At 49.3% G+C, this 245,096-nt stretch overlaps 3 protein-coding genes, 2 long non-coding RNA genes, 5 other non-coding genes and 5 pseudogenes across 15 annotated transcripts, besides 3 other annotated features; 2 read left to right on the top strand and 13 right to left on the bottom strand.

Annotated features, from left to right (window-relative positions):
- Positions 25,069–25,569: an enhancer, noted in NCBI's record as "H3K4me1 hESC enhancer chr16:18310316-18310816 (GRCh37/hg19 assembly coordinates)". NCBI's record gives its function as "activates a minimal SCP1, AML or CMV promoter by ChIP-STARR-seq in naive H9 embryonic stem cells {active_cell/tissue: H9 hESC(naive)}" and the evidence as "EXISTENCE:reporter gene assay evidence [ECO:0000049][PMID:30033119]".
- Positions 46,900–64,914, bottom strand: LOC105376751 (uncharacterized). Its single transcript, XR_933149.3, has 3 exons — positions 64,841–64,914; positions 63,371–63,661; positions 46,900–46,999 (listed from the first exon to the last, which is right to left on the bottom strand). It is a non-coding gene; the product is annotated as an uncharacterized LOC105376751 (long non-coding RNA).
- Positions 121,904–125,594, top strand: PLA2G10IP (phospholipase A2 group XI, pseudogene; annotated as a pseudogene).
- NPIPA8 (nuclear pore complex interacting protein family member A8) lies at positions 126,529–145,346 on the bottom strand. The gene is made up of 10 exons (NM_001282511.3): positions 145,244–145,346; positions 143,321–143,577; positions 141,210–141,341; positions 136,724–136,852; positions 133,009–133,108; positions 132,701–132,845; positions 129,627–129,734; positions 128,550–128,610; positions 128,405–128,440; positions 126,529–127,045 (listed from the first exon to the last, which is right to left on the bottom strand). The coding sequence occupies exons 3-10, from the start codon at positions 141,270–141,272 to the stop codon at positions 126,578–126,580; spliced, it is 1,110 nt and encodes a 369-aa protein (NP_001269440.1). The 5' UTR covers positions 141,273–141,341; positions 143,321–143,577; positions 145,244–145,346; the 3' UTR covers positions 126,529–126,577.
- Positions 126,529–161,055, bottom strand: PKD1P4-NPIPA8 (PKD1P4-NPIPA8 readthrough; annotated as a pseudogene). The gene is made up of 35 exons (NR_146336.1): positions 161,015–161,055; positions 160,822–160,893; positions 160,384–160,553; positions 159,500–160,171; positions 159,198–159,381; positions 158,543–158,726; positions 158,239–158,354; positions 157,702–157,828; positions 157,099–157,346; positions 155,870–156,625; positions 154,840–154,971; positions 154,726–154,743; positions 154,474–154,649; positions 153,988–154,121; positions 152,750–152,893; positions 152,343–152,622; positions 152,036–152,249; positions 151,810–151,969; positions 151,267–151,419; positions 150,232–150,376; positions 148,859–149,479; positions 148,411–148,567; positions 147,978–148,230; positions 147,658–147,853; positions 145,996–146,166; positions 145,766–145,909; positions 145,461–145,671; positions 145,244–145,370; positions 136,724–136,852; positions 133,009–133,108; positions 132,701–132,845; positions 129,627–129,734; positions 128,550–128,610; positions 128,405–128,440; positions 126,529–127,045 (listed from the first exon to the last, which is right to left on the bottom strand). The product of NR_146336.1 is annotated as a PKD1P4-NPIPA8 readthrough (transcript).
- Positions 143,010–160,893, bottom strand: PKD1P4 (polycystin 1, transient receptor potential channel interacting pseudogene 4; annotated as a pseudogene).
- Positions 150,618–151,409: an enhancer, noted in NCBI's record as "H3K27ac-H3K4me1 hESC enhancer chr16:18435865-18436656 (GRCh37/hg19 assembly coordinates)". NCBI's record gives its function as "activates a minimal SCP1, AML or CMV promoter by ChIP-STARR-seq in naive H9 embryonic stem cells {active_cell/tissue: H9 hESC(naive)}" and the evidence as "EXISTENCE:reporter gene assay evidence [ECO:0000049][PMID:30033119]".
- Positions 152,623–152,689, bottom strand: MIR6511A4 (microRNA 6511a-4). The gene has a single exon (NR_106971.1). It is a non-coding gene; the product is annotated as a microRNA 6511a-4 (primary transcript).
- Positions 161,056–166,699: 5,644 nt separating the features above from the next.
- Positions 166,700–185,449, bottom strand: NPIPA9 (nuclear pore complex interacting protein family member A9). 2 transcript variants are annotated; one of them, NM_001405004.1, is made up of 10 exons: positions 185,346–185,449; positions 183,442–183,679; positions 181,333–181,464; positions 176,868–176,996; positions 173,145–173,244; positions 172,837–172,981; positions 169,780–169,887; positions 168,703–168,763; positions 168,558–168,593; positions 166,700–167,198 (listed from the first exon to the last, which is right to left on the bottom strand). In NM_001405004.1, exons 3-10 carry the CDS (start codon positions 181,393–181,395, stop codon positions 166,731–166,733), a joined length of 1,110 nt encoding a protein of 369 aa, NP_001391933.1. In that variant the 5' UTR covers positions 181,396–181,464; positions 183,442–183,679; positions 185,346–185,449; the 3' UTR covers positions 166,700–166,730. The 2 variants fall into 2 exon arrangements, with proteins under 2 accessions (NP_001391933.1, NP_001388639.1); NM_001401710.1 differs by lacking the exons at positions 183,442–183,679; positions 185,346–185,449 and having other exon boundaries at positions 181,333–182,781.
- PKD1P5-LOC105376752 (PKD1P5-LOC105376752 readthrough) lies at positions 166,715–210,535 on the bottom strand (annotated as a pseudogene). Its single transcript, NR_146331.1, has 38 exons — positions 210,194–210,535; positions 204,496–204,567; positions 204,303–204,374; positions 203,865–204,034; positions 202,981–203,652; positions 202,679–202,862; positions 202,023–202,243; positions 201,719–201,834; positions 201,187–201,313; positions 200,584–200,831; positions 199,355–200,110; positions 198,324–198,455; positions 197,969–198,144; positions 197,502–197,635; positions 193,423–197,039; positions 193,054–193,203; positions 191,976–192,119; positions 191,569–191,848; positions 191,262–191,475; positions 191,036–191,195; positions 190,493–190,645; positions 189,419–190,271; positions 189,127–189,320; positions 188,518–188,674; positions 188,085–188,337; positions 187,765–187,960; positions 186,098–186,268; positions 185,868–186,011; positions 185,563–185,773; positions 185,346–185,472; positions 183,442–183,679; positions 176,868–176,996; positions 173,145–173,244; positions 172,837–172,981; positions 169,780–169,887; positions 168,703–168,763; positions 168,558–168,593; positions 166,715–167,198 (listed from the first exon to the last, which is right to left on the bottom strand). The product of NR_146331.1 is annotated as a PKD1P5-LOC105376752 readthrough (transcript).
- On the bottom strand, positions 183,131–210,624 carry PKD1P5 (polycystin 1, transient receptor potential channel interacting pseudogene 5; annotated as a pseudogene).
- Positions 187,961–188,020, bottom strand: MIR6770-3 (microRNA 6770-3). The gene has a single exon (NR_107061.1). It is a non-coding gene; the product is annotated as a microRNA 6770-3 (primary transcript).
- Positions 203,334–204,201: an enhancer, noted in NCBI's record as "H3K27ac-H3K4me1 hESC enhancer chr16:18488581-18489448 (GRCh37/hg19 assembly coordinates)". NCBI's record gives its function as "activates a minimal SCP1, AML or CMV promoter by ChIP-STARR-seq in primed H9 embryonic stem cells {active_cell/tissue: H9 hESC(primed)}" and the evidence as "EXISTENCE:reporter gene assay evidence [ECO:0000049][PMID:30033119]".
- LOC112268172 (uncharacterized) lies at positions 208,589–224,786 on the top strand. 3 transcript variants are annotated; one of them, XR_002957898.2, is made up of 4 exons: positions 208,589–208,791; positions 216,710–216,929; positions 217,687–217,766; positions 224,487–224,780. It is a non-coding gene; the product is annotated as an uncharacterized LOC112268172 (long non-coding RNA). The 3 variants fall into 3 exon arrangements; XR_002957900.2 differs by lacking the exon at positions 216,710–216,929 and having other exon boundaries at positions 224,487–224,786; XR_002957899.2 differs by lacking the exon at positions 217,687–217,766.
- Positions 210,788–210,881, bottom strand: MIR3180-3 (microRNA 3180-3). Its single transcript, NR_036144.1, has one exon. It is a non-coding gene; the product is annotated as a microRNA 3180-3 (primary transcript).
- Positions 214,308–214,372, bottom strand: MIR3670-3 (microRNA 3670-3). The gene has a single exon (NR_128712.1). It is a non-coding gene; the product is annotated as a microRNA 3670-3 (primary transcript).
- On the bottom strand, positions 220,504–220,587 carry MIR3179-3 (microRNA 3179-3). Its single transcript, NR_036145.1, has one exon. It is a non-coding gene; the product is annotated as a microRNA 3179-3 (primary transcript).
- A 1,148-nt stretch (positions 224,787–225,934) lies between the features above and the next one.
- LOC102723728 (nodal modulator 3-like) lies at positions 225,935–243,398 on the bottom strand. Its single transcript, XM_006720996.4, has 9 exons — positions 243,264–243,398; positions 241,958–242,085; positions 240,417–240,558; positions 239,425–239,508; positions 237,620–237,730; positions 235,240–235,341; positions 232,884–233,003; positions 227,002–227,094; positions 225,935–226,578 (listed from the first exon to the last, which is right to left on the bottom strand). The coding sequence occupies exons 2-9, from the start codon at positions 242,056–242,058 to the stop codon at positions 226,447–226,449; spliced, it is 885 nt and encodes a 294-aa protein (XP_006721059.1). The 5' UTR covers positions 242,059–242,085; positions 243,264–243,398; the 3' UTR covers positions 225,935–226,446.
- Between the last annotated feature and the right edge of the window lie 1,698 nt (positions 243,399–245,096).

Below are 245,096 nucleotides of genomic sequence, written 5' to 3' on the forward strand. Positions count from 1 at the left end.
ACCTAGATCTTTGAGGATTCAGGGGACCCCAGCTGACATGTCGGTTATTCTACTTAATTATAAAATGTTTGAGCAGGGCACAGTGACTCACACCTGTAATCCCAAGCACTTTGAGAGGCGGGGACAGGAGGAATGCTTCAGCCCAAGAGTTTGAGACCAGCCTGGGCAACACAGTGAGACTCTGTCTCTACACACTTTATTTTTTTTTGTTTTTTTTTTGTTTGTTTTTTTAAATTAGCTAAGTAGGATGCTACAGGCCTGTGGTTCCAGCTACATGGGAGGCTGAAGTGGGAGGATCACTTGAGCCCAGGATTTTGAGGCTGCAGTGAGCTATGACTGTGCCACTGTACTCCAGCCTGGGCAACAGAGTGAGACCCTGTCTCACAAAATAAAAATAAAGGCCAGGTGCGATTGCTCACACCTGTAATCCCAGCACTTTGGGAGGCTGAAGTGGGTGGATCACTTGAGATCAGGAGTTCAAAACCAGCCTGGCCAACATGGTGAAACCCCATCTCTATAAAAATGCAAAAAATTAGCCGGCATGATGGCAGGTCCCTGTAATCCCAGCTACTTGGGAGGCTGAGGAGGGAAAATCACTTGAACCTGGGAGGCGGAGGTTGCAGGGAGCCGAGATCATTCCATTGCACTCCAGCCTGGGTGACAGAGTGAGATTCCATCTCAAAAAAAATAAAAATAAAAATGTTTGGCCATTTCCAACCTTGCCTTCAGACTATGGGTTCCTGGAGGACAGGTGCACTTCTCAGCCATCTCTGGATGCACTGATGTGGCCATCTTTGTTAGTGTACTGGTATGGACCAGTAGGGTCCATACTTGCACAAATCCCAACAATCGGTATTTACATCTCTTTGCTTGGCCAGGGCCCACAATGCCTGTGCACAGGACAGGTCAGAAGTCCTGGAGAATTAACATACCTCCTGCATTAGGTCTTCACCAGTGACTAACTGGAGGGATGTATAAATATCCCAGCTCCTTCACTCCTCCAGGGGGTGATTCTGAGCTACATGCTCAACACTAGGGTTGGCAAACTTCTTGAAAAAGGGTCATATAGTAAATATTTTATGTTTTGCCGGTCATATTGTCTCTCACAGATGCTCAACTCTGCTGCTGTTGTATAAAAGCTGCCATGGGCTATACATAAATGAAAGGGTGTGACTGTATTCCAGGAACATTTTATTGAAATAACAGGTGGCAGAACAGGTTTGCCATGGGCCAATAGTTTGCAAATCCCTGCTCTGTGTCATTTTCCAGAGTTCGCCAGAGAGATTAAACTGTGATTCCCCACACTGGTAACTGACATGATAATGCATCTTTCTTGCCACTTCCCTCCCTTGCCTGTCCCCTTTCCCCCACCTCCTCAAGCTTAATAAACTATTGGCACTCAAATCCTTGCCTCAGAGTCTACTTCAGTGAGCATCCAAACTAAAACAGTTGATTAGGACTTTTTTTGTTTTTTTGCAAGAGATGGAGTCTCGCCCTGTCACCCAGGCTAGAGTGCAGTGGCGGGATCTTAGTTCACTGCAACCTCCGCTTCCCAGGTTCAAGCGATTCTCCTGCCTCAGCCTCCTGAGTAGCTGGGATTACAGGTACGTGTCACCACGCCTAGCTAATTTTTTATTTTTAGTAGAGACAGGGTTTCACTATATGTTGGCCAAGCTAGTCTCAAACTCCTGACCTCAGGTGATCCGCCTGTATCAGCCTCCCAAAATGCTGGGATTACAGGCGTGAGCCACTGTGCCCAGCCTGATAAGGATACTCTTGACTGCAAGCAACACAGAGTTGAACTACAGGTGATTTAAATATTAATTTTGCACCAACCTATAATCCAGATTTATTGTATCTCCCACACAAAATCCAGGCGTAGGTGGTCCAGACAGGTTAATTCAATAATGTCATGGCTTTGCGGTTTTTCTGATCCTTACTAGCTCACTACTGAGAACCAGGTCATGTGCCCAAGGCTAAACCAGTCAGCAGTGAGAGAAACAAGATGAGCATGCCTGGCTTGGGCCAACTGAGTTCCATGCCTAAGAGCATGAGGAAGGAAGGGGCTCCATTTCTCTGGGCATATTGCCAACTGATGCATGAATGAAAATGGGATGGTCTCAGCAAAGAAGAAGAGAAAAGGGTTGCTGGGCAGGTAACCAATACATACCCAGCAGCTGGTGCTTAGAAAATGCTGCTGCAGTCTATGAATGCATGAGCCACTGGATGTAAACAATGGATAGCAACTTTCTAGAAGAAAGATAAAGTTGAAGGAGTCATCCTGGACACACAAGAGTGGTGCAAAATAAGCACTGAGTGGCCAGGATGCTCAGGGGAAATCTCAGAGGCTTTAGGGAGCATGGTTACCTAACTCAGAACCATCAGTGCCAACTAAGGAAGACACAAGGTACATTGGTTAAAGTCAAGGACAATCATGTTCTTCCCCTAGTTAATAACAGACATGGCATTTTACAGTTCATAAAGCTCTTGTCCATTCATTAGTCTCACCATTCAGTCAATGAAATAAACCCAGGTAATAATCAGGTCAGGTATTATTCTTTTAAAATAATTTTATCCCCATTTACTGTGAAAAAAACTTCTTGAGACAGCTTGCAATAAAAGGTACACCCAAAGGGAAACCAAAAGAAAAATTATTTGTTTATCAAATACATAAGAAAACTCATTTAATATGGTTATTTTGATTGCGTGTGCTCTTGGGTTTTAGCTCCCTAATAGCCAGAGCAAAAGAAAAAGAAAACATAAAGGACACATGAATATCATCATTTAACAAAGGGAAGTATAGCTGTTCACAGGAAAGGAAATGATTTTTCTTAGAATAGAATTAAAAAAAATTCCACTTGGATCCTTACATAAGGCAAATGTAACTAAATGATGGATAATGTCTCCCATGATGGTTTTGCAGAAGATATGAGAATGTCCTCATTCATCATGACATTTGAAGTAGTCCATTCTCACACTGCTAATAAAGACATACCTGAAACTGGGTAATTTATAAAGAAAAAGAGGTGGACTCACAAATGGACTCACAATTCCACATGTCTAGGGAGGCCTCACAATCACGGCAGAAGGCAAAGGAGTAGCAAAGTCACATCTTACATGGCAGCAGGCAAGAGAGGGCTTATTATTTTTAGTAGAGACACGGTTTCACAATATGTTGGGCAGGCTGACAACTGGCCAAGAATAGCATGGAAAAGACCCCCCATCTTGATTCAATTACCTCCCACTGGGTCCCTCCCATGACACATGGGAATTATGGGAGCTACAATTCAAGTTGAGATTTGGGTGGGGACACAGACAAACCATATCAATATCCCTAACCATCAGCTTTTCATACAAAGCCAAAGGTTTCTCCCTGTGGATGGTATCATAGCACTGATACCCATAAGCCTCACTTCCATTCCACATTGTCCTGGATATCCTAGCTAGTGCAGTTAGACAGGGGGGAAATGTCCAGAAAGGAAGAAATGAAACAGTCATCATTCCTAGGTGACTTGATCGTATACATAAAAATCCAAGGAAAATTGTTATGGACTGAATGTCTTTGTCTTTCTCCACCAAATCCACACGTTGAAGCCCTAGCCCCCAGTGCAATGGCATTTGGAGGAGGTAATTTGGTTTAGACGAGGTCACGAGGGTATTACCCCCATGATGGGCCTAGTGTCTTTCCCCAGAAAAACAATATCCTTTACCATATCCCGAAAATTATAACAATACCAGTTTTAAGTACTTACTATGCATGCACCAAGTGTTTACAGGTTTTGATTTACTCATTGAAACCTCACAGCAGCCTATAAACCCAGCTAGTATGTGGCAGAGTTGAGACGCAAACAGAAAAGCAGTACTCCAGATCCCCTTGGATCCTTACATAAGGGAAATGTAACCAAATGATGGATAATGTCTTCCATGATGGTTTTGTGGAAGATATGAGAATGTCCTCATTCATCATAATATTTATATTAGTCCATTCTCACACTGCTAATAAAGACATGCCTGAGACTGGGTAATTTGTAAAGAAAAAAAGGTTTAATGGATTCAAGTTCCACATGTTGTCATATGCCACACTTCTTAGGGATGAATGAACATCACCATGATGCCACACTTCCTAGGGATGAATCAACGTCAGAATTTTTTTTTTTTAAGTTCTGGGATACAAGTGCAGAATGTGTAGGTTTCTTACGTAGGTATACATGTGCCATGGTGGTTTGCTGCACCTATCAACCCATCATCTGGGTTTTAAGCACCACAAGCATTAGCTATTTGTCCTAATGCTCTCCCACCCCTCACCCCCCACTCTCCAACTGTCCCCAGTGTGTGTCGTTTCCCTCCGTGTGTCCATGTGTTCTCATTTGAACATCAGAGCTTAAAGAAGCATTCCTGCTCTCTTCTCTCCCCGCTGGGCTGGGCTTCAGGTGCCTCCTATATGCTTCCTCCATATCACCTCCACCCTTGCTTGTCATTGTCTGGGTTTGAATTCATTTCCTGAGACTTTTGTAACAATGATCTCAAACTAAATGGCTTCAAACAACAGGAATTTCTTCTCTCCCAGGTCTGGAGGTCAGAAGACTGAAATCGGTTGCAATAAACTGAAATCAAGGTGTCAGTAGGGCTCGTTCCCTATAGAAGTGCTAGGGGACAGTCTGTTCCTTGCCTCTTCCAGCTTCTGGTGGCTGCCAGCATTAACTTGCTTGGAGTGGCATCACCCCAATCTCTGCCTCCGTCTGGATATCACCTTCTTGTCTTCTGGGTGTAATATCTCTCCGCCTTTCTCTTATAAGACACTTGCAATCAAATTTAGGGCCCACCTAGATAATCCAGAATAATCTCCCCATCTCAACATCCTTAATTTAATCATACCTGCAAAGACTCCTTTTCCTTATAATTTAACATATACAGGTTCCGCGGACTAGAACCTGATATCTTTGAGTGGCCATGATTCAGCCTACTATAGGTTTCATCACTATCTCTTTATCAACTCTGAAGTCCTTAACAGCAGAGACCACCTGTGGCCATTTTCAAATGGCTGTACATTTTTTACATCAAAGCAATCTCTTAGGGCCAGGCACGGTGCCTCACATCGGTAATCTCAGCAATTTGGAAGGCCAAGGCGGGCAGATCACCTGAGGTCAGGAGTTCCAGACCCACCTGGCCAACACAGTGAAACCCCGTCTCCACTAAAAATACAAAAATTAGCTGATGTGGTGGTGGGCACCTGTAGTCCCAGCTGCTCTGGAGGCTGAGGCATGAGAATCACTTGAACCCAGGAGGCGGAGGTTGCAGCCAGCCGAGATCACACCACTGCACTCCAGCCTGGGTGACAGAGGGAGACTCCGTCTCAAAAAAAATACAAAAAACAAACAAACAAAAACACACAATAATCTCTTGGGATCTACACCCTCTCCCTTGACTTTAATGACCTCCATGATTGCTTTGATGTATTGAATATGGTGGAAATCATACTGTGCCCTTTTCCAGTCCATGTTTTAAAAGACTATCAAGCGCTACTTCCTATATCTTGAAATACTCACTTTTGGAACTCAGACACCACTATGCTACGAGAAGCCCAAACCACATAGAAAGGCCACGTGAAAGTGCTCCAGGCGACAGCACCAACTGAGCTCCTAACCAGTAGCCAATATCATGCCAGCCATGTGTCTCAGCCATCTTGGATGGCCAGCCTAGTCAAGCCTTCAGATGACTCCAGCCCCAGTCATTATCTGACTACAACTGCATAGGACTTGAAATGAGAACCACGTAGGTGAGCCCAATCAACACAGAGTCATGAGCAATAATACCAAATATTTGTTTCCAGCCACTGTGGGATCAGGCTCTTTTTTATGCAGCAAGAGATTATCTGAACATCATATTTGTTGCTGCATACCAGGTGCCTGGAACTATGCCTGGAGGTCTTGATATTCAATGAAAGTGGAATAAATCAAATAAATAAAAATGGAATAAATAAACGAAACTCTAGAAGCTATGGATTCTAGGGAGTTGAGCTGGAGATCAGGAGGAATGGATATTAGGTCTCAAAGAAATGACAAGGTAATAAGGTAGAAGAAGAAGGCTGTGGATAAACAAATTTTCTGGGGCCTTAATGGTGGTGAGAAGTGGGCAAGTTCAATGTTGAGCAGGACCAAATTCAACAGACCCTCAGCAAATGTTTGCTCACTTAGCAGTACACAGATTCTGCATACATCTTCCTTCCTTTTAACCATTCCTTTAATTGTATAAGCAATATATTGAGTATCTACTGAGAGCCAGGCTTTGAGTTGGGTGAAGACTATTCAGCAGTTAAGTCCCTTTAATGCTTATACACTGTTGATGGGAATGTATATTAGTCCAGTCACTGTGGAAAGCAGTTTGGAAATTTCTCAAATAACTTAAAATAGAACTAAGGTTGAATCCAGCAATCCCATCATGGGTATAAATCCCAAAAGAATAATCATTCTACCTTAAAGATGCATGCACACATATGTTCATTGCAGCACTATTTACAATAGCAAAGACAGGGAATCAACCTAGATGCCCATCAATTGCAGACTAGATAAAGAAAATATGGTACATATACACCATGGAATATACTATGCAGCCATAAAAAAGAATGAAATCATGACCTTTGCAGCAACATGGATGGAGCTGGAGGCCATTATCTTAAGCAAATTAACACAGGAACAGAAAACCAAATATTGCATGCTCTCACTTAGGAGGTAAACACTGACTTCACATGAACACAAAGAAGGGAACAATAGACACTGGGTCCTACTTGAAGGTAGAGGATGGGAGGAGGGTGAGGATTGAAAAACTACTTACCAGGTACTACATTCATTACCTGGGTGATGAAATAATCTGGACACCAAGCCCCATAACATGCAATTTACCCATGAAACAAATCTGCGCACGTACCCCCCAAACCTAAAATAAAAGTTGGAAAGAAAATAAAAATGAAAAACAAGTCCCTTTCTTATGGAACTTAACAACCATAGAGTATTTGGGGAAACCTCAAAACCACAGGCAGGTGGTTCAAGCCCCCATCTCTGACCTTCATTACCCTGCTGTATAGCCATGATTACAAAAAAAAAAAAAAAGCCAGACCATTCAATGCTATTGCTTCTCTCTTCCAAATGGGATGAAGTGCAGGCAGTAAACCAGGGAAGATGAACTTGGCCAAGTCCTTCTATTCATTTTGTGGCAGTGATGACAATTTCCCATTGTGGGGAGCTGGAGGGGCAGTCTCCTTCTGTTCAAACGACTCAGCACACTTTTGAGGGGGCATAAGAACCAGAAAGTGCAGGTGCTAGTAAAGCAGGCCTGTATTTACAGGGAGAATCAGTCCACAGACTTCAGCTTCTCAAAACCATTGTTAATGTGCTTTTACAAAATGCAAAATGCTGCTAGACAGTTCACTGGGTGGCCTTGGGCCTACCCAGTTCTTCCCTCTTTCCCCAACTCATGGTTCTTAAGAATAACTGAAGAATGTGCTAGAAATGCAACATCTTGAGATAGAGAGGGACTGGCCAGAACGACCCAACCTCTGTTCCAGTCCACCCCTAGAAACAAAATGTCTTAAACACTTTAGCCCAGCAAATCACACATCCTGGGGTATAAAACACAGAACCAGCTGCTTTCTGGGGTATCTGAGCTTCTGTGTAAGTGAGGCATGCACAGATATGACTCTACTTACCCTCAGCAGGTTTCCGGGGACTTGGAGGAATAGCTCACAATGAATCCTAGGCTTCTACCATCTCTTGCTGCCTATCTGTAAGTAATAAACCTACCTCATGTAACTTGTTGTGTGGGAGTGTTCTGTCTCACTGGACAAGTTGGTAGCCAGTGAACAGTGAACCTGCCTCACAAATTCCTCTGCTGTAAAGTGCACCAGAAGCTCTCAGTCATGGAAGTTCTGTGCTCAAATCTTCCTTCAAGGTGAACTGCTCTGGAAGCAGAGCTAACTGACAACCTCTAGCTGCTGTACCTTTTGACCCACCGAGGTGTTCATGCTAGGCTGCACTTCCCTGGGGATCTTCCCAGCCAGTGACTGGGCACAGCGGAAGTAATGGAATTAGGTGATTCTAACCCAACTGGGAGTTGTCCAACAGAGAGAGTTGCCTTAGGAACTATTACGGCTGGCTGATACATTCTCAGAGTTGTGCTGAAGCCTTTCTCTTTCTAACTATCTCTCTTCCTTCCCACTCTGCTTTCAGAGGTGTCAGACCTGCATTACGGTCTGAAATCTCTCCCTGCTCCCTCCCCATTTCCCTTCACAGGCATTTTCTTCAATGAATTTCCTGCACAATTAATACTTGGTTTTCTTTCATGTTGTAAACCACTGTAGGATGACTACAGTTAACAATATGTAGTTTTGGCCAGGCGCAGTGGCTCGTTCCTGTGATCCCAGCACTTTGGGACTCTGAAGCGAGCAGACCACTTGAGGTCAGGAGTTCAAAACCAGCCTGGCAAACATGGTGAAACCCCATCTCTACTAAAAAAATATTAGTCGGGCGTGGTGGAGCGTGCCTGTAATCCCAGCTACTTGGCAGGCTGAGGCAGGAGAATCGCTTGAACCTGGGAGGCAGAGGTTGCATTGAGCAGAGATCATGCTACTACAAATCAGTCTGGGTGACAGAGCAAGATTCTGTCTAAATAAAATAAAATGATAATAGTAATAATAATGCAGTTTCAAATAGCTAGAAGGAAGATACTGAAAGTTACCATCACAAAGAAATGAGAAACGTTTGAGATGATGGATATGCTAATTACCCTGATCAAATCACTATACATTATATATATCAAAACATCACTACGTACTCCATCAATAGGTACCATTATTTTTCAATTAAAAAATAATTTTTTTAAAAAAAGAAATATAGAATGTTATACTTGTAAAAAGAAGAAAATGGAAACTGAGGAATCAAATTATGTAAGAGTGATCTTCCTTCTCATCAGCTATCATTTTAGAAATTTGTAGGAAAAGAGGAGATAAAGGAAGAGAGCAAGAGGAAGCAAATAAGCAGAGGGAGGAAAAGAGGAGAAAGTAAAGAAAGAATTAGAAAGTAAGGAGACACAACAGATCAGATCAGCTACCATAATTCAAATGCTCGCCAAAATCACTTCCTATATTTGCAATACAGAAGCTGCAGGAGACATGTTATTTAAAATTAGTAAGAGGGCCGGGCACAGTGGCTCATGCCTGTAATCCCAGCACTTTGGGAGGCCGAGGTGGGTGGATCACAAGATCAAGAGATCGAGACCATCCTGGCTAACATGGTGAAACCCCGTCTCTACTAAAAATACAAAAATTAGCTGGACATGGTGGCATGCGCCTGTAATCCCAGCTACCTGGGAGGCTGAGGCAGGAAATCACTTGAACCCGGGAGGCGGAGGTTACGGTGAGCCGAGATCGCGCCACTACACTCGAGCCTGGCAACAGAGTGAGACTCCGCCTCAAAAAAAAAAAATTAGTAAGAGAATGAGAACTTCATACAGAAGTTGAGAAGTGGATTTGAAATCAGTGGAGACTGGGACCTTGTACAATTAATTCTGTTTTGCCTTCTGCTACTCAGAGGACCTGAACTGACTCACCTACCGTCTAGAGACAGCTACTATTTTGTATTTCTTTTTTAGTTTCATGCATTTAATTTGCATGATTATCATTTTGCTTTATTTCCCCATTTTACATTATAATATGTGCCACCTCATGTTACTGTGCTTCATGTCTATTATTGATGCCCCATAACATTCCATTGTATGGAAGTATCATAAATATCAACTATTTCCCTTTAGTTGGACATTCAGGGTCTTTCCAGATTTTTTTCCTAATTAAATGATGCTGCAATAAATGCCTTGTTTCGCTCCTTCAGAACAGGTCATTGCAGTAAGGGCCTCTCCATTGGAGTGGTGGATTTTAGTTGTCTGGGACTTAGGGTTTTGGTTCTGATTCTGCTACATCCTAACAGCATGACCCTGAGCAAGTTACTTGGTTTCTCAGGACTCCTGTTTCCTCACCCATCAAATGGAGGTAACACCAGACAAGGATCCTTTGTGACTATCAGATTTAATCCATGGCATCATTTTGAAAATATTTTCTTTTTTCTTTTTTTTTTTTTTTTTTTTTTTTGACACAGAGTCTCACTCCATCACCCAGGCTGGAGTGCAGTGGCATGATCTCAGTTCACTGCAACCTTCGCTTCATGGGTTCAAGCAATTCTCATGCCTCAGCCTCCCAAAAGATTTCCATGTAAGGTGCTTGCAAAGGGAAAAATAACAACTTGTGTGGTCAAAAAGTTTAGAAACCCCTGGTCTAAATGGCGTTAGCAGGACTTATCAGAGCCTTTATTATAACAGCACACAGTCCCAAAGGTAGATCCTTATGGTATTATCTTAGTCTATTCAGACTGCTATAAGAGAATGCCATAGGTTGTGTGGCTTACAAACAGCAGACATTTATTTCTCACGGTTCTCTCCAGAAGATCTGGGAAGTCCCAGATCAAGGCACAGGCAGATTCAGTGTCTGGGGAAGGCCTTCTTCCTAGTTCATAGACAGCCCTCTTTTCACTGTGTCTTCCCATCATGGAAGGGCAAAGGGGCTCTCTGGGACCCCTTTTAAAAGGGCATTGGCCAGGCGCAGTGGCTCACGCCTGTAAACCTAGTACTTTGGGAGGCCAAGATGGGCAGATCACTTGGATCAGGAGTTTGAGACAGCCTGGCCAACGTGGTGGAACCTCATCGCCCTAAAAATACAAAAAAAAAAAAAAAAAATTATCCAGGTGTGGTAGATAATTATCCAGTAGTCTCAACTACTCAGAGGATGAGGCAGGAGAATCACTTAAACCCAGAGGCAGAGGTTGCAGTGAGCCTAGATGGTACTACTGCACTCTAGCCTGGGAACAGGGTGAGACTCTTGTCTCAAATAAATAAATAAATAGGCATGAATCCCACTTGTGGAGTCCCCACCATCATGTCCTAATCACCTCCCAAAGGCCCCACCCCCTAATACCATCCATCACACTGGGGATTAGGTTTCAACACATGGTGGGAACACATTTAGTGGATAGCAAGCATGAAGCATTAATCAAGCTTATTTGCCCATCATGCCCATGAAATTCTGAAGTCTGACAAGCAGCCTGTGAGAAGAAAGACATACAACAAGGAGGTAGGACTATGGTGCTTTGGGGTGGAGGCCACTGATGAAAAACTCACCCCTCGAAAGCATCTCCTACTTTGATACCTACGGATGCAACATCCAGGTAGAACCAGCCTCGATGTCTTCTGGAGCCCAGGACCTGATCTCCAAGCTGGCCCAAGACAACCCTCAGAGTGCCACTGTTCAAGCTCCTCTTGCTCCATAATCACTTTAAAGAGGCTGCCCCCACCCCTGGGGCTCAGAGGGCTTCCTGTGACCTGACACTATGATCGTGAGCGAGTGCCGCGCTCTGTTCCCAACTATGCTTCCTCATCTGTCATCCATGGCTTTTCTTTTAAGGAGTTATTTACGAAGAGCTGAAGCAATTTGCTTTTAAAAATGAAAAACAACAGAACTAGTATTTTTTGTAAGTCAGCTTGATAGGCAGTAAACAATCCTGCCAAAGCAAAGCAGAAAATGCTGAAAAGGTTCATGTCTCTTCAACGACTCTGACCAAGACTTCAGAGGATGCTCCAAGGGGAGAAACATGCTCAGGGCTACAGAAGCGACAATCATGGATACCCTAAGCTGGTCTTTCCCAGGAGCAATTTTACCATGCAATTTTCCCTGGATCCTTTCTCTATCGCCCCATAACACCTCTCCCATTTGGAAACAAAAATATAATCTTTGAAAGAAAAATAGAAATCACTGTCTAAATAAAAATAATACATTCCTAGCATTCATTCACCCTCTTCATCCTCCTCCCTGCCCCTGCGGGGGGGAAAAATCTCATTTATCATGTTGAATTTCTCATCTCTTGTGAATGCCACGCAATTGGGTAAATAAGTTCTGTGTTCAATCTTTTGTTTTTTTGTTTGTTTATTGCTTTATTCATTCACAATGGAAAGAAAGACTAAACTTCAGGTAGAGATAAAAGAATATAAGATGTATTTTTAACTGTCCAAGATCATGGGATCTCCGAATTCTATTCATGATAGAATGTTTGAGCATCTGTGGACCCCAGTTTGTGAACTCTTGCCCTGAAACAAAGCCTGCCAGTTATCTGTGTTCAATCTTTTAACAGGGGTTATTCAATTTACTCAAGCCAACATGAGAGGTTTCCATGACAACCTCTCAGCACATTCAGTCTTCATATAAATGAGTTATTGCTTTTATGTTCTCATACTCTAAGACAATGGGGAAATTAACATAATGTGGTCATACAAAAAAAAAAAAAAAAACAATCAAAACAATCAAAATCCTCATATCCTCCCCAGAAACTCACAGATAGCATTCGGTGAAAAAGAACCAAAGAGAAATGAAGCCTTCACATCTGACAACACTGTTAACATTAGAGATTTCATTTCAGATGCATTTAAATGAAGCCAGACCATAATGGGGTTCAAAAAAAAGTGTATAGACATAACTAAACTGCAGAGGAAAGAGACGTAAAGTCAGGGACCCAAATTCACTTTCAGGCCATATATCCTCCAAAGATAACCACCATTCTCTGCCTCTCTTTCTGCACCCCATCCACACTAGCATTCCTGCCCCAGGACCTTCGCACATGCTCTTCCCTATGCTTGGAATGTTCTTCCCCTGCTGTTCTTCCAGTGCTGCTTTGCTTAGCTAACTCCTACTCATCCTCAGGTCTCAGCTCAGCAAAGTCACTTCCTCAGGGCAGTCAAGCTTTGCCACTCATCAAGACTAGGTAAAATTTTCTTGTTAAATCTATTTATGGATTTTCCTGGTTCTTTGTATTTTTCATCATCTTAGATAGGTTAGATTTCCCCAGAAACAAATCCTAAGAGAAGGTGAGATGGTTTGGCTGCGTCCCTACCCAGATCTCACCTTGAATTGTAACAATCTCCATGTGTCAAGGGCGGGGGCAGGTGGAGATAATTGAATCATGGGGGTGGTTTCCCCCATACTGTTCTCCTGATAGTGAGTAAGTCTCATGAGATCTGATGGTTTTATAAATGGGAGTTCCCCTGCACAAGCCTCTTGCCTGCTGCCGTGTAAGATGTGGCTTTGCTCCTTCTTGTCTTCCACCATGATTGTGAGGCCTTTCCAGCCATGCAGAACTGTGAGTCCATTAAACCTCTTTCCTTTATAAATGACCCAGTCTCAGGCATGTCTTTATTAGCAGCATGAGAACAGACTAATACAGAAGGACTTGAAGATAAGTGGGTTGATTTGGAAAGTGAGCCCAGGAAACACTGGGATGACAATAGGGAAATGAGACAGAGAAGGGAAAGGAGCTAATCCAGGTCATGTTTATAAGCAGGCTGCTACTATGGGCAACTGGGGTTCAATCCCACTGGGGACATCTGGGAGACAGCATAGCGCCTGCCTCACCCTAAGGTATGGAAGGCAGGGCAACTGCCCTCAGCAGCTGGCTGGGGGAGATGTGCCTGTGTTGGTTTCTCTGCACTTCCAGCCTGCCCCACAAGAGCCTAGGTTATGGCAGTGAGACAAAGCCCCAGGCAGTATTGCAGATGCTTGCAGTAGGAATGGTGAGTACCCAGAGGACATAGGCAAGGCAACAACTACATCTGCCACCTTCCCCAATGCAAACAGCATAATTATTGCTGGAGACTGGAGATCAGTGGAATAGAAGACAGAAGATTTAATTCAAAGCCATTAGACAAAAAATAATAGTCCCATTGAAGACAAAGGCATGGGAATACGGGGAAGGTATAAATCCACATGAATAGACAATTTTCAAAAGAAGATAAACAAATGGCCAACAAACACGTGAAAAAATGCTCAACATCACTAATGATCAGGGAAACGCAAATCAAAACCACAATGCGATACCACCTTACTCCTGCAAGAATGACCAGAATCAAAAAATCAAAACATAATAGATGTTGGCATGGAGGTGGTGAAAAGGGAACACTTCTACACTGCTGGCGGGAATGTAAACTAGTACAACCACCTTGGAAGACAGTGTGGAGATTCCTTAAAGAAAAGTAGCACCACCATTTGATCTGGCAATCCCACTACTGGGTATCTACCCTGAGGAAAAGAAATCATTATATGAGAAAGATACTTGCACATGCATGTTTATAGCAGCACAATTCACAACTGCAAAAATATGAAACCAGCTCAAATGCCTATCAATCAACGAGTGGATAAAGAAACTGTGGTATATATATGCCATATACCAGCAGTATATTTATACTACTCAGCCATAATAAGGAATGAATTAATGGCATTCACAGCAACCTGGATGGAACTGGAGATTATTATTCTAGGTGAAGTAACTCAGGAATGGAAAACCAAACGTCGTATGTTCTCACTCACAAGTGGGAGCTAAGCTATGAGGATGCAAAGGCATAAGAATGATACAATGGACTGTGGGGACTCGGGGGAAAGGGTGGGAGGGGGTGAGGGATAAAAGACTACAAATTGGGTTCAGTGTGTACTGCTCAGATAATGGCTGCACCAAAATCTCACAAATCACTATTAAAGAACTTACTCACATAACCAAATACCACCTGTTCCCCAAAACCCTATGGAAATAAAAAATTTTAAAAATAAAAAATAAATTTACATGATATAAAAGACCTTGACTCTAGGCCTGGGTGACTGATTATATACTGGGGTACAGGTTTTAGTCAAAGAGCTGGAGACTATATGGAAAAGGGGTGTCTAAGGCCCTCTCTGACATTCTAACAACCCCCATCATCTCTTTTGCTGGCCAGGGGCCCACCTGGTAGGACAGTCCAATCCAGGGTAATTCTGGCTCACAGGTCACACAATACCAATCTTTGGTCCCAAGGTTAGGAGTGGCTGCTCCCACAATGGACTTTATAATAACCTCTCCAACCTCTGTTTGTTGAGCTTAGATTCTTAAGCCTCTAAGCTTCTGATGACTCTTATTAGAGAAAGTAATATAATTACCCATCAATAAAGAAATGGCTCATTCAGCAAGGATATATCTGTTCAATCAAATATATCTGTTCAATCAAATCACTAAAAACAATGGCCGTTTAAGAGTACATATACAAAAGGTACGTGTGCAACAGTATAATAAGAGCAAACCTAAATTATGCTTGTTGTTCACTGATTGTCTCCCCACAGTAGCATGGAAGTTCAGCAAGAGCAGGGATCTTTGTTTTTGTTCAATGCTAGGTCCTCAGCACCTAGGACTGTGCCAGGCACAAAAACATCCAGCACCCACCAAGGTAAAATTTACAATGTCTGACATCCCATAAAAGTTACTTTAAAAATAGAGGCTGGGCCAGGTGCCGTGGCCCACGCCTGTAATCCCAGCACTTTAGGAGGCCAAGGTGGGTGGATCATGAGGTCAGGAGATCGAGACCATCCTGCCAACATGGTGAAACCTGTCTCTACTGAAAATACAAAAATTAGCTGGGCATGGCGACACGTGCCTGTAATCCCAGCTACTCGGGAGGCTGAGGCTGGAGAATCTCTTGAACTTGAGAGGTTGCAGTGAGCCGAGATCGCGCCACTGAACCCCAGCCTGGGCAACAAGAGCTAGACTCCGTCTCAAAAAATAAAAAAATAGAAGCCAGTGGCCAGGAGCTGTGACCGACACCTGTTATCCTAGCACTTCGGGAGGCCGAGGCAGGTGGATACTTGAGGTCAGGAGTTCAAGACCAACCTGGCCAACATGGCGAAACCCCATCTCTACTAAAAACACAAAAATTAGCCAGTCATGATGGCACACACCTGTAGTCCCAGCTACTCGGAGGCTGAGGCACAAGAATTGTTTGAACCCAGGAGGCAGAGGTTGCAGTGAGCCAAGACTGCACCGATGTACTCCAGCCTGGGCAACAGAGTGAGACTCTGTCTCAAAATAATAATAATAGAGGCCAGGCATAGTGGCTCATGCCTGTAATCTCAGCAATTTGAGAGGCTGAAGCAGGAGGATCTCTTGAGGTCAAGAGTTTGAGACTAGCCTGGGAAACAAAGCAAAACCCCATCCCTCCAAAAAAACTTTTTAAAAACTAGCCATGCATGGTGGTGCATACCTGTAGTCCCAGCTACTCAGGAGGCTGAGGCAGGAGGATCACATGAGCCCAGTAGTTTGAGGTTGCAGTGAGCTATGACTGTGCCACTGTACTCCAGCCTGGGCAACAGAGCAAGATCCTGTCTCAAAAAAAATTACCTTAAAATAATAAGTAAATAAATATCAATTTTACAATAAAATAAAAGTGACTCAGCCTACCCTGGGTGGGGTTAAGGGCTGGCCTCTATCACACCTATCAGCTCCCAGAGGTCCTGGATCCCCCAGAAGCTGCTAGGAGGGGCTGAGGGCCATTACTCAGAAGTGCAGAGTGGAGCAAGCTTTGACCAATAAGAGACAGGAAACAGCAGGAGCTGGCAGATGACTGACTCCAGAGTTATCCCATGCTTGTGTTTCTGGGAAACTGCAACTCCACTAGGCAATATACACTTCTTTGGTTTTGCTCTTCCTCTTTCTCTCTTTCCCTTATCCCTGCTTTCTTGAGATTGCGTGACCCAATGAAACATTTGCATATTTGTATCAGGCACTGTTGGTAGGCTAAGATAACCTCCATCCCCAAAACCTATGACACATGGGGTATCTCCTGAAGGATGCCATTCAAGTTAATCCCCAAACATTATGGCTTAAAGCCACAACTGTTTTTATTATAGATCATGATTTTGAGGGTCAGGAATTTAAGCAGGACCCAGCTGGGCAGTTCTTCTGCTCACACAGTATCATCTGAGGTCACTCAGTAGTATTCAGAGGGCTTCGGGGCTGCTCTGAAGGGTCTAGTGCAGTTTTAGTGATGTGCCAGGCACCTTGGTGGGTGTATTAGTCCATTTTCATGCTCTTAACAAAGACATACCTGAGACTGGGTCATTTTTACAGGAAAGAGGTTTAATGGACTCAGAGTTCCACATGGCTGGGGAGCCTCGCAATCATGGTGGAAGGCAAGGAGGAGCAAGTCACGTCTTACATGGATGGCAGCGGGCAAAAAGAGAGCTTGTGCAGGGAAACTCCCTGTTATAAAACCATCAGATCTCATGAGACTTACTATCATGAGAATAGCATGAGAAAGACCCACCCCCATGATTCAATTACCTCCCACCAGGTCCCTCTCACAACATGTGAGAATTCAAGATGAGATTTGGATGGGGACACAGCCAAACCATATCAGTGGGACAGGATGGAAGCTGGGCTCAGAGCAACTTCTCTCCCTTTCCATGTCATCTCAGAGTCTCTCCAGGTTTCCCTCCAGCAAAAGCCCTCAGATTTCTTACACAGTGGATCAGGGGTTTAAAACCAAGAGTTCCAAGAGGTGTAAGGTGGAAACTGCATGATCCCTTAAATGCCAGGACCAGAACCATCATGGTGTCACTTCTATGGCAATCTATTCGTCAAAGCAGTCACAGGCCAGCCCAGGCTCAGGAAAAGGGAAATAGACCCCATTTCTGAATGCATGGGGTATCAAACAGTTTGCACTCATCTTTGACCTGCCACAGATACACAAGAACTGGGAGGAGGGGTGGGTGGAAGACTGAAGCATTAGAGTAAGAGGGGCTCCTTCATCCTCCGGTCATCATTTTCCATGTGCACGTCTGACTTTTTTCAAATAAAAACTGGGGAAGGACAAAAAGTGGGGAGGAACCATGTCAATAAGCTGAATCCTCATCTTCTATGGCACAGAGTCAATAGAAAATGTCTTAAATTGATAAATCAAGAAAAAGCCTCATAAGCATCTTATTTGGAGTTACAGAGATAAATAACTGAAGACCTAAAAATGGAAACAACATTTCAAGCACTTGCCTCCGGGAAATAAGACTTAAGGAGGGGAGAGAGGAGAGAAGGGGCCAGGAACCGCTGCTTTCATTGGCAGCTCCTCTGTACTTTAACTTTGTACGATGTGCTCATATTACTATGATTTTTTTTTTAAATTCAAAAGGGAAAAAAATAAGAACAAAATGATGATGGTTATTTTTAAAACTATGTAATTAAACCTGGAAAAATCTCATTTTGCTAAACGGAAAAAAAGTAGCAGGATACGAAACTATATTAATAGTATGGTCATAAGTATGTTTAATAAAGAAAGAGAAAAACATATATGGGAGGAGAAAAATCTGAAGAAATTTACCTACCAAATGATAGTGGGTGGGTTTCTCTACTTTTCTAGGTTTCCCACATTTTCAACAACGTGATTCTCATACTTTCCTAATGAAAAGAAATACATTCCTTACATAAAATAAATTAACTGGGCCGGGCGTGGTGGCTCATGCCTGTAATCCCAGCACTTTGAGAGGCCAAGGCGGGCAGATCACCTGAGGTCAGGAGTTCAAAACTAGCCTGGGCAACATGGTGAAACCCCGTCTCTACCAAAAATACAAAAATTAGCCAGGTGTGGTGGTGTGTGGGTGTGTGCCTGTAGTTCCAGCTATTTGGGAGGCTGAGGCAGGAGAATCGTTTGAACCGGGGAGGTGGGGGCTGCAGTGAGCCGAGATTGCGCCACTGTACTCCAGCCTAGGTGACAGAGTGACATTCCATCTCAAAAAAAAAAATGAAAATGGCTGGGCGCCGTGGCTCACGCCTGTAATTCCAGCACTTTGGGAGGTCGAGGCAGGCAGATCACGAGGTCAGGAGTTCAAGACCAGCCTGGCCAAGATGGTGAAACCCCGTCTCTACTAAAAATACAAAAATTAGCTGGGCATGGTGGCACTTGCCTATAATCCCAGCTACTCGGGAGGCTAAGGCAGAGAATTGCTTGAACCTGGGAGGCAGAGGTTGCAGTGAGCTGAGATCGCGCCACTGCACTCCAGCCTGAGTGACAGAGCAAGACTCCGTCTCAAAAAAAAAATTAAAAAATTAAAAAATAAAAATAAAATAATAAAATAAATGAGCCGAGCATCAATTAAAGAAAATGCCAGAAGGTTCTCTGAAGAACTTTCCACAATAGAAGTGTATTTTAAGTCCCTGAGCCTTCATCTCATACCTATGGACAGGGGACTCTTTGCACTGGTTCTGGAACGCTCCAGTCCACCATGCCCACGGATTTAGTTAGGAAACCTTCCCAGAAAGAACTTAGTCCATGTCATTTCAAAATGAATTAATTCAACTCAACAGGAACTTTTGTAAGCCTCCAATGTATGCGGTTCTGAACTTTTGTAAGCCTCCAATGTTTCCAGTTCTGAATCTGGAATGCTCATTCAGCCACAAAATAAACATTTATTGAGTACCTACTATGTGCCAGACAAATGCTACTTGCAGGGGTGACAATGATAGAGACGGGCAAAATATTCAATTCTTTGGAGCCATAGACTAATGGGAGAGGCAGACAAGTGACTAGGCAAGTGTAATACATCCTAACAGACACTTTGGGGAACAGACAAGGGGCTGTGGAAGGAGGCAACCTGGAGGGCTTCCTGGAAAAGGCCAAACATGGGCCAAGCGCCGTGGCTCATACCTGTAATCCCAGCACTTTGGGAGGTTGAGGCAGGAAGATAGATCACTTGATCCTGAGAGTTCGAGGCCAGCCTGGGTAATATGGCGAAACCTCATCTCTACAAAAAGTACAAAAGTTAGCTGGGCATGGTGGCATGCAACTGTAGTCCCAGCTACTCGGGAGGCTGAGGTGGGAGGATCACTTGAGCCTGGGAGGTTGAGGCTGCAGTGAGTCACGATTGCACCACTGCACTCCAGCCTGGGTGACAGGGTGAGACCTTGTCTCAAAAAAAAAAAAAAAAAGGCCAAATATGAGCTCAGAGCTCAGTCTCAAGGGATGAACCAGGGCAGATCAGGTTAAAGGGGAAAAGCTGTTGCCAGTACAGAGAATAGAATATACAAAGACCCAGAAACAACAGAGAAGATGGATACATTCAAGGAACTGAGAGTGATCTCAAAAAAAAGATTTGTCATGATCAGAAGAGACAGTCCCAAACCAGCACTCACTTGGGGGCTCTGGGACTGGACTCCCTAAATTGGAATCTCAGCCCCATCATGTGAGCTCAAAGTGCTTCACCTCACTGTGCCTCAGTTTCCATGTCTGTAAAACAGGGTAGAAGTAGAACTTAGAAGAGTTATAAGAATTAAACTAGAGAAGTGAGCATTGTTTATATGTGCTTGTTGCTATGGATCCAAAACTGCCAGTAATAACAATAATAATAATAATAATAGCTTATGCTTTCGTTGAGCCCTTGCTTTGCACCTGGCCAGTGACAGGCACATTATCAGTAACACAAATGCAAGTATCTCATCTAACCCTTGCATCAACGCTCAGAGATGGGTTTTATCAACATCCCCATTTTACAGATGAGGAAAACTGAGGCAGAGCAGTTGCACAACGTCGCAGCTGTTCCTGGTGCTTCACCCAGATCCTCATTGCCAGTAAACCATTCATCATTCAGCCTTTGCTGATCTGTGCCTAATGGCTTATACCAATACTTTCTCCGGAGAATTCCTTAGCTAGCAAAAGCCATTTCACCCAGGGAGTTATGCTCTCACATGCTGAACTGGCCAATGACTAAGCGATATGAGGCGAGAGGAGTCACACAAAAGTCCAGTCCTCCTGCTTCGAGGCAGAATACACTCCAGAGACCCACGTGAGATCAAGGCTAGCCTTAGCCTGAGAGCCCATTCTTGCTTGGCTCTGTCCCCTCCCCCATCATCCTCCTTCCCTCACTTTCCTTCTCCTGAGAACCCCCACCTTGAATAAACCGCACCTACCCAAATCTCATTCTCGGGCTTCCAAGGAACCCAACCCGTCACACAACTTGCAGGGATTCGGACCAGGTTTTCTCCTTCCAAAGGGCCACCAAGCTGCAAGCTGCACCAGGTTCATCTCAAAATCAGAGTCATGGGATCAAAGAACAGTTGCTGATGCCAACCCCTGCCGGCATGAGCCCACCGCTGGGGAAACAAGGCGAACCAGACATCTCAGACTAGAGGAGTGAATCCAAGGAGAGAAGATGACAGGAGGTGTATTTGTTCTCACGCTGCTAATAAAGACCTACCCGAGACTGAGTAATTTACAAAGGAAAGAGGGTGAATGGACTCACAGTTCCACATGGCTGAGGAGGTCTCACAATCATGGTGGAAGGCCAAAGAACAGCGAAGTCACATGCTACACAGCGGCAGGCAAGAGAGCTTGCGCAGCGGAACTCCCATTTATAAAACCATCAGATCTCGTGAGACTTACTCACTACCATGAGAACCGTATGCGGAAACTGCCCCCATGTTTTAATTATCTCCACCTGGCCCTGCCCTTGACACGTGGGGATTATTACAATTCAAGGTGAGTTTGGATGGGGATACAGCCAGACCATATCAGGAGAGGGCACAGCATTAGGACGCAGCCGGTGGTACTGTAATTCGGGTCGGGGGAGGTTGCTGAAATACACTCATAAGGGTAGTTTAAAAAGAGCATCATCAAGGAGACAGGCTTTCCAGCCTTGGCCTTCGGGAGAAAGAAAGAGAGAGTGAAAAAAACATGGGCTTTAGGCCTGACGCGTGGCTCACGCCTGTAATCCCAGCACTTTGGGAGGCCGAGGCGGGCGGATCACGAGGTCAGGAGTTGGAGACCAACCTGGCCAGCATGGTGAAACCTCGTCTATACAAAAAATATAAAAAATTAGCTGGGCATGGTGGCACGTGCCTGTAATCCCAAGCTGCTCGGGAGGCTGAGGCAGGAGAATTGCTTGAACCTGGCAGGCGGAGGTTGCAGTGAGCCAAGATCATTGCGCTGTTGCACACCAACCTGGGCAACATAGCAAGACTCGGTCTCAAACAAACAAAAAAAAGGGGAGGGGCAGGGCTTTAGACAGATCCAAGCTCAACCCTGCAAGTTGCCGGGACTCCGTTTCTTTATCTGTAACATGGAGATCACGATGTTCACCTCGCAGAGTAGATTAAGCAGCTGGCATGTGTGAAGTGCCCAGCACTGTGTCTAGCATATGCTAGGTACTTGGCATGTGTTTCTTTCTTTCCCTCCCTTGTTCAAGGCCACATAGTCCATGACTGGCAGAGCTAGAAGCCTTCTCATTTACCCACAATCAAAGAACTTCTACAAAATAGAAACAGCCCCCTGCCCCCTCCTGCCCCCGCCCACCTGCTACCTTAATAGGTTATTTCCCAGTTATTCAATGCAAGAGACTTAGCCCAGCTAAAGTTATTCAAAATCGACCTTGAGATCAGGAACAAATTGGCTACAGCAGTCAGCGATTGGCAAATGCAATCTAAATGCCCCAGGCGGCATTAGAGCCTTCCACGTTGACAGGAAGAGTCAATGTGCATCTTGGAAAAATCTGAGAAAAAAAAATTAAAGGTCACCGCATTTGTAGGCAGAATGGGTTTTCTTGAGACCATTACAAACAGACTGCCTAAATTGCAAAGATTCCAGGCTTGACAGCTCCCGGAGGACTCCAGATGGAAAGAACACCACCCCCATCTCTTATACATCCAGGCTGCTGTCTGTGGACGTCCGAAGGTTCTCCCACCACCCATGCTATTATTGAAATTCCACAATCAACCTGCAATGCCCCAGTGAACCATTTTGCTGGGATGGGAGGACCAACTTAGGGCCAGCCCTGTGTTCCAAGGGGCTGACCAGGCAGGACAGCCAAGGAGGCACAAGTCTGTAAGATGGGTCCAAACATTTCTGTAGGAAGGGGGTCTTGAGCCAAAGCAGGAAAAATCAAACCCCAACACAAAGTGTAGAGAGAGTCGGATCATAAATCACACACAGACAGGGTCCGAGAAACATGGGCTGGGGACCAGCAGATGACAGGCTAGGATAATTGATCATTAGAACATCTGTGCTGTTTTTGTTGTAAGAATAGTATCAATATTAATAACAACAGCTAATATATATTGAGTGGCTTCTGGAGCCAGGCACTGTGGTAAACTTTTGCACGTATCCTCTCACTTAATCCTCACAGTGCTCTACAAAGTGGGTACTGGATTCATGCCCATTTCACAGAGAACATATCTGAGGCTCAGAGAGGCATCTACAAGGTCAACCAGGTAATCAGGAAAGCCAGATTTCAAGGGCTTGTCCACATCACTCTATGACATGTGGGGAACTCAAGTGTGTGTTGGCTTAACTCAAATAAATAGTACAAGTTAGGCTGGGCACGGTGGCTCATGCCTGTAATCCCAGCACTTTGGGAGGCCAAGGCAGGTGGATCACCTGAGGCCAGGAGTCTGAGACCAGTCTGGCCAAAGTGGCAAAACCCTGTCTCTACTAAAAATACAAAAAATTAGCCAGGTATGGTGGTGGGCATCTGTAATGCGAGCTACTCAGGAGGCTGAGACAGGAGAATTGCTTGAACCCCGGGAGACAGAAATTGCAGTAAGCCAAGATCGTGCCACTGCACTCCATCCAGCCTGGGCAACAAGAGCGAAACTCCGTCTCAAAAAAAAAAAAAAAAAAACCAACCAACAAACAAACAAAAAAACAAATAAATAGTAAAAGTTACTTCTCAACACGAGCCAGTCATTTTTTAAAGTATCTTACATTTTTCTTTTCCTTTACTTATTACTTTTTGAATTGACAAACAAAAATTGTCTATAATTATTGTGTACAACCTGATGTTTTGAAATATGTATACATTGCGGACTGGGGAAATCAAGCTAATTAACAAGTGGTGGGGATGCTTCAAATTTACTCTCTTGGCAATTTGCAAGAATACAAACACTTTTATTAATTATAGTCACTATTTTCCAAACAAGGAAACGAATGCCCAGTAAAAGTACAAAGTAACAGAACTCCTCACTGAAGCTGGGGTCATGGGTGAAAAAGATAAATATAGGCTGGGCGCCGAGGCTTATGCCTGTAATCCCAGCACTTTGGGAGGCAGAGGCAGGTGGATCATCTGAGGTCAGGAGTTCAAGACCAGCCTGGCCAACATGGTGAAACCTCATCTCTAGTAAAAAAAAATACAAAAAAAAAAAAAAAAAGCTGGGTATGGTGGCAGGTGCCTGTAATCCCAGCTACTCGGGAGGCTGAGGCAGGAGAATTGCTTGAACCCAGGAGGCAGAGGTTGCAGTGAGCCGTGAACGTGCCATTGCACTCCAGCCTGGGTGACAAGTGTGAAACTCCATCTCAAAAAAAAAGATAAAATACAAATACATCCATATATAATTAAAATATGATAGTGGTGTGTTTTCCTGTTTAACAAATATTTACTTCCCTCTCATTCCCTTCACCATGGGAAGAACAGAATCCTCTGCCCCGTTAGTGATGGGTTTGTTTTGGCCAATGGAACATGAGCAGAGCTGACGGTGCACCAGTTCCCAGCTTAGACCTTAAAAGGCATTGAGTATTTCTGCTCACTCCTCTCTGGAAGCTGCCAACCTTCACCAGGTACCACTGCTTCTCCAATCTGGACCTCAGAAATAAATGTAAGAATCAGACTTGAACTCAACCCACAGCCTAAAGCAGAATCTCTCCAGCTAAACCACAGACCTATGAGCAAAAAAAAGTGTTTATTTTTATAACCATGAGGGTGGTGTTACTTGTTACACAGCTACAGGTAACTGATACATTTACACGTGAATATGTGCACATACTATACATGTGCATATTATATAGGATACATATGTGTGGCCGTGTTACATGGAAATAGATACATATAAATCCTTAAAATGTATCTCCATATGTGGGATATTTATACATATCTATTTGGGAGATAGTAAATGAGGTAGAATTTGGAGACTGCTAAATTTGCATTCTTGCATTGACACAAGCTGTGCATTTTGGGGGAAATTACTTGACATCTCTGAGCACATTTTCTCCTTTGTAACATGGAGATAAAGATGAAGCTTATCTCATAGGATTACTGTGAGAGTTGAGTAAAATAATACACGTAATGGGCTTAGCAGGGAGCCTAACACACACTCGCTCACACCCATTCATTCAATAAATGTTATTGAGTAACCACATTTGCCAGGCCCTCTTATTGGTGTTTAGAACACAGTTACTAGCTGTGGGGAAAAAAGCAAAAATAAAAAGGATAAGGAGAGCCAGCAGCCCCGGAGGAGGAGGGAGGCAGGCATAGGATGTGCCTGTGCCTGGCACGTAGTAAGTGCTCAATTATTGGTAGCCATTTTTATTCTCAAAGTGATTAACGTGAGAACAAGGGGGTCAGCTGGAGATTTAAAAAACAATAATCAGTCTCTCTGCTCCGCAGCAGACCCCTGAGACCCTTGGCAAACCCCAGCAATAGATCAAGGACCTTCAGTAGGTGAATACAGTCGCAGGAACTGCTATAGCTGACACATAGTCCCTGCAACTCCAGCCAGACGCCAGCACCAGCTGCCACTGGGAGATGTGAGCTTGGCTTCTCCATGAAAGAGAAAGATTCCTGGGGCCTCAGCCATGCCTCAAACCCACTGATAACATCAAACACACATTGCTGGGGGGAGCCGGCCAGGTGCTCAGAAGCTGCAGGGTGACCCTGCATGTAGGTGTCGGGAAGTCAGCAGCGACTCGCGGGTGGAGAAACACCCACGCCTTTGCAAACACTCTTAATGTAATGCACTGCCCTTGAGGCCACCTCCCGTTTTTTTGGCCCTAATTGGCATGTTTTTCTGTCTCCTCAGAAACAGCCACGGGAGACAACATTCCATAGCAGTTAAAAGTGTGGTCTCTGGGTTTGCAACCAGACTATTCCCCACCAGCTGCAACCTTGGGCGAGACACTTAACCCCAGGAGCTTCCCCTCCCGTGGTTGTGATGATTAAATGAGATAACCAGATAACCCCTTAGATGGCAAACACTCAGCACAGTGCCTGATGCTCATCATTGTGGCTTTTATTACGGACTCATTTTATAAACGAGGACATCAAGGCCCAGACAGCTTAAGCCATTTGCTCAAGGTCAGAAGGTCACTCTAACCTTGCCATCAAATCTTGGGATTTTCTTTTTCCTCCATCACACCATCCCCAACTGATCTACTCCTCAAGTGAATTTCAGAAATCCTCCAAAGATGAATTTTGATCTACCTAGAGCTGTGCTGACTTAACTGGAGCATAGCACATATTTTCAAAACAGGAGGAAACTTGACCACAGCTTTGAGCCATGTGGATGATAAAGTCATCGTAGGTGAACTTGAGACTGGGATTCGGCCCTTGTGTCAATTGTGATTAGCACAGAGTGAAGCAGCGTCATTCTCTCGGGGGTAATACCTGAGATTCGTTGCCTCATACCAAAAACATTAAGGACACAGACACACACAAAGAGTGAGTTTAAAAGCAGAGGTTTAATAGGCAAAAGAATGAGAAAGGAGAACACTGTCTCTCTTCCGAGAGGGGGGCACCCAGTGGGACTTCTGGCCCAAGTCAGAGTGCACCAGATTTTACAGGGTTGGGGAGGCGGTGCCTGATTTACTAGGGCCCAAAGATTGGTTGCACCAGGTGTGACATTTACATAGCGCATGGGGAAGTTGGCCGCCCCACCCTAGTGTTACTATGCAAATGGGGTCTTTGCCTGGCTGGCTCCTTGTTGCCTGCTCCTTACTGTACACATGGCTGGCAAAGAGAAGGGAAGATGGAACTGCCGTGTTGGACGTGCCTAGCCCCAGCTAGCCTTTTCTTATGGGCGGAGCTGCCGGCATTCACCCGTGCAAGCTTCCAGCTTGCTTGCCTATGTCTGCAGCTTGATTTTACAGGATGCTCTCCGTTAGAAAAGAAAAATGATTTGGGGACTGCTTTTCATTAAAAGGAAAACCTTACTGAGGACTTCCTTACCCTCACTATCTGCCTAAATAATTTCTTCTTAACTCTTACATCAGTAATATGAACTCAACAGACTGAAAGTAACAATCAGATCACAAACACAGATGTCTACAGAGTCTGGAGGTTACTAGGGTGACTATCCATCCTGGCTTGAGCACTGCAAGTCCCACACTCTGGGAATCCGCTCAGGCCTGGGCAAACCAAGACAGCTGGTCACCCTCGCCGTAACATAAGTGAGTAAAGGTATAAAAAGCTGTGCCTGTCTCAGCGTTTTCCACTTCTGAGAAGCAATCATGTATGGTGGTTAAAAGCAAGGACTCTAGAGCCAGACTCACTTGGTCTATACCCCACCTCCGTTGCCTACCAGCTGCAGGACCTCACACAGGATTACCCAACCTCACCATGCTTCCGTTTCCTCACATATAAAATAGAGATATTAGAGCCCCCTACCCTAGGTCAGCCTCAACACCACTGACATTTTGGACCTGATCGTTCTTTACTGGGGAGTCTGGGGACAGCCCTGTGCCTTGTAGGATGTTTAGCAGCATCCATGGCCTCTACATACTGGACGACAGTAGCACAGTATACCCTAGTTGTGACCATCAAAAATGTCTCCAGACATTGCCAAATGTCCCTTATGGGGATAGAAGTGTCCCCAGTTGAGAACCAGTGTCGTAGGCAGTGTTGTGAGGATAAGGGAGGTGGTACATGCAAAATGCTGAGAAAAAGCCATGACTTGGAGAGTCTGTTTCTACAGGAACAGCCAATAAAGCCTTAGAGATGGAGCAGGAAGGTGGCAAGCCAAGAGCTGAGCAAGCAGGACCTTGGAGGGACCAAGGGCAGGGCAGCCAAGCCACTGTGAAGTGGAACAAGTTCTGCAAACGGAGGCCAGCCCGGCCACCCTCCCCCTCACCTCTCACACAAGATTGGACTTCTATTTCACCCCAGGTGCGGAAAGTGGAGTGAATTACTCCTCAGTTTCTGGCATGGCACCACGGTGCAGTGCAAAACCCCCTCAGCTGAGGTATTCCTCTTCTCTTGAATGTGTGCGCATTCTTGTGAAGTGCATTTGCTCATCAAATATTGAGTGTTCAGAATGTGGCACGAAGACAGCGGTGAACAAAATAGACAGAAATCCCTGCCCTCTTGTAGCTTTAAGCATACTGTCTTGTGTACAAATACATTTTTAACCAATAAAAATTGTGTCATACTATGGTCTAGATATGGTTTGTTTTGGCCCCTGCCAAGTCTCATGTTGAAATGTGATCCCCAGTGTTGGAGGTGGGGCCTGGTGGGAGGTGTTTTGGTCATGGGGGCAGATGCCTCAGGAATGGCTGGGTGCCATTCTCTCAAGAGTGAGTGATTTCCCACTCTTAGTTCCTGCAAGAACTGATTGTGTGTGCGTGTGTGTGTGTGTTTCAAGATGGAATCTCGCTCTGTTGCCCAGACTGGAGTGCAGTGGCATGATTTCAGCTCACTGCAACCTCTGCCTCCCGGATTCCAGAGATTCTCCTGCCTCAGCCTCCCGAGTAGCTGGGATTACAGGCACCCGCCACTACATCCAGCTAATTTTTGTGTTTTTATTTTTTTCTATTTATTTATTTATTTATTTATTTATTTATTTATTTATTTATTTATTTTGGGACACAGTCTCGCTCTGTCAGCCAGGCTGGAGTGCAATGGCAAGATCTCGGCTCATTGCAACCTCCACCTCCTGGGTTCAAGTAATTCTCCCACCTCAGCCTCCCAAGTAGCTGGAGTTACAGGCAAGAGCCACCATGCCTGGCTAATGTTTGTATTTTTAGTACAGAGAGGGTTTCGACATGTTGGCCAGGCTGGTCTCGAACTCCTGACCTCAAGTGATCCACCCACTTCGGCCTCCCAAAGTGCTGGGATTACAGGCATAAGCCACTGCATCCGGCCGAGAACTGATAGTTAAAAATAACCTGGAACCCTCCTCTGTCTCCTATTCTTCCCTGTCTCCTTCTTCCTTCTCTCATCCTCCTTCCTCATACCCCTCTTCTCTCCCTCTCTCTCTCTCTCTATCTTACCATGTGATCTACACACACCAGTTCCTCTTCACTTCTGCCATGAGTGGAAGCTTCCTGAAGCCCTCATCAGAAGCAGATGTTGGTGCCATGATTCTTGCAGAATGATGAGCCAAATAAACTTTTTTTCTTTGTAAATTATCCAGCCTCAGGTGTTCCTTTATAGCAGCACAAACAAAGACACTTGCTATAAATTGATTCTGTTGCTCACTTTTTTTCCCCTTGTGCTTTGTTTTTAAGATCCATCCAGGCCGGGCACAGTGGCTCACGCATGTAATCCCAGCACTTTGGGAGGCTGAGGTGGGTGGATCACCTGTGGTCAGGAGTTCGAGACCAGCCTGGCCAGTATGGTGAAACCCTGTCTCTACTAAAAATACAACATTAGCCAGGTATGGTGGCGGGCGCCTGTAATCCCAGCTACTCGGGAGGCTGAGGCAGAATTGCTGGAACCCAGGAGGCGGAGGTTGCAGTGAGCCGAGATTGCACCATTGCACCCCAGCCTGGGCAACAGAGTGAGACTCCATCTCAAAATAAATAAATAAATAAATAAATAAAATAAAAGATCCGTCCATACTGGCATGTGAAGATCAGACCTGTTTTTCTAACTACCGCAGTCATATCCCACAGTGAGTATCTGTCATGCTTTGCTTATCTATCCCCTTCTGATGCGCACAGCAGTGGCTTCCAATACCCCGCTACCACAAACCCACCTCCTTGAACATCCTTGGGTGAAACTTTCTCTGGGGTATAAATCCAGGAGGGGAATTGCTGCTGCTCAGTCTTTAATATGCACAGGACTCACCCAGGGATCTTGTTAAAAGGCAGATTTTGACTCAAGAAGTCTGGAAGGAGACTCGAGAATTTCCATTTCTAACAAGCTCCCAGGTGATGCTGATGCTGCTGGTCTGGGACCACAGAGAATATGCAGCCTTCATTTGCTTTAGTGTCAGATCTCTCTAGAATGACCGCGCCAGTCCACAGTCCAAGGGCTTGCTTTTAGAGGGGGCCAAACCCCACTGGCCCCCCTAACACGGTGTAGACTTGCAGGGCTCTGCTGAGAGCCACCATTAACCACAAGCATCATGTCCGTATTGCTACCGTTCGTCAATACCCTTGACCCTCTTGCCTTCAGGAACCCTCTATTTCCAAGCACATCTCCAAATCAGAGCCCCACCCCCTCCACAATGCAAAGTGGGACCATCTAGAAGAACATCCAGCCCAACCTCCTGGCTTTATAAAGGGAGAAACCAAGACTGAGAGACTTGCAAGAAATCACAAGAAATTCCCGTTTCTTTGCATCTTACTCCTCCAGAGCCCTCTTTGAGTGATCAGTAATTCGTCCACAATTTATAGGACTTAGTTCACTTTACCCATCTTTTTCCATCTCCCTGCCCCACCCCACTCCACCCTCCCCATCCCATATCCCCCAGCCCACCCTGCTTTTTAATCCTTGCTAGAATCATCCATTTTGCGACCAAGTATTGACTTCAAATGATATATGAGACAATTGACATTTCAAATATTCCAGGCAGGATACAGAATTCTGATCACGGCCCAGTCTGAAACATCTCCTCCACATCTCTTTCCTTATTCCTTCTGGGCAATAATTGTCCCCCCACCAGCCCACCCCACTCCCAACCTCGACATTAATTTCCCCTGATTCATTTTTCATGCCTTTGAATTCTGCCTTTTCAAAGCAGAATATGTTTCTGTAGCTGTTTCTCATACCTCCCTTCCCCTCATGAATATTTCAAATGCAATAGTGATATGATCGTTCAACCTTAAGAGGCACACCAACTTTATCTTATTTATCTTACCGAGCTGCTTCCGATCCCGGGATTAAGTCCAAAACATCCTTTGAGAGTTTGTTTGAGTTGTTTTCCCTCAGGCTGTTGCTGCTGTGTATGTAAATTACAAAGAGAAGCAGCCTCCCCCTCCCCTCAGCCCCAGCCCCGGGCACCAGCCCCCGGCCCGAGACGCCCGCCCTCCCTCTGCCAATCCTTCCTGGGAGATGCAAGACGCGCTCCTCTCAAAGCCAATTGGCAGGCCTCCGGACGGGTCCCTGCCAGGGCATGTCTCCCTGACTTCCTCCAGTGGTCTCTTAGAAGCCCAAAACTCACCATGCGACCTTGGGTAGGGCGTTCCGCCACTCAGGCAAGTTTCCCCATCTACAAACAAGGGGAATAGACACGGCGACCCTAAAGTCCTTTCAGCTCTGAGACTCCATGTCACGTGATGTAATGTAACAGACAGAGCCCTACCTGGTTCCAATCCAAGCTCTACTACTAAACGAGTGATGAGATGGCTCACCAACTGTACCTACCACTGACTAGCTGTGTGACCCTTAACTAACTGTACCTACCACTGACTAGCCGTGTGACCCTTAACTAACTGTACCTACCACTGACTAGTGGTGTGACCCTTAACTAACTACACCTACCACTGACTAGCCGTGTGACCCTTAACTAACTGTACCTACCACAGACTAGCCGTGTGACCCTTCACTAACTGTATCAACCACTAAACTATCCATGTGTCTTTTAATTGTATCTACCATTGACTAGTCTTGTGACCCTTAACTGTCTGCCACTGACTAGCTGTGTAACCCCTAACTAACTGTACCTACCACTGACTAGCCGTGTGACCCTTAACTAACTGTACCTACTACTGACTAGCCGTGTGACCCTTCACTAACTGTATCAACCACTAAACTATCCATGTGTCTTTTAATTGTGTCTACCATTGACTAGTCTTGTGACCCTTAACTGTCTGCCACTGACTAGCTGTGTAACCCCTAACTAACTGTACCTACCACTGACTAGCCATGTGACCCTTAACTAACTGTACCTACTACTGACTAGCCGTGTGACCCTTCACTAACTGTATCAACCACTAAACTATCCATGTGTCTTTTAATTGTGTCTACCATTGACTAGTCTTGTGACCCTTAACTGTCTGCCACTGACTAGCTGTGTAACCCCTAACTAACTGTACCTACCACTGACTAGCTTTGTGACCCTTAACTAGCTGTACCTACCACTGACTAGCTTTGTGACCTTTAACTAAATATACCTGCCTCTGACTAGATGTGTGGCCCTTAACTAACTGTATCTACCACTAAACTATCCATGTGTCTTAAACTATCCGTGTGTCTTTTAACTGTCTACCATTGACTAGCTGTGTGACCCTTAACTGTGTCTACCACTAACTAGCTGTGTAACCCTTAACTAACTGTATCTACCACTAACTAGCTGTGTAACCCTTAAATCTATCACTAACTGTGTGACCCTTAACTGTGTCCACCACTGACTACCTATGTGACCCTTAACTAACAGTATCTACCACTGACTAGCTGCACAACCCTTAACTATGTCAACCACTGACTAGCTGTGTGACTCTTAACTGTTTCTACAACTAACTGACTGTGGGACCCTTAATTGTGTCCACCACCGAGTCGGTATGTAACTTGTTTCTACCACTAACTAGCTGTGTGACCATGATGCGAGTTACAGAAGTTCTCAGGGTCTCAGTTTCCTCCCCTGCAGCATGCATTGGTTAACAGCAGCTGCCTCTGGGGCTGTAGTAGGGTGACCAGCCATCCTCTTTGGTTTATCTAGGACCGAAGTGGTTCCAGGTATAGGGAACGCTCAGTGTCAAATCCAGTAAGTGCTAAAGCCAACACAAGTTTGTCACCCAAGGTTGTAGTGAGAACTAAAGGTGAATGAGGTGACATGGATAAAATCTAGCACATCAATATAAGTTAGTGTCATTACTATTGCTATTGCTATTGCTTTTTGTTTGTTTGTTTAGAGATAGAGTTTCACTCCTGTCACCCAGGCTGGAGTACAATGGAGCGCTCTCGGCTCACTGCAACCTCCGCCTCCTGGATTCAAGTGTTTCTCCATACTCAGTCTCCTGAGTAGCTGGCATTACAGGCACCCACCACCACGCCTGGCAATTTTTGTATTTTTAGTAGAGACGGGGTTTTGCCATGTTGGCCAGGCTGGCCTTGAACTCCTGACCTCAGGTGATCCACCCACCTCGGCCTCCCAAAGTGCTGAGATTACAGGCGTGAGCCACCATACCCGGCTGCTATTGTTAACGGTTCTGCTCATGGCTATAAAGGAATTTTTTTTCACTTCTAATTTTTTCTAGAATTTCAGATTTCTCTTTATCAAAGCAGTACAAGCAAATGATACAAATGACTTGAAATGGAAAACAAAGCTGTCTTACCCCAGCCCTTCTCCCATCAAATCCCTCTCCCCAAAGGCAGGCAGTTGAAGTCCTTTTTAGCGACTGATCTTTTAAGGCTGACTCTGCCTCAGTCACCCTCTGTTCCCACTACTTCAGGCCCTCACCACATTGGCCAGGCTGGTCTTGAACTCCTGACCTCGTGATCCTCCCACCTCAGACTCCCAAAGTGTTAGGATTACAGGTGTTGAGCCACAGCACCAGGTCCATCGGTTTTCATTACCACCACCTGACAGGTGAGCAGGCTGGTTCACACTCTGGTCACCTGGCATGGCTTGTCACATACTGGTGAAGCTGTCACCCGCAAAATCCAGACCTGGGACTGAGGAAAGAGCTAAGCGATCCTAAAGAGATACAGTCTCTCAGGTGGCCCTTGATGGGGGCAAAGAGAGGAAGGGACAGTTCCTCTTTTATTTGTCCATTCACACATGTTGGGAGCCAGGCATTAAATTTGCAAGCCAGAAAAGGCAGGAAAAACCAAGTTTATGGCTTTTCAAGTTGGTTCAGAAATTACTGTATGGGCCCTCCAAAAGGTTTAATGTCTCTGTGGTGTCATCCCAAAGAGAAGCACAGAGAAGCAAGAGGATCTGCAGCTGAAGAGCCCAGAGGCAATGAACACTCACCTTGACTCTCTTCTCATTTCTGAGGCTCTATCAGTTAAGGTTCTTAGTTTGCAAGCAACAGAACCAAATCTTTTTTTTTTTTTTTTTTTTTTTTGAGACAAAGTCTCACTCTGTCGCCCAGGCTGGAGTGTAGTGCACGATCTCGGCTCACTGCAAGCTCTGCCTCTTGGGTTCAAGCGATTCTTCTCCCTCAGCCTCCTGAGTAGCTGGGAGTACAGGCACACGCCACCATGCCCAGCTAATTTTTGTATTTTTAGTAGAGACGGAGTTTCACCATATTGGCCAGGCTGGTCTCAAACTCCTGACCTCGTGATCTGCCCACCTTGACCTCCCAAAGTGCTGGGATTACAGGCGTGAGCCACCATGCCCAGCCAACAGAACCAAATCTTTACATTAAAAAGCGGGGAGCTTACAGGATCAGAGAAAGAATAGAGTTCCCAGACTTGAGGGGGTTCCAGTTGGACCATCTTTGTATGGTGGTGGATCTCAACCCTCACTGCAGCCAACAGTCAACCAAAGAGACTTTTAGAAACCACTGATGCTGGGCCCTCACCCTCAGAAATTGAGATTTAAGCCGGGCATGGTGGCTTATGCCTGTAATTCCAACACTGTGGGAGGCCAAGGCAGGCAGATCACTTGAGCCCGGGAGTTCAAGACCAGCCTGGGAAACATGGCGAAACCTCGTCTCTACTAAAAATACAAAAATTAGCTGGATGTGGTGGCGCATGCCTGTAGTCCCAGCTACTCAGGAGACTGAGGCAAAAGGATAGCTTGAGCCCAGGAGGTGGAGATTGCAGTGAGCCGAGATTGTACCACTGCACTCCAGCCTAGATGACAGAGTGAGACCCTGGCAGGGCAAGGCAGGGCAAGGCAGAGCAAGGCAAGGCAAAAAGGAAAGAAACTGAGATTTAACTGGCTCAGGTCTGTCTTGTTTCACACCTCCCCTAGGTGATTCTAAGGTGAGGTTGAAAAATGAGATTCACTACTCTCGGGATGCAACTGCACCGTGAGTCCAGAAACCAGCAGTACTGGCATCACCATCTCCAGTAGAGCTCGTCAGAAATGCAGACTCTCTCTCAGAACCACCCCAGACCTTTCGAGTCAGAATCTGCCCTCGAACAAGATCCTCCAGTTAGCGTTAAGCAGATTAAAGGTTGAGAAGCACTAGGCTGCAGGGTCATGGAATGACTGGACTCTAATCACTCTACATCCTTGATGATCTCTCCTTAAGATGCAAATTCCCAGAAGGCAGGCATTTGATGGGCCATGCTTTTGTCACACCATGATAGAAGATCTGGGCATAAGAAATTCTGCAGAGTGGTCCCACCAGACCCACAGGCAGGAGAAGGGCCGTCCCTGAACGGAGTGGGATGCGGGGCTGATAAATACTACATAGGTTAAGCACAGCGACCTTCACAGTTCAGAGATAGTGATGCCAACTACCACTTATTAAGCACCTACTGTATGCCAAGCACAGTGCCAAGGACTCAAATTACTCATGGAATTCCCCCTATAACCATGAAGCCAATATTATTATTACTGCTACAGCTACTACTACTATTATTTTATAAAGGAAGAAACTAAGGTTTAGAGCAGTAGATCCAACTTTAGCATGGATCAGAATCACCTGGAAGATTTGTAAACTCACAGACTTCTGGAACCTACCCTCAGAGTTGCTGGTTCTGTAAGTCTAGGGTAAAGCCTGAGAATTTTTATTTCTAGCAAGTTCCCAGATGATGCTGATGCTGTTTGTCCATTCACACATGTTGGGAGCCAGGCATTAAATTTGCAAGCCAGAAAAGGCAGTAAAAACCAAGTTAATGGCCTTTCAAGTCAGTTCAGAAATCACTGTACGTGCCCCCAAAAAGGGAATGCCAAACATTAGGCAAGTCCCCATCTTCACAATGAGAACTTACCCACCTCAGAGAGATGGTTTCCCCAGGAAACAAGTGCAGATGGCATTTTGCAGAAAGTGCACATTGAAAGAAAGCAAACTGGCTTAGAAATATGGTTAATGGGAATTCTTTGGAATTCATAGCATCAGGAGAGAGTCGTTTCCTTCTACCACACACCTGGCTGGGAGGGTGACAATGTCCTTAGGAGGGAGAGACTGGGAAACATTAATACCAGAGCCCTGGCTATTATTTGCAATGTATAGCAATGTTTTTCCTCAAGGTAGATCTTTGGTGAGCTGTACACAGTAAAGCTAGCCATTCAGGTGGAATTACATCCAACTAGTCATCTCCGTCATACTAAAACAGTAAACAATGCTTGAAGAAGTCAGATGCCTGGCATCAAATCTAAGATCCACCATTTACTGGCTGTGGTCATTAGGCAAGATGCTTAACGTCTTTGTTCCTTATTATCCTATTTTGTAAATGGGGGAATTATAATAATACCTAATCTCTAGGTTACTGGATGGACTAAATGAAATAATGTGTGAAATTTTTAGTAACATAGCTAGAATATTACAAGCTCCCAATAAGTCTATTGTATTAGTCCATCCTCACACTGCTATAAACAACTGGCCAAGAATGGGTAATTGATAAACAAAAGGGGTTTAATTGACTCACAACAGGTCTGCATGGCTGGGGAGGCCTCAGGAAACTTACAATCATGACAGAAGGAGAAGCAGACATCTTCACAAGGCGATAGGAGGGAGAAGTGAGAGCACGGGAAAAAACTGCCACGTTTAAAACCATCAGATCTCATGAGAACTCACTCACTATCATGAGACCAGCATGGGAGAAGCCGCCCCCATGAGCCAATCACATCCCTCCTTCGACACATGGGGCTTACAGCTCCCTCCCTCGACGCGACACCTGGTGATTATAATTCAAGATGAGATTTGGGTGGAGACACACAGCCAAACCATATCACCTATTTTATTTATCATACCATTATTGTTATTATTATTATTGGTGGATGTGCTGGTGGCGTTAATATTGTTGGCAAAACTGGAACTAGCTGGATCTTTATCAATAATTGCAATCATGATTCTGACATCTGACCCTTTCATGCCACTGGTAGGCATGTAAACAGGCACAATTTTTCTGGAAGGTCATTTGGCAATATGTATCAAGAGCCTTACAAATACGCACCCATTTTGACCCAGAAGGTCCACTCCTAGAAATTTATTTTAGGGGAGTACATCCAGTTGAGGACAAAGATGTATGCCCAAGGAAGCCATCACATTATTGCAAATGGTAAAAAATGAAGTGTCAACCAACAGAAAAATGTTTCTGAAATTACACTATGTTCGTACAATGAAATCTTCTTCCAATTATTAAAATAATGTTCATGCCTTTTAATTGGGGTGATTGTATAATTTTATATCTTTATAAAAATATATGTATGTAAGACTTCATATAGATGATGAACTCAATTATGTAAACATATGATAGAAAAAGAGAAGGGAATAATCCAAAAGCCATCTGCTCTGGGTCTTAGAATGGGAATTCTTATGGTTTTGTGCATTTTTGCAGCTATTTCTCAATAGTCCCCTTTATAATCAGAGCAGGCTGGGTAGAATCTGGTACAGGAGATTGTGGCAAACTAGATAATTAACCCAGAGAACATTATTTCTGTCTGGGTATGCCATTAAGTTACAAAGACCTTTTGTAAATGTGGGTAATAATGAAAAGAGGGCTATAGTGTTGGAAAGGAAGACAGGAGATAAGGAGGAATGAAAAGGAGTAGGTATTATTTCTACAGAGTCTTGAAAGATTAAGAAAAATGAGGCAGCCAGATGCAGTGGCTCACACCTGTAATCCTAACACTTCGGGAGATCAAGGTGGGAGGATTGCTGGAGCCCAGGAGTTTGAGACCAGCCTGAATGATTGAGTAAGACTCCCCTCTCTACAAACAAAATTTAAAAAACTAGCCAGGCATGGTGGTGTGCACCTATGCTCAGGAGGCTGAGGTGGGAGGATCACTTGAGCCCAGGAGGTTGAGGCTGCAGTAAGCCGTGATCACACCACTGCACTTCAGCCTGGGTGACAGAGCAAGTCCCTGCCTCAGAAAAAAAAAAAAGAAAGAAAGAAACAAAAGAAAAGAAAAGAAAAAATGAAGCAAAAGATACCAGCAGCATTGGCTGAGCCCTAGAGGTAATGGGAAGGGTTGATGGGGCAAGATCAGAGACTTCTGTGATGTTTCCATTTGATGAGACAAAACTCAGCATTAGCAGAATTAAAGTTACCTAATCTCTAGATTAGGAAAGGGAACAGAGAAATACCTCATGGCAACACATGGCCTTTTTGAGTTGCAAGTTGACAGAAACTCAAGTCAAACTGGCTTCACTGAGAAATTCACTCTAGGTGAGATCTGTCATCAGGTTGGAGGGGATACAGGCTGTTAGGCAGTGTGATCGGCTTTCCTTCTCCTCTCTCAGCTCGGCTCTCCTGTGATTTCCTTCTCAGGCAGGCTCTCCCCCAGGGTGATGAGATGACCACCAGCAGCTCCCGGTTTCCACCCTACCAGGTTTGCAACCCCAGCAAAAAGAGAACCCCTCTTTCCCTATCCACCTAACAGAAGTCCTGCCACTGATGCTCTTTGAACCACCTTAAAGGCAGGTTTCTGAATCAATCACAACAGCCAGGAGAATGGCATTCTCCCATCTGCCAAGCCCAGTCTCTCGAGTCACCCAAAACACATGGGCTGAGAATGGAGGAGAGGTCCCACCTCTCCCCCAAAAAAGTGAGATACTGGTCTAAGAAACAGAAAAACGAAGCTTACATAGGCTAAATGAACCCAGAAGCACTATGTGGAGTTTTTCCTTCCAGAACATGAACCAAGTACTCAAGTTACCCCCAGATGGTATCAGAAGGAAGGATTCAACAGTGCCCTTAAAAAAGGGCCATAGTTCTCAACCAGGGGTGATTCCTCCTCCTCCCCTCAGGGGACATTTGGCAATGACAATGGGGCAGGGGGTTGTGCTACTGGCATCTAGTGGGCAGAGTGTAGGGATGCTGCTACACACCTTACAGTGCACAGGACAACCCTCACCCAAAGGATTATCTAGCCCAAAATGTCCACAGTGCTGAGACTGTGAAACCCAGAATTAGGATGACCTTATAAGTTATCGCCCAAACCAGAATGCTTTCGAGACAGGCAAAACCAGGAAAGCAGTCGTAACAGGGACTGTTGCAGCAAATGAGGACATATGGTTACCCTACTCTCAACACACCGTCCAAACAGAAGGCAAAGCCATTCTCACTGAAGGCTGTGATTCAAGGGAAACGTTTCAATGCTCCCCACCCCAATCATCAATTACAGGACCACAGAGATGCTCTTCCCAGCCGAGGCTTGTCTTTGACCCCTTCTGCTCTCTCCCACTTCCGGCATGGCTGACAGTCCCTCCCATCTACTTCTAAGAGGTCACTAAAAATCGACCAGGGCTTGCCAGCCTAGTGGGGTTGCCCAAATGTCTGCCCACAGATGCCGCTTCGAAAAGCTGTCTCTGGCATGGCCCCTACTGCAGCGGCGCGTGACAGACTGCCTTGCTTGGTGGAAGGAATCCCACCCCAATTAAATTGCTGGAGCCCTGCTGGGAAGGAGGTGGAGGCGGGAGGAGAAGGAGAGTAGGGAGCCGGGCAAGCCACTCCTGCCTCTCCTTTTTCATCTCGGAAGAGCCAATTTCAAGCTTGCCTCGGGTCATAAAAGAAATTAATTTGATTCTCTCAACCTTGCTCAGAGTGGACACACGTCTTCGGCTGGAGCATCTGCTGCTGCTGGATCCAGAGCGAGGAGACCATCCCCTCGAAACGATTCCATTTCTGTTGCAAGGCAGGGCCAAAATCATCTGCCTGGAGCTGGAGAAGCAGCTGCCTGGAATACCCTGGGCTGTCATTTTTGCTGGTAAGATCGAAAAACGGTTCTCACAGCTAAGGTGACTCCCAAGTTGCAGGAGGTTTACCCAGAGAGATACTCATGGGTAGGGCTGGTTCTTGGAAAACTCCCAAACAGAATTTAGCAGTGGCAGCTGCCTAACCCACTTCATATTGATCAGCTTGATCACACTGAGTCCTCTTAACTGTCAGGCATGGCCCCTGGGCTGTATTCCTGATTGCACACAGCTAAGGTGACTCCCTTGTACAAGCCTCCCCGCCTGAGAGAGGATGGAACTTGTGACCTGCTTCTAATCAACAGAATATGGCAAAGGTGCCGAATGTCACTCTCTTGATCATATTTCATCAAATAAGATTTCCCCTTAGGAGACTTAGGGACTCCCTTGCTGGCTAGGAGGAAGTAAGCTACCATGTTGTGACAGGGCCATGTCAAAGAATGCAGGTGGCCTCTAGAAGCTGATAGAGGTCCCCAGCTGACAGCCAGCAAGAAAACAAGGCCTCAGCCAGGTGCAGTGGCTCACACCTATCATCCCAGCAATTTGGGAGGCTGAGGCAGGAGGATCGATTGAGCACAGGAGTTAGAGACCAGCCTGGGCAACATACAGAAACCTCATCTCTACCAACAATTTAAAAATTAGCCGCGCGTGAAGGCACCTGCCTGTGGTCCCAGCTACTTGGCAGGCTGAGATGGGATGATCCCTTGAATCTAGGAGTTAAAGGCTGCAGTGAGCTACAACTTACCACTGCACTCCAGCTCGGGTAACAGAACAAGAGGCTGTCTCAAAATAATAATAATAATAATAATAATAATAATAATAATAATAATAATAATAATTTTATTTAAAAGAAAAAGAAAACAAGAACCCAGCTTTACAACTACAAGGTAAGTCACCAGCAACTGCCATGAGGACCCATTGTCTAAATCTTTTAATGTAAAATAAAACTACATTAGAAACCACACAAACCAAATGTGTAGCTTCTTCAGCCTTTCCTTATTTTTCTAAGGTTGTACAAAACTATTGTATTTACAAAAATGGCACAAAAGTGAATTCAGCAGTCAATTCACATGCATACTTCCCTCACATCTTCAACAACAAAAGGTATTCTAACTCCAACTCTACAGAGCTTGGCAGTTTTCAGGAGTACTGGGGACGGATTTTGCAGGATATATCTCTGTATTAGTCCATTTTCATGCTGCTGATAAAGACATACCTGAGACTGGGCAATTTACAAAAGAAAGAGGTTTATTGGACTTACAGTTCCACGTGGCTGTGGAGGCCTCACAAACATGGTGGAAGGCAAGGAGGAGCAAGTCACATCTGATGTGGATGGCAGCAGGCAAAAAGAGCTTGTGCAGGGAAATTCCCATTTTTAAAAACCATCAGATCTCATAAGACTAATTCACTATCACGAGAACAGCACGGGAAAAACCTGTCCCCATGATTCAATCATCTCCCACCAGGTCCCTCCCACAACACGTGGGAATTATGGGAGCCACAAGATGAGATTTGGAACACAGAGCCAAACCGTATTAGCCTCCATTTGAGTTTGTCTGATTTTTTTCTTTTTTCATGATTAGACTCAGGTCATGAGTTTTTGCAAAGAATACCACAGAGGTGAAGTGCCCTTCTTTTCCAAGCTTGTCACTCATCCATGGTGTGGTTCAAACTTTCCCTTGTCTGTGATGTTCCTGCAACTAGTTCTAGACTTTTAGACTGCAATAATCTCATTATAAGGTACAGAGCTCATTCAAGAAGGATAAGGGGCATATTGATTTCCTAAGGATGATTAACAAAACAGCACAAACGAGGTGGCTTGAAACAAGAGAAATTTATTCTCTCACAATTCTTGAGGGAAGAAGTCCAAAATCAAGGGGTTCACAGAGCTGTACCCCGAGCCTCTGGGGAAGATCCCATCCTTTCCTTTCCTGGCTTCTGGTAACCATAGGCATTCCTGGGCTTGTAGCAGCTTCACTTCAATCTCTACCTTGTGCTCACTTCGGCAGCACGTACATTAAAATGGAACTTCAATCGCTATCCCCATTGTCACAAGGGGGTCTTCCCTGTGGGTCTGTGTCCAAATTTCCTACTTCTTCTAAGGACAATCTCGTATTAGATTAAGGGCCCACCCTACTCCAGTATCACATCTTCGTAATTACATCTGCAATGACCCTGTTTCCAACAGAGGTCACATTCTGGGGTACTGAGATGTTAGGGCTTTCAACATATCTCTTTGGAGAACACAGTTCAACCTATTAAATAAAGCATCCCACAAAACCAAAGTCAGAAAGCACAGCAGGGTTTTGGGATAGAAAGATAGCAGGAGTCAACACAGCCTGTCTCTGTCTTTCTGGGAGCTCCCGGTCTGTCCTTCCTAAGTCTGTATTGTGTCCTCAATCTCTTCTTTCTTTCTCTCTCTCTCTCTCTCTCACTCTCTCTCCCCCATCTTCTCGCTCCCCATCTCCCTCTCTCCCTCTCTCTCTCTCCGCCCCCCCATGTATTACTCTGTTTTCACAATGCTAATAAAGACATACCCAAGACTGAGTAATTTATAAAGAAAAAGAGTGGTCACGGACTCCCAGTTCCACATGGCTTTGGAGATCTCACAATTGTGGCAGAAGACGAATGAGGAGCAAAGTCACGTCTTACATGGTGGCAGGCAAGAGAGTGTGTGCAGGGGAACTCCCCTTTTTAAAGCCATCAGATCTCGTGAGACCTATTCACTATCACAAGAACAGCATGGGAAAAACCCGCCCCACGATTCAATTACCTCCCACCATGTCCCTCCGATGACATGTGGAAATTATGGGAGCTACAATTTGAGATTTAGGTGGGGACACAGCCAAACCATATCACCCTGCATATCAGTTTTTTCTATTGCAATTGTCCACAGGCCAAACATGACTATATTGTCACCAACTTTCTATCCCCCTCTAGTTTCAAGCACCTTCCAGAGATAAGCTCAGAGATTTTCAACTCCAAATTTCTGGGAGAGAGTCCACATGGCCTGGCTGTAATCCCATATCCAACCCCTTGGTACACAGCCATGGCCAGAGCCAAAAGAATCCTATGGGGTTCTGGATCTCCTAGGGCTCTGGGAAGGGCAAGTTTCTGAAGGAGGAATGGGGGTGGACAAAAATTATTGGCTGAGAAAATAGCTGGTGAACGAGACATTATTTCTGGTAGGGAATGAATGCAAGAGGCCACTATGTTCTGGAGCACAGAGAAAACTCCCACTGGATTCTCAGGACCGTCTGAGAGGAGAGGAATTTGAAAGCAGCTGAATTATCACAGGAGAAACAGAATGGAGTCAGAAAAATTCTGCTTTGTGGCACTTAGATCAATTCTATGTCTCATATCTTTGGGAGCATGGGTGGTTTCCCCCACCCTCCATTTTCCTCTTCTCTCTGAACAAAAGTTTTAGTTTGTGAAGTCAAATCTCATCTTTTTTTTTTTTTTTTTTTTTGAGACAGTCTCACTCTGTCACCCAGGCTGGAGTACAAGTGGTATGATCTCGGCTCACTGCAACTTCCGTCTCCAAGGTTCAAGTGATTCTCCTGCCTCAACCTCCAGAGTACTGGGATTACAGGTGTGCACCACCACACCTTGCTAATTTTTATATTTTTAGTAAAGACAGGGTTTCACCATGTTGGCCAGGCTGGTCTTGAACTCCTGGCCTCAGGTGATCCACCCACCTTGGCCTCCCAAAGTGCTGGGATTACAGGAATGAGCCACCACACCCAGCCCAAACCTTGTCATTTCTGAAATAGAGTGTCAGGGTAGTGTCTTAGTTAGCTTGAGCTGCTATAACAAATTATAATAGACTGTGAAGCTTAAACAACAGCAATTTATTTCTCACAGTTCTGGGGGCTGGGAAGTCTGAGATCAGGGTGCTGGCATGGTCAGGGTCTGGTGAGGACTCTCTCCTGGCTTGCAGATGGCTGCCTTCTCACTGTGTCCTCATGTGGTGGAGAGACGGGTATCATCTCTCTCATATCTCTTCTTACAAGGGCACTAATCCTATTCATGAGGGCTCCACCCTCATGATCTCATTACTTTCCAAAGGCCTCACCTCCTGATACCATCACACTGGGGGTTAGACTTCAGCCTATGAATCTGAGGGCAACACAACCACTGTCTGTTAGTTCACGGCAGACAGTGAAATAGTGGAAAGGAGGGTGTGATTGATTCTGGGGAGGGCTGGTGTTGAACTCTGACTGCAGGATAAAGCCCTCATTGGTTCTCTGGGCCCCGGTAACTGCCCATCTCCCCAAGAGGGTTCCCACATCCATTTCCTCCCACTCTGGGAGTGAGCCCAGCCCAGCATTTCATCAACAACTGATCTCAGGAGCCAAAAGACACAGGGAGAGTATGGTGATCAGGGAGCTGAGGAAGAGGGTGAAAAAAGGCAAGGGGTGCCAAGCAACTCAACCAGCACTTCCCCTCCATCTTCTGCTGGATTTGCTCCTTTGTCTCCCCAGCAGGTAGGAGGGATTGTCCAAGACAAAGCATTGGTTACCATCTTTCTGTGCCAAGGCTCTGGGAGACAAGACTGGATTGCGGTCTTCCTTCCTTATTGTACTTATTGTCTAACCTTAAGGTACTTCCTTATGGTACCATTTTCACACGCTGATAAAGACATACCCCCACACCCCAGACTGAGTAATTTATAAGGAAAAATAGGTTTAATGGATTCACAGTTCCACATGGCTGGGGAAGCCTTACAATCATAGCGGAAGACAAAAGGCACATCTTACATGGCAGCAGGCAAGAGAGAATGAGAGCCAAGCAGAGGGGGAAACCCCTTATAAAACCATCAGCTCTTATCAGACTTATTTACTACCATGAGAACAGTATGGGGGAACTGCCCCCATGATTCAATTATCTCCCACTGGGTCCCTCCCATGACACATGGGAATTATGGGAGCTAGAATTCAAGATGAGATTTGGGTGGGGACACAGCAAAACCATATCACTTATTCTGTAGGAAATGACTTCCAAGGCATTCTCCACCCCTGTCTACATCTGACAGATAGAATTATATTTAACTATATATTAGTATATTACTATGACAATAATAACTCATTTATTCCTCACACCAACCCTGTGCTATCCCCGTTTAAAGATGAGAAAACAGAGGCACAGAAGGTTTGAGTATTATGCCCAAGATCATTCAGCTGATAAATGCCATATCCATCTAACTCCAAATCCCTTGTGGTTGTACAGTCAGCTGAGCTGGCTTTTGGATAAAATTGGTTGGAGGTGAATAGAGAGAATGGGTTGGGGGAAAGTGGTGGATGCCCCCAGCAGGTGTCTCAGAAATAATGTGTTGTCATTTTCACTGTGAATATCTCAGGCTCAAGAATAAAATTACTTTTCTATATAATGATTTGCAATAGTCATGATTCTTTATGATGAAAATATAACCCAAATCAAACTTGCCTAAGCAAAAAAATATATATATAACATAAAATTCACCTTCAAGGGATGGGGCTGGAGTTACCCCCGGAAGCAAGAAGAAAAATTATGCAGAGCACCTGGTATATCCATCAGAGACCACCAATGTGTTCCTGTCACTCCAACAGGAAGCAGAGAACCCAAGGCTGTGTTGGCAAGTAGAAGACCCTAGGGACCCAGAGGGCCCAGAGAGCCCAGGGATTCCCAGTGCAAACCCTCAGATGCCTTGGTGCCTTAAGGAAAAACACACTAGCCTCATGCTGCCTAACTTCAGCAAGAAAAAAAAGGACCATTCCCTTAATACAAGCCTCAATTGCCCTGATGCCTTATGGCTGTTATTTTAGAGAATTATAATGCCACCTATGATTAATACCGCAATGTGGTCACACAGCAAACGCTCATAAGTAACCTCCCAGCATAAATACCAAGAAAATCCAGACTTACCACGGCTTCATATACATTTTAGATTTTTGCTAAATTGGCCCTTGATAAAGCGTGTGGCCACCTTAATCACAGAAATCAGCTTCCTCCCCAGGCCTAAAATTAGAAGCCCCAACTGCCAGTCGTTAGGTACAGAGCTCAATGCCTGCTGAGATTCCCCTCTCATTTATCTTCTGCGGGGAGCATTTCAAGTTATCGCCAGCTCTCGTATCAGCTGGCCCGGGGAAGGGCAGCAGGCAGCGAGAGGGGCAGCTAACATAGGAAGAGGTCAGCAGGTGAGGGGTGGCTCTGGAGGCGGTGGAACTGGCTGGTCCCTGGAAAGCTTCCCGCTGCAGGTCTAGAGTGGAGAACTCGGACTCCAACAGGGAAGACTGTGGCTGGGAAGAATTACAGACCAGATCCAGGGCTGGATTCTGAATTTAGATGGGGCCCGTAACAATTTGCCTAAATGATTTATTTCAACAATCAACACATCCATATGCTCAGCCACTCAGAATGATGACTGAAATAAAAATGAAAGGTAACAGGCTGGGCATGGTGGCTCACACCTGTAATCCCAGCACTTTAGGAGGCCGAGGTGGGAGGATTGCTTGAGCCCAGGAATTCAAGACCAGCCCTGGCAATATAGTGAGACTGCATCTCTACAAAAAAAAAAAAAAAAAAAAAAGAGCAAGAGAAAGAGAGAATTGGATGCATGCTATAACAGCCTATGATGGTAGATCCAGCTGGTCTGGGGAAAAAGGAGAGTATCCAACTAGGCTTCCCCAAGGTCATGAATTTTTTTTTTTTTTTGAGACAGTCTCACTCTGTCACCCAGGATGAGGTGCAATGGTGCAATTACAGTTCACTGCAGCCTCGACCTTCCAGGCTCACATGATTCTCCCACCTCAACATCCTAAGTAGCTGGGACTACAGGCATGCAGCACCACATGCAGCTAATTTTTTGATTTTTTTTTCTTTTGGTAGAGATGGGGTCTCACTTCATTGCCCAGGCTGGTCTCTAACTCCTGGGCTCAAGCGAACCTCCCACCTCAGCCTCCCAAAGTGCTGGGATTACAGGTGTCAGCCATCATGCCTGGCCAGATGATGACATTTAAGCTAAGACTAGGACAATGAGGAGTTATCCAGGTGTCAAGTGAGAGGAATGCATTTATACAGAGATAGTAACATGTGCAAAGGCCCTGGGGTGAGAAGGAGTTCCATGTGTTGAAGGAATTGGAATGTTGGGAGGAATGAAAAGGGTGTGGCAAAATATGTGGGCTGGGGAGGGAGGCAGGGGCTAGCTCAGGCAGGATGAGATAAACTCTGGTAAGGGTTGTATGTGCTCACAGAAACTCATTAACACTTCACTGAATGCTAATATTTATTTATCAGGTTTCAGAGTCTGTTTGTTCGTGAGGGGAGGGTTTTCCATCTTCTCCACTTGAATATAAACTCCTTGAAGGCAATGACCTTTGGTTCACAGTTCTATCACCAGCACCTAGAACAAGAACTAGAACAAAGGCAAATAAAGACACCCTTATCAGGCACAATGTTGCAAAGACTTAGTGGTTATCTTCCAGGAGCCAGTGAAGGGCCAGACCTTTCTTAGGAATGTGCAGGATTTGAACTCCCCAGACCTGCTGAGTCAACTCTACTGCAGGGGACCATACAGAGATGAGAAAGATGCGACATTCTTTCACTTCTGGGTAGCAGAGTCAACAAATGGAACCAGGGTGCCCCCAACGCCCGTTACCTATGACATCTTCCTCTGAAATAAGCTCAACAGAAGATGGTCCCTGGCTACAGTGACTTTTGTCAGGGATCTCCAAGACCGCCCTCAGGCCCATTGATTTGCCAGAAGGACCCACAGAATCAGGAAAGCCATTGTCCTCATGAACATTGTTTATTGCACTAAAAGGATACAGATTAAAATCAACCAAGGTACAAGATGCATAGGTCTCTCCAAGAGAGACCAGGGGTAAGTTTCCAGTAGTTTTCTCCCAGTGGAGTTAGAAGGATAGCTCCTAATGCTCTGTATTAGTCTGTTTTCATGCTGCTGATAAAGACACACCCGAGACTGGGTAATTTATGAAAAAAAAAAGAGGTTTAATGGACTCGCAGTTCCACGTGACTAGGGAGGCCTCACAATCATGGCAGAAGAGCAAGGGAGAGCAAAGGGATGTCTTACATGGCGGCTGGCAAAGAGAGAATGAGAGCCAAGTGAAAGGGGTTCTCCTTATAAAACCATCAGATCTTGTGAGACTTATTCACTGCCATGAAAACAGTATGGGGGAAACCACTCCTGTGATTCAATTACTTCCCACTGGGTCCCTCTCACAACACGTAGGAATTGTGGGGGCTACAATTCAAGATGAGATTTGGGTGGGGACACAGCCAAGCTATAAGAGACAATTAGCAATGTATACAAAGTACTGCCAGCCACAGCAGCTCCCCCAAGCCTTGGTGTCCAGGGGTTTTATCAGCATTTCATCACCCAGGCATGGAGCACCTGCATGGGTGACTTTTGTTACTCAGTCTCCAGCCCCTCTAGAGGTCAAACTGACACATACAAAAACAGGCACTCACCATAAATTGCATTGTTAGCATGGACTAGCTAGCTCAGCCTGAGGCCATAGGTAAACAAAGACACTCTTATCAGGCAGAATGTTCCAAAGACTTGGCGGTTATCTCCCAGGAGCCAGTCAAGGGCCAGAGCTTTCTTTGGAATGTGCAGGATTTGAACTCCCCAGACCGGCTGAGTCAACTCCTTACTGCATGGGGACCATATAGAGATGAGAAAGATGCCATATTCTTTCACTTCTGGGTAGCAGAGTCAACAAATGGACCAGGCTGAACGAAGACAGTCAGGTAGAACCAGAAACCACCTCCACCTGCACCCCTGCATAGGACCTAAAAAAATGTCATAGGACCATGACAACTTTTTTGAGACAGGGTCTCAGTCTGCCACCCAGGATGAAGAGCAGTGGTGCAATCATAGCTCACTGCAGCCTCAACCTCCCGGGCTAATGCTATCCTCCCATCTCAGCCTCCCAAGTAGCTGGGGGCATGTACCACATCTGGCTAATTTTTTGACTTTTTTTTTTTTTTTTGGAGAGATGGGGTCTCACTTCGTTGCCCAGGCCGGTCTCTAACTCCTGGGCTCATCAGGAGTTAGATGATCACCCAGATGAACAACAGGGACCTCATCCCTCCCCAGGGGTCCTGGGGTAGGACCCTCAGCAGATGAGAGGAGTAGCTCTCCTGGCCCATACCCATGCCCTGTTGTGGTGTTTATAAGCCTGTCATAGGTCAGGTTTCTAGAGAGACAAGCTGTGGGATGGAGATCTGGGTGCAGGGGGTTTACTGGGAGGAGCACCTGCTGGAAAGCAAGGAAGCAGCATTGGGCAGAGAGGGGAGTGGCACTGTGGAACAGTCGCCAGGACCCCTGAGACACCCCCTGTGATGGTTAATACTGAGTGTCAACTTAATTGGATTGAAGGATACAAAGTATTGTTTCTGGATGTGTCTGTGAGGGTGTTGCCAAAAAAGATTAATATTTGAGTCAGTGGACTAGGAAAAGCAGACCCACCCTCAATCTGGGTGGGCACCATCTAATCAGCTGTCAGCATAGCTAGAATATAAGCAGGCAGAGCAGCATGGAAGGGCTTGACTGGCTGAGTCTTCCAGCCTTCATCTTTCTCTCGTGCTGGATGCTTCCTGCCCTCGAACATCGGACTCTGAGTTCTTCAGCTTTGGGACTCTTGGACCTTTGACCACAGACTGAAGGCTGCACTGTTAGCGTCCCTACTTTTGAGGCTTTGGGAATTGGACTGGCTTCCTTGCTCCTCAGCTTGCAGATGGCCTATTGTGAGAGCTCACCTGGTAATCGTGTGAGTCAATACTCCTTAATCAACTCCCCTTTTCATATACATCTGTCCTATTAGTTCTGTCCCCCTAGAGAATGCTGACTAATACACTCCCATATGGAGGGGCAAGGGACAGAGCCTTTGTAACCCTCCAGGATTATGGGATGCCTAGGAGGGGAGGAGGATTTCCCAGCACTAGGTGGCTTCCTACAGGTGCCTTCTTGCCAGAGGCAGGACTTTGCTATGAGCTGTTAGCAGCCAGGTCTCCCAGCAGCTGGGGGGACAGAGGGCCTCGGTGGTCCTGCACAGAGGTCTGAGTGGTATAGCACCGACAGCGAAGCTAGTGACCAAAGTGGAAAGACAGAGATATGAAAATCTTTCAACTAATTAAGATTTAAAACTCAGATTGATGTGAGAATCCTGAATTGACTGTTTACCAAAGAGACTAGGTTTTAAATGAGAAGGGTCTGGGTTTACATTGACTTGGCAAGACTGAGTGTCCTATCACTGGAGTGACAAGGGAGGCTGGTGGGGATGGATCCAGGGAAAAGAAGCAAAGTATGGAACAAAGAAGTTTAGAATAAAGAAAGTGGCCAAGGCTGGGCGCCACAGTTCACACCTGTAATCCCAGGGTGGCCAAGGCAGGAAGATTGCTTGAGCCCAGAAGTTCAAGGCTGCAGTGAGCTATGATCATGCCACTGCACTCCAGCCTGGGTAGCAAAGCAAGAAAAAAAAAAAAAGCAAGAAAGGAAGGGAGGGATGGAGGAAGGAAGGAAGGGAGGGAGGGAAAGAGAGAGAGAAAGAGGAAAGAAAGAAAAAGAAAGAAGAAGAAAGAAAGAAGAAAGAGAAAGAGAGAAAGAAAGAAAGAAAGAAAGAAAGGAAGGAAGGAAGGAAGGAAGGAAGGAAGGAAGGAAGGAAGAAAGAAAGAAAGAAAGAAAGAAAGAAAGAAAGAAAGAAAGAAAGAAAGAAAGAAAGAGACAGACAGAAAGAAAGAAAGAAAGAAAGAAAGAAAGAAAGAAAGAAAGAAAGAAAGAGGCATCAAACCTCACAGGTTGAGGTAACTGTAAATACACGGTAGTTTATCCCTGAGCACAAAATCTCAATGGCACAGTCAAAGCCCCAAAGAAGTAAGAAACAAACATCATTTCCACCTTTTGGGCCTGAAGAAGCAGGTACATTAGAGAAGGGCAGCCACAATATCTGTGAACAGTCATTAAGCTCTCAGACACAGCATCCCACCTTCACCAATCTGATCTCCTTGATGGGGGTGATGCTCCCTCCAAGATAACAAAGAAAACCTGGCCAGGCACGGTGGCCCGCGTCTGTAATCCCAGCATTTTGGAAGGCTGAGGCAGGAGGATTGCTAGAGCCCAGGAGTTCAAGACCAGCCTGGGCAACATAGTGAGACCCCCGTCTCTTAATAAAATAAGAAAAAAGAAAAGAAAACCTTCCTTTTACATGAAGGCATCATACCTTAAATGCACATCCTATCTGCCCAGGAGGCCCACCTCTAGATTTGTATCCTACTGATGAACACACACCAAGATGGACATACTAGCATAAATTGTGGAGAATGACAGAAAATATCCTGAATGTCCACCATGAGGGAACTGATTAATTTATACACATCCATATACTGGAATACTACACAGCTGATAAAAAGAATAAGGAATGTCTATATGGACTGCTATGCAAAAACCTCAAAGATATATTGTTGAATGAAGTCAAGATGCAGTGTAATATGTACAATGGGCTATCATTTATAAAACCGGGAGGAGACATATATACATATGTTTTTCTATATAAAGATTGTATCTCTGGAAAGTTTCAAGAGAAGCCAGCAACACTTGTGACCTTGGAGAAGAAGAACTGGTGGTTGGGATGGAAAACAAACTTAATTTTCACTGTATACTTTTTCTGGTACTGTTTAATTTTTTTTTTTTACCATATGCACACGTTTCCTATTCAAAAGAGAATTTTTTTGAATAGGAAACAATGAAAAATCTTGTAGGCATACAAACTAAATTAATTAGCCATCCCTATAGCTTCAACATGCATTTCAATTTGCAAGCACCCTGGCCTCCAAGATTGATTGATTGGCTGTAAATTGAGAACCTCAGCAATTTCCTTTCACAGGGACAGATGTTGACATTGTTCCTGTGATTTTTCACAGATGTTTGCCTTCCAGCATCTTTAAAATCGAGTTTTCTGTCAATTTGGAAATCCCAAATTTCTCATATCAAATCGAGATGTCAGGAAAATCAAAACCGTTATCACATTTTGAAAGAGTTTATGGATGGCAAATGACACTGGGAAGGGAGATGTTTAAGGAGCAGCTGACGTCTCTTAACCCTTTCTCATCACTTCCTGCCTCAGTTTACCTAAGCCAGAAAAAGGGGAAATTTGATTCAATATACAGACAAGGGCTTTAGAGTCTGCGTAGCTGTGCGATCTCACTTTGGCTCCAACTCTCTAGCTGTGATACTTTGAACCAGTTCATTAACTTGCCCAGCCTCCTCTCTCTCATCTGTAAAATGGGGATAATATCCCCAGCCTTGCAGTGTGATTTTACAATTCACTGATGCAAAAATGGAAAATGCGTGGCACTTAGCACCACCTAAATGTTTTTTTCCTTTTTTTTTTCCCCTTTCCCTCCTCCTTCACCAATCCTCCAAGCAGCTTTTCTTCCTTCTTCACGTCCCCATTTTGCTCACGAGATTCCAAGATTTACCCACTGAAGCTCTCATGAGATTCCCAGATTTACCCATTGTTGAGAAATCAGAAACATCCCCCACCCCCTAGAATTCTCCTGACCTGTGTCCCCTCCCCTTAGGACTCTGCTCTCCCTCAGTGGCAACAGGCAGGAATATGATCTACTCATACAAACCAAACCTCTGCTGTTTGTACATCTTAGCTAATAATGCCCAACACGCAGCCAACATTTACTAAGTCAGGCTCTTGAGAGCCACTTCATCTGCATGACGCCACAAAATCCTCTCAGTTATTATTTCTGTTTTAGAGATATGGAAATGAGCACCAGAGGTAGATGTAACTTGACAAATATCTGGGTGGTAGATCTGGAAATCAAAGAACCCTGAACCCCAACCACAGACACATGTTCAGTTCAGGCTGGGTCTCTACGCTTTGTTATTTTTAACGGGGCATTACGCTCCCTGGATGGCTATGACGCTGCGGTTAACTCTGCTCTTGTGGATGAATGCAATTATCTGGGGAGCTCGCACTTATAAGATGTACAGCTATGGGCAACCTAAGGCACATCGTGGAGTCTTAATTTCCTCATCTGTCAAATGAGAATAGCAAGGATGGCAGGGAGGGATTAAGGAGCATTTTTGGAAAAGGAAGTGCTATGAAATGAACGTTTGTGCCTCCACCCCCAAACTGATATGTCGAAGCTGACACCCTAATTACCAGTGTTACGGTATTTGGGTATTTGAAGATGCGGCTTTGGTGATTATGTTTAGATGAGATCATAAGCCTAAGGTCCTGGAGATGCGATGTGTCCATATTAGAAGAGACACCAGAGATATCTTTCTCTGTCTCTCACTCTTGCTTGATCTCTCCCTCTCTCTCTCGCACTCTCTCTCATGCTGGCGTGCTCTCTCTCTCCCCTGTGAGGATACAACAAGAAGGCTTCCAACTGAAAGCCACAAAGAGGGCCCTCACTGGAGAAACAAATCACCCAGCACCTTGATCTTCGAATTCCCAGCCCCCAGAATAGTGAACAATAAATGTCTCCTGTTTAAGCCACGTAGTATGTGGTATTTTGTATGGCAGCCTGAGCAGACTGCCACAGTAGATGGTTGGTCCTTCCTCCAACCAATAATAGATGGCTTGTCCTTTCCATCGCCCACCTTGGGCAAGGCAAACAGGACAGTGAAGGCAAGCACATCTCACAGACCCCAGCATTCATGTGCTAATGAGGCTCACTACTAGTATTGGAAAGATGGGAAGTCAAACAGAATTATGTCCTTGCGAACATACAATAACTTGGAAAATTTTATTGAAAGACATTAAGTTTGCATACACACAAAAATGAGTGAAGAGTTTTTTGTTCCATTGAATAATTTAGAGGACATGTAAGAGAACACAAGTTTGAAATCTTATTATATTTTGTATAATGATACATAATAATTTCCATGATAAAGCTGATGTGTATTGAGGAGATCATATGTGCCAAGCACTCACTGTGTGTTAAGCATATTCTATTCATTGTATCATTTAATCCTCAAAATATGATCACCGCCTGTATTGATTGGGGTTTTCCAGAGAAACAGAACCAATGTCTAAACAGAGAGAGATTTCACGCAATTATGGAGGCTAACAAGTGCTGTCATCTGCAGGGCGAGGCAGCAAACTGGAGACCCCAGAGAACTGATGGTGTTAGTTCCAGTCCTAAGGCCAGCAGGCTCGAAACCCGGAAAGAGCAGTGTTTCAGTCTGAGTACAAAGGCAGAAAAAAGCCAATGGTGCAGTTTAAAAACCTTCAGGCAGGAGGAATTCTCTCTTACTTCGGAAAGGACCGACTTTTGCTCTATTCAGGTCTTCCGTGGATTGGATGAAGTCCACCCACATTAGGAGGGGCAACTGCTTTCCTCAATCTGCCAATTTAAATGACAATCATCCCAAAACGCCCTCACGAACACACCCAAAATGATGTTTAGGCAAATAGCTGTGCACCTGTATCCCTAAGAGTTAACACATAAAACCTACCAACCCATCACTCTTTCCAAATAGAAAAAGTGAGGCTCAGAGAGGTTAAGTCACTTCCCCAAAGTCACAGAGCTTCTTATAAGTGGTGGAGGGTTTGACTGAGGACCCATGCTCTATTGTAATCATAGAAAATCCTAGTGGAATTTTCCAATAGAATAAAATGCCTGCCCAGCTGCAGCCAAACGTTCCATAGACAATGTCTCTGGGCCTTTTGTGGCAGAAAAACCAACATAAGGAAAAGAAGGCCGGAGACGCCAGTTTTATCAAACTCCCATAAGGTAAAGGGAAATATCTTTCTGGGGAAAGGAGACTAAAGGAGAAAATTAACAGCCACTTTTCAGGGAGAGAGAAAGAGCAGGGACCCAGCCCCTCTGAGACTGTGGGCTGGGTGTGGCCTGAGCTGATTGGCAGCTCCATTGTAACTATACTGTAAAGGAATGACTCTACCGAAACTGAGCTAAAGGAGAGTTTGAAGCATTTTTAAAAACTCTGCCCAGGCCAGGCGTGGTGGCTCATGCCTGTAATCTCAGCACTTTGGGAAGCTGAGGCAGGCAGATCATTTGAGATCAGGAGTTCAAGACCAGCCTGGACAACATGGTGAAACCTCATCTCTACTAAAAATACAAAAATTAGCTGAACATGGTGGTGGACACCTGTAATCCCAGCTACTTGGGAGGCTGAGGCAGGAGAATCACTTGAACCCAAGAGGCAGAGGTTGCGGTGAACCAAGACTGCGCCACTGCACTCCAGCCTGGGTGACAGAGCGAGACTCTGTCCAAAAAAAAAAAAAAAAAATTCTCAGACAACCAGCAGTGATACAAGAGATAAAAGGCATCTGGCTTTACGCTGCAAACAAAACGGAAACAGGAAGTGAGAGAGCAGTTGGCCTCTAAGAAGCATCCATTTATTTTACCCTGCCAGGTGCCTACAAGGTGATGGTTTTGCCTCCCAAATATAATCAGGGGCCCAATCTCTGCATTCAAAGAAGTATATTTCAGCAACCCATAAGTAATCCAAAAGCAGTTCCCCACACATCAGCTCAAACAGTGTTACAGGGCAGGCATTCTTGGTGCCATCAGATCCAATGTCCCATGTTTTAACCAACAATTGAAAAGCCCTCTTTTTTTTTTGAGACAGGGTCTCACTCTATAGTCCAGGCTGGAGGGCAGTGGTGGGATCTTGGCTCATTGCAACCTCCACCTCCTGAGTTCAAGCGATTCTCGTGCCTCAGCCTCCCGAGTAGCTGGGATTACAGATGCGTGCCACCATGCCCGGTACATTGTTTTTTTTGTATTTTTGGTAGAGACAGGGTTTCACCATGTTGGCCAGGCTGGTCTCGAACTCCTGACCTCAAATGATCCACCAGCCTCAGCCTCCCAAAGTGCTGGGATTATAGGCGTGAGCCACCATGCCCAGCTGAAAAGCTCTCTTTTCTACCCTGAAAAAAAAAAAATGTGCTGATCCTATAACCCATCTACTCTTCTAACCAATCACAATTGTGCCCTAATTATAATAAAAAGGAGAAATGAAATGATGAGGATTTCTAATGAAATAATATATAGAGAAATGATTTGGGTTTCCACCAGGAAAGACGGAGCGAAGCAGTCAAGTGCTCACACACGTGTGTGTAGAATAACCAGTGACAGTCACAAACGCAGACAGCGTGGTGTGTTGTCGCATCGGCTTTACTGAGAGTGCCATGTTCTTCAAAAGAGTGGCTCTTTCTTGATAAATTCCCATACCAAACAGAGTCAAATCTTCTCTTGATTTACACCATAGCTGCTACATTCTTGGAAACATCAGTGTTCATTCAACACTTACATGTAAAATAGAACATGTAAACATATAAAATAGAATAGGCAGATAAAATAGAAGAAGGTTGGACCGGGCGTGGTGGCTCACACCTGTAATCCTAGCACTTTGGGAGGCCGAGGTGGGCCGATCACAAGATCAAGAGAGCAAGACCATCCTGGCCAACAGGGTGAAACTCCGTCTCTACTAAAAATACAAAAATTAGCTGGACGTGGTAGTACCCGCCTGTAGTCCCACCTACTCGGGAGGCTGAGGCAGGAGAATCGCTGGAACCGGGGAGGCAGAGGTTGCAGTGAGCCGAGATGGCACCACTGCACTCCAGCCTGGGTGACAGAGTGAGACTCTGTTTCAAAAAAAAAAAAAAAAAATAGAACAAGGTTATAGACTCTGATAATCATGGTTCTTCTAACCCATATGAATTTGGGATCTACACATATATATATTCAAAAAACTACCCCACACCGTAATGACTCCCCCATCCCTATCATTAGGGCAACCAAAAGCTCTCTGCAGATTTAAAACACACACACACACACACACAAACACACACACACACAAACACACACACACAAACACACACACACACACAAACACACAGACACACACACAAACACACACACACACAAACACACACACACACACAAACACACACACACGGGACAATTCAGTCCCCAGTGAGAACCTCTGTAATAAAAGGTCCAATTCCTAACCTGCAATAATATTCTTTTTTTTTTTTTTTGAGACAGAGTCTCGCTGTCGCCCGGGCTGGAGTGCAGTGGTGCGACCTCAGCTCACTGCAAGCTCCGCCTCCCAGGTTCACGCCATTCTCCTGCCTCAGCCTCCCGAGTAGCTGGGACTACAGGCATCCGCCACCATGGCCGGCTACTTTTTTGTATTTTTAGTAGAGACGGGGTTTCACTGTGTTAGCCAGGATGGTCTCCATCTACTGACCTCGTGATCTGCCCGCCTCAGCCTCCAAAGTGCTGGGATTACAGGCGTGAGCCACCACGACTGGCCCACAATAATATTCTTAAAGTCCCCTTTCCCGCCTCCTCAGTTCTCCCACAATTCCCAGTTTCCCCAGAACAAACCCCAAGAGATTTCTCTGCCCTTCCCCCCACCCCCAGGCAGAGATGTCTTCCAACTCTTCCCCAGCACTGTAACTCTCCACTCTGGTCAAGTGGACTCCACCTTGGGGAAAGAATGTTTGTACCGGGCACCAAACTAGACTTTGGAGATACACTAGTTCTTAGTATCTGCTAGTATCTGCTACTGTGATAATTAAGGTAATTATTTAGACCAGGAATCTGCAAAATACAGCCTGAAGGCCAAATCCGAGCTGCCTGTTTTCCTATGGCCTGAAAGCTAAGAAAGAATGGTTCTTACATTTTATATTATTATTATTATTATTATTATTATTATTATTATTATTATTATTATTATTTTGAGATGGAGTCTCGCTCTGTCGCCCAGGCTGGAGTGCAGTGGCACCATCTCAGCTCACTGCAACATCTGCCTGCCAGGCTCAAGCGATTCTACTGCCTCAGCCTCCTGAGTAGTTGGAATTACAGGCACCTGCCACCACACCCGGCTAATTTTTGTATTTTTAGTAGAGACAGGGCTTTACCATGTTGTCCAGGCTGGTCTCGAACTCCTGACCTCAGGTCATCCGCCCACCTCGGCCTCCCAAAGTACTGGGATTACAGGCATGAGCCACTGCGCCCAGCTAGTTCTTACATTTTAAATAGTTAGTGGGAAAAAGACAAAAGGAATAATACGTCATTACATGACAATTATATGAAATTCCAATTTCAGAGTTTATAAATAAAGTATTGTCTGTGGCTGCTTTTGCACTACAATGGCAGGGTTGCATGGTTGCAAGAGAGCACATGGCCCCCAAAGCCTCAGATAATCCACTATCTGGGCCTTTACAGTAAGGTTGTCAGCCCCTGGCTTAGGCACTAAACAGGTGCTTTCAAGCACCTACTATATGCCAGACACTAAAGTAATAGAGAGGGGAGACAATCAACAAGAAGCATTCTTTCTCAAAAGTTTTAGGCTGGGCACAGTGGCTAAAGCCTATAATCCCAGTACTTTGGGAGGTCGCGGCAGGAGGGTCAATTGAATGCAGGAGTCCAAGACCAGCCTAGGCAACATAGTAAGACCCCGTCTCCTCAAAAAATGCAAAAAAAAAAAAAAAAATTAGTTGAGCATGGCAGTGTGTGCCTGTAGTCCCAGGTAGTTGGGAGGCTGAGGTGGGAGGATCACTTGAGCCCAGGAGGTCAAGGCTGCAGTGAGCCAAGCCATGATGGTGCAATGGCACTGCAGCCTGGGAGACAGAGTGAGACCCTGTCTCAAATAAATAAATAAGTAAATTAATTAATTAATTAATTAAATTAAAAGCATGTTATTCAGAATCACATAGACTTGGGCTCAGCTCTTCAGCCATAAGCATGTTTCTTTTCTCTTTTTCTTTTTTTTTTTTTTTTTGTTGAGACAGAGCCTTGCTCTGTCACCCAGGTTGGAGTGCAGTGGCACGATCTTGGCTGACTGCAACCTCCACCTCATGAGGTCAAGCGATTCTCCTACCTCAGCTTCCTGAGTAGCTGGGATTACAGGCACGTGCCACGATGATCGGCTAATATTTGTTTTTCTTTCTTTTTTTTTTTTTTTTTGAGACGGAGTTTCGCTCTTTTTGCCCAGGCTGGAGTGCAATGGTGCAATCTCAGCTCACTGCAACCTCCTGCCTTCCGGGTTCAAGCGATTCTCCTGTCTCAGCTTCCCGAGTAACTGGGATTACAGGCGCATGCCACCACACCTGGCCTAATGTTTGTATTTTTAGTAGAGACAGGGTTTCACCATGTTGGCCAGGCTGGTCTCGAATGCTGAACCTCATGATCCGCCCACCTCAGCCTCCCAAAGTGCTGGGATTACAAGCGTGAGCCACCGCGCCCGGCCCATGAGCATGTTTCTTGACCTCAGTTTCCCCTTCTGTAAAGCATGGTGTGGATTGTTCACCTCGCATGGGCATGTGAATATCAAATGAGACATCCTGTGCAATGTGCCTCAGACAAAGAAAGGAGATCAGCAAATAATATTTCCTTTCTAGTTCATCCTCTCTTCCCATGTATGCCAAGAAAGCAGGCGAGATTGAGTGAGGGAGGTCATATCCTCTTTGTCTAAATGTTTTCTTGTTAGAGAACATCTTTCTTCTTAACATCCCTTCCTACATAAAGAATCTCTGTCAGAGGAATATTAAAAGGCCCTAACCTACAGTTAGATGGAAGGCGAGACTCCGATCTCACAGCTGAATCACTTTAGTCTACCTCTCTACCCATCTAATGTTACCCCCTTCAAAAATAATAATAATAATATGAAAGTTGGGAAGTGGAAAACCATCCTCTGGAGTTTTCAAAAACTAATTCCGTTGTAATCATAGAAGACTGAAGGCAGGATTCATGTCACATTTCTCTTCCTCCTGGGCAGATGAATCTACAATTTGTATTTGATTTTAAATGTGATTCTCCTGCATCTTCAGTGGGTTTGATTGATAGAGCACATGGGGCCACTCAGTAAAATGATACAGTGGAGATCAAAGCCGGAGAGATAATTTTTGCCAAAATGTCTGCAGCCGACAGTGAGTTATAAGCCTTTGTCTCCCACTTTACGGAACACAATTTTATTTAAAGCCGAAATCTGTCACTTTGGTATTGTTTATTGAAATGCATCCCATACCACGGTCCCGTGAAGAACAACGTCAAGTCAAAAGGTAAAAAAATCCAATGGTTACAAACAGCCCAGGACCAAATAAAGGAGGGAGAATGCTTCCAATCTGCATAAATATTACCCACCAGTGATGCATTTGGGGCAAGCAATGAAGTCATTCATCTGCAAAGTAAATATCTGGCATTGTCAGAGGTGCCTGACACAGCCCCATAAACCCAGTGAGTTCTGTTCCATTCAGCAGCTCACACATCTCTATTTGATAACTTTGCTTTATTTATGGGTCCACAATGGGAGTCATAACTGGGTTTTTATCTTTGCACAACTTTTTTACTTTATTTTTTGAGACAGGGTCTCACTCTGTCACCCAGGCTGGAAGTGCAGTGGTGTGATCACAGCTCACTGCAGCCTCGACCTCCTGTGCCCAAGCAATCCTCCCACCTCAGCCTCCCAAGTAGATGGGATTACAGAAATGCACTTCCACACCTTGCTAATTTATATTAGTTTTTGTAGAGACGGGCTCTCCCTAGGTTGCTCAGGCTGGTCTTGAACTCCTGGGCTCAAGTGATCCTCCCACCTAGGCCTTCCAAGTAGCTGGGACTACAGATGCACACCACCATACCCAGCTAATTTTTAAATTTTTTATAGAAAAGGAGTCTCACTATGTTGCCCAGGCTAGTCTCAAACTCCTGGCCTCAAGACATTCTCCCACCTTGGCCTCCCAAATTGCTGAGATTACAGGTGTGAGCCACTGTGCCCAGCTTGCACAGCTTTTTTAAACCTTTTTTTTTTTTTTGCATTCATTCACGCTTTTCATACATCATGATTGAGGATCTACCCTGCAGACTGTATGGAGTTATCTAGAAGGCAGGAAGGCAGAGAACTAAAACCTTTGGTTAAAATATCTGGGGTTGAGCTCAGTGTTTCCTGCTCTCCAGCTATGTGACCTTGATCGGGTCTCTTCACCTGTCTGAACCTCAGTTTCCCCACTGCAAAGTGGAGAGCAAATGAGACCATGGACTTGGAAATGCTTCATACATTTCTGAGTGCCTCACAGATATGAAGCCCAAAGATAGCACCATTCTAGGCTCTGTCAGGACAATGAGGCCAAAGTTGTCACTGATGCCATAAAGTTGTCTCTACAGCGAAAGGTCCCTGGAATTAGCAGGAGGCTTTTGTGGAGCAAATGCCTCCTTTTCTGCGTAGAAAGTGAGATGCCTCAATCACTCTGCCTAGATGCCTCTAGATGCCTCAATTCCTCTGCCACCAACAGACTCTGTGACATTGGGTCACTTTTGAGATTCCTGGGTCCTGCCTACTTCACCAGAATGTCATGTTCTGGAACCTTCTCAGTCTCCAACCTCATCACTCACAAGCTTTTCTTATGCTTTGATAGATGCTACGATTGCTTGTCAAAAAAAGAGCCTCTCTTCTCCGTTGCTAAGAGAACCCCAATTTTTAAAGTATTGAACAGTCACATGCTTTAGGAGAAGTTGCCCTTCTGAGCCTCAAGGAGTGAATCTTGACTGACCTAAACTAATCATAGTAATACTGACCCCCTGTCTAGTGATTGCTTTCGAATAGGCACGTGACCCATTGTGACCAATGAGAGTTGATGGAAATTTCCTCCTTGCTGTCAACAATGGACACAAGGAAGACACATTTTCTCCTCTGACCTTTGGACATTGAACGTTATTGTGTTAGGATGTGATGTAAGGCACTGTGGCACCCATTTTGTGCTCATTAGAGGAAAAGACTGGAATTAAGCCCTTGCTCTGTAAGTCAGAGCACAAAGATGGCAAGAGCCCAGGTCTTTGATGATACAACTGAACTACTGAATAAACCAACCCTAGACTCACCTACCCCCAAATTCCTTTTAATGTGAGAGAATAATGTCCCATCTTGTTTAAGCAATTTCAGGTTTCCATTACTTACTAATGAATATATTTGGATTCCAAGTTGTTATTTCCTTGCATGGAATGCTTCTGACACAACTCACCCTTGCTAGCCTCAAGGGTGGTGGCCGAACTGGGGAGGGTCCAAGAGGAATTGCAAAAAACAGAGCTGCAAGGAGCAGCCTTATCTCTGACCGCTGTGGTGAGCCCTCCACTTTGTATACCCTCCCCCAACCGTGTGACTCTGGATCAGCCAATCAGGTGATCTCTCTTGGCACCTTGACTCATGATGCAAGAACACAGGCCCTATTGGGTTTCCATGAATTCTCTGCAGGGAGAGCAGGGGTCCCCAGATCAGCCTATCCCTAACGCATGCCCTTGGAGGAGTTGCCGCTATAAAGCTATCTGGAGTCACCTTGTATGGGGTGTTTTCCAAGGCTGGGCCTTCAGCAGTGCCTTCGGCATGTTCTCTTTCTTTGGTAAGAGTCAGTTTCTGGGGTGAACAACTGAGAACTCAGGGACATAGACAAGAAATCATGTCTCATTCTTAAAAGCCTCAGCACAAGTCCTGGCATAGAGTAAGTGTTGAAGGGAGGTTGGATGAATGAATAAAGGAGTGAGAAAGTTAATTGCTTCCCTTCTCTGGGCTGCTGTATCAATCAAGGTTGTGGCAGGAAATACATAGTAAACTCAAATGGGGTAACTAAAAAGAGTTTAGCAAAGGGCTATATATAGCTGTATAAGTGGGATTAAAAAAAACAAAAACAAAAAGGGAGGTTGCAGTAGCCCTAACTAGCAGCAGTGAGGAGCCATTTCTACCCCTAGACCTGGAGGGGAAATAGTTATGGAACCCAAGGAGAGTAGCCACAGTCTTCAGGGAAAGACAGCTGCCTGGCAGGAGCTTCCAACCTATGGCAACCCAACAGGAAGGAGCCACAGAAATAAATATCCGAATCCCTCTCTCCTCCCACCTTCTAGTATTCTATGATCCCCACCCCATTGGCCAAACCCAAGCAGCCACAAGAGGATGGGAGACCACATGTGATGTAGTCCATAGAAGTCAGCCTCCTGGGGTACAAAGCAGGAAATGGGGGTGGACAGTGGATGTAAAGGAGCAAATACAAAATATCCGGCACAGATATTGCTATGGTTTGCATGTGTTCCCCAAAGTTCAAGTGCTGGAAACTTAATCCCTGATGCAACCGTGTTGAGAGGTGAGGCCTTCAAGAGGTGTTTGGATCATGGGGACATCATCTTTCTGAATGGATTAATGCCTTTATCATGGGAGCGGGCTGGTTTTCACAGGAGCAGGTGCTCTCTCTCACCCTCTCTCTCACCCATGTGATGCCTTGGGTCACACCATGATGCAGCAAGAAGGCCTTCACCAGATGTAAGCTCTCAACCTCGGACTTCCCAGCCTCCAGAACTGTGAGCCAAGTAAATTTCTATTCATTGTAAATTACCTGGTCTGTGGTATTCTGTTATAGCAGCACAAAATGGACTAAGACAGATAGTATCTAGTGATAGGATAGACTACAAGAATCTCTTTCACCCAGATCCTGCAGCCACAAAAGGGCCAACGCTCTTTGGAGAGTTTATCTCTCACCCAAGCAGCCACCAGCATCATCAGCAAACAGCAATGTTCCTCTACACGCTTGTGTGTTTCCTTCATTGGTACAAGTTTCCACCATTGTTTTGCTTATAAGAGAAACCATTCTCCAAAGCCCAGAGTAATTATAGAGCCCAGAAGTCTTGGGGCTTTCTGAATTTGAAGCAGATTCAGGGCTCAAGAGAGCCAAGAAGTCATATCAATGCCAGGAATCTGGACCCCAGGCAGACAGCGTGGATAACCTACCCCAACAGAGGTGCAGGCTCTCTTCCTTTCACCCAAAAAATAGCAAACACATTTATTGATCACCGTGGGCCCTTTCCTTCCACCTGGAGGTTAGCAGGAACTTTCAAAGGTTTAGTGTCATCCATATCCCATTGTCTTCTTCATGCACAGAAAAGAGAAACTTCTTCATCTCTGGAAAGGAGACATGGACTCACACTCCCCTTATTCTGAATTTTTGCCCACTAAGCCATTTCACAGGAAGTTAGCCATGGTTTGTGGATTTTTAAATGCTTCTGGGAGGAGAAGGATTTACTAGTGATAAGAAATAAAAATGCAAATGTTTTACTGATGACATATGCATGTAAAGTGCTTGATATAATGCCTGACATGGAAAAAACACTCAATAAACGTTAGTCATCAGTATTTATATCATCATTCCTTTTAATACACGCCATCGACTGGGTGCAGTGGCTCATGCCTGTTATCCCAGCACTTTGGGAAGCAGAGGCGAGAGGATCACTTGAGCCCAGGAGTTTGAGACGAGCCTGGGCAACATAAGAAGACCCCATCTCTATAAAAGAATCTTTAAAAATTACCTAGGTATGGTGGCATGTGCATACAGTCCCAGCTACTCAGGAGGCTGGGGTGGGAGGATCAATTGAGCCCAGGAGGTCAAAATGAGGCTGCAGTGAACCATGATAGTACAAAAAAATAGTTAGAAAGAATGAATAAGGCCGGGTGCGGTGGCTTACTCCTGTAATCCCAACACTTTGGGAGGCCAAGGTGGGTGGATCATGAGGTCAGGACTTCGAGACCAGCCTGGTCAATATGGTGAAACCCCATCTCTACTAAAAAATACAAAAGTTAGCCGGGCGTGGTGACAGGCGCCTGTAGTCCCAGCTACCCAGGAGGCTGAGGCAGGAGAATTCCTGGAACCTGGGAGGCAGAGGTTGCAGTGAGCCAAGATCGCACCACTGCTCTCCAGCCTGGGCGACAGAGCAAGACTCCATCTCAAAAAAAAAAAAAAAAAGAATGAATAAGACCTACTATTTGCTAGCACAATGGGGTGACTATAATCAAAAACAATTTAATCGTACATTTTAGAATAACTAAAACAGAATAATTAGATTGTAACACAAAGGAAAACGCTTGAGATGATGGATACCCCATTTGGCCTGATGTGATAATTACACATTGCATGCCTACAATATCTCACGTAACCCATAAATATATACACCTACGATGTAGTCACAAAAACTAAAACTAAATATAAAACAACAAGCATTTATCATCTAATTGTCTGGATTTGGAACCCACAAGCCAACTCAGCTAAGTGCTCTGGCTTAGGGTCTCCCATGAGGCTGCAGGTAAGATGTCAGCCAGGACTGCAGTCATCTGAGCGTTTCTGGGGCTGAAGACTAGGCTTCCAGGCTCACTGTGTGGTTGTCTCTATCCCTTACTGGCTCTTAGACAGAAACCTCAATTCCTCACCACGTGGGCCTCTCCGTAAAGTGCCTTAGTGTCCTCAAAACATGGCAGCTGGCTTCCTCCAAAGCGACTGATCCAAGAAAGAGAGAGAAAGAGCCAACAATGGAAGCTGCAGTCTTTCATGACGTAATCGCGGAAGTGACATAACATCACTTCTGCGGCATTGGTCACACACGAGCCCCAACATGGATCTTTCCAGCGTGGGAGGGGACTAAACAAGGTGTGAATGGCAGCAGGCAGGGATTGTTGCGGGCCATCTTGAAAACTGGTTCCCTCAGAGGAGAGCTGGAAGGCTGGGGACAAGGACACAAGAGAGGCTTTTTTATTTTTTTATTTTTTTGAGACCGAGTCTCGCTCTCGCTGCCCAGGCTGAAGTGCAATGGCGCGATCTCAGCTCACTGCAACCTCCGCCTCCCGGGTTCCGGGAATTCTCCTGCCTCAGCCTCAGCAGAGTTCCCCAAGGGTGCCTGTTGGCCTAGTTTGAGACTCTTGGCTCTGTTAGTGGGAGTCTCAAACTATGCTCCAGGCTGCTGATTGTTCTGAGGGATTTCTCTCTCTTTCTTTCTAACACTAAGAAATAGGAACTTGGCCTCCCAGAGTGCTGGGATTACAGGCGTGAGCCACCACGCCTGGCCTGTCTGTAATCTTTAAAAGTAATAGCATATTAGCTCTGAGGGTCGGTTGGATTTTTTTTTTTTAAACAGTTGGCAGTCATTTGTAGCCAAGTCAGGTGAAAAGGGTAGGTGATCAAGCTCATTACAATTTTTATTGAAATAAAATTTATCTTTAGTAACGAGATTGATTTTTTGTGTGTGACTCCGGAGGGCAGTTTGCCCAGAGCAGTGGTTTTCAGACTCTTAACAAACTATCCCTGAGAGGAAAAGAGAATGAATTCATACTCTGTGGAGTGTAGCCCAAAATAACCTCTGCAAGGGTGAAATTTTCTTTGAAGTCTTATTTTACCTTAGGTATTTGTGAACTCTGCGTTCTATTTTGTGCCACATGTGTTTTAAGTTACTATTACTCTGCTAAAGTTTATTCATCCTCCAGGAAGATGATGATGTTTGTACTGTAGTTTTTTATGTCCCAGGGATACAGCAGGGTTCCCCAAGGGTACCTGTTGGCCTAGTTTGAGACTCTTGGCTCTGTTAGTGGGAGTCTCAAACTATGCTCCAGGCTGCTGATTGTTCTGAGGGATTTCTCTTTCTTTCTAACACTAAGAAATAGGAAATACAGTTTTCAGTTTAAAAATAACATAATTAAAAAGTGTAGAAAAGTCTCTCTTGGCCGGGCACGGTGGCTCACGCCTGTAATCCCAGCACTTTGGAAGGCCGAGGCGGGCGGATCACGAGGTCAGGAGTTCGAGACCAGCCTCACCAACATGGCAAAATCCCATCTCTACTAAAAATACAAAAATTAGCTGGGTGTGGAGGCAGGCAGCTGTAATCCCAGCTACTCGGGAGGCTGAGGCAGGAGAATCGCTTGAACCCAGGAGGTGGAGGTTGCAGTGAGCTGAGAATGCACTACTGCACTCCAGCCTGGGTGACAGAGTGAGACTGTCTCAAAAAAAAAAAAAAAAATTACAGGCAAAAGAGGTTGCCCATGTTCTCATCATTGGCAGCAGCAGCATCAAAATATGGCACCCACTCCAGTGATGCCTTTCCAGAAGGAGCAACACTCATGTGAAACCACCAGCTTTGCTTTGTTTTGGTTGTTGCTGTTGTTGTTTTTTCAGAGAGAGTCTCACTCTGTTGCTCAGGCTGGAGTGCAGTGGTGGGATCATAGCTCACTGCAGCCTTGAACTCCTGGGCTCAAGCGATCCTCCTGCTTCAGCCTCCCCAGTAGCTGTGGCTACAGGTGCACACCAGCACGCCTTGCTAATTCAAAAAAAAAAAAAAAAGAAAAAGAAAAGAATTGTAGAGATGGGGTCTCGCTATATTACCCAGGCTGGTCTCAAACTTCTGACCTCAAGTGATCCTCCTGCCTTGGCCTCCCAAAGTGGCAGGATTACAGGCATAATCCAGCCATTGTCCCTGGCCTGGCTTTTTTTTTTTTTTTTTTTTTTAATGTAGCTCACGACCACAAACGGAGTTTGGTTTCCTTGCTCTCTCTTTTTCCCATTTGGTACTTTTCTTTCTCTCCCATGCACTCCTCTTCAAACCAAAAGTGAATCTTGTTATTTCTTGAAAAATGTGTAGATGTTGAAGGGATGAAAAACCTGAACTCTAACGTCTGACTATCTGAACCCAAATTCTAGCCGCCCCACTCAGTTGCTGTGTGACTGTGAGTAAGTTCTTACCCTCTCTGAGCCTGTTTCTTCACTTGGAAAATAAAAGTATACATATATATAGCTGTTAGCCAGAACTCAGCCTAGGGTAACCTTTCAATAAATATTAGCATCATCAAGGAAATCACTTGACAAATTAATTTTCATTAAGCAATGAGGGTCTATAACAGTGATGACTTCTGACCAACCAGCCCAATGGCTGACAAAGGACTGATAACACTTTACATTTTTATAATTTCCCTAGATTTCAAATTCTCCATAAGGAGCAAGTACAGTTTTTATAATCAGACATAGAACTCGCGTTCACTCTGCTCATCCTGACCCTAGCCACTGGCCACCAATTTCTGGGTTGGCTGCTCCAACCTGAGAGCACAGCTACTGGAATCAGAGGCAGAGGAGCTCCTCTTGCGTTTCGTTGCTGGTTTCCCTTGGTTTTGTAAAAATAAATAAATAATAAAATAGGGATACACCCTTCAGACAACAGGTAACTTCCTAAGCTAAGATGAACAGGAGGAAATTTAAATGTCTTTCTCCGGTTCAAATCCCCTACCCTCTCCCATCTGCCTACCCTGGGCTCCAACACTCGGGAGAAAGACCATAAGTCGTTCAGATGATGCTTTGGAGCTGGACAATCAATCGTGATCAAAAACAGGGGCATGGGAGCCCGGCTAACGTGGAAGGATGGGAGAAAATCAGGCTGAATTAGAGAAGGGTACATTGTGGAGTGTGTTTTACAACGCCATTAGTTCTAAGCACATAAGGATTTCAAATCAAGGAGCATCCACACACACACAAACTCTTGGATTACTTAAGAGATAAGGCGGATCCAAAATTAGCATATAGATCAGAGGCATGCAGTTGAGTGCTGCTAAAGTGGGCTATAAATGCTTGGGGGAAAATAAACTAGTTGTTTTTCTGAAGAAAGCTTTACAACGTTCCAAAATCTTGTCCAGGAAGTGTGAACTCTAAGTCCAATGGACTGAACTGTGTCCCCTCAAAATTGATATGTTGAAGCCTTAACTTCCATTATGATGGTATTAGGAGGTGGGCTTTTTTGGAAGACTATTAGTTTAGATGAGATCATGAGGATGAGGTCTTCGTGATGGAATTAGCATCCTTACAAGAAAAGACACCAGACGGCTTGCTCTCTTGCTCTGTCTCTCCTCTTCCCTCCCTCCCTCTCTCTCTCCCTCTCTACCTCCGCTCCCCCCACCCCCCACTTCCTCCGTCATGTGAGAATGCAGAGAGAAAGCAGCTTTCTGCAAGCCAGGAGGAGGGTCCGCTGGGAGCTACATCAGCCAGATTGTGGCACTTCTCAGCCTCCAAAACTGTGAGAAATAGATTTCTGTTGCTTAAGCCATCCAGTTTATACTATTTTGTTATTGCAGCCTGATATGGTTCGGATTTGTGTCCCCGCCCAAATCTCGTGTTGAATCGTAATCCCCAGTGTTGGAGGAGGGGCCTGGGGGAAGGGGATTGGATCACGGGGACAGACTTCCCCCTTGCTGTTCTCATGACAGTGAGTGAGTTCTCACAAGATCTGGTTGTTTAAAAGTGTGTAGCACTTTCCCCTTTGCTCTCTTCCTCCTACTCCAGCCATGTAGGACATGCCAGCTTCCCTTTCACCTTCTGCCATGATTGTAAGTTTCCTGAGGCTTCCCCAGCTATGCTTCCTGTACAGCCTGCAAAACTGTGAGCCAATTAAACCTCTTTTCTTTATAAATTACCCAGTCTCAGGTATTTCTTTATAACAATGCAAGAAGAGACTAATACACAGCCCAAACTAACTAAGACAAACCCACTCTGACCCATTCTGACACCCAAACTAACTAAGTCCTGGTTTGAACCCTTCGCTATTGTGTCACCTTGGGGCAAGTCACCCAACTTCTCCAAATGTTTGTTTCCCACCAGGAAGATGGAAATGACAGTACCTCTCCTTCCTACCCCGCAAGCCTATCAGGAGGATCGAAAGGGACATGGCAAGCAAATACTTTCTAAACTGTAAAGTGCTGTGCAAACGCAAGACAGCATTACTCTCTTTTTATGGAGTTATTTATACTCTACCTGGTTACAGCAGAGGATTTATGGTAGATGTCAGTAAGGCTCTTTATTTTGAATTTTAAGAGAGAAATAAGAATCTTTGTTATCTGTAGAGAAACAAATATAATTTCCATGGGGCACTAATATAATATAATATAATATAATATAATATAATATAATATAATATAATATAATATAAATATACCTTACCGAATAAACCCTTTGCTCAGACGTAGTGAAAAGGTAAATTCCCCTTCAACCTAATGAAGTTTCAGTCGCTCACATTTTCTGAATTTGCCGAACAGAAATGCGATCAGGTGCATACTAAGTGCAGTACCCAGCATGATGTCTAGCATTGAAACATACAGTGTATACACCAGCACCTCCACCAAACCCATATCCAGCATGCAAAACATACCCTTTTCAAGTCGGAAGCACATAGATAGATTTTTTGGAGTTCAAAAGGTCTTAATGCAAACTGGCTCCAATTCCTTTTTTTTTTTTTTTTTAAATCTTTGAAACATTGGTTAAGTCTTCTCAGAGCTATCATTTTGCACACATGGAAACTTTAGACCATCCATCCTTCAAGTGTCTTGGGGTAATTAGAGATACTGAAGGTTAAGGACCTAGCATACTACTAATAGATTTTCAACAAATGGTAGCTACTGTTATTTCTCATCATTGCAGATTTAAGAGTGCCAATTCTCAGAGCACTTCAGATAAAAACCCTACCTTTCTTAAGGCAAAAAACAACGGCATTAACTTTTTTTTTTAATTAACCTAAGTTCCCATTATGTTTAGAGAAGAGATCACAATGATAAATGCTTGCCCTGTCTCTCTTTTTTAAAAATTTACTGTTCTTACATGTGACATATACTGTGGTACTTAGTGTCACCCTACAAAGAATAAATTTAAATTGAAGAAACAGAAACACGGGAGAGTCCTTGTTTGGGTTTAATTTGTATCTGACTACAATAAAATTCTATCCTGGAAGCTAGAGTCATAAAACTAAAAGTCAGGAAGGAAAAGAATGGCTAATTAAGCTCCGAAACTAAAAGCTCTTTCCTTATTGCTATTTCTTTAAGTCCTAACAATTGGTCAGGCACAGGGGCTTAGCTGCGCCATTCTAGTTAATGGTCGGTTACAAATTTCCACCATAAACTCATCTTCCTTCTAGCAACTTAAATCTCAGGCACTGGGATGTAATAAGGAGAGAAAGCTCTTAGGCCCAGGGCAATCTCTCTCAATCCCAATCTCCCTTTCCCCCATCCCTATCCCACCACAATAACTGTTAGTAAGAGCTTTTGGTTGCATGCCCAGAAATCTAACTCTGGCTAAATTAATCAAGAAACGAATATACTGGTTTATCCAGCTGAGGTCATTTACGGAAAGGGAGTGCTAAGGTTTGAATGTGTCTCCTCCAAAATTCATGTTGAAACTTAATCCTCATTGCAGTGGTATTAAGAGGTGAGGCCTTTTAGGAAGTGATTCAGTCAGGAGGGCTTGGCCCTTAAGGAATGAATTCATGCCTTATAAAGGGGTAGAGGGAACTAACTTAGGCCCTTTTGCCCTTCCACCTTCCACATATGAGGATACAGCATTCATGCCCTCCAGAGGACACAAGGCACCACCTTAGAAGCAAGGAACAGAGCCCCTTACCAGACACAAAATGTGCCTGTGCCTTGACCCTGGACTCCTCAGCCTCCAGAACGGTGAGAAATAAGTTTCTGTCCTTTATAAGTTATCTAGTCTTGGGTATTTTGTTACAGCAGCAAAAACAGACTAAGACAGGAAGAGAAAAGAACCAGAGCCCCAGGGACTAGAAACAGGACTCACTGCCTCAAAGTACATGTATACTCTCTCTCTCTCTCGCTCTCTCTCTCTCTCTCTCTCTCTCTCTCTCTCTCTCTCCATTTCTCTTCACTGTTTGTCTTTGCTCAGCCTTATTCTCCATCTCTCTCCATGTGGGAGGGCAAGTAGAGGCTGGCACCTCCAGATATATATCCTCTCTGTTCAAGAACCACAATAAGTTAATCCCCAGGGAAGATTCTGATGCCTGTGCCACTCCAAGGTCCAACACTGCTGGGTGGATAGATCCTGATGTTTGACCAGATATGTGCCACTTACCAACCATAGCAGACACTGGCAATGGCCACCCATGTCCCTTGGACCCTCCCCATCCCATACAAGCTGAAGGCATCCCTCTGCAAGCACCTGCAACTCCCCACCTGAAGGCCTTTTCTCGGCCTCGGCAAGACAGGCCAGAAGTTCAAGGATGTCAAAGTCCCTGAGAGAATCCCTTGGTCAATGTCAGATGAGTGATGAAAGATAAATATCTCAGTTTTCTCAACACTCAGGTGGGACAATTTGAGGTGTGTTCCATGCCATCAACCAAAGCCCATCAAAAGGACCAAGCCCTGGCTCCCCATAGAAGTAACTTACTCATTACCTTGCTTTATTCTGGTTTAGATTTCCTTGTCTCATTTTGCCCTGTGATGGTTAATTTTATGTGTCAACCTGACTGGGACGCTGAGTGCCCAGATAATTGGTAAAACATTATTCTGGGTGTTCCCGTGAAGGTGTTTTCAGACGAGATTAACATTTAAATGGGTAGACGGAGGAAAGCAGGTTGCACTCCAGATGTGCATGGTCCTCATCCAATCAGTTGAAGGTCTAAATAGAACAAAAGGCCAACCCTTGCCTGAGTCAGAGAGATCTCCTCCTGCCTGAGGGCCTTCAAACTGAAACGTCAAAATTTTCCTGCCTTTAGACTCAAACTGAAACACAGCTCTTTCTGGATCTCAAGCCTGCTGGTTTTCAGACTGGAACTACACCACTGGGTCTCCTGGGTCTCCAGCTTACTGACTCATCCTGCAGATCTTAGGACTTGTCAGCCTCCATAATTGCATACACACACACACACACATATATATAAAAGTGCATATAGATACATATATGTATGTGAATGTATGTATATAAAAGTGCATATAGATACATATATGTATGTGTATATATATATACACACACATACACACACATATATGTGTGTGTACATATACATGTGTGTATATATACACACATGTATATGTGTGTATATATACACACATGTATATGTGTGTATACACACACACACACACACACACACACACACACACACACATATATATATATATATATATATGAAGACCATAGAGAAGTCTCTAAGCCAAAGCTGGGGACAGGGGAATCCTGTGTCTCCTGGGGAGAGGTCTGCTTTAGTGTCCCTGCCATGCTCAGTCATTACCCAGGAGCACCTCATGGAAGGAAGCATATGGATTCCCCATATGCTTATATATGTGTGTGTGTGTGTGTGTGTGTGTGTATATGTATATGCATATGTGTGTGTGTATGTGTGTGTGCTATTCTATTGGTTCTACTTCTCTAAAGAAACCTGACTAATACACTCCCATTCTCCTACTGGTGCTTCCCAGAGTCACCCTACAAATAAACCATTACATGGAAATCCTCATCACAGGATCTGCCTCTGGGAAAACCCAGCCTAAGACATCCATGACTTTCATAGGAGAAGAAAGAGCTCTAGAATTGGCAGCCTTACTGAACCATGTGGAAGAGGAAAGGAGACCACCTAAACAAAAGGGTATTAACCAATTAAAATAACCTAAACCCACACTTGTCCAAATTGCTGAGCAAGTGGGATGGAATGGAACAACTTTCAACCAGTGTCCAAATATTGCTGTGACTCCTAGACTGGCTTGACACAAAGGCAGTGTCCACCAGCTCTAAACATCCATCTCAACTAAGATTTCTCCAGGAAGGCTAGAACTGACACCCTCTGCTTAGGTTCTCAGTGACTTCACCCAGCCAGCAAAGGAGCTCTTAGGAAGGCAGACAAGCCCTGAAGTCTGTCTGCTCAGACTCCAGCTACCTGCTCTATTCCTGCTTTATCAACCTCTAGCTTAGTCGCTCAATCTCCAGCTTTGCTCCTTCCCATTAGATTCTATGGCTGAACCTGACTGCCATAGTTTGTTTCTCAGATGAATTTAAGGCAAGGGTTGCAAACTTTAATGCACACATGGGCAGACAAGTAACACAAATGAGTGAAGAGTACAGATTAGGGCAACTGGGTCTGGTGGAGACTGTGGCAAACTAGAGAGCACACACCCTATCTAAGGAGGCAGCGAGGACTTAATTTTGCAAGATTTGTGGAATGGACTCCCAATGTTGCCAAACTGCCACTATTTTTTAAAGAGAAGCAGGAAATCCAGGGGTTTTTAAAGATGTAAAATACACAGTTTGTTGAATGCTGGCAACTGATTTTTTTTTTTTTTTTTGAGACAAGAGTCTCACTCTGTTGCCCAGGCTGGAGTGCAGTGGCATGATCGCAGCTCACTGCAGCCTCCTCCTCCCACATTCAAGAAATTCTCCTGCCTCAGCCTCCTAAGTAGCTGGGATTACAGGGGTGCACCACCATACCCAGCTAATTTTTGTATTTTTAGTAGAGATGAGGTTTCCCCCTTGTTGGCCACGCTGGTCTCCAGCTCCTAATCTCAAGTGATCTGCCTGCCTTGGCCTCCCAGAATGCTGGAGTTACAGGTGTGAGCCACAGCACCCAGCCCTGATTTTTTTTAATGTAAATACTGTATGAACCCAGACAAATGTTCTGCCAGGCCAGTGCTGCATGGCTCACCATGTGGTGGCCCTGAGAATGGGCCTCATCGACCTCCCTCTACTGGGAGTGTAATTAACCAGGGCCCCAGCTGCTGCGCTGGGGAATCCATATGCTTCCTTCCATGAGGTGCTCCTGGCTAATGACTGAGCATGGCAGGGACACTAAAGCAGACCCCTCCCCAGGAGACACAGGATTCCCCTGTCCCCGGCTTTGGCTTAGGGACTTCCCTATGGTGTTCGCACCCTAACTTTTTTCTCCTCTCTCTTTTACTCAGAGTCAGACTTGCATTACTGTCTCAGGTTCTCCCAGCTTTATGTGGCACCTTCTTTGCTTTCTCTCAAGGGCATTTCCCTTAATAAAAATCACATATGTGTAAACCTGTATGGGAGTTTGTTTCTCAGAACTGGGCTGACACACCATCTTGCAAACTCTGCTTTCGGCATTCAGCTCACACTTACTTACACCCTCCAAACTCCAACTATTTAGGGCTAATTCCATTCCAGCTCCCACCCCTTGAATCCCTTCCCCCCTCCCCCCACTTCCTCCTCCCATTCTGCTTTCCTGGAAACAGCATTTCCACTTACTTTTGAACAATGGTCCTTCCTTCACTGTTCATTCATGGAGTTTGGATAGCACCATCTTCTAAAGCTAGAGCTGAGCACATGATCAGGACTGACTAATCACCCTCTTCTACTTCCTTAGCCACAATAATTCGTTCAGAGATGGGCACCTGACTCTTACAATGCAATGAGAGTCAGCTTCTTATGCCAGTGCTTTTGGCAAAGGTAGGTTCATTTTCCCCTGGGATTACTAAGCTGGTAGGAGGTAAGTCAGCAGCTGCTGATGGCATAAGAAAAGGGCCTGATAATGAAGCCAACATGGATGAAAAGAGAGCTGAGAAGTAGAGATCAGACAGATTTCAAAGCATATCATTTAAGCATCTGGATCCAGCCATACTTGAAGTCCAGTCTATCTGTGGGCTTTGAAGTTGCATGGAACAATAGCAAGATGTAGCTGAGAGAGTTTTGGCTAATATACCACCTCACCTCTCATTCAGTTTCATGGAATATAACAGACATTGCCAACTAAAATTTACAAACAGCATTGATATAAAAGCTCCGCCATTTAAAAAAGGAAACTTTCTATTCTTTCACTGTGTGGCCTTGGGAAATTTCTAATCCGTTCTGAACTTCAGCTTTTTTCCCTCTCAAATGTAGCAAATACAACATAACTTGCTTGCCATGGAGGGAAATCAGATGCCCTTATCTAGGAAAGTAAAGATAGAGGTATAAAACATTGTTATTTCAAAAAAAAAAAAAATCCAGCACATAAGTCTAGGAGCATTGAACAAGGGTCAGATTGCATGGATTCAGATTCCAGCTCCATTACTAACAGGCTGTGTGACCTTGGACAACTCAATTGACCTCTCTGGCCCTCAGTTTCCTTATTAGTAAGACGGAAACTCCAATCATATCTATTGCACGGGATAGTTGTAGAAATTAATAGATACATAAGTGCTTAGTGCAACATGTGGCACTCAAAATATGTGTGGTATGATTGTTATTGACACAATGGTTGACCCATGAATGATTGTGATGCCAACCCCCTCACAGTTGGAAATCCACCTATAACTTTTGACTCCCCCAAAACGTAGCTACTAATAGCCTATTGTTGACCAGAAGTCTTACCAATAACACAAACAATATACACATATGTTGTATTTTATATGATTATACACTGTATTTTTACAATAAAATAAGCTAGAGAAAACAATATATGATTAAGAAAATCATAAGGAAGAGAAAATGTATTTATTATTCATTAAGTGGAAGTGGATCATCATAAATGTCTTCATCCTCATTGTCTTCACATTGAGGAGACTGAGGAAGAGGAGGAAGAGGAGGAATTGGTTTCGCCGTCTCAGAGGTGGCAAAAACAGAAAAAAATCCATGTATAAGTGGACCCATGCGGTTCAAATCCATGTTGTTCAAGGGCCAACTGTATTTATATTACAATAAATGCTGTTAATGTTGTCACTGTTGACCCTTCTAGTCCATTCCCAACATCACTTCCTACGCCCAGTGGAAAATTCCATCTTAAAATCACCCAGCCCAAGCCCTCTTCAGTAGACTCAGATAGATGGCTTGTCAAGGGCATGACTTAACTTCTCCAAACACAACCAGCCCAGTTTCAACTGCCATTTGGGGAACTTTCCCAATTACCACATTTCCGCACATCAAGTATGAATTACTTTAATTGCCCCAGAAGAACGCACTGTTGAAATATTTGACTTGCCCAGAACTAATTGTCTGTCAAAAAGAGATTTTGCAGCCAAGCTGATCTCTTCATTGGACATCTAATTTAACTGAAAACCTTTTTCCCTGCTTGTTTTATGCTTTCTTCTCCTGTTTTTGCCAAATTCTGGATGCTGGGCACTGCTTTCGGAAATAATTTATCTTGTTATTTTCTATTATAAAAGTAATACATGTTCATTATAGAAAAACTGAAAAAAAAAATTCCAAATGAAGAAAAACAGTTGATCCTAGACTCATTGCCCAGAGGAAGACTATGAACATTCCACATGAAGAAAAACAGTGGATCCTAGACTCATTGCCCAGAGGAGGACTATGAACATTCCACATGAAGAAAAACAGTGGCTCCTAGACTCATTGCCCAGAGGAAGACTATGAACATTCCACATGAAGAAAAACAGTTGATCCTAGACTCATTGCCCAGAGGAGGACTATGAACATTCCAAATGAAGAAAAACAGTGGCTCCTAGACTCATTGCCCAGAGGAAGACTATGAACATTCCACATGAAGAAAAACAGTGGCTCCTAGACTCATTGCCCAGAGGAGGACTATGAACATTCCAAATGAAGAAAAACAGTGGATCCTAGACTCATCGCCCAGAGAAAGACTATGAACATTTTAGCACGTCTCCCTCCCAGGTTTCCTAGAATAGATGTCTGTACATAGTTAATAAAAACATATATTCAAGTTTTGCAGCTTTTTGTTCCACTTTACATTTTAAGTTGAACGTTTACACTTCCCATTCCAAGATCTTCAGAAACATGTTTAGAAACAGAAGAGTATCCCAACAACAGTCTGTTTAACCTCTTCCCCTAATGCTGAACTATTGTTGCTTTAAGAATACATTTTCTGTGTGTGTTTCAGATGTAGTTTCCTTAGGAAAGATTCTCTATGCTGTGCAACAATTCCCCATGTGTCTCTTACATTTCTGCACATCTTGTGTCAGCTTTTGTTCTAGACCGTCTTTATAAGGATGTTTGTATAGCTAATAGCATTAGAAGATAGGGCTAGTATAGTAGAAGACAGATTTATTTGCTGATTAGGATTATAATAATAATATCTCTGGACCAGGCGCAGTGGCTCATGCCTGTAATCCCACCAATTTGTGAGGCTGAGGCAGGCAGATGACCTGAGGTTGGGAGTTCGAGACCAGCCTGGCCAATATGGTGAAACTGCTGTCTCTACTACAAACACTTAAAAAATTAGCTGGGTGTGGTGGTGGGCGCCTGTAATCCCAGCTACTTGGGAGACAGGTGGGAGAATTGCTTGAACCCAAGAGGCAGGGGTTGCAATGAGCTAAGATCATTCCACTGCACTCCAACATGGGTGTGACAGAGCAAGACTCTACCTCAAAAAAACAAAAAACAAAAAAAGAAGAAGAAAAAGAAAAAGAAAGGATTATAATGACAATGTCTCCCTCCATCCAGGGTAAAGGTTGAAAAGACCAAGATTCCTAAACTTGGGGTTCCTCAGGTGTGATGCAAATCCACTGCAGGCACAGATTCTACCTGGATCCATCCATGTATTACTCATTTCTCACACTGCTAATAAAAACATACCCAAGGCTGGGTGTGGTGTCTCACACCTGTAATCCTAACACCTTGGGAGGCCGAGGTGGGCAGATTGCCTGAGCTCAGGAGTTTGAGACCAGCCTGGGCAACATGGTGAAACCTCATCTCTACTAAAATACAAAAAATTAGCCAGGTATTGTGGTGCACACCTATAATCCTAGCTACTCAGGAGGCTGAGGTGGGAGAATCGCTTGAACCCGGGAGGTGGAGGTTGCAGTGAGCCAAGAATGCGCCACTGCACTCCAGCCTGGGCGACAGAGTGAGACTCTGTCTCAAAAAAAGAAAAAAAAAAGGCTAGGCATGGCTGTAATCTCAGCACTTTGGGATGCTGAGGTGGGCAGATCACCTGAGGTCAGGAGTTCAAGACCAGCCTGACCAACATGGAGAAACCCCATCTCTACTAGATACACAAAATTAGCTGGGTGTGGTGGTACATGGCTGTAATCCCAGCTACTCAGGAGGCTGAGGCAGGACAATTGCTTGAACCTGGGAGGCAGAGGTTGGGGTGAGCTGAGATCCTGCCATTGCACTCCAGCCTGGGCGACAAGAGTGAAACTCTGTCTCAAAAAAAACAAAAAAACAAACAAACAAAAAACATACCCTAGACTGAGTAATTTATAAAGGAAAGAGATTTAATTGACTCAGGGAGGCCTCGGGAAACTTACAATCATGGCAGAAGGGAAAGCAAACATGTCCTTCTTCACATGGCGGCAGCAAGGGGAAGAATGAGCAAAAGAAGAAAAAGCCCCTTATAAAACCATCAGATTTTGTGAGAACTCATTCACTATCATAAGAACAGCATGAAGATAACTGCCCCCATGATTAAATTACCTCCCACTGGGTCCCTTCCATGACACATGGGGATTGTGGGAACTACAATTCAAGATGAGATTTGGGTGGGGACACAGCCAAACCATGTCAACCTGTGTCACCCTTGAGGGACTTGGGGGTCAAAGGGAACTGGTGCAGACATGAAGCTCAAGCTTCCTGTTGTGCCATGAAAAATAAAGTCCTTTATCTCTCAATCCAGAGTCTCATGTCTTCTGCCCACATCCATAAAACTCACTAGCCTCCATGTAGGATAATATCTTAGACCAGCACAGTTCTTGACACTCTAGAAGTGAATTTGTTGGATCAAAAAGCATGAACAATTGCTAAAACTCTTAATATGTCTTGTCAATTAGCTCTCCAAACAAATGAGTCATTGCCTGAAATCTCTTTTGTCATCAGGAAGGGATAGAGCTGCTTGACTCAGATCTCCCAGGTGGCCTTAGACCGTAATGTCTTCCTTTCGTGCAGAGCTCTTACCATCCTAAGCCACTACTCCTACCTAATATTCTATAAAAAGCTTTTTCTCCCTACCCAGTGTCTCCAATGAGCTGACTTTCTTTTCTGGATTACTCTTTTATGTAATAAAAAGTAGACATGAGGGTCAAAGGGAAAAAGGGGAATTTGTTTAATTTCTACCAAGTGCCAGGCATAGTACAAAGAACATTTAGATAAGGCAGAAGGCATTAATTATTTTTATCTACCCAGAACCCCCTGCCCCACCTAAGCACCCCAGCCCCTGACCTGGCCACGTGGGTGGCTATGTGACCTGAGCTGAACCAATCAGAGTCCTTCCCTGGGATTTTTTTCACATCATAACCACATGAGAAGGTCTCCCATTATGAAACAGAGAAGCTTGTTGGCAGCCATGGTTCTAGCCAAGGATGGAAAAAACAACCAAAAAAAGAAAAGAAACAAAAAAAAACCCACCATGGTAAAAAAATACATATATAAAAATAAAAAAGATATGACAGACAGACAGACATGGGGAATGGTCTCTTTCCAGTTGCCCCTGCCACTCAACTGCTCTCCTACCTTCCTGGATTTGGTTATGAGAGTCAATAAATTATCCCCTTTTATTGCCTAAATGACTTCCATATGAGTTTCTGCTCCTTGCAACCAACATAATCTTGACAATTAATAGTAGCTAGCATTTTGTGAGTGTTTACTGTGCCATGCCCATTAATACACCTAATCCTCTCTACAATTGGACAGGTAAGGTGCTTTTAGTAACCTCCAATGTACAAAAAGGAAAACAAGTTGGGTGAAGTGAAATGACTTGCTCACAGTCGCTGGGCTAACAAGGGGGCAGAGTCAAAGTTTAAAGCCAGAGCCCATACTCTTCCCTATTGTATAACACAGACATGCTGTCTCTGTTCCCAGTGCTGGGGAATGCAGAGAACTGGGGACTGAAGGAAGAGCAGGCGTTCAGGTAAGCATTAATCAGGGGACCTTCCACAAGGGAAAAGGGAGTACTGGCCCAGTTGAAGTCCAGCCAGCACTCAGCATGGTCAAGGATGGGGTGGTGCTCTCTCCAGCCATTCAAGGTGCTGAGAAAAGAACAGAACTTTCATCTGAGGAATACAAGCCTTTTAAATTATTAGGCCCAGAGAGGCAATAGAATGAGATAGCAATCATGTCCTACATACCCCCTTTGAGCTCGGTATTCATTTCTTAAAACTGCTTGCCATTGCCACAAGTAGCTATCAATTAATCTAATAATGCCCCACTGGATGCTATAACCCACACCTTATAGCTTAACAATGTATAGCCAATCACTCGTCAATGTTATTTCTGAAAACCAGTGAGAATTCCTGACAACCAACTGTGTACCAGCCCACTCCATGTCCCCCTTTTTTGCCTTTATAAATCCACTTGTAACTGCTGCTAATTGGAGTGTATATTCAGGGAAACTTGAATCTACGCTCCCTGGCTACAGTCCTCAAGCTTGGCCCAAACAGAGTCTTTACTTATATTAATTTTGCCTCAGCTTCTTCCTTTTAGGTTGACAGTGCTACAGGCTGAATTATGTCCCCCTAAAATTCAAATTTGAATAAATGTTCAAATATGAATTTGAGGCCAGGCACAGTGGCTCATGCCTGTAATCCCAGTACTCTGGGAGGCCGAGGTGGGCAGATCATCTTAGGTCAGCAGTTTGAGACCAGCCTGGCCAACATGGCGAAACCCCATCTCTACTAAAAATACAAAAATTAGCCAGGTGTGGTGACGCATGCCTATCATCCCAGCTACTTGGGAGGCCAGGATAGGAGAATCACTTGAACCTGGGAGGTGGAAGTGGCAGTGAGCCAAGATCGCACCACTGCACTCCAGCCTAGGCGACAGAACGAGACTCTGTCTCTCTCTCTCTCTATATATATATGAATTTGAAGCCCTTCAACCATATGGATCATATGTTGAAGTCCTAACCCCCTAGCACCTCAGACTGTCATTGTATTTGGAGATAGGGGCTTTAAATAGGTGATTAAGTTTAAACCTATTTAGCTCATTTAGGGTGAGCTCTAATCCAATCAGACTCGTGTTCTTATAGGAAGAGGAGATTAGGACACACAGAGAGACACCAGGTATGGACAGGCACAGAGGAAAGACCATCTGAGGACACACCAGAATCGACCATCTGCAAGCCAAGAGGAGGTCTTTGGAGGAACCAACCCTGCTGACACCCTGATCTCAGACTTCCAGCCTCCAGAATTGTGAGAAAATTAATCTCTGTCATTTAAGCCACCCAGTCTGTAGTACTTTGTTATGGCAGCTCCAGCAAACTATATCTACAGTAATCCATCACCACTTATGACAGGCTCTGCCACATAGTAGGTGTGTGTGCACACACCACACACAATCATGTTTAGAATATGAAATCCGTGAACCCTACTCCCACACTGATAACAGTTCAGGAACAGTTGATTTTTCCTCAGGGAATCTGGTTTGTTTTCCTAGTTTCCATCCCATCAAGACCCCTTCCCACCTGCTGGGAAATACTTGCCTGAACCCCTCGTTCCTTTCACAACACACACCTGATGGTAGGAAGAAGCTTCCAACTCTGATATTGACAGGGTGCTTGTAACCTAGCACCCTTTCTCCTACCTTGTTATGGAAAAATAAATCCTTTATCCTATTTCAACTACAGTCTTGGCAAAGGAAAAAACAAAACAAAAAAGGAAACCAGCCTAGAAATGGAAACCAAAGATCATGAACAGTGCTATGCTGAGTTACAGCTAAGGGTTGGCCTTTCTGGAGCTGGCTGCCTTCAGATGGCAGGGCTCTGAGAGTGTGTGTGTGTGTGTGTGTGTGTGTGTGTGTGTGTGTGCCAGAAGCACAAGATGACACACCCTGTGGTGGGGTCAGGCAAGCTGATTGTGGGAAAGGTGGGAACAGAATATTTTACAACAATGTTGGAAAAATGGGTTTACGTTCTCTGAGAGGAAGATACCCAAAGCTTCAAGCTCACCTCAAGGGAAAATTGAGCTAGGTTCCCATGCTCTCCACTTGGATCTCACGCACATGAACACACATACAACCTTCTCCTCAATATTCACAAGAGGCCTCTGTTGTCTGCTTCTCCAGAGAGTGGAGGTGAATTTACCTGAAGCTAATGAGGCTTGGGCTTCAGGGTCTTTTCCTTGTACCTGTCTCTTTAAATGCTGGACTTGGGGAAGGCTTTAGGTGAGAAGGGAAAGCTGGGTTTCAATAATGAAGCACCTCTATGTTCACATTTCTGATTAATTGCCTACACAGATCCCAGAAGAATGGAATGGAAATAGCTAAAGGCTCCAGAATTTTCTCTTTTTATTTTTTTGAGACAACATCTCACTCTGTTACCCCCAGGCTGGAGGCTGGAGTGTGGTGGCAAGATCATCGCTCACTGCAGCCTCTAACTCCCTGGCTCAAGCGATCCTCCCACCTCGGCCTCCTGAGTAGCTGGGACTACAGGCACACACCACCACACCTGGCTAATTTTTTGAATTTTTTTTTTTGTAGAGATGGGGGTCTTGCCATGTCGCTTAGGCTGGTCTTGAACTCCTGGGCTCAAGAAATCCTCCTACCTTGGCGTCTCAAAAAGCTGGGATTACAGGCATGAGCTACCATGTCCAGGCAGCTACAGGAATATTATACTTAATTTCTCATTCCAAAATAACATTCTCTTTTGTGCCTAATTTTAAATTCATAATTTTGTATTCTTTTTCTTAAACAGAGATCCCCATATTATATAAGCTTCAGTCCCCACAAAAACTGGATCTGGTTCTGCCAAAATGATATATCCTTTATGATATTTATAGAGACGTTCTGATTATTTCTGAACATCTCAGACTTTCTGGAACCAAGACAGGTTCGATTATGAACATCTGTTGTCTAATTTTAAAGACCAAGGGGGAAGCCGGGTCCTTATGAAGGCCATAAAGGCTCCAAGCTAGATGGATATTGGGGGAGTGGGTTAGCAGAGATGTCCTAAAACAATGTATTACACTAATGGGAAGAACAAAAGGTAAGTCTAATCACAGATGTCTTGGTTTTCAAGCTAGTCAGACTTCAGATAACTGTCAAATCTTCAGCCATAAATCGAAAGTGGAGGAGAATTAAAGACCCATCCTTGTTTGCTTACAGAATTTACTTAATTTAGCCACTCTATCCTTAATTGATAGCAACAGGTTTTTTCAAAATAGCCAAAGTAATCTATGCTTTGCTACATAATAGCAAAAGTAATAGCCAACATACATCAACACCTACTATGTTATACCCTTGACAGGTTTTCCTATTTTAGTAGTCAAAGCAATTTCATGGAGTAGCAATTACAGTTGTAATTTCACTAGTGAGAATGCAGAGTGAGGCTCAGAGAGGTTAAGGAACTTACCCAAGGTCACACAGCTAGTGAGTGGAGAGTTGGAATTTCATCTCTCTGATTTTAAAGTCTGGGCCCTTTCCTCTACTGCCTCTCTCTGAACTCAATGACACATCCTAAGTAAGTAAGGGCTTCTACACAGGATGGGTTAGACTATGCTGCAGTAACAAACAACCCCTGGATCTCAGGAACTTAAAACAAAATTTCAGGCTGGGTGTGGTGTCTCACACCTGTAATCCCAGCACATTGGGAGGCCAAGGCCAGTGGATCACTTGAGGTCAGGAGTTCGACACCAGCCTGGTCAACATGGAGAAACCCCATCTCTACTAAAAATACAAAAATTAGCCAAGCATGGTGGTGGGTACCTGTAATCCCAGCTACTTGGGAGGCTGAGGCATGAGAATCACTTGAACCTGGGAGGCAGAGGTTGCAGTGAGCCGAGATCACACCATTGCACTCCAGCCTGGGCGACAGAGCGAGACTCTTGTCTCAAAAAAAAAAAAAAATTCTAGAAATAACTCCAACCTTATTTTCTTGAACACGACTCATCCTGACCCTCCAGCACTCCATTGATCTGGGCTAAATATATGGAATCCTGCAGATGAAGACACCAGCACCCAAAGCTAATGGGACACAGAAAACAGAGGCCACTCAAATAAATGTCAGCACTCCTAGTTACTGAATACTCTGTGTCTGGCAAGTTTCATCATTAGTCAGTTATTCATTCACTCAATCAACAACTACTTACTGAGTTAATATAGCAGCATGGTTATGAGCACAGACTCTGGAGCAAGAGGTCCTAGGTTCAAATCCCAGTTACCCTGCTTATCAGCTAAATGACTTCTCAGTGCCTTGGTTTCTCCACCCAGAAAAATGGGGATTATAATTAATAATTGCCTACCTCATTGGGTTAAGTGGATAAACTAAGAACAGTGGCATGCCCATATGACATGCTCTATAATTTTTATTATCACTGTGTGCCAGGCATTATTCTATATGATGGAGGATGCAGCTATGAATAGGGCAGACAAGGTGCCTGTCTTTACAGAGCTTCTATTCTAGTGAAGGAGAGAGGCTTTATTAGCGAGTAATCCTTGATCGAGCCATACCTGAAGCTAACTACACATCCTTCAACCTTCCAATTTCCCCAGGCATTAAGTTCTTTTTTCTTTTCTGCCTAGGCTAGCTTGCACTGAGTTTCTCTCCCTTGTGAACCAAAGTGTCCTGACCAGTACAGAGGTCTAAAGCCTAAGCTCTTTCCAGTCTGCCCCTTGCCCCTTTCCAGCTGAAGCCCTATTCATTTGCACCCAACATCATCATTGCGTCCAGTGCCTCACCACTTGGTGAGACCCTTGAATATTCAAACCAGCGTGTAAGCAGAGAGTTAGGAACTATAAACAGTAAATTATAACAAGCATGAAGTGGAAGCCTGCTGCTGATCATTCGCAAGAGAGCAATCAAATCTGTCTTGGTGCCTACATGTTTTATGGAAAACATGTCTATGTTTTAAAAGTGTTTTTGAAATAAAAAATAATTTACTAACTAAATTAGATTTCCACATGTTTTATCTAGTTAACCCATCCCTTATCATAAGAAACGTAACTTCTTATTTTTTTTTTTTTTTTTTTTTTTTTTTTGCGATGGAGTCTCACTCTATCACCCAGGCTGGAGTGCAGTGGTGTGATCCCGACTCACTGCAACCTCTGCCTCCTGAATTCAAGTGATGCTCCTACCTCAGCCTCTCAAGTAGCTGGGATTACAGGTGTGCGTCACCATGCCCAGCTAATTTTTATAATTTTAGTAGAGATGGGGTTTCACCATGTTGACCAGGCTGGTCTTGAACTCCTGACCTCAAGTGATCCCCCTGCCCCGGCCTCCCAATCATGGTGGGATTATAGGCTTGAGCCCCTGTGCCTGGCCTAGAAAGCTAACTTCTTAATTGCAAGCTACTTTCATCAATATAATGCATTTGTCTCACTCCTTAAAGGACTCCTGTCACAGTGAATTGGCAAAGAACTGGTCAGACACAAGAGGCAGTGGAGTATTAGTAAAATACACGTGGATTTGGAGTCAGACCTTCCTAGGTTTAAATGCTGGTTTTATCGCATACTAGTTGTATGCCTTCATCGGGGTTTCCCAAGAATCAGACCCTGAGACAAGACTCCAAGAGTAAGTCATCTATGTGGGAGGTAAATGAAACATGACACAGGAAATGAAATAGGTCAGGGAGGCAGCCAGTAAAGGGCATATTATAAAACAAGTTACCACTTGGGACAATAACTGGAGCTTAAACTTGCTGGAAAACTCTAGGATACACTGTAGAACATCTCTAGCAATGTGCTGGTAGATGTTTAACAACCAACACTGCAGAAAAATATTAAAAGCCCAGATTTGTAGTGTCTGCCCATATCCATGGTGTAAATCCTCCCACCATGGCTGATTTCACACTACCTTGTCCCTGAACAAGGACTTGGGGAAAGATGCACATACCAGCTCTTGCTTCATAGTTATCTGACCTAAGGGGTGAGGGAGATGGGGTAGTTATCCACTTACACCAACTCTCATCAGTTCCTGGTGGAGGGATGCTCCCAGGGCAGGTGTTGATTCCTCCAAGACTTCCAAGCCATCATACGGGTGGGCAAAGACAGTACAACCAGAAAAAGACCTCAGAAAGAGGGCCAGGCATGGTGGCTCATGCCTGTAATCCCAGCACTTTGGGAGGCCAAGACAGGTGGATCACCTGAGGTCAGGAGTTCGAGACAGCCTGGCCAGCATGGCAAAGCCCCACATCTACTAAAAAAAAAAAAATAGCTGGGCATGGTGGTGCATGCCTGTAATTCCAGCTACTCAGGAGGCTGAGGCAGGAGAATTGCTTGAACCTGGGAGGCGGAGATTGCTGCGAGCTGAGATCACGCCACTGCACTTCAGCCTGGGCGACAGAGTGAGACTCCATCTCAAAAAAAAAAAAAAAAGAAAAGAAAAAGAAAAAGTCCTCAGAAAGAGAATGCAACTACATTTGGATGGGTCAGTGGATGCTTAAGAGGTAAAGGGTTAGAAGATACAAGGGAAGCACTGAAAGCATCTGTTACTCTGTGCAATTGTGAAAACGTTATTTCATTTCTCTAGGCTTCCAATATTGCATTGGTAAGATATGATTCATTGAATCTTCCAACAAATATTCATGGAGCACTTAGTATATACCCGGCAATCTTCAGGCCACAGGAAACAGAATGTTGAGTTACCATGACAAAGTCACTGTCACAGAGCCAGTGGGGAAAGCAGCCTCTAAACATGCCACCCAGTAAGTAACAAAGATCATTTCAGGAATGGTGAGGACTATGATGTTAGAGAGGGTGATGGGAGGGAGAATAATGTAGCGGAGAGGACATGAACGGGAAAATCTTTCTGAAAGGGTAACGTGTAAGGTGAGGCTCAACAGATGAGAGGAAATGTGTTGTAAAAAGATCTGGGAGCAGCATTCCAGGTGGAGGAAACTGCATGTGCAAAGGCCCAGAGGTGGGAAGGAGCTTGGCTTGTTCATGGAAAAGAATGGAAGCCAGTGTGTCTAGATCAAAATGAATCAGGCAGAAGGTAACCAGGAAACAGAGTGGAGAGGCAGGCAGGAATCAGTGTCTGCAGTGCGTGCTCAGCATCATAAAGGGTTTGAGTAGTAACACAACCCTGAAGAGTTGTTAAATGAGCTCCCATGCATGTAACTGGCATTACTCATGTTATTAACCTGGGAAACTGTCACGTCTCTTACTTTTCCATTTAATCTCATGCCCATCCTCTTTGCTCACAGGAGCCAAGAAGTCCAGTATCTCACTCCACATCTGCCTTCTCGTGGTCCAACACTCTGCCGACTCAGTTAATCCAAAGATCACTTCCAAACTTCAGGCTGATGGAAACCTGAGGAGTCGGATCCATTCATAGGCAGCCCCATTTTCACCTTCCCTTGTCCCCGAGGCTGCCATTAGGTTGAAAACCAGTCTGGTACTGTCAGCGTGTCTTTGTCTACAGCTATGAAAAAGTCCACATAGTCCAGTCTCTACATAGGGCACAATGATTCTCCTCTACATCTCAGCTACCAGGAACCAGCTTGTCGAACACACATGCAAACATTCAAACCCTTCTCAGGTTCCCCTCTAGGGCCTTCAGGGACTTATCCGGCATACCTGAGGTTGGGGCCATTGCAATCTATTCTTAGTCTAGTGTTAAGCCGGGTCAACAGCGGAGATGCTCCTTCTCCTTGAACTAATTTTATTTCCAGAGTTTCATTTTCCTTCCCTGCAACATTAGGCACCATTTGGGGATATTTTTATCCATCCATATGGATTTCAAAATCTCATAAAGAAGGAGCTGGGAGAAGAATGAGGAATCACTGATTTTAATGACTGTATTTGTTGATCTCTTACTCCATTCCTGGACCCATGTTGAATAACATAAATATATATGCATGTACACATGCTATACATGGTATCTAGATGCTATATGTGTTATATATAACATACATGTTACAATATATGTTAGATATGTATGTCATACATATCATAATATATAATTATACATTGTATATTATATATTATACTATTACATATAATATATAATTATACATTGTATACTTGTATACTATTACATAGTATAATATATACTTATGTTTATATAATAAAATATAATGTATATGAAATATACATAATACATATATGATATATTATATAATTATATCATATAATATATAATTATGTATATTTCATATACCATATATTTTATCATACATAAATATATAAGTTATATATAATATATAATGTCATATATTATATAAATTATAATTATTATATATTATATAAAACATGTATTATATTATATATAATACATGGTTTATATGTTATATAACATATATAACAAATTATATATTATATAACATGTTATATAACAAATTATATATTATATAATATGTTATATAATATAACAAGTTATGTAATATACAATATATGTTATTAAAATAGATATTACATAATATATTAAATAATATATGTTTTATATATTATATTATATATGTTTTTTATATATTATATAATATATATGTTTTATATATATTATTTTTGTTTTTTTTTGTTTTTTGGGGGTTTTCTTGAGACAGAGTCTTGCTCTATTGTCCAGGCTGCAGTGCAGTGGTATGATCTTGGCTCACTGCAACCTCCGTCTCCCGGGTTCAAGCAATTCTCCTGTCTCAGCCTCCCAAGTAGCTGGGACTACAGGTGCCCACAACCAGGCCTGGCTCATTTTTGTATTTTCTTTAGAGGCAAAGTTTCACCATGTTGGCCGGACTGGTTCTCAACTCCTGACCCCAAGTGCCCCGCCCACCCCATCCTCCTAAAATGCCGGGATTACAGGCATGAGCCACTGCATCCAGCCTATATATGTTCTTTCATCATCACCACATCATCTAATTTTACAGATGAGAACACTGAGGCTTGGGGAGATATTAAATGTCTTATCCAGATTGCATGCATGTAAGTGACATAAGCATGATTTGAAACTAAGCAATCCAACACGAGAGTCCTAGGTCTAGAGCCTCTCTGACCTGCTTTCTACCTAGAAATTATCTGAGTTCTTTATGCAAATTGATGCACTTTTTCATCCCTTTGGTCTCTTGAAGTGGCAGCTTTTGCTGCACCCAGTTCTCACAACAACTTGCAAAGAGGATCAACACACACGACTGATCACGAGATAAAGGAAGTCTGAAGCAGTCCCCACCAAACATGCAAATTCAATGAATGAAGATCCATTTCTTGCAGCTTTCTGCTTTGCATAATAACATTTGGCTGTGATGATCTATTATGACACTAATCCTTGCACAGCCCAGAGAAGATGGGCAATAGTTTTCTGGATGTCAGTGGGACTCTGGCACAAGGGCCAGCCAATTTTGGTGAGCGCAACAGGAAATTCTTTGCAATGTCCTTGTGAATCTGAGGTTACAAAGACTGGCTCAATCTGTCACAGGAAGCATGCTGGAATGCCTTTGTCCTTCTTTCTAGTTTTTCTTTCTTTCTTTCTAATAATTCTCAGTGTGGGAGAATATTATTCTTTCTAATAATTCTCGGTGTGGGCTTACATCCTTTGCTTTGGGGAAGGTTTCTATCATTAGACCTCTCTTTTCCCCCAACCATCCAGCTGTGAAGCGGTTCACTGCGGACCCAACCTCTGGCATGACTGTGGATCAGCAGCACCAATGCCATGAAGACTGCAGACACACTGGAGAACCAAGGCTAATTCCCTTAGCCATTGAGCCTCCGCTTTCCATCCATGAAATGACTCTCAAAATGCCAGCTTGGGCTATTGCTTGCTTCAGAGCACCTAAGAGCATCTGAACAAAAGGAATATCTTTTTCACAGATGTAAATGAGGAAAGCGAGGATTATACAGTAGAAGAAGTGCTCTATAAGGCTGCTGAAGATCACAATTTTTTTTTTTTTGAGACAGTCTGGCTCTGTGTCCCAGGCTGGAGTGCAGTGGTGCAATCTCGGCTTACTGCAACCTCCGCCTCCCAGGTTCAAACGATTCTCCTACCTCAGCCTCCCAAGAAGCTGGGATAACAGGTGTGCGCCACCACACCTGGCTAGTTTTTGTATTTTTTAGTAGAAACAGAATTTCATCACGTTGGCCAGACTTGAGGTCAGGTCTTGAACTCCTGACATCAAGTGATCCACCCGCCTTGGCCTCCCAAAGTGCTGGGATTATAGGTGTGAGCCACCGTGCCCGGCCTGAAGATCACAATTCTTATCTAACTCTGCTATTCATTGGCTGGGCCACCTTGGGCATGTCCATTAGCTTTCTGGTTCTTAGGACCCTCATGTCTAATAACAAGGTCTTTCCTACCTGCCCCACAGGGCTGTTGGGAGGACCAAATGAGATCAAGAATGCAAAAGCTCTCTGTCAACTGTGAAACACTACCAGGAGTAAAGATTCACAAGGCATGAGTTGCCACAAGGCAGTATAGCATGGTGGTTAGGAGGTTAAGCTCTTAAACCAGATTATTTGGATTCCAGTATAACCCCAGGAAACTTAACTTTGTTTTGTGGTGTTGTTGTTTTGTTGGTGTTGTTGCTTGGTATTTTGTCTAATTTTTAGAAACAGGGTCTTGCTCTGTTGCCCAGGCTGGAGTGCAGTGGGCATGATCATAGTTCACTGCAGCCTTGAACTCCTGGGCTTAAGCTATCCTCCTGCCTCAGCCTGTGGAGTAGCTGGGACTACAGGTGTGCACCACCGCACCTGGCTAATTTATTTAATTTTTGTGGAGACAGGGTCTTGCTTTCTTGCCTCAGCTTGTCTCGAACTCCTGACCTCAAGCAATCCTCCCATCTTGGCCTCCAAAAGAGCTGGGATTATAGGTGTGAGTCACTGCGCCCAGCCAATTTAAATTCTTTAAGTCTCAGTTTTTCCATTTGTAAAATGGGCATAGTAATAGTACATTTGTCACAGAGTTGGTTTGTGATAGGATAAGGTGATGCATGTTCACTAGAAATGAAGAGAGAAGGGTTATGATTCATTGAAAAGAAAGAAAAACCTAGGCTGGGTGTAGTGGCTCACACCTGTAATCCCAGCACTTTGGGAGGCTGAGGCAGGAGGATGAATTGAGGACAGAAGTTCTAGACCAGACTAGGCAACATAGTGAGACCCTGTTTCTACTAAATAAATAAATAAATAAGCCAGGCATGGTGGCATGAACCCTGCAGTCCAAGCTACTCAGAAGGCTAAGGCAGGAGGATCACCTGAGCTCAGGAACTTGAGGCTGCAGTGAGTTATAATTGTGCCACTACACTCCAGTATGGGTGACAGACTGAGATCTTGTCTCTATAAAGAAAAAAAGAAGAAGAGGAGGTAGAAGAAGAAAGTCTGAACTACTCCCTGCAGGAAGAGTAGACAAGGTAAAGAGCCCTAGAAAAGATTCGTCCCCGTGCTTTCCTCTAGAATGAGGACTCCAGTAATTTATACCAGTGCTGGAGCACAGGCTTGACAATGGCTGGAGCTCAGCCTCCACAGTATCTGTTGTGATTAGTGCTCAAAAGCATAAAGCATAAATGGAACTAAGAAGAAACAAGATGCTCAAGGTCTCCCCTTCAGCCTTCCTTCCAAGTAACAGAATCATGATTTGATGATTTGACCCCTTCTTCTACCACCTCAATATTGAAATCTGTTTCCAATTCCCGTTACCTTAGAGAACACCATCAGATGTCCATTGTATATCTCAGATTCATTTCTTTCCAAAAACGAATTTAACTTGCCTTCCAAATAATTTTACTCCTAATTTTTAGCTCACTTTCTCCATGAATATCATCACCATTCACCCAGTTACCCAAACCAAGAGCCTGAACAACATCTTTGAGTCCTTCTCCATCACACCCTACATTCAACCAATTGCCACCTTCTCTTTTATATACCTCCTTAAGTCACGGCCTTAATTTGGGAATGATCGTTTCTCATTTGGACTTGACTTCATGGTCAAATATGGCATCCAGAGATCTAGCCATTGCATCCTAATTCAAGACCAACAACAGGAAAAATGGGCAAAGAAATATATGGTCCTCATTCTGAGAAAATGTCCATATTACTCTTCTCTTTGCATTCCTTGGCCAAAGCTAAATCACATGGCTTGGGTAGCTTCATGAGAGATTGGGAAATTAGAGGGTTTTGGTTTTGTTGTTGTTGTTTAAAGCAGAGTCTATGTCACCCTAATTAAAATCAGTGTTTCATCTTTTATTCTTCCTCAAATATTCAGTGTTAAAGTCACTAAAGGGCACCAACCAAAGTAAGCATCAACGAGAGGGGATAGGACAGAGATCTGGCATGGGGTGTTGAAGCCTAGAATTGGTGCACGACCTAGTTCTAGTCACGAAAAAGCATCAGACAATCCCCAATTGAGAGCTCTTATACAACATAAATGGCCTGTATCTTCAAAAGTATCAAGGTCAAGAAAGTAACAAAGAGACTGATGAATCTGCCGGAATAAGACGTGACAATTAAATGCTATGATAATCTTGCCCTGCAAGATTATAAAGGACATTATTGGGATGGTCAGTGAAACCTGAATGGGGCCTTTGGATTAGATGGTGGTAATGTATCAATGTTATAATAATTTCCTGACTTTAATGGTCATATTATGGGCATATAGGAGAAGGTCCTTATTGCAAGACACACACAGTAAAGTATTGGGAAACGATTCGAGGAGAGGGAAAACTTAATTGTACTGTTCTTCCAACTATTGTCTCAGTTTGAAATTTTTCCCCCGAAAATAAGGTGTTATTTCAGAGAAGAAAAGGGAATGTAGATGTTTCAATATGTAAATAGTAGGCTCCACCACAGATGGTATTTAAATAATGTATCAGAAGAGGTCATCCCAAGGGAGTAATATTTAAATCCAGAGCCAAAGATAGAAAGCCATCCACGTGAAGAGCAAGGAGACAAAGTTTTCAGGCAGAAGGAACATGTGAGAAGTAGCTGAACTTGTTTTCAGAGTTATAACCCTAGCAATATGGTGGAAAATAACAAATAACTAGCAATATGGTTGAAATAAACAAACTGCTATTCCTTCAGAAACATGAGTAAGCACCACTGTGTGCAGGAACTTGCAGCAGTCAGCTAGATGCTGTAAGACAAACAACCCCAAATCCCAGAAAGAGCTTATTTCTCTGCCATGCCCATATAGCTTGGCTGGAGCAGCTCTGCTGGAGGTTGCAGGTCTGAAGACATGCTGGGGCGGCTCTGCTCTAGATGCATCTCATTTTTCTAGGACCAGCGACCAACTAAGTCATGTTTTTCTCATAGAGAAGGCAAAAGCACAAGAAGGCAAACTCATCACACGAGAGCATTTCAAGCCTTTCATAAGGGTTATGTCCTCTCACATCCCATTAGCCAAAGAAAGTTAAGCTCAACTCAACAGTCGAAGGGTAGGGAAGTACACTATGCCATCTCTCAGGGAAAAGGAAGTCACATAGCCTAGCTGAACATCAATGATGTAATAGGAGAGGGAACAAATATTTACTAAACAATAGTCTCATCTACCGTAAAGCTCAAATACTTCACAAAAGAGCCACCCTTAGAAATAGCTTTTATCTCATCTATTTTATGGGTGAGTGGGGAAGAAGGATGACAAAGCCCCTTTAAGAATTTTATATACCCTAGACACATTCACTTTTGGAGGTCTCACCAGATAAGCATTTGAAACATGCTACAAATTTGCCTGTATCCTACATTAAATGGAATTTTGGCTCTAAACATTTTTTGAGAAAATTTTAAAATTCTGCTCCTGAAATTATCTGGCAATAGGTGATTTATTTAAATTTAGATTGGATGTGATTTCTTGGTAATTGTGCATATTCAGGAGGTCTAGAAAGTGGGAAATTCTAACTATCCACATTTTTCAGATGTAATGAAATCCCTAGGAATGTTAAATTTAACAATTAGTGATATTGACAAAGCAGCACAATTTGTAGGTAATTTTTTTTTTTTTTTTAGAAGGAGTTTCACTCTTGTTGCCCAGGCTGGAGTGCATGGCATGATCTCGGCTCACTGCCACCTCCACCTCCCAGGTTCAAGCAATTCTCCTGTCTCAGCCTCCTGAGTAGCTGGGATTACAGGTTTACAGGCATGCACCACCATACCAAGCTCATTTTCATATTTTTAGTAGAGACAGGGTTTCACCATGTTGGTCAGCCTGGTCTCGAACTCCTGACCTCAGGTGATCTGCCTGCCTCAGCCTCCCAAAGTGCTGGGATTACAGTCGTGAGCCACCATGCCCAGCGTAGGTAATTTTTAAGATATTCATTAATTTCAATTTTGTCATTTTCTCTTTTGCATTTTTAAGCCAATGTGTGTGTGTGTATGTGTGTTTGTGTGGTGTTTTTTGTTTGTTTGTTTGTTTGTTTGTTTGTTTGTTTTTGGTCTCAAACATTTCTGTAGATCTTGAAAAACGTATAGGTCCCGGGAAGACCCTATGCCTAACGGATTAAAAATGCACATGTTGCCTGGAATCAAAGCTAATTATTATTGGTTGGGAAATGGATACCCTCCCACTCCAGACTCCTCAGCACAGGAAAATAAGAGCAGCTAACTCCAACAGAACCCAATTCATTTAGGAGGCTCTCTGCCTCTGCATAAGGGTGAATGGTTTGGGATTGCTGCTCAGCAGAGCCCTTCATCTCATTCACGAAGCCATTCACACTGTATCCAGTCCATTTGTAAGGCAAATAAAAATGTCGTCTTCCAATCTTGGCTCATTTCATCTTATAAGAAAAGTCTCCCGTCCGATGCCTAGCCAACATTTCCCTGTTGTGATTAAAGAAACAGCAGGTAATAAAAGCTGGACTAACGGTTGGTCCTCTAAGGACCAAAATATGATTGAAGAAGCAATAACTTACCCCAGTGCCGCCAAGGCAAGTTGTCTCAATAATGTAACAAAGCTATACTTAATGGCAACAGAGCACGTTTCACTGATACTACACCATAAACTGCCCGCTTTCAATTAGTTGCATATGTATTAAAGGGAGTCAACACATATTTACAGCAATCATTTCTATGTATACAAGATGCCACAAAAATGTAGCTTTCTGCTCCTTCTGGTCATTTGGCCACATAGGAATAATCACCAACCATAGATGCAATTCTGGAAAAGTCATTAATGCTCATCTCTATGGTTGCAAGAGATTATTGGGCTTCTATTTCATGCCAAGGCACTTTACATATGTAAATAATGGTGCATGCTTTGAATGAAGTCATGTTTTTGTGACCTACAATCCCCACTGGCTGCTGCAGCACCTGGCACATATTAGCCACTCAAGAAATTCTCGTTGAGTGAATAAATGAAACATTCAATGGCTCTGAGACCCTACCTTTCAGATTATCAGCACCATGACCCTGCTTTTGAGACCCCTACTCTCTCTCCCTTCCCTATTATCTCTTGGTGAATATTGGGGAATGGCTCACCTGAACTGCCCCACGATTTCATGCCTGTTTTCGCCATTACCTGTCACCTTACCTGGCCACAGTCATTCCTTCCAAAGCCACTATTCACATCTCTATCAGATGCTCTGCAGTTCTGGGGCTCCTGCCTCTTGGGACAAGGCTAGTACTGTCATACCAGGTGTGATGGTTAATATTGAGTGTCAACTTGATTGGATTGAAGGAGGCAAAGTATTGATCCTGGGTGCGTCTGTGAGGATGTTGCTAAAGGAGATTTACACTTGAGTCAGTGGACTGGGAGAGGCAGACCCACCCTCAATCTGGGTGGGTACCATCTAATCAGCTGCCAGCATGGCTAGAATAAAGCAGGCAGAAGTTGGAAAGAACAGACTTACTGAGTCTTCCGGCCTTCATCTTTCTCCTGTGCTGGATGCTTCCTGCCCTGGAACATTGGACTCCAAGTTCTTCAGCTTTTGGACTCTTGGACTTACACCAGTGGTTTGCCAGGGGCTCTCAAGCCTTTGGCCACAGAATGAAGGCTGCACTGCTGGCTTCCCTACTTTTGAGGTTTTGGGACTCAGACTGGTTTCCTTGCTCCTCAGCTTGCAGATGGCCTATTGTGGGACTTCACCTTGTGACCGTGTGAGTCAGTACCCCTTAATAAACTCCCCTTCATATATACATCTATCCTATTAGTTCTGTCCCTCCACAGAACCCTGTGTAATACACCAGGCCAGCAGAAGGGAGACATTTGCTTTCCTGGACATTTTCTGTTCATTTTACATTTGCTCAATGAAAAAAATCAGGTTGCAATACATATATAAATAGAAAACACAGAGAGACATAAATATTTTTTAAAAAGAATCAGAAACATATGCCCCAAAATGCTAATATGATTACATCTGGGTGGTTAATATTTATTTTCTGTTTCTATTCTCTTTGTGTTTCCCCAAATTTGCTTGTTGACAGCACATGTGCATTGCTTTTGGCCAATAAATGTTTGGCTTATTTAAAGAGTTATCTTGATGATAGCCAGGTGTGGTGGCTCACACTTGTAATCCCAGAACTTTGGGATGCCAAGGTGAGCAGATCACCTGAGGTCAGGAGTTCGAGACCAGCCTGGCCAACATGGTGAAACCCCATCTCTATTAAAAATACAAAAATCAGTCTATCTTAAAAAAAAATTAGCTAGGTGTGGTGGCACGTGCCTGTAATCCCAGCTACTCAGGAGGCTGAGACATGAGAATTGCTTGAACCTGAGTGGCAGAGGTTGCAGTGAGCCAAGATCATGCCACTGCACTCCAGCCTGAGCAACAGAGCGAGACTCTGTCTCGATTAAACACACAAACACACACACACACACAGTTATCTTGATGGCAGTTCAGGAACTTGGGAGATGAGGGCTGTTCTCCTGAAACCCTATAAGAACCCTCAGGTGGGTTATGCCACCCGTTCACTAATATCCCATTTACGGGTGAAGGGAAAGGTGGAGGAGACCAACCAACCCACCAGCAGTGGCCTCAGTCTCAAATAAAACTTAGTCCCTGAGTTAGAAGCCAACTTAACCATGGAGAGGAAAGAGTTCATCCGATGGGACTAAACCTGCTCACTTCCTTCCAAGAACCACCCCAAGGGTTCATTTCCCAGGCACCAGGAGCCACCCAGCTCCAACATGCTGTTTTCTGTCTTCTGGTGACTTATCACTTGTTGTTTCTTCAAGAATAAGCCTTCGTTGTTCCAAGTAAACATCTCAAATGCACACATTCTTAAAGTAGTAAGTCATGTATCCACCTGTGCATCCAACAAATTATTATGTAGTGAACACCCATGAGGGACGTGCTGCTGTGTTCAATGCTGGGGACACCACAGGGGGCCACCCACGGACTTGGTTCCTGCCATCATGGAGCTCTCGGTCCAGTGGAGGAATTAGACATGAACCAAATAAAACACAGTCATGAATGTAAAACCAGAAACTAGAGTAAGTGCTCTTGAAACTGTCTTAGCAAAATTATGACTGAGACAGTGAAAGAGATTTAACTTGATCAATTCCATCTTTCTTCTAACCTCCAAGCTGTCCTTATTCATTCTTGGGTGTAGGCTGACCTAACTTTGGGAGAAACTGAGTTCATGGTTCATAGTTTGTAGTTTAAAGCAAAGATGATAACAGCCCTTTCCCAAAGCAGACCTCCTTCTTGCCTGGGGACTAGATTGCCTTTGTTAGGACTAAAATCAGCCACAAGATTAGAAACTATGGTTTAGGAGTCAGGCGGCTGGAGGTTACAAGATTCTGACCCTCCCTAAACTGTTCCTAAGATCAGTGCTTGAGATAATTTGCAGACCCTGCACGTGACGGGTCAGGTGGCACCACCCAGATCGATCAACTGGCTCATCTGATCTTGTGGCCCCAACCCAGGAACTGACTCAGCGCAAGAGGACAGCTTCGACTCCCTATGATTTCTTCCCTGACCAATCTGCACTCCTGGCTCACTGGCTTCAACTAACCACCCCTACCAAGCTGTTCTTAAAAACTCTGCTCCCCAAATGCTTGTGGAGACTGATTTGAGTGATAATCAAACTCCAGTCTCCCACAATGCCCCTCTGCATGAATTACTCTCTCTGTATTCCAATCCCCCTGTCTTGATAAATCAGCTCTGTCTAGGCAGCGGGCAAGGTGGACCCAATGGGCGGTTACACTCTGTCGAGAAGGAACACAGGGAGCTGTGGAAGGCTTCCAGAGGAAGTGCCTGGGCTTTGAAGAATGAGCAGGCATTAAGTGGGCAAAAGAGCATGTGCGAGGGTACTGTGCAATGTGTCACCACCCAGGGAGAGAGGAGAAGTGGACTATGAGGCTGGGGACATAAACACGGTCCTGGCCATGGAGGGCCTTGTAAACCCCATGAAGGATGTTTGCTCTTTATCCTAATATCAACATGAAGTGATTAGAAGGTAGCAAGCCCTTGATTAACCAACAATTCTAGATCCTTCTCCAAACTTCTCTTTTAGGGAAAGGAAACCTAGAAGTCAAAATATAAGGTGGTGGGATTTCAGTTGAAAAGGTGCCCAGGGTCGGCCTCGGGTCAGTCTATCTTTGGGTCTATCACAAACACTATATTAATTGCCCCTATTAATCTTTCATCATGTGCCAGGCATTGTGATGATGTATACTTTATATCCATTGGCACATGTAAGCCTCACCACAAGATTTAGGGCCTATCATTATGCCCATTTCACAGATGAGGAAACTGAGGTTCAGGGGGGCTTGTAACATGTCCCAAATGGTGTAGCTAGTAAGTGGCAATGCCGAGGCTCAAATCCCTCCAAAGATTCTCTCTCCAAAGGTCATTTTCCTTTCCCTAAGCCATGCTGGTGCATCTGGGGTCCTGGAAACTAGGAGATGATTTTCAGAATTATAAGACTTAGGTCGTGCAAGCTTCTTAATCATCAAAGAAAGTCTGGAAAGAGAAGAAGATGTTTGCAGGAAGCTGCCACAGAAGAGAACATTTTAGACAGAGGAACAGCATGAAGAACCGAACACACGTGGCATCCCCTAGGGGCCATGAATATAGCAGGGAGGCAACCACAGAGTTGGGAAGATCCAGAGAGAGGCGGGACAGATACAGTGGGTCCTGAAAGTATGTTAAATAGAGTCACAGTGACACGGCAACCAGGAGTGGCAAGGGAGCCACAGACACACATGATTAGACACAACAATCATGTTTTCAAGGCACAGCCCACTTAGAGATCACAGCAAGATGCTTTATCCAATCTCCGCCGGCAATCAGAGCTTGAAAAAGGAGCATTGTCGTCAATCAACTTCCCTTTGGGCAAAAGGCACAGGCAAAGGAGAAGATACTTCACCCACCTTTTAATAAATGTGTCTTGAGGAGAGAGTTGGCCCACAGAGTACGGTCTCCAAGATCTAAGACTCCACATGGGTAGTGGCAGGGGAGACAATGGGAACCAACAGGACATTGGCTGGAATCACAAGTCACACCTTCAGTAAACCAGAGGAGTCATTTCTCTCTCCCTTATTGACTCTGGGCCCTGGAGAAATGCCACAGAAATTCATGAGAAGAGGAGTTGAAGGTAGACGGCACCTGGACATTATTTCTGCCAGCCCATTTGAGTTCATCTGGTAAACATTTTGCATTTGGAAGTTGACATCGTTTAATAATAACTGTCAATGTCAATGATCAATGCCATCATAATGGCACAAATACCCTTGTGGGCTTGGGGTTGGGAGGGGTACGGTGGGGACTGACTTCTTTGTCTCCTGTCCTTTCAATGGTTATAAATAATGATGATAATAATTTCTATTTGTGTAGCTTTGTGATTGCAGAGAGCTTTAGGCTTCCTGAGAGCTTTCACCTATATTACCTCAGCTGATCCCTCTACAATGTGCAGTATCTATTTTGGTCCCCTCTGGGAACCTGAGGCTTGACAAGGTCAGGAAAGGCCACACCATGGCCTGTTCCTGAAATAGGTGCCACAAATGAAAATCCTTGCAGAGAGTCCAGGCAGATAACATAAGTGAAGAAAGGGAGGAATGAGAAGCAGTAGGGAATGGTGGGGTCTGTGGTGAATTGGAGTGCATGCCCCATTGAAAGACGGGGGTAGCTGCCTATCTTGTATCCACCAACTGTCTCCACGTGGGAACATGGGCCCAATGCTGTCAGAGCTTCTAATAAATTAAGAGAAGCTAAAAGCCAGATGCTATGTCAGTCTCCCAGTTTTTAAATGATCGCAACTGGGAGTCTTGCAACTCTGTCTCCCAGGCTGTAAGGCAGTGGCACAATCCTAGCTCACTGCAGCCTCGAACCCCTAGGCTCCAAAGATCCTCCTGCCTCAGACTACCGATTAGCTCGAACTACAGGCATGTGTCACCATGCGTGGCTAGTTTTCACAATGTTTGTAGAAATGGGGCCATCTCACTATGTTGCCCAGGCTGGTCTCAAACTCCTGGGCTCAAGCAATCCTCCCTGCTCAGCTTCCCAATTAGCTAGAACTACAGGTGTGCACCACCACACCTGGCTACAAACTCTCCTTGTCACCCCCTGTTGACAGGTCTCTTTCCTTCACAGGCTGAGACAACTCCAATTCAACTCTGAATCCCCAATACAGGACCTGCCCAGGGAACAGGGCTCAGACATTTATGCTGCGAAATACTCAGCTTTTGGGGCTCAGCGTCCTTTTCTGCAAAAAGAGTTCCCCTCCCAAGAGGAAATCCCCTAAGCCTAAGGACAGGAGGTGATGGAAAGATGGACGGATGGGCAGATAGATGGATGGAAAAAAAATGGACAGTTGGAAACAGACAAACTTGGTGGATGAGCAGAAATAAGCCTCATTCTCGCCTGACAATGGGACAGCCTGGGGGAGGGGCGGGACACACCAAGGCTCCCAGTTGACCCCCAGCAATTGGACAAGAGAGTTTATAAACCAGCATCGGGGTTTTAGGAGCATTGTAAGCTGCAGAGTGCATGGGGTCTTCAGTGGGAAGCATCTCCTTCCCCATCCCTGTTCTCTGTCCTGGGGTTGCCCATCAAGCTAATCACATGTCCACCCCTGGGGTCCCTCTGGCCTCTGCCACTCTTCACCAAAGTACAGTTAAACTCCAGGGGCAAATGATGTGTTGGGGGTGTGGCAGACAGGGATTGTGTCTCAGCAGAGAGGGCACAGCACTCACAAAATAGCTTCAATAGTTCCAGGGTCAGTAGATGTGCCCGAAGAGGAACCCCACATCGCAAGTGGCCTAAGCCTGGGGTAGGGTGAGCACTGCTCACTCCTGCCCAGAGGAGTAGCTGAGGGGCCTAAGCTCTAGCTCTGAGCCCACCAGCCATTCCATCCACCACCCACCTGAAACTGTTCTGTTGACCCACAGCAATTGGTCCTGGTGCCAGGCACAGAACAGATGCTCAGAAGATACGGTTGATCCTGTCTGGGTGCAGTGGCTCACGCCTGTAAACCCAGCACTTTGCGAGGCTGGGATGGGAGGATTGCTGGAGGCCAGGAGTTCAAGACCAGCCTGGGCAACATAGTGAGATCCCCATCTCTATAAAAATAAAAATTAGCTGAGCATGATGGTGTGCGCCTGTAGTTCCAGCTACTCGGGAGACTGAGGTGGAAGGATAGTCTGAGCCAGGAGTTCGAGGCTGCAGTGAGCTACGATCATGACACTACACTCCAGCCTGGGAGACGCAGCAAGACCCTATTTAAAAAAAAAAAATGGTATGGTTAATCTGCCTTTACTGATTACAAATCAATAAATTTGTATTATCGTAATAAATCTGTCTTTATTGATTACAAGGCACTTTCTCATCCCCCATCACCTAAGACAACTGCATAAAGACCGCATGAGCTATAAAGACCATTTCCTTGCCCCAGGTCACATGGAGGAAAAGAGACAGAGCCAGGATTTAAACCCCTGCCCCTGGCTTTCATTCCTTTGCTGTGTCCCTGCAGACCCGAGGCCCACCTGGGTGAAGAACAGGTGGGTGGACATTGGCAGTGTTCACCAGGGGAAGCATGCCAGGTGCAAGGAAACATGTGAGCACCTGTCCGTGCCCAATGGGTCTCTGTTTGTCTCCCTGCATCTTCACCCAAACCAGCTTCTCACACCCCCACGGCCACCACCAGCACTCCAGGCCTCTACCTGGGCCCTTTAATGCCCCTTCCCCATTCCTCAAGAGCCCACTGGGGTCCCTTCCCTGATGGCCTGCTGGCCTCCTGCCTCCCTCCCTGACCTCAGCCTCCTCGGATTTTCAACAGCCTGGGGTTGCAGGCTGAGCTCAGCATCTGGCAGGGGCCTGGAAGAAATGACCTCTAGAGGGCCCACACTCTCTGGGTGTCATATTTTGGGGCTATTATCACAAAATACCTTAGACTGGGTAATTTATAAATGACAGAAGTGTGTTGCTCACAGTTCTGGAGGCTGGGATGTCCCAGATCAAGGCACCTGCAGATTCAGTGCCTGGTGAGGAGGGCTCACTCTGCATCATAGGTGGTACCTTGTTGCCATGTCCTTATATGGCAAAAGAGGCAAAGGCGCTTGCTCAAGCCCCTTTTATAAAAGGGGGCACTAATCCCATTCATGAAGGTGGATTCCTCATGAATTAGTCACTTCCTAAGGGGCCCCTCTTACTACTATCACATTGGGTATTAAGTTCCAACATATGAATTCAAGGGGAACAATGACATTCAGACCATAGCACCAGACGTCTATCTGGGGAAGCCCCCAAATATTTGTCTTTTTTTTTTTTTTTTTTTTTTGGAGGCAAGGTCTGCCTCTGTCATTCAGGCTGGAGTGCAATGGCACAATCACAGCTCACTGCAGCTTTGAACTCCTGGGCTCAAGTGATCCTCCTATCTCAGCCTCCCCAGTAGCTAGGACCACAGATGTGCACTACCACATCCGACTATTTTTTTATTTTAGTTTTTTTGTAGAGACAGAGTCTCACCATGTTGCCCAGGCTGATCTCGAACTCCTGACCCCAAGCAATCCTCCCACCACCTCAGCCTCCCAAAGTGCTGGGATCACGAGTGTGAGCCATCATGCCCAGCCAGCCCCCTCATATTTGATCCAGGCATTAAGCCTCCTGGCAAGACCAGCAGCTCCCTGCACCTGAGGCAGGGCTGAGTTTCAGAAGCTGCTTTTCATTCTCAGACTATGCTGAGCCTGGTACTGTGCACACAGCACATCTGAACTTTGTTCAACATATCCCTGCACCAACCTGGCAGGACGGCCTCAGGCCAGGGAGGAACCGGGGAGATGATGTGGGATGAGAAGAGAGATCAGACAGAGGCTGTCTAGACACAGTTTCCTGGCAAAGTCACCAAGAGCCCTGCGAGCAGCTGTCCACACCTCCTGGCACTCTCTGTATCTGTCCCGTCCCTGCCAGCTCCCCACCCGCCCAGTGCTTCACCAGCTCACCCCTCAGACACTGTCCAGGTGGGAACCATTCCCCTCAACTCCCTCCAGAACAACCAGATGGCACCTGCCAGCAGCCCTGGGAGCCAGAATCCCACCCACCTGACCCAAGGGCTCTATCTGATCTCAGCCTAACCCATGAATCAGGCCCTTTGGAGAGCCAAAGGAAAATTGGGCTTCCCTGCCAGCTGACTATGTGACAGTTCAGATGTCCCAGAGCACAGGAAAGAGGCAGAGACAGGGTCGTGAGGAGCCCTTGCTTCTCCTTCAACATCTCCCATAAACAGCTGGAGAGGGGCTCTCACAGGGTCCATGGGAAGAGACCAAGGAGGGGCATGGAGGAGAGGGGAGGGCTGAGAAGACCAGGGTGAAATGGATGAGGAGAAGGAAGCAGATGGCAGGGACCCTCCCATCTCCCACATGGGCCTCCTTAGGTGCTACTGGCCTTGTGCAAATTTGCACACTCACATTCACACATTTCTGTCTGCTTCTCTCCAATCTTTCAGATACCTAGCACACACCCCAGCCTCTAGAATCAGGTAGTCAGTCTAGCAGAGTCTTTAGCATTTGACTTCTGGGTTTAAATCCTGGCTTTAGCACTTCCTAGCTTCACGGCCCTGTTTAGGCAGTTTATATGCCTCCCTGAGCTTCCCAAATTTTGGGGAGGAATAAATGGCATAGCAGATGGGGAACATCTAGCACTGTCCTGCTATATCATAGACTGTGAAAGATCACTGTTTTTGTACTATTGGCCTTGCTTTGTAGTAATTATCATTAACTTTTTTTTGAGATAAGGTCTCACTCTGTCTCCCAGCCTAGTGTGATCATAGTTCACTGCCACCTCGATCTCCTGGGCTTAAGTGATCCTCCCACCTCAGCCTCCCAAGTAGCTGGGACTACAGGCACACACCACCACACTTGGCTAATCTCTCTCCTTTTTTTTTTTTTTTTTTTTTTTAGAGACCGGGTCTCATTATGTTGCCCAGGCTGGCCTCCCAAAGTGCTAGGATTACAGGTGTGAGCCACTGCACACGGCCTACTTTGTAATAATAACAAACAATACAGCCGCTACTTTTTGGTAGTTTCAAACCATGATCCCAGAATTTTTTGATTCATCAAAAGGTAGAACCTATGTCATCTACCGTTGAATCCAGACTGTGCGATTGCTTGACCAATAGAATATAGAAGAAACGTTATGCGACATCCAAGGCTACATCATAAAATGTGACAGAGCTTCCACTGGGTTCTCCTTGTCTTAGAGCCCAGCCACCATACGATGAGGAAGCCCAAGTAGCTGAAGAGAGGAGAGGCCCAAACAAAGGAACCAAGTCCCCTGGACCACAGCCTAGCTGAGCTCCCAGCCAACCAGAAAGCGCCAACTTAGCAACCACTAGAGGAGCCATCTCAGAAATGAATTCTGCAGCCCCCTGGTGAGCTCCAGCTGATGCCACGTGGAGCAGGAACGAACTGTCCCCTCAACATCCTGCCCAAATTGTGGATGTGTGAGCAAAATAAATGACTGTCATGTTTTAAGCTACTACATGTTGGGTGGTTTGTTGCACAGCCATAGACAACTGGATGACAAACACATATCTGACGCTTTATCCGTCATTGCCATGCTAAGCTGCAGATATTTTTGTAATCTACACGTTTAGACCTTTTCCAGCTTTTAGAGCTCACACTTCCCTTCAGTACACCTGCAAGCTCCCTGAATTCATTTTCATGTAATCCTCCACTTTTTTCCTTCAGCCGGTTCATGTTAGGTTTCTCTCATAGCCCCTAAACACAGTGCTCAAATACCAATAACCTGGATCCCATCTTGCAGCTCTGCAGGAAGCTGTTTTTGCACAAGGTTCTTCCACATTTCTGGGAACCCAGGAGATGTCTACTTCAGCTACAATCTCTCCTGCTCGTCCCCTGTCCCCTCGGGAGGGTCTGGCTCAGAACAGATTTCACTGTGGGACCCAAGCCAACCTGTTAGCCACTCCTACCCCAGGACGGTTGAAACAGTCTTTCAGTAACAAGACTTACTTTTGAAGGATGGAATTACAATATGGAAAAAATACAACTTCACAAGGTACACGTTCAGTTCATAGCAGCAGCCAAGACTTTGAAGGAAGAGTTCAAGTCGCCACAAAAACATAGCAGAGGGAATAGTACGGATTTTAGAGCCAGATAGTACTGGAGACTTGGAGACTGCAGGGCTGGGAGGGTCACAGACAGTCCTGAGTTCAAATCTCCACTCCACCACTCATTGCCCACGTGACCTTGAGCAAGTTATTTAACCTCTCTGAGCCTCCATTTCCTCAAAGGCAAATTGGGGATAATAAACGCAGTGTTTGTGAGGATAGATAGGATGCATATTCTGCTCGTGGTTGTGCCAACCAAGGACACATTCAGAGTAAATTCAAGACTCTTCTTGAAGAGTCACGAGCACAGTGGCCCATGGCAGTAATCCCAGCACTTTGGGAGGGTGAGGCGGGTGGATCACTTGAGGTCAGGAGCTCAAGACCAGCCTGGACAACATGTTGAAACCTTGTCTCTACTAAAAATACAATAAATTAGCAGGGCGTAGGCATGCCTGTAGTCCCAGCTACTCAGAAGTTTGAGGCAGGACAATCCCTTGAACCTGAGAGATGGAGGTTGCAGCCGCTGCAGTCCAGCCAGCCTGGATGACAGAGAGAGACTGTCTCAAAATACAAATAAAATAAAATAAAAAAAGAATGAGACTCTTCTTACTGCAAAAACTGACCTCTGCGGGGTGGAAACAAACAAACAAATGAGCAAAAACCATTGTTCTTGCCTAGCTGTTAAAGAATATTGCGTTTTCTCATAACTTGACACGATACAGAAACATACAATGAAGAATCTGGTGGGTATTGAACTGTCAATTGCAAAATAATTATTCATCACTGCAGGTCCAGCCTGTTCTCCGGGAAGGACTGTTTGAATGTCCTGGGCCTCCAAGCCAAGCTCCCAGAGCCCAGACCATCTCTTTGGCTAATGCTGGCTCTATCTCCTGAAGAAAATAGTTTGATGCAAGGAAGAACTTTCATTATCTTTTGCCCTGGAGCACCAGTAACTGTCTACAAAGAGCAGAGCAAGGGAAGAAGGGCAGTGAGAAATTAATCTTTGAGTTTCCTCCTTGGTGATTCATCCATTTAGAAATGGGTAGATTCAGAGAAGTGTTTCTTCATCCGGTCCCTCTGTTCCCATGATCTCAAAAATGAAAAGGCAGCCAACCCTGATCACCACCCATCAGTCAGCCTCTTTTCACAAGTGGGAGGCATGGGCTGTGCTGGACCAAGTGCAAATGCAAGACATGTCTCTAACAGGCCTTCTGGAACCAGGGGAAGCTGGTGGCTTGGATGCACCCACTGTGAGGTAGAGTGTTATACTGCAGCCCCCATAACCCTGCACTTCTCCAAGTCTATGATTATTTGACTCTGGAATCTGGTGTAGCACATCTGCTCAGTTGCTCAGTCATTACTTACTGAGCACTTACAATGTGCCAGGACAGGCAGGGTATAAAGGATTGAGAATTGAACAAGGTAGTCAAGGTAGTATGATCCCTGCCCTCAAAGAGCTTGTTTTAGTATATAGGGTTTCTCAACTTTGGCACCATTGTGGGCTGAATAATTCTTTGTTGTGGGGCTGTCCTATGTACTATAATTTTTTTTTTTTTTGAGACAGAGTCTCGCTCTGTCGCCCAGGCTGGAGTGCAGTGGCGCTATCTCAGCTCACTGCAACCTCTGTCTCCTGGGTTCAAGTGATTCTCCTGCCTCAGCCTCCCGAGTAGCTGAGATTACAGGCACCAACCACCACGCCTGGCTAATTTTTGTATTTTTAGTAGAAACGCGGTTTCACCGTGTTGGCCAGGGTCGTCTCGAACTCCTGACCTCAGGTGATCCACCCACCTCGGCCTCCCAAAATATTGGGATTATGGGCATGAGCCACCACGCCCGGCCCACTATAAAAACTTTAGCAGCATCCATGGCCTCTATCCACTAGATTCCAATATCACACCCTTTCTCCCAATTATGACAACCAAAAATGTCTCCAAGCATTTTCAAATTTCACCCGAGGGTCAAAATTCACCCCACCCCACTCCTACCATTCACGATTGAGAACCTCTATTCCAATGAAAGAAGCAGGCAGCTTAGTGGAAAGAGTGTGAGCTTCGGAGCCAGGTGGGCCTGGGTTCTCCCTTCCACTTTATTAGCTGCGTGATCTTTGGGGAATCACTTCTCTCTCTTACGCATACGTAGATTATTTGAAAATTATGGGTAGCAATCATATTTTTACAAGGTTGTTGGGTGAGCTAAAGATCAAATGTGTAAAGAACTGTGGCAGGCTGGGCACGGTGGCTCACACGTGTAATCCCAGCACTTTAGGAGGCCAAGGCGGGTGGATCACCTGAGGTCAGGAGTTCGAGACCAGCCTGGCCAACATGGTGAAATCCTGTCTCTACTAAAAATACAAAAATCAGCCAGGTGTGGTGCCACACGCCTGTAATCCCAGCTACCCGGGAGGCTGAGGCAGGAGAATCGCTTGAACTCAGGAGGCAGAGGTTGCAGTGAGCTGAGATCACGCCACTGCACTCCAGCCTGGGTGACAGAGCGAGACACCATCTCAAAAAAACAAACAAAAAACAGGGGCAGACACTGTCAACACCAAAAGTCATCCTCTTGTCTTAATTCTTCTTGCTAACAGAACCCCAGTTCTTTCAAGGGTCCCTATCTCAGAAGTTGGGCTCAGTCCCTAGAGGGGGTGGGCATGCAAACCAGGTCTAGTTAATGAGCTATTTGAGGGAGGGGGCCCTCTGGGGGTAGAAGGTTAATAAAAAGTTTGGTTATTTTATTTTTATGCTTTTATTTTTTTAGAGACAGGACCTTGCTCTGTTGCCCAGGCTAGAGTACAGTGCCACAATCATAGCTCACTGCAGCCTCGAACTCCTGGGCTAAAGGAAGGTGGGGACTAGAAGATGGATAAGCACTCCACACTTGTTAGCTATCTATTATTGCTGTTAGCACTGTCATTATCAGTATTTTTTTTTTTTTTGACGGAGTCTCGCTCTGTCACTCAGGCTGGAGTACAGTGGTGCACTCTCGGCTCACTGCAACCTCCGCCTCCCAGGTTCAAGCAATTCTCCTGCCTCAGCATCCCAAGTAGCTGGGAGTACAGGCGCCTGCCACCACGCCCGGCTAATTTTTGTATTTTTAGTAGAGACAGGGTTTCACCATATTGGCCAGGCTGGTCTCAAACTCCTGACCTTGTGATCCGCCCGCCTCGGCCTCCCAAAGCGCTGGGATTACAGGCGTGAGCCACCACGCCCAGCCCTTTTTGTTTTTTTTTTTTTTTTGAAACAGGGTCTCGCTCTGTCACCCAGGCTGGAGTGCAATGGTGCAATCTTGGCTCACTGCAACCTCCACCTCCCAGGTTCAAGCAATTCTCCTGCCTCAGCCTCTCGAGTAGCTGGGAGTACAGGCACGTGTCACCACGCCCAGCTAATTTTTGCATTTTTAGTAGAGATGGGGTTTCACCATGTTGGCCAGGCTGGTCTTGAACTCCTGACTTCAGGTGATCCACCCACTTTGGCCTCCCAAAGTGCTGGGATTAGAGACATGAGCCACCGCGCCTGGCCCAAATTTCATTTTTTTTTTTTAGACAGAGACAGTGTCTTGCTCTGTCACCCAGGCTGCAATCAGTGGCGTGATCATAGCTCACTGCAGCCTCAAACTCCTGGGCTCAAGAGATCCTCCTGCCTCAGCCTCCTGAGTAGCTGGGACTACAGGTACATGCCACCACGTCCGACTATTATTTTTATTTTTTGTAAAGATGGGGTCTCATTATGTTGCCCAGGCTGGCCTCAAATTCCTGGGCTCAAGCCATCCTCCCACCTCAGCCTCCCAAAGTGCTGGGATTACAGATGTGAGCCACCACACCCAGCCCAAATTCCAATTTTCTAAAGAATCTGGGGCTCTCTGTGTTTTAAGACTATTAGACTCTCCCCAGTTTCAGGGGATGAATCTTGAGCAGTCTGATGGAGGGCTGGCAAACCATTGCCTAAACCCGGCCCACCACCTGCTTTTGTATGGCTCAGGAGCTGGAAATGGCTTTTACATTTTTAAGTAGTTAGAAAAGATCAAAAGTGTAATAATATCTCCTAACACATAAAAATTAGGTGAAATTCAAATCTCAGTCTCCATAAATAAACCCATTCACTTATTTATTATCATCTATAGCTGCTTTCACACTGCAACAGCAGAACAGAGTGGTTGCTACAGAAACTGTGTGGCCACAAGCCTGAAATATTTATTCTCTGGCTCTTCAGAGGAAAAGATCTTAGGAAACCAGAGGTTCTCAAACTCAGTGTCCATCAGAAACCCCCGGAGGGCACGTTTAAACATAGACTATGGGCCGGGCGCAGTGGCTCACGCCTGTAATTCTAACACTTTGGGAGGCTGAGAGTTTGAGACCAGAGCATTGTTTAAGCCAAGAGTTTGAGACCAGACTGGACAACATAGCAAGACCCTGTCTCTACAAAAAATAAAAAAATTAGCTGGGTGTGGGGGTGCACACCTCTAGTCCTGGCTACATGGGAGGCTGAGGCAGGAGGATCGCTCGAGCCCAGGAGTTGGAGGCTGCAATGCGCTATGATAGTGTCACTGTACTCCTGCCTGGGCAACAGAGACCCCGATTCTAGTAAATAAATAAATAAAAACATAGATCCCACCCCCAGAGTTTCTGATTTAGTAGGTCTGAACTGGGGTCTGAGAATTTGCAGTTCTTAAAATTGCCTAGACATGGCAGATGCTGCTGGCCTGGGGATCTCACTTTAAGAAGCACTGGTCTAAGGCAACCTTGGTAATTCCATTCCCTTGCCAGCAACTGGCTTAGAAAAGGGCACGTGATACATTTCTGACCAATGCGATGAAGGAGAAGTCAGCTGGCAGCTTCTGAGAAAATGAGAAAATGATCATAAAAAGGGACAGATGGGCTGGGCGTGGTGGCTCACATCTGTAACCCTAGTGCTTTGGGAGGTTGAGGCAAGAGGATCACTTGAGGCCCAGAGTTCGAGACCAGCCTGGGCAACAGAGGGAGACCTCATCTCTAGAAAAAACTCTGAAGTTAGCTGGGTATGGTAGCATGCACCTATAGTCCCAGCTACTCAGGAAACTGAAGGAGGATCACTTGAGCCTAGAAGTTCAAGGCTGCAGCGAGCTATGATTGCACCACTACACTCCAGTCTGGGTGACAGAGCGAGACCCTGTCTCAAAAACAAGCGGGGAACAAGTGGAAGAAGGCTCTCTTCTCTCTTGTCCATATTATCTTGAGACCATGATGGGGTGTGGCTGAGGGCAAGAGCCAGCTGCTAAGAATGGAATAGTGGAAAAGTGGAAGGAAACAAGGCCCACCATTCCACAATGGAGCCACTGAATCAATTAACCACATGGCCCCCTGCAGAGAAACAATAACTTCCATTAGCATCTACACCACTTCCAGTTGGGTTCTCAGTGATTTGAAGCCAAACACAACCTACCTGGCAACCCTACAACTTCACCCCTCACCACTGTTTGGACACTACCAAACTTAGGCCATGATGATTAAGGCCAGGCATGAGCTCCACCCTCCCTGCCACCCTATGAGGAATAAAGCAGATATGGGGAAGGTGAAAGGGCATGATTTAGGGATCCATAAAGCCCCAGATTGGAGCCTTAGTTCTACAACTCAATAATGGTGGGCTAGAGCTCTATGCACCCCATACTCTAGGATGGGGACTCATACCTGCATGGTTGACTAGTGCAGTCATGTCTGTGCATCTGAGCAGTTATTTTCTTCTCTGGACCATTATTAACCATTAGAGCTAGCATTTGTCCCCAGGTCCCGGGCACTGTGCAAGTCTTCACCTACATTATCCTACTACCTCATAAGATAGTTTGGATGTGTGTCCCCTCCAAACCTCATGTTGAAATGTGATCCCCAATGTTGGAGGCGGGGCTTGGCGAGAGGTATTTGGGTGGTGGGAGCAGATCCCTCATGAATAGCTTGGTGCCCTCCCTGAGTAATGAGTGAGTTCTCACTCTTTTAGTTCACGGCGAGGTCTGATTGTTAAAAAAGTGTTTGGCACCCTTCCTGTCTCTCTCTCACCCCTCTTCTCACCATGTGACACACCTGCTCCCCTTTCACCCTCCACAGTGAAGAAAAGCTTCCTGAGGTCTCACCAGAAGCAGATGCTGGCATCATGCTTCTTGTACAGTCTGCAGAACGTGAGCTAAACAAACCTCTTTTCTTATAAATTACTCACCCTCAAGTATTCCTTTATGGCAACGCAAAACAGGCTAAGACACCTCAATGGACTAATACATAACAGCCCCATAAGGTGAGTGCCACCATCTCCCCCACCTTACAGATCAGGAAACAGGGGCTCTGAAAAACTGTGGCTCACTCAAGGTCATACTGCTTGTTAAGTGCAGAGATAGGATTCCAACTCAGAGGCATCTGGCTCAAGAACCCATGTGTCTGTGTTTCAGGTTGCAATGCTGAGGTTAAACAAGAGGATGTGTGCTAGGAGCCCCAGCACACCACAGGGGCTGGGAAACGTTATTGCATCGAGTTTGAGTCCAACACACGGTCTCATTCCTCCACCCACCACTCAGCCTAGAAAAAGGGTCGGAAGGTTGACTCCACTTTCAGAAGCTTGCCAGCTCCAGCCAGTCAGCCAGAGTGAAGCTGACAAGAGCAATGAGGGAAATACGGAAAGATAAATCCAGATGTGGACAATGAGACCGTGTCCCCTGAGAACTGTGGTGGCAGCGGGACTCAAAGATCCAGGCCTGCTCGGTGTGGCTGCGGCTCGGGTTCCTGGGCCACAGGGCTGCCTTACCTGCCAGTTTCCATGCCTGGCTGACTCCCCCCACCGCCCCTCTGGCTTCCACACCAGCCCACTGATGCCACCCCAGAGAACTCGGCTGTTTGCCTTGCTCCTCTAGAGGGCAGGTGGATGCGGTGAAACGGGCAGCGATTCCAGAGCCATCACAACTCCTGGCTGAAACCAAACATGACAGATTTACCATTGGGCAGGCTGCTCCATTTATTATTTAACGCTCGCAATAAATATTTGCATGACCCAGTGCTGGAGGGAACGCTCTGTGATAACTCACTGCATTTTCCTGCCAAACACCAGCACAGTCGGATTCCGAAGCTGCAGCAGAGAATATTTTATGCTATTCTAAAAATCCAGGTGATGGCCCCTTGTTAGAAAACCTTTTCTCATCCATTTCCATAGAGGAAAAAAGGAGCAGGGAGACCTTAGCTCCGAGAAGCAACTAGAGGAGGAAGAAGAGGAGGAGGAAGATGCTGACAGGTGACATTTACTTAGCACCTACTGAGTGCCAGGCCCTAAGCTAAGGACTTCACACTCATTCATTCAACACCTCTCTCTAGAGGGTAGGGTTGCCAGACTTAACAAGTAAAAATATACGACACCCAATTCAATTTTAAATCCAGTGAAATAAGGAATGATTTTTTAAATACAAGTTATGTATCTGATGTAATACTGGAAAATTATTCAATGTTTATCTAAGGTTCAAATTTGGGTGCAATGGCACGCCCTTATATTCCCAGCTACTTGGAAGGCTGAGGCAGGGAAATCACTTGAACCCGGGAGGCAGAAGTTGCAGTGAGCCATGATCATGCCACTGCACTACAGCCTGGGCGACAGAGCGAGACTCTGTCTCAAAAAAAAAAAAAAAAAAAATAGAACAAACTGGGCTACAAAGTTTTGCCAGGCATGGTGGCTCACGCCTGTCACCCCAGCACTTTGGGAGGCCAAGGTGGGCAGATCACCTGAGATCAGGAGTTCGAGACCAACCTGGCCAACAGGGCAAAAACCCATCTCTACTAAAAATACAAACATTAGCCAGGCCTGGTGGTGCACGTCTGTAATTCCAGCTACTCGGGAGGCTGAGGCATCAGCATCACTTGAACCTGGGAGGCAGAGGTTGCAGTGAGCCAAGATCATGCCACTGCACTCCAGCCTGGGGGATAGAGTGAGACTCTGTCTCAAAAAAAAAAAAAAAAAAAAAAATGTAACTGGGCATCCTGTTTGTATCTGGTAACACTCCTTAAGGTTGGACTAACTATGCGAAGACACTGAATTTAAAAGGCTTTTCTTTTCATTTATTTTTTAAGAGACGTATCTGTGTAACTCAGGCTGCAGTGCAATGGCTATTCACAGGGATGATCAGGGCTCACTGTAGCCTCAAACTCCCAGGCTTAAGAGATGGTCCCACCTCAGCCTCCCAAGCAGCTGGGACTACAAGTACATGACACTGCGTCTGGTGTTCAGTGGTGCAATCACGGCTCACTGCAGCCTTGAACTCCTGGGCTCAAGCAATCCTCTTGCCTCAGCCACCAGAGTAGCTAGAACTATGGGTATACAGCACCACGCCTCGCTATTTTTTTTTTTTTTTTTTTTTTTTTTTTTTTTTTTTTAGAGATGGGGTCTCAATGTGTTGCCCAGGCTGATCTCAAACTCCCGGTCTCAAGTGATCCTCCTACCTCAGTCTCCCAAAGCACTGGAATTACAGGCATGAGCCACCACGTCCAGCCTCTTTTTTTTCTTTAAGGAGGCTTATTTTTTAGTGTGGGTTAGGGAAGAGCCATGTGTGAAGTTGACTCTGGAGCAGAGATGTCAAAGATGAGAAAGAGCTACCCATAACAAAAAAACGGGGAACAGGATTCCTGGCAAAGACCCCACAAAGACCCTGGGGCTGGAAACCATGTGGGGCATTGGAGGAGTCAAGGGAGGTGACACTTTTGGAGCTGAGTAATGGAGAGGAAAGTGACAGGAGCAGACTGCACAGGGCCTTGGTCACAATGAAGGATTTGGATGCTATTCTAAGTTAAAGGGAAGGTATGGGAAAGCTTTTCAGCTGGAAGTGGCCAAACTGGGGACCGACTCTGGCTGTACGGATTTCTGAGCCTGGAGATGGCACAAAGGACCTGACATTGGCAGGAAAAGAAAAGAGGAGGAACAAGAACACGAGAAATTGCCTTAAAAGGGAGTTGGTCAGGTCTCGCCAGAAAAGTTCACGCAATAACAAACCAGTCGCCCACAACAGACATCTCCACATTTTCCCAGAGCTGTCCCCCAGCCAGGCGGCCGGAGTGAGGGGATGCCGACGGTGACAATGCTATCAATTTCCATTTTGCTTTTGCCAAATACGGAAAAGGACACTTCAAAGACTTTTAAAAATAACTTCCAAACAACTCAAGGGTGAAAAAAAAGAAAGAGGTAAAAAATTACAGTCTGCCTGCTTGAGAATAGCGATAATGAAAATAAGTGATAGAAATAAGAACAGCTGCTTTTGCACACGTTATGTCATCTGCTCCTTAGCACTCTATGAAGCAGGCGGAACAGGTCATGGTATCCCCATTTCATAGATAAGGAAACTGAGACCCAGAAACATAGGATACAACAGAGAGGAAATGATCAGGTGGGTGAGAAGCTATGTTTGTCTGGCCCCAAAGCCTGGGTTCCCCAAAGCCCTCTGCAGGCTGATATGAGCCTAACCCCAGCCCGGCTCCTGGCTCTCAGCCATCTCATCCTCCCAGCCCAGCTATGGGGAGCAAGATACCTCCTACCATGTCCCTTGCAGCCTTCCTCCCTCACCTGCAGGGGCTTCCTGCCTGGAAAGCCTGTTCCTTTGCCCTTCTTCTCCAGAGGATTCACGTACCTCAGCACATGTTCGACGACAAAGTCACAGCACTGCAGGGACACCTCCCCTGGAGAGGAACAGGATGGTAGAGTGGAAGGGGCACAGCTTTGCCATTAGAATGCCTGAGTTCAAATCCCAGCTCAATCACCAACTGGTTGGGTATCCTTAAGCTCTTCCAAGGAGTGGGGGATAATCCAATCCATCCCCACAGGATCCTGGTGGGGATTAAATGAGATGCTGTATGTAAAACATCAACACAGGGCCAGGTGCCATGGCTCACACCTGTAACACCAGCACATTGGGAGGTGGAGGCAGGAGAATCGCTTGAAGCCAGGAGTTTGAGACTAACCTGGGCAACATAGCCAGACCCCTATCTATACAATAAAATGTCTTTTTAATTAGCTGGGTGTGATAGCCCATGCCTGTAATCCCAGCTACTTGGGAAGCTGAGACAGGAAGATTGCTTAAGCCCAGGAGTTCAAAGCTGTAGTGAGCTATGATCATGCCACTGAACTCCAGCCATGGTGACAGAACTAGACCCCAACTCTAAAAAAATAAAAAACATTAAAAAAAAATCAGCACAGTGCCTGGCATACAGTCAGCACCTAATAAGTAGTAGCTGTTTTTTGTTTTTTGTTTTTTTTTCCATCTCTGAAAAAAAAAATCAGCCATTTTTTAAAATTAGCTGAGTGTAATGGTATATCTCTGTAATCCCAGCTACTTGGGAAGCTGAAGCAGGGGGACTGCTTGACCCCAGGAGTTTGAAGCTTCAGCGAGCTATGATTGTGCCACTGAACTCCAGCCATGGTGACAGAACAAGACCCAATCCCTGAAAATAAATAAATCAATTGGCACAGTGCCTGGCATATAGTCAGCACCTAATAAGTAGTAGCTGTTAGAATACTTACAAAAGGCCAGGCGTGGTGGCTCACACCTGTAATCCCAACACTTTCAGAGGCCAAGGAGGGTGGATGGCCTGAGGTCAGGAGTTTAAGACCAGCATGGCCAACACAGTGAAACCCCATCTCTGCTAAAAATACACACACACGCAAAACAAATCACTGGGCATGGTGGCACATGCCTGTAGTTAGTCTCAGCTTCTTGAGAGGCTGAGGCAAGAAAATCGCTTGAACCCAGGATGCAGAGATTGCAGTGAGCCAAGATAGTACCACTGCACTCCAGCCTGGGTGATAGAGCAAGACTTTGTCTCAAAACAAACAAACAAACAAAAACAAAAAAAACACTCAAATCATGGGATTGAGTGTTCAATCATTCAATCAATTTTTATTGAATGCCTACTACATGCTAGGTACTTAGGGATATAACAGGAAATAAGACATACGTGATTCTACCTTAATGAAACTTAGAAGAAGGAATATACTTATGGTGTAGTGAAAGAAACATATTTATTAGAAATCAAACATAAAAAGCATAAAAAGTGTTGAAGAGTGCTCTAAAAGAACAGAGGTTTCTGTGAATCATCTACTTTATTTATTTATTTATTTATTTATTTTGAGACAGAGTTTTGCTCTGTCACCCAGGCTGGAGTGCAGTGGCGTGATCTCAGCTCACTGCAACCTCCACCTCCCAGGTTCAAGCGATTCTCCTGCCTCAGCCTCCCAAGTAGCTGGGATTACAGGCACCCGCCACCATGCCTGGCTTATTTTTGTATTTTTAGTAGACACGGGGTTTTACTATGTTGGCCAGGCTGGTCTTGAACTCCTGATGTCAGGTGATCTGCCTGCCTCAGCCTCCCAAAGTGCTGGGATTACAGGCGTGAGCCACTGCACCCAGCCCAGAATCATCTACTTTAGACTGAGGCATCTGAGACGTGCTCAAAGGACATTTCAGTGGAGAACCATGGGTGTGAAGGAGGGAGTCACACGGAGACTGGGAAGGGACAGACCTTTGTAGGACAGACGGCAACACGTGCAAAGCTTGTGCTGGGAGGTGAAGGGAGAACAACTCGCTGGAGGAAGCAAGGAAGAGGAGATTTAGTTAGAGCAGACAGCCAGGATCAGAGCATGCAGGGTCTGATCATTTATTTCCAAGTTATTCTGAAATCAAAGAGAAGCAGGCTTTTAAGCTAAGAATGCAGCACATCGGCTAGCATAGAATAAGAGTTCAAAAAAAGTGTAAGCTCCCTTCCCTCTCCTGAAACAACCAAAGTAAATAAAAATGGCCCCTCTGTTTTGAATTATTTATTTATTTGTGCTTTCAAACTGTTTTCTTAAAAAAAAAAAAACTACAGAGTAGTGAGTGGGGGCGGGGGGGTAAGGGGTGGAATACTCAAAACGTGTTCAAAATCAAACGAGCCAGAAACTCCTCGCTGGAAATTTTCTCTCTAGATCTCTGCAGGAATCAGTGGAACCATGAGAGACAGAGTCGAAAGCAGCAGAGCCTGGAATTATTTCTCTAAGCAAGACCCAGACGCCAGGCAGGTAGTGAAATTGCTCCTGCCCCACCTCCATCCTTGCTGCCTATCTGAGAACAGAGTCTGCCAACCCCTCCTGATGAGAGACTGACCCCTCATAGCCACTGCAGGCTGGAAGCCATAAGCTTAAACCACTTCGATACCATGAAAGCAAAATGTATGGTTGGCAAAAAGCAAAAAAAAAAAAAAAAAAAAACTGGTTACTGGCGAGTGCAGAACCACAGTCTGGGTCGATGACAAATTATCCAGCATGAATCTTGGTGTGACTTAGGCCCCTCTTAGTCCTCTAAAATTCATCACATTTTGTTTATTCGTTCACTACCCACTTACAGTAGATGCCAAGAAATATATATAACAAGATTATAGATATAAATTTAAAATTAGGACTAAAGAAAGATAATCTAGAATAAGAGGTAAAAGCAGAACAGAGCAGGATGGAAGGTAGAATAAAGATATACAGGCCAGAAGGCCAGTTACTAAACTGGATTTGAGAACATGGCGCTGAGTTCCCTGGTGGCCAAGTCAAAAAGGGCAGTTGGAGATGTTCTCATGGTCCACAAAAAGAAACACACTTAACTTTGCAGAACAAGCACTGTCCTGCCGTGTGACCTCAGATAAGTGATTTAACCTACTTAGACTCAGCTGCCTCATTGCCAAAAAGTTAGTGAAAATTATTGAATGTTTAGGTAAAAAGTTGTAATAAAAAACAAGAATGGGAAAGGATTCCCTATTTAAAATGGTGTTGGGAAAACTGGCTAGCCATATGCAGAAAACTGAAACTGGGCCCCTTCCTTACACCTGATACAAAAATTAACTCAAGATTGATTAAAGTCTTAAATGTTAGACCTAAAACCATAAAAACCCAAGAAGAAAACCTAGGCAATACCATTCAGGACATAGGCATGGGCAAAGGCTTCATGACTGAAACACCAAAAGCAATGGCAACAAAAGCCAAAATTGACAAATGGGATCTAATTAAACTAAAGAGCTTCTGCACAGCAAAACAAACTATCATCAGAGTGAACAGGCAACTTACAGAATGGGAGAAAAGTTTTGCAATCTATCCATCGGGCTAATATCCAGAATCCACAAGGAACTTAAACATATTTATAAGAAAAAAACAACCCCATCCAAAAGTGGCCGGAGGATATGAACAGACACTTCTCAAAAGAAGACATTTATGTGGCCAACAAACATGTGAAGAAAAGCTCATCATCACTGGTCATTAGAGAAATGCAAATCATTGTCAGAGTGCTCAGAGAGGGCATGTTCCCTGGGTCTTGGTGGATTTAGAGGTCAAGGGACCATTTCTGGAAGCTCACTGTGTGCCAGGGCAGCTTATATCAGAGCTCCGCTCTTTTTCTTTTTCTTTTTTTTTTTTAAGACAGAGTCTCACTGTTGCCCAGGCTGGAGTGCAGTGGCACCATTTTGGCTCACTGCAACCTCCACCTCCCGGGTCCAAGAGATTCTCCTGCCTCAGCCTCCTGAGTAGCTGGGACTACAGGCATGCACCACCACCACACCTGGCTAATTTTTGTATTTTTAGTAGAGACGGGGTTTCACCATGTGAGCAAGGCTGGTCTCGATCTCCTGACCTCAGGTGATCCACCTGCCTTGGCCTCTGAAGGTGCTGAGATTACAGTCATGAGCCACTGCGCTTGGCCAGAGATCTGCTCTGGAAGACCCCCCAGGCTGGAGGGCACTGCCACAAGCAGACAGTATGGCGAGGGTCCCTATGACCACCTGGCAGGCAGGGTGGATTCTGGAGGGAGGTGGCCTGGGAGCAGGCTGAGGATGGGGTGAGGGCATTTGAGCAGCAGAGTGTCTGCGTGACCGGGCATAACTGGAGGGACAGTAAATGACTCTTGTGTGAGAGGATGAGGGAGGGGTGAGAGGGGCTGACTACCCCCAGGACTTGAGGTGCAGTGAGACTCCTTAGCTTTAACCAGACTCATGGGAGCCATGGAGGTTTGAGGCAGAGGTGTGGGCTGCTGGGAGAGTGAGGACTCACCATCCAGAGAGGAAGGTGAAGCTTTCAACTCTAAATGCCGTTTTATTTTCGTGTGTTTTTTTTTTTTTTGAGACAGAGTTTCACTCTTATTGCCCAGGCTGGAGTGTGATAGCACGAGCTCGGCTCACTGCAACCTCTGCCTCCCGGGTTCAAGCGATTCTCCTGCCTCACCCTCCCAAGTAGCTGGGATTACAGGCATGTGCCACCATGCGTGGCTAATTTTATATTTTTAGTAGAAACAGGGTTTCTCCGTGTTGGTCAGGCTGGTCTGGAACTCCTGGCTTCAGGTGATCCGCCCGCCTTGGCCTCCCAAAGTGCTGGGATTACAGGCATGAGCCACTGTGCCCGGCCCCAAATGTGTTTTACATTTTCTTCCTATTTGATTCATCTTTGTCGTGCAACATAAATATGCTACTTTTCCACTGATAAAAAGACAAAATGGAATTTAAAATTGGCCTGGACTTCTCAAAAAAGTCAGTGTGATGAAAACATGTTCTAGATAAAACAGAAATGAGACTGGGCATGGTGGCTCATGCCTGGAATCCCAGCACCTTGGGAGGCCAAGGAAGGAGAATCACTTGAGGCCAGGAGTTTGTGACCAGCCTGGGCAACATAGTGAGACCGCAGATCTACTAAAAATTTAAAAATTAGCTGGGCATGGTGGTGCATGCCCGTATGTCTGGAGGCTGAGGCAGGAGGATCGCTTGAGCCCAGGATCTGGAGGCTGAGGCAGGAGGATCGCTTGAGCCCAGGATTTGGAGGCTGCAGTGAGCTATGATTGTGCCACTGCACTCCAGTGTGGGTGACAGAGTGAGACCCTGTCTCTATTTAAAAAAAGAGAGACAAGATGATCAGGATGAGCGCAGTGGCTCACGCCTATAATCCCAGCACTTTGGGAGGCCAAAGCAGGTGGATCACATGAGGTCAGGAGTTTGAGACCGGCCCAGCCTAGATGGTGAAACCCCGTTTCTACTAGAAATAAAAAAATCAGCTGGGTGTGGTGGGGCACGCCTGTGATCCCAGCTACTCGGGAGACTGAGGCTGGACAATTGCTTGAACCTGGGAGGCAGAAGTTGCTGTGAGCAAGATGACACCACTGTGCTCCAGCCTGGGCAACAGGAATGAGACTCTGTCTCAAACAAAAAAAAAAAAAAAAAAAAAAAAGGGATGATCAAACACAATGCGTCAACCTCCCGGAGCTGTTGTGAGCAAGATGACACCACTGTGCTCCAGCCTGGGCAACAGGAATGAGACTCTGTCTCAAAAAAAAAAAAAAGGGGATGATCAAACACAATGCATCAACCTCCCGGAGCCGTATAAACCCTAAACCTAAACCAGGAAGCAGGCAAGCCTGTGTGTGAGTTTCCACTCTATTGCTGGTACCACTCGGCTCTGGCAACCTGGAAGGCCACCTTCCCCTGTTGTTACTGTGTAAGGAGGAAGGAGCACTGGTTTGCAAGTCAGAAGCCTGGGTTGAAGCCTCTGCTTGAGTTCCTGCTGGCTGTGGGAATGTGGGGTTACCTTTCCCGGCTGGCCTCGTTTCCTACATGTCCAATGCAGGGGTTCCAGTCACATGCATTGGGCACCATTACATGTCCAAGCTGTGCCAGGATCTAGATAAATGGCTGGGCTCAGTCCAAGGGGCCTTCCTATCTGGCAGTGAAAATAAGAGGAGATACCAAGGGCCCTGAGCCTGAGTCTGGAGGAAAAGTCATGAGCACAGGGCAGTGCCAGGGCCTGGGAGCTGCCACAGAGGAGCCCACCTTGGTGACAGACACCTGTAGGCTCATATGATGCCGAGTGCCCAACACAGGGAACTGGACAAAGGTTTCATGCACGACTCTTTTCCCTCCTTGGCTACCTTGAGGACCTTGATTATAATAGTTAGCCTTTTTTTTTTTTTCTTTTTTTGAGACTCTTGCTCTGTCGCCCAGGTTGGAATGCAGTGGCAAAATCTTGGCTCACTGCAATCTTCGCCTCTCAGGTTCAAGTGACTCTCCTTCCTCAGCCTCCCTAGTAGCTGGGATTACAGGCATGCACCACTATGCTCGGCTAATTTTTGTATTTTTACTACAGATGGGGTTTCACCATGTTGGCCAGGCTGATCTTGAACTGCTGACCTCAGGTGATCTGCCCGCCTGGGCCTCCCAAAATCTTGGGATTACAGGTGTAAGCCACTGAGCCCAGCCGGATTATAATAGCCTTTTCATGCACCAGGGGCTTTATACTCATTATCTCATTTCATTCATATGAGTTGAAGTCAGCTTATCCCCCATTTCACAGATGAGGAAACCAAGGCCCAGAGAGGTTAGGAATTTGTCCAAGGTCACACAGCCAGGAAGTAGGATTCAAACCCAGACAGCCAGGCTGTAATACCTAGGCTCCTCTCAGGCTCATGCCCTTCCCAGGGGTCTGGGAAGCCCTGACCTGCAGCCTGTCACCTTTGTTTACCCCCCAGCCTCCAGGATATTACGTGTGCACCGGCGTGGGATCCTGGAACTGGCAGGAACTGTGGGTTGTGTTGGTCCCTGAACTCCCATCGCCTATGTGAAATATGGTTGCTTTTGTGGCTTGGGAGGCCATGGCCAGCCCCGCGATGCCATTGACTGGTGAGTGCATGCCTGGGACCAGGCTGCAAAATCCCTCACACTCTGGGGTAGTCAAGGCTTATGAGGAAGTACCCAAAACTGAAGCTGGGGTTTGGTCCAGGGAGATCCCAGTGTGCAGTACTACTTTGCAGGCAGGCAGAGGCCTCTTGGATAACATGGCCAGTGAAGCCAGATCTTGGTACTAGCTGTGCCTTACCCTGGCCATGGGCTGAAAACGTTGCCTTAAAAAATTGGCCAGGAGCGGTGGCTCACTCCTGTAATCCCAGCACTTTGGGAGGCCGAGGCCGGCAGATCACTTGAGGTCAGGAGTTCAAGACCAGCCTGGCCAATATGGTGAAACCCCATCTCTACTAAAAATGCAAAAATTAGCTGTGTGTGGTGGCAGGCGTCTGTAATCTCAGCTACTCGGGAGACTGAGGCAGGAGAATTGCTTGAACCCGGGAGGCGGAGTTTGCAGTGAGTTGAGATTGCACCGCTGTATTCCAACCTGGACAACAGTGCCAAACCCTGTCTCAAAAGAAAAAAAATAATAATAATATAAAGTGACCAGGTGTGTTGACTCATGCCTGTAATCCCACCACTTTGGGTCGAGGCAGGAGGATCACTGGAGCCCAGGAGTTTGAAACGAGCCTAGGCAACAGAGTGAAACCCTGTCTCTATATTAAACACACACACACACACGCGTGCACACACACACACACACACACACATACAAAGGCAGCCAGACTATGCACTAGGAACTGCCCTGGGAATCCCTTTGTGTTCTCACAACAATCCCATTTCACATGAAGAAACCTAGGCACAGAAATATTCAGTAACGTGTCCAGGTGCGGTGGCTCACGCCTGTAATCCCAGTACTTTGGGAGGCTGAGGCAGGCAGATCACGAGGTCAGGAGTTCGAGACCATCCTGGCCAACATGGTGAAACCCCGTCTCTACTAAAAATACAAAAATTAGCTGTGTGTGGTGGCAGGTGCCTGTAATTCCAGCTACTCAGGAAGCTGAGGCAGGAGAATTGCTTGAACCCGGGAGGCAGAGGTTGCAATGAGCCGAGATCACACCACTGCACTCCAACCTGGGTGACAGAGCAAAACTCCGTCTGAAAAAAAAAAAAAGAAATATTAAGTAACTTGTCTGAGGCCACATAGTTACCAAGACGTGGGAGCTGGGACTTGAACCCAGGCAGTCTGGCTGGATTCATGCCTGCAGCCTCTGCACTCCTGCTACTTACTGTGTGAGAAGCGTCTGTTCTGTGGAAGGTTGTGGGCTGAGATCTTTCCATGACTTCCACTCATTTACCCCCAAGGCTGTTCTTAAAGACGGGCATGACAGTTATGCCCATTTTACAGATGGGGCCCTGAGGCTCACAAGGGCACGCCATTCACCCATTTCCACAAAGCTATAGTTAGTTAGCAGAGGGCAGAATTCGGCCGCCTCTCCCCTAGCTTGTAGGCTGTGATTGACACAGAGGTTTTTTTGTTGTCGTTGCTGTTGTTTGTTCCTTTTTCTTTTTTTTGAGACAGGGTCTTGCTCTGTCATCCCGGCTGGAGCGCAGTGGTGCGATGTCAGCTCACTGCAAACTCTGCCTCCAAGATGCAAATGATTCTCGTGCCTCAGCCTCCCAAGTAGCTAGAATTACAGGTGTGCACTACCACGCCCAGCTGTTTTTTGTAGAGATGGGGTTAGTAGAGATTTGTTTAATAGAGACGGGGTTTCACCATGGTCTCTACTAAACCCTGTCTCTACTAAAAATACAAAAATTACCCAGGCGTGGTGGCACATGCCTGTAGTCCCAGCTACTCAAGAGGCTGAGGCAGGAGAATCACTTGAACCTGGGAGGTGGAGGTTGCAGTGACCCAAAATCATGCACTCTAGCCTGGGGTCTCGCTTTTGCCCAGGTTAGAGTGCAGTGGCACAATCATAGTGGCTCACTGCAGCCTCAAACTCCTGGGCTGAAGGGAATCCTCCCACCTCAGCCTCCCAAGTAGCTAGGACTATAGGCATGTGCCATCATGGCGAGTTAATTTTTTGTGTGTTTTTATTGTCTCGAGACAGAGTCTTGCTCTGTTGCTCAGGCTGGACAGCAATGGCGTGATCCTGGCTCACCGCAACCTCCACCTCCTGGGTTCAAGCAATTCTCCTACCTCAGCCTCCCGAGTAGCTGGGATTACAGGTGCGTGCCACCATGCCTGGCTAATCTTGTATTTTTAGTAGAGACAGGGTTTCGCCATGTTGGTCAGGCTGCTCTCGAACTCCTGACCTCGTGATCCACCTGCCTCGGCCTCTCAAAGTGTTGGGATTACAGGCATGAGCCACTGAGCCTGGCCTGGTGACTAATTTTTAAATTTGTTATAGAGACAAGAGTCTCTCTTATGTTGCCCAGGCTGGTCTCGACCCCCTGGCCTCAAGTGATCCTCCCACCTCAGCCTCCCAAAGTGCTGGGATTACAGATGGGTGTCACCGCACCTGGCCTCTGAGGAGGATTTCATTATAAACCTGCCCTGAAGGGAGGGAATCCAATTTTACGAGAGGGTGTAGCCTGGTGAGGCCTGGATGACCTCCGGAGGCAGGGGCTTGTGCCTGGGCTGAGGCCTAAGGGACAATGGGCAGACATGAAGTTGCCCCAGGCAGAGGGTACAGTGTGGGCAAAGTCAGGAAGTGGCAGGGCTTGGATCACTCCAGGAAGAGAGAGGAGTCATGTGTCACAGGAGCTCGAGACCCAGAGAGGGAGGCAGGCAGGCAGGCAGGGACCAAGCTTGGGCACAGCCAGGAAGGCAGAGGGCATGGTGGGGCCAATGGAATCATTACCCAAGACGGGGATTTTCAGGGAAACAGCTTAGATAAGGCCAGGCGTACAGTAGCTCCCACCTGTAATCCCAGCATTTGGGGAGGCTGAGGTAGGAGGACTGCTTGAGCCTGGGAGTTCGAGACCAGCCTAGGCAACATAGTAAGACCCCATATCCATAAAAAATTTAAAAAAGGAGTTTGTGTTCCTGTAGTAGCATAGTTGGGAGGTTGAGGTGGCAGTATCACTTGAGCCCAGGAGTTCAAGGCTAAAGTGAGCTGATTGAGCCACTGCACTCCAGCCTGAGCAACAGAGAGATACGCTGTCTCAAAGGAAATACAAATTAAAAAACCAGCCGGGCATGCTGGCGTGTGCCTGTAGTCTCAGCTACTTGGGACACTGAAGTGGGAGGATCGCTTGAGCCCAGGAGTTCAAGGCTGCCGTGAGCTATGATTGTGCCTCTGCAGTCCAGCCTGGGCGACAGAGAAAGACCCTGTCTCTTAAAAAAAAAAAAAAAAAAAATCTTAGATAAGAGGATGCTGTGCCTCCCTGGGGGTCTTCAGTCACCCATAGTCCTGGCAAGAGGAGGGCCAGGAGAGAGCTTCACCCACCTGCTGTCCTGCCCATGTGACATCCGCAGGTGCTGCCATGGCCACGACTGTTGTTACACTCGAGCTGAGGAGGCCGGCTGCAGCCCCAAGACAGAGCGCTACTCCTGGCAGTGCGTCAATCAGAGCGTCCTGTGCGGTGAGTCCCCAGCAGCACCATGCCACCCACCCCGAGTATCCCCTGGGCACCCTGGCATAGCCAGATGACTTCCGTGCCCCTGTTGCAATAACCACTGCTTCCAAGTCTCTATAGACCACCCCTTGGGTATATCTAATGTAAGTGATATTTATTTTATTTATTTTTTGAGTCAGTCTCGCTCTGTCACCCAGGCTAGAGTGTGCTGATGTGATCTCGGCTCACTACAACCTCTGCCTCCTGGGTTCAAGCGATTCTCATGCCTCAGCCTCCCAAGTGGCTGGGACTACAGGCATGCACCATCACGCCCAGCTAATTTTTGTATTTTTTCAGTAGAGGTGGGGTTTCACCAAGTTGGCCAGGCTGGTCTCAAACTCCCCACCTCAAGTGCTCTGCCCGCCTCGGCCTCCCAAAGTGCTGGGATTACAGGCATGAGCCGTGGTGTCTGGCCCTAATGTGAGTGATCTTTAACACTGAGCACTTGAAAAAGAAAACCCTGAAGAAACCTAATTCTTTGATGTCTGGATGACAAGGAAGAAGATAGAAATGGCATCAGATAATAAACAGTGTAAATGTTTATCAGAAAGAGGCTGGTGGTCGGGACAAGTAGGAGGATTGCTTGAGTCCAGGAGTGCATCTCTACAAAAAAGTTAAAGGATTTTTTAACATTGGCCAGGCGTGGTGGCACACATCTGTGATCCCAGCTACTTGGGAGGCTGGGGCAGGAGGATTGCTTGAAGCCCAGGAGGTTGAGGCTGCAGTGAGCTGTGATCGAGCCACTGCACTCCAGCCTGGGTGACAGAGCAAACTCCAGTCTCAAAAAAAAAACAAATAATAATATTTTACATAACCAACCACTTCTAAAGATTAAAAAAACCCCTACGATTAAAAACCTCAGGTCCCTCAGGCAATCATACCAGATATTGAAACAAAGCAATAACATAAGGACTGCAGTATTCATTTTATTTTTATATTATTTATTTATTCTTCCTTAGTTTCTTGAGATTATCATCCGCTGAGGGTGGAAGGGGAGTGAGCAGACACACTCAGGAGGTGTCTTGAGATTATCATCCGCTGAGGGTGGAGCTGAGGGTGGAAGGGGAGTGAGCAGACACTCGGGAGGTGTCTTGAGATTATCATCCGCTGAGGGTGGAAGGGGATAGAGCAGGCACTCGGCAGGTGTCTTGAGATTATCATCCGCTGAGGGTAGAGCTGAGGGTGGAAGGGGAGTGAGCAGACACTCGGGAGGTGTCTTGAGATTATCATCCGCTGAGGGTGGAAGGGGATAGAGCACACACTCGGAAGGTGTCTTGAGGCTCAGGGAGTTATCAATTATAGAATGTTGTTGAGTTGGAGGAGGTGGCTGGTGGCCCATCCTGTTTTTTAAAGTTTCAGCTGTGAGGTAGGGCCAGTAGGGCAATCCTGAAGAATGACGATGCTCCACTGCCGCCATTCTGACCTGTAGGGCCAAAGGAGGGAATGTTTTCACACATATTCATTTGATGGACAAAATTACCGCCACCAACACAGTCTGCACCTTCTGTTGCTGGTGATAGATTTTTGCACCTTTCCATCCTCCAGGTTTCAAAATAGCAGTGTCAGTGTCATAATATCACCCTTCCACTGAGTACTGCCGACAGCTAGGGGGTAAAGAAAAGTCATTGGGACACACTGTTGTCTCCACATGCCACTGTGTCTGTCTGCAAATGTAGGCAGGCTGGGGTCCTGCCCCAGGGAAGACAGAGTCATAACAGAGTAATAAAGAAGCATGTTTGAGACACAGGAGTGTCTATGTCTATCCTCATTCCTCCCTCACAGCCATCACCAGAGCATGTTTCTTGCACCAGGTCAATAGACAGTAAGAGACAGTAAGAGAGGCATGAAAAGCCCATTGTCCACACATGTTGCAGCTTCTTTTTGGAGAATGTTTTCCAGGCCTTTTATGTTCTGTCTCTGATTCTCAGAACTCTGCAAGGTCAGTGTGACCACCCTGCTCCAAATCTAAGAAAACAGAGGTTTCCAGAGGAAGGAGAAATTGTGCCCAGGGTCACACAGCTTGCAAGAGGCAGAGTGGAAGTTGATTCCAGCTCTGCCTGCAGGACCCTCTCATTTCCCCTCTGTTTCCCTTCTTGACAAAGGATCTTCTTCACTCTGGAGGTGCCACCCATGAGAACAAAGAGCTCTGGAGAGATGTGGATTCCTGAAGAGCTGCAGGGGAACTGGGAGAGGGTTTTCTGACAGAACAATCTTACCTCAAGAAGTCAGTTAGGCATGGCTGTAATATTTCTTTTCACTCCCAGGTAATACCAAATTGTAAGTGCACTAGGACATAAAGAATACTTTTGTCCATGGAAAAATGAGGTGGGAATTCTAAACAAAGCAAGTTTTAAAACTGTGTTTCACTTCAAGTGTACAAGTCCCATCGCGTGTAATCATAGGACTCGGCAGCTTTTGAAGGTACAGAGGCCACACAAGAACCAGCTTAGCTGAGCATCATTTAAGGCCCTCATTTGGAATTGTCCCTGTGGGTAATAAGTTACATTCACTCTTCACTAATTTACAGTCAGGGCCCATTTGCTATTACAAATACGGAACCTCTGACACTTAGAATATTAGATGGGGGCCCCACTGGGTGGGGATGAAGGTGTTTTTGCGCAACACAGTTACCAACAGGGATGGGACTGTGATGCTTGTAGGCAGCCTTCCTCTCTGCCATCTCCCTCTGCAGGGCTTGAGCACAGAGCCGTAGGGAGAAAAATGTATCCATGTCCTGACCTGGCAGACTATGTCCAAAAGCAAGGAAAACAAGCAAACTTACCCGGTTGCAAAGAGGCTTTCTTGCAGAAGGGGTGATCTGAAAAAGCCAACACATGAGAAATTGAATGTTGAGAGAGTCTAAGGGCCGTGGCATCATCTGCATCAGCACTGAACTATCCTGCAACTGCGGGGAGGAAGCTCCTTACTTTGCATCTGTAGTAGTCCTCTGCCCGCCGCCGCAACGCTTGCGCACGTTGAAACATTTCCCTATGGATTACAATCACTTTCATCAGATAAAGCACCACTTTCAGGATGATTTTAAATAATCTGCCATGTTTCTGTTATCCTCACAACTGTACCCTTACACAATCTATCTCTACCTAGAAAACGTATTTCAGATGGCTAGAAGAGTACAGTCTGAGCCGGTCACGGTGGCTGACGCCTGTAATCCCAGCACTCTGGGAGGGCGAGGCGGATGGATCACGAGGTCAGGAGATTGAGACCATCCTGGCTAATACGGTGAAACCCCGTCTCTACTAAAAATACAAAAAATTAGGCGGGGGTGGTGGCAGGCGCCTGTAATCCCAGCTACTCGGGAGGCTGAGGCAGGGGAATCACTTGAACCTGGGAGGCGGAGGTTGCAGTGAGCCAAGATCACGTCATTGCACTCCAGCCTGGGTGACACAGCGAGACTCCATCTCAGAAAAACAAAAACAAAAACAAAAACAAAAAAAACTGTACAGTCTGATCCAAACTGTTGCTATATTGATTCCTCCTCTTGCTTACTGCCTGCTGACTTCTGAGATGATAGTTTCCTTCCCCATTCTCAGTATATCCCTAATTCATCCTTCATTGAGCATCTTTTATCATAAAGCTGTATTCTCTTTGTATTAATATCTTTACCGTGTTTCACAGGGCAGAAACAGCTGGGCTTATAAACAGGCATAGTCCTTTTGAAGGATGTGGTTGATCCTACAACAACACACTTTCCTAAGGATGACAACAACTCACCCCACCCCTAGAATGGCTGGTATGAACCGAGTTTCCACACAGTCTAGCTGGCAATGGGGTCAGGAGCCGTTTTGCTACTTCACATCTTTTGGTCACTGGTAAATATTAAGGTACTTTGTTTTCTGTTTTGTGAACTCTCTCTCTCTCACGATATGTCTTCTGACCATTTGTTTCTATTTCTGCATTTACTGGGTCTAAACATTGTACAAAGGTTAAAAACAACACTCCAATGGGCGTTTCCCAAGAGGGTGGGGTTCAGTTTCTGAACTCACATGTAGGTGTGTATTTCTTTCATATCCAATTTCCCATTTTCCTCTGCCTCTGACACCTGCCTCTCCTCTTCTCTGTGCTCACGTTCTTTCATGCTTAGTTTCCTCAGACTAGAAGGGAGAGAAATGCACACACATGATCCACCAGCACGTGTGGGATTCCCTCTGCCCTTCTGGCATCTGAAGGCTGTGATTCAAAGATCCCCCCTGCAACCTTCCCACAAATGAACCAACTGATTCTCACAACTGAAGGGAGAATGGACACCTCCCATTGAGGGATAAAAAAAATCACACTCTGGCCTGCTGGCAAGTCACCTGTCATTTCCAGCTCATCTTCATAGTTCCATAGTTAGTCCTATTCTTTAGTAAATATAAAGACTATTAAAAGCTTCTATGAGGTGCACTATGTGCGTCTCTGGGGTCAGTCTTGTGCTTGACACAGCGAAAGCTCATTTTAGTTCAGTGTGAAAAACCAGACCTCACCAATTCATCACAACTAACTCCATCGGAAGCAGAGGATTGCTCCTCATCTGACTCCTCCTGTGTGAGACCTGATTCTCAGTCAGAGGCTGATGCCGGAACTGAGACCATCAGCCATAGAGAGATCCTTCCAGAATATGGTGTCATTAACCCCGCAGTTCACTACTGCACTTTGCCATGATTCAGGACTGGAACTCTTGTCATCGACTTTAAAGATCCTGAAAAGGCAATCTGAATGCTGGGCGCATCTATTGAATTAGAAATGATCGGAATGGCTCCTAAGTCAGGGTGTTATGTCCTGAAAATAGGTGACAACGGCAAACCATCCACCCTGGTGTTGACTGACTTTAACAAGGTTCAATTCACAGAGATTGAGGGCAGAAAAAGGAAACGGCCTCAAAAGGGTAAGTTTGCTGTGTTGCCCTCACACCACTTGATTCATGGTCCTGATCCTAAGGATCTCACCTGATACTTGGTTTTATAGGAAGGATGTGTAAAATTCCCAGAACGCTAGGAAACAGGGACGAAAACACTTCAAAGAGAAAGTTAATGAACTTGTTTCTGACCACAGGGCATCCTTCAGCACATGCTGTCTGGAGTGGCCTCAAACAAGGAGTGTGTGGTGAGGTGCTGACAATGCAATGGGAGCAGGGTCCTGTCCCCACGCTAAAGAAGCTCACAGTTTAATGCAAATGAGAAGCCAGTGAGGACATCACTACTCCTGCTGTGCACTTGGGAACTAGAAACACAAAACCTGACTCTGGAGGGAAGCTAAGGAAGCATTCTACTCTTGAGTTGACATAAGTGCATCTGAAGCTTCTGATCTCCGATGAGAACAATGGGGGACACCAAACAGAATATAAAAACCATGATTGAATACATCAAATTGCTAACATGGCAGTAAACAGACATGAGGTGAAGATGGAGAAGAAGGAAACCCAGGACGAAAGTCAGCCTCGCATTTGGAACCCATTTCCCTGAGTTTCATTGCTGAATTCCAGAAGGAACTACTGAGATGCAAAGAAGCACAGCAGCTTTTGCACACATGCGTGGGGTTAGATGGAAAACAAGTGGATTGAGGGTCTGCCAATGAAAGCGATCCATACTGAAGTCCACTGGCTCTGGTTGAGACCCAGAAGAGTCATGCATCAGAATAGAGGTGGACAGGAAATACCCTGGCCTTTGTAGGGACTGAGCCTGCAGAGACGACCTCAATTGCAGCCTGTACGGAGGACCCCTGACCATCCCCCAGAAGTAGACTCCCATCTCTTCTGCAGCAAGATAACATGCTACTAGGCCTCAATGCATTGTTAAATATTTTTTAAAAAGTATCTCACATTTAACAAAAAAAGATCAGTCATATGGCAGCAAAATACAATGTAGTATGACCAAAACATGAAAGACTGTGAAAATGAATCTGGAGGTGACCCAAGCATTGAATTCAACAATCCAGGCTGGGTGCGGTGGCTCACACTGGGAGGCTGAGGTAGGCAGATCACCTGAGGTCAGGAGTTCAAGACTAGCCTGGCCAACATGGTGAACCCGTCTCTACTAAAAATACAAAAATTGGGCTGGGCACGGTGGCTCACGCCTGTAATCCCAGCACACTGGGAGGCCGAGGTGTGCGGATCATGATGTCAGGAGTTCTAGACCAGCTTGGCCAATATGGTGAAACCCCGCCTCTACTAAAAATACAAAAATTATCTGGGCATGGTGGCATATGCCTGTAGTCCCAGCTACTCAAGAGGCTGAGGGATAAGAATCGTTTGAACCTGGGAGGCGGAAGTTGCAGTGAGCCAAGATCATGCCACCGCACTCTAGCCTGGGTGACAGAGTGAGACTCCGTCTCAAAAAAAAAAAAAAAAAAAAAAAATTGGCCGAATGTGGCGGCACACACCTGTAATCCAAGCTACTCGGGAAGCTGAGGCAGAATTGCTTCAAACTGGGAGGCAGAGGTTGCAGTGAGCCAAGATTGCACCACAGCACTCCAGCCTGGGCGACAGAGCGAGACTCTATCTCAAAATTAAAAAAAAAAAAAAAAAGGCTGGGTGCTGGGTGTGGTGGCTCACGCCTCTAATCCCAGCACTTTGGGAGGCTGAGGCGGGTGGATTACCTGAGGTCAGAAGTTCGAGATCAGCCTGGACAACATGGTGAAACCCCATATCTAGTAAAAATACAAAAATTAGCTGGGCATGGTGGTGGGCACCTGTAATCCCAGCTACTTGGGAGGCTGAGGCAGGAGAATTGCTTGAACCCAAAAGGCAGTGAGTTGAGATTGTGCCATTGAACTGCAGCCTGGGCAACAAGAGCAAAGCCCCATCTCAGGAAAAAAAAAAAAAAAAAAAAAAAAAAAAAGAGAAAGGAAAACCAATGCCAGTACTAGCAACTCCTCTTCCCCTGAAAAAATGACAAACAAGAATGTAGGAAGGGAAAGGAATTATACAGCTTAAACTAATGAAGCAGAAAGGACAAACTCAATTTTGAACCCACTGAATTTGCCACAAATATTGTAGAAAATATTCTCAAGGACTTTACAGTTGTCTACTTTGATTGGCACATGGTTCATACAACAGTATTTGTGTCAAGGCACATCTTACTGTTCTTTGGCGGTCTTCCTCTTTCCATTGATTTTGTCATGACGGTTGACTTTTGTTGTCACCTTCATCTTACGGATTTTAGCTCGAACTTTGGTTTCCACCTGTCTCCATAAAGTAAAGATGTCTTCCAGGACAATTTTAATTCCTGGAAAGGAAGAAACTCTTTTCTTTGTGTGCATACAAATGGACTTCAGCCCTTGGTGAGAGTGAGGAGAGGAGAAGGTGAGAAACCTGAGGGCAAGAAGCTGTTCTTTCCCTTTCCAGGGCAAACTCATTTCCACACTATGGGGACTCCAACAGAGCCATACCTTCCTGTCTACGGCGGTTGGACCTCCTGGCTCTCTGCTGTACATCCGTGGATCCATCATGTCCATTTTGAGATGGGAAGATAGTCTTCAGGAAAGACACCTAGGAAATAATAATATAAGAATGACGGCTGGGCACGGTGGCTCATGCGTATAATCCCAGTACTTTGGGAGGCCGAGGCAGGTGGATCACGGGGTCAGGAGTTGAAGACCAGCCTGGCCAAGATGGTGAAACCCCGTCTCTACTAAAAATACAAAAATTAGCCGGGCATGGCAGTGGGCGCCTGTAATCCGAGCTACTCGGGAGGCTGAGGCAGAGAACCGTTTGAAGCTGGGAGGCGGAGTTTGCAGTGAGCCGAGATCACACCACTGCACTCCAGCCTGAGCGACAGAATGAGACTCTGTCACACACACACACACACACACACACACACACACACACACAAAGAATGACATGAGGCTGGCAGGGTGGCTCACTCCTGTAATCCCAGTACTTTGGGAGGCCGAGGCAGGCGGATAACCTGAGGTCGGGAGTTTGAGACCAGCCTCACCAACATGGAGAAACGCTGTCTCTGCTAAAAATTCAAAATTAGCCAGGCATGGTGGTGCATGCCTGTAATCCCAGCTAGTCGCGAGGCTGAGGCAGGAGAATCACTTGAATCCAGCAGGAAAAGGTTGTGGTGAGCTGAGATTGTGCCATTGCACTCCAACCTGGGCAACAAAATTCAAACTCTGTCTCAAAAAAAAAAAAAAAAAATAGGCCAGGTGCTGTAGCTCACGCCTGTAATCCCAGCACTTTGGGAGGCCGAGGCGGGTGAATCACAAGGTCAAGAGATGGAGATCATCCTGGGCAACATGGTGAAACCCCGTCTCTACTAAAAATACAAAAATTAGCTGAGCATGGTGGCCCACGCCTGTAGTCCCAGCTACTCGGGAGGCTGAGGCAGGAGAACTGCTTGAACCCAGGAGGCAGAGGGTGCAGTGAGCCAAGATCCCACCACTGCACTCCAGCCTGGTGACAGAGTGAGACTCTGTCTCAAAAAAAAAAAAAAAAAAAAATGACATGAATATACTTCACACAACTGAACTGTACACTTCAACACGGTTAGATGGTAATTATCATCTTGTAAGTATTTTACCACAGGTTAACATGTTTCACAACTTGAAAAGGAAGTAATTAATTACCTTCAGCTCTCTGAGTTCTAGAATTTGTAACATTTCACCCCCTGCTCCTTCCTGATCTGCACTGGAGCATCTTTCTTCTGTCCCTGCTCTACTCAGAGTTCACTTTCCCTTCCCTCACATCAGCTTCGTTGAGGCTGGTTTGAACTTAACGCAAAACATTCTCACTAATGACTGAATTCCCACCAAGATTTCCATATTATCACAGTATGCTTTTAATCTTCGAAGATATTAAATATTTGTTCTCATCATAGCTAAAATGCAATGCAAATCCCATCTCAGATGTGGGTCAGATACCTATGAATCTCCTGAGGTAGTCATTGAAATGACTTTTTTCTTGAGACGGAGTGTCACTCAACCATGCTGAAGTGCAGTGGCACTACCTTGGCTCACGGCAACCTCCACCTCCCAGATTCAAGCGATTCTTGTGCCTCGGCCTCCCAAGTAGCTGGGATTACAGGTGCCTGCTACCATGCCTGGCTAATTTTTGTCTTTTTAGTAGAGATGGGGTTTCACTATGTTGGCCCATCTGGTCTTGAACTCCTGACCTCAAGTGATCCACCTGCCTCAGCCTCCCAAAGTGCTGGGATTACAGGCATGAGCCACCACACCTGGCCTGAAATAATATCTTTCAAATTCTTTGTAGAACTTGTTTTTTCCTGATTTCTGCACATAGGATTAAAAAAAAATCATGTACTAGGATTTCAAGAGAAGCAATGGGTAATCTAAAAAGATGAAAAGAGCAACCACGTCTATCCCACAGCTACTGCTAGATTTCATAGGAAAGGTAGCTGGCCCAGTTTGGAGCTAGGAGAAATGTCAAACACATGAAGAAATGAGAAGCAAAGAAATGCCATCACACATGAATGCTTCATGGCACCCATGATGTCCCTGCTTAGGAGGTAATGGTATAGATGACTAGATGACAAGGACAAAGATGAGAGGTGCAAAGTTGTCCAAGTCCAACAGCTCAACTGAACTTTCCTAAATGGAATTGTTAAAAAGTGGTAAATTTAAAAACTTCCCCTGGCTCACGTGGTGACTCACGCTTGTAATCCCAGCACTTTGGGAGGCTGAGGCGGGTGGATCATTTGAGGTCGGGTTTTGAGACTAGCCTGGCCAACATGGTAAAACCCCGACTCTACTAAAAATACACAAATTAGCTGGGCATGGTGGTGGGCACCTGTAATCCCAGCTACTTGAGAGGCTGAGGCAGGGGAATCACTTGAAGCCAGGAGGTGGAGGTTGCAGTGAGCCGAGATCACACCATTATACTCCAGCCTGGGCAACAGAGGGAGACTCCTCTTGGGGGTGAGAAAAGAAAAAAAAAAAAGCTTCCTCCAATTTATACCGAAAATTCTCTGTTCAGGACTAAGTGGCATAGAGAATGTTAAATGTGCCTAGATATCTTCATAACTCATATATTTTCTGTTTTCTACATATCTTGAAAGGCAGTGCCAAATGACGTGTAATTATCTAGGCGGTAAAACTGAAACATACTTCCTCTTCCCTTGAATATAAAAAAGCATTGTGGTTTAGTACTTTTATCTTGGATCATTGTTCAGAAGGAGGTTCAGCCCCCACACAACCACATTTTTATTGTCATGAATGGCAAGACAAAATGTAGAGCTCAACTTACGCAAAGGATAAAAGGCTCAAAAGACAAATTATGGCACAACTTAGCAGCCAAATTCTTACCAAGTATAGACTTTTGACATACTGATCTCATTCCAGTTGCAAGTGGGAACATGCACTTTGAATGATGTCATTCAAAATTACCCTGCCCAGACACACTTTTCATTGATTCTCTTGGAGGGCAGTTCTAAGAGATTCTCTGGGGCTTTCTCTGCATCATGAGACGCAGTGCAGTTCTGCCCTTCACCTTCCGGCAGTTTGTCACCTCGTCCCTATGACCTCAGAGGAACTTTGTCTCAGGCCAACTGTTTGTTCCTTGGGCTCTTTCATTTCCCCTAAAAATCATTTGCTGCCCCTCTAAATGGCCTACATCTCCATCTATCTCCCTCTACCCTCAGAAGAGGGTGCTCTTTAAGCATCAACCATCCAGCCCTTCTAGCAGTCTCATTTTTCAGCTGGTTCCCATGTTTATGCCTGTTCTATGTTTTTCTTTTCCTGTTAAGCTGTCTGTTGTCAGCTCATTTCTGCAGTGAATCTTCAGAGAGGAGATTGGAAGCTTTCCTTCCACCCATACGATAGAACTATAAAGCAGAAGAGTTTAGAAAGACTTTCCCATTTAAGTGACGAAATCTCATACTCCATTTGTGACAAATAGCACAAAGGTTAAAAAAACTTATTTTTGACCAAAAGCTCTGTTGACATTCTATTAAACACCGACCTATTTAATTTTCATAATGTAAATGGCAGATATTTTCATAATTCTTATGCTAATAAATCATTTCCCTGATTTTTTGGGTAAAACCACATATTCATAATGAAGTCCAGAAACGTGAATTGTTTCATATAATTTATTCTTATTTGTGATTACAAGTATACCTCTACAGAAAGTTAGTATACTCACACAAAGGTAACTTGTGCAGAGGGAGATGGCAAATTTATAACTTCTCAGAAACACAGTAATGATAAGTAACCAAGGACTTCCACCAAAGTCAGTCCCACGATGACGATGGTCAGCCAGAGTATTGATAACCTGGAATAATAATAGTTGAAATAATGAAAAGGTCAATGACACTGACAATATTTCACTCAGAAAGAATCATCCTTAGAAACCGTCAACCTCCTCCAAAAGGTAACCACATCCCTCAGATATCACCGTGGGATTCCACTGCTACAAAAAAGAACAGAAGTTAGAGAAGTCTCATGTTTTTCAGATGGCTGGTAGTGTTTTTAGGCATTGCAAATGTGGGGTGTTGTCTTTCTTGGTATAAAGCAGGGATATCCAATCTTTTGACTTCCCTGCCTATATTAAAAGAAGCAAAGTTGTCTTGAGCCACACATAACATACACTAACACTAACAATAGCTGATGATCTAAAAAAAAAAATTTTTTTTTTTTTTTTTGAGACAGAGTTCCGCTCCACTCAGTCGCCCAGGCTGGAGTGCAGTGGTGCAATCTCGGCTCACTGCAACCTCCAGCTCCTGGGCTCAAGCCATTCTCCTGCCTCAGCCTCCCGAGCAGCTGAGATTACAGGTCTCTGCCACCATGCCCGACTAATTTTTGTATTTTTAGTAGAGATGAGGTTTCACCATGTTGGCCAGTCTGGCCTTGAACTCCTGACAGGCGATCTGCCTGCCTCGGCCTCCCAAAGTGCTGGGATTACAGGTGTGAGCCACCGTGCCCGGCCATTTTTTTTGTTTTTGTTTGTTGTTTGTTTTTGAGATGGGGTCTCACTCTGTCACCCAGGCTGGAGTGCAGTGGTGTGCTCTCGGCTCACTGCAACCTCTGCCTCTCAGGTTCAAGTGATTCTCCTGCCTCAGCCTCCTGAGTAGCTGGGAGTACAGGTGCCTGACAGTGCACTCAGCAAATTTTTGTATTTTTTGTGGAGATGGGGTTTTGCCATGTTGGCCAGGGTGGTCTCGAACTCCTGACCTCAGGTAATCTGCCCGCCTCAGCCTCCCAAAGTGCTGGGATTACAGGCATGAGCCACTGTACCTGGCCAAAATCTCCTAATGTTTTAAGAAAGTTTACAAATTTGTGTTGAACTGCATTCAAAACTGTCCTGGGCCACATGCAGCCCGTCACTCATGGGTAAGACAAGCTAAGTATAAAGTAATTATCTTATCTTTTATTTTTGTTTTGAGACAAAGTCTTGCTCTGTCACCCAGGCTAGATTGCAGTGGCATGATCTCAGCTCACTGCAACCTCCGCCTCCCGGGTTCAAGCGATTCTCCTGCCTCAGCTACTGAGTAACTGGGATTACAGGCGCCTGCCACCACGCTCGGCTAATTTTTGTCTTTTTAGTAGAAACAGGGTTTCACCATCTTGGCCAGGCTGGTCTCCAACTCCTGACCTCATGATCCACCTGCCTCGGCCTCCCAAAGTGCTGGCAATACAGGTGTGAGCCACTGCACCTGGCCAGTAGTTATCTTTTCTTTAGTTATTTACTTGTTTTTTAAATTGATGTATAATATTGGATGCATTTATTATATATCACATGGTAAAAGAATCCCTCTAAATAATACTTCTCTCTTGGATTATATGAATCTTTGTCATTTAAAGCTCAGCATAAGTAAAAAAAAAAAAAATACAATGAAGAGATTACTTCATTCACAAATAAGTATCGAATTTTAGTTCTTAAAAAGTAACAAGGTGGGCTGGGCGTGGTGGCTCACGCCTGCAATCCCAGCACTTTGGGAAGCCGAGGTGGGTGGACCGCGAGATCAGGAGATTGAGACCATCCTAGCTAACACGGTGAAACCCATCTCTACTAAAAATACAAAAAATTAGCAGGGCATGGTGGCACGCGCCTATAGTTCCAGCTACTTGGGAGGCTGAGGCAGAAGAATCACTTGAACCTGGGAGGTAGAGGTTGCAGTGAGCCAAGATCGCACCACTGCACTTCAGCCTGGGTGACAGAGCGAGACTCTGTCTCAAAAAAAAAAAAAAAAAAATTACCAAGGTGGAGATCATGAAAATGGCATGAATAGCGTGGGATTTCTCTAAGATTGTTGATATTAATTCCATTAGACTCTTATGTGAGTGAAGACGAAGACTTCCCCTGAGTAAGTTCAGACAGCTTCTGATAACATTTCTACATCGATTCCTCAGGATTTAACTATATATTCTTGAAAACATCTCAATTTTAAATGTTTCTTTCAAGATGGTGAATTAAACAGAGATAGCCCTTCAACAGGTTGAACTCAGCATATGCTGAGTCTGAAATGGAAATGATGGAGTTAGAGAACCGTACAACAATGGTAATGATTTCAGAAACATGGTGTTGAGCAGAATAAAGCAGACACAAAAGAGTACCTATGGCATGGCATGCATCTGTATACGCGAAATTCCAGAATAAGCAAGCTAACCTATGATAAGAAAGAGACTGGCTGGGAAGAGTGAGAGTTCACTTTCTGGGGTGACATAATAGTGTAGATCTTGGCTGGGCACGGTGGTTCATGCCTGTAATCCCAACACTTTGGGAGGCCGAGGCAGGCGGATCACCTGAGGTCGGGAGTTCAAAACCAGCCTGACCAACATGGAGAAACCCTATCTCTACTAAAAATACAAAATTAGCTGGGAGTGGTGGCACATGTCTGTAATCCCAGCCACTCGGGAGGCTGAGGCAGGAGAATCGCTCGAACCTGGGAAGCAGAGGTTGCGGTGAGCTGATATTGCCCCATTGCACTCCAGCCTCAGCAACAAGGGAGAAACTGTCTCAAAAAAATAAATAAATAAATAAAATAATGTAGATCTTGAAAGGGGGTTGGTTTATGCTGGTGTATGTACTTTCCAAAGTTAGTAAACTTACACTTAAGGTTATATATTTTGGCCAGGCGCGGTGGCTCACGCCTGTAATCCCAGCACTGGGAGGCCGAGGCAGGCAGATCACGAGGTCAAGACATGGAGACTATCCTGGCGAACATGGTGAAACCCAGTCTCTACTAAAAATACAAAAAGTAGCCAGGCGTGGTGGTCTACTAAAAATACAAACATTAGCCAGGCGTGGTAATCTGAGCTACTCAGGAGGCTGAGGCAGGACAATTGCTTGAACCCCGGAAGCGGAGGTTGCAGTGAGCCGAGATCTTGCCACTGCACTCCAGCCTGGGCAACAGAGTGAGACTCTGTCTAAAAAACAAACAAACAAAAAAAAGTCATCAAACCAGATGACACAAATCAAATGACATTTCACTTTGTTTTGGTCCGTTTTGTCTGTTGGAGACAAGAGTGCAACAGCGCCATCTCGGCTCACTGCAACGTCCAGCTCCTGGGCCCAAGCGATCCTCCCACCTCAGCCTCTCCAGTAACTGGGATAACAGGTACGCACCACCAGGCCCGACTAATCTTTTTTGGAATTTTTTGTAGAGATGGGGTTTCGCTATGATGCCCTGGCTAGTCTTCAACTCCTGGACTCAAGTGATCTGCCCACCTCAGCCCCCTAAAGTGCTGGGATTACAGGCCTGAGCTGTGTAATTTCATGCCGCGTGACACAGCCCAGTAAAAAGGAAGAAACCCCGCGGGTCCAGCGTCTACTCACACAGGTGGACTGATGGCTGATAAATCCCAGCAGGAGCCAAAAGAGCAGCCACAGCACCCATCTACTCACACAGGTGGACTGATGGCTGATAAATCCCAGCAGGAGCCAAAAGAGGAGCCAAAAGAGCAGCCACCGCACCCGCATGTCCTGGTCCTTTCAGGGCGCCCTGAGGCAGCCAGGACAGAGGTGGAGGTGGCTTAGGGCAGGGGGGAGGGAAGGGGACGGGGACCGGGCCGGATCTGAGTTGGGGAGGGGGAGGGGAGGGGGAGGGGAGGGGGAGGGGAAGGGGGGAAGTAAGGGAAGGGAAAGGAGGAGAAGGGGGCTGTTGGGGAGGAGGAGGAGGAGAAGAAGAAAGGGGTCTGGGAAAGGATCCGGTTCAAATTAAGTTCTCAAGCGCTGGTGGAAGGTTTAGCTACAGGTCACGGAGAAGATCAGGGAAGCAACAGGACAGGCGGGGCAAGGGAGCGTGAGGCTTAGGAGCAATTAGAGGGAGACAAAGGTTCTGCTTTCCACCAAACCTTCTTCGGTCTGGGCCCTCCCTTAGCAACCCTGGGGCTTTAGACTCTCTCTCCACCAATCCCTGATGACCCCGGTGGTGCCTCACAATGGACATTCCAAGTAGCGCCCGCATCATCCCAATGACCCCTCCCCCATCTCAGTCCCCCACGCTCCTCCCAAGGCCAGGTCCTCTCTGGAACCTTCACAAACCTGACTTCTGGTCCTCCCCAACCAGCTCCCTGTCCCTGCTTCTGGGCGCTCCTTCCTTCCTGAGCTCCCAGGGTTCCTCAAGGTCACTTTTGGCGACAAAACATAAAAAACAAATGATGGCAGGATGGCAGGAAGAACCTCATACCCAAGCAGAGTGCCAGGTTGTACAGCCTCCGCTCAGCCATTCATATCCTAAGCAACAAAACATCAGCAGGATGCGGAAGGTCCCGATAGTAAACCATCTCCATCACATCCATGTAGCCATCCGTCCATCAACCTGTATCTCAGGAACAAATGTACATACATTCATTTTAAGCATGCATGGTACATTTACAAAAATTAACCTGACTTATTTTGTTCCAGCAAATCTCAATATATTTGAGAGCAATCAAATCACACAGCATGTTTCTGATCATAAAACTGTGCTAGAAGTCAATGATTAAAAGCTAATTCAAAATTATTATTTGCTTGGAAATTCAAAGTGCCCTTATAAGACATAAACATAAGAAAGAATCCAAAATGAAACAAGATTGCCTTTCAACTCAATGATGAGATCATAACATGGCAATAAAATGTCTCCCTCTGGCCTGGGAATTCCTCTTTGTGGCACAAGGTTGTGTGATCTCAAATCACCCCTAACCCACCTAGACATTTTAACATCCGAAACTGAGTGATGATGTCCTTATCTATGTCATCTTACTGCCCGTGTGTGTGGACTTTAAATTCTGAACCCAAATGAGGGGGAGAAAACCAAGCTGACTTTCATGACTGAGCTCTCAGGGACGTCCAAGGAATCTGTGCATTTCAAGAAACAAAGTTCATCAGCTTCTCTCCTAAGGTATTTGCCCACAATACCCAGAGGGCTTGGCCGCATCATGTGTGATGGGTGGGGAGCTCCAAGCAGGCGGGCAGGACCCAGGGGCCTGGTGACCAGGACAGACCCCCACTGTCCATCACCTTTCCTGGCCCTGTCCTCAGCTAAACTTCCCACAGGCCTTCTGCCCGATCACACAGAGTGTGCCCAAACTCTCTCAGGCCTCTGGCAGCTGAAAACCACTGCTTTAAATCCCTTTACCATTTACTATGACATAAGGTTATTGTAAACAGGAAATATTCTATTGATGCTACAAATGGAAAGCCAATGCCTTTACCATAAATAGAAAAACAACCCTAAGAAACAAGCAAAACAAAAACAAAACAGGGGCTGGGGGTGGTGGCTCACGCCTGTAATCCCAGCACTTTGGGAGGCCGAGGTGGGCAGATCACAAGGTCAGGAGTTCCAGACCAGCCTGGCCAATATGGTGAAACCCTGTCTCTAATAAAATACAAAAATTAGCCGGGTGTGGTGGTGGGCACCTGTAGTCCCACCTACTTGGGAGGCTGAGGCAGGAGAACAGTTTGAACCCGGGAGGCAGAGTCTGCAGTGAGCCGAGATTACACCACTGCACTCCAGCCTAGACGACAGAGCGAGACTCTGTCTCAAAAACAGCAACAACTACAAACAAACAAAAAACAGGATTAACAAAACTATGGAATTCAATTCTATTTATATGCTGCAGCCATGTTCCAGCCCTAGATTTGGCTGGGCATGGTGGCTCACGCCTGTAATCCCAGCACTTTGGGAGGCTGAGGCAGGCGGATCACGAGGTTAGGAGTTCGAGACCAGCCTCACCAACATGCTGAAACCCCGTCTCTACCAAAAATACAAAAATTAGCCAGGCATGGTGGCACACGCCTGTAATCCCAGCTACTCAGGAGGCTGAGGCAGGACAATCCCTTGAACCCGGGAGGCGGAGGTTGCAGTGAGCCGAGATCGTACCATTGCACTCCAGCCTGGGTGACAGAATGGAATGAGACTCTGTCTCAAAAAAAAAAAAAAAAAAAAAGAAGCCCTAGATTTCGGTTGTGTTGGTTGTAAAAGGAGAGACCCAGTAAGTGGGGGTTGTGCCGCAGATTGCTACCCACAATGGACGGGTCACTGAGCAGGTCCGGCCAACTGGGCGTTCCCTCGCTGGAGGGCCAGCACACCAGACTGCAGGTGGCGCGGGTCAGCAAGGTACCAGGGGATGTGTCACACACACAGCCCACCCCCGTCCAGTCACGCACGGACACCCTGGGCTTCCGAGCAAACCTGCTCCCACGTGGTGTGACCACATGGAGCCACAGACACCCAGCAAGGACACGCAGCCCGCACACCCCCGGTACTCCAGACACAGTGACCTGCACCAGGGCTCGAGGTTTCTCTAGGGAACCCACCTCTTAGAATCATCCAGAAACAAGTCACTCTTCACCTGTCCAGCAAAGGCCTGCTGAGAGGTGCACAGTGTCTGGAGTCCAAGCTGCGCCAAGGCGGCAGGACCCCCAGCCCAGCCCAGGACCCCCAGTAGAGCCCTCACCTCAGCGTGGAGGCCTGAGAACGTGAGGAAGGAGCTGTCCAGCACGGACGAGTCCAGGCAGCTGTCGATGTCCAGCACCTACTGCCCGGCAGGTGTGGGGCTCAGGCTCCCAGCCACCTGCAGGACGACGGCAGTGGTCAGCGGGCGGCAGCTCAGACCTGCTCAGGACAGGGATGAGAAGCCACCTCCTCAGCAGACAGGACAGAGCCCGGTGCCATCTAACAGAATGTCCTAGAATGCTGGATATATGGGACATCTGCACCGTCCGTGATGGCAGCCCCTCGCGACATGTGCCACTGAACACTTGACAGCAGACTGGTGCAGCTAAGGAACAGAGTTTTGAATTTCATTTTTTTTTTTTTTTTAAGATGGAGTCTCGCTCTGTCACCCAGGCAGGAGTGCACTGGCGCAATCTCAGCTCACTGCAACCTCCACCTCCCGCGTTCAGGCGATTGTCCTGGCTCAGCCTCCTGAGTAGCTGGGATTACAGGTGCCTGCCACGATGCCCAGCTAATTTTTTGTATTTTTAGTAGAGACGGGGTTTCACTGTGTTGGCCAGGCTGGTCTTGGAACTCCTGACCTCAAGTGATCTGCCCGCCTCCGCCTCCCAAAGTGCTGGGATTACAGGTGTGAGCCACCACGCCCGGCCATCGTTCCATTTTAATTAACTTTAATACGAGCAGCCACATGTGGCCTCTGGTTCCTGCCACGGACTCGGGAGCAACCCCTCCTGGTCGCGGCTTATGCGCCTTCTCTGTGTGCTGCTGGGGTTAGTTTGCATGTAACCTCTTGAGGACCCCACGTGTGCATTCCTAAGGGGTGCGGCCTCCCGTTTCCGTATGAATGGGAAGAGTTCCCACCTGCTGTATTCTTGGAAAGAGTCTGTGAAGGATTGGTGTTAATTCTTCCTTAACTGCTTAGAAAAATTCTATCGTGAAGGCTCTGAGCCCAAGCTTTTCTTTGTGGGATTTTTTTTTTCTTTTTTTTGGAGATGGAGTCTTGCTCCATTGCCCAGGATGGAGTGCAGTGGCGCAATCTCGGCTCACTGCAAGCTCCGCCTCCTGGGTTCATGCCATTCTCCTGCCTCAGCCTCTCGAGTAGCTGGGACTACAGGCGCCCGCCACCATGCCCAGCTAAGTTTTTGTATTTGTAGTAGAGACAGGGTTTCATTGTGTTGGCCAGGCTGGTCTCGAACTCCTGACCTCAACTGATCTGCCCGCCTCGGCCTCCCAAAGTGTTGGGATTACAGGCGTGAGCCACCGTGCCTGGCCCTTTTTAATGTTTTATATAGATGGGGTCTTGCTATGTTGCCCAGGCTGGTCTCAAACTCCTGGACTCAGATCCGCCCACCTCGGCCTCCTGAAGTGTTGGGATTACAGGCGTGAGCCACCACACCCGGCCCGGCCACTGGGAGGTTTCTAAGGGACTAACTCGGCCTCTTCACTTGCTATAGATGTACTGAGATTTTCTTCTGGAGTGCATTTCGGAAGCGTGCACAGCCGCGTGCTTGCTTCTTCTGAGTTATCTGGCGTGCTGCTGTGCAGTTGTCCGTGGCGTCTGCTTAGCGAAGTGCCCTCGTTCTTTCACGATTCTGGCTTCTGAGTCTTCTCTCTTTCTCCCTGGTCAGTCTAGCTAAGGCTGCTCAAGTGTGTTGACCCTTCCCGAGCAGCCTTTGGTGGACGCCTTTCCCTCTGGCTGCAGCACTGGAAAGTGGCGGCCCTGGGCATGGTGCCGAGGCCCAGGCTCCATTCCCAGTACTCCCGGGTCCCCAGCCCCAGCCCACCTTGCTCCGGGACATCCGGAAGAGAAAGAGGATGGCCAGGTAGACGGGATAGACAACCACGCTGGACACCAGGCCAACAGCGACTGTGTCGACGCTCAGCGGGCTCAGCCTGGACACATGCCCCGTGCTGTGTGGAGGAGAGGAGGCCACACAGGTGAGGCTGAGGGGCAGGAAGGGCTGGGCAGGAAGAGGCTGTCCCGACCCCTACGGCACCCACCTGTAGGCAGAGTCACCAACAGCCCCGTACCACACGGCGTTGGCGCCCAGGAAGAGGCAGATGAGGAGAACGCAGCAGGTGGCCCTCTGGATGCGAGTGAAACAGCTACGAGGTGGCCGGTCCCATATGGAGAGCCAGATGTGCTTGTCAAAGAAGCCACGCTGCAGCTCAGCCACCAGCAGGCGCCGGAAGCGCAACAGGGCTGCGTGACCTAGAAGGCAGGGAGGGCCGCACTGCAGGAGGCCACGGGGCAGGACCACCCTGCCCAACCTCCCACGGAGTGGGAACATGGAACGAGGCCTTACTCGCAGCCAGCACCTCCTTCTCCACCAGGCCCCCGTTGGCCTCCGTCTCCACCGAAAGCCAGTCATTGACCAGGAAGAAGGTGCTGCGTGCCGTCTGCAGGTCCCTGACGATGATGTGCTGCAGGAACCAGGCAGGGCTGAGCCCTGCAGAGGCGCGGGAGGGAGGTCAGGCTCGCAGGGCGCCCCAATGCGGGGGCAGAGGGGCAGAGCTTGGCAGGGTCCGCACAGACCTTTGTTGTCGTGCCACACTCGGATCTTCCACACGCTACCCAGGCTGTGCGGGGTGGCGATCCGGAAGATGTCCAGACTGTTGCGGTGGAAGGCTCTGTCGCCGTCCAGGTGCCGGTGGCCGCTCCGGCTGTCCACCCCATACAGCATGATGCCCACGTGGGCCGTGGTACCTGGAGGGCAAGAGGGAGGGGTGGGAGGCTCGGTCTGCTGCCCAACACGTGTGGCATCCCAGGCAAGTCATCTCAGCTTTGGCCTCCGCGCACTCAAGGAGCCACACAGGCAGTCCCGGCTTTGCACGGCTCTGCCATACACGAGGAGCTGCGGTTACTGCAATTTGTCCAATAAACAGCAGGACCTCAAGGACATGATTAAGTTACACGGAAAGAACTGTAACTTGTGACATGCAAACATGGCTGCACACGCCTCAGTCCACACCACAACCAGTGACCCGCGCTGCACACCTGTCCACGCCTCAGTCACGCCACAACCAGTGACCCGCACCACACACCCGTCCCTCAGTTCATGCACAGACTGCGAAGCGTGAAGCTGTGTCACCTCCTCTCCCAGTGACAGACCCAGGTGACAGTATTTTTTTTCTTTTTTTTTTTGAGATGGAGTCTTGCTGTGTCACCCAGGCTGGAGTGCAGTGGCGCAATCTCAGCTCACTGCAAGCTCCGCCTCCCGGGCTCACGCCATTCTCCTGCCTCAGTCTCCCGAGGAGCTGGGACTACAGGTGCCTGCCACCACGCCGGGCTAATTTTTTTGTATTTTTTAGTAGAGACAGGGTTTCACCGTTAGCCAGGATGGTCTCGGTCTCCTGACCCCGTGATTTGCCTGCCTCGGCCTCCCAAAGTGCTCGGATTACAGGTGTGAGCCACCACGCCCGGCCGACAGTTTTTAAAAGTAGGTAATCAAAAGAACTGGGAAATGAAGATGAAAGCAACACGGAAATAAAAAATGGGAACACAGCCAGGTGTGGTGGCTCACACCTGTCATCCCAGCACTCTGGCAGGCCGAGGCAGGCGGATCACCTGAGGTCAGGAGTTCGCCTGGCTGACATGGTGAAAAATTAACTGGGTGTGGTGGCGTGCACCTGTACTCCCAGCTACTCAGGAGAATCGCTTAAGGGGAATCGCTTAAACCCAGGAGCTGGAAGTTGCTGTGAGCCAAGATCACGCCATTGCACTCCAGCCTGGGCAACAGAGTGAGACTCCGTCTCCAAAAAAAGAAAAACGAAAACAAAAAGGGAATGCCAGAAGGGCAATTCCAATAAAGGAAAATGGAGGTATTGAAGAAACAGCCACGGGGAGGGTGCTGGCACCTCCGTCTGAGAGACGAGCTATGCAGTCAGGATCGCGGGTGGATGCATGGTCTCCCACAGTGGTAGCGATGCTCATGTCACTTGTGGGGCCACGCTACTGTGCAGAACGTGGGCTGCCCACCCTGACTGACTGGCACCTACTTCCAGCTAGGAGCTGTCCTAGTCCTCAGGGACAGTGAGTGCTCACGAGGTCATTCCCAGGATGAACACACGAGCCCTTCACACAGCACTGCAAAAACTGCCTTGTTCTGACGCCTGCGACGAGACTCACTCCCAGAGGGTGCAACCAGCACAGCCAGTGAGAGCAGGGGAGGCCCTGCCACCCCGCCGCGCCCCTCACCTGAGCCCCGGCCCCAGCCTGTCTTGACGAGGATCTCGTACTTGAAGCGGCCCCGCTGCCCACAGAAGGGGATGGCGCAGCCCCGGCTGGCATCCAACTGGTCCAGCTTGTGCAGGATGGCGGCCATGACCATGTAGGTCACCAGGCACACAGCACATGTCAGCATGACGATGTAGTTTACATCCGCTGTCGGCTCCTGTGAAGACACAGCCGCCGGGCCCAGGAGGTCACGTGCAAGCTGTGCCTTCTCAGGATAGAGCCGAGCCCACCCAGGCCCTCCTCGACTCTGCAGAGGCTCCCAGGAGCACAGGGTCACTCACAGGAAACACAAAGCGTACATGGCTTGGGGGCATGAAGAGGCTGGCGCCGAAGGCGGTGAGGTGGCGGGTGAGGCAGACGGCCTGGCGGGGCGAGGTCTCCTCCAGGGGCAGCAGCCCCTCTGTCCGCCACACCACATCCTCCTCGCTGAAGTACTGGCACAGGGACGTGTACAAGCCCACGGACACCTCCAGCGCCGACCAGCGGAAGTGGCTGGAGAGGTTCAGACGGTAACTCCCCACTGGGTCTCTGGTCCTGGGAAGGGAAGGGGCAGTGGACGTGAGCCCAGGCTCCGCCAGGTTGGATGTCGGAGTCCCAGAGCCCATACCCGGTCCAGTCCCCTCGCTGCCTGCCGTCCCCACGGGGCCCGTAACCCGGGCAATGCTGACCCATGATGCCCTGCCCTGCCCTGCCAGGCCGGCCCGCAGAGCTCACCCCGGGGAAATGAAGAAGGTGTAGGGCCGGTGGTCGGCACCCTGGAGGGACTCTGGGCGGATCCTCCTGCTAGCCGAGCAGTTGCGCTCATTGGGCCGGGGCTCCGAGTGCAGGTAGACTGCCAGGTAGGGCTCGGGTTCCTCAGACAGGTAGCGGCCTGGGGCAGAACGCGCAGGTCACACGCCTGCCGGGAAGCTCAACCACCCGGGGGACACCCACGATGGCCCTCCTGAGCCCACCCTCTGCCACGGGCCTGAAAGGCCATAGGAGCCTCTGCACCAGAGCTGGCACCTGCTTCTCCGTGGCCCCCAGCTCCTCTCCGGCCAGGCCCCCAACAGCCCATGAAACAGCAAATTTCACCAGAGACACCCATGGAAGCCCTACGAGAAACGCCTTCCCCCCAAGAACAAGGCCAGGGGGCCGCGTGTGCCCCACCCGCTGCACACACCGTCCAGCAGCGTATAGTTGAGCTGCAGATGCAGCACGGCCACAGGGCTGCTGCTGTCCAGGGTGACCACAGCACCGACGGAGGCCTGGGGCTGGACCACAACGGAGTTGGCGGAGCTGCGGTGGCCCCGGGCAGCCCAGTCCGAGTTGTTGGGCACCTTCACGGTGATGGCGCGCTCTGAGGCCAGCCGCTCGATGGGGATCTGGGCGCCGGCCTGTGTCTGGAACGCCATCGAGGCCACCTTGGTGGAGACGGTGTAGTTGCTGATATAGCCAAAGAGAAAGGGATTGGAGTCCACCAGAAAGACGAGCTGCACCACGTCACTGAGGTTGGCGGGGGCCCTGCTGAAAGCCTAGGGGATGGAGAGGTGGCAGCCAGGCCCTGGGGCGCCGCCATAGCACAGCAGGCTCCGCGGGTCCGAGCGCTTGCCCTGGGCCATGATCTCCTCGCCCGCCAGCGTCACGGGCTCCTCGTTGAGCACGCGGGAGCGCGTGAGGATGCGCATGAGGGCAGAGGTCAGGTTGTAGGCCTGGGACGCCACCATCCGCAATGGTGACTCGGCTCCCAGCTCTGAGCGCTGCGGTGCCCGCACGTCTGAGCTGGCCAGGTGGATGAGGTCTCCTGCAGACAGGCGTGAGGTCAGTGCAGAGACAGGGAGGCAGAGGGAGGGTGGGGGCAGGCAAAAAGGGGGAGCCGGAGGGTGGGGGCTGGGAGAAAGGGGGAACCTGAGGGGGCAGAGAGCGAGGTGCAGGCAGAAGGAAGAGGGAAGCTGGAGAGAGAGTGGTGGAGGGGGAGGGGGAAGGGGATGGGGATGAGGACGAAGATGAGGGGGATGATGGGGAGAGGGAGGAAAAAGGAAGGAAAAGGGTAGAGAAAAGAGAAAGGGGAGAAGAAGAGGAGCAGGGTGAAAGGGAGGGGAAGGGGATAAGGGGGATAAGGGAGGGGAAGGGGGATAAGGGAGGGGAAGGAGGATAAGGGGGATAAGAAAGATGAGGGGAATGGACAAAAGGACGGGGAGGATCGGGGGGGAAATGGAGAAAAGGGGAGAGAGATGGAGAAAAGGGATGGTAATAGGGAAGGGGGAGGGGGAGGAGAATGGGAATTGGGGGAGGGGGATAAGGATGGGAATTGGGGGAGGGGGATGAGGATGGGAATTGGGGGAGCGGGATGAGGATGGGAATTGGGGGAGCGGGATGAGGATGGGAATTGGGGGAGGGGGATGAGGATGGGAATTGGGGGGAGGGGAGGGGGACGAAGATGGGATGGGGCAAAGGCGAGGCGGTTGTGGGGAGGAGGGAGGCAGAGGAAAGGGCGGCATGGGGCGGACGGGCCACGTGGGGCGGGCGGGTGGCGTGGGGCACGGGCCGCGGCACCTGTGATGTTGAGGATGCTGTCTCCGATGGCGGTGGGCGTCACGGTGCCCGCGGTGGTCTCTGCCTGCAGGATGCGCATCATGGCCTCCAGCTTGTGCAGCGTCTGCTTCAGGCACGAGCGGCATACGAGCTCCCTGCTGGGCCCCTGTGTGGAGCCAGCAGTGTCCAGCCCCGCTCCTGGCCCCACTCCTTGCACACGCCCTCCTCTCTACACGGGTCCTCACCTGGCTCCCACCCCCAGCCCTGCAGCTGGAGAGCCCACTTGACTGGACCCCCACAGCCTCCTCACTAAGCATTTTTTGTGGCTCTGCATGACCCAGGGCCTCCACCTGGGGAACACGTGATGCAGCCCACCGACCACACAAGGCACCTCTTCACATGAGAGAAGGAGGAGGGCAGAAGGGAGAGAGGAGAGGGAAGTGGAGAAAAGGGGGGAGAGGAGAGGGAAGGAGAGAGAAGGGGGAGAGGAGAGGGGAGGGGAGAGAAGGGGGGAGAGGAGGGAGGGGGAGGAGGGGAGGAAGGAGGAGGGGAGGGGTGAGGGGATGGAGGGGCTGGGGGAGGAGTGGAGGGGCTCAGCGGGATGAGGTGAGGGGAAGGTCTAGGGGAGGGGAGGAGGGGAAGGGCTAGGGGAGGGGAGGGGCTGGGGGAGGAGGCAGGGGCTAGGGGAGGGGGGAGGGACTAGGGGAGGGAAGGGGGAGGGGAGGGGTTAGGGGAGGGAAGGGGAGGGGAGGGGCTAGGGGAGGGAAGGGGGAGGGGAGGGGAGAGTGGAGGGCACAGAGCAGCATCTTCTTAGTCCCTCCCCACATCTGGGCCCCTCTTTACACCCTGGGTCCCCCGAGAGGCACCCTGCGTTCACACAGGACAGCAGAATGGCTGAGGCTACTGAAGCAGGTCAGAGACCGAGGAACGCCATGGCAGGAAGGAGCCCAGGCTGGAGGCTCAGCTCCTCGGCCAAGCTGCCCGTCTGCCCTGGGGGGCTGAACCCAGTACCCTGGCAGGCATGCGGGGCGGGGAGAGCATGTGGGGCCATCCTACCATGCACTGGGCCAGCGCAGCAGCGATCTGCTGGATGTCATCCACAGTGTGGACCCTCAGGGACACCAGAGTCTCCGTGATGTTCTTGCGTATCTGGGCTCGGCGCTGCCGCTCGTGCTTGGGCTCTGCCGCCACGTCCAGGGCCCGCTCGTACTGGGGCAGGCAGGGGGCACAGCAAGCTGTCAGCAGGGCAGGAGGCCGGCAGGAGGCCAGCAGATGCCCACGACTCCCGGGGTGCAGTTACGTGCTAGATGCTGTGTGATGTGGGCACTGACCCGCAACACTGAGCTGTTTCTTCATGGGCAAAACAGGGTAAGCACATGGGCCCTCCTGGGCGGGGGCTGCATTGTGGAAAGCAGACGCCGGAGAGGGCCCGGTGGGTGTGGCTGCTGGGAGCGGAACGTCGGGGTGCTGCTTCAGGGTCACTGGGATTTATCTCTGGGGCCCGGGATGAGCCCTCCGCAAAGCTCCAGGCAGGGGAACAGGTCTTGGTCCCCAGCACGCATGCAGCAGATGTGAGGTCCCCTCCCAGGCTGCACTCACCTCGTTCAGCACAGTGACCAGGGCCAGCGAGTACTCGATGACGTGCTGGGGATCGGCCTGCCGCAGCAGCCCCGGGAGCACACTAGCGGTGAGCCCGTGCAGCCAGACTGTGAGCCCCATTGCGCTGCCGTTGGGCTCTGGGAGGGTGATGGCCAGAGACCTACGAGCAGAGGGGGGTGGTGAGTAGGTGGCAGTCTCGGGGGCGCCCTCCCACGGCCTGGCTCACCTGTTGAGGGCGACCACAGCGGCTCCCAGCTGGTCCTGCACCACCACGGCCAGGCCCACCTCGAAGTGTGGCCTGAAACCCGGGGGCAGCACGGCTCCGTAGCCGGAGAGGCTGCCCTTGTAGACACAGAACTCCTCGCAGTGGCCCTGGCGACAGCGCTGCAGCAGCAGGGCGTACACCAGCGGGGCGCCAGCATCCTCCGCGTCATGCCAGCCTGAGGGACGGTCCCCACGGCATCACGGGAGGGCTCCGTGACCTCACAGAGTCGGGGGATCCCGCTGCTCCCCCTACGCAGGCCTGCACTCACCCATGCATTCGAAGTGCACCTTGGTGGTGAGAGCGTGCACAGCGCCCAGTGGGAAGAGGCGGCAAGAGCCCCCCAGCGGCGGGCGGTTGGGGGACAGGGGGATGGAGGCGCAGCCCTCCTCCTTGCCAGAGCGGCCCAGCACCGTCAGCGTGAAGGTGTATCCCTCGCCGTCCCGCAGCACGCCCCGCCGCAGCACCAGTCACATGCCTGCGCTGCCCGTGGATGTGGTGGTCTCATCCAGCACCAGCGTCTTGTTGCTGAACGTACGTGCAGCCCACCGCTGCAGGCAGAAGGGATGGTGAGGGGGCGCAACCCTCTGCCCTGTCAGCCCCACTTCTGCCTGCAGGCCCCGTCCCCTCGGCCATGGGACCCATCCCCAACCCGCCCACACCCCGCTCAACACTCACCCCTCGCTTGGAGCCGCTGCTGCAATTGAGGCAGCGGCCCTCCAGGTACACGTAGGAGCTGCGGCTCACTTCGTACACGGCCTGTGCCTTGCAGGACACACACTCCAAGGACACAATGGGCACCCGGCCACTGCGGATCAGCACCTGGCGTGGGAGTGGGGTTACCTCCAACACAGGTCTATTTGGCCTGCTGGAAGGTCTGGGGGACCCGTGGAGGATGCTGCTCCCAAACTCCAGGTTTCCCAGGGGCCTGGCCACTGCCGGTGAGCTCACCCCCTCCCAGGATACTCATCCGGTTTGCCACCTTCCAACCTGGGCGGCGGAAGGGCATACACAGGGCAGAGGACACTGGGGTGTGCGTTCTGGTGTACTGGAGCCAGCTGGACCCTGGCAGGAGGCAGGCAATGCTCACTGAGGGCCCCTGGGGGGATGCGTGTGGGAACAGACGTATGTGTGGGTGTGAGGACCGCAGTTGCCACGTAGGCCTGACTCACAGACTCCTGCAGCCCTTAGCCAGGGCCTGGGTCAGGAGGCTGAGCCGGGATGGAACCTGCTCCCACACCCTCCCCTCAGACGACCCCTCTGGGCAGACCCCCAATCAGGCCAGCTGAGGAAAGCAGGGACTGGGGAACAGACACCCACTCTGGGGTACCAGCAGGCCCCAGTCAGGGAGGCGCACACGCTCACAGAGGGCAGGGAGGCGCACACGCTCACAGGCACCTGCTGCGTCCGGTTCTCGAAGGCATTAGATGCCAGCAAGGTCAGGACGTACTCACCTGTGGGGACAGGCCCAAGTGGGGCAGCCGCGGCACCCCCACCTGCTCCCCACCCGCTCGGCAGAAGCCCCCCGCCTGAGGAGCCCGGGGTGAACGGCTGCACCTGCGGCCCAGCCTTAAGGGTCCCAGGCTCCCAAGCCACGTGCGGGACGGAGCACAGGTGCAGCAGCACTGAGGGCTGCCTGGTGAGGACGGCACCGCCTCCAAGTGCAGCTGCACTCGGGGCAGCAGAGCAGCAAGAGCCAGGCCGCGGTGGGGGGCAGTTCAGGGGGCCCAGCTTCCCTGTCCACTCCTCCCACGCCTGGCCCCTCCCTCACCCCAGTAGGGGCCTAAGCCATCAGCCCAGGTGAGGTCACAGTGAGGGCTGTTGGGGAGGAAGCGGGGCAGCTTGACTGGGGGACTGGGGGGGCCCCGTGCTCAGAGCCTGAAAGGCAGTGGCCCCCTCACCCCCTCATCCCTCACCTGGGGCAGCGTAGGTGTGGGTGACATTGTGCTCCACCAGCACCTGGGCCACCGAGGGGTCTGGAACCGGGAAGGACTCGTTGTACGGAGGCTGGAACTGGTGGAGGGCCTGCTCCCCATCCCCAAAGGTCCACCTGCCGGGGCGGTGGGAGGCAGTGAGTGAACCGGGACAGGGGTGCGCAGTGGCGGGGCACAGGTGCGCGGTGGCGGGGCAGGGGGTGCTTGGGACCCAGCCGAGGCTCCACTCTGCAGTCACGCCCCGGGCCTCCATTCAGGGCCCACCCGGCTGTGCTGAGGCCTCTCCCGGCTCCCGTGCAGCCTCAGGGCTCCTGTGCACCCAGTACCTCCCAACAGACAGGGAAACCGAGGCTCAGAAAAGCAACCCCCTGATGTGGGGTCCCTCGGCTGAGGCTGGAGCCGGGACAAGAGCCTGGTGCCCGGACAAGAGCCTGGTGCCCACCCCAAACCGGCCCCTGAGTCACTCACAGGAAGGCCACCTCCACGGCCGAGTCCACCAGCACGCCCGCCGTCAGTGCCAGCGTGGCATTGGGGGACAGCACGGCTGGCACTGTAGAGACCCGCAGGCCCTGCATCCTGTTCATCCGCTCCACGGTGATGTTGTAGTTCACGGTGACGTTGCTCACGTGGTTGGAGGCCGTCAGCTGCAGGGACAGGCATCAGTGGGCCCAGGTGGCAGGTGAGAGGCCTGCCCTGCTTGGCGTCCCTCCCTCCACTCACCACAGCCATGGCAGCGTCCTCGGGCAGCATGAAGCAGAGCAGAAGGCAGAGGTGAAGGTGGAGCCCGCCCCCGCCCCGCCCCATCCCCTCCCCTCCCCACTCCCGCCCACCTACTGAGAGCTTGAAGACCGCCGCGCTCTGATAAATGACATTGAAGACCACGTTCTGGAAGGTCAGGGACTGCTTGTCGTTGATGGTCCACCGGAAGACCATGTCCGAGCCGGCCTCCACCACGGGGCTGTACCTCTGCGGGGGGACTGGTGTCAGCCTGGGCTCTGTGGAGGACTCTGCCCTTAGCCTGTCGCCTCCTGGACACACCTCCCGTCGGGCTGGAGAGTCCCACGCGGGGCACAGAGGAGAGGAGGTGCCCGGGGCTCTGCATGCCATGAGAGCCAAGCCCGGGCTGGGACACTGACTGTCCGGCTCTCCAGCCAGCCATGTAGTACTACTAATGCCTCAACCTCTCTGTGCCTCAGTTTCCCCATCTGTAAAGCAAACCTAGTACCAGCTACAAAGAGTCCACCTCTCTCTGAGTCTTCTCAGACCCTCCCGGGGCTCCTGCCCCAGCTCCTCAGCCAGAGAGCTCGGAGCAGTGAGGGGAGGCACACGGGCCTCACAGGGACAGCACCTACACTGGCTTACAGAACCCAGGACAGGCTGCACAGGTCACGCCATTTCTGATGGCCCCTCCCAAGGCCCCTGGTGAAGGGGCAGGTACCCGCAAGATGGAACAGCCCTGTCCCCCATGTACCCAGCATGGTGGCACTGCGGGCAGCCCGCAGTTTCCCATCAGGGGTTCGGACTCCACCTCAAAAGCCACTTGCTTTAGCCAGGCGAGAACACAGCAGAGGGCGTGAGAGACTCACGGGGACTCGTGTGAGGTCAGGGAGCGGAGTTTTAAATTCATTTCGTGAAATGAGACGGTGGAATGAGTTAGCGGAGCCGCTGTCAGAGCCGTGACTTTCCAGGAATTTAAAGCCCACCAGGTAGCCTGAGGAGCCAGCCAGCAGGACCTGCCCGGGGCCGACGTCCCCAGTAACTGGGCTGCTGCCCTCACTGGGAAGCCAGGCCTCAAGCCCTGTGTGAGCACCCTGTCTGCAGGCACCTGCCTGGGGGCTGGTGGTGGAGCCTCGGCCATACTCACCACTGGGACTCCCTGCAGTACACGGGCCTCGGGGCTGGGCGTGGCGCGGAGGCCACAGATGGGCTCCTCCGCCGTCACCCGCAGGCTGAGGTTGGCCCGGCTGGCGCTGTTTTCCACCACAACGTCCATCACGTGCTCCCCCTCACCGAGCCACGGCAGTGCTACCACTGAGAACAGGGTATCATTGGTCTCCCAGGGGCAGCCGGGCACGAAGGTGGCCACCAGGGCAGGGCAGGCATTCTCAAAGCGGGCGCTGACACTGCCCCCAGGCCAGCGAGCCGTGGCCGTGGCGCTGGCACCAGAGTCCACCTGGAGCACCGAGGCTGAGCCGTTGGTGGGCACGTAGAGGCGGCCGTCGCGGGGGGCAGGGTAGATGACCCGCAGCCCAGCCACTGGGGAGACCACGTCAAAGCTGCAGGACAGGTTGTGCCTGGACACGCCATTGCCCACCTCTGCCCGGACCTCATAGCGCCCAGGCAGCCGCAGCCCAGGGTTGGGCCTCAGGCCCAGCAGCACGGTGAGCTGTTCCGTGGCTGCAAGCAGCCGCAGGGCACAGGCAGGGCAGGCCCAAGTGCCCTCCAGCTGGGCTGGCAAGTGGGGCAGCCATGACGAGGCGTTGGCGGAGAGGTACGGGGCCTGGGGACCAGGGTGGCCGGGAGCCGGCGAGCAGTGCAGGAGGGCGCCAGGGCCAGCGTCGTGCTGCAAGCCAACGAGGTCACCAGGGAGCATGAGGACATCCTGGCTGTGGAGGGTGACCTGTGGAGAGGGAGGCAGGGCTGCATCACGTCCTCACGGTCATGGCCCGTGGACCCCTGCACGACGGATGAGGGTGGACACGCAGGGCTCCCCGCTTCGTCAGCCACACCTCAGGGAGCCTCCCCACAGTGCTCGTGACAAGGACAGGCAGGACAGTTGCAGACAGGGGGACACACGGGGAGAGGACACAGGCCAAGACCTGGCAGACAGGAAGGAGCGGCTGTGCTGGGAGAGAGGAAGAGGAGGCACAGCTCGTGCCAAGGGCCCAGGCGAGAGCTTCTCCCACTGGGAGAGGGGCAAGGGCACTGCAGAGGTCGGAGGTTGGAGGTCGGAGGTCGGAGGTCAGAGGTGGCAAGGACGTGGGAGGGGCCTGCAGGCTGGGTGTGCCTGCTGCGCAGACCCAGACCCTGGGCAGCAGACAGGAAGGTGGCCTGAGGAGATGCAGGGAACAGACCCAGGTCAGGGCCACACACCGAGTACTGCGCGGGGGGCCCCGCGGGAACGGAGAAGAGGAACTCTCTCCATAGCGCATAGGGGGCCCCGAGTAGCCCTGGCCCTGACGTGCAGCCATTGGCGCAGGCCTGGGGGTGGCAGGAGGCGTCCAGCGGCAAGCAGATGTTGGCTCCAGGGCACCAGCGTCCCCCTGGCATGCACGCGGGGACCAGCTGGGTCCTGTTGTCCGGGGACCTGCTCTCAGGCTCGCTGCCGTTCTCCGGGGTCCCTGCGAGGAGGGGAGGGTGTTGGGGCCCTCATTCGCCCACGGGCCACCGTCAGAGATGCCCAACTGCCTGCACCAGCGAGCCTGGCCTTGCTGTGAGGACAGGTCTCCCCGCCCGGGCAGCACTCCCAGCCCAGTGCTGCGTCCCTGTCTCCGGCCAGCTGACTGACCCAGGCCGGTCCCCAGGCAGGCCCCACCCGATCCACCCCCAGGACACCTGGAATGAGCTGGTGTCTCTGGAACCCCTGCTCTGTCCACCTAAGACTGGGAACCACTCTGATGGCCACAGGACCAGCAGACGTGAGAGCTCAGAGAGGCCACCCCGAGTCCTGCGGCGCCCACCACCCCAGAGTCCCACCTGCTGTGCTGAGGAGCCGGTACACCTGCAGCCGCAGCTGGGCGGGCCGCCGGAGCTCCTGGGTCCCAAATTCGGCCGTGGTGAGGAAGGCTTCACGGCTCAGACGCAGGCCCGGGAATACCATGACCTGGTGGGCAGGGGGCCGCCTCAGCTCCACAGACCCCATCCCAGCCTGAAGCCCAGACTCCCCCCACCCGAACTTCGCAGGAAGAGGGGAGGGAAGGAGAGCGAGCCATCGGACCCCCACAGGCCTGGCTCCTGTCGCTCGAGAGGAAGACTCCGATGGAAACTGTCCATGGGGGGCAGGACCCCTGACCTGCCTTTCAGGAATAACTCACCCACACTCAGAGAAAAGGCCTGGGGGTAATGTGAGTAAACGCTTTCCTCTCTGCACTCTGGATTTTCCCAACCATCTTCACTGGGCACAAGCAACATTAAGGCCCCCAAGTTTTTTGGCGAGACCCACAGTGGGCAGGGCAGGCGAGGCCTCCAGGGGCAGGCAGGAGGGCAGGTTATAGAACGTGGGGGGCCGACTACCTCCACGGGCTCGTGCGGGGCTGAGAGGCCGTCCTGCCGTGCCAGAGGCATCAGGGGTCCCTACAGGTCCCCACTGGGCGCTCCCACGAGGAGGTTCTCGGCATCCTGCACTGGGCCTGGGGTGGCAAGTGCACAGTGAGGCGCCGGGCCAGGGCCCAGGACACCAGGACGAACAGACTGGGGACCGAGCCGCCCGAGAACCCCCCCACCAGCCCCTCCTCCTCAGCCCAGGCTCCACCGCGGGCGCTCGGCAGGCCCCTAACCACAGCCAGCGTCTCAGGCCCCTGCCTGGCCCCTCGCACACCTCCAGGCCGCAGCTCGCAGACGTAGCTGTGCGGCGCTGAGCACAGGTCGGTGTTACACCACCCGGTGGGCCCGAGCCGGACGCAGTGCTCGGCTGTGGCTGGGTGTGGCTCCCCGGGCAGCCAGTTCTGGCAGCTCTCCAGGCTGAAGGCCTCGCCCTGCGGCGCTGGGCCCACCTCCACCCCCTGCACAGTCGAGAAGCCGATCCACATGTCTAGGCTCCTGGGGGCGGGTGTGGGATGGCAGGGGGCTCAGGGCACTCCTCCATCCTCCCACCCTCACAGCAGCCCGCTGGGAGCCCCGTCACTGTCCCCCTTTCCAGATGGGGAAACTGAGGCTCAGAGCCCGGAGAGCAGGGCCCACCAGCCCAGGCTCACAGCAGCACCCACCCACGGGGCCTGTGGGCACCGGCAGGGATCCCCGTGCAGGCCACCTCCCGTATGGCGTGCCCAGGAGTGTCCGGAGGCTGCCCCCAGCTCGCGTCCACCTCTGCATCTGCAGAGCTGACAGGAACGGCCCCACCGGCCGGCGCCACCTGCTCACCAGGGCCGGCCCAGCTCCCACCTCCCTCCTCCTGAGACTCCCCAGCCGCAGGCTCTGCCCCACTGCTTCAGAGATCTCCCAACCTATGGCCCCTCGGGGGGTGGGGCAGGCACCTGGTGACCCGGGAGACCAGGAAGCGCTGCACGGCGGGACTGTCCACCATTGCCAGGGTGGCCCCGGCCCAGGCCCGACACTGCTCCTGCGCCTGCAGCCAGGCCGCCTTCTCCACCACCAGGCGGTAGCAGTGCCCATTGCCAGAGAAGATCTCCGTGTCCGAGGGGCAGAGCGGGTGCACCGCTGGAGACCAGTGGGAACGAGGGTGTCAACGGTCAGTGTGGGCCCAAGACGGGGGTACCAGGCTCTGCCCCATCTGGATGGCCCTGGGGAGGAAGGGGAGTGGGCAGCAGACACTCACCTCGGGCCGGCTCCTCGCCCAGGGCCACGATGCTGTAGGCGGCCTCCAGGCCTGAACCACCGCGGTTCTGGATGCTGAGGTCGAGGCTCTCGTCACTCTGCACCGAGGACGGGCACACGAGCTCCAGGGCGGCAGGTGCCGCTTCCACCTGCACGTCTGTCCCCAGCAGGGCTGAGCCGGTCCCCAGGGCCAGCACGGCCGTCACGTGATAGCGCCCAGGCAGCACATAGCGATGCGAGGCAGCCGGCCCAGCGGCATCCACCTCGGGGGAGCCGTCTCCGAAGTCCCAGCGTGTGGCAGTGACAGGGAGCGGGGCAGCGATGTGGAAGGCTGCTAGCTGGCCGGAGGCCAGGGGTCCGTGGGGCCCCACCAGGGTGGCCCCTGGGGAGGCAGGGAAGACGTGCTGGAGGAGGGTGGGGCCCCTACAGGTGGGGGCAGGAGGCGGCGGGGGGCCGGAGCAGAGGGACAGGCAGGCGAAGGAGGCACTGGAGGGCTGGGCTGACCCACACAGGCACCAGCCCTGCTCGGAGAGGGCTGCGAGGCCCTGGCCGGTGGAGAAGCAGAAGGCGCTGCAGGCCTCTGGCTGAAGCAGGCCTTCGTGGGCAGCTGAAAAGGACACTGCTGCCACGGTGCCTGAGCTGTTGTCAGGGAGGCAGGCGACATACTCCTCACCTAGAAGAGGCAGCCACTGGACCCCGGGTTCTGCTCCTCCTGGCTCCACCCCACACCCCCCCATCCGCCCGCCGCACTCACAGGCTCCCATGCTGTTCCCTTGGCCCGGAGGCCCCCCCCAGAGAGGCCTTCCTGAGCCCTGCCCAGTGTCTGCAGGGCCCAGGTCCCACCTGGCTGGGAAGGACAGAGCTGCCCCACCCACCGGCACTCACCACAGCCACTGTCCAGCAAGGGGATGCCAAGCAGAGGCTGGCCAGCCAGGGAGCCAGGCCCAGCACACGTGGCTGCCTCGGGCTGCACCACCCGCACCTGCTGCTCCTCCGCCCATCGCGGCAGCCACGCCAGGCCACAGTCACACTCAAACGGGTTCCCACTCAGGTTTCTGCGGGGCAGGGGCAGGTGTTGGGGACCAGGTCTGGTGGGAAGGGTCTATGCCAGCCCCCCACTGGCAACCAGGCCCTGGAGCCACCCTGACAGCACCGCCTCCCCTGCCCCAACCAAGCCGGCACTGGGGGGCTCCAAGCAGGTAGTGAACTGCCCCCAGGATCTGGTCTCAAGCCTGGAAGGGGACACGGACCAACTGGGAGGGCAGAAGGGATACTGGGGGCCTGGGGTCCAGCCAGGACCCCACCCAAAGAACCACAACTTACATTTCACTTAAATTAAATAAATTAGCAAATATTCCTTCTTCTAACGTAGAAATCTTGTTGTTGCTTATATCCCTGGAAGAGAGGGGGGATTCGGCAAAGCTGACGGAAGCCCCCACAGCTGAGCAGCAAGAGGCGGTGCCGCCAGCCCACCCGGAGTGAGCCCCGCATGCTGGCACGACTGGGGGACACTCACAGCTCTGCCAGCGCCGAGAGGTTCGCCAGGAGCCCAACGTCCAGCGCCCGGAGCAGGTTGTGGGAGACGTCTCTGAGGAGTGAGTGGCCGTGGGTCAGGGCCAGAGCCCTTAGTAGGCCAGAGGCCATCCCTGGGCCCATCCCACACATTGCCAGCATCCCCAAGCTATGGCCTCCCACCCTTGAGCTCCCCACTCCCAGAGGTCAGGAGGGGCCTTTCTGATGGAAGACCCAAATGAACACTCATCTGGGGAAACCAAGCCGGGAGAGGCCTGGGGGCCTCAGCCCTCTGCACCCATCTCAGCCCTATGCCGAGTGCCACCTGGACCTGTCCACCCAGGGCCAGGAAGGGCACGGACCCCCAACCCATCCCACGCAGGGCCAAGGCCCCCCATCCCCTGTCCACAGTCCCCCACAGAGCCAAGGTCTCCCAACCCTGTCTACAGCCCCCACACAGACTCGAGGGGCCCCCATCTCCTGTTCTGAACCCAACAGGGTGGTCCCACTGTGGGACCACAACCAGGTATGACTGTGTGAGAAGCAGGCTCACTACCAGGCTACCAGGGAGCACAGCGGAGCAGGCGCCACCTTGAGGCATAAACCCAGAGAAACAAGACCTCCAAGACGGCCAGGCACTGGGGCACACGCCGGTAACACAGCACCGTGGGAGCTGAGACGGAAGGATCGCCTGAGCCCAGGATTTTGAAACCACCCTGGGCAACACAGTGAGACCCCGTATCTACAAAAAAATACACATTAGCCAGGCATGGCGGCATGCGCCTGGGGTCCCAAGTACTCGGGAGGTAGAGGAGAGAAAAATCACTTGAGCCCAGAGAGGTCAAGGCTACAGGGAGCTGAGATCGCATCACTGTACTCCAGCTGGGGTGAAACGGCGAGACTCTACCTCAAAAATAAATAAATACATACATAATTAATAAATAAAACATCAAAGACCAGCCGACCTAACTCCATCTAAAATACACAACTTCTACGCAAAATATAAATAAAATTAGAAAACAAACTACAATCTCAGAAAAGCACTAGCAACTTAGACGACATACTAAAGGCCAAAAATACCCTCCTGACACACAGCTAATAAAGAAAAAGTCAACTATTCCAGTTAAAAAGAAGAAAAGGAAACTGGCTGTGGTGGCTTATGCCTGTAATCCCAGTGCTTTGGGAAGGCCAGGAGTTTGAGACCAGGATGGACAGCATAGCAAGACCCCATCTCTACAAGGAAAAAAAGAATCAGCCAGGCATGGTGGTGTGGAGCTGTAGTTCCAACTACTCGGGGGGCTGAGGAGGAAGGATCGCTTGAGCCAGGGAGGTCGAGGCTGCAGTGAGCTATGATTGTGCCACTGCAGTCCAGCCTGGGCGACAGAGCAAGACCCGGTCTCGAAAGAAAAGAAAGAGAAAGCAAGAAAAGAAAGATGGCTGGGCACGGTGGCTCACTCCTGTAATCCCAGCACTTTGGGAGGCCGAGGCCGGCAGATCACTTGAGGTCAGGAGTTCAAGACCAGCCTGGCCAATATGGTGAAACCCCATCTCTACTAAAAATGCAAAAATTAGCTGTGTGTGGTGGCAGGCGTCTGTAATCTCAGCTACTCGGGAGACTGAGGCAGGAGAATTGCTTGAACCCGGGAGGCGGAGTTTGCAGTGAGTTGAGATTGCACCGCTGTATTCCAACCTGGACAACAGTGCCAAACCCTGTCTCAAAAGAAAAAAATAATAATAATATAAAGTGACCAGGTGTGTTGACTCATGCCTGTAATCCCACCACTTTGGGTCGAGGCAGGAGAATCACTGGAGCCCAGGAGTTTGAAACGAGCCTAGGCAACAGAGTGAGACCCTGTCTCTATATTAAACACACACACACACGCGCGTGCACACACACACACACACACATACAAAGGCAGCCAGACTATGCACTAGGAACTGCCCTGGGAATCCCTTTGTGTTCTCACAACAATCCCATTTCACATGAAGAAACCTAGGCACAGAAATATTCAGTAACGTGTCCAGGTGTGGTGGCTCACGCCTGTAATCCCAGTACTTTGGGAGGCTGAGGCAGGCAGATCACGAGGTCAGGAGTTCGAGACCATCCTGGCCAACATGGTGAAACCCCGTCTCTACTAAAAATACAAAAATTAGCTGTGTGTGGTGGCAGGTGCCTGTAATTCCAGCTACTCAGGAAGCTGAGGCAGGAGAATTGCTTGAACCCGGGAGGCAGAGGTTGCAATGAGCCGAGATCACACCACTGCACTCCAACCTGGGTGACAGAGCAAAACTCCGTCTGAAAAAAAAAAAAGAAATATTAAGTAACTTGTCTGAGGCCACATAGTTACCAAGACGTGGGAGCTGGGACTTGAACCCAGGCAGTCTGGCTGGATTCATGCCTGCAGCCTCTGCACTCCTGCTACTTACTGTGTGAGAAGCGTCTGTTCTGTGGAAGGTTGTGGGCTGAGATCTTTCCATGACTTCCACTCATTTACCCCCAAGGCTGTTCTTAAAGACGGGCATGACAGTTATGCCCATTTTACAGATGGGGCCCTGAGGCTCACAAGGGCACACCATTCACCCATTTCCACAAAGCTATAGTTAGTTAGCAGAGGGCAGAATTCGGCCGCCTCTCCCCTAGCTTGAAGGCTGTGATTGACACAGAGGTTTTTTTGTTGTCGTTGCTGTTGTTTGTTCCTTTTTCTTTTTTTTGAGACAGGGTCTTGTTCTGTCATCCCGGCTGGAGCGCAGTGGTGCGATGTCAGCTCACTGCAAACTCTGCCTCCAAGATGCAAATGATTCTCGTGCCTCAGCCTCCCAAGTAGCTAGAATTACAGGTGTGCACTACCACGCCCAGCTGATTTTTGTAGAGATGGGGTTAGTAGAGATTTGTTTAATAGAGACGGGGTTTCACCATGGTCTCTACTAAACCCTGTCTCTACTAAAAATACAAAAATTACCCAGGCGTGGTGGCACATGCCTGTAGTCGCAGCTACTCAAGAGGCTGAGGCAGGAGAATCACTTGAACCTGGGAGGTGGAGGTTGCAGTGACCCAAAATCATGCACTCTAGCCTGGGGTCTCGCTTTTGCCCAGGTTAGAGTGCAGTGGCACAATCATAGTGGCTCACTGCAGCCTCAAACTCCTGGGCTGAAGGGAATCCTCCCACCTCAGCCTCCCAAGTAGCTAGGACTATAGGCATGTGCCATCATGGCGAGTTAATCTTTTGTGTGTTTTTATTGTCTCGAGACAGAGTCTTGCTCTGTTGCTCAGGCTGGACTGCAATGGCGTGATCCTGGCTCACCGCAACCTCCACCTCCTGGGTTCAAGCAATTCTCCTACCTCAGCCTCCCGAGTAGCTGGGATTACAGGTGCGTGCCACCATGCCTGGCTAATCTTGTATTTTTAGTAGAGACAGGGTTTCGCCATGTTGGTCAGGCTGCTCTCGAACTCCTGACCTCGTGATCCACCTGCCTCGGCCTCTCAAAGTGTTGGGATTACAGGCATGAGCCACTGAGCCTGGCCTGGTGAGGTAATTTTTAAATTTGTTATAGAGACAAGAGTCTCTCTTATGTTGCCCAGGCTGGTCTCGACCCCCTGGCCTCAAGTGATCCTCCCACCTCAGCCTCCCAAAGTGCTGGGATTACAGATGGGTGTCACCGCACCTGGCCTCTGAGGAGGATTTCATTATAAACCTGCCCTGAAGGGAGGGAATCCAATTTTACGAGAGGGTGTAGCCTGGTGAGGCCTGGATGACCTCCGGAGGCAGGGGCTTGTGCCTGGGCTGAGGCCTAAGGGACAATGGGCAGACATGAAGTTGCCCCAGGCAGAGGGTACAGTGTGGGCAAAGTCAGGAAGTGGCAGGGCTTGGATCACTCCAGGAAGAGAGAGGAGTCATGTGTCACAGGAGCTCAAGACCCAGAGAGGGAGGCAGGCAGGCAGGCAGGGACCAAGCTTGGGCACAGCCAGGAAGGCAGAGGGCATGGTGGGGCCAATGGAATCATTACCCAAGACGGGGATTTTCAGGGAAACAGCTTAGATAAGGCCAGGTGTACAGTAGCTCCCACCTGTAATCCCAGCATTTGGGGAGGCTGAGGTAGGAGGACTGCTTGAGCCTGGGAGTTCGAGACCAGCCTAGGCAACATAGTAAGACCCCATATCCATAAAAAATTTAAAAAAGGAGTTTGTGTTCCTGTAGTAGCAGACTTGGGAGGTTGAGGTGGCAGTATCACTTGAGCCCAGGAGTTCAAGGCTAAAGTGAGCTGATTGAGCCACTGCACTCCAGCCTGAGCAACAGAGAGATACGCTGTCTCAAAGGAAATACAAATTAAAAAACCAGCCGGGCATGCTGGCGTGTGCCTGTAGTCTCAGCTACTTGGGACACTGAAGTGGGAGGATCGCTTGAGCCCAGGAGTTCAAGGCTGCCGTGAGCTATGATTGTGCCTCTGCAGTCCAGCCTGGGCGACAGAGAAAGACCCTGTCTCTTAAAAAAAAAAAAAAAAAAAAATCTTAGATAAGAGGATGCTGTGCCTCCCTGGGGGTCTTCAGTCACCCATAGTCCTGGCAAGAGAGGAGGGCCAGGAGAGAGCTTCACCCACCTGCTGTCCTGCCCATGTGACATCCGCAGGTGCTGCCATGGCCACGACTGTTGTTACACTCGAGCTGAGGAGGCCGGCTGCAGCCCCAAGACAGAGCGCTACTCCTGGCAGTGCGTCAATCAGAGCGTCCTGTGCGGTGAGTCCCCAGCAGCACCATGCCACCCACCCCGAGTATCCCCTGGGCACCCTGGCATAGCCAGATGACTTCCGTGCCCCTGTTGCAATAACCACTGCTTCCAAGTCTCTATAGACCACCCCTTGGGTATATCTAATGTAAGTGATATTTATTTTATTTATTTTTTGAGTCAGTCTCGCTCTGTCACCCAGGCTAGAGTGTGCTGATGTGATCTCGGCTCACTACAACCTCTGCCTCCTGGGTTCAAGCGATTCTCATGCCTCAGCCTCCCAAGTGGCTGGGACTACAGGCATGCACCATCACGCCCAGCTAATTTTTGTATTTTTTCAGTAGAGGTGGGGTTTCACCAAGTTGGCCAGGCTGGTCTCAAACTCCCCACCTCAAGTGCTCTGCCCGCCTCGGCCTCCCAAAGTGCTGGGATTACAGGCATGAGCCGTGGTGTCTGGCCCTAATGTGAGTGATCTTTAACACTGAGCACTTGAAAAAGAAAACCCTGAAGAAACCTAATTCTTTGATGTCTGGATGACAAGGAAGAAGATAGAAATGGCATCAGATAATAAACAGTGTAAATGTTTATCAGAAAGAGGCTGGTGGTCGGGACAAGTAGGAGGATTGCTTGAGTCCAGGAGTGCATCTCTACAAAAAAGTTAAAGGATTTTTTAACATTGGCCAGGCGTGGTGGCACACATCTGTGATCCCAGCTACTTGGGAGGCTGGGGCAGGAGGATTGCTTGAAGCCCAGGAGGTTGAGGCTGCAGTGAGCTGTGATCGAGCCACTGCACTCCAGCCTGGGTGACAGAGCAAACTCCAGTCTCAAAAAAAAAACAAATAATAATATTTTACATAACCAACCACTTCTAAAGATTAAAAAAACCCCTACGATTAAAAACCTCAGGTCCCTCAGGCAATCATACCAGATATTGAAACAAAGCAATAACATAAGGACTGCAGTATTCATTTTATTTTTATATTATTTATTTATTCTTCCTTAGTTTCTTGAGATTATCATCCGCTGAGGGTGGAAGGGGAGTGAGCAGACACACTCAGGAGGTGTCTTGAGATTATCATCCGCTGAGGGTGGAGCTGAGGGTGGAAGGGGAGTGAGCAGACACTCGGGAGGTGTCTTGAGATTATCATCCGCTGAGGGTGGAAGGGGATAGAGCAGGCACTCGGCAGGTGTCTTGAGATTATCATCCGCTGAGGGTAGAGCTGAGGGTGGAAGGGGAGTGAGCAGACACTCGGGAGGTGTCTTGAGATTATCATCCGCTGAGGGTGGAAGGGGATAGAGCACACACTCGGAAGGTGTCTTGAGGCTCAGGGAGTTATCAATTATAGAATGTTGTTGAGTTGGAGGAGGTGGCTGGTGGCCCATCCTGTTTTTTAAAGTTTCAGCTGTGAGGTAGGGCCAGTAGGGCAATCCTGAAGAATGACGATGCTCCACTGCCGCCATTCTGACCTGTAGGGCCAAAGGAGGGAATGTTTTCACACATATTCATTTGATGGACAAAATTACCGCCACCAACACAGTCTGCACCTTCTGTTGCTGGTGATAGATTTTTGCACCTTTCCATCCTCCAGGTTTCAAAATAGCAGTGTCAGTGTCATAATATCACCCTTCCACTGAGTACTGCCGACAGCTAGGGGGTAAAGAAAAGTCATTGGGACACACTGTTGTCTCCACATGCCACTGTGTCTGTCTGCAAATGTAGGCAGGCTGGGGTCCTGCCCCAGGGAAGACAGAGTCATAACAGAGTAATAAAGAAGCATGTTTGAGACACAGGAGTGTCTATGTCTATCCTCATTCCTCCCTCACAGCCATCACCAGAGCATGTTTCTTGCACCAGGTCAATAGACAGTAAGAGACAGTAAGAGAGGCATGAAAAGCCCATTGTCCACACATGTTGCAGCTTCTTTTTGGAGAATGTTTTCCAGGCCTTTTATGTTCTGTCTCTGATTCTCAGAACTCTGCAAGGTCAGTGTGACCACCCTGCTCCAAATCTAAGAAAACAGAGGTTTCCAGAGGAAGGAGAAATTGTGCCCAGGGTCACACAGCTTGCAAGAGGCAGAGTGGAAGTTGATTCCAGCTCTGCCTGCAGGACCCTCTCATTTCCCCTCTGTTTCCCTTCTTGACAAAGGATCTTCTTCACTCTGGAGGTGCCACCCATGAGAACAAAGAGCTCTGGAGAGATGTGGATTCCTGAAGAGCTGCAGGGGAACTGGGAGAGGGTTTTCTGACAGAACAATCTTACCTCAAGAAGTCAGTTAGGCATGGCTGTAATATTTCTTTTCACTCCCAGGTAATACCAAATTGTAAGTGCACTAGGACATAAAGAATACTTTTGTCCATGGAAAAATGAGGTGGGAATTCTAAACAAAGCAAGTTTTAAAACTGTGTTTCACTTCAAGTGTACAAGTCCCATCGCGTGTAATCATAGGACTCGGCAGCTTTTGAAGGTACAGAGGCCACACAAGAACCAGCTTAGCTGAGCATCATTTAAGGCCCTCATTTGGAATTGTCCCTGTGGGTAATAAGTTACATTCACTCTTCACTAATTTACAGTCAGGGCCCATTTGCTATTACAAATACGGAACCTCTGACACTTAGAATATTAGATGGGGGCCCCACTGGGTGGGGATGAAGGTGTTTTTGCGCAACACAGTTACCAACAGGGATGGGACTGTGATGCTTGTAGGCAGCCTTCCTCTCTGCCATCTCCCTCTGCAGGGCTTGAGCACAGAGCCGTAGGGAGAAAAATGTATCCATGTCCTGACCTGGCAGACTATGTCCAAAAGCAAGGAAAACAAGCAAACTTACCCGGTTGCAAAGAGGCTTTCTTGCAGAAGGGGTGATCTGAAAAAGCCAACACATGAGAAATTGAATGTTGAGAGAGTCTAAGGGCCGTGGCATCATCTGCATCAGCACTGAACTATCCTGCAACTGCGGGGAGGAAGCTCCTTACTTTGCATCTGTAGTAGTCCTCTGCCCGCCGCCGCAACGCTTGCGCACGTTGAAACATTTCCCTATGGATTACAATCACTTTCATCAGATAAAGCACCACTTTCAGGATGATTTTAAATAATCTGCCATGTTTCTGTTATCCTCACAACTGTACCCTTACACAATCTATCTCTACCTAGAAAACGTATTTCAGATGGCTAGAAGAGTACAGTCTGAGCCGGTCACGGTGGCTGACGCCTGTAATCCCAGCACTCTGGGAGGGCGAGGCGGATGGATCACGAGGTCAGGAGATTGAGACCATCCTGGCTAATACGGTGAAACCCCGTCTCTACTAAAAATACAAAAAATTAGGCGGGGGTGGTGGCAGGCGCCTGTAATCCCAGCTACTCGGGAGGCTGAGGCAGGGGAATCACTTGAACCTGGGAGGCGGAGGTTGCAGTGAGCCAAGATCACGTCATTGCACTCCAGCCTGGGTGACACAGCGAGACTCCATCTCAGAAAAACAAAAACAAAAACAAAAACAAAAAAAACTGTACAGTCTGATCCAAACTGTTGCTATATTGATTCCTCCTCTTGCTTACTGCCTGCTGACTTCTGAGATGATAGTTTCCTTCCCCATTCTCAGTATATCCCTAATTCATCCTTCATTGAGCATCTTTTATCATAAAGCTGTATTCTCTTTGTATTAATATCTTTACCGTGTTTCACAGGGCAGAAACAGCTGGGCTTATAAACAGGCATAGTCCTTTTGAAGGATGTGGTTGATCCTACAACAACACACTTTCCTAAGGATGACAACAACTCACCCCACCCCTAGAATGGCTGGTATGAACCGAGTTTCCACACAGTCTAGCTGGCAATGGGGTCAGGAGCCGTTTTGCTACTTCACATCTTTTGGTCACTGGTAAATATTAAGGTACTTTGTTTTCTGTTTTGTGAACTCTCTCTCTCTCACGATATGTCTTCTGACCATTTGTTTCTATTTCTGCATTTACTGGGTCTAAACATTGTACAAAGGTTAAAAACAACACTCCAATGGGCGTTTCCCAAGAGGGTGGGGTTCAGTTTCTGAACTCACATGTAGGTGTGTATTTCTTTCATATCCAATTTCCCATTTTCCTCTGCCTCTGACACCTGCCTCTCCTTTTCTCCGTGCTCACGTTCTTTCATGCTTAGTTTCCTCAGACTAGAAGGGAGAGAAATGCACACACATGATCCACCAGCACGTGTGGGATTCCCTCTGCCCTTCTGGCATCTGAAGGCTGATTCAAAGATCCCCCCTGCAACCTTCCCACAAATGAACCAACTGATTCTCACAACCGAAGGAAGAATGGACACCTCCCATTGAGGGACAAAAAAAAATCACACTCTGGCCTGCTGGCAAGTCACCTGTCATTTCCAGCTCATCTTCATAGTTCCATAGTTAGTCCTATTCTTTAGTAAATATAAAGACTATTAAAAGCTTCTATGAGGTGCACTATGTGCGTCTCTGGGGTCAGTCTTGTGCTTGACACAGCGAAAGCTCATTTTAGTTCAGTGTGAAAAACCAGACCTCACCAATTCATCACAACTAACTCCATCGGAAGCAGAGGATTGCTCCTCATCTGACTCCTCCTGTGTGAGACCTGATTCTCAGTCAGAGGCTGATGCCGGAACTGAGACCATCAGCCATAGAGAGATCCTTCCAGAATATGGTGTCATTAACCCCGCAGTTCACTACTGCACTTTGCCATGATTCAGGACTGGAACTCTTGTCATCGACTTTAAAGATCCTGAAAAGGCAATCTGAATGCTGGGCGCATCTATTGAATTAGAAATGATCGGAATGGCTCCTAAGTCAGGATGTTATGTCCTGAAAATAGGTGACAACGGCAAACCATCCACCCTGGTGTTGACTGACTTTAACAAGGTTCAGTTCACAGAGATTGAGGGCAGAAAAAGGAAACGGCCTCAAAAGGGTAAGTTTGCTGTGTTGCCCTCACACCACTTGATTCATGGTCCTGATCCTAAGGATCTCACCTGATACTTGGTTTTATAGGAAGGATGTGTAAAATTCCCAGAACGCTAGGAAACAGGGACGAAATCACTTCAAAGAGAAAGTTAATGAACTTGTTTCTGACCACAGGGCATCCTTCAGCACATGCTGTCTGGAGTGGCCTCAAACAAGGTGTGTGTGGTGAGGTGCTGACAATGCAATGGGAGCAGGGTCCTGTCCCCACGCTAAAGAAGCTCACAGTTTAATGCAAATGAGAAGCCAGTGAGGACAGCACTACTCCTGCTGTGCACTTGGGAACTAGAAACACAAAACCTGACTCTGGAGGGAAGCTAAGGAAGCATTCTACTCTTGAGTTGACATAAGTGCATCTGAAGCTTCTGATCTCCGATGAGAACAATGGGGGACACCAAACAGAATATAAAACCCATGATTGAATACATCAAATTGCTAACATGGCAGTAAACAGACATGAGGTGAAGATGGAGAAGAAGGAAACCCAGGACGAAAGTCAGCCTCGCATTTGGAACCCATTTCCCTGAGTTTCATTGCTGAATTCCAGAAGGAACTACTGAGATGCAAAGAAGCACAGCAGCTTTTGCACACATGCGTGGGGTTAGATGGAAAACAAGTGGATTGAGGGTCTGCCAATGAAAGCGATCCATACTGAAGTCCACTGGCTCTGGTTGAGACCCAGAAGAGTCATGCATCAGAATAGAGGTGGACAGGAAATACCCTGGCCTTTGTAGGGACTGAGCCTGCAGAGACGACCTCAATTGCAGCCTGTACGGAGGACCCCTGACCATCCCCCAGAAGTAGACTCCCATCTCTTCTGCAGCAAGATAACATGCTACTAGGCCTCAATGCATTGTTAAATATTTTTTAAAAAGTATCTCACATTTAACAAAAAAAGATCAGTCATATGGCAGCAAAATACAATGTAGTATGACCAAAACATGAAAGACTGTGAAAATGAATTTGGAGGTGACCCAAGCATTGAATTCAACAATCCAGGCTGGGTGCGGTGGCTCACACTGGGAGGCTGAGGTAGGCAGATCACCTGAGGTCAGGAGTTCAAGACTAGCCTGGCCAACATGGTGAACCCGTCTCTACTAAAAATACAAAAATTGGGCTGGGCACGGTGGCTCACGCCTGTAATCCCAGCACATTGGGAGGCCGAGTTGTGCGGATCATGATGTCAGGAGTTCTAGACCAGCTTGGCCAATATGGTGAAACCCTGCCTCTACTAAAAATACAAAAATTATCTGGGCATGGTGGCATATGCCTGTAGTCCCAGCTACTCAAGAGGCTGAGGGATAAGAATCGTTTGAACCTGGGAGGCGGAGGTTGCAGTGAGCCAAGATCATGCCACTGCACTCTAGCCTGGGTGACAGAGTGAGACTCTGTCTCAAAAAAAAAAAAAAAAAAAAAAATTGGCCGAATGTGGTGGCACACACCTGTAATCCAAGCTACTCGGGAAGCCAAGGCAGAATTGCTTCAAACTGGGAGGCAGAGGTTGCAGTGAGCCAAGATTGCACCATAGCACTCCAGCCTGGGCGACAGAGCGAGACTCTATCTCAAAATTAAAAAAAAAAAAAAAAAGCCTGGGTGTGGTGGCTCACACCTCTAATCCCAGCACTTTGGGAGGCTGAGGCGGGTGGATTACCTGAGGTCAGAAGTTCGAGACCAGTCTGGACAACATGGTGAAACCCCATCTCTAGTAAAAATACAAAAATTAGCTGGGCGTGGTGGTGGGCACCTGTAATCCCAGCTACTTGGGAGGCTGAGGCAGGAGAATTGCTTGAACCCAAAAGGCAGTGAGCTGAGATTGTGCCATTGCACTACGGCCTGGGCAACAAGAGCAAAGCTCCATTTCAGGAAAAAAAAAAAAAAAGAGAGAGAGAAAGGAAAACCAATGCCAGTACTAGCAACTCCTCTTCCCCTGAAAAAATGACAAACAAGAATGTAGGAAGGGAAAGGAATTATACAGCTTAAACTAATGAAGCAGAAAGGACAAGCTCAATTTTGAACCCACTGAATTTGCCACAAATATTGTAGAAAATATTCTCAAGGACTTTACAGTTGTCTACTTTGATTGGCACATGGTTCATACAACAGTATTTGTGTCAAGGCACATCTTACTGTTCTTTGGCGGTCTTCCTCTTTCCATTGATTTTGTCATGACGGTTGACTTTTGTTGTCACCTTCATCTTACGGATTTTAGCTCGAACTTTGGTTTCCACCTGTCTCCATAAAGTAAAGATGTCTTCCAGGACAATTTTAATTCCTGGAAAGGAAGAAACTCTTTTCTTTGTGTGCATACAAACGGACCTCAGCCCTTGGTGAGAGTGAGGAGAGGAGAAGGTGAGAAACCTGAGGGCAAGAAGCTGTTCTTTCCCTTTCCAGGGCAAACTCATTTCCACACTATGGGGACTCCAACAGAGCCATACCTTCCTGTCTACGGCAGTTGGACCTCCTGGCTCTCTGCTGTACATCCGTGGATCCATCATGTCCATTTTGAGACGGGAAGATAGTCTTCAGGAAAGACACCTAGGAAATAATAATATAAGAATGACGGCTGGGCACGGTGGCTCATGCGTATAATCCCAGTACTTTGGGAGGCCGAGGCAGGGTGGATCACGGGGTCAGGAGTTCAAGACCAGCCTGGCCAAGATGGTGAAACCCCATCTCTACTAAAAATACAAAAATTAGCCGGGCATGGCAGTGGGCGCCTGTAATCCGAGCTACTCGGGAGGCTGAGGCAGAGAACCGTTTGAAGCTGGGAGGTGGAGGTTGCAGTGAGCCGAGATCACACCACTGCACTCCAGCCTGAGTGACAGAATGAGACTCTGTCACACACACACACACACACACACACACACACAACACAACACACAAGAATGACATGAGGCTGGCATGGTGGCTCACTCCTGTAATCCCAGCACTTTGGGAGGCCGAGGCAGGCGGATAACCTGAGGTCGGGAGTTTGAGACCAGCCTCACCAACATGGAGAAACGCTGTCTCTGCTAAAAATACAAAATTAGCCAGGCATGGTGGTGCATGCCTGTAATCCCAGCTAGTCGGGAGGCTGAGGCAGGAGAATCACTTGAACCCAGCAGGAAAAGGTTGTGTTGAGCTGAGATTGTGCCATTGCACTCCAACATGGGCAACAAAATTCAAACTCTGTCTCAAAAAAAAAAAAAAAAAAAATATAGGCCAGGTGCGGTAGCTCACGCCTGTAATCCCAGCACTTTGGGAGGCCGAGGCGGGTGAATCACAAGGTCAAGAGATGGAGATCATCCTGGGCAACATGGTGAAACCCCGTCTCTACTAAAAATACAAAAATTAGCTGAGCATGGTGGCCCACGCCTGTAGTCCCAGCTACTCGGGAGGCTGAGGCAGGAGAACTGCTTGAACCCAGGAGGCAGAGGGTGCAGTGAGCCAAGATCCCACCACTGCACTCCAGCCTGGTGACAGAGTGAGACTCTGTCTCAAAAAAAAAAAAAAAAAAAAATGACATGAATATACTTCACACAACTGAACTGTACACTTCAACACGGTTAGATGGTAATTATCATCTTGTAAGTATTTTACCACAGGTTAACATGTTTCACAACTTGAAAAGGAAGTAATTAATTACCTTCAGCTCTCTGAGTTCTAGAATTTGTAACATTTCACCCCCTGCTCCTTCCTGATCTGCACTGGAGCATCTTTCTTCTGTCCCTGCTCTACTCAGAGTTCACTTTCCCTTCCCTCACATCAGCTTCGTTGAGGCTGGTTTGAACTTAACGCAAAACATTCTCACTAATGACTGAATTCCCACCAAGATTTCCATATTATCACAGTATGCTTTTAATCTTCGAAGATATTAAATATTTGTTCTCATCATAGCTAAAATGCAATGCAAATCCCATCTCAGATGTGGGTCAGATACCTATGAATCTCCTGAGGTAGTCATTGAAATGACTTTTTTCTTGAGACGGAGTGTCACTCAACCATGCTGAAGTGCAGTGGCACTACCTTGGCTCACGGCAACCTCCACCTCCCAGATTCAAGCGATTCTTGTGCCTCGGCCTCCCAAGTAGCTGGGATTACAGGTGCCTGCTACCATGCCTGGCTAATTTTTGTCTTTTTAGTAGAGATGGGGTTTCACTATGTTGGCCCATCTGGTCTTGAACTCCTGACCTCAAGTGATCCACCTGCCTCAGCCTCCCAAAGTGCTGGGATTACAGGCATGAGCCACCACACCTGGCCTGAAATAATATCTTTCAAATTCTTTGTAGAACTTGTTTTTTCCTGATTTCTGCACATAGGATTAAAAAAAAATCATGTACTAGGATTTCAAGAGAAGCAATGGGTAATCTAAAAAGATGAAAAGAGCAACCACGTCTATCCCACAGCTACTGCTAGATTTCATAGGAAAGGTAGCTGGCCCAGTTTGGAGCTAGGAGAAATGTCAAACACATGAAGAAATGAGAAGCAAAGAAATGCCATCACACATGAATGCTTCATGGCACCCATGATGTCCCTGCTTAGGAGGTAATGGTATAGATGACTAGATGACAAGGACAAAGATGAGAGGTGCAAAGTTGTCCAAGTCCAACAGCTCAACTGAACTTTCCTAAATGGAATTGTTAAAAAGTGGTAAATTTAAAAACTTCCCCTGGCTCACGTGGTGACTCACGCTTGTAATCCCAGCACTTTGGGAGGCTGAGGCGGGTGGATCATTTGAGGTCGGGTTTTGAGACTAGCCTGGCCAACATGGTAAAACCCCGACTCTACTAAAAATACACAAATTAGCTGGGCATGGTGGTGGGCACCTGTAATCCCAGCTACTTGAGAGGCTGAGGCAGGGGAATCACTTGAAGCCAGGAGGTGGAGGTTGCAGTGAGCCGAGATCACACCATTATACTCCAGCCTGGGCAACAGAGGGAGACTCCTCTTGGGGGTGAGAAAAGAAAAAAAAAAAAGCTTCCTCCAATTTATACCGAAAATTCTCTGTTCAGGACTAAGTGGCATAGAGAATGTTAAATGTGCCTAGATATCTTCATAACTCATATATTTTCTGTTTTCTACATATCTTGAAAGGCAGTGCCAAATGACGTGTAATTATCTAGGCGGTAAAACTGAAACATACTTCCTCTTCCCTTGAATATAAAAAAGCATTGTGGTTTAGTACTTTTATCTTGGATCATTGTTCAGAAGGAGGTTCAGCCCCCACACAACCACATTTTTATTGTCATGAATGGCAAGACAAAATGTAGAGCTCAACTTACGCAAAGGATAAAAGGCTCAAAAGACAAATTATGCCACAACTTAGCAGCCAAATTCTTACCAAGTATAGACTTTTGACATACTGATCTCATTCCAGTTGCAAGTGGGAACATGCACTTTGAATGATGTCATTCAAAATTACCCTGCCCAGACACACTTTTCATTGATTCTCTTGGAGGGCAGTTCTAAGAGATTCTCTGGGGCTTTCTCTGCATCATGAGACGCAGTGCAGTTCTGCCCTTCACCTTCCGGCAGTTTGTCACCTCGTCCCTATGACCTCAGAGGAACTTTGTCTCAGGCCAACTGTTTGTTCCTTGGGCTCTTTCATTTCCCCTAAAAATCATTTGCTGCCCCTCTAAATGGCCTACATCTCCATCTATCTCCCTCTACCCTCAGAAGAGGGTGCTCTTTAAGCATCAACCATCCAGCCCTTCTAGCAGTCTCATTTTTCAGCTGGTTCCCATGTTTATGCCTGTTCTATGTTTTTCTTTTCCTGTTAAGCTGTCTGTTGTCAGCTCATTTCTGCAGTGAATCTTCAGAGAGGAGATTGGAAGCTTTCCTTCCACCCATACGATAGAACTATAAAGCAGAAGAGTTTAGAAAGACTTTCCCATTTAAGTGACGAAATCTCATACTCCATTTGTGACAAATAGCACAAAGGTTAAAAAAACTTATTTTTGACCAAAAGCTCTGTTGACATTCTATTAAACACCGACCTATTTAATTTTCATAATGTAAATGGCAGATATTTTCATAATTCTTATGCTAATAAATCATTTCCCTGATTTTTTGGGTAAAACCACATATTCATAATGAAGTCCAGAAACGTGAATTGTTTCATATAATTTATTCTTATTTGTGATTACAAGTATACCTCTACAGAAAGTTAGTATACTCACACAAAGGTAACTTGTGCAGAGGGAGATGGCAAATTTATAACTTCTCAGAAACACAGTAATGATAAGTAACCAAGGACTTCCACCAAAGTCAGTCCCACGATGACGATGGTCAGCCAGAGTATTGATAACCTGGAATAATAATAGTTGAAATAATGAAAAGGTCAATGACACTGACAATATTTCACTCAGAAAGAATCATCCTTAGAAACCGTCAACCTCCTCCAAAAGGTAACCACATCCCTCAGATATCACCGTGGGATTCCACTGCTACAAAAAAGAACAGAAGTTAGAGAAGTCTCATGTTTTTCAGATGGCTGGTAGTGTTTTTAGGCATTGCAAATGTGGGGTGTTGTCTTTCTTGGTATAAAGCAGGGATATCCAATCTTTTGACTTCCCTGCCTATATTAAAAGAAGCAAAGTTGTCTTGAGCCACACATAACATACACTAACACTAACAATAGCTGATGATCTAAAAAAAAAAATTTTTTTTTTTTTTTTTGAGACAGAGTTCCGCTCCACTCAGTCGCCCAGGCTGGAGTGCAGTGGTGCAATCTCGGCTCACTGCAACCTCCAGCTCCTGGGCTCAAGCCATTCTCCTGCCTCAGCCTCCCGAGCAGCTGAGATTACAGGTCTCTGCCACCATGCCCGACTAATTTTTGTATTTTTAGTAGAGATGAGGTTTCACCATGTTGGCCAGTCTGGCCTTGAACTCCTGACAGGCGATCTGCCTGCCTCGGCCTCCCAAAGTGCTGGGATTACAGGTGTGAGCCACCGTGCCCGGCCATTTTTTTTGTTTTTGTTTGTTGTTTGTTTTTGAGATGGGGTCTCACTCTGTCACCCAGGCTGGAGTGCAGTGGTGTGCTCTCGGCTCACTGCAACCTCTGCCTCTCAGGTTCAAGTGATTCTCCTGCCTCAGCCTCCTGAGTAGCTGGGAGTACAGGTGCCTGACAGTGCACTCAGCAAATTTTTGTATTTTTTGTGGAGATGGGGTTTTGCCATGTTGGCCAGGGTGGTCTCGAACTCCTGACCTCAGGTAATCTGCCCGCCTCAGCCTCCCAAAGTGCTGGGATTACAGGCATGAGCCACTGTACCTGGCCAAAATCTCCTAATGTTTTAAGAAAGTTTACAAATTTGTGTTGAACTGCATTCAAAACTGTCCTGGGCCACATGCAGCCCGTCACTCATGGGTAAGACAAGCTAAGTATAAAGTAATTATCTTATCTTTTATTTTTGTTTTGAGACAAAGTCTTGCTCTGTCACCCAGGCTAGATTGCAGTGGCATGATCTCAGCTCACTGCAACCTCCGCCTCCCGGGTTCAAGCGATTCTCCTGCCTCAGCTACTGAGTAACTGGGATTACAGGCGCCTGCCACCACGCTCGGCTAATTTTTGTCTTTTTAGTAGAAACAGGGTTTCACCATCTTGGCCAGGCTGGTCTCCAACTCCTGACCTCATGATCCACCTGCCTCGGCCTCCCAAAGTGCTGGCAATACATGTGTGAGCCACTGCACCTGGCCAGTAGTTATCTTTTCTTTAGTTATTTACTTGTTTTTTAAATTGATGTATAACATTGGATGCATTTATTATATATCACATGGTAAAAGAATCCCTCTAAATAATACTTCTCTCTTGGATTATATGAATCTTTGTCATTTAAAGCTCAGCATAAGTAAAAAAAAAAAAAAATACAATGAAGAGATTACTTCATTCACAAATAAGTATCGAATTTTAGTTCTTAAAAAGTAACAAGGTGGGCTGGGCGTGGTGGCTCACGCCTGCAATCCCAGCACTTTGGGAAGCCGAGGTGGGTGGACCGCGAGATCAGGAGATTGAGACCATCCTAGCTAACACGGTGAAACCCATCTCTACTAAAAATACAAAAAATTAGCAGGGCATGGTGGCACGCGCCTATAGTTCCAGCTACTTGGGAGGCTGAGGCAGAAGAATCACTTGAACCTGGGAGGTAGAGGTTGCAGTGAGCCAAGATCGCACCACTGCACTTCAGCCTGGGTGACAGAGCGAGACTCTGTCTCAAAAAAAAAAAAAAAAAAAAATTACCAAGGTGGAGATCATGAAAATGGCATGAATAGCGTGGGATTTCTCTAAGATTGTTGATATTAATTCCATTAGACTCTTATGTGAGTGAAGACGAAGACTTCCCCTGAGTAAGTTCAGACAGCTTCTGATAACATTTCTACATCGATTCCTCAGGATTTAACTATATATTCTTGAAAACATCTCAATTTTAAATGTTTCTTTCAAGATGGTGAATTAAACAGAGATAGCCCTTCAACAGGTTGAACTCAGCATATGCTGAGTCTGAAATGGAAATGATGGAGTTAGAGAACCGTACAACAATGGTAATGATTTCAGAAACATGGTGTTGAGCAGAATAAAGCAGACACAAAAGAGTACCTATGGCATGGCATGCATCTGTATACGCGAAATTCCAGAATAAGCAAGCTAAGCTATGATAAGAAAGAGACTGGCTGGGAAGAGTGAGAGTTCACTTTCTGGGGTGACATAATAGTGTAGATCTTGGCTGGGCACGGTGGTTCATGCCTGTAATCCCAACACTTTGGGAGGCCGAGGCAGGCGGATCACCTGAGGTCGGGAGTTCAAAACCAGCCTGACCAACATGGAGAAACCCTATCTCTACTAAAAATACAAAATTAGCTGGGAGTGGTGGCACATGTCTGTAATCCCAGCCACTCGGGAGGCTGAGGCAGGAGAATCGCTCGAACCTGGGAAGCAGAGGTTGCGGTGAGCTGATATTGCCCCATTGCACTCCAGCCTCAGCAACAAGGGAGAAACTGTCTCAAAAAAATAAATAAATAAATAAAATAATGTAGATCTTGAAAGGGGGTTGGTTTATGCTGGTGTATGTACTTTCCAAAGTTAGTAAACTTACACTTAAGGTTATATATTTTGGCCAGGCGCGGTGGCTCACGCCTGTAATCCCAGCACTGGGAGGCCGAGGCAGGCAGATCACGAGGTCAAGACATGGAGACTATCCTGGCGAACACGGTGAAACCCAGTCTCTACTAAAAATACAAAAATTAGCCAGGCGTTGTAATCTGAGCTGCTCAGGAGGCTGAGGCAGGACCATTGCTTGAACCCCGGAAGCGGAGGTTGCAGTGAGCCGAGATCTTGCCACTGCACTCCAGCCTGGGCGACAGAATGAGACTCTGTCTTAAAAAAAAAAAAAAAAAAAAAAAAAAGTCATCAAACCAGATGACACAAATGAAATGACATTTCACTTTGTTTTGGTCCGTTTTGTTTGTTAGAGACAAGAGTGCAGCGGGGCCATCTCGGCTCACTGCAACGTCCAGCTCCTGGGCCCAAGCGATCCTCCCACCTCAGCCTCTCCAGTAACTGGGATAACAGGTACGCACCACCAGGCCCGACTAATCTTTTTTGGAATTTTTTGTAGAGATGGGGTTTCGCTATGATGCCCTGGCTAGTCTTCAACTCCTGGACTCAAGTGATCTGCCCACCTCAGCCCCCTAAAGTGCTGGGATTACAGGCCTGAGCTGTGTAATTTCATGCCGCGTGACACAGCCCAGTAAAAAGGAAGAAACCCCGCGGGTCCAGCGTCTACTCACACAGGTGGACTGATGGCTGATAAATCCCAGCAGGAGCCAAAAGAGCAGCCACAGCACCCATCTACTCACACAGGTGGACTGATGGCTGATAAATCCCAGCAGGAGCCAAAAGAGGAGCCAAAAGAGCAGCCACCGCACCCGCATGTCCTGGTCCTTTCAGGGCGCCCTGAGGCAGCCAGGACAGAGGTGGAGGTGGCTTAGGGCAGGGGGGAGGGAAGGGGACGGGGACCGGGCCCGATCTGAGTTGGGGAGGGGGAGGGGAGGGGGAGGGGAGGGGGAGGGGAAGGGGAGGGGAAGGGGGGAAGTAAGGGAAGGGAAAGGAGGAGAAGGGGGCTGTTGGGGAGGAGGAGGAGGAGAAGAAGAAAGGGGTCTGGGAAAGGATCCGGTTCAAATTAAGTTCTCAAGCGCTGGTGGAAGGTTTAGCTACAGGTCACGGAGAAGATCAGGGAAGCAACAGGACAGGCGGGGCAAGGGAGCGTGAGGCTTAGGAGCAATTAGGAGACAAAGGTTCTGCTTTCCACCAAACCTTCTTCGGTCTGGGCCCTCCCTTAGCAACCCTGGGGCTTTAGACTCTCTCTCCACCAATCCCTGATGACCCCGGTGGTGCCTCACAATGGACATTCCAAGTAGCGCCCGCATCATCCCAATGACCCCTCCCCCTTCTCAGTCCCCCACGCTCCTCCCAAGGCCAGGTCCTCTCTGGAACCTTCACAAACCTGATTTCTGGTCCTCCCCAACCAGCTCCCTGTCCCTGCTTCTGGGTGCTCCTTCCTTCCTGAGCTCCCAGGGTTCCTCAAGGTCACTTTTGGCGACAAAACATAAAAAACAAATGATGGCAGGATGGCAGGAAGAACCTCATACCCAAGCAGAGTGCCAGGTTTTACAGCCTCCGCTCAGCCATTCATATCCTAAGCAACAAAACATCAGCAGGATGCGGAAGGTCCCGATAGTAAACCATCTCCATCACATCCATGTAGCCATCCGTCCATCAACCTGTATCTCAGGAACAAATGTACATACATTCATTTTAAGCATGCATGGTACATTTACAAAAATTAACCTGACTTATTTTGTTCCAGCAAATCTCAATATATTTGAGAGCAATCAAATCACACAGCATGTTTCTGATCATAAAACTGTGCTAGAAGTCAATGATTAAAAGCTAATTCAAAATTATTATTTGCTTGGAAATTCAAAGTGCCCTTATAAGACATAAACATAAGAAAGAATCCAAAATGAAACAAGATTGCCTTTCAACTCAATGATGAGATCATAACATGGCAATAAAATGTCTCCCTCTGGCCTGGGAATTCCTCTTTGTGGCACAAGGTTGTGTGATCTCAAATCACCCCTAACCCACCTAGACATTTTAACATCCGAAACCGAGTGATGATGTCCTTATCTATATCATCTTACTGCCCGTGTGTGTGGACTTTAAATTCTGAACCCAAATGAGGGGGAGAAAACCAAGCTGACTTTCATGACTGAGCTCTCAGGGACGTCCAAGGAATCTGTGCATTTCAAGAAACAAAGTTCATCAGCTTCTCTCCTAAGGTATTTGCCCACAATACCCAGAGGGCTTGGCAGCATCATGTGTGATGGGTGGGGAGCTCCAAGCAGGTGGGCAGGACCCAGGGGCCTGGTGACCAGGACAGACCCCCACTGTCCATCACCTTTCCTGGCCCTGTCCTCAGCTAAACTTCCCACAGGCCTTCTGCCCGATCACACAGAGTGTGCCCAAACTCAGGCCTCTGGCAGCTGAAAACCACTGCTTTAAATCCCTTTACCATTTACTATGACATAAGGTTATTGTAAACAGGAAATATTCTATTGATGCTACAAATGGAAAGCCAATGCCTTTACCATAAATAGAAAAACAACCCTAAGAAGCAAGCAAAACAAAAACAAAACAGGGGCTGGGGGTGGTGGCTCACGCCTGTAATCCCAGCACTTTGGGAGGCCGAGGTGGGCGGATCACAAGGTCAGGAGTTCCAGACCAGCCTGGCCAATATGGTGAAACCCTGTCTCTAATAAAATACAAAAATTAGCCGGGTGTGGTGGTGGGCGCCTGTAGTCCCACCTACTTGGGAGGCTGAGGCAGGAGAACAGTTTGAACCCGGGAGGCAGAGTCTGCAGTGAGCCGAGATTGCACCACTGCACTCCAGCCTAGGCGACAGAGCGAGACTCTGTCTCAAAAACAGCAACAACTACAAACAAACAAAAAACAGGGTTAACAAAACTATGGAATTCAATTCTATTTATATGCTGCAGCCATGTTCCAGCCCTAGATTTGGCTGGGCATGGTGGCTCACGTCTGTAATCCCAGCACTTTGGGAGGCTGAGGCAGGCGGATCACGAGGTTAGGAGTTCGAGACCAGCCTCACCAACATGCTGAAACCCCGTCTCTACCAAAAATACAAAAATTAGCCAGGCATGGTGGCACACGCCTGTAATCCCAGCTACTCAGGAGGCTGAGGCAGGACAATCCCTTGAACCTGGGAGGCGGAGGTTGCAGTGAGCCGAGATCGTACCATTGCACTCCAGCCTGGGTGACAGAATGGAATGAGACTCTGTCTCAAAAAAAAAAAAAAAAAAAAGAAGAAGCCCTAGATTTCGGTTGTGTTGGTTGTAAAAGGAGAGACCCAGTAAGTGGGGGTCATGCCGCAGATTGCTACCCACAATGGACGGGTCACTGAGCAGGTCCGGCCAACTGGGCGTTCCCTCGCTGGAGGGCCAGCACACCAGACTGCAGGTGGCGCGGGTCAGCAAGGTACCAGGGGATGTGTCACACACACAGCCCACCCCCGTCCAGTCACGCACGGACACCCTGGGCTTCCGAGCAAACCTGCTCCCAGGTGGTGTGACCACATGGAGCCACAGACACCCAGCAAGGACACGCAGCCCGCACACCCCCGGTACTCCAGACACAGTGACCTGCACCAGGGCTCGAGGTTTCTCTAGGGAACCCACCTCTTAGAATCATCCAGAAACAAGTCACTCTTCATCTGTCCAGCAAAGGCCTGCTGAGAGGTGCACAGGGTCTTGAGTCCAAGCTGCGCCAAGGCGGCAGGACCCCCAGTAGAGCCCTCACCTCAGCGTGGAGGCCTGAGAACGTGAGGAAGGAGCTGTCCAGCACGGATGAGTCCAGGCAGCTGTCGACGTCCAGCACCTGCTGCCCGGCAGGTGTGGGGCTCGGGCTCCCAGCCACCTGCAGGACAAGGGCAGTGGTCAGCGGGCGGCAGCTCAGACCTGCTCAGGACAGGGATGAGAAGCCACCTCCTCAGCAGACAGGACAGAGCCCGGTGCCATCTGACAGAATGTCCTAGAATGCTAGATATATGGGACATCTGCACCGTCCGTGATGGCAGCCCCTCGCGACATGTGCCACTGAACACTTGACAGCAGACTGGTGCAGCTAAGGAACAGAGTTTTAAATTTCATTTTTTTTTTTTTTAGATGGAGTCTCGCTCTGTCACCCAGGCTGGAGTGCACTGGCGCAATCTCAGCTCACTGCAACCTCCACCTCCCGCGTTCAGGCGATTGTCCGTCCTGGCTCAGCCTCTTTAGTAGCTGGGATTACAGGTGCCTGCCACGATGCCCAGCTAATTTTTTGTATTTTTAGTAGAGACGGGGTTTCACTGTGTTGGCCAGGCTGGTCTTGGAACTCCTGACCTCAAGTGATCTGCCCGCCTCCGCCTCCCAAAGTGCTGGGATTACAGGTGTGAGCCACCACACCCGGCCATCGTTCCATTTTAATTAACTTAAATACGAGCAGCCACATGTGGCCTCTGGTTCCTGCCACGGACTCGGGAGCAACCCCTCCTGGTCGCGGCTTATGCGCCTTCTCTGTGTGCTGCTGGGGTTAGTTTGCATGTAACCTCTTGAGGACCCCACGTGTGCATTCCTAAGGGGTGCGGCCTCCCGTTTCCGTATGAATGGGAAGAGTTCCCACCTGCTGTATTCTTGGAAAGAGTCTGTGAAGGATTGGTGTTAATTCTTCCTTAACTGCTTAGAAAAATTCTATCGTGAAGGCTCTGAGCCTGGGCTTTTCTTTGTGGGATTTTTTTTTTTTTTTTTTTTGGAGACGGAGTCTTGCTCCGTTGCCCAGGATGGAGTGCAGTGGCGCAATCTCGGCTCACTGCAAGCTCCGCCTCCTGGGTTCATGCCATTCTCCTGCCTCAGCCTCTCGAGTAGCTGGGACTACAGGCGCCCGCCACCATGCCCAGCTGTTTTTGTATTTGTAGTAGAGATGGGGTTTCATTGTGTTGGCCAGGCTGGTCTCGAACTCCTGACCTCAACTGATCTGCCCGCCTCGGCCTCCCAAAGTGTTGGGATTACAGGCATGAGCCACCGTGCCTGGCCCTTTTTAATGTTTTATATAGATGGGGTCTTGCTATGTTGCCCAGGCTGGTCTCAAACTCCTGGACTCAGATCCGCCCACCTCGGCCTCCTGAAGTGTTGGGATTACAGGCGTGAGCCACCACACCCGGCCCGGCCACTGGGAGGTTTCTAAGGGACTAACTCGGCCTCTTCACTTGCTATAGATGTACTGAGATTTTCTTCTGGAGTGCATTTCGGAAGCGTGCACAGCCGCGTGCTTGCTTCTTCTGAGTTATCTGGCGTGCTGCTGTGCAGTTGTCCGTGGCGTCTGCTTAGCGAAGTGCCCTCGTTCTTTCACGATTCTGGCTTCTGAGTCTTCTCTCTTTCTCCCTGGTCAGTCTAGCTAAGGCTGCTCAAGTGTGTTGACCCTTCCCGAGCAGCCTTTGGTGGACGCCTTTCCCTCTGGCTGCAGCACTGGAAAGTGGCGGCCCTGGGCATGGTGCCGAGGCCCAGGCTCCATTCCCAGTACTCCCGGGTCCCCAGCCCCAGCCCACCTTGCTCCGGGACATCCGGAAGAGAAAGAGGATGGCCAGGTAGACGGGATAGACAACCACGCTGGACACCAGGCCAACAGCGACTGTGTCGACGCTCAGCGGGTTCAGCCTGGACACACGCCCCGTGCTGTGTGGAGGAGAGGAGGCCACACAGGTGAGGCTGAGGGGCAGGAAGGGCTGGGCAGGAAGAGGCTGTCCCGACCCCTACGGCACCCACCTGTAGGCAGAGTCTCCAACAGCCCCGTACCACACGGCGTTGGCGCCCAGGAAGAGACAGATGAGGAGATCGCAGCAGGTGGCCCTCTGGATGCGAGTGAAACAGCTACGAGGCGGCCGGTCCCATATGGAGAGCCAGATGTGCTTGTCAAAGAAGCCACGCTGCAGCTCAGCCACCAGCAGGCGCCGGAAGCGCAACAGGGCTGCGTGACCTAGAAGGCAGGGAGGGCCGCACTGCAGGAGGCCACGGGGCAGGACCACCCTGCCCAACCTCCCACGGAGTGGGAACACGGAACGAGGCCTTACTCGCGGCCAGCACCTCCTTCTCCACCAGGCCCCCGTTGGCCTCCGTCTCCACCGAAAGCCAGTCATTGACCAGGAAGAAGGTGCTGCGTGCCGTCTGCAGGTCCCTGACGATGATGTGCTGCAGGAACCAGGCAGGGCTGAGCCCTGCAGAGGCGCGGGAGGGAGGTCAGGTTCGCAGGGCGCCCCAATGCAGGGGCAGAGGGGCAGAGCTTGGCAGGGTCCATACAGACCTTTGTTGTCGTGCCACACTCGGATCTTCCACATGCTACCCAGGCTGTGCGGGGTGGCGATCTGGAAGATGTCCAGACTGTTGCGGTGGAAGGCTCTGTCGCCGTCCAGGTGCCGGTGGCCGCTCCGGCTGTCCACCCCATACAGCATGATGCCCACGTGGGCCGTGGTACCTGGAGGGCAAGAGGGAGGGGTGGGAGGCTCGGTCTGCTGCCCAACACGTGTGGCATCCCAGGCAAGTCATCTCAGCTTTGGCCTCCGCGCACTCAAGGAGCCACACAGGCAGTCCCGGCTTTGCACAGCTCTGCTATACACGAGGAGCTGCGGTTACTGCAATTTGTCCAATAAACAGCAGGACCTCAAGGACATGATTAAGTTACATGGAAAGAACTGTAACTTGTAACATGCAAACATGGCTGCACACGCCTCAGTCCACACCACAACCAGTGACCCGCACTGCACACCTGTCCACACCTCAGTCACGCCACAACCGGTGACCTGCACCACACACCCGTCCCTCAGTTCATGCACAGACTGCGAAGCGTGAAGCTGTGTCACCTCCTCTCCCAGTGACAGACCCAGGTGACAGTATTTTTTTTTTTTTTTTTTTTGAGATGGAGTCTTGCTGTGTCACCCAGGCTGGAGTGCAGTGGCGCAATCTCAGCTCACTGCAAGCTCCGCCTCCCGGGTTCACGCCATTCTCCTGCCTCAGTCTCCCGAGGAGCTGGGACTACAGGCGCCTGCCACCACGCCGGCCTAATTTTTTTGTATTTTTTAGTAGAGACAGGGTTTCACCGTTAGCCAGGATGGTCTCGATCTCCTGACCCCGTGATTAGCCTGCCTCAGCCTCCCAAAGTGCTCGGATTACAGGTGTGAGCCACCGCACCCGGCCGACAGTTTTTAAAAGTAGGTAATCAAAAGAAAGAACTGGGAAATGAAGATGAAAGCAGCATGGAAATAAAAAATGGGAACACGGCCAGGTGTGGTGGCTCACACCTGTCATCCCAGCACTCTGGCAGGCCGAGGCAGGCGGATCACCTGAGGTCAGGAGTTCGCCTGGCTGACATGGTGAAAAATTAACTGGGTGTGGTGGTGTGCACCTGTACTCCCAGCTACTCAGGAGAATCGCTTAAGGGGAATCGCTTAAACCCAGGAGCTGGAAGTTGCTGTGAGCCAAGATCACGCCATTGCACTCCAGCCTGGGCAACAGAGCGAGACTCCGTCTCCAAAAAAAGAAAAACGAAAACAAAAAGGGAATGCCAGAAGGGCAATTCCAAAGAAAGGAAAATGGAGGTATTGAAGAAACAGCCACGGGGAGGGTGCTGGCGCCTCCGTCTGAGAGACGAGCTATGCAGTCAGGATCGCGGGTGGATGCATGGTCTCCCACAGTGGTAGCGATGCTCACGTAACTTGTGGGGCTACGCTACTGTGTAGAACGTGGGCTGCCCACCCTGACTGACTGGCACCTACTTCCAGCTAGGAGCTGTCCTAGTCCTCAGGGACAGTGAGTGCTCACGAGGTCATTCCCAGGATGAACACACGAGCCCTTCACACAGCACTGCAAAAACTGCCTTGTTCTGACGCCTGCGACGAGACTCACTCCCAGAGGGTGCAACCAGCACAGCCAGTGAGAGCAGGGGAGGCCCTGCCACCCCGCCGCGCCCCTCACCTGAGCCCCGGCCCCAGCCTGTCTTGACGAGGATCTCGTACTTGAAGCGGCCCCGCTGCCCACAGAAGGGGATGGCGCAGCCCCGGCTGGCATCCAACTGGTCCAGCTTGTGCAGGATGGCGGCCATGACCATGTAGGTCACCAGGCACACAGCACATGTCAGCATGACGATGTAGTTTACATCCGCTGTTGGCTCCTGTGAAGACACAGCCGCCAGGCCCAGGAGGTCACGTGCAAGCTGTGCCTTCTCAGGATAGAGCCGAGCCCACCCAGGCCCTCCTCGACTCTGCAGAGGCTCCCAGGAGCACAGGGTCACTCACAGGAAACACAAAGCGGATATGGCTTGGGGGCACGAAGAGGCTGGTGCCGAAGGCGGTGAGGTGGCGGGTGAGGCAGACGGCCTGGCGGGGCGAGGTCTCCTCCAGGGGCAGCAGCCCCTCTGTCCGCCACACCACGTCCTCCTCGCTGAAGTACTGGCACAGGGACGTGTACAAGCCCACGGACACCTCCAGCGCCGACCAGCGGAAGTGGCTGGAGAGGTTCAGACGGTAACTCCCCACTGGGTCTCTGGTCCTGGGAAGGGAAGGGGCAGTGGACGTGAGCCCAGGCTCCGCCAGGTTGGATGTCGGAGTCCCAGAGCCCATACCCGGTCCAGTCCCCTCGCTGCCTGCCGTCCCCACGGGGCCCGTAACCCGGGCAATGCTGACCCATGATGCCCTGCCCTGCCCTGCCAGGCCGGCCCGCAGAGCTCACCCCGGGGAAATGAAGAAGGTGTAGGGCCGGTGGTCGGCACCCTGGAGGGACTCTGGGCGGATCCTCCTGCTAGCCGAGCAGTTGCGCTCATTGGGCCGGGGCTCCGAGTGCAGGTAGACTGCCAGGTAGGGCTCGGGTTCCTCAGACAGGTAGCGGCCTGGGGCAGAACGCGCAGGTCACACGCCTGCCGGGAAGCTCAACCACCCGGGGGACACCCACGATGGCCCTCCTGAGCCCACCCTCTGCCATGGGCCTGAAAGGCCATAGGAGCCTCTGCACCAGAGCTGGCACCTGCTTCTCCGTGGCCCCCAGCTCCTCTCCGGCCAGGCCCCCAGCAGCCCATGAAACAGAAAGCAAATTTCACCAGAGACACCCATGGAAGCCCTACGAGAAACGCCTTCCCCCCAAGAACAAGGCCAGGGGGCCGCGTGTGCCCCAACCGCTGCATGCACCGTCCAGCAGCGTATAGTTGAGCTGCAGATGCAGCACGGCCGCAGGGTTGCTGCTGTCCAGGGTGACCACAGCACCGACGGAGGCCTGGGGCTGGACCACAACGGAGTTGGCGGAGCTGCGGTGGCCCCGGGCAGCCCAGTCCGAGTTGTTGGGCACCTTCACGGTGAGGCGCGCTCTGAGGCCAGCCGCTCGATGGGGATCTGGGCGCCGGCCTGTGTCTGGAACGCCATCGAGGCCACCTTGGTGGAGACGGTGTAGTTGCTGATATAGCCAAAGGGAAAGGGATTGGAGTCCACCAGAAAGATGAGCTGCACCACGTCACTGAGGTTGGCCGGGGCCCTGCTGAAAGCCTAGGGGATGGAGAAGTGGCAGCCAGGCCCTGGGGCGCCGCCATAGCACAGCAGGCTCCGCGGGTCCGAGCGCTTGCCCTGGGCCACGATCTCCTCACCCGCCAGCGTCAGGGGCTCCTCGTTGAGCACGCGGGAGCGCGTGACGATGGGCGTGAGGGCAGAGGTCAGGTTGTAGGCCTGGGACGCCACCATCCGCGATGGTGACTCGGCTCCCAGCTCTGAGCGCTGTGGTGCCCGCACGTCTGAGCTGGCCAGGTGGATGAGGTCTCCTGCAGACAGGCGTGAGGTCAGTGCAGAGACAGGGAGGCAGAGGGAGGGTGGGGGCAGGCAAAAAGGGGGAGCCGGAGGGTGGGGACTGGGAGAAAGGGGGAACCTGAGGGGGCAGAGAGCGAGGTGCAGGCAGAAGGAAGAGGGAAGCTGGAGAGAGAGTGGTGGAGGGGGAGGGGGAAGGGGATGGGGATGAGGACGAAGATGAGGGGGATGATGGGGAGAGGGAGGAAAAAGGAAGGAAAAGGGTAGAGAAAAGAGAAAGGGGAGAAGAAGAGGAGCAGGGGGAAAGGGAGGGGAAGGGGATAAGGGGGATAAGGGAGGGGAAGGGGGATAAGGGAGGGGAAGGAGGATAAGGGGGATAAGAAAGATGAGGGGAATGGACAAAAGGACGGGGAGGATCGGGGGGGAAATGGAGAAAAGGGGAGAGAGATGGAGAAAAGGGAGGGATGAGGTGAGGGGAAGCTCTAGGGGAGGGGAGGAGGGGAAGGGCTAGGGGAGGGGAGGGGCTAGGGGAGGAGGCAGGGGCTAGGTGAGGGGGGAGGGGCTAGGGGAGGGAAGGGGGAGGGGAGGGGTTAGGGGAGGGAAAGGGGAGGGGAGGGGCTAGGGGAGGGAAGGGGGAGGGGAGGGGAGAGTGGAGGGCACAGAGCAGCATCTTCTTAGTCCCTCCCCACATCTGGGCCCCTCTTTACACCCTGGGTCCCCCGAGAGGCACCCTGCGTTCACACAGGACAGCAGAAAGGCTGAGGCTACTGAAGCAGGTCAGAGACCGAGGAACGCCACGGCAGGAAGGAGCCCAGGCTGGAGGCTCAGCTCCTCGGCCAAGCTGCCCGTCTGCCCTGGGGGGCTGAACCCAGTACCCTGGCAGGCATGCGGGGCGGGGTGAGCATGTGGGGCCATCCTACCATGCACTGGGCCAGCGCAGCAGCGATCTGCTGGATGTCATCCACAGTGTGGACCCTCAGGGACACCAGAGTCTCCGTGATGTTCTTGCGTATCTGGGCTCGGCGCTGCCGCTCGTGCTTGGGCTCTGCCGCCACGTCCAGGGCCCGCTCGTACTGGGGCAGGCAGGGGGCACAGCAAGCTGTCAGCAGGGCAGGAGGCCGGCAGGAGGCCAGCAGATGCCCACGACTCCCGGGGTGCAGTTACGTGCTAGATGCTGTGTGATGTGGGCACTGACCCGCAACACTGAGCTGTTTCTTCATGGGCAAAACAGGGTAAGCACATGGGCCCTCCTGGGCGGGGGCTGCATTGTGGAAAGCAGACACCGGAGAGGGCCCGGTGGGTGTGGCTGCTGGGAGCGGAACGTCGGGGTGCTGCTTCAGGGTCACTGGGATTTATCTCTGGGGCCCGGGATGAGCCCTCCGCAAAGCTCCAGGCAGGGGAACAGGTCTTGGTCCCCAGCACGCATGCAGCAGATGTGAGGTCCCCTCCCAGGCTGCACTCACCTCGTTCAGCACAGTGACCAGGGCCAGCGAGTACTCGATGACGTGCTGGGGATCGGCCTGCCGCAGCAGCCCCGGGAGCACACTAGCGGTGAGCCCGTGCAGCCAGACTGTGAGCCCCATTGCGCTGCCGTTGGGCTCTGGGAGGGTGATGGCCAGAGACCTATGAGCAGAGGGGGTTGGTGAGCAGGTGGCAGTCTCGGGGGCGCCCTCCCACGGCCTGGCTCACCTGTTGAGGGCGACCACAGCGGCTCCCAGCTGGTCCTGCACCACCACGGCCAGGCCCACCTCGAAGTGTGGCCTGAAACCCGGGGGCAGCACGGCTCCGTAGCCGGAGAGGCTGCTCTTGTAGACACAGAACTCTTTGCAGTGGCCCTGGCAACAGCGCTGCAGCAGCAGGGCGTACACCAGCGGGGCGCCAGCATCCTCCGCGTCATGCCAGCCTGAGGGATGGTCCCCACAGCATCACGGGAGGGCTCCGTGACGTCACAGAGTCGGGGGATCCCGCTGCTCCCCCTACGCAGGCCTGCACTCACCCGTGCATTCGAAGTGCACCTTGGTGGTGAGGGCGTGCACAGCGCCCAGTGGGAAGAGGCGGCAAGAGCCCTCCAGCGGCGGGCGGTTGGGGGACAGGGGGATGGAGGCACAGCCCTCCTCCTCGCCAGAGCGGCCCAGCACCGTCAGCGTGAAGGTGTATCCCTCGCCGTCCCGCAGCACGCCCCGCCGCAGCACCAGTCACATGCCTGCGCTGCCCGTGGATGTGGTGGTCTCATCCAGCACCAGTGTCTTGTTGCTGAACGTACGTGCAGCCCACCGCTGCAGGCAGAAGGGATGGTGAGGGGTCGCAACCCTCTGCCCTGTCAGCCCCACTTCTGCCTGCAGGCCCCGTCCCCTCGGCCATGGGACCCATCCCCAACCCGCCCACACCCCGCTCAACACTCACCCCTCGCTTGGAGCCGCTGCTGCAATTGAGGCAGCGGCCCTCCAGGTACACGTAGGAGCTGCGGCTCACTTCGTACACGGCCTGTGCCTTGCAGGACACACACTCCAAGGACACAATGGGCACCCGGCCACTCCGGATCAGCACCTGGCGTGGGAGTGGGGTTACCTCCAACACAGGTCTATTTGGCCTGCTGGAAGGTCTGGGGGACCCGTGGAGGATGCTGCTCCCAAACTCCAGGTTTCCCAGGGGCCTGGCCACTGCCGGTGAGCTCACCCCCTCCCAGGATACTCATCCGGTTTGCCACCTTCCAACCTGGGCGGCGGAAGGGCATACACAGGGCAGAGGACACTGGGGTGTGTGTTCTGGTGTACTGGACCCAGCTGGACCCTGGCAGGAGGCAGGCAATGCTCACTGAGGGCCCCTGGGGGGATGCGTGTGGGAACAGACGTATGTGTGGGTGTGAGGACCGCAGTTGCCACGTAGGCCTGACTCACAGACTCCTGCAGCCCTTAGCCAGGGCCTGGGTCAGGAGGCTGAGCCGGGATGGAACCTGCTCCCACACCCTCCCCTCAGACGACCCCTCTGGGCAGACCCCCAATCAGGCCCGTTGAGGAAAGCAGGGACTGGGGAACAGACACCCACTCTGGGGCACCAGCAGGCCCCGCCTGACAGCAGCAGGAGCAGCCACCATGGGCTCAGGGTCACCAAGCCTCCTGGCCGGTCCAGAGTGGGGAGCATGAGGGTGAGAACCGGCCCACCACATCCAGCAACAGGGACATGGGCTGGGGACAGTGGCTGCCTCTGGGGTGGGAAGGGGCTCTTCCTCACTGTTGGTATTGCTGGGGGACTGTGTAGCTTTTGTCACTAGAGCATATGTGGCTTGAAGACTGTATGTGGAACTGTGGCAGGTTTGGAAGGAAGCAAAGCTGAAGCAGGCTGTCGTGTTACATAGAATTTGCATCAGAAACAGAGAGGGGAGAGCGCGCGGCCTCCACCAGCACTAAAACACGGAAAACAGTAGATGAGCAGGGAGGCTGGGCTGTCCAAGGCAAGTGGCCGAGGGGCGGGCGGCACCCACCGTCTGGTTGGTGGCCTCCTCCTTGCGGCCGGCCTTCCACACGGTGAGGCTGAAGGTGTACTCCACGCCAGCTGCCAGCCGTTCCCGTGGAATGGTGACCGTGCTGCTCCCGCGGGGCCCAAAGTTCAGCGCACACCCGCCAGCCTCCCTCTGCAGGCCGAGAACAAGGGGCGACGTGGCCCGAGAACCCCATCCAGTTTTAAAGCAGAGCCCGGCCCAGGAGACAGTGCGGGAGACCCCCTCCCCATGCTGGGACGGGGCCCACCAGGCACTGAGGACGGGCCAGCCCTGGTGGCAAGCTGGGTGTTCTCTGGGCTCATGGGTGTGGACGGGTGAGGGGCAGGGAGGACGGCCCTGCCACGCACTGACCTGTGTCGAAGCCACACAGGCCCACTGGAAACTGAGCGGCGTCTGGTCGCCGTCCTCCAGGTTGGGGTCGTAGGACTCGCTCCCATCCAGCACCAGGTCCTGTGTGTCTGACCACACGCGGTAGGAGCCACCCTCAGTGATGGGCACCAGGCGCTCGGGGGCCACCGTCACATTGGCCTGGATGCTCCGTGCCAGTGGCGTGTCCCCAAATGACACGACAAACACAAAGCAGTAGTGCCCCACAGGCAGCGCCAGCCACGGCAGCACCAGCTGAGGCCGGCTCACGTCCACGCCGGGCAGGGCCACACGCGCCGGGCGCCCCGGCCGCTGGCAGCTGGCGGTGCGGTACACCTCCCAGCGGTACTCAGTCTGGTAGGTGACACAGTCGCGCAGGTCAACGTAGGCATCCAGGCAGTTGCGCTGTGATCGTCGCATCAGCACCTGCAGGGGCAGGACCACGTCCACCTCCGGCTCCCGGCAGGCCAGCACCTGGACGGTCACCGTGGCCTGCGCCACGAAAAAGCTCACCAGGTTGGAGGCGTTCACCTGCACGCGGTAGTCCCCAGGCCTCAGGTAGGAGTGCTCGGCCCTGGGCTCATCTGTGTCCTGCCCTGGGGACCCATCCCCAAAGTCCCAGTGGTAGGCCACGCGCCGGGGGCTGGGGCTGGTGGCGGCCTCAAACTGCGCCGAGCGGTTGGTGAAGCAGGGGCCGCTGCGCAGGGCCACATACTGGACGGCGTCCTGAACCTCCAGCACCAGCGTGCGGTTCTCACTGCCCAGGGCGTTGAAGGCACGCACCTGGATCTCCAACAGCCCCGCGGCCACGGCGTGTAGGTGACGTCGCGGCCCGACAGGATGAACAGAGAGTCGCCCCGGACCTTCTGCAGCGAGAAGTACCAGGCGTAGGCGACCCGAGAGCCGCGCTGCACGCGGGCTGTGAAGTTCCTCTCAGTGCCCATGGCGATGCCAGGCTCACAGCAGTTGGGCACCTGCAGCCCGCTCACGGCCTCCAGCACCACGATGCGCACCTGCGCCTGGGCCCAGCTCACGTGGTTTTTGCCCTGCACGCTCACCACGTGGTCTCCGATGCGGGGGAAGCTGTGGGAGAAACGGGGCCCAGGGAGCACTTCGGGGCTGGCCCCGCCGACCTGCAGGCGGAAGGTGACAGCTGAGCCGGCAGCCAGCAGGATCTGAAAATGGACAAGCTGCCCGGGCGCCACCACCTTGCTGCTGGCCCACAGCACCAGGCCCACGATGGGCTCCTCCACCGTGAGGTTGTACGTGGCTGAGACCCAGCTGACTGCGTTGGAGGCATTGAGCCAGATGTTGAAGGTGCCAGCATCCGGGAAGACCATGGTGACATGAGGGCCACGCTTGCTGCTGCCGCCGGGCACAGCCCAGCACCAGCTCACATTGGTGCCCGTGGCCAGCTGCCCCCAAAAGGGCACAGAGGACCCGGCCGCCACGAAGCTGCCTCCCGGCTCGCTGGCCCTGATGCTGAGGCCACTCACAGGCACCTGCACATCCACTTCCACGGTGGCGTTGGCTGAGCCCAGCGGGTTCCCTGCCGTCATGGTGACCAAGTGCAGGCCGGGTGTGGGGAAGCTGTGGGTGGTAAATGGCTCGGGGGTCTCCCAGCTCAGCCCCTCCTCCAAGGACCAAGTGTATACGACACCACTGCCACCAGCCAGCTCGGCACTGAGGGTGACGCTTGTGTTGACGGCAGCTGGGTTCGGGGAGGCGGCCACCATCAGCCACCCCACAGGCTCCACGAAGTCCACGGTGCAGTCAGCCCAGGCGCTGCCCAGCATGTTGGTGGCCCGCAGCTGCACATGGTAGGAGCCGGCCTCGAGCGCGGTGAGCGAGAAGCCTTTGCCGCTGCCGGCCAGGGCCGGGCCCCTGTCCCTCCAGGCAGTCCAGCTGTAGGAGATGGTGCCGTCCCTGACCACGGCCTGCAGCTGTACCATGTGGTTGGTGGGGAAGTAGCGGCCACCGCCCACCACCTGCAGCCCCTCTATGAGCTGCAGGACATAGACGAAGATGCTGTCCTGGGCGGAGCCCACCTCGTTCTCAGCTGTGACGATGATATTGAAGGTGCCCACGGAGCGGAAGGTGTAAAGAGATGGCAGGACCCCCAGAGATGGGCGTGCAGCGGTCACAGAGCACCCAGGAATAGCGCACATCACTGCCGGCCTCCAGCGAGGTGCTGAAGCTCATGCTCCCATTCAGGGGCACCACCGTGCAGCTGGCATTGACGATGAGCCCCCGCACGCGCCGCTTCACCGTCACATTGAGCCAGGCCTCGCTGCGGCTCACCTCATTGCAGCCGGCCACCCTAACGGTGAAGTCACCTGTGCTGTTGTAAGCGTGGGTGACCTCCGGACCCTCGAGCCGCCCACCGTCCCCCAGATCCCACAGGTAGCTGGCGGGGCGCCCACGGCCCACAGCAGAGAACAGGTACGGCTGCTGCAGCTCCAGCCCAAGGGAGCCATTGACCTTGATGCTGGTGACCAGCACGGGCTCCTGCACCTCCACCAGGGCTGAGTCATTGGCAGCGGAGATGTTGTTGGACGCGGTGACTGTCACAAGATAGGAGCCTGGGTCTCGGTAGATGAACGTCACCTCAGGGCCCCCGACACGGGCGGGGACGGCTTCTTCGGTGCCAAAGTCCCAGGTGTAGCGGTAGGGGAACGGGGGCCAGGCACATGCCACCAGCCGGGCCTCGTCCCCGAGCTGCACAAACTGCCTCTCTGGCTGCAGGGTGACGTTGCCCACCTCTGGCTCCACGCAGATGCTGGTGAAGTAACGCGCCCTGTTCACGCGGCTGGACAGCACCAGCGCCAGGGGGAACGTGCCGCTACGCGTGAAGTTGTGTGTCACCGTCGGGCACCCCCGCATGGTCGTGTTGGAGGAGCCATCCCCAAAGGTCCAGTCGAAGAGGTAGCGGGCCGGGTTCCCGGTGACGTAGGCCGTGAGCCGCGCGTCAGGCTGAGTGGGGATGCAGGCGGCGGGCTCGACGCGCAGCACCTCCAGGACGAAGACCAGCACGTGCAGGCTCCGGGCCAGGTGGCCGGCGGGGCTGGCCGCACCCACGGTCACTGTGCAGTTCTGTGCCCGCAGGTACACATGCTCCACTGTGGCCTCTGGGCCCGACAGCACGGTGCCGTCCCCCATGTCGAAGGTCCACGTGATGTTGTCGCCCGTCTGCACCGCGGCACTGACCACCACGGGGGCGCCCTGCTCCACGGCCAGGCTCATGTCCACGCTGAGCCCGCGGAGCTCCTCAAAGACGCGCACATCCGCCTGGGCCGCCGCACCGCTCACCGTGTTGTTGACCTCCAGGCGCACGTGGTAGATGCCCCTCGAGGGATAGGTGTGGTTGGCAGCCGGCTGGCTCTGGGTCAGGACAGGGGAGCCGTCCCCGAAGTCCCACGTGTAAAGAACACCCCCAGGCGAGGGCAGCAGATGCGGGTAGAAGGTGACGGGCCGGCCGGCCACCAGGACGCCGTCACTCACACCCACAGCCTCGGAGGGCAGGGAGGCGCGCACGCTCACAGGCACCTGCTGCATCCGGTTCTCGAAGGCATTAGATGCCAGCACGGTCAGGACGTACTCACCTGTGGGGACAGGCCCAAGTGGGGCAGCCGCGGCACCCCCACCTGCTCCCCACCCGCTCGGCAGAAGCCCCCCGCCTGAGGAGCCCGGGGTGAACGGCTGCACCTGCGGCCCAGCCTTAAGGGTCCCAGGCTCCCAAGCCACGTGCGGGACGGAGCACAGGTGCAGCAGCACTGAGGGCTGCCTGGTGAGGACGGCACCGCCTCCAAGTGCAGCTGCACTCGGGGCAGCAGAGCAGCAAGAGCCAGGCCGCGGCGGGGGGCAGTTCAGGGGGCCCAGCTTCCCTGTCCACTCCCCCCACGCCTGGCCCCTCCCTCACCCCAGTAGGGACCTAAGCCATCAGCCCAGGTGAGGTCACAGTGAGGGCTGTTGGGGAGGAAGGGGGGCAGCTTGACTGGGGGACTGGGGGTGCCCCGTGCTCAGAGCCTGAAAGGCAGTGGCCCCCTCACCCCCTCATCCCTCACCTGGGGCAGCGTAGGTGTGCGTGACATTGTGCTCCACCAGCACCTGGGCCACCGAGGGGTCTGGAACTGGGAAGGACTCGTTGTACGGAGGCTGGAACTGGTGGAGGGCCTGCTCCCCATCCCCAAAGGTCCACCTGCCGGGGCGGTGGGAGGCAGTGAGTGAACCGGGACAGGGGTGCGCAGTGGCGGGGCACAGGTGCGCGGTGGGGGGGCAGGGGGTGCTTGGGACCCAGCTGAGGCTCCACTCTGCAGTCACGCCCCGGGCCTCCATTCAGGGCCCACCCGGCTGTGCTGAGGCCTCTCCCGGCTCCCGTGCAGCCTCAGGGCTCCTGTGCACCCAGTACCTCCCAACAGATAGGGAAACCGAGGCTCAGAAAAGCAACCCCCTGATGTGGGGTCCCTCGGCTGAGGCTGGGGCCGGGACAAGAGCCTGGTGCCCACCCCAAACCGGCCCCCGAGTCACTCACAGGAAGGCCACCTCCACAGCCGAGTCCACCAGCACGCCCGCCGTCAGTGCCAGCGTGGCATTGGGGGACAGCACGGCCGGCACTGTGGAGACCCGCAGGCCCTGCATCCTGTTCATCCGCTCCACGGTGATGTTGTAGTTCACGGTGACGTTGCTCACGTGGTTGGAGGCCGTCAGCTGCAGGGATAGGCATCAGTGGGCCCAGGTGGCAGGTGAGAGGCCTGGCCCTGCTTAGCGTCCCTCCCTCCACTCACCCACAGCCATGGCAGCGTCCTCGGGCAGCATGAAGCAGAGGTGAAGGTGGAGCCCGCCCCGCCCCACCCCATCCCCTCCCCTCCCCACCCCCGCCCACCTACTGAGAGCTTGAAGACCGCCGCGCTCTGATAAATGACATTGAAGACCACGTTCTGGAAGGTCAGGGACTGCTTGTCGTTGATGGTCCACCGGAAGACCATGTCCGAGCCGGCCTCCACCACGGGGCTGTACCTCTGCGGGGGGACTGGTGTCAGCCTGGGCTCTGTGGAGGACTCTGCCCTTAGCCTGTCGCCTCCTGGACACACCTCCCGTCAGGCTGGAGAGTCCCACGCGGGGCACAGAGGAGAGGAGGTGGCCGGGGCTCTGCATGCCATGGGAGCCAAGCCCGGGCTGGGACACTGACTGTCCGGCTCTCCAGCCAGCCATGTAGTACTACTAATGCCTCAACCTCTCTGTGCCTCAGTTTCCCCATCTGTAAAGCAAACCTAGTACCAGCTACAAAGAGTCCACCTCTCTCTGAGTCTTCTCAGACCCTCCCGGGGCTCCTGCCCCAGCTCCTCAGCCAGAGAGCTCGGAGCAGTGAGGGGAGGCACACGGGCCTCACAGGGACAGCACCTACACTGGCTTACAGAACCCAGGACAGGCTGCACAGGTCACGCCATTTCTGATGGCCCCTCCCAAGGCCCCTGGTGAAGGGGCAGGTACCCGCAAGACGGAGACAGCCCTGTCCCCCATGTACCCAGCATGGTGGCACCGCGGGCAGCCCGCAGTTTCCCATCAGGGGTTCAGACTCCACCTCAAAAGCCACTCGCTTTAGCCAGGTGAGAACACAGCAGAGGGCGTGAGAGACTCACGGGGGCTCGTGTGAGGTCAGGGAGCGGAGTTTTAAATTCATTTCATGAAATGAGACGGTGGAATGAGTTAGCGGAGCCGCTGTCAGAGCCGTGACTTTCCAGGAATTTAAAGCCCACCAGGTAGCCTGAGGAGCCAGCCAGCAGGACCTGCCCGGGGCCGACGTCCCCAGTAACTGGGCTGCTGCCCTCACTGGGAAGCCAGGCCTCACGCCCTGTGTGAGCACCCTGTCTGCAGGCACCTGCCTGGGGGCTGGTGGTGGAGCCTCGGCCATACTCACCACTGGGACTCCCTGCAGTACACGGGCCTCGGGGCTGGGCGTGGCGCGGAGGCCACAGATGGGCTCCTCCGCCGTCACCCGCAGGCTGAGGTTGGCCCGGCTGGCGCTGTTTTCCACCACAACGTCCATCACGTGCTCCCCCTCACCGAGCCACGGCAGTGCTACCACTGAGAACAGGGTATCATTGGTCTCCCAGGGGCAGCCGGGCACGAAGGTGGCCACCAGGGCAGGGCAGGCATTCTCAAAGCGAGCGCTGACACTGCCCCCAGGCCAGCGAGCCGTGGCCGTGGCGCTGGCACCAGAGTCCACCTGGAGCACCGAGGCTGAGCCGTTGGTGGGCACGTAGAGGCGGCCGTCGCGGGGGGCAGGGTAGATGACCCGCAGCCCAGCCACTGGGGAGACCACGTCAAAGCTGCAGGACAGGTTGTGCCTGGACACGCCATTGCCCACCTCTGCCCGGACCTCATAGCGCCCAGGCAGCCGCAGCCCAGGGTTGGGCCTCAGGCCCAGCAGCACGGTGAGCTGTTCCGTGGCTGCAAGCAGCCGCAGGGCACAGGCAGGGCAGGCCCAAGTGCCCTCCAGCTGGGCTGGCAAGTGGGGCAGCCATGACGAGGCGTTGGCGGAGAGGTACGGGGCCTGGGGACCAGGGTGGCCGGGAGCCGGCGAGCAGTGCGGGAGGGCGCCAGGGCCAGCGTCGTGCTGCAAGCCAACGAGGTCACCAGGGAGCATGAGGACATCCTGGCCGTGGAGGGTGACCTGTGGAGAGGGAGGCAGGGCTGCATCACGTCCTCACGGTCATGGCCCGTGGACCCCTGCACGACGGATGAGGGTGGACACGCAGGGCTCCCCGCTTCGTCAGCCACACCTCAGGGAGCCTCCCCACAGTGCTCGTGACAAGGACAGGCAGGACAGTTGCAGACAGGGGGACACACGGGGAGAGGACACAGGCCAAGACCTGGCAGACAGGAAGGAGCGGCTGTGCTGGGAGAGAGGAAGAGGAGGCACAGCTCGTGCCAAGGGCCCAGGCGAGAGCTTCTCCCACTGGGAGAGGGGCAAGGGCACTGCAGAGGTCGGAGGTTGGAGGTCGGAGGTCGGAGGTCAGAGGTGGCAAGGACGTGGGAGGGGCCTGCAGGCTGGGTGTGTCTGCTGCGCAGACCCAGACCCTGGGCAGCAGACAGGAAGGTGGCCTGAGGAGATGCAGGGAACAGACCCAGGTCAGGGCCACACACCGAGTACTGCGCGGGGGGCCCCGCGGGAACGGAGAAGAGGAACTCTCTCCATAGCGCATAGGGGGCCCCGAGTAGCCCTGGCCCCTGACGTGCAGCCATTGGCGCAGGCCTGGGGTGGCAGGAGGCGTCCAGCGGCAAGCAGATGTTGGCTCCAGGGCACCAGCGTCCCCCTGGCATGCACGCGGGGGCCAGCTGGGTCCTGTTGTCCGGGGACCTGCTCTCAGGCTCGCTGCCGTTCTCCGGGGTCCCTGCGAGGAGGGGAGGGTGTTGGGGCCCTCATTCGCCCACGGGCCACCGTCAGAGATGCCCAACTGCCTGCACCAGCGAGCCTGGCCTTGCTGTGAGGACAGGTCTCCCCGCCCGGGCAGCACTCCCAGCCCAGTGCTGCGTCCCTGTCTCCGGCCAGCTGACTGACCCAGGCCGGTCCCCAGGCAGGCCCCACCCGATCCACCCCCAGGACACCTGGAATGAGCTGGTGTCTCTGGAACCCCTGCTCTGTCCACCTAAGACTGGGAACCACTCTGATGGCCACAGGACCAGCAGACGTGAGAGCTCAGAGAGGCCACCCCGAGTCCTGCGGCGCCCACCACCCCAGAGTCCCACCTGCTGTGCTGAGGAGCCGGTACACCTGCAGCCGCAGCTGGGCGGGCCGCCGGAGCTCCTGGGTCCCAAATTCGGCCGTGGTGAGGAAGGCTTCACGGCTCAGACGCAGGCCCGGGAATACCATGACCTGGTGGGCAGGGGGCCGCCTCAGCTCCACAGACCCCATCCCAGCCTGAAGCCCAGACTCCCCCCACCCGAACTTCCCAGGAAGAGGGGAGGGAAGGAGAGCGAGCCATCGGACCCCCACAGGCCTGGCTCCTGTCGCTCGAGAGGAAGACTCCGATGGAAACTGTCCATGGGGGGCAGGACCCCTGACCTGCCTTTCAGGAATAACTCACCCACACTCAGAGAAAAGGGGGTAATGTGAGTAAACGCTTTCCTCTCTGCACTCTGGATTTTCCCAACCATCTTCACTGGGCACAAGCAACATTAAGGCCCCCAAGTTTTTTGGGGAGACCCACAGTGGGCAGGGCAGGCGAGGCCTCCAGGGGCAGGCAGGAGGGCAGGTTTTAGAACGTGGGGGGCCGACTACCTCCACGGGCTCATGCGGGGCTGAGAGGCCGTCCTGCCGTGCCAGAGGCATCAGGGGTCCCTGCAGGTCCCCACTGGGCGCTCCCACGAGGAGGTTCTCGGCATCCTGCACTGGGCCTGGGGTGGCAAGTGCACAGTGAGGCGCCGGGCCAGGGCCCAGGACACCAGGACGAACAGACTGGGGACCGAGCCGCCCGAGAACCCCCCCACCAGCCCCTCCTCCTCAGCCCAGGCTCCACCGCGGGCGCTCGGCAGGCCCCTAACCACAGCCAGCGTCTCAGGCCCCTGCCTGGCCCCTCGCACACCTCCAGGCCGCAGCTCGCAGACGTAGCTGTGCGGCGCTGAGCACAGGTCGGTGTTACACCACCCGGTGGGCCCGAGCCGGACGCAGTGCTCGGCTGTGGCTGGGTGTGGCTCCCCGGGCAGCCAGTTCTGGCAGCTCTCCAGGCTGAAGGCCTCGCCCTGCGGGGCTGGGCCCACCTCCACCCCCTGCACAGTCGAGAAGCCGATCCACATGTCTAGGCTCCTGGGGGCGGGTGTGGGATGGCAGGGGGCTCAGGGCACTCCTCCATCCTCCCACCCTCACAGCAGCCCACTGGGAGCCCCGTCACTGTCCCCCTTTCCAGATGGGGAAACTGAGGCTCAGAGCCCGGAGAGCAGGGCCCACCAGCCCAGGCTCACAGCAGCACCCACCCACGAGGCCTGTGGGCACTGGCAGGGATCCCCGTGCAGGCCACCTCCCGTATGGCGTGCCCAGGAGTGTCCGGAGGCTGCCCCCAGCTCGTGTCCACCTCTGCATCTGCAGAGCTGACAGGAACGGCCCCACCGGCCGGCGCCACCTGCTCACCAGGGCCGGCCCAGCTCCCACCTCCCTCCTCCTGAGACTCCCCAGCCGCAGGCTCTGCCCCACTGCTTCAGAGATCTCCCAACCTATGGCCCCTCGGGGGGTGGGGGCAGGCACCTGGTGACCCGGGAGACCAGGAAGCGCTGCATGGCGGGACTGTCCACCATTGCCAGGGCGGCCCCGGCCCAGGCCCGACACTGCTCCTGCGCCTGCAGCCAGGCCGCCTTCTCCACCACCAGGCGGTAGCAGTGCCCGTTGCCAGAGAAGATCTCCGTGTCCGAGGGGCAGAGCGGGTGCACCGCTGGAGACCGGTGGGAACGAGGGTGTCAACGGTCAGTGTGGGCCCAAAACGGGGGTACCAGGCTCTGCCCCATCTGGATGGCCCTGGGGAGGAAGGGGAGTGGGCAGCAGACACTCACCTCGGGCCGGCTCCTCGCCCAGGGCCACGATGCTGTAGGCGGCCTCCAGGCCTGAACCACCGCGGTTCTGGATGCTGAGGTCGAGGCTCTCGTCACTCTGCACCGAGGACGGGCACACGAGCTCCAGGGCGGCAGGTGCCGCTTCCACCTGCACGTCTGTCCCCAGCAGGGCTGAGCCGGCCCCCAGGGCCAGCACGGCCATCACGTGATAGCGCCCAGGCAGCACATAGCGATGCGAGGCAGCCGGCCCAGCGGCATCCACCTCGGGGGAGCCGTCTCCGAAGTCCCAGCGTGTGGCAGTGACAGGGAGCGGGGCAGCGATGTGGAAGGCTGCTAGCTGGCCGGAGGCCAGGGGTCCGTGGGGCCCCACCAGGGTGGCCCCTGGGGAGGCAGGGAAGACGTGCTGGAGGAGGGTGGGGCCCCTACAGGTGGGGGCAGGAGGCGGCGGGGGGCCGGAGCAGAGGGACAGGCAGGCGAAGGAGGCACTGGAGGGCTGGGCTGACCCACACAGGCACCAGCCCTGCTCGGAGAGGGCTGCGAGGCCCTGGCCGGTGGAGAAGCAGAAGGCGCTGCAGGCCTCTGGCTGAAGCAGGCCTTCGTGGGCAGCTGAAAAGGACACTGCTGCCACGGTGCCTGAGCTGTTGTCAGGGAGGCAGGCGACATACTCCTCACCTAGAAGAGGCAGCCACTGGACCCCGGGTTCTGCTCCTCCTGGCTCCACCCCACACCCCCCCATCCGCCCGCCGCACTCACAGGCTCCCATGCTGTTCCCTTGGCCCGGAGGCCCCCCCCAGAGAGGCCTTCCTGAGCCCTGCCCAGTGTCTGCAGGGCCCAGGTCCCACCTGGCTGGGAAGGACAGAGCTGCCCCACCCACCGGCACTCACCACAGCCACTGTCCAGCAAGGGGATGCCAAGCAGAGGCTGGCCAGCCAGGGAGCCAGGCCCAGCACACGTGGCTGCCTCGGGCTGCACCACCCGCACCTGCTGCTCCTCCGCCCATCGCGGCAGCCACGCCAGGCCACAGTCACACTCAAACGGGTTCCCACTCAGGTTTCTGCGGGGCAGGGGCAGGTGTTGGGGACCAGGTCTGGTGGGAAGGGTCTATGCCAGCCCCCCACTGGCAACCAGGCCCTGGAGCCACCCTGACAGCACCGCCTCCCCTGCCCCAACCAAGCCGGCACTGGGGGGCTCCAAGCAGGTAGTGAACTGCCCCCAGGATCTGGTCTCAAGCCTGGAAGGGGACACGGACCAACTGGGAGGGCAGAAGGGATACTGGGGGCCTGGGGTCCAGCCAGGACCCCACCCAAAGAACCACAACTTACATTTCACTTAAATTAAATAAATTAGCAAATATTCCTTCTTCTAACGTAGAAATCTTGTTGTTGCTTATATCCCTGGAAGAGAGGGGGGATTCGGCAAAGCTGACGGAAGCCCCCACAGCTGAGCAGCAAGAGGCGGTGCCGCCAGCCCACCCGGAGTGAGCCCCGCATGCTGGCACGACTGGGGGACACTCACAGCTCTGCCAGCGCCGAGAGGTTCGCCAGGAGCCCAACGTCCAGCGCCCGGAGCAGGTTGTGGGAGACGTCTCTGAGGAGTGAGTGGCCGTGGGTCAGGGCCAGAGCCCTTAGTAGGCCAGAGGCCATCCCTGGGCCCATCCCACACATTTCCAGCATCCCCAAGCTAAGGCCTCCCACCCTTGAGCTCCCCACTCCCAGAGGTCAGGAGGGGCCTTTCTGATGGAAGACCCAAATGAACACTCATCTGGGGAAACCAAGCCAGGAGAGGCCTGGGGGCCTCAGCCCTCTGCACCCATCTCAGCCCTATGCCGAGTGCCACCTGGACCTGTCCACCCAGGGCCAGGAAGGGCACGGACCCCCAACCCATCCCACGCAGGGCCAAGGCCCCCCATCCCCTGTCCACAGTCCCCCACAGAGCCAAGGTCTCCCAACCCTGTCCACAGCCCCCACACAGACTCGAGGGGCCCCCATCTCCTGTTCTGAACCCAACAGGGTGGTCCCACTGTGGGACCACAACCAGGTATGACTGTGTGAGAAGCAGGCTCACTACCAGGCTACCAGGGAGCACAGGGGAGCAGGCGCCACCTTGAGGCATAAACCCAGAGAAACAAGACCTCCAAGACGGCCAGGCACTGGGGCACACGCCGGTAACACAGCACCGTGGGAGCTGAGACGGAAGGATCGCCTGAGCCCAGGATTTTGAAACCACCCTGGGCAACACAGTGAGACCCCGTATCTACAAAAAAATACACATTAGCCAGGCATGGCGGCATGCGCCTGGGGTCCCAAGTACTCGGGAGGTAGAGGAGAGAAAAATCACTTGAGCCCAGAGAGGTCAAGGCTACAGGGAGCTGAGATCGCATCACTGTACTCCAGCTGGGGTGAAACGGCGAGACTCTACCTCAAAAATAAATAAATACATACATAATTAATAAATAAAACATCAAAGACCAGCCGACCTAACTCCATCTAAAATACACAACTTCTACGCAAAATATAAATAAAATTAGAAAACAAACTACAATCTCAGAAAAGCACTAGCAACTTAGACGACATACTAAAGGCCAAAAATACCCTCCTGACACACAGCTAATAAAGAAAAAGTCAACTATTCCAGTTAAAAAGAAGAAAAGGAAACTGGCTGTGGTGGCTTATGCCTGTAATCCCAGTGCTTTGGGAAGGCCAGGAGTTTGAGACCAGGATGGACAGCATAGCAAGACCCCATCTCTACAAGGAAAAAAAGAATCAGCCAGGCATGGTGGTGTGGAGCTGTAGTTCCAACTACTCGGGGGGCTGAGGAGGAAGGATCGCTTGAGCCAGGGAGGTCGAGGCTGCAGTGAGCTATGATTGTGCCACTGCAGTCCAGCCTGGGCGACAGAGCAAGACCCAGTCTCGAAAGAAAAGAAAGAGAAAGCAAGAAAAGAAAGATGGCTGGGCACGGTGGCTCACTCCTGTAATCCCAGCACTTTGGGAGGCCAAGGTGGGTGGATCATGAGATCAAGAGATCAAGACCATCCTGGCCAACAGGGTGAAACCCCGTCTCTACTAAAAATGCAAAAATTAGCTGGGCGTGGTGGCGGGCACCAGTCCAGGCTACTCGGGAGGCTGAGGCAGGAGAATGGTGTGAACCCAGGAGGCGGAGCTTGCAGTGAGCCGAGATGGCACTGCTGCACTCCAGCCTGGGCAACAGAGTGAGACTCCATCTCAAATAATAATAAAAAATAAATAAATAAATAAATAAAAGACATCACTCACACCTGTAATCCCAGCACTTCGGGAGGCCGAGGCAAGCAGATCACCTAAGGCCAAGAGTTCAAGACCAGCCTGACCAACATGGTGAAACCCCATCTCTACTAAAAATATTTTTAAAAATTAGCTGGGCGTGGTGGCGCGCGCCTGTAATCCCAGCTACTCAGGAGGCTGAGGCAGGAGAATCGCTTGAACCCGGGAGGTGGAGGCTGCAGTGAGCCGAGATCACACCATTGTCCTCCAGCCTGGGTGACAGAGCCAGACTCCGTCTCAAACAAAACAAAACAAAAGACATCAGCTAGCTGGTCCAAGCACAGTGGTGTTCACAACGAATTGATCACAGCCAGGTAGAATTCTTCATTCTTTCTCCAGTTCCACTGCTTTGCTTGACCAGCCTTAAAGACACACATATACATTTTTGTCTGGGCGCGCTGGCTCACACCTGTAATCCCAACACTTTGGGAGGCCAAGGCAGGTGGATCACTTGAGGTCAGGAGTTTGAGACCAGCCTGACCAACGTGGAGAAACCCCGTCTCTCCTAAAAATACAAAATTAGCCAGGCATGGTGGCACACGCCTGTAATCCCAGCTACTGGAGAGGCTGAGGCAGGAGAATCGCTTGAACCCGGGAGGCGGAGGTTGCCGTGAGCTGAGATCGCGCCACTGCACTCCAGCCTGGGCAACAAGAGCGAAACTCTGTCTCAAAAAAAAAAAAAAAAAAGTATATATTTTTAAAAGACATTGGCCGGGTGCGGTGGCTCACGCCTGTAATCCCAGCACTTTGGGAGGCCGAGGTGGGCAGATCACGAGGTCAGGAGATCGAGACCATCCTGGCCAACACGGTAAAACCCCGTCTCTACTAAAAATACAAAAATTAGCTGGGCACGGTGGTGCATGCCTGTAAACCCAGCTACCAGGTACTCGGGAGGCTGAGGCAGGAGAATCACTTGAACCAGGGAGTCGGAGGTTGCGGCGAGCTGAGATCATGCCACTGCACTGCGGCCTGGAGACAAGAGCAAGACTCCGTCTCAAAAAAAAAAAAAAAAAAAAAAAAAAAGACATCAACTAATTGCAGTGTGTGGACCTTATTTGGCTCTTAATTCAAACTATTAAACCAAAAATGTGAACACACCAGGCCTTCGGTGGCATGAAGGAATTGTCTGTTGTGTTAGGTGGGTCTGCGGTATTGCGATGCCCTCCAAAATGCTTGCAGATAAAAGGGTGGCTGGAATTTGGTTCAAAACATGGGTCAGGGCTGGGCGTGGTGGCTCATGCCTGTAATCCCAGCACTTTGGGAGGCCGAGGCGGGCGGATCATCTGAGGTCAGGAGTTCAAGACCAGCCTGACCAATATGGAGAAACCCTGTCTCTACTAAAAATACAAAATTAGCCAGGCATGGTGGTGCACGCCTGTAATCCCAGCTACTCGGGAGGCTGAGGCAGGAAAAGCGCTTGAACCCAGGAGGCGGAGGTTGCCATGAGCCGAGATCGTGCCATTGCACTCCAGCCTTGGCAACAAGAGTGAACTCTGTCTCAAAAAAAAAAACAAAAAACACATGGGTCAGGAGGGGAAGGGTCGGGGCAGGGAGGGCAGGGCAGGCTCTGGGGTGGGGGGTCTGTGAGTCAGCCACGGCTCTGCCCACGTCTCCCCACGAAGCTTCGAGCCATGCAGAGCAGCACGTTTTGCAGTACGCCATCTTTTCCAAAAGCCACCACCTCTCGGCAGCATCCTTAACCCAAGGCAGGCTGTGGCCTCAGAAGCCCCGGCTGTCCTCCACCTGGAACTGGACACAGCTGTCCCTGCTGAGCTTCAGCAGCCAGGGAGCCACAAGTGGAGAGGCACCTGCGTGAGCCCCCCAGGAAGGCTACTGGTGACACCCAGACAGCAACGCTCCTGGACCCTTGAACACCTGCCAGCAGCTGTGATCTGTGTCCTTCACCTCTCCCAGCTTGACCCCTCTTCCCTGGGGAAAACCCAGCCGTCTCCCCGAGGAGGAGTTTGCAGGGTAGACAGCAAAATGGCTGGGCTGCCCCACAGCACAGAGGGTGGCCTGGGGGGCCAGCCAGGGCCTTCACATCCTTCCTAGGGCCCTAGTTTCCCATGGGTCCCCTCACCCCACCTTCCAGAACTCTCCCAGCGGCGGCCCCAGGTGTGTACAGAACAGCACCCACCTGCCCACGAGGTCACCCTGTGCCCTGTTGCACACTTGAGGGGCCTGGCATTCGGAATCTTGCCAGCTCAGGCTGGGACAGGCCACCAACCCCCAGGGTCCCCCTCCTCCAAACCCCAGGACCAGAGCCTAAGAGGACAACACAAGGCAGGGGCGGGGGTTCCACTGCTGTGCCAAGGGCCTGGAGAACACGGGCCTTGCTCTCCGCTCAGCAGCCACCAGCGCCCTTCTCTCCCGGACAGCTCCCGAGGGGCTGCTCTCATGGACACCATCAGGTGCTGGGAAGCAGGAACCACCAGGACCTGGACAGAGTCCCCAGTGACCGGCCTGGCAGACAGAGGAGCCCTCAGCTACAGCATCACAAACAACGGGTGGGGTAGGTCTGATGCAATTCTGTGGGTGCTGTTGCCAGGCAGGAGGAGGCCATCTCCACAGAGACAGCCGCGAGACACACGCGTCCGCAGTCAGGGAGCGCAGGAGCAATGTGGCCCCGAGGGGCACGGGCTCCATTGGTCCAGGAGAACCCATTCTTCTCCCACCCTCGAGACCACCCAGCAAAGCCCCAAGGACACACGGCTCCCCTAAGGAAGGGTGGCCACAGGCGGGAGTGACCCAGAAACGTTACAAAACCAAATGCCAGAACCCATCCAATGTTTAGAAAGCCTGGGGATGTGCCACGTCCCCCAGGGATCCAGCACGCACCCAAAGAGACACTGTCCCGGCGAGGAGCCTGGAGCCTGGGAAATACAAGGCATCAGACTGGTACCAAGACTCTCCCCAGCGCTGGGGACAACTGTCTGCTTATCTTAGTCCCCTGCGCCCTTTTCAATCCAACCCTGGGTCCTGGGCACCTCATAGTTCCAAACCCCTGCTATGCACATCCCGGCTGTGATGCCTGGGACAGGTCCTGTCCTGGCTGTGATGCCTGGGACAGGTCGTGTCACCTCTCCAAACCTGTTTCCTCATCTGTGAAATGCAAATCTCCACGGTCCCTATGCCTCGGATGGTCAGAGTCAGGATTCCGCATGACGACCCCCAACAGGAGCCTGGCACAGACCTGGCTCTGGGCAGCGTCTCCATAAAGGCCACCTGTTGTTTTTATCTCCCGAAAGCGAACATGACAAGGCTTTAACCCCCCACGGCAATCCGCCCTCACCCCTGTTCTCAGGATAGCCTTGGAACCCAATAGCAGAGCGCCTGAGGCCCTTCATGACCCCAGCCCACCCGCGAGCCCACCTCCCACCCTGCCCCTACCCCTCACACCTCCCGTGGCCAGCCTCCAGCCTCACGGTCTTTGCTCACACCGTTCACCCCCCTTCTTCTGGACCCACCTCATCGCCCCTTCCTAAGCATCAGCCCAATTCTTGCACATCCATCAAATCCTTGTCCAGACACCTCCTGGAACTCTTCCCTGCAGCCCCCTACAGCCATCCCCATCTCTCCGGGTACCCCGCAGCCCCAGGCCGAATCCCAATTCCTCTCCAATTAGCGACTGTTTGTCCTCCCAGCTGAGCGCGGCCTCCGCGCCCCGCCCCCGCTGGCGTCCGCAGAGCCCCCGGGTGGGACGTCTGTCTCCAGACCCGGGGTTTTTCGGCTCCCCGGGGCCGTGCCAACCGCGGCTCCAGGCGTTCCTTATTTAGCAGGGCCGCTGTGCCGCGCCGGAGCCTCGCCCTGGGAGCGTCCTGGCCCGCGTCCTGCTTCCCGTCCCGGGCCAGGGAACGCGCCCACGCCCGCCCGTCCCGCGGCCTCTCCCGGGTGCCGCTGGGCCCGCTACTCACAGCGCTGTGGCGTCCGCGGGGATGCGCAGCGCGGGACCGAGCGTCCGCAGCCCGCGGCCCGCGGCCCGAGCAGTTGACGCGGCAGGCGGCGCCGGGCGCTAGGCCGCAGAGGCAGGGGGGCTCGCAAGGCCCGCAGCCGCGCCCGGGGCCCCCCGCCAGCGCCCCGAGCCACAGGCCCAGGCCCAGGGCCAGCGCCAGGCGGGCGGGCGCGGCGGGCGGCATCGTTAGGGCAGCGCGCGCATGGCCCCGCCGTCCCCAGGCCCGCCCGCGCGCGGAGGCCGCGGCTCAGGCGGGGCCGGCGGACGGCATGGCGGGCGCGGGGCTGGATGGGGCTGCGGCCGCGACCTGCTGCTGAGCGACGCCCGCTCGGGGCTCGGGGCCAGGCCGCTCCGGGAGCTCGGCCGCCCGCTCGGACGTTGGCGCTGCAGTGCGGGCCCCGCCGCGGCTCCTCCTCCTCCTCCCCGCGCGGCGCAGGGCGGACGGGGCGAGGGGGGGCGGGGCGGGTGCAGGCTCCGCCCCCTTCGCCACAGCGCGACCGGGCCAGCGATGAGGGACTGGCATCCGGAGGCTTCACCCTCCGCTCCACAGGGTCGGCAGCAGGGCGGGGCCTCCGGAAGCTCCGCCCCACGCTTTCCCGGGGCGCATGCGACGTGGGGCGGAGCGTCTGGAAGCTCCGCCCGTCGCACTGTAGAGTCGGCCGAGGCGCACGAGGTATTTTTCACGCTCCGCCCCTCTGCAGGCTAAAGTGCGTGGGCGGGAAGCGGTGGGCAGGGTGCCATCTGGCTCCGCCCTTCTCCTGTGGTGTGGGCCAGGCGGCGGCTTCCTCCTCCTGCAGCAGCCACAGGCTCCACTCTGATCCTTCTCCCGCGGCATGGATCCTTCTCCCGCGGCGTGGATCCTTCTCCCGCAATCTCCGTGCGCGTCCCCAGTCAGTACCCGCAGCCTCCCGACGCACCCGCTGGCTCCAAGCCTCCCTACCCCAGGTTTCCTGGCTAAGAGAGAGACAGAGGGAGAGAGGGGGAAGAGAGAGAACAGGCAATGGGAGGTTGATGGTGAGAGCTTATTGAAAGACAAGAGGGAGGAAACCCACATCCTTCATTCCCCATCCATTCATTTATTGCCTTATTTATTCCATTGAATCTTCACAGCTCTAGAAAAAGTGTGCTACAATTATTCCCTTTATTAAATGAGGTCACTGAGGCACAGTTTAAGAAATTTGCCAGCAGGGCACAGTGGGTCACTCCGGTAATCCCAGAACTTTGAGAGGGGGAGGAAGGTGGATCCCTTGAGCCCAGGAGTTGGAGACCAGCCTGGCCAACATGGCGAGACCCCGTTTCTACAAAAATTAGCCAAAATTAGCCAAACTGGCTCACACTTGTAGTCCCAGGTACTCGAGAGGCTGAGGCCGGAGGAGCGTGTGAGCCCAGGAGGCAGTGGCTGCGCTGAGCCGTGATTGTGCCACTGCACTCCAGCCTGGGCAACAGAGTAAGACCCTGTCTCGAAAAAAAAAAAATGGAAAAAAGAAAAAAAGAACTGGCTGGGAGTGGTGGCTCATGCCTGTAATCCCAGCACTTTGGGAGGCCGAGGTGGGTGGATCACCTGAGGTCAGGAGTTTGAGACCAACCTGACCAACAAGGTGAAATCCCATTTCTACTAAAAATACAAAAATTAGCCAGGCGTGGTGGCAGGTGCCTGTAGTCCCAGCTACTAGGGAGGCTGAGACAGGAGAATAGCTTGAACCTGGGAGGCAGAGGTTGCAGTGAGCCGAGATTGCACCACTGCACTCCAGACTGGGCAATACAGTGAGACTCCGTCTCAAAAAAACAAAAAAAATCCTACCACATGTGCTCCACCAAGCTCTGTCTCCAAGGTGGCCTTGGAAGCCACATGGGGAAGGTGGCAGAGACTCTAGGAGCCTGAGCAGAAATCCAGATGATTATGAAAAATGCAGACCTACCCATCCTTATTCACCTGGGACCACCGTGAACTATATCATAAGAAATAAACCCCTATTGTACATACATGCACCATTCGAGTTGGGTCTATTTGTTACAGCAGTTTAGCCAACCCTAATCCACATATACAGTGTCAACAGTGGCTGAGATGACATGTTGCACAGACATGAGAGTCAGAAAGACCTGAGTTCAAGTCCCAGTGATGACATTTACTATCTGTGTGACCTTGAAAAGCTGCCTAACTACTCTCAGACCGTTTCCTCATCAGTTTGTTTTGAGAGTCAAATGAGAAAATTACTAAAAAGCCCTTAGCACTGCATCTAAGATGGGGAAGAGACAGTCAATGAATTCAAGTTTCCTGAAGCCCAGTTGCATCCCTGCCCTGCCCTGGGCTCTGAGAGACAGTTGCCGAAGCTAGTGTTAAAGTGAACTAAATATGGCCTGAGTGGGACTTCGTACTTCTATAGTTGAGTCCTTGTGGACAAATTGCAACCTAGCTTAATAGGTAGACAAGATTGAAAACCTAACTTAGGAGTATGCGCCTGTAACAATAGCTGAGTCTTGGCCAATCCCAGAGGCCGTAGTTCAACCGCTCATACGCTGCTGAGTGTTCAAACTGTACTCAAATAAGGCAAACGCCAACTTGTAACAATCCAGCCATTCTGTACTTCACTTCTGATTTCTGTACATCATTTCCCTTCTTTTGTCCATAAATCTTCTTCCACCACGTGGCTGCGCTGGAGTCTCTATGAATCTGCTGTGATTCTGGGGTCTGCCCAATTCGCGAATCATTCATTGCTCAATTAAACTACTTTAAATTTAATTCAGCTGAGATTTTCTTTTATCACTAATTTGAGCTGGTTTTCTAATGTTTGCAAATGGGAGGGCTGACTAATATAACACTGCTCCAAATATTAACGTCTTTCTCCCAACCCATCACCCAGGCAGAAGTGGTCCAGCCTGGGCAACCCTAGGAGGAGGCTAGCTCTCCTCTAGGAAGGCTTAGGATGCAGCCAGTGGGCAGTAACTGGCTCACTGTCCCCTGCAACTGAAATCAGAACTGGTTCCAGAAACCAAGTTGACCCCCAACCAGTCTTTCCCAAAATATGGCTCTATGCCCATCTCTGGTCAGGCTGGGCTGTTTTCCTGGACAGAGAAGTCTCAGACAAGCAGGCAGTGGTTAGTGGGCTGTGCCCAGGCTGAGAACATTTCCCAGAGAAGATGGCATCTCTGGCAGTCCCTTAAAGCCAGCAGAGGCCAAGTCATGTCCAAGAGGCCAAAAGGCCCAATATGGTGGAGACAGTATACAGTCCCCATGAATAAGGGATGCTGATGCCTTCCCTATGTACCAGGTAGTCACTGCCTGAGGGGCCCAGAGCAGCAGGAGGGCAGAGCCAGCCTGGGCAGGGGCACTGGGCCGGAAGTGGGGCTCACATCCTCAGCACACACACACACACACACACACACACACACACAAGCGAATGCACACACACACACACAAATGCACGCACACACAGATAGGTGCATTCAAACATCACATACACGTGTACATTCCTTGCAAAATCAACTTCTGCTGATAGCACAACAAACAATGGGGCCACAGTGTGGCATGGAGGAAACCCTGGAGTCTGATCTCATTTTTTTTTTTTTGCATCTGTCAGGGGATAAAGATATTTGATAAAAATCCTTGAGTCACATCCCCACCAGGTCCCTGCCTACCTGTAGACCCCATCAAGCCAGCTCCATGGCCCTTCAGATACCGCCTCACTGGGTCCCCAGGGATTGACCTCAGTCCTGGAAATGCAGAAATATCTGTATCTGTCACAGCTGAGACTGGCGGCCTTCCGCCGGCTTTCCTGGAGGCAGAGCTGGAGACAGGGACTTGGGTGGATGTGGTTTTTGTTTTTGTTTTGAAAGGGGCTTTCAGGAGAAGGGAGGTGAGGACTACAGGATGCAGAAGGGGACAGAGCAGAGTGAGAATGTGGTCCCTTAAAGTCCCGCCTTGACCTATCCCACGAGCAGCAGAGAGCACGCCACAGGATCGTCCCCACCGTGGGGCAGGGACCAGCCATTCACGTTGCTGTATCAGTTAGTCACTGGGCCATTACTGGGCATGGCATCCCATCCCAGGCAATGTGGCTCCCATCTGAGGGTGATTCTCTAGAGAAGGACAGCTGTGAGCTCTCAGCAGGTGAGGCTCCAAAAGCAGCTATACCAGTCTAGACCTCAGGGGAAGGGGGAATTCATCTCTAGGCAGGGATGATTTTCATAACATTGAACTCTTGACATGCAGGAGCACCGACCAATCAGAACAGACACGGTGACCAAACAGGCACAGCCACACCAGTGGATACCAGCGGAATGTCCACGCTGCCTCTGCGAAGGGACAGTCCCATGAGCCAAGCCCTAGACCAGCTGTTCTGGGAGCACTGCATCATTGCACTGAATTCTCACAACCGCCCCATAATGCTGGGACCATCCCCATTTTCTTGCCCAACAGCCTCCGTCTCATAGACACTAGGCGGCTCTCCCAGGGTCACACGGTCCAGTCAATAACGGGCAGAACTCGCACTCCGATCTGTCTGGCTCCAAAGCTGCTAAAAATTTTCTACTTGGCCTCACTGGCTTGACAAAGATAAAAAAGAAGGCAAGTCCTTCTTTCCAAGAGATGCTGAGGTCCCTCGGTGACACTAGGTCATGATTTTATCATGTTCAGAGGGCAATGAAAGGGACAGAAAACAAGCGATGTGTGATCTCCTGTCATGTCAAGAGACGCTGTTTTCAAAGAAACGTACGTTTCGCAGAATCAATACGCTGTGGGGCCTCAGAAAGCAGAGGCAGACACACGGCCCCAACCCGTGCACGTGGGAGCCCTGTTACAAGAGACGGCAGAAATTAAACTGAATCACCTGGAGCAAGTACATTGTAAATGTTCAATATTAATGACCCACCTCGGCCCCAAAGAAGAGAGCGTTGGGCTTTGTCCAGCTGTGTGCTCTGTTGTTAAAAGACCACCTTGTGGCCAGGCACGGTGGCTCACACCTGTAATCCCAGCGCTTTGGGAGGCCAAAGCAGGTGGATCACCTGCGGTCAGGAGTTCGAGACCAGCCTGGTCAACATAGTGAAACCCCGTCGCTACTAAAAATACAAAAATTTGCTGGATGTGGTGGCTGGCGCCTGTAATCCTAGCTACTCGGGAGGTTGAGGCAGGAGAATCGCTTGAACCTGGGAGGCGGAGGTTGCAGTGAGCCAAGATCACGCCATTGCACTCCAGCCTGGGCGACAAGACTGAAACTCCGTCTCAAAAACAAACAAACAAACAAACAACAACAGAAAACAATTTGTGCCTTAATGGGCATTCCTTTCCCTTCTTGCTAAGGGATGAGATGATGGCAGAACTTGTGGCCACTGTCCTGGAGGTTGACAAGCTTTTTCTGTAAAGTGCTAGATAATAAATATTTTGTGGGCCACACGATCTCTGGTGCAACTACTCAACACTGCCATTGTCATGCAAATGTAGCCATAGATGATAATAAATGAATGGGTGTGACTGTGTTCCAATAAAACTTTATTTATAAAACAGACAGCTGGCCAGAGTTGGGCAATGGGCAGTAGTTTGCCCCCCACTCCCCGCCCATCCGTCCTATTCCTTGGCTTTTTTGGGTACATCAAGGAGTGCAGTCTGGATGCTGGGCTATTTTATGGCCACTGGGCATAACCTTAACCTGGGCCTTTTGTCTGTTAACCTGGGTCAGTGGCTACGGTGAAGGTCGGGCAACCAAGGTTTAGATGGCTCAGTACACATTCACGCCCACAAACCAAACCAGGAAAAAGATGTGCTAAGTTGAGCATATGACACTGTTGGTACTCAAATGGTTTGTTTTTTTTTTTAAATAAATGTTTAAGTAAATTTTTTATTTTAGAACAGTTTTAGAAAAATGGTGAAAGCAGTACAGAGAGTTTCCATGTACCCCATAGCTTGATGCATTATGAACTAAAGTCCATACTTTTTTTAGGGGGGTGGGGACAGGGTCTTGCTCGTCACCTAGGCTGGAGTGTGGTGGTGTGATCATAGTTCATGGCAGCCTCAACCCTCCACCTCCCCTGGCTCAAGCGATCCTCCATCTCAGCCTCCCAAGTAGCTGGAAATACAGGTGCCTGCTACCATCCCCAGAGAATTTGTTTTTGTTTGTTTGTTTGTTGTTTGTTTGTTGAGACAGGGTCTCACTCTCATTGCCCATGCTGGTATACAGTGGCACAATCACGGGTCACTTGCAGCCTTGACTTCCCGGACTCAAGTGATCCTCCCATCTCAGCCTCCCGAGTAGCTAGGACTACAGGTGCACACCACAAGCCTGGCTAATTTTTTGTATTTTTTGTAGAGATGGGGTTTCGCCATGTCGCCCAGGCTGGTCTTGAACTCCTGGGCTCAACCCATCCGCCGGCCTCGGCCTCACAAAGTGCTAGGGTTACAGGCGCGAGCCACCGTGCCTGGCCACCTAAAGTCCATAGTTGATTCTGATTGCCTTAGTTTTTGCTTAATGTCCTTTTTCTGTTCCAGGATACCACATGGAGCATTTTGAGGAGTGCTGGCCAGGTATTTTGTAGAATGTTCCTCAACTGGGATTTGGCAGATGCTTCTCATCCTTAGTCTTGGCTTGTGTGTGTTTTGAGGAGGAGGACCACAGAGCTTAAGAATCATTCTCAGCACTCTGTATCAGGCACGCATTCTCTCAAGATGACTTGCCGCTATTGAAGTTGACTTTGATCACCTGGCTGAGGTAGTCTGTCCGTGTTCTCCACTGTAAAGTTACTCTCTCCTCTCTTTTCACACTGTACTCTTTGGAAGAGAGTCACTATGCACAGCCCACACTTAGGATGTGGGAAGTCCGCTCCACCTCCTTGACGATGGAATAGCTATATAAATTACCTGGGGCCGGGCACGGTGGCTCACACCTGTCATCCCAGCACTTGAATGGGAGGCCGAGGAGGGTGATCACTTGAGGTCAGGAGTTTGAGACCAACCTGGTCAACATGGTGAAACCCCGCCTCTACTAAAAATACAAAAAATTAGCCGAGTGTGGCAGCGCATGCCTGTGATCCCAGCTACTCGGGAGGCTGAGGCACAAGAATCGCTTGAACCTGGGAGGTGGAGGTTGCAGTAAGCCAAGATTACATCACTGCACTCCAACCTGGGCAACAGAGCAAGACCCTGTGTAAAAAAAAAAAATTAAATAAAAATAAATAAATAATCTGGAATTCTTCTGCCTGGGAGATTTGTCTCTTCTCTCTTATCTGATCATTTATAGCAGTATGGAATCATGGGTATTTATTCTTTGAATTCTAATCCAATAGTACTTTTTTGGGGCTCAAATTGTTCTGGCTTTGACCCCTGGGAGCTTTTCCACTGGCTCCTGTGTCCCTCTGAGATGCCCCATCACTGCAGCAGTTTCATTTTGTTTCATTTAGCGCCTCCTCACCCTGTGACCCTACAAGATGCTTCAGGTTCTTCTTATCTATTTCCTCCCTCGGTCCTAGGATCGACATTTGTTCAAGAAGCCTGGTTCCTTTTACTGGAGAATGGTGTTTATTGGAGAACAGAGACCTGGGCACCAGAGGTTTGTTGCTACTGGGGTATCCTTGCTTCTAGGCTCTCTTCGCTGACAGCCAGGATTAGTAATGTGTGTCTTACTAATTTGTGTATATGCACATATCCATAAATATTTCTCTATGTAGCCATCTGTATCTATATTGAGCTAAACATGTGTTCATACTGATGCCTGCCACTCTAATCCACTGCCACATGGATCACTCTAGCCTTGCCTCCTTTGCCGACCTGTAAACCTCCCGCCCCCCACCCCATCTATTACTTAATGAATTTCAGTAAGCATGTGAGGTGGGTGGTTATGGAAACCATTTTTGACCTATATATAAGATGGCAGTTTCGTCTGATTTCTCCTAAATAGAAGACGAGTGTGAAATGGTAACATGGTGTCCGTAGGAGTCATATGGATGGACCATGGCCAACCATATTATTAAGGAATATTCATGCATTCATCCATCCATCCATCCATCCATCCATCCATCCATCCATTCATTCACCAGTGAATGAGTAAAGCATTAGGTATTCACCACACTGTCCTCTCCTGGACTTCCCCCTACCTCACGGGCCACTTCCTCTCTGTCTCTTGGGCAGGGCCCTCCTCGCCCATCCTCTGAAGGTTGCACTGTCCCAGGGCTTGGCCCCCAGCCCTCTCCTTTTCTCAGTCTTCATAAGGATACCTATTATTCAATCCCGTGGCCTCATCTGTCATCCAAAAACACTCCCAGCTCACCACGTCTCATCTCCAGCCGTGATTTCTCACCCAGGCTGCAGACTCGGGTGTCTGATAAGCATCTCAAACTCACGATGGCCAAAACAGAAGTCTCAATTTACCTACACATTTCAGTGGTTCAGCTAGAAACAAACGATTCACTTATCGTTGATTCCTCCCTTCCCTCACCTCCTGTATTAAATACATCAGCAAGACCTTTCTGCTCTATCTCTGAAGCATAGCCCCAAGCTCACCACTTCCTGCCACTGTTACTTCCATCACCCCAATCCAAGCCATTGCTGTCTTTTGCCTAAACCAACACAACGTCCTCTTTGCTTCTCTCCCTAAATTCATTCTTGCTTCCCAATAATCCAATCTCCTCAAAATTTAAAGAAGCAATTGTTTAAAAACATACATCAGATCACTCCCCTTTCCCTACTTAAACCCTCCAATGCCTTCTGTTGCCATTAGAATAAAATCTAAACTCCTTTCCAGGGCACCCACATGACCCGGTCCCTGCCATCGTTCTCATCTCTTCCTCTCAATCACTTGACTCTGGCCACCCTGGCCTCTTTGCTATTCCTGAAACTCAGGGAGCTCATTTCCTCCTGGGGGCCTTTGCAATTATGGTCCCCTCTGCCTGGGCAGCTCTTCCCCCAGATCTTTGCATAACTGGCCCTTCCCCTCCTCAGGTCTCAGCTCAGATGCTGCCTCCTCAGAGAGACCTTCCATGATACCAATCATCCTCTGTCACATTGCCTTGTTCTGCTTCTTTTCTTCGTAACGCCTGGCATTATCCAACAACTTCTAATGTGTGTGTTTACCTTTCGTCCTCCATCAGCACTGTGCTCCTAAGAGCTGAGGCTCGGTCTCTCTCACACCACTAAACCCCCAGTATGCCAAGCAGCACCCAGCACAGGGGAGATGCTCAGTTAATACTTGTTGAATGAATTAATGATGCTCCCCCTAAAACTAAACTTTACAAAGCACCCACTAGACAACAGGTTAGAAAACATTTTCTAGGCCAGGCGCAGTGGCTCACACCTGTAATCCCAGCACTTTGGGAGGCTGAGGCAGGCAGATCATCTGAGGTCGGGGTTTGAGACCAGCCTGGCCAACATGGTAAAGCCCTGTTTCTACTAAAAATGCAAAAATTAGCCAGGCTTGGTGGCAGGCGCCTATAATCCCAGCTACTAGGGAGGCTGAGGCACGATAATCATTTGAACCCAAGAGGCGGAGGTTGCAGTGAGCTGAGATCACACCACTGCACTCCAGCCTGGGTGACAGAGAAAGACCCCATCTCAAAAACAACAACAACAACAACAAAATGTCTTCTGTAAAGACCCAGATAGCAAGTATTTTAGGCTTTTTAGGCTACCTGGTCTTTGCCACAACTACTTACATCTGGCACTGTCAGGCAAAAGCAGCCATAATCTGCAAATGAATGGGCATGGCTGTGTGCTCATAACACTTTATTTATAAAACAAGAACAGTGGGCCATAGTTTGCTAACCCCTGCACTAGCCCAGTCTAAGTCTTGAATATCATCTGTGTAATTAATTCACAGTGAGGAGTTCTCCACTGTAATAATTACTCATTCCATGAATGCATGCCACTCAGGTGAGGCGTTCTTGAAACTCTGAGAGGCAAGAAGCAAAATGTTCTTTCTCCATACCCAGGCACACTCCAGTCTGTGAAAAGGAAGCAAGAGAGGCAGGCTGCAAGTTTGATCACTGGGTGGCTGCTAGCCACCTCTCCCCCTCAGCTCCAAGAGCAGAAACAGGATGAAAACGCAGCAGCTGCCGGCTTCTGTCCTCTTGCCAGCTGCCTCTCTTGCAAGACTAGACAGGGAGGGGCAGCCGCCAGTCTCCGGAGGCACAGACTGCACAGAATTGAGGATCACTTGTTCCAATGCATTCATCTTATCTTACAAAATCTTCAAATTCCAAAAAGCACACGTAAGAAGGGCTGCTGTTTCATTCACACAGTGAAATATTGTGCATCTGAAAGAATATGTAGATGGGTGGCATCTTCAACAACCCCAGGATCACAGACGTTTAAATTTCACCCCTTCTACTGCTGTAAGGCACAGCAGAAGGAGTGTAATTTAAACGTCTGTGATCCTGGCTGGGCGTGGTGACTCTTGCCTGTAATCCCAACACTTAGGGAGCCCAAGGTGGGAGGATTGCTTGAGCTCAGGAGTTCAAGACCAGCCTGGGCAACCTAGTGAGAGCTCATCTCTACAAAGATTTTTTTTAAAAAAATTAGCCAGGTGTGGTGGTGCACTCCTGTAGTCCCAGCTACTCAGCAGGCTGAGGCACGATGATCCCTTGACCCTGGGAGATCAAGGCTGCAGTGAGCTGTGATGGTGCCATTGTACTCCAGCCTGGGGAACAGAACAAGAACCCATCTAAAAAAAAAAAAAGAAAGAAAAGTTCATATTCCAACCAAGATCTCACCATTGCATCATCAAGCATAAACACCTGCCCCCACTGAAAAAGTACAGAGGAAGGCAGTCATATAATATCTTCCCTCCTGACCTCACCAAGTTCCAGGGCAGGAAGAGTCTCGCCACCCCAGCACACAGTAGGCCCACTGGAAAATGAGTGCTCCCTTCTCTAGGCATTTCATTGTCATGGTCATAAAGTCAGGTTCATTTTTCTAATGAAAGAGAAAGCCAAAAATGGAGGCTGATTTTTTTCTTTTTTCTTTTTTTTTTTTTTTAGTCTCACTCTGTCGCCAGGCTAGAGTGCAATGGTGCGATCTCGGCTCACTGCAACCTCCGACTCCCTGGATCAAGTGATTCTCCTGTCAGCCTATCGAGTGGCTGGGACTACAGGCGCCCACCACCACACCTAGCTAATTTTTGTAGTTTTAGTAGAGACGGGGTTTCACCATATTGGCCAGGATGGTCTCGATCTCTTGACCTCATGATCTGCCCATCTCAACCTCCCAAAGTGCTGGGATTACAGGCATGAGCCACCACACCGGGCCTGGAGGGTGATTTTGACCAGGCCTTCTCAAGTTTTGGAAGGAAGTGGAGCTGACTTCTCTTCTGTTGCTTTTGCCCACCCAGGATCACTTATTCCTCTGGGTAATACAGCACCCCAGGCACAGGGGCCGCCTGTCACATGAGCGTGGGCATGGCTCATGTGCGGCCAGGCCCCAGTGATTCTGCAAAGGTTGCCCATAAGTCCTTCCCCCGCCCCAGGACTGGCATATTGATGTGGTGGGATGGAAGCTGTCCTTCTGCTGGGTCTGCAGATGGGGGCAATGTAAAGCCTGACATTGCCGGATGATGTCAGAAGCGGAACCCATAGGCAAAAGCCAGCTTTCCAGCACTCCACTCTCAGTTTCCTGCCATCTCCACTTCTGTGGATGTGTGCCCGGCATCTGCCTCTGCCCCTGCCTCTGAGAGCAGTGACTGAGCAAACAGTCCTGGACCTGGTTGAAAGGATGGGCCTGTCTGTTTCTAGCAGAGTGGTCTTTCAGAAAGCTGATTCCTGAAAGTTGGCATCAAGGGAAGCAGAGCCAGGAGGTGGAAATTGAGACTGGGTCCCGCTATGCATGAAGCCAGAGACTCTTGGATTTCTCCGTTACTTGACCAGAGGAATGCCCCATTTTGCTCAAGCTAGTTGGAGTTGGATTTCTGTTACTTGAAACCAAGAGAGCCTTAACTAATACACAACTAGAAATGCATCCATGGTCACTGCCCATTCATGTGACAGACATTTATTGAGCACTATTCCAGTTACCTAATGTTGCATGAGTTACCCCAAAACTTAGAGGCTTAATTCAGTCGTATAAGATATTCACAGATCCCGTGGGTCAAGAATTTGGGAAGACACTGTAGGTTGAACTTTGTTCTCTGCTTTGTCTTTCTTGGAAAGAGAGGACACAGCTTGAAGTCATTACTGATTTGGGACTGTATGTAATGCATATCTGTGCTTCATTGTCACTGTGTTTTTAAGTTTTCTAAACTTAAAACAGCTCATTTTCGGGGGACATAAAGAACCTGGGAAGAGCTCAGCTGGGCAGCACTGACCTGGGGTCTCTTGAGTGGTGGAAGTCAGATGTCATCTGCAGTTGCACTCACCAGAAGGCTTGACCGGGGCGGGGAAATTCGCTTCCAAGCTGGCTCACTCACGTGGTGGCAAGCTGTACATGCTGGGGGCCAGGGGCCTCACCCCTCCCCACGAGGCTGCCTGAGCACCCTCACGCAAGGCAGTTGGCTTCCCGAGAGCCAAAGTGCAATGCCTGTTACGACCTAGCCCGAGAAGTCACACATCATCACTCACTTCCACCACTTCCCACTGGTCGCACAGAGCCAGCCTGATTCAGTGTGGGAGGGGACCACACACAAAGGCAGTGTGCATCCCTGGGGGCCATCCTGAGGCTGGCTGTGTACCACAAACACCCGCCACATGCCAGGGACTGGACACACAGCCTTTGACCCCCACTGAACATCAGCCTAAACAGAAGGCAACCAAGCAAACCTTATCCCCCAAACTCTTTCCAACTCCTCCCTTAGGACGGCCCCTGCTTTTAAGTAAAGGGAATCGTGCCGAATAATTGTTCCTATTAAGGAACTAGATCTCAGGGTTTGGTCATGCAGCTCTTTGGTTACAGAAACAACGCTGATGAAATAATCGAAGGTCCTCCACCATTCTCACCCCCAGCCATGACCCCGTCCACTGCACACAGTGCTCCACGTCACTGTGCCTTTCCTAACTTTACTACAGCTTATACCTGCCTCTCCTGTACAACATCCACGTGACATCCATCTCTAAACCTCTGAGTCATCCCTAGACAAGCTGGCATGTGACTACATCATCTCATTTCATACATCAAGGGCAGGAAAACATGGTGGTTAAGAACTCTTGGACCTGGGTTCAAACCCCTGCTCTGCCACTTGACAGCTGCAAGATTGTTCAGCCTCAGTTTCTTTCTCTGAAAAATGGGGCTGGAAGCATACCTACTTCATGAACTCATGAAGCATCCACATGCATGCAAGGGCACGGCACAGCGCCCGGCACACAGTAGCTCAAGAAAGGCTGGTTGTGCCTGCTGGTGTGCTTGATCCAGAGAGGCAATCACTCATTTGCTTTTTCCTTATTTCCTGAATCTTTGTTTCTCACATTTAGGCCATTAGAGTTAAGCAGAAGGACTGCCTCTTCCTCCAGCCATCTCACCAGTCCTTCCACATACACATGCACAAACACACACACACACACACAAACACACACACACACACGTTCTCATGCTACCTTCGGCCCTTCCCATCTCCTGTAACCCCAGAAAAGAAGACCGAGTTGAAGCCGTTGCCTTAGAATGGCACTGCCCTGGCCAGGTGTGGTGACTCATGCCTATAATCTCAGCACTTTGGGAGGTTGAGGCAGAAGGATCACTTAAGGCCAAGAGTTCAAGACCAGCCTGGTCAACATAGCCGAGACCCTGTCTCTACAGAAAAATCAAATCAAATAAAAAGCTTTTAATTAAAAAAGAATGGCACCGTCCTAAAGCTCCTGAGGTGTCCTCATCAAGGATTTATGGTTGTTTTTACGGCCACTTTAATAGGCAGAAATGTGCACAGAGCAGAGTTCCCCAAGAATCTGCCATCTTAGACCATTTTGTTTTTTAAATACCTCAGCAAACAAGTCTGTCTCATATGACTTTTGTCCCATTCCAAGTCTAATAACAGCCCGGGTGCGGTGGCTCACGCCTGTAATCCCAGCACTTTGGGAGGCCAAGGTTGATGAATCACCTGAGGTAGGGAGTTCAAGACCAGCCTGGACAACATGGTGAAACCCCGTATCTACTAAAAATACAAAAAATTAGGCGAGCGTGGTGGTGGGCACCTGTAATCCCAGCTACTCGGGAGGCTGAGGCAGGAAATCGCTTGAAACCGGGAGGCAGAGGTTGCAGTGAGCCGAGATCACGCCACTGCACTCCAGCCTGGGCCACAAGAGCGAAACTCAAAAAAAAAAAAAAAGAATCTAATAACATTAATGTTTACTTCTCACAGGAGGATCAGAGGACTTCTGTCCTGAGATTGCCAGAAAAATGATGAACAGAAAATTATACACAACCGAACAGGCCCAACTTTCAAATGGACTGAGAATGACCCACACAAGTTCCACCGAGGCCAAGGGTGACCTGCAGCCAGCGACAGGGAAAGACTGCCACTTACTGGCGGCCTCCGGAACTGGAAGGAGTGTACTGACAATTGTATCTTTCGCAAGCTCTTAACCTTTATACCGTCAATAAAAACCCCATTAACATTTAAAAGGGATGTTTCTGGGTGTCCACTTGGAATAAGAGTTGGAAAACACTCCAAGAAATGGATCCTGTATTAATATCACATCTGTCCCAGATCTCCAACACTGTTCACTTTCCTTCCACGGTGCCAACACCAAGCTAGCTGATAGGTGGGAACAGGGCAGCTCTGCGGTTGGCCCCCAAGAGCCAGGGAGTCCCCCAAGCTGACCCCCTGGGGTGGCAGTGGCACCTAACAAGAACTTCCACCTTGTTTTCCCTCTCTCCGTTTTGTCCTTTTGGACTCTGCTCACGCATCACATCCAGAAAGTTCCCTAAGCTCTCCAGTGGGATGAGAACTCTGCTCTGTGCTCCTGTGGTCCTCCATGTTCCTCCACCTGGAGGCCCTCGGCTCCCTGCATTACCCCTGTCTACTTACTGACTTGCCTTCTACCCAGTGATGGGCCATGTGCTGTGAGGGCACACACTGTGTGCCCATCTATTCATTCCTCTGTGCGTGCGTTCATTCATTCCTTACTGAATGCCCACCAAGTGCCAAGCATTGGGGTACGAAGAACAAGGCAGACGGGGCCTCCCTGGCCTCTTCCAGCTCGCTGTAGAGTGTTGTCTACCCTACTCATCCTCACATACCCATGCCTGTCCTATGTGGCACTCAATAAATGTCGGATGGATGGATGTGTCCCCTCCTTCAATATCACTTAATTCACTTGATGACTTCCTGTGAGGATTAAGTTTAGCTGTTAAAATGCTGTGACTTCCTCTGGATCTCTGATGCAAGCCGGCAACCTTTAAGCCTCACCCGGCCGACGTAGGCATTTTGTTTGGCCAAAGTGTGTGGTTTTCTTAAAAAAACACTGCATTTGTGGCTAACATTTAAAATTGGGAAAATTTCACGTAAATCTTTGTTTTTCTGGCTTCTCTAGAAAAATGAACGCACATTTCTGCACAGCAGGGGTGAGCCAGAGCTGAGTCCCTAAGCTTCCCTTAGACGTGGTGGGCACACTTCAACTTGCCACAACCTCCACTATCTCCGATTTCTCTATCACTGACGCCAAAAGCTGCTGGGGACCATGTTGGCTGAGCTCGTGTTTTTCCTGCCCCAGCCAGCTTCACTCAGGACTCTGACTTGCTCTACATTTGGCTCAACTGAAGACTCCCGGGGGTTACGTGCATGTCATCCAAGAAATACATCTATGATGAGCTACAACACAAATGAATGGGCCATTTTATTGATTTTTACCTCCTAATAGTGGATACAGGTTGCCGTGGTTTCCAGCAGGATCTCAGATGCAAAGGGAAGTGAAGAAAACAGATGAATCCCTAGGGTACCCCGCCATGGAACCAAACACCACATCAACTGGAACTCTTCTTGCAAACGAAGGCTGAAGATCAAGAATGACATTCTCACACCACAGCACAGCTTAAATACTTCTTTGACAAAAATAATAATAAATTATATTTGACTCAGAAAATAAATTCTGTTCAGCAGAGTGACAGGAGGGTCCATTCATTGCATTGCACGAGGGGCTCTACGGAGGGGTGAGGATGGGTGCAGGATGCCACAGTGACAAGGGACATGGGGTGCGGGCCCAGCAGCACAGGCTGAAGTTAGCTGACGCATGCTTTTGGCTTTTATCCCACGGGCGGGTAGTGGCCGGACCCCTGGCTGTGGCCTGTCCCAAGTGAGACTGCAACTGTCCCCTTCCTCCTCACGTCCGCCTTGTCTTCTGTTTCTTGGCTTGTCTCTTTGCATCTTCTGGGCCGCTATTGTCAGAGGCTGCCTGGCCGAGCGCGCCGACTCCCTGTAGCCGGCTTGTCAACTGCAGCAGCAAAGGAATGAGCTAGAAAAGAGAGAAAGTGTGAGAGAGAGGGGTACAAAGAGGAGGCTTTTGCCAGATGAACAGCGGAGCCTCACTTCTCAACACACCTTCTTCAGACATGATCAGCAGCTGCCACGTGCTAATGGGTGGGTTTCAGTTCAAACGAGGCAGGCCTCTTACTAATGAGTCCCCAGGGATGGGCTGGCCTCTCTCCGGGCCTAATATGTCCCTAGAGGTGTTCCAGGTTTAAGGATTAGGAGATGTTACAGAAGTTTACAGCCTTGAAAGGAGACCTAAGTCTGGACTTGAGGCCTTCACGGGCCCTCCCGACCCGGAAATGTGATTTCTGTGACCCTGGACATCCCTCTGCTATCACTCCTGCAGCTGTGAGGACTCGCTCTCCCTGACATGCCCGCCATCTCCTGAGGCCTCTGGATTTCCTACCTTGTCATGGTTGTAACCGGCCAGCAGAACCAGCAGCGTCAATGGCAGGGCAATGTAGGATCCTTGTGCGATGTCCTGTTCAGGCAGCTTCCTCTGCAAACACCGAGAGCCCCATCACTCCTCACCAAGGCCACAAGCTTGTCCATCATCCACAATGCCACAGCCACCACCCACCCAGCCTTCCAAAGTGGCCACTTGAGGACACCCAGGGGCCCTCATGATCCAAATTCCTTCTATCCAAAGGAAGGAACCAAAGTGATTTGGATGTATTTTCCCATGAATCCTCTTCTGCCCAAAGCTTCACTATTTGCTTCTGAAACTCAGGGACAAAGAGATTCCAATGACAAGGCATTCCTCAGCCTCTGGACCCTCCTCCCAACTGAGGAAATGAAGAGATGCAGCTATCAGAGAGTCTTGGTGGTTGAAAAGCAACTGGGTCTCAGTTTGTTGAGTCCCAGCAACATGCAGGGACTTAGTCCTACAAGGATGTATCAAGAACCTACAGTTCTAGACCCAGGGCACACAGTGATGGGCAGCTATTCCCAGCCAGTACGGTCTAGTGAGGAAGCAAAGCAGGCACTGCTACTAGCATCCCTGTGGCCATTCTCCCTTTCTCCCAATAGAACCCCCAACTTTTATCTGGGCCACCGACAATATAGATCACCTTTTCCAGCCTTCCCTGCAGCAGGCGCAGCCCTGGAACTAAATTTTGGCCAATGGTACAGGAACAGAAGCGGTAAGTGCCACACCCTGGCTGGACCCTAGGGAAGTGGTGTGCCCTCCCTTTTGCTGGGTAGACAGCATTTGGCCAATTGCCCCATTTTGGAGAAAAGCAATGCACTGGAACAGCACAATGAGACAGAAGGGGCCTGGGTCCCCTGACGCCTTGGAGCTACCAGACTATCTCTGCACTGGTCACTCCTGGACACTTGACATGAGACAGACATTTCCATCTTGCTAAAGCCCCTGAAATGCTGGGTTCTAAAGCATCAAGTGAACCTATATCCCATTGGCCCACTCTACTCTCATAAAGGAAGCAAATAAATGGAAGGAGAACTTCCCAATAATGATAAAAACAAGTTAATGAGCCAGAGCAGTGTTCTCAGTGTAGGATACCGGGACTCCTCTCGCAGAGGTTCCCGAGGCCACAGCTATTTTCAGCCAATAGTAAGATGTGATGTGCCTTTTCCGCCCTCTTTCATTCGCAAGCACACAGTGGACTTTTCCAGAGACTACGCACCCTGATGTCATCACGCCCACAGCTAACGGAATGTGTAGCTTGTGAGTTCTTGCGTTTTCAACATCTCGGTTTTAATTACTAATATGATAAATATACACAGAGATAATCCATGCAAACTCAAACTCTTTAAAATCCTCAATAATTTTTAACAGTATAAAGGGGTCCTGCAACCAACCCATCCGAGAACTGCTGGGCTAGAGAGTGACTGTGGGGGCCGCTGTACCTGGGATGCCCTTTCATAAATGAAAGAATAAGGGCAGGAACAGATTTCCATCAACAACTGCCTACTCCTGTATCTCTGGACATCTCTTAGAACCCAACCCATTTTTCCACTGAAGTAAACACTTACTTAAAAGTTTAATTCAGGCCAGGTGCAGTGGCTCACGCCTGTAATCCCAGCACTTTGGGAGGCTGAGGTGGGCAGATCACCTGAGGTCAGGAGTTTGAGAACAGCCTGGCCAGCATGGTGAAACCCCGTCTCTATAAAAATACAAAATTAGCCAGAAGTGGTGGTGCATGCCTGTAATTCCAGCTACTCAGGAGGTGAGAATCACTTGAACCCGGGAGGCAGAGGTTGCAGTGGGCCAAGATCGTGCCACTGCACTCCAGCAGGGGCAACAAAGCAAGACTCTGTCTCAGAAAAAAATAATAATGAATAAATAAATAAAAGTTTAATTCAGCAGGAATTAAGAGTGATTCAGTCTAGGCTCAGGTCCCAGGCCTCACTGGGTAAACTCAGGCAACCACGTTGAGACTCAGTTTACTCAACTATGACATGGAGATCATATGAACAACACCCACTGGGGGTGGATGCTGTGAAACTTGATGAAAGGAGTATGTGAAATGCTCAGCAGGGCATGGAATACTGAGTAAAATCCAGTCGCGAGGCTGTGGGCAGTCACATCAACAAAGAAGGAAACCAATGTGCTTACAAAGCCCCCGTGAACATGCAATGCTGAGCCACTCATCACGCGGAGGGCAGAACGAGGTGGAAACCATGTGGCTTGAGACAAACTGCCTCACTTGAGTCCTGGTTCTGCTAACACTCAGTAAGTGACTCAATCTTTCTGGGCTTCTGTGAAAATGGGAGGAATGGCACACCTGCTTGAAGGCTTGTTGTGAGGATCAACCTGTGAGGGCCCTGTACGGGGTGGCACAGAGTGGGCGCTCTCTTCATTCAACACTTGGCCCTGCTCGGGAATCCAAGCCCCAGCAGGCACAGCTTTTTTTTTTTTTTTTAATTATACTTTAAGTTTTAGGATATATGTGCACAATGTGCAGGTTAGTTACATAGGTATACAGGAAGGGGAACATCACACACCAGGGCACAGTTTCTTACATTCTCAGAAGTGACAGGCAGCAGCTACGAGGCTGGGCTGCTCGGCCACCACCAAGCAGTGTCTCCACATTCCTGCCACTGGCTCCCAGGTGTGTCCCTGAGCCCGGATGAGTTGTCTGCTAGGGGCCCCTGAGAATGTCACTGCCTGCAGCTATCAACGGCCTTCACAGAAGCCTCTCCCAGCAACTGGGCCACAATGCAGCCCCAAGCAAAGGTAAGTGGTTCTTGTATATGCTTATCTTTCTGGCACTTTCTTTTTTTTTTTTTTTTTTGAGACAGTCTTGCTCTGTCGCCCAGGCTGGAGTGCACTGGGGCTATCTTAGCTCACTACAAACTCTGCATCCCAGGTTCACAATTCTCCTGCCACAGCCTCTCGAGTAGCTGGGATTACAGGTGCGTGCTACCACGCCTGGCTAATGTTTGTATTGTTAGCAGAGATGGGGTTTCACTTTCACCACATTGCCCAGGCTGGTCTCGAACTCCTGACCTCAAATGATCTGCCCACCTCAGCCTCCTAAAATGCTGGGATTACAGGCGTGAGCCACCACACCTAGCCCTCTCCAGCACTTTCTAACCAGGTCTCTACTGTGAGTAACAAGGAAGTGTTTCCTCGTGGGTCATGAGAAAAACTCTCTTGTTCAGGTAAGATCATATTTACAGGCTCACTGAGCATGAATCACTCTTCACAGAAGCCCAGAATCAGCAGCAGAGCTCTGCTCAAGCCCTAGCACTGCTCCACGTGAGCTGGTGACCTTGGGCTGCTCACATCTCCTTCTAGGTTCCCATCTTCTCATCTCTAAATGAAAGGTAATTCCTGTCCACCTTCCATGCAGGATGGCGTTTGAAAAGCATGAAATGGTAACTGGATAGCATGTGGAAAAAGACAATCTGGAGCCATACTTCACATCTATACCAGGAAAAACTCCAAATGGATAGAGAGATTTAAATGTAAAAACAGAAACTATAAAAGTCTGCCTGAAAAAAACACGATAAATTCCTGTAAAAGCTGGGAATGAAGAAAACCTTCCTATGACTCTAAAATCCAGAAGCAATAAGAAAAAATCAACACATTTAACACAGAAATAAAGTAAATCTTTGCAGAAACCAAGTGAAAAGATAAATGACAAATTGGGAAAAATATGTACAACAAACATTACAAAGGGTTAATATTCCTAGTATACAAAGAGCTGAAAATGGTTGAAAAAGACCAAAAATTCTATAGAAAAATAGGTTAAATAGTTCACAGAAAATACAAATGGCTCTTAACCACATGAAAAGAGAGAAATGCAATTAGAAGTACAGTGAGATAATATCACTTCTCATCTATAAGCCTGCAAAAATTGAAAAATTTGACAAAATACTCTGTTGGGGAAAAAAGGGTACTCATTCACTGCTGGCGGGAATATAAAACAGTAAAACCCCCATGGATGGGAAGTGGCCGTATCAATCAAAATTCCGTATGCATTTACCCTTTGACTCAGCAATTCCACTTCTGGGAGTCTATTCCAAAGAGAGACTGACGAACACTCAAAAACATGCATGCGTAAGGCAATTCATTAAAGGGTTATGTGTAATAGCAGAAAACCAGTAACAACACAAACGCCCCTCAACCAGGGGCTAACTGAATATCCTACATGTAGTGCCAGGATCTGAATGTGTCTGTGCCTACGTAATTCATAGGTTGAACCCTAATCCATAATGTGATAGTGTCAAGAGGACACCCTTTTTAGGAGGTGATTAAGTCAGGGATTAATGCCCCGTAAGAGTGGCCTGAGGGAACTTGTTTGCCCCTTTCCGCCTTGTGGGGACACAGCTAGGTGGCACCATCTATGAAGCAGACAGCAAGTCCTCGCCAGACCCCAAATCTGCCAATGCCTTGATCTTGGACTTCCCAGCCTCTAGTACTGTAAGAAATAAATGTTTGTTGTTTATAAGTTACCCAGTCTAAGATACAAAATAGCAGCCCAAATGGCCTAAGACACACGGTATATCCACACAGAGGAATGCTGTGTCGTTATCAAAAAAGGAAAAAGGAGGATCGGAGGATATTGTTCCACTTACAGTTACATCTTTTGAAAACAATAAAGTTCTTATTCTGCCCACTGAAAAGGCCTAGAAGCAACAACCAACACAGTAGCTATGAGGCCAGATTTTTGTTTTTAATGCAGACTCCTGTGCTACACTTTCACCCCGTCAAGTTCAGAATCAGCAGTCCTGAGGCTGAGCCCTGGACTCTGTTTTTGCTATTGCTGATGTGTCTGTTTAATCATCAGGTGACAATACTGCATCTGAGCTTTAGGAATCACTAAACAATTTTATCAAGAAGGTAAAAGATACGTGTATGTTTTGTTTGTTCCACTGTTCCAGCCTATCGGATACAGGACAGACCGTATGCAACAGATACACATATTGCAAATAGTAAGGGCCACATATTGCAATGAATTAAGCGATAAGTTAAGTTTCTTTTAACCCACAGGTATTCTGTCCATCTGTTGTTGGTTTTTTTTTCCTTGCAATTTATTTGTCAAACAAATCAGGCTCCAGGTGGTTGTCCTGCATCCCTGTGGAGTCATTTGCGTGCTCCTGGGTCCTCCCTATTTCCTGTAAAGTAGCAGTTGGTTCTAGGGGTTTGCGTGGCCATGTACCATGTGCTCCCTCATGGAGAAGCACACGCCACACCAGCGATAGTGGTGTCCCTCCTCCCCCAAAATCATTCCTGAGCCACCGATCTAAACAATTACACTGCTCTTATTACCAGTTTCCTCCTCAAAGGGAATCGCAGGCATCAGTGCTCAGAAAAGCTAAAAACAATCTGGGGAAGCCCAGAATCCAGAAGGCAGAATGAGAAAGTGACCCAATGCCAGGAGCCCTTTAAATATCTGCCCTGCAACCTGCGACCTGGAGCACAGGTTGTATGGACATGCCTTCTTTCGCCACCCCATGGATTGTTTTGTTTTGTTTTGTTTTGTTTTGTTTTGTTTCTTCTGGAGAAAGGGTCTCACTCTGTTACCCAAGCTGGAGTGCAGGGGCATGATCATGGCTCATCGAGGCCTCAACCTCCCAGGCTCAAGTGATCCTCCCACCTCAGCCTCCTGAGTAGCCGGGACTATAGGTGCGTTCCACCACGCCCGGTTAATTTTTGTATTTTTTGTAGAGTTGGGGTTTTACCGTATTGCCTAGGCTGGTCTGAAACTCCCGGGCTCAAGAGATCCACCAGCCTTGGCCTCCCAAAGTGCTGGGATTACAGGCGTGAGCCACCAAACCCAGCCCATGGATTTTTTTTTAACTCCCTCTTTTACTTACCGTGGGATTAAAAATCAAGGTGATGTGTTTATGGTAGCCCACTGCGGTGAAAGAAACTTGAGGCAAGATGTAGTCATACTGGGATCTGGGGAGTGTGGAGTCCAGAAGCACAACATAGTTCTGTGCACACATGGGAAGAAGTTATTTTTATAAGGACAGCTCTGGCAAAGCAAATGAAAACTAAAACCTAACGTATGGCTGTGATGTAAAGAACTTTATGTTTTTAAAGAAATCCCCAAGACTACACATCCAAACCAAGGTTGCTGCCTTCAAAGTATCAACCTCAGCGGGCTATTCCATCAGTGGCGGGCATGTGTCCCCAGTGTCTCTGAGACTGTGGCTTCTGATAAGGCTGTCAGAGCCTGCAGCCTTTTTATGAGTACCCAACCTTGACAATTACGGTCCTCTGAGGATCTGACTTTATGAAACACAAAAAATTATTATGAGCCAATTCTGATGAGGGAGGTACGTGATACAACTGAGGATCCACAACGGGGCTGACTTCTAAGGGACGATGCTTGAGAGGCTCGTAAGCTGGCAAATCCTAAAAATACAGCATCCCTGGAACGGCACCAGGGGCAGCCACAGCTCTGTGTGCTGAGCACCGACCAGCTGCCAGGCACCATGCACATTGCATGAGGCCCGTCACAGCTCTGTGTGCTGAGCACCGACCAGCTGCCAGGCACCATGCACATTGCATGAGGCCCGCGGCTGCTTTGCTTTCTACCACTGGCAAGGTCGGGATCATCACCCCGTCTTATAGACGAGGAAAGTCAAGCACGAAGAGACTAAGAGTAACTTGCCCAAGGTCACTCAGCTAAGAAGGCTGCCACACATCTATGAAGGCTCTGAACTCAGGGGAAGTGTGACCCCAAAGCCCAAGATGTTTCCGCATCGCTGTAGGAAGTGACTATTTCAACACCCCTGGAGAAAGAGGAGGAGAAAATTCCGTGACAGCCTGTTTCATTATTTCGCAGCCATTTTCCACAGAGAAAGGCCAGAGTAGATCATCTTCACGGCAGGTGGTAAGGAGCCAGGAGAGGAAACGTCACCCTCTAGGCTCACACTTGACATCCTCAGGCTAAGACCACCAGAAAAGAACCAAATTCTTTGCAAAGTTTGCACTCCCCACACCAACTACAAGTTAGCTCTGTCCAAATAGAATTGATAATAAGCACTTTATAATCAGTAAATGACGGCCAGAATAATGGCTGAAAACTTCCCAGTTCCAAGGAGGGAGACATCCAGATTCATGGAACCCAAAGGACACTGAAAAGGTGGAGCTGCAAGTGTTCTACACGACACACGTTATAATCAGATTATCAAAGACAGAGAGAACGTTCAAAGCAGCAAGAGAAAAGCAACTCATCTCATTCAAGGGATCCCCCATCATGAGGAAACTGTATTTCCCTAAACTCAATAGCAGAATGTTAAAATAGAGGAATTTTTAAAAATTACAAGGCATTTTTAAAAGTGGACTTCTTAGCAGGAAAGCATGGGGTGATATGTTCAAAGTGCAAGAGTCGATCATGCCCAACAGTAGGCCTTGGTTAAATAAATCATCGCGTTTCCTAGTTTATGGACTACTGTCCATAAAAATCATAGTATGAAAGATTTGGCCAGGCACGGGGGCTCACGCCTGTAATCTCAGCACTTTGGGAGGCCGAGGCAGGTGGATCACGAGGTCAGGAGATCAAGACCATCCTGGCTAACATGGTGAAACCCCGTCTCTACTAAAAATACACAAAAAAAAAAATTAGCCGGGTGTGGTGGCGCACGCCTGTAGTCCCAGCTACTTCGGAGGCTGAGGCAGGAGAATGGTGTGAACCCAGGAGGCGGAGCTTGCAGTGAGCCCAGATTGCGCCACTGCACTCCAGCCTGGGCGACAAGGCGAGACTCCGTCTCAAAAAAAAAAAAAAAAGAAAGATTTGATGATGAGGAACAGATTTGTGATAAATTCTTCATTGAAAAGCATGGATTACAAAACAATGTACAAAACAGTGTCAGTTTTGAATTATTAAAATAAATGTCTATTTATATTTATACATGCATGCGCACACGTGCCTGAAAAAAGACCCAAAGGATACCAATCACCATGTTAGCAGTGGCTATTTCTGGATGATGGGCTTATGTCTTCTTTTTCCCAAAATCTCCTGCCATGAATATGTATTCTTTTTGTAAACAGAAAAACAATGAAGAAAAAATAATCCCTACAGAACCCAACCTCTTTTGATTCAGAGAGCGCATTTCTGCAGAGTGGTATTTAGGGAGAAAAGGAGAGAACTGTGCTTCCTTAAACTAAACAGCAGAATTATTAAAACAAAGGCAGAAGGTAGAATCCGGCCACAGGCATTACCTCGCCATCTCTGAGCAGTGGGGGGAAATGGAAGAACAGGGACTGGCCAAGGGAAACTGTCTGGATTGGATTGTCGAGGTTTTCGCTTTTGTAAAGCTTGACCTGGAGGGAGAAACAAAGTCAGACATGCTTTGAAACTGAAACACAATCAATATTTCATAGCAGACATCCTCAGGACAGCCGCTCTCTGGGTAGGTGTCTTTGGAAACATGGATATTTGAAAAAGAAAGCTCCCTCCATAGACATCACACATCCCTCTGTCATCTGAGACTCCATCCAGTTATGTATCATGCACAGAAATTAAGATTCAAATCAGATTCTGACTACCCATGTTCTTGCTCAAAATAGTAATATAAGTTAATATAATAGTAATATTAAAAATAGCTTCTAACACGTGTTGAACATCTGTAATATGCCAGGCAGGCGCCAGATATTTTATCTACATTATCGCCAATCCTGACTACAAAACAGGTATTGTTATTATCCCTATGGAGACCCAGAGAGCCAAAGTCACCTAAGGTCACACAACTTACACATGGTAGAGCCTGGGACTCAACCCCCTGACGACTCCTGAGGGTCCTTCCCGCCTTGCACTGCCTCATCATATGATGTCACCTTAACTCCACCAATCTGTTAAACTCAAAACGCATTCCATCATGTACGTGGCTCTCCACGCTGCTTCAGGAGGCACTGGAGTACTTTGTTTCTGGCTTTATTTCTGGGGTTGTTGCCTGTTCTCACTCCCACACGGGATGGGGCATGAGCAGGGTTAAGGTGCAGCCCTGGCTGATGGCAAAGGCTGTGAGGATGCCACAGTGCACCTGCCGCAAGAGAATGCCAGGACCACCTCCCTGGGCCCACACTGGCACCTTTCTACATAACACACCAGGGGAATTTTCCTAAAATGAAAGTCACAGACTGAAGGTTATGGGTCGCATTGAAGATCCCTTATGTGTTCTTTTTTCTTCTATAACATCTTAAGTAAATCTGAATTCACCGACTATATTTAAAAATCAGGTGATTTCAAATAATTCTAATTTCCAGCTTCTCCGGAAAACTGGGAAGTGACACCAACCCTGAGCCTCAATTCTAGCACAGCAACACTCAGGAGCAAGAGAGTGGCGCCCTCCCCTCCTCTCTGCCTCTTCCCCTCCCTTGTGCCCCTCATGGATGGGGCAGGAGTTCCCCAGTTTGCCCCCCACCCTACCCAACCCTCTGCACTCTCTGACATTACCTGCCTGGTCCCTACAAGCACACGCCTGCAAGCCCTGGACAGAGTGGACTAAAGCGCACACACACTTTCTCACCCATGCCAAATACTTAACTGCTTATAAAATTACAAGCGCATCTTAACAATGTACCCCCAGAGCAAATCACTAACATCCGCAGAGGGTCTGCAGGGTATTTTATAAACATTTCTTCATTAATGGTAACATGGAGATTTTGTTAGAGCTGAACAAGATTATAAGAGGTCTCTGAGTCCAAAATCTAGGTTTTGCAGAGGACGAAGTCGAGGCATGTGGAAATGAAGTGACTGGCCCAGGCAGCAAGGTGAGTCACTACTGGAGACAAGAGAAAGCCCAGACCACCTGCTCTCCAGCCCACCGTCCACCACCTCTGATACTGTTTGGATATTTGTCCCTGCCCAAATCTCATGTTGAATTGTAATCCCCCGTGCCGGAGGTAGGGCCTGCTGTGAGATGATCGGATCTTTGGGGTGGATCCCTCGTGGCTTGGTGCTGTCTTCGTTATGAGTCTTGTGAGATCTGATCATTTAAAAGTGTGTGGCACCATGCCCCAACTCTCTCTTTTGCTCCAGCTTCTCCCACATGACATGCCTGCTCCCACTTCACCTTCTGCCATGATTGGAAGCCTCCTGAGGCCTCCCCAGAAGCAGACGCCACTATGCTTCCTGTACAACCTACAGAACGAGGAGCCAATGAAACCTCTTTTGTTATAAATTATCTAGCCTCAGGCATTTCTTTAAACCAATGCAAGAACGTTTAATACGACCTCCACTCCAGAGAAAATTTTAAGTTACAAGGCGCTTTCTTTAGAATTGGCTTTCCACGTTAGATTCCATATTGTATTGATCATTGATCAGGCTTCTACTATAATTCTTTGGAAGATTAACTGATGGCAGACAGTTATCTGAAACTGGACCACATTCTCTCCCACAACTGGCAATCACTCTCCCAAATACGTGTTGTGGTCCAAGGTTCTTAAATCTCAACCTCAACCCTCAGCAGGCGGCACTCTGGAGCACCTCCACCTGTCACACCTAAGGCACGAGACAGGCACAAAACCAAAAACATCCCATTCGTACTTGTCTCAAAGCCAAAGGGAACACAATACTTGGAGCTTAAAAGTCTGGACTTACCCATAACGTAGGAAGGTATTCAGAGGAAGTGATCACATTTCCACTTAAATCAAATTGATTAATCTGCCGGAAAACTATGATGTTTACATCATCGATGTCATTATTCCCAACCTAGAGAGAGAAAGAGGGAATGCCAGTAATGAGAAAGCTGGTGGAGGAACTTCTATGCCAGCTGTCCGATGGCCTGAGAGCTGCTTCATGGCAAACTTTGCTTCTTACATTAAGGAAGCTAAGTTTGTCATTGAGTACCCTACGTCCAAGGTCACAAACCGACAGAAGATGGCTATCCCTGGCCCATAGACACATTTCATTTCGAAAGCACAGTATTTTTTTTCTACGTTTGAATTACTTGCCAACATGTTAAAAATTAGGAAATTTCATATATGAAGCCAGATTTTCCAGCTTCTCTTAAAAAAAAAGGAGAAGGATGCTCTTGCCTGTTAGAGCAGGGGCATATCCCTGGCCCATAGACACATTTCATTTCGAAAGCACAGTATTTTTTTTCTACGTTTGAATTACTTGCCAACATGTTAAAAATTAAGAAATTTCATATATGAAGCCAGATTTTCCAGCTTCTCTTAAAAAAAAAGAGGAGAAGGATGCTCTTGCCTGTTAGAGCAGGGGCAGAGTCACAGCACCCCCTCTGCGTGAGGTCTGTACATGGAGTTTGCGAGATCCCAGAGGGCCGGCCCCCTTCCCTTTCATACCTGCCCGGCCACAGTCCACATTATGCTAGTGATCCTGGCCTAAGTTACTACACCGAGAACATGCAAAGCATTTTGGTGTGAGATGCAGTCATCCCAGCCATTTAAAATGCCAACACCGTAAAGACGTCAAGGAAATCCACTTCCGGCCCGGTGCGGTGGCTCATGCCTGTAATCCCAGCACTTTGGGAGGCCGAAGCGAGCAGATCACCTGAGGTCAGGAGTTCAAGACCAATCTGGCCAACATGGTGAAACCCCGTCTCTACTAAAAATACAAAAATTAGTCGGGTGTGATGGTGTATGCCTGTAGTCCCAGCTACAGGCTGAGGTGGGAAAATCACTTGAACCCACAAGGAGGAGGTTGCAGTGAGCCGAGATCACGGCACTGCACTCCATCCTGCGTGACAGGGTGAGACTCCATCTCAAAAAAAAAAAAAAAGAAAAAAAAAAGAAAATCCACTTCCTAGGTCAAAAGTTCTATCCTCCCTCACAATCTTCATGCATAATGAAGCCACCTAAATAAAGCCACTAAGAGGCAGCCCCTCTTGCCCTACCTAAGCCCTCTAGTCTTCCCAATGAGAGTTACTCAGTAAGAGAAAAGCCTTACTTCAAATGATTCCCAGGCCACATTCTGTGACTCGAAGGATGTCCTCTTTAGGGATTAATTTAGCTAGGTCATGATCTTGAGTATCAAAAGACTCTGCCCACAAAATGGGAGCAGGAAAAAGGTCATCTGAACCTAAGATAACTGCGTGGCCCTGCCACCCATTAAGCCCATGTGCTATTATTGTCCCTTGATTTGAAATGCTGCTTAGGCCTTAAGTTCCTTAACTTGCAGAATAATGATCAGAGCTTACAGGGCAAGTCGCGGGGAGGATACAACAGTTCCAATTTCCTTTCTGGATGCATGACAGCAACGCTGTTCACTAAAAACCCACATAAGATTCTGCTTGTGAAGATGACACTATTCTAAGAGGACCCTTAATTAGGATGAAAGTTCCCCCCGCCACAGATGAAAGGCAGACAGCCAGAGGAGACGGGAGGACTTCTGATTAGGGAGGCACCCACACCCAGGTGCAGCGGCAGCACTGAATGCCTTACCTCAATCACCCTATGGTGGGGGAGCGCCCGCTCAATGTGGTCGTTGCCTTCTGCCTTGAGCTGAACGTGGTACACACATCCCGGCTGCAAAAAAACTCAGGAGTCAGTTCTCTAGAAAGGGGGCTTGTCGTATCGTGCCTGGTCCAAGCCTGGTTTGGCTGCACGAGATCATTAAGACAGGAGCATTTCTCTCCCCTCATTTCCTAATCTGTGGCCTGTTAACCTTAAGAGTCCAGAGTTCCTTTAAGAACACCCCTAGTGTTGAAACATCTGAAATTTTGCGACTCCTTCCATCCCAACTCAGTTTCATTTTCTCCTACCCCAAAATAAATCAAATTTGGTTTCTTATTTCAAAATTCCAAGCATACTATGTGCTCTTACTCTTCTAAGATGTTTTTCCTCTCCATCCACCCCTCCCCTCTACCCGTATATACACATTGATGGATATCTGGAATGTCCACCATAAGCATTCCCAAATGCTTGTGTTGGGTATTATTTCTGGGAAGTGGGAATTTCTGACTTCTCTTTTTAAAATTTCAAGGATCTGGCAACCCTGACTCTGTCTTCCCCCATGGCTACAATAAGCTGGAACCAAGTGACAGGCTGTCCCTTTCCACAGGCCGTGCCCACTCCACAGCCCTCACCACTCCCTATCATTTCGCACAGCCTCCTCTCCCCCGTTCATACTGCTCTTCTGGCTCCATAGGCGTTTGGCTTGAGCCCTGGCGTAAGCCATGGCCACATACTGCTAGGGAAAAGCCCTACCAAACCCATGGTTTTCCAACTCCATTGTGCCACAGATCCTTGATCTGACCTGTTGGCTAGAAAAAAGGCAAACTCTACCAATTAAAGGTAAGAACTGGGAGGGCTCCAGAGCCCCACCCCCAGCCCTCTCGCCCAACCCACTCCTAGCAGTCTTGGGGCCACCACAAGATACTTCTGGACACAGGATGAAAAAAAAGTCCCCAAAGAAAACACATTCCAAGTCTCACCAGCAATCCACGTAATCTGAACTTGCCCTCTTCGTCTGTCACGGTGTCTTCTCCGTAAATGCTGCAGTCGTTCTGGCCCACCGCTTCCATGGCAACCCCTTGTTCGGGCTCTCCGTTTAAGGAAGACACTGTGCCATAGCAACTAGTATGGCAAGAACAGGCACGAATGAGATATTCTCATGGTTATCTGAAGGACCCAAGTGTTTCCCGTTTACCAACAATTATGGGGCAAAATAGTTCAGGGGAGAACTGTGCCTCAATGACCCAGGCAACTCGGTGTGGCCGGCCCACTTTCAAACCACACCTTCCTGCCGGAGGGATAAGCTGCCATCAATTTCTTTTCTCATACATTTTGAGGGATGCTCTGGAAAATTGTAATTTAAGAAGGCTAAAGCTTTATTTTATTCTTTCTAGGCTTTATTTGAAATAATGGAGCTTTCAATAACATGGAAATAACTCACTTCCTCTTTCATTCCATATATTCAGTAGAAAATGGTCCATTTTTCTAAACCCAATCTTTCCAATTACTCTTCCTCTAAAGTGATTCTGTATAAGTCTACAAAAAATACACATATGTGTGTATCTGTGTGTATACATGTATATATGTATGCATCTCTCTATCTATAGATGTGTATCTTTTTTATTTTGTATTTTTATTTTTTTGTAGAGACGGGGTCTTGCTATGTTGCCTAGGCTGGTCTTGAACTTCCAGACTCAAGAGAACTTCCCACTTCAGCCTCCAAAAGTGCTGGGATTATAGGTGTGAGCCACTGTGCCTTGCCAGACACTCATGTGTATCTATCTATCTACAGCTGGGAGCATTCAGAAAAACTGGAAGTACTGGTTGTCTCCCAGAAGAGGAACTTGGGTGGCTAGGAGACGAGACAGAGGGGAAATTTTACACTATACTCTTTTCAGCATTTTGAAGTTTTATTCAACTGAGCACATTTTCTCCTTTTAATGATGTAATTCAGGTTTGAAACTCTTTTAAAAAATAAAAGTGGCCAGGCGCAGTGGCTCACGCCTGTAATCCCAACACTTTGGGAGACCGAGGCAGGCAGATCATCTGAGATCAGGAGTCCGAGACCAACCTGGCCAACAAAGTGAAATCTTGTCTCTACTAAAAATAGAAAAATTAGCCATGCATGGTGGCAGTCCCAGCTACTTGGGAGGCCAGGACAAGAGAATTGCTGGAACCCGGGAGGCAGAGGTTGCAGTGAGCCAAGGCTGCGCCATTGTACTCCAGCCTGGGCAAGAAGAATGAAACTCCGTCTCAAAAAATAAAAAATAAATAAAAGCTTTTAGCAACTCAATAGGCTCTCTCAAGCCAATTCCAAAATAGGAAATTTGAGACTGAACCACCAGGTTGAGCTCCTAGGAGAGAAGGGCAGCAGTCAAAACTCCTTTGCCCTCATATCTCATCTCCCTTCCCTCCCAAGTAAAATCAGTGTGAAGCCTGGGATGCGTTTCCAGGCAACAGAGGCCTGAATGTGATTCACCAGCCCAGCCCTGGAAGAGAGTGGGGTGGCCAGGGCACTTACCTGTAAGCGGTTCGGTACCCCGTGATGGTGATCTTCAGGTTCTGGCCTTCCTGCACCTCGATCATCTGTGAGGATGGCTCAAACCGGAACTCCTTCATCATGGGTTTGAAGTAATACTGGCCAGGGCTCTGCCAAGATAATCACACTGAGCCTCAGCAGCCACATCTAGGCATGGCTTAAAAGTGAGGGGCGAATGTCACGATGGACCAGAATTACACCAGGGGAGCGCCATGGCTTCCCTGGCAGCCAAAAATAGTAACCCTCTCTCTATAATCACCACTCACAGTCAGGTAGTGGCAATCACAACTCTAACAACGGCAGCTGATGGTATCACCTGCCTGCAATGACTCAGAGAGGTAGAAGTCATATTTAATTTTTCTTTTCTTTTTTTTTTTTTTTTCTGAGACAGGGCCTGACTCTGTCCCCCAGGATGGAGTGCACGATCACAGCACACCGTAGTCTCAACCTTCTGGGCTCAAGCAAATCTCCCACCTCGGCCTCCTGAGTACCTGGGACCACAGGCATGCACCACCATGCCCAGCTAATTTTTTTATTTTTTGTAGAGATGGGGTCTTCCTATGTTGCTGGTCTCAAACTCCCAAGCTCAAGCGATCCTACTGCCTCACCCTCCCAAAGCGGTGGGATTACAGGCGTGGGCCACCATACCTGGCTCATATTTGAATTTAATGAATAAAGAAACTGAGGCTCAGAGAGGCAAAGTAACTTGCCTGATAGGACACAGCAAGTAAGGAGCAGTCTGCATCACTGCAAAGTGGTGTCTTCAGATGCCCCCACTGCCCGGTCTCCAGTAGCCCCACCACAGCCACTTTGTCACCATGACTGACAAGATGACCAACTAACACACACTTCCTGAATCCCCACCAGTCAGGGCCTCCGACTGCATCTTGAAAGAAAAACTGCTGCTCTCTTCCCACCAAGTGGAATGTCTTTTCAGAAGAAACGCAAGCTAACCACCAAACAAGACTCAGCATCATAAACATGATTCTGTGGCAAAACGAGAAGACGCCTAAGAGAGCAGCCGTTGTGGCCAGGGAAATTAATTACACTGTCTTAGTGACAAGCGGGTGATCAGAAAACAAGAAGCGCGTGTGGAAGGGAACATGAATCAGCAGCATTAAGTTCGAGTAAGAGCAATACTCTAATGACCGTGGGCCCCCAAGAAACTGAAACCACTCCACATTGGCCTTCTCTTCTCACGTTGTCAAGCAACACATAAGTCTCGCATGCTGCATCCTGGCTCTCTCTCAGGGAAGACAGGCAGGTGGTAAATTGCAGAACACGTTACCAGGTTTGAGAATGTCAGAATGCCGTTGTCCTGGGTCAAGAGGTTGGAACGAAACAGGCCACCACTCAGGGATAAGAGGACTCCCGGGAGGGGCTGGTCATCCTCAGCTTTTATCTGGGGATGAGAAGGTGAGACCAGAGCAAGGTTAAACTCCTACTAACTATGAAAATAACAGTTCCACAAGTCAAGAGGTCATTTTTTCAAGGTTTTTTTCTTTTATTGTTACTCAAAGGAGGACAGGGGACCTAATCTTCCTCCCCACAGGTAACTACTGTTGTAAGTTTTGTAAGTTTGGTGTGTAGCCTTCTAGAACTTTTTTTTTTTTTTTTTTTGAGACAGGGTCTTGCTCTGTCACCCAGGCTGGAGTGCAGTGGCACAACCTGGGCTCACTACAACCTTCGCCTCCCAAGCTCAAGCAATCCTTCAGCTTTAACCTCCTGAGGAGATGGGACTATAGGCGCACACCACCATGCCCAACTACATTTCTGTATTTTTTATAGAGACGGGTCTTGCCACGTTGCCCAGGCTGATCTCAAACTACTGGGCTCAAGCAATCCACATGCCTGGGCCTCCCAAAGTGCTGGGATTAGAGGCATGAGCCACCGTGCCCCGCCCAGAACTCTTTCTATGCCCACACAAATTTTATAAACATTACATATTATTGTTCACAGACTGGCAAGTTCATTGAGTGGGTGGAGGAGGTGAAATAAAAATGGCATGTTATATGTACAGTTCTGCAACTTGCTCTCTTCCTCAACAATTTATCCTGGTTCTCTTCTGCCAGCCAATAGAAATCTGCCTGTTTCTTAACTACTGCATAGCATTCTAAGGCAGGGTTTGACAAACCACAGCACCTACTCTTGTGGTACACAAGAGACAATTGGAATATCCCCAAATATGTATCTCTAGGCACTTAGTTTTATTTCCTGAACAATCCATTCCTAGAAGTAGAATTGTTGGATACATGCACTTTAAATTCAGAAAGATACTATCTAATTGCATTCCAAAGTGGCTGTAACCACTTACAGTCCCATAAATTATTTATGCTTGGGAAAACCCACACTTACCAAAAAATAGAGATTGTCTTAATTACAGCAAATCTAATCCCTGCAAAACAGTGTTTCGACTGTAACTTCCTTAGCACATTTCCTCAGTAACTACAGAGGCTTTGTGTTTCTGTGTTTATTAGTCACCTGCGTTACTTCCATGAATTTCCTTTTCATAATCTTTGTTCATTTTTTTTCTAGTGGGTTGTCTTTTTCTTACCAATTTTAGGAGCTCCTTGTAAAATGGGGATATTATTTATGATACAAACATTTCTTCCGAGTTTGAATATCTTTCAGTTTGGTTCCAAATGTATTCAGCAATATAGAATTTTAAATTTTTATGCGATGTAATCTGTCACTCTTTTCCTTTGGCCTATAGTTTATAAATATTCATTCTCAACGATCTCCAGACCCACTCTGTACAATCGCAGCACGCTTCTTCCCAGAAAGGACCGGTGGAAGGGAGCTAGGCAGCAAACGCCTCAGTAAAAACATTCTGTGTCCTTCAAAATGGAACAGTTATGGATGACAGCTTTAACTACTTCCCAGAAGGTACACAAACATGCTAAAGTCAACAGCTCTCCAAATTATGCTACGTGAAAGAAGTCAGACCAAAAAAAAAAAAAAAACAACAGTATATCCTGTTTGATTCCATTTATATACAGGTTGGTGCAAAAGTGATTGCGGTTTCTGCCATTATTCTCAATGGCAAAAACCACAATCACTTTTGCACCAACCTATAAAAACTCGAAAATGCAAACTAACCAATGGTGATGAAAAGCAGATC

Source organism: Homo sapiens, chromosome 16 (assembly GCF_000001405.40).
Source record: "Homo sapiens chromosome 16, GRCh38.p14 Primary Assembly".
In the NCBI taxonomy this organism is placed as follows: Eukaryota; Metazoa; Chordata; class Mammalia; order Primates; family Hominidae; genus Homo; species Homo sapiens.

Coding starts and splice junctions, on each gene's coding strand:
- NPIPA8 (NM_001282511.3), bottom strand. CDS start 141,272: ATGTTTTGTTGCTTAGGATATGAATGGCTGAGCGGAGGCTGTACAACC. Junction 136,853..141,209: donor CAACCTGGCACTCTGCTTGG/GTATGAGGTTCT, acceptor TTATTATTCCAG/GTTATCAATACTCTGGCTGA. Junction 127,046..128,404: donor GAAAGCCTCTTTGCAACCGG/GTAAGTTTGCTT, acceptor TTGGCCCTACAG/GTCAGAATGGCGGCAGTGGA.
- NPIPA9 (NM_001405004.1), bottom strand. CDS start 181,395: ATGTTTTGTTGCTTAGGATATGAATGGCTGAGCGGAGGCTGTAAAACC. Junction 168,594..168,702: donor AGGACTACTACAGATGCAAA/GTAAGGAGCTTC, acceptor TGGCTTTTTCAG/ATCACCCCTTCTGCAAGAAA. Junction 167,199..168,557: donor GAAAGCCTCTTTGCAACCGG/GTAAGTTTGCTT, acceptor TTGGCCCTACAG/GTCAGAATGGCGGCAGTGGA.
- LOC102723728 (XM_006720996.4), bottom strand. CDS start 242,058: ATGATGAAGGAGTTCCGGTTTGAGCCATCCTCACAGATGATCGAGGTG. Junction 240,559..241,957: donor GGGTACCGAACCGCTTACAG/GTAAGTGCCCTG, acceptor TTGCCATACTAG/TTGCTATGGCACAGTGTCTT. Junction 239,509..240,416: donor TCAGATTACGTGGATTGCTG/GTGAGACTTGGA, acceptor GTTTTTTTGCAG/CCGGGATGTGTGTACCACGT.